Below are 254,748 nucleotides of genomic sequence, written 5' to 3' on the forward strand. Positions count from 1 at the left end.
TAAAAATGCATTTTTGTATTGATTTAGGTTATTTAAAAAATATAGAAATAGAAATGGATTGGTTTTGCTTTAAAAAGGTGGCAGTCATATGGCATCTATAGGATTCTGCACGATGAAAGAAACTCGGTCCTAATAGCTTGCATCTGCCATTGTGGAGCTGCTTGTCCAAGGGGGTCTCTCTGCAAAGTCAAGCAGCCATTTAAATCAAGTTAGTTGTATTCAAAGTTCTTGGATTTCTTGTGCACTTTAAATAAATAAATATTAAGGCAAATGCCCTTCTCAACTATATCACGTCACAGTCAATGTTCTAAAATGACATCATTGCCACACAATTTTTTTAAAGCAAATCCTAGTGCCGGCTAATGGGAAAAAATCCCTATTTCACAAATGTGGTAGAATCCCAGGGTCCCAGGCGATTGCAGCTATTCCATGGTAATTTTGCATGTCTTCCTGCAACAAGCAAGCTTTCTATTAATTAGGATTTAGAACCTAATTTTAAAACAGAGGGGATCAAGTTCATGTGATAGTTGCAACATAGTTGATAATGAAAATATCTAATAATTTTAACAACACAGTGGCATAGCCACCTGTTGTCCCTTCACATCACTGTAATAGATCCCTTGCCCAAAAATATTCAAAATACTCCAGATACCAGGAGCATGTAAGTTGCCAACTTTCTGATTGAACAGAACCGAACACTCTTGCCCTGCCTCATCTCCAAGGCCCCACCGCACTCCATCCTACCGTCATCCTGATTTTAAGAGGAATAAGGGACCTTTCGGAAAAGGCTTTATTTTCCGAAAGATCCCTGTCTAGACTGGCGCTTTTTTCCGGCAAAGCACCGAGCCGGAAAAAAGCGGCAGCCATGTTCATGCAAATGCAGCGGGGAAAATGTAAATCCCCACTGCATTTGCAATTCCGACTTGTCTAATCTGCATCCCTTTTCCGGAAAAGGGGTGCAGTGTAGACACAGCTGTTGAGCCCAGTGTTTCCTGTAAGCTGTGTGCTTGTGCAAACCACTAAGGAGAGAGTCAAATGCTGCTCAACTGACAAGCAGAGCAGCCACAGTGCAATTCGCACATGCCTCAGTGCACATACAAATTTATTCTGCACATGGATGGAAAAGATTAGAGAGAATATTGGTTGGGTCACCTGGGGAGCCCCCTGGAGTGGCACCTTCATGTTGGTGTAAATAGGTACTTGCCAACCCACTGCCCACCCAGTTCCTTCTTACTGCCAGTGACTGTTATTGGAGCAGCTCAGTCTTACTTATGGCAAACACTTGCCCTGTGTTCTTCCAGAGTCGTTATAAATAGTTCTTAGTTAGTTGTTAGCTAAATAAATAGTAATGGTTGGGGAAGTTTCCTCACATCCTATGTCAGGATCTGCTATGACCTGGCCCAATTTCCATCTCCAGCATTGACAGTTTACTCCATGAGGGTGCAAGCTTCTTTGGAGGCGTTCCTGTATAGTTCCGATTTTTAAGAAAGGGAAAAAAAGCGACCCGGGTAACTATAGGCCTGTTAGTTTGACATCTGTAGTATGTAAGATCCTGGAAAAAATTTTGAAGAAGAAAGTAGTTAGAGACATTGAGGCTAATGGCAATTGGGACAAATTACAACATGGTTTTACAAAAGGTAGATCATGCCAAACCAACCTGATCTCCTTTTTTGAGAAAGTAACGGATTTTTTGGATAAAGGAAATGCAGTGGATCTAATCTACTTTAGTAAGGCATTTGATACAGTACCACATGGGGAATTATTGGTTAAATTGGAAAAGATAGGGATTAATATGAAAGTTGAGAAGTGGATAGGCAACTGGTTAAAGGGGAGACTACAGCGGGTCATATTGAAAGGTGAACTGTCAGGTTGGAGGAAGGTTACTAACGGAGTTCCTCAGGGATCAGTTTTGGGGCCAATTTTATTTAATCTTTTTATTGCTGATCTTGGCACCAAAAGTGGAAGTGTCCTAATAAAATTTGCGGATGACACAAAGTTGGGAGCTATTGCCAATTCAGAAAAGGATTGGGATATCATACAGGAAGATCTGGATGATCTTGTAAATTGGAGTGATAGCAATAGGATGAAATTTAATAGTGAGAAGTGTAAGGTTATGCATCTAGGGATTAATAACAAGAATTTTAGTTATAAGCTGGGGACACATCAGTTGGAAGTAATGGAGGAGGAGGAGGACCTCGGAGTCCTGGTTGGTTATAGAATGACTATGAGCCGCCATTGTGACATGGCTGTGAAAAAGGCTAATACGATCTTGAGATGTATTAGGCGAGGTATTTCCAGTAGGGATAAGGAGGTGTTAGTGCCATTATACAAGGCATTGGTGAGACCCCATTTGGAATACTGTGTGCAGTTCTGGTCTCCCATGTTTAAGAAGGATGAATTCAAACTGGAACAGGTACAAAAAAGGGCCACTAGGATGATCCGAGGAATGGAAAACTTCTTATAAAAGGAGACTCAAGGAACTTGGCTTGTTTACCTTAACCAAAAGAAGGCTAAGGGGGGACATGATTGCTCTCTTTAAATATAGTAGAGGTATAAATACCAGGAAGGGAGAGGAATTATTTAAGCTTAATACCAATGTGGACACAAGAACAAATGGATATAAGCTGGCTAGTAGGAAGTTTAGACTTGAGATTAGATGAAGGTTTCTAACAATTAGAAGAGTGAGGTTCTGGAACAGCCTTCCAAGGGAAGTAGTGGGGGCAAAAGATCGATCTGGCTTCAAGATTAAACTAGATGGGTTTATGAAGGGGATGGTTTGATGAGATAACATGATCTTGGTAACTAATTGACCATTCATTGTCAGTGGGAAATAGGTCAATGGAGGGATGATAGGAATTACTAGAGAACTTTCTGGGTGTCTGGCTGGTGAGTCTTGCCCACATGCTCAGGGTTTAGCTGATCACCATATTTGGGGTCGGGAAGGAATTTTCCTCCAGGGTAGATTGGCAGAGGCCCTGGAGGTTTTTCGCCTTCCTCTGTAGCATGGGGCACAGATCAGAGATCTTGGGGTCTTCAAAGTATTTGAAGGCTTCAATATCTGAGATATAGGTGAGAGGATTATTCTGGGAGGGGTGGGTGAGATTCTGTGGCCTGCACTGTGCAGGGGGTCAGACTAGATGATCATAATGGTCCCTTCTGACCTTAAAGTCTATGAGTCTAAGTCCCTATTCAGGACGTAGGCTGGGCAGTGATGTGGTCATTCACTCACATTTTCACGTCTTACTACACTAGGGTGACCATATTTCCTAAACTAAATAAGGGACACCTGGTAAAATTACTTGTGTTTAAGCAAGTTCAACAGGAATCATTTTGACAAATGTTCAAATTAACAAAGTGGATTGAGTCATTGTTAAAAAGAAATACTATGTAGTTGTATTCTTTTTATTTACCTTCTTATCTTTAAGGCTTCAGGCTTCATGCAGAGCGGAGTGGCACACACACCCTACACCTCCGCATACACAAACGGGGAGAGGTGATACACATATTCCCATACACATATTCTCTCTCATACAGGGGGCAGTGACTGACTGATTTGACTCTTCTGCCTGGTGCTCCCCACCCTCCATGCCTGGCTGGGTACCTGGAACAGACCCACTCTCTTGGTACCTGGCACTTCATCTTCCCAAGGCAATATCTGGGCAGGGGGAATGCAGGGTCACAAGCTCCTCCAGCACAAATTTCTGCCGGATTTCACACAGCAGATGCTTGGGTGTTCAATAAATAAATCAGAATAGTCAGTGAAGCCCCAGGGAAGGAGATATTTTTAAAAAGCTACATTCTAGAAAGAATATTTCTAGTAGATCACAAAGATCAAATGAACAAAATATTTTTTTTTATTCTTCTTGATGCTGAGGATCAGCAAGCTCTGAAACTGTGGGTGAGATTATCACTGTGGCTGAAGCTACCATACTTGGGTAAACAGACCAAAGATAAACAACACAATCTCATGCTATGTGTTTCTAGGAGGTTAGCCATCTAAGCACTAACAATGCTCCTCTGTTTGATATTTAGAGTCTGACCCTGTAGTAAGAAGGAGCTGCTGAGGCAGGACACCTATGATTCCACTGTGGGGGTTTCTCCTATACAAAATTAAGGGTTGATAAAAGTGCCTTTGTTACAGTGATATTTTTCAGAGATATGTGTAGTAATAATACTTTAGAAGTGGAATGCTGTCTGTTCAACCCAGTGAAGCCTTCTATGTACATTCCAACTTGAACAGAAGAATTTTTGTCTGAGATCTTTTTTTAAAAAGTGGGAAAAGAAATTTTTAAAAGCTGGATGTAACTTCCTGTTACATAAAAAGATTTGAAGGGATTTCAGAATGAAGTTGTTTATGCTAACAAAGTGTAAATCTGCCTGGAGTGGATCTGGAATTCTGACTTGAGAAAAATAACTTGCTGATGGAAAGTATAAAAACAAAACAAAAACCAAAAATAAATACATTTCTACAAACTCTGATTAACCTAAAGAGCCCATACTTGCATATTTCCCATACAGTACATTCAGAATCAGATGGCTAACATGCAAAAATCCATCATCAGCTTTGAAAAACACACACTGTAGGGGTATGTCTACACTACCCTCCTAGTTCGAACTAGGAGGGTAATGTAGGCATACCGCACTTGCAAATGAAGCCCGGGATTTGAATTTCCCGGGCTTCATTTGCATAAGCGGGGCGCCGCCATTTTTAAAACCCCGCTCGTTCGAACCCCGTGCAGCGCGGCTACACGGGACACGAACTAGGTAGTTCGAACTAAGCTTCCTAGTTCGAACTACCATTACTCCTCATTCCACGAGCTTCCTAGTTCGAACTACCTAGTTCGTGCCCCGTGTAGCCGCGCTGCACGGGGTTCGAACGAGCGGGGATTTAAAAATGGCGGCGCTCCGCTTATGCAAATGAAGCCCGGGAAATTCAAATCCCGGGCTTCATTTGCAAGTGCGGTATGCCTACATTACCCCGCTAGTTCGAACTAGCGGGGTAGTGTAGACATACCCTAGCTGTTTTATTCTTAAGCAAAACTATTCGCTCCTATGCCTCTCATCCAGTCATGTCTCTCTATTATTCCCACCTCCTACACGCTCATCAGTAAACTTCACCTTTATCTCAGACCTAGCACAAGAAGATTTCTTTTAGATACAGGTGTAAGACAAAACAGCCTGCTGCCTCCTCTTTGCCTTCTTTGAACACCAGGCCTCAGATTTGGTGTGAAGATCGAAAATCATGAGCCAGTCAATGAGGATCTTTTCCTTCCTTTATCTAGAGACAGGCTAGCCCTATTTCAGTCTGGTTGAGTGATGAGAAGTACCTTCATTTTTTAATGTCCCAAGGACATTTCCAGTACAAGAGCCTCTGTTTGGCCTTTCTACAGTGTCAAGATTCATTTCTGTACTAGCAGTGCAATTGAGAAAACAGGGCAGTTTTGTTTACCCATATTTGGATGATTGGTTGATGAAGTCCTCATCATGTGAGAATCTGCTACTTCATAGGGTACATCTAGACTACCGCGTATTGTCGACGGAAGTTTTGTCGACAGATACTGTCGACAAAACTTCCGTCGACAAAGAGCGTCCAGACACATTGAGTTCTGTCGACAAAGCAAGCTGCTTTGTCGACAGAACTCCGTAGTCTGGACGCAGTGTTACAGGCAATAACACCTTCTGTCGACAGAGTTCTGTCGACAGAAGGTGTTATGCCTCGTAAAATGAGGTATACCAGTGTCGACAAAACTGCTGAGTTCTGTTGACGTTATGTCGACAGAACTCAGTGGTAGTGTAGACGCTGGTATAGTTTTGTTGACAAAAGTCCACTTTTGTCGACAAAACTAGGTAGTCTAGACACACCCTAAGCGACTCCACACTCTCCCTACTCTTACAGAGCTGGACTGCTTCTGAACATTAAAAAGTCGAATCTCTGCCCAAATCAGAGGTTCATTTCAGAGTTTCCATACTGACTTGTTAAGGGGAAGGGTTTTTCTCATAGAGGAAATTTCTGAAGCTAGAACAATTCATTCTGCACATCCAGCTATGTCTAACTCAGGTGATTTTCTTTCTGAGTCTCATAGACTTTATGGCAGCAAAACTTTTGTCATTCCATTTGCTCGTCCCCGATTGAGGTCAGTGCAGTACTGACATCATGCTCAGGTTTACAGACCCAATATGGACAGTCTTCAGATATTTGCTATCATGCCTCAGCATGCCCAAAAAGTGGTAGATGAGATGAGCAGACAGATCAAATGTCCTCAGAGTCTTGTTCAATCTTTTGATCACTATAATCTCCAATGCATCTAACAATGAATGGGGAAATTTATCTGGGTCATTTTACAATTCAAGGCCACTGGTGGTCTCAATAAAAGAACTTGCATATAAATATGTTGGAATTCAGAGCCATTTGCTTGGCCCTCATGTACAGCCTCTTCTCGACTTATGAACCGGTTATGGACCAAGCAGTTGGTCGTAACTCGGTTCATTCGTAAGTTGGACCCCATTAAGTTACACGCAACCGCACTGTTCATAAGCACGGATTGTGTTCATAACTCAGGGTCCGCCATTTATGACTGCTTTGGTCGTAACTACGAATGGTCGTAAGTCGACCATTCGCAACTTGGGGACCGGCTGTACTTCCTTTCTCACATAAATGGGAAGGTTATTCAGGTGGAGATGGACAATACAAGCACTCTGTGTTACACCAAAAAGGAAGGATGCACTCAATTTATGGGCTTGGTGTGCTCCTCGTAGCATCTGTCTGGTGGCCCTGCACCTAGCAGGGGAGAGCAGAGTTCTAGAAGACCATCTAACCAGGGATAATACACAAACACATGAGTAGTCTTTGAAAGATCAGAGAGAACAAGAGATTTTCTCCATCTGGGGTCAGCTCATTGTAGGACCTGTTTGAAACCATGTTCAACAAGAAATGTTCTGTTCCAGAGCAGGAAGATAATCTATCTGTCTTGATCATATCCCTGATCCATTAGGAAAGAGTCTTCAATATGCTTTCCCATCCTTTCCTTTCAAAAAGTGGTCAGGAAAGTACGCGAGGAGGCGGCAAGGATGATTGCCCCAGCTTGTCTGAGGCAACAGTGGGTACGTGGAACTACTTCAACTGTCTGGTGGAATTTACAAGCTTCTCCCTGGCTGTGTCTACAATGGCAAGATTTAGTGCAAAAGTAGCCGCTTTTGCGCAAAATCTTGCCACCTGTCTACAGTGGCCACGAATATTTGTGCAAGAACACTGACTTTCTGCTGTATGAAATCAGTGCTTCTTGCACAAATACTCTGACACTCCTGCTCAGGGATAAGTCCTCTTGCACAAGTGTTTTTGCACAAGAGGCCAGTGTAGACAGGTAACATCAATTTCTTGCAGAAGAAAGCCCGAAGGCTAAAATGGCCTTCGGAGCTTTCTTGCGCAAGAGAGGTCTACATTGGCATGGATGCTTTTGCGCAAAAGCAAATCTTTTGCGCAAAGGCACATGCCAGTATAGACTCTCTCTTGCGCAAATACTCTTAACGGAAAAACTTTTCCATTAAAAGTATTTGCGCAAAATCATGTCAGTGTAGATGCAGCCTTCGTGATTTCAACTCTTTAGCCACCACCTGGACTGGCAAAGGATTCCAGCTTCCATTGGACTAGCAAAAAGACTCCTCATGGAGTCTGCTTTATGTCTGTCCTTAAAACAAAGGGGAAAGGGGGCAGGTTGGGCCAGTCTTACAGCTCACACCTGGCAGGTGTGAAGCAGGCCAACTCAAGCCCTTTAACCCTTCCCCCCAGCTGAGTTCACGCAACTCTTGTTCCTCGGAGACCTCTTACAGTGACGGTGGTGTCTCTCCTGCAAGCACTGGTGGCGTGTTTTTCAGTAGCATGATTTAGGGGTAGCATGATTTGTGACCCCCCACAACAGCCCCAAATTATTTACAATATACCACGTACCATTCCAGCACTGATGTTCCATCAGCCCTGGCTGAATTGGATTTACATAGCCACATCTCATATTCCCTCCCCATCCTGGCATGAGCTGTATTTACATATCAACAGTTAACAGTTAATTATCTTGCAGGGCTAAACAATTGTAGTGGGCACAGCCAACCCAGGGCAGCTTGCTCCTTTTAGCTGGCTGATAGCAAGCAGCAGTTCAGCCCCTGCTTACATTCAAAATGAGCTACATATGTGTCTTGGATGGAAGCAAGAACTGATTTTCCAATCTCTACTTCTATTGCCTCTGTATTTAGAGTATTTAATGTTTTAGAAGTCTGGATGTTTGACTTTATTTAGAGGCTATTTCCATATGCCATGTCTTGATTGATGGTAGATCACTGTTAAAAGGTGCATGATTCAATTAAAAGGTTTACAAAAGCATAGTCCAATCAGTGCTGGATCTTGTCCTTCCATGGGATCTCAGTTTAGTTTTCTCCCTGCTTATGAAACCACCGTTTGATTCCTTGGCAGAGTGTTCTTTTTTATTTTATCAATTAACATGGCATTTTTGTCTCTACATTAGCCAGAAGGGGGAACAAGTTACAGGCTGTGATAATGAATCTGCCATTTACTATTTTTCATAAAGACAAGGTGGTTCTTAGATCTTATCTCAGGTTTCTACCAAAAACAGTACCAGAATTTCAAAACAATCAAACTTAATTTATTGTTCCCTAATTCTCCCCCACCAAGTTGCTTGCTAATGAAGAGAAATCAGTATTACATACTTTGGCTGTGAAGTAGGTTCTGACACATTATTTAAATAAAAGTAGGGGGCTGCGCTATTCTCGCTATGCTCTAACCCCCCTCTCTCTGGCGGTTTTCGTAGCCAGAGAGCATGAGAGCCTGATGACATCATTTTGTCGCCTCGCAAGAAAAACTTTTTTTATACAGATAGAAAGACTAGAGTTTTAGAAAGTCATCTAGGTTATTTATCGCTTATTATAAGAATCATATGGGCAATAGTGCTAGAGTGCTAGTATTCATACTATTGCCAGATAGGTTAAACAATATGGTGAAAACTAGAAAAGGAACTTTGTAAAAGTAGGTGTTTACTAGTCCAAAAAAAAAAATCAGATACGAGTGTGATTTTAAGTTGTCAGCATGTTTAATTACTGAAGGCTCAACACATCTCTCTGCATGTAATGGGCCTCAATGGGTTTCTCAGGTTCAGAGCAATTTTTTCTTAACTTTTATAACAGCAAAACACTCAGTAGTCATAAATAAACAAGAATAAGGGAGACAACAGATTAACAAAATATTATATAAATAACTTCTGTTAGCATTTTTCATCCTTAGAATGCTTTACAAACATTTCATTCTCTTTGTGAGGTAAATAAAGAATTGTCATCTCAGTCTTTGCATGAGGGAAACAGAAACGAAAAGTAAGGATTCAGGTGGGATATTACGCCTCAGCTTGCAGTAGGAGATGCACTGACCTACTGTAAACTTCAGGAGGCTTTGTGCCTCATGCAGAAAGCCAAGAAGAGCACATACATTTCTCCCATGCTTGTGCAAATCCATCTCTGCTAGCCAGCACGAAGGGGATGTTCTAGCCTCCTTGAGTGGCCTTAAACACCATTAGATTTTGTGCAGTCTTTGTACTCAGGAGGGCACAAGGACTATCATTGTGTCCACAAGGAAGGGAGGTTGAGCTCTCTGTTCCTTCTTCCTGCTTGTGCCTCTGCCCAGGCACAACTGAGCCTTGTCTACACCAGGATTTTACATCGACTTTAGCTGCATATGGTCAATTTTCTAAGTGATGAGTCCACACTACCAAGCCTGTTGGGCCACTGAAGTCAATTTAAGCACTCCTGCTTTTCACGAGGAGTAATGCTATTCCTGACCTTGCATGGTTGAATTTATGGTAGTGTAGATGCAGTGTTGCTAGAAAGTCGAGGTATTGGTCTCCAGAAGGCCTCCCGCAGTTCTCTGCCCTACACCTTATAGTAAGCATATGCAGTGTGTGCTATAGATAGGCATGTTCTCTGGATCTGTTCACTTCCTAACTCTGTACAAGTTTGGAACTGGATCTGAACTTTGTGGATCCTTTGTGGACCCTAATTCTGCTGCTCAATAGTAGTGGTTGTTGAATTACAGTACATGAGATGATCCTAGGTCACTGACTACAATTAGATGGTGATTATATGACTGCTTGAGAGAGTGACTCACTATGTTATAACTAATAATCCTACTCTCCAGGTCCTATACTTCCTCATCCTTGTTTCTATGTCAACATAGGTGGAGCTAAAACGCAAACCAGCTGTCACTTGTAACAGCAAATATTTTATCTAAGGGGGAAAAGGCAATTAAATAACTCTTTGAGGCAACAGTTAAGCATTTTCTAATTTGTGGTATTATCCTCTGAGCATCCTGCATTCTAGTATACTTTATAATTGGATTTACCTGTAATATCTGATAGATTCCATGTAAAGTTTATTATATGTCTTTATGATATGACATTCTTCTAATATTGCTTAGCATTGCAGTGAAAGTATTTTCATGTCATTTTAAGATAGTGTATTCAATTATATCTTAAATGCTTGGCAGTTTACAAGGCTTATTCATATTCTTTAGTATATTAAGAAAGCTTTGCACACACAATGTAATACATAATAAGTAGGCCATGTAGCTGATTTTTCTTCTGCTCATTAGGAGTGGAGTGGAGTTTTGTGGTGGATGTCACCTCAACCTAGCTTACTGCATGCTGGAGCTTTCTGTTATGTTCTTATACTTAAAGGCTGTGTCTACACTGCACCCCTTTTCCGGAAAAGGGATGCAGATGAGACAAGTCGGAATTGCAAATGCAGCGGGGGATTTAAATATCCCCCGCTTCATTTGTATAAACATGGCTGCCGCTTTTTTCCGGCTCGGGGCTTTGCCGGAGAAAAGCGCCAGTCTAGACGGGATCTTTCGGAAAATAAAGCCTTTTCTGAAAGGTCCCTTATTCCTGTTAAAATCAGACCAACCGGGCAGCACCCCAGCTGCTTTGCCCCAGGCGTTGGGATTCAGCCACTGCTGAAACTGACCAGCAGCGTCAGTTTCACCAGAAGGCTGAATCTGGACGCCTGGGGCAGAGCAGTTGGGGTGCTGCGGGGTTGGTCTCGTAGCGCCGCCCCTCGGTGCTGCGGGACTAACCCAGCAGGACCCCAGCTGCTCTGCCCCAGGGATCCCCAAGTCAGCCGCTGCTGAAACAGATCAGCGGCTGATTCCAGGAAGCCCCGGGCAGAGCAGCTGGGGTCCTGCCGGGATGGTCCTGCAGCGCCGTCCTTTGGCGCTGTGGGACCAACCCGGCAGCACTCCAGCTGCTCTGCCTCAGGCGTCCCCAAGAGCAGCTGGGGTGCTGCCAGGATGGTCCCACAGCCCCTAGGGGCAGTGCTACGGGACCAACCGGGCAGTACCCCAGCTGCTCTGTCCCAGGTGTCCCCAAGAGCAGCTGGAGTGCTGCTGGGTTGGTGCCTTAGCGCCGCCCCTCGGCGCTGCGGGACCAACCCGGCAGCACCCCAGCTGCTGTATTGCAGGCATCCCCGATTCAGCTGCTGTTGAAACTGACCAGCAGCGGCTGAATCAGGGATGCCTGGGGCAGGCCGGACTATCGTAAGGGGGGGCTATGAGGGGTCTGTGGTGGCATCCCCTCCCATCCCACTCCAGACCCCTCATAGCCCCCCCTTCTGATAGTCCGGCATATCTGATAATCCGGCACCCCCTGAGTCCTAAAGGTGCCGGATTATCAGAAGTTTACTGTATCTTGCCTGTCTGACTCCTGTCTTTGAATTCTATCACTTTCTTTCTCTTTTCCACTTCACCAAGTTCAAGCTTCTCCTGTTTCCCTTCAACACTGTATGTAACTCTGCCATCTGTACTCCGCTTTCTTCGTCCTTAGTACTGGCTTTCATCATTTCTACTATACAAATGATGCCAGCGTAGCTGTTCTGATTGGTTTTTCCTTGCCCATATCCATGCTTCTTTCAATCCTGCCCCTTTCTCAGTCTGTGTCCTCCCTATGGCAATGTGCAAAGACATTCTCTTCTTTCTGAAAACATATTTCTGTCCTGAAAACCACAGGAAATTAGTGGGGTTAAGGAGCTATCTTTTTAAACTGTTTTATTTCATGAGTAAGTTTCTCTTTTATATATAGGGAAAGGATTGAATATTGGGGAGGAATAGAAAGGAGCATCAAAGAAAAATTAACATTTTAATTATATAATGTCTTTCATATAACATCTTATAGAATTATTTAAATGATAAAATATAATGGATTAACTTCATAATTACCTAATAGAAGAGAAATATTAAGAGGCAAGGCATAAGGGGTATAATAACAGGTAATGAGATAGTAAGATCATAGCTACAGTGAGGATGGTCACCTGATGAGCGCTGCAGAAGAGGTTGTCGCAATATCATTGGGCAGGTAGGACAGAGGAACCTAGTTTTAGATGAGTGAGATGACTGAAAAATGCCTTCTTTTCCAAATCTAAATAACTAAGAGTGTATGAAAAAGGTCAGTTATCTTTTGACTAATCATTGATTCCAGATACAAAGTAAATAATTCCTCTGAGTTTCTGTAAACTATAAATAGTGCACTTGTATCATCTATATATATTAAGGAAAAAAGGTCGCTAATCAGTAGGAATTCAAAAAACATCTAATGATATTATGTGATCCACTGAGGACGCAAAATAAACATTAAGTACTGAAAACTAAATTACTTAGAATTTGTAAGCCATAATCTTGGTTCTCTTTTTCTAAAGAGTGATGATGTTTCTGTTAAGAATCGAGAGGAGAGAAGGGTAAATAATTATTTTTAGTCTCCTAAATTGTAGTTGGCTTTGAAAGAGCAACAGAGACACTACTTTTTGGGTGGACATTCTAGCACATTGTGCTTGAGCCATTAGAAGGCTATAGGCTAAGTGCAGAAAGTGCTGATTAAAAAATAATTAAAACCAGTTATATGCATACGGACTCAGCCAGAAACTGTGAATGTCTACACAAACTCTATTTTCTGAACTTAATTCACCTTCTGGGCATCTTATTTTTAAAATAATATTTATATCTGCTGCCTTTCTTTCACTTCAGTTCTGTTTTATTTAGGATATATTGAAAAATCACAGGGAGCACAAAAATGTGCCAAGTATCAAAATGGACCAAAATTCAGTATTGGCAGATAAAAGTAGCTGCAGGTCACTTAAGAGGGTGTGTGTAGTGTAATGGAAGAGAATTCAGCCATGGAAAAAATATTCTCCAGTGTTCCATCATTAAAGCAGCTGTGAAGTTAATAGGAAACTCTTTATAATCCTTGAAATTTTCAATTTATATTATGCTATTCTTTGTAACACATCTAACTGTATAACAGAAAGACCCTGTTTATCAACTTCATAACATAGTGTATTACAACTGAGAGTAAATCACCAGAAAGCAAATTCTGTATCATTAGATGTAATCATAAAAAGATAAATAGTTGTGAAGCCTCTATAAGGAGGCCATTGGCTCCAACAATTGCATATTGCCATGCAGCAATCAAGGGCAGCTGTTGAAACGGTCTTCAGAGGAGGCTAATTGCTCACCACAGAGGTCAAAGTCCCACAAGAGTGGTGGCCAGTAACTGATGGTGAAAATGGTGAAAACTGCAATTCTAGTAAAAATAAATTTCCACTAAAAACAAAAATAAGTATACACATGAATTTGTGCTTTTCTCACTGTTGTACCATCTTCTAGGCTGTGAAACTCATAACATTTTGTGGGTGGCAAAATGAGGTCATTTAATTCAACAGCTTGTAGTAATTTCCACTCCCAGTCCTCCATGAGAGGTACAAATTATTGAAGAAAGTGGGATGTAAGCTTACACATGGCAGTATCACTTTTCTTTTCCATTGAGATCACAATATCCTTCTTTCTAGCTGAATGACAATTGTGCTGTCACTAAAATTACATCATGCTATCTGCCCTCAGAGGTCATGGTTTATGATTCAAGGGACAGCTGTCAAAATAAAATATACTGTACTATGGGCTTTGGAAATCTCTTAGGTACATACACATCAGTTTTCCTTTTTTAGAAGAGTTGCTATGGAATATAGCAAAAGTGGAATATAAATTGGAATCTTACATATAAATGACAAGTTACAGAATAAATCTGAGCTATAATTGTCACCGATTAACATGACTAGTGTTCTTCTTCAAGCAGTTGTCCCTATCTCCAGATGCTTTCTGCAGGAAACTTTTTTCATGGCCGTGTCTGTGGGTCCAGGCCTGTGTCAAATATTCTCATGCTTCCCGAGGGCATATAGGGGAGAATAGATCCAACTGCTGCTCAAGTTCCTTCTCAGCTGCCTGTGACTAGTGAGAAAGCCTTGCAGTTTCCGTTATCATCAAGTTGAGCTAGTTCACTTTGTAATCTTATTTTATTATTTCAATTAATTTTACTTATTTGTTTTATTTATTCCTCATACATGCTTGGTTTTCTTGGGGCTGCCCCCCAATCTCTGTTTTTGCTGTTGACTTACACATACACAATCCAACCTAGGCCTCTCCTTGTCTTCAGTCTTATCTTTCTGGGATGTGCCTTGACATCTGTGGTAGGTCATTCCTCTTAGCGATGAACACTATAGTTTCTGTGGTCTGAGTCCCATCTTTAATGCAAGCACAAGGTGTCAACTGCCTTTAAAAGCAGATCTAGGAAGCTGAGGGAAAACAGCCTCAAATTGTAGCTGATGGAGATTTCTAGCCACCTGCTACAAATTTTCCCTCCTTATTTAGTCTAAGCACCCAACAACTTCTGTGAGTCTAATGCCTACAAGCAGAGACCAGGAAGCTGCTCTACAGACTTTGAAACCCTGTAGGGAGAAAAGAACTAATCCCTCAACAGAATTCCTAAGAGGCTGCAAATGTCATCCTAAAAGTCAGGGAGAAAGGAGATCTTGTATCCCTGTATAGGTTCTGCCAAAGCTCCTTCCTCCATTACTGAGATCTCATACCACTGAAGAAGTAGTACCAATTCTGGTACTTGTCTCAGAGTTTTCCAAACATAGGAATGCCTAGAAGTAACCACCTTTAACCCCAATACTAGTACTCACTTCTGCAGCCCATGGATATAAGAACTGTACAGATTATCCAGCCATTGCCCCATGGCACTGTCAAGACAAGTGCTTTACAATCCTGCTTTGTTTGTGCCAACTAGATTCCTTTCGCAAGAAGATCTTAAAAAGTCAAAAGAACTGGAATCTCTTCTACTGAGAGGGATATTCTGCTGGGATCAGTGCCTGAGATAGAGGTCCTGTTGACAGTATGGATGCAGTTGCCAGTCCCAACTTAACTGCCAATATGCACAGTACCAACACCCTGCCCACACAACATTAGAAACAGGGGACAATACCTCCTCAAACTCAAAGATCTCTACCTAACTTTCCAGTGTCTCTGTTTAAACTTTCCTTCTCTGAGAAGTATCCTGAGGAAGAGATCCCAGGAACAGGTACTATCCTATTGCAACTGGGATGCCTGCGAGTTCTTTCAGCCAACTCTTGCAGGAGCTGTGCACCTGGGCACACCCACTTACTTTCACCTTTGCTGTTAACCCACTTAAAAATATACCCATTTCAGGCATTTTTGAGGCTCCTGGCTATTTATCTGTGCATACTTTTCTCCACCATTATACTTTTGCGCATGTTTCCAGAGCAAATGTATCCTTAGGCATGACTGTTCTTTCAACTGTGCCAAATCCCTCCCCTCAGCATCCACCTTCATTGGGACCCTGTTCAGGACTCATCTAAAGCGGCACATACACATATAGAGGAAACTACTCAATGGAGGAGGAAAAGTTACATACCCACATAGTAACTGTGATTCTTTGAGATGTTTTGTCCTTATGGGTTCTCCTCTACCCATCCTCCTTCCCGCTACTTAGGAGTCATTGCATTGGCTAGATCGTATAGTTGAAAAAGAACTGAATTGGCCCTCCCCTATGTGCCCTTGCCCTTAGAATCAGAGGATGAGGATGTATTGGGCACAAGTGCAGATCTTGCCATCAAAAAATTCAGATTGAAAGCATAGAGGCATGCTCACTCCCAAAAGCAGAGCACCCACAGGAACAAAACATCTCAAAGAACCCCAGTTACTAAGCAGATAACTCCTCCTCTATACATCATTGCAGTCAAATTCAGGGCTGATGTAAATAGCAGTCCATGGAATTGCACTAGCCTACATTACAGCTAAAATTGTTACTATCTATGTACAAAACTAGCTGTGATACAGAGGAAGTTTCTCTGGTAAAAGATTTTGTCTGCTTTTAAAATCTGATACACTTTGTTTGTCTGTCAGTAACTGACGCTGCCTGCTTGGTTTAAATGGTTTAAATCAGAGAAAATCTAGGCACAGTCTTTTGAAACAGATTGGAATCCACAGAAACTTAATATACTGTGTGGGAAAATACTTAGTTCTTCCTATAGAAGAAAAAATATATTTGAAACAACATGACTTTAGAAAATGGAGTTTTTAGTCAGAAAACGTTTCATTAGTCAGAAAACTACAGTTTTTAGTAAGTCAAAGATGTGTCCAGGTTTCCATTTGAAAGAATAGACCATCAAGACTGATTTTGAAATGGTATCCAGAGCAGCTTCAAAAATGTTAGTTCCCTTTTTAAAAACTGAACATCACAAAGAGCAACATACTTGTGCATCACTTACTTTAGACACCATTTGCTTAGGTTTAAAAGATTTAATTAAAAGTACCCATCATTAACAGAAATGTGGGTTTGAAATTGACTAACATGTAATTTAAGATTTTCATGTTCTCGTCTCAGCTAATTGGGCAAGATGAAAAGTCTGATATTCTATTCTTGAAGAGCTCAGAGACCTCCCCCTTTATTTAGCTTAAACATTTTCAGATGTTACCATTATCTGTTGACACTATGGGTGTGTCTAGATTACAGGGTTTTGTCGACAAAAGTGGACTTTTGTCGAAAAAACTATACCTGCGTCTACACTACCGCTGAGTTCTGTTGACATATTCTGCGAGGAATAACGCCTTTTGTCGACAGAGTTCTGTTAACAGAAGGCGTTATTGCATCTACACTCTCATGTCGAGAAAGCGGCTTGCTTTGTTGACAGAAGTGGATGTAGTCCAGATGCTCTTTGTCGACAGAAGCCTATAGTCTAGACGTACCCTATGTGATTTCAGAAATAATTGAAAATTCTTTTAAGGAATGCACATCAGGAACAGACCAAATCTTAAAAGAAAACATTCTGGTTTTTTTAACTAAATGTCCTTGATAATTAAAGAAAAATAGAAAAGAAGGATGAGAAGTATAGAAAATATATGAAAGTAGAATTGTTTCTAAAGGATAACTTGCAAGTGAATTAGAAAGAGAAGTAGACTGTCTTCTTGCAAGCAATATAGAATAGATGGAATAGTATAAAGTAATGGTTCTCAAATTTGAGTACTTGGTGGTGGTCTGTCAAGAGGTGGCTGGTCACATGGTGCTCACTGTGCTTTTTTCCAACTGCTAAATCATATAAAAATAATATTGAATACTTTTCCAATGTTACTTTTTCAGGTAATTGCCAGAGGGATATTATGTGATCACAAATAAGAACGGAAGTTGTCTGTGACATTGTGAATGAAAGGGGAAGCATCCAAAAGGTAAACAATCTCTTTGATAGGATGTGGGGTCACACTCCAAAAATGTCTGAAAATCTTTCATACAGGATAGGCATGTAATTTAGCTTAGTTGGCAGTATTGCTAATGGGAGCCAGATGGGTGTTAAACAAGTTTATGCTGTTCAGCGTTATGAATGGATTAAGGCATGTTTTATTTCAAATGTGAGAGTCTGGCTTCTGGAAAAAATATTGGCACAATATTTGTGAATCAGTTGATTAAATAATCTATATAATATTTCAGGATTGTCACTCGGTGGGTCATCCTGATTTCTGGAATGTCTGTAGAATTGATTTGAAGTGATGGAAACAGCTAAAAGCATGCTTAAGAGCTCTCTTTATTCCTATTCTCCCAGGGTAAATCATCACTGGGATTTTACAGTTAATTACTGTCCAATTTTCAATTTATCAGCCATTTTGACATTACCAATTATGCCAGGCCAAAAGTCCTGTGTGATGTCATAGAAAAGTCAGGCACCCCATGCCATTTCCTTATAGGTAATTTGCATGCAACAGTTTTATTGGATAGATGAGCATAACTGCTTTGACCCAAGGACCACCAGCTGTTCAGAGCCACTCACAAAATAGCACAACCAGCATACACAATAACTCCAAATCCCTCATTTGCCATGCATACCAATCAACACAACCACCCCTCCTTCATCACCTCCACTCAGTTCAACTCAACTCCAAAAACAACCTCTAGCCACAAGGGATCACCACCATCCACATTACAACACAAATAACAATAACCCCAGCATACACTCTCAGACACAGACCAGTGACCTGCACAACAGTATAACCAATATACACATCTCCCAGCACAACGTAACAAACACATACAATAATCTCAAAAACAGATATCCATTCATAATAGTTCACACTCCTCCTTCGTCACGTGCACAAATCAGCACAGTATCTCCTAGCACAGCACACTCATCCACCCTCACTCAGACTTCCCAGTAACCCATAAACTTGAGCTGCAAAACCACAGGTCTTCCATTGTAAAATATAAGCAACTTATTGTGCAATGAGACCACTGGTAGATATTCTTCGCATAAATGTAAGCCCATAATGAAAAGCATTCACAAATAAGTTATTTGTACAAAGATCTGATATTGATTATGACTACCAGGGGACTCTTGGTAGTGACATGCCACCGTTTGATGAACTGTAATGCAAATACCTGACTCAGGGTATTCCTGTAAATCTGTGTTCACTCACAGTGCCTCAAAACTGTGGCAGTGTGATTGGTCTCCAGTCACATGTCCATGTCGCAGCACTCTGAAGAATCTGGCCTGCAGCTGAGTCAGATAACCAAAGGTCACAGGAAGACAACCAGAGGCAGCACCTGAAGAGAGAGCCTGTTCAGACAAAGATAAGATTCAGAGTGAAGGAAAGAGCATGGGGGCAAATTTTCTGCACCAGTCAGGTAGAAGATATTTACAGATGCAGAAGCTTTACCTGGGAAAGATTTTAGGAATGATGATTTGGGGGAAGGATGGTATAGCTTGGAGGAGAGAGAGGTCTGGAAGATGGTATTTGAATTGACATTGAACTGTTAGGTTTTTATTAATAAACCTGATCCCAAGAATGGGACAGTAATAGGGAGAGCTGGCCCTTTAAGAGGCTGCAGGTTCAGCTACACTGTGTCAGGCTCAGTCCACCTTCCCCAGTGAAGGGAGTAAGTTCCTGGATCACAGGTAGAAGATTGTAACACAGAGAGCCAGACCTGCTGAGATATAAAAGGTGGTAGTGCCTTGGGCATAAGAATTGCAGGAAGTGGACAAGCTCCTGCAAGAGACCATGGGTTAGGGAAAAGACCCAGTTTACATGTGGAACTTAGGGCTTGTCTACACTTACAGCACTGCTATAATGCTTAATGATCACCTGTGCTGATGTGAGAGCTTCTCCCATTGCTGTAGGTATCCCTCCTCCCTGAGAGGCGGTAGCTTCCCTTGATAGGACAAGTCCTCCTGTTGACATAGCACTTTCTATACACTCTGGAGCAACATAGGTATAGTGACATGAATTCTTAATCTACACAGAGCCTAGGAAATAAAACTCAGGCCTTGAAGAAAAGGGAATGAAATTGTGTGGCTGCTGAGTATTCTAGTTGCACTGGCTGATGTAGGTTAAGCTCCAATTAAATGCCAGATTTGACTCTTGTTACAATACTCACACTCACTGACAGAGGGGGGCAAAGGAGGCAATTGCCTCGGGATGCGGTGATTCAAAAGGGCCTGAGGTTCCTGCTACTTCTGTGGCATTTGCTGTCCGAGTGCCACGGTGCGGTGTGCTGTGGGTGGCTCCGAGGGCTGCTGGGGCTTGGGGAGCACATTCTGGAAGGCGCTAAGGGCTGGCTATCCCCAGCCCTGCTACTTCTATCCAAGCCCGTCCCTTTGCCTAAGAGCCCAGCAAATCTATTGGCTCCCCTGACAATATGTGGTGCATTTATGTGGCATTTTCATTCAAATGCATTTTACATGCTAACAGATTATGTAAGACACTTATTTTTGACCACGTCACAGTTTCTTGTACTAATCATAGCAGCAATTTAATAATACACAGACACAATGCTGAAATTAAGAGACTTGTCTCAACAGAGAAGCTGCACCAAGTGAACTAAAAATGGTTTTAAAAAACCACTTGAGTTAAACCATTGCAAATCTCTTTGTGGGCCTCCATCACTTTACTGCTGATTTATATTGTTTTAGATTAAAATTGGTAAATCTATGGTGTGCCCATTCAAGGGGTGGTCCCAGTTGAAATGGAGTAACGTTAAAATGAAGAGTAACGTTAGTTCGAACCAAGGAGTTTGGTTCAAACTAATGCGTTCTGGCGTGCACTTCCTGGTTCAAATCAGCTGTGATTCGAACTAGTGCACCGGCGAGATCATGCTAATGAAGCACGGGATATTTAAATCCCAGCTTCATTGACTATTTCAAATGCTGGCATTTGCATCCCTAGTTCAAACTAGGGTGCAAGTGTAGACATACCCTAAGACACAAGATCTGAGTTAGGCAACATAGGTTCTTCGAGTGATGTCCTCATGGGTGCTCCACTGTTGGTGACAGGTCATCCCAGAGCTGCAGATTGGAGCTTTTCAAAGCAGTTGTCAGTTGGGTCTTGCACGCACGAAAGACGCCTCATGATATTTGCACCTTAGCTCTGCACGCGGCCTGACCTTCCCTCAGTTCCTTGCTAACCGCCCTTGGTTGCAGACAGGCTCTTGCCTTCACTTAGGATATTCGTTTAGATTAGTTTAGATTAGTTTTCAAAATAGTTACCATTGTTAAGTATGTTATAGTTTTTTCTTGACATTCTAGTTAAAAAAAAAGGGGGGGGGGAGTGTGAGTGACTCTAGTTGCACAAGAGGCTGTGGAGCCTTCCCTGACCCGTGCCTTCAAAAAAAAAAAAAAAAGGAAAATACAAAAAACCAACAACGATGAATGACAACATTGAAACTAAAGGAGAAGAGGGAGAGCCGTATGCAACAGGACATCCAGGGACAGTATGCTGGGCTCACTGGGGTTTAGTAAATGCGACATGTCACGGCCGCATGCTGATCTCAGACGGGTATTTGTCCTGCATCCGATGTTTGGAGGGGACACTCATATCCCCCAGAAGTGTGACCACTGCTGCAGCCTAATGGCCAGGGTGAGAAAGTCAAGCTAACTTTATTTGACAAGGCAATGCAGCCTTCAGAGCCCCAACTGCCATCTCAGACTCAGCCCAGAACATCAAAGAAAAGGGCGGGCTCATCCCTGTCCAAGCTGTCTTCTAAAAGAAAAGTTTCCCTGGCACACTGTCTCCCTTTGACTCCTTCTAAAATTAGTAAGGGAGATGAACCCAGCACTTCCAGTACCATAGTGCTACAGCCTTCCACCGGCATCACTTCAGCATCTCAGGAACCAGCCACAGTGCCGACACGAGCATCCTCAGCACCGGCAAGATCACACAGGTCAACTCCGGCACTGACACTGATGAGATTGCAGGACCCAGCACTGACTAGAACAGTGGTCCCCAACCTTTTGAGGTTGTCGGGCGCCAAGGGGCATGGCTGTTTTCCCGCCGGGCGCCAGGGGGCGGGGACACTTGCGCGCCCGGGAGCGGTCCCCCCCAGCCGCGCGCCCGGAGGCGGTCCCCCTAGCCGCGCGCCCGGGGGCGGGGCCCCACCTAGTCCCCCCCGCCGAGTGCCGCGCGCCCGGGTCCGGCGCTCCCCCCCTCCCGCCGAGTGCCGCGTGCCCGGCGCTCCCCCCCTCCCGCCGAGTGCCGCACGCCCGGCGCTCCCGCCCTCCCGCCGAGTGCCACGCGCCCGGCGCTCCCCCCCTCCCGCCGAATGCCGCGCGCCCGGGGCCGGCGCTCCTCCCCCCTCGGCCGAGTGCCGCATGCCCGGGGCTGGCGCTCCCCTCCGCCCCCTCCCGCCGAGTGCCGTGCGCCCGGCGCTCCCCCCGCCAACCACGCTCCCCCCGCAAGCGCCCGTGCACCATGTGCCCGGGGCCAAGCCAGCCCCAAGCACCTGGTGGGTGCATTGAAATGCCCCCGCGGGCGCCATGGCGCCCGCAGGCACCGTGTTGGGGACCACGGGACTAGAACATCTGTCAAGGGGTTGGCACCAACTGCCAGATCCACCTCTTATAAGACCTCACTACTGGTTCCGGCAGGCTTGGCACCAGACTCTATGCCACCACCATCCAGCCCTGTGGCACTGATGGAAGAACTGACACATACTGACTTGATCAGTACTGGCTAAATCTGACCATGCTCCGCCAGCTCCAGGAGTGCAAGAGAAAGACCATGCTCTCAGACTTTAGCTAGGGAACTTTCTCTGGCACCCTCATCAGCCCACGGCTCTCCAAGGCTTATCAGATACCGAGTGCTCTCTGAGCACAGTGTCTTCAGGAACGATGATTACAGGAATATCTTTTCATCACAACACTCCTCGCCAACTAAAGATCATCGTTATTACCATTGAGAGAGACCTCGCCACCCGCTGTGGTACATGCAGTGACCATACCCACCACCACAATAACCACCTCAATGGCCATCCTAGGATCATTAGGGCTCCTACAGACATAGATCCACAGCCTCGTCCACTCCCACAAAGAAACCTCCACCAGTCTCACCACCCTATACTCTTCCCCCCTACAGACGATTTGGAAAAAGAGGAAGGTCAGATCCAGGAGGAGGATCCTGACCCACAGGCCACAGATGCTTCTCCGACTTGACAGTTCCTCTGCATTGCCTGACAAAGCAGTGATTCCTGCTGACCCATGTCCAACAGATAACTTGAAGCAATTTCAAGAACTTTTTAAAAGGGTGGCAGCAAGCCAGGAAATTCCTTTCCAAGATGTGCAAGAAAAGCAGCACAGACTGCTAAAATTCTCCAACCTACGTTGCATGGGAAAATCGCCCTACCCATAGATGAGGCGATAATCAAGGCATGGACGAGCTCTGGCAAACCCCTGCCTCCATTCAGCCAACCTATAAAGGGCAGACAGGAAGTATTTCATCTCAGCCAAAGACATGGACTTTCTATTTTCCCACCGGCATCTGAATTCTCTTGTGGAAGTAGAACAGCACCAATCTAAGGTCCCACTTTTTATGGTCAACAATAAAGACCATAAAAAGTTGGACCTTTTTGGCCAGAAAATATACTCTTCTGCCACATTGCAGCTGAAGATTGCAAACTACTCAGCCCTTCTCGCAAATCACGATTTCAACAACTATTCTAAATTGGTGGAACTAATGGAACATCTCCCTGATATCAAGAGGCCCATCTTGAGCATTATTATTCACGGGGGCCATACCATTGCCCACACGGCTCTACAATCATCATTGGACATTGCTGACACTGCTGCACGGGCAACTGCAACTGTGGTCGTGGTGTGCAAGGCATCATGGTTGCAGGCCTCAAGGATACCCATAGAACTACAATCTAAAGTGGAAGAGCTGCCTTTTGACAAGCAGAAGCAGTTTGCCATCAAGGTGGATGAAGTCCCACACAGCAGCATAACATTGAACTGGTGGGCATTGGAGATAATTCATATGGGATATGTTATCCATTTGACCTCCCTCACCCTAACCCCATCCCTCTTCAAGGACCTCTCCCACAGGAACCTTCTAAGGCAGGAAATTGATTGACTCCTGCATCTGGGAGGAAGACATGATGTTGGAGACCAATTATGGATCTCTACATCTTAAACAAATTTCTCTGCAAACAGTGATTCAAGATGGTCACCCTCACAACAATCATTCCCGTACTGGATGAAGGGCCCTGATCATTCCCATACTGGTTCACAGCTCTCAACCTACAGAATGCATATTTTCATATTTCATATACCCATCCCACAGATTATATCTTTGTTTCATTGTAGGCAGGGACCATTTCCAACACAAGGTCCTGCCCTTTGGTCTATTCTCCACTCCCTGGGTCTTCTCATGGATCCTAGTGGTAGCCCATGGCCTATCTTCGGCGACAGGGGGACATGATTTTTCCATACCTGGATGACTGCCTCATAAAAGGTTGATCTCACAAAGAGGCAACCAGCATGGTACTTAAAACCAGGCAGTTGTTCAATTGCCTGGGCCTTCTCATAAACAAGAAGAAATCCACAATAGAACCCATAGAGTCCACCAGGGCTCACCTGGACTCAATATCAGCTCAGGCGTATCTGCCCCACCATGGCTTCACCATTCTACAGTACTTGATCGCAGTACTATCCACAAGCCCTTCCACTACAGTACTTACCTGCCTCCATCTGATGGGTTATATGGCAGCAACTGCATACGTAGTTCAACATGCCCATCTCCATTTTCGTTCTCTCCAACATTGGTTCACATCTGCCTATACCACATCCCACCACCCTATGCATAAGCTCGTGACTGTACTACCAGATGTTCTCACCTCACTGCAATGCTGGACATCCCTGGACAACCTCGTTGGAGAGGTCCCCTTTCACCAACCCGAGCCTTTGGTGAAGATCACAATGGATGCTTCCCTCACGGGCTGGGGCACTCATCTACAGCATCACTTGGCCCAAGGCAGGTGGTTGCAACAAAAGGCCAGATTACACATCAACCTCCTCAAGCTCAGAGCCATCAGCAGGAACGCTTGTATTCATTTTGCCCCCACCATCAGCAACCAGATGGTTTGCATCCTCACGGACAATATGACAATGTTTTATATAAACAGACAAGGAAGCATGTGCTCTCAATCTCTATGTGCGAAGGCAATCCATCTATGCAACTGGTGCATTTGGCATTGAGTCACTCTAACGGCATACCTACCTGGAACAAACAATACTATTGCAATTGAGTCGCAATTTGTCCACCGACCACGAATGGGAACTTCATCCCTGGGTCCTTACCTCAATTTTCCAATGATGGGGTTATCCATCCATAGGCCCGTTTGCATCACATCTCAATGCCAAATGCCCTCAGTTCTGCTCCCATGGGGGCCTGGGCAAGGGATCATTACAGGATGCCTTCCTGATACCAAAGAATGCCTCACTTTACTATCCTTTCTCCCCGATCCCTCTTATCCCGAGGGCTCTCCACAAGATACATTTGGACATTGATTGAGTCATTTTAATAGCTTCTTCATGGTCCAGACAGATGTGGTGTCCTTGCCTTCAGCGTATGCCCATCCTCCCTCCATGCCCCCTTCCACACTGACACAACCTCCTCTCTTGAGATCACCGAGCAGTGCTGCACTCCCCAGCTTCACACTCTTCATCTAAGCACCTGGCCTCTGTCTGGTTCCACAAGTTGGAAACTCGCTGCTTCGAACAGGTGAAGCACATCCTCCTTCATAGTAGGAAGCTTTCTACTCAGACAACTTACTTGCACAATGGAAACTTTTTCCTCTTGTTGTGAGCAGAGGCAGATTATCCCTCAGACTTCTCCAATTCATAACCTCCTTGACTTTATTTTAGAACTCAAAATGGGAGGGTTGTCCATCTCATTTGTGAGGGTCCACCTGGTGGCGATAACAGCCTTTCATGAGCTGTTAGATGGAGTTTCTGTCTTCACACACCCAATCACCAGGAGGTTTCTTAGGGTCTCCAAAACCTCTATCTCCCTCACAGGGGCCCAGAGCCCTCATGGGACTTGAATCTAGTCTTGGACTGGCTGATGAGGCCACCCTTTGAGCCAATGACAATTTGCTCCCTCCCCTTCTTCCTGATAAAAGTGTCATTTCTGGATGCCATCCCCTCTGCCAGGAGAGTTGGAGAGATGGGAGCCCTGATGGTAGACCCACCTTATACAGTTTGCATAAAAGACAGTCACTCTGCAACCTTATCCTATGTTTTTACCGAAAATATGCACTTCATTCCACATCAATGAACCCATTGTGCTACCTGCCTTTACCCAAAGCCTCATGCATCTCCTCAAGATGTCATGCTCCATACTTTAGCTGTCCAACATGCCCTTGCCTTCTACATAGACAACACACGGGTTTTTTGTAGATTCCAGCACCTGTTCGTGTCCTTCGCAAACCATTCCAAGGGTACACCAATTTCTGCACAGAGCATCTCTAAATGGTTATCATCTTGTATTCCTGAGTGCTATTTCCTCCGTAATAAATCTTATCCATTCTGCCAAGAGCACATTCCACTTGTGTTACTGTGACTTCTAAAGCATTCCTGAGTAATGTTGCACTCAGGGACATCTACTGGGCAGCTACCTGGTCATCTGAACATACCTATGCCAGACATTATGCCATAATTGTCATCAGATACAGCTGTGGCTACAAAAGGTCCTATCCTTGACTCTGAATCCCACCATCCAGATTGATCACTGCTTTGTACTCGCCAACAGTGGAGCACCCCTGGGGACAACACTAGAAGAAAAAGAAGTTACTCACTCTGTGCAGTAACAACTTTTCTTCAAGATGTATGCCCCTGTGGGTGCTCCACGACCTTCCCTCCTCCCCTCTACTCGGAGTCTTAGCTACTTGGGCATAGATGAGGAACTGATGGAAGGCCAGGATGTACGTATGAGGCGCTAAATTGTGAACCCCATGAGGCACCTTTTGCGTGACCCAACTGACAACTGCTTTGAAAAGCTCCAATCTGTGGCTATGGGACAACTTGTCACCTACAACAGAGCACCCATGGGAACACACATCTCAAAGAGCAGTCGTTACTGCATGAGATGAGTAACTTTTTGGTTTTGGCTTCGTCACTGACATACTGTGTGAAGTCTATGTAGACAAACTCTTAGGCACTTAACTACATTGTGCTCTGTTTTCCCATCAGCAAATCGGGAATATCTACCTATTTCACAGGAATCTTGTAAAGCTTTATTTGTTAAGTGCTTTTAGATTCTCTGATGAAAGTACACAGTAATATACTGCTATTAGATTATGGTGAAATTTAAATTTTATAACTGAATGGGAAATGTGTTTTTGTAGTCAATAGCTCTATTTTTAAACACAATTATTACTTTGTCAGCAAAAATTATGTTAATGTTTCAATTTATTATTAAATTATTCAATTTATTTATTTAAAATTATTCAATAAGCCTCTCTATGTTGGATAAAGAAAGTTTTATGCTCTTCTGCTAAACAGGAAAAAGTGCAATTTAACCAACAAACCTGTATTTTATGGGGACTGCCTTTTTCACCATTAATGTTACCAGCCAATACAAAAAGAGATGATAGAAATAAAAAATGCAATGTTATGTTCGGTTATATAACCAGGTAAAACAAATTTTCAAATTGCTAGGTGATGGACAAAACACTGTGTCATCTTGGTTGATCTGGTACAAATAAGTAAGTCGGAACTGGTACATATTGTAGGGGAAACTCTAGCCAAATATTTCTCCAGAGCTCAGTTTTATTCTCCCACACCTCACTTCCCTCAGTCCTTTATTCTCAAGCTGAGGTGTCTGCTGAGAAAAGCCGCTCCGCGTCTCCCTGGTCTGCTGGGGGGAAGCAGCTAGTGTGGGGTTGCCTCACCCCGTTTGTAAGTAGGGATCCGATGTAAGTCGGATCCATGTAACCCGGGGACTGCCTGTATATGAATCTCAGACCCAATGAAGACCTCCTCCACCATTTAATCAGGTAATTCACACATAATGGCAGCTAACAAAGTTGACCTGCTGCCCGTACATATCCTTTCTGTAGTCTCTGAAAGCACAGATAGGGAATTAAGGCTGTTTAGGGCAATGTCTTTTTTACAATGTGTTTTGTATCTCATGCTACTGCCCTGAGGAGGACACAGGGTGAGTAGAGTGGCTTACTCCAGTACCCTGACCTTTCCAAGAGATTTGTAAAGGTCTTGTATAGCAACTACAGAAAGTCAAAACAAAAATCCCTCTAAGGTTAGGAGATGCTATTCTATAGTTGCCTTTCTCCATATACTTACATAGCCTGCACTGCTGAACCTTGAGTCTCAGGCTGTGTCTACACTGGCAAGTTATTCCGGAAAATCAGCCGCTTTTCCGGAAAAACTTGCCAGCTGTCTACACTAGCCGCTTGAATTTCTGGAAAAGCACTGACAATCTTATGTAAAATCATCAGTGCTTTTCCGGAAAAACTATGCTGCTCCCGTTCGGGCAAAAGTCTTTTTCCGGAAAACTGTTCCAGAAAAGGGCCAGTGTAGACAGCACAGTAGTGTTTTCCGCAAAAAAACCCTGATCGCGAAAATGATGATCGGGGCTTTTTTGTGGAAAAGCGCATCTAGATTGGCCACGGATGCTTTTCTGGAAAAGCGTCCTGCCAATCTAGACACGCTTTTCCGAAAATGGTTTTAACAGAAAACTTTTCCGTTAAAAGCATTTCCGGAAAATCATGCCAGTGTAGACATAGCCTCAACGTTTACACAGCTATTTCTACCGTGTTAACATGCACCTGAATACGCTGAGGTGCGCTCATAGACTTGCTTTGCTGTTTATGTTGCCATATCCTGCACCAATCCCTACAACTAGGATCCTCCTATGGCCTTCCCAATGGCTATAATTGGATCTCGTCTTACCATCACTGAATACACAATTATGAAAAGGAATCTAAGCACTTGTTCACAGATTTCTTTCAGGATCTAAAGCTAATTTTTCTCCACGGAGCAGACTTGACTTCTCTTCCTTCCCATAAGCATCTTGTCTTCAAGGGATTAGCAGGTGGAACTTTTGTAAAGCTGTGGTTTAGCAGAATTTCTAAATACCCCCCGCAGACACTGCAGAGGGTGTGTGTCCTTGCGTGATGTAACAGGCGGATTCCAAAAGTGATAAACAGCAGCAGGGACGCACAGCAGCTTCAGCCCTAACGCCTTGACTGTCCCTGACAGGGAAGGGCAGTAACATCCAGTGTGGGGAGGGGGGCAGGTGCGCGCAGGGAGCGAGTCGGGGGGGCACGGAGGTGGGGAGCCGGCTCCCGGAGCCGAGTGCCGGGGTGACTCTCTCGTGCTCTAGGCCCCGCCCCAGCGCCCTTTCACCCTGGCGGGGCGGAGGGGGGCGGGCTGCGGACGTGGCCCGGCTTCTCTCTCGCTCGCTTTCTCTCTCCGCGCCGCTATGGCCTCTGCTCTCTGTCGCGACGCCTCCCCCCGCCCCGGCGCGGCCCGGGGGCTGCTGCTGCTGCTGCTCGGCGCGCTGCTGTGCGCGGCCCCAGCGCGGGGCGACGCGGAGCTGGAGCGGGAGCCCGAGCTAGATCCGCACGCGCGGCACCGCTACAGCGCCGAGATGCTGCGCCACGCCGCCCAGAGCGCCCCGCACTTCGTCATGTTCTTCGCTCCCTGGTAACCGGCCGGCTCGCGCCTCGCTGACGTGGCAGCGGCCGTTGGGGGCGGCTCCTCTGGGGAGGGGGGGAGGTCACGCGGGTGGGTTCGGGGCGGGTCTCGGTGCAGAGCCCTGGACGCTGAGCCTGAGGCAGCCGCCGGCCGGCGCGTGCGGAGAGCCGAAGGGAGTCTCGCGCCCGGCGCGAGGCCGCTGCCCAACCGGCCGACGTGGCCTCCGGCCGCAGCAGCGCCTCGCAGCAGCCCCAGAGTTGCATGCCCAGGGCGAGCCCGCGCGGGGAGGGACTCGCCACGGTCTGGTTGGCAGCCGGTTGAAGCGAGTCCGGGGTGTCTGGACCCCGGGTGAGCGCCAGTCCCCGGGCCGAGCAGCTCTTGCAGCGCCTGGCTAGCCTTAGCCACTAGCACGTGTTTTAAAAGATCATCGCCCATCCTAGCAGGGGCAGGCCCCGAGAGACCAGTGTAAGCACCCTTCTTGTGCGCTGTCAGGCGATGGCCACGCTGCATGCATATTTCAGAATAAGATATTGCAGAATAGTTTGTTTCAAAATAGCATGTCTGTGCTGCAGGGAAGCCTCAAAATTAGCCAGAGACAGGCTTCCCTAAAGTAGACAGCTATCTCCATTTAGAGCCTTAGGAAGAATAACTTAGAATGGCCCTAGTGAGGGGCTATTTCGAAATACAGGCAGTCCCCGGGTTACATGGATCCGACTTACATCGGATCTCTACTTACAAACGGGGTGAGGCAACCCCGCACTAGCTGCTTCCCCCCAGCAGACCAGGGAGACGCGAAGCTGGTGCCCCCCCCCCCAGCAGACCAGGGAGACGCGGAGCGTCTTTTCTCAGCAGACACCTCAGCTTGAGAATAAAGAACTGAGGGAAGTGAGGTGTGGGAGAATAAAACTGAGCTCTGGAGAAATGTTTGGCTAGAGTTTCCCCTACAATAGGTACCAGTTCCGACTTACATACAAATTCAACTTAAGAACAAACTTACAGTCCCTATCTTATACGTAACCAGGGGACTGCCTGTAGCAGACTTGGAGCATCTACACACGCCTTATTTCGAAATAGCTATTTCAGAACAGGTGTTCTTCCTAGAATGAGGTTTACAGAAGTGGGGGATAAGCTGTCTATTTCGAAATTATTTTGACATAACGGAATTACTGTTTAGAAGTGCACATAGTTGTTTCAGAATAACAGCCGTTATTCTGAAATAATTTTGCTATGCAAACACATCCTCAGAGACCCTCCTGGCACCCTGTGTCCTTGCATCATTGGTGAAAGAGAACTGATGGAGACTTGCTCTTTTTCCCGATGAAAGTAAAAGTGTGATAAAAAACCATGGTGATAGCTTGACAATTGCTGGCTGAGTTTCCAAATGAAACGTTTCAAAACTCACTTCTAATTATTGTGTGGATTTTATTGTTTCTTCCTTTCTCTGTGAGTATGAACAAAGTAAATGGCGGCATGTGTTGTGTGCGTGGTTCTTACTAAAGATTATGGATGCTAACAGTTAATTGAATAGTAGATTAACCTCATGATTTTTTTATCAGTCACTTGACTAGTCTATAGTACTCAGGGGTGGCGCCAGTAGCCAGTGCTCTCAGACCCCCACTGCTGAGGAGCCCTCTGCCTGGGGTGCCAGGCAGGAGCTGGTCCACAAGGGGAGCCAATTTAAAAATCAGCTCCCATTGAAAGCCAGCTACTTGTCACCCCGTGCTGCTGCCTCTGTGTCGGAAGCAGTAGCGTGGGGTGGCAGAAGCCCCTGTCTGAGGTGGGTCTGAGTTCCTGGACCCCGTGCAGGCCAGAACTGAGCTGGGCTGCCTGCTCGTCTGGCTGCTAATACGCTTTAAATGCAGAGCCGCAGCAGGAGTAGATCCTAGCGCAAGCTGGGACTGAGCAGGGCTGCTGGCCAGTCTGCTGAAAATTTTTGTGGCTGGAGGAGGTGGGGTAGAAATGTGTGTAGTCTATAGCAGTAACCCATAAGCTTTTGCTTATCAGTTAATCGACAACACTATTGCATCCCTACTGTAAGCATCACCCTTACCTGTGATGCTTACTGGATACAGTTAACCAAAGGCCAAAAACTGCTGCCCACTGCTGGTAGGAAGCTACTCCAGCCCTGTGAGGTCTGCCTTAGACGGGCTACTTCAGCCTCCCCCTAGAGTTGTCTGGGAGTGGAGGCTTAGAATTAAAAATAAGCTTGTGGCTCCCGGTCCCACTGCTACCGCATTGCCTGGCACCCTCCTGGGGTTGCTGCAGCTATTTAAAGGAATTTCAGCTTCGGCCCCTGCCAGAATAGCACTGGAACCAGGAACTATTTAAATATGATCTTATTGCCTGAGCCACCACCTGGAAATTTGGTGCATGGGCACCAGAATATAAATAGAAAATGGCCAGATGCAGTCCGTGGGCTGTATCAAAGGATTAGGCTGGCCAAATCCAGCCCCATTTTGCCAAGCCCTGAGCTAAAACTTGCAAAATCAGACTCAATATTTTTCTGATATTTTCTAATTCATAGTTCTGTGCAGGGTGTCAATGCTGAATCAGTGAGCCTTGTGTCCCAGAGATAGGTGACCACCAGAATGCATGCTATTTTCAGACAGAGAGCAGTAAGTGTCTGTCTACTGGTCAGGTTGTGCTTCTTGGTACTAGGGATGTTTAAACAATTAACCAATAAATCTGGGCTTATTGGTTAATCCAAATGACTACACCCTCAGCCCCTGTTGCTGCCTCTGTATCAGAGGCAGCAGGGAAGGGAGAGACGGGAGCTGGTGCCCATGGGGTGCTGGCTCCTTGCGTGTACTGGTTCTTGTGGAGCCACTTGGCCTCCCGCCCACAGAGGCAGGGAGGGTTGGTACAGGCAGGTGGTGGTGCTCGTGAAGAGCTGAGCTTTTAAGTTGGCTCCCTGTGAGTACTGGCTCCCTATGAGTACTGGCTCCACAGAGCCATTCTACCCCCATGCTGCTGCCTCTGATACATGGATCCTGGTACAGCCCCATCTACAGTGGCCTGGGCTTGCTGCCAACAGAGATTGCTCTGTGGGATGCTGGAGCAGCTTCTGTCCACAGGGAGTTTGGCAGCAGCACAAGTGGCAGGTGGGAGCCGTCTGCACAGGGAGCTGATTTTTAAACTGGCTCCCTTCGTGTACCAACTCCATCTGCCACATGCTTAAGGATGCTAAGGACTAGTAAACTAGTCGACTAGTTAATTTCCTCTCCCCTGCCCCATTGTTGTCTCTGTCAGATAGAGGCAGTGAGGAGGGGGTACCTCAAAGCGGCAGTGCCACACAGCTGATCCTGGGCTCAGCTGTGTGGTGCTGCTCCTTTTAAATGCCGCCCGGGTTGTGGGGAAATACTGCATGGAACCCACGGTCAGCTGGGAGTCCCCAGTTGACCTCAGGCGCTGCATGACATTTCACAGCAGCAGTGCAGCTGGGGACTCTTGTACGTTTCAAAGCTGGCACCCATGTGCAGCCCGGAGTCAGCGGGACTTCCCGCTAGCCCCGGGCTGCACGCAGAGTTCTGCATTCCTCCTTTGAAATGTACAAGAGCCCCCCGCAGGAAATTCCATTGACTACTTGACTAGTAAATTAACCGCTAGTTAACCTCCTTAGTTGTGCTGCTGCCTGTGATATAGAGACAGCAGTATGGGATGGCAGGGGGCTCCCCGGGAGTGGGGCTGGGAGTGCACTAGCTGCTGTCCCACCCCGAGAGAGCATTTTAGTAACTGTGTAACTGCTAAAAATTGTTGCAGCTACACAGTTACTAAAATAAACTATATCTAACATCCCTACTTGTTACTACCAAATTGTTGGTTCTTGGATTTTCCACACTGCAGTCCTCCTCCTGTTTAGCAATATGGATCTCTCAGGATATGAACCCCCTGTACAAGATCTGTCAGCAGCTATTTGATCAGCTGACTTAGCTGCAAGGCATAGCTGTGGTAATTCATTTACTTTAACCTGGCTGGACATGTTTCTTTCAGGAAGATTCCAGAGAGTTATGGGGAAATGATGCTTGTTCACACTCTCAGGGCATGTCTAAACTACATGCCTCTTTCGAAAGAGGGATGTAAATTAGGCAGATCAAAAGTGCCTAATTTTTTGAAGAGTACAGGATCTTGCGAAAAAGGTGTGTGGGGGGGAGGGGGTTACAAAAAGAACCGCGTCTAGACCGCAGTTTCTCTTTCGAAATACCCTTTTTTGAAAGAACACTGTGATGCAATTATGCAAATGAACCGTGGGATATTTTAATCCCTGTTTCATTTGCACATTCAATCTGCCTAATTTACATCCCTCTTTCTAAAGTTTAGACATAGCCTCAGTTAGGGTTGATCAATTGACCAAGTATTTTCAATGTAAAAAAGGGTCAAATATTTTAAACCACTAATTTTATTAGAACAATAACAGCAATCACAAAACAGAGTAAGACTTTATGATCTCCAGTGGGCTTAGTCATAGATAAATACTTTTGCCTAATTACAAAATACAAGTTACTTAACTGAGTTACTTAATTCAGAAAAATGTGAAACACCATGAGCTATGTGAAAATACTTGTTTGAGAGGCTTTTTGTTAAGAGTGGAGCTGTGGACATTAATTTATATGTTCATTCACTGTAGATTTGCTTTTTTTGACAGTGAAAAATCAGGGGATGTAATAGCTGTGATACTTTTGCATGATAAGGGAGAGGCTTAAAGGTTGTGCCTTTTGACATGCATTTTGCTTTGTAAACCAGCATATGCATTCTTGGTCTGGTATACAAGTGGAGGTACACATACATATGATTTCTGTTCCAAAAGATTCTTGTCAATCAAGATGTTCAACTTTTGGTTAGTTAACCTTTTTTCCCCAATAAGTGGGATTAGCCTGGGCAATACACCCTCTGTGGACTGGATCTGGCCTGCAAAGGCAGCAGAGAGCCTCAGGAAGAGGCCCTTTGTGCTCCACAAACTGTCCAGGAGGGAGGGGAGGGTGGTGCCTCATGGCTGCTCCTACCCCTAGCGCTATCCCATTATCTGGTTTCTGCCCAGTGAGAGCTGCCTGTTTGAAAAACTGGCAGCACGGGAAGCACCACTCCACCTTCCCCTTCAGCTTTTATTCACAGAGCACATGGCTGTGCAGTCTGGGGCATAAGGGGAGGGGAGGACGGGAATGGGCAGGCTCCTACCTGAGAAATGAGCTCGGCTGTTGGCTGGGAGTCTCACAGGTAAGTCTCCAAGTTATAGCCAGCCTCTGGCATCCTAGCTCCTCCCTCCCCCAACCCTTTGCCCTCCCACTATAACCCCCATCCCACATAAGCCAAACCCTCTTCCCCCCCTCCCACTGAGCCCATACCCCCTCTCAGAACCTGCACCCCAATCCTCTGCTTCAGATCATAATCCCCTCCTGCCCTAGGTCACAACCCAAACCTGTGCACCCCCTCCTGTACCCCAGTGCCCTGCTCTAGGTCACAATCCACTCCTGCCCTAGGTCACAACCCCAACCCCTGCACTCCAATCTTGTGCCCCAGGTCACAGCTGCCTCCTTCACGAGTTTTTTTTTTGTTTTGTTTTTTTAGGTATAACTGTTAGATTAGAATGAGACAATTTTTCTTCTCTTTCTGGGATCAAAACTAGCCAAAAGGCAAAAATAGATATCCAGAGTAGGGAGGTGTTACCTGTTAAGCATTCTCCTTAATGGGTGCTGCTTACTGGAAAACATCGGCTCTGGAAGTGGCAGCTGTGAGCAAGTGAGGAGTGGTGAGAGAGTTGGAAGCAGCTAGGCTGAAGAAGACCCTGCCCACGGCGTGGGGGCCACTCCAGCTTCGCCATGGATGGGTGGAGGAGCAGACCTGTGACTCACCCCCATTTAATCAGTTAACTAATTTAACATAACATTTAAAAGGTTAACTAATTAAATAAATTTTACTTTCCCAATTCAGATTTGAAAATCTTGAAAATTAACATTTAGACATCATAAGCAATGTTTCAGAATATGTAATTGTAGGAAGATTTTTTTAGTAGTGTAGAGGAGTTTAAATCAGTTTGTTGGAATTTATAAAGCAGGCAAGGTACATTGTAAGCTGACAGGAAGAAAAATATTCAAAATGTAAAAGTTTCTCCATATACACAATATATATGCCGAGTCTGATTACAGGAGACAAATTTGCAAACCCTCTAAAAATCTTGCTTTCTTGTAAGTGGAATTGTGTTTTTTTTTTTTAATAAAAATTGTATAGAGAGTAAGAGGCAACTTTCTGCAAAACCTTAGTGATGTGTTAATTATTGCATAAAAATAGAATAGTGGTAGAAATGTAGCCATGTTAGTCTGGTGCAGCTGAAACAAAAAACAGGACTGACCCACGAAAGCTCATCATCTATTAAACCATCTTGTTAGTCTTTAAAGTGCTACACAGTCCTGTTTTTTGCATAAAAGTAGACTTTCCAGGACTTGTCAAATTCAAACATAGCTGAGGATATTTGAATTAATCTAATGATATTCCTTATAATACCTGTAAATATCAGGAACAGCAAAAACAGCTATTCAAAATAAATTGGCATTGCCTCCTTAAAACAGTTTTACCATATTTATGGTGATTATGTCATTTAACAACAGGTTGTTTATACCAGTAGAATTAAATAGGATTTTCAGTGTTAGGGCATCTGAACAGCGTTTTCGAGAACTACTACATTTCTTGATTGGCTGAATATTTTATTGCTTTAAATTTGAATTAATATGTTATGGGATGCCAAGCAGTGGGAAACGTGATTTGAATAGTTAACTATTCCCTGTAAGAGAGAAGCAAAATAGCAGTTATTTGTTCTGAAATCTCTTTTAAGTTCACTGTATGTGAATATATTGACTATTTTGAGACTCATAGGTTGTCACGATGCAAAGGCACTTATTCCTGATTATAAGATGTTACAATTAGCATCTCTTCAAGAATTTGAACCACAATCGTTCTACATCACTGACTTATATATTCCATGGGTCTCATGGCTCATAATTCTGACATTGCACGTAAACCATTATCACCTTACCAAATACTTAAAAACATGGCGCTTCCAAATGTAAAATCATAAAGAATACCAGGTATCTTCTCCTGATGTTCTTAGAAAGTTGAAAAGCTGAGTTCTCTCTTTTCAGTATCCTCCTGAATTGAATAATCCTACAACAAATCTGTCAAGAATTTGCAATGCAAAAATACTCATCTAACCATCAGGGCTGGGGGGAGGGGAAGGAGGAGAGAGTGTGAGTGTGAGAGAGAGAGAGAGAATTTTGTGTCAAAACTCATTACAAGGTTAGCCTTCTACAATAAAAAGTAACTCTACAGTATTAACTGTTGCTTACCATATTTATCTTTTGTATGGAAGAGGTTTTTGACTTTTCATTCCTCTAGCATGTTTCAGGTACATCAGATCCCACCCGCGTGCATGTATATTTTCCTGTAGAATCAGTCAAATCAAGTCTTTACATTTTCATTTAAACACATTTGTTAACTATAGGGTATGCATACAAATCAGAACAGTGATCTTATAACTAAATTTATTTTCCTCCTTTTGTAGGTGTGGACACTGCCAACGTTTGCAACCAACTTGGAATGATCTGGGAGACAAATACAACAACATGGAAGATCCACCAGCCTATGTTGTAAAAGTGGATTGCACTGTAGAAAGTACATTGTGCTCTGAATTTGGAGTCAGAGGATACCCCACGTAAGGATGTGTGCTTTTGTTATTTTGTATGTTTTTCCTCTGCCAGTTTGCTGAGAGCAAGTTTTAAAAGTTATGATTGTTGGTGGATTCCTTTGTAGTTCTTTGGTCTTTAGAAGCTAAATTTTAAGACAAGATGATCTATAGTACCTCTTATTTTATATACCATTTTACAGCTTGGAATTTAATTGTGGTTAAACAATCTTCAGAATAGGCCTTTCTCTCTCCCCCCACACCCCCTTTAAGAGAACATGTCTTTGAGACAGTAATGTAACATACAGCAGTGAGATGCTAGTATAGGGCTCAGCAACCTTTGCTGCATGCGCTGGCAGGCCACGACACATTTTGTTTATGTTGACTGTCCACAGGCATGACCCCTGGCAGCTCCCAGTGGCTATGGTTTGCCATTCCCAGCCACTGGGAGCTACGGGAAGGAGTGGCCAGCACATCCCTGTGCCACTTCCCATAGCTTCCATTGGCCAGGAACGGCAAACTGTGGCCACTGCGGGGATGGAGGTGGGAATGTGTCTGTGGACAGTCAACATAAACAGAATGTCTTGCGGCCTGCCAGCAGGTTACTCTGATAGGCCTTGTGCCAAAGGTTGCTGACTCCTCTACTAGTAGTTTAAAACTATTTTAACTACTTTCAAATAATTTGTCAGTTATCCAACTGTATATAGCACAACCAATGTAGTGGATATAAAGGATCTCTAAAACTTGTGTGTGATTTTGGTGATCATAAAACTGATACATTAATAACACCATCTAAAGTGAGAGTTGCTTTACGTGGTTTTGCAATAATGAGGCTTGAAAAATTTAGCTCTTGCTTATGAACTTGAGTACTAAACCTATTATCTTTTAAACCTTTCTTATTATGACGGTGAATAGGTTTACCAGTAAGGGCCAACTTAATGTCTTGGTGAGAAGGCTCACATCTGGCCTCTGAGATTCTTGAAAAGAATATGAGCTGGAATTTCTACCAGATAGATAAACCTTTGCTTAAAGCACATCAGTCCAAACTTCAGCACTCCTGCTAGCTTAGCGCTGACCTCTCTTGAGCATTTTGTATAGCTTTGTGAATAAACATCTTATTTATGATGAGAGGGTACTGTACATCTACGCAGTATGTGCAAAAAAAAAAAGAAAACCTATGGCAGCGAGTTTTAGAACCTGGGTCAACTGACATGGTCATGTTGCAAGGCTAAAAATGGCAGTGTATGTGCTTGGGCTGAAGGCTGGGCACTGAGTCCTTCACACTGGTTGGGTTTCAGAGCCTAAGCACCTGTCTGAGCCCAGATTTCTACACTGTTTTTAGCCCTCCAATGTAATCCTGAGTCAGTTGACCCAAGTTCACTGCTCAGTCTTGTCAGTTGCACAAATGCTAATATTTAAGATGATGGACCAGCAGAGATTAAAAGTAGTGTACTGTTTCTTGTGGTTCATATCAATACAGATCTCATAACTTATCAGTGCTTTCTATCAATTGAGTATTCTCTTTTTCTGAATGGAGTTTGTCAGTACTACCTCGTTGGCAGAGCATTTTAATTAGGAGCTAGGAACTGCAGTAAATAGTAATAGGATAATGTTGAAAGTAATGGGGCAATTGCAGTTGAGACAAAGCTGATTCTGGTCTGAGCTAGCTTAGACATACAAGTAAAAAAAATGTATGTGATCGAGACAGCCAGGAAAAGCTTTCAGTGTTGGCGCAAGGGGAGAGAACAGTATGCCTTCAGGGTTCTAATTCTGCATATAGAGGTCTGGATTGGAGATTTGAAAGTTAAACTTCCATGATGACTATTGGGGGAAGGATGTTTGTTTTAATGGTTGTACAGTATAGAATTCCTGGTCCCCCCCCCCCCCCCCCACCTCCCACGCTCTCATAAATCTGAAAGTATCCTTAAAAACTTAAAAAAAAAACCCAACTAACTCTCAGTTATGTTGTGGCATGCAAGTAAACGCTGTTCCATATGTCAGTCATTTTTAACACATAATGGCTACGTCTACACTGGCCCCTTTTCAAAGTAGGAATAAGAGCCTCTGGAAAAGGGCGCTTTTTCCGGAGGATCGGGGCCAGTGTAGACGCTTTTTTTAAAAGCTGGAAAAAAGCGGCGGACATTTTTATTTAAATGCCGCGGGGGATATTTAAATCCCCCGCGGATTTCCCTACTACGATAGGTGAAATTAACATGCCCCTTCCGGAAAAGGGGCCAGTGTAGACGAGCCCAATGGCTTTTGTTGCATATGAGCAGATTGAGGATTGAGAACTATGTTAGGAAAGTGCTTGTTGAAATGGGAGTTCTCTTCCCTGGGAACAGCTTGCAGCTTCAATCCCAATGGAAACACTGAGTGGCAGGCATTTTTAGGAGGGGCCCCATCACTTCCCCACTAGAAAAATGATGATTATCTTTGAGGACATGAGTAGCTTCACAGTCATTGGGTCATTCAGTCCTTTTGTAAATTATGGAAAATGGCAGCCATGTTGAGTCAGTACACACTGTTATAAAGGGTAAGATGGGTGGAGAGAGTGCAATTAAGGATAGATGGTACTGATCCTATAGGTGTAGTAGCTTCATCTGCCTGGAAGCGTGAATGATAAATGAGCCATTTGGTAATAAAAGGCTTAGTCATATTTACAGGGTGAAGTGTGCTGTAAGTTACTTTTCAGACTCCTTTAAGTGTACTGCTCAATGGGAAAGGTGGTGCTTCTTTCAGCTTTTCAGGGGTGTAATGCTGCAGTTTATTACTCTTAACACTGATAGTCTATGTTGCTGTATTCTTTCTCTCTCAGTATCTCCCCTCTTCCCTTCTTTTTTCCTCTGTGTATTTTTAACTGTTTATGCTCTTTTGTGTATCTAGGCTCTGGTTTGGTAAAACAGCTCTGTCACTTTTGGATAGCCTGGACAGAGCATCTTTCCAGCTGTTGTTCCCTTAACTCCCTTGATGTTGTTTACCTCTAGTTCTCTTATCTCTGACCATTGCTTAATTTCCTGCTTGGTCTTCAGACAGAATACTATCGAGCAAGTAAACTGGTGTACATAAAATATTCATGCAAATACCTGTAATATGAGTATCTCCATCATTTTCCACAGAGCCATGCACTGGAATTTTTAGGATCTGATTTTTTAAATTTATTTTTTACACCAACTAAATAACAGTTTGTTGAAAATTCCCAGGAAATTCAGTCTTTACATATTGGTTGTATGCTGTACAGCTGAGGAGGAAAATGCATTGTATTCTTCATATGAAACAAAGATACTGAATATACAGATCTAAGTGTGGGGGGGGGAGGGAGGGAGGGGGACGGAACCTCATCTTAATAAAATAGAGATGCTACCATAGTTGTAGGATCCTTTAAGCCAACTTCTTAAATGATGTTAAGGATATCCCTCAGAAGATGCATCAAAGGGAAAGATAAGCAATTCAGACTACATAGTTCTTTTTATTTTTTGTTGACTTCTTAAAGGGACAATATCTTAAAAACCACACATTTATCTGTGTTTTTAACCTAGTATTGTACCAGCAATGTATAATACTATAAATGAAAGTGGTTAAATGGAGGGTTTTTGTTCTTTTTAAATTTGTATCCCTCTTGCTTTTGACAATACTTTTGCATAATGATTTTTAGAAGTTGTGAAGGCTCTGGATAGAAACACAGTACAGCAGGGGTGATGAGGCCATTCCAAGATTTTAGAAAATGGTCCAGGGCTACACTCTTTCATTATATTAATGGAGGAGATGCAGGGTCTGTGATGGTGCAGAAGGGAGCTTAGAGTAAGGGATTGGGGTGCGGTATGTTGGAGGGAGTTTGGGTGAAGCAGGCAGTTGTGACTTGGGGCATAGGACAGGAGTGGGTTGTGACCTAGGGCAGGGGACTGTAGTGCAGGGGTTTGGATTGTGACCTTGTACAGGTGATTGGGATGCAGGGCCTGGGAGGGGTACAGAGGGTTTGGTTTATGTGGGGTGGGGAATAGGAGTGGGGGGGACAGAGGGCTGGGGAGAGAGAGGGCCTGGGATGCCAGAGGCATGCTCTGACCAGGAAACGTACCTGGATGATTCCCGGCCAACAGTCTAGCAGGGTTGTCAGGCAGCTTCCCTGCCTGCCCACCCCTGCAAAGGCTGCAGGGGCCACGTGCGATAGTGACTAAGAGCCTAAGAGGAGAGGGGAGGGTGCTTCAATCACTACCTGTTCTTCAAACAGGCAGCTCTCATTGCCCAGAAATCGACCAATGGGATTGTGCTGAGGGCAGGAGCAGCTCGTGAACCAGCACTCCCGCCTCTCCTGGGCTTGCAGCTGAGAAAGAGAAATGGCTGGAGCAGCCGCTTTTCTGAGTGGTGCAGGAGGGGCATGGAGCAAGTAGAGAGTCTGCTTGATGTCCCCCGCTGTGTCCGTGAGCCAGATCTGGTGGCTTCGCGGGCCAAATCTGGCCCCCTGCCGTATTTTTCCCAGTCCTGTAGTAAAGAAACATTTAGAAAAATATGGTTGTAAAACAACAAAAATTAGCAAAGGAAATCAAGGATAGGCATAATAATTTAAATTAATTTTAACTCGGTTAAAAAAATCTCAATTTGATGGCGTCCCTTTAAAATTCCACTATTTTAAACAAATATAATTTCCAGTTTTAAGTGAGGCATCTATTTAGTAGGAAAAGGTTGAGATATTTAGGTATTTTGTTAAACAGATTTTATTTAAGTATGTATTTATATAACCAGTAAAACTGCATTTGCAATTTTCACCTGTTTTTTCACCTTATTCATCTGCTTTAATTCTACTTTTAATCAGTTTAATACAGCATGAGAAGTGGTATGTGATCAAGGACATGCATATTTGCATGGCACAAAAAAGTGCAGAGAAATTCCTGGAAAATGAACTTTTTGTTTTTGTACATACTGAAAAAAATTAACGGATGCTTTTTTTGAAAAATGAAAAGTAGGATTCACAAGTATAAACAGGATTTAACGTCTGAATTCAAGTTTCTAGCATTTTGTTAACGATTGCATGTAAATCTGAGGGCATGTTTGTATGTTAAACACAACATATGATATTTCTATCTTCGCTTTTAACGCTTAAAGGAGAATAAAAGAGATTTGTTAGAGGGCCCAGTTCTGCATCGTGGATGTAAATGGCCTCAATTAGGCCTCAATTGGAGTGTTGTGTCCAGTTCTGGGCACTACATTTCAAGAAAGACGTGGAGAAATTGGAGAAGGTCCAGAGAAGAGCAACAAGAATAAACATGACCTATGAAGGAAGTCTGAAAGAATTGGGCTTGTTTAGTTTGGAAAGGAGAAGACTGAGAGGGGGTATGAAAGCAGTTTTCAGGTATCTAAAAGGGTGTCACAAGGAAGAGGGAGAAAACTTGTTCTCCTTGGCCTCTGAGGATAGGACAAGAAACAGTGGGCTTAAACTGTAACAAGGGAGGTTTAGGTTGGACATCAGGAAAGACTTCCTAACTTTCAAGGTGGCTAAACACTGGAATAAGTTGCCTAGGGAGGTTGTGGAATCTCCAACTCTGGAGATATTTAAGAGCAGGTTAGACAGACATCTATCAGGGATGGTCTAGAGAGCATACTGGGTCCTGCCATGAGGGCAGGGGACTGGACTTGATGACCTCTTGAGGTCCCTTCCAGTTGTAGTGTTCTATAATTCTAAAGGGGAAGTGTGATTTTAATGTCAGGCTTCAGGGCTGAGTTCATTTATGTTATTGGAACAAAGTTCATTTATTTCCAGAACATGTTTCTCGTTTGTATGTATTTGAAAAGTTTTGCCTTATCTCATTGTACTTTTTTAATTTTTCAGGCTAAAGCTGCTTAAACCAAACCAAGAACCTGTGAAATACCAGGGTCCTAGAGACTTCCAGGCATTGGAAAGCTGGATGCTGCAGACACTAAATGAGGAACCTGCTGAAAGGGTATGTCTACACTACAGCACTAATTTGAACTAAATTAATTCGAATTAGTTAATTCGAACTAAGCTAATTCGAACTAGTGCATCTAGACCTAAAAACTAGTTCGAATTAGCATTTTGCTAATTCGAACTAGCATGTCCACGTTGAGTGGACCCTGAACCGAGGTTAAGGATGGCCGGAAGCAGTGCCGGCAGGGCATCAGATTAGGACTTAAGAGTGTGGAGCTGCTGTCTCAGGCTAGCCGAGGGCTGTGCTTAAAGGGACCCGACCCCCACCCCGGACAGACAGTTCTCAGGGGTTCCCTGCTCGCTTGTCTAACTCGATGAGGGACAGCAAAGCAGTCCTGGCTGGGAGTGCCCTGAATGCCCACACTCAGCACATCACAGCACTCGGCCATCAGCCCAGCTGCCCTTGCCGCAAGCTGCTATCCGGGGGGGCGGGGAGGGCGGGCCAATCGGGGGGCTGAAGGAGAGTTTACACCCCGAGGAGCCCGCAGAGCCACCCCAGTCCTCCTCATCGGGGGCTCGTCCCCCATTCCTCCCTCACCTCCTTCCACTTACCCCTCCCTAGCTCCCCTTCCTGATGTACAAAATAAAGGACACGTGGTCAAAAATAGAAACTCTCTTTATTTAACAAAACGGGGGGAGACTGGGAAAAGGAGGTGGGAGAGGGGAAGACAGAGAGTAGGAGAGGTGAGGGCAACTAAAATGATCAGGGGTTTGGAACAGGTCCCATATGAAGAGAGGCTAAAGAGACTGGGACTTTTCAGCTTAGAAAAGAGGAGACTGAGGGGGGATATGATAGAGGTCTATAAAAGCATGAGTGGTGTGGAGAGGGTGCATAAAGAAAAGTTCTTCATTAGTTCCCATAATAGAAGTACTAGAGGACACCAAATGAAATGAATGGGTAGCAGGCTTCAAACTAATAACAGAAAGTTGTTCTTCACAAAGCAAATAGTCAACTTGTGGAACTCCTTGCCGCAGGAGGCTGTGAAGGCTAGAAGTAGAACAGAGTTTAAAGAGAAGTTAGATAAATTCATGGAGGTTGGGTCCATGGAGTGGTATTAGCCGGGGGTAGAAATGGTGTCCCTGGCCTCTGTTTGTGGAAGGCTGGAGATGGATGGCACGAGACAAATGGCTTGGTCATTGTCTTCGGTCCATCCCCTCCAGGGTACCTAGCGTTGGCTGCTGTCGGCAGACAGGCTACTGGGCTAAATGAACCTTTGGTCTGACCCAGTACGGCCATTCTTATGTTCTAAGCTCAGGGCTCAGGGTCGGGGGTCTCACTGGACCACCTTGATTTTCATGCAAACCTGCTCCTAGGTGGCCAGGCTGGCAGCTATCCTGCCCTAGACGGCCACTTTCCTGTGCCTAGTGCGGAGGTCGTGGACGTTGGAGGCTTCCCCCCCAAACCTCGATGAGGTCCACGATGTCCACACTAGACCAGGCGGGCACCCGCCTCTTGCGGCCCCGGGCAGGCTCCTGGGAGTCGCCAGCCTGGTCCCGGGAAGAGGCGGAGGGATGGGTGGCAGCAGGTGGCTGGTTCGTGCCGTGCCAGGTGCAGGGTCTGCTGGCTGGGTGCTGGCAGGCTTTCATCTGGCACAGGCACCGTAGCCAGACCGTGCCCCTTTAAGGGCTCCCGGGTCCGGGAGGGGGGCAGACGAGTTTCCCTGGTGTGGCCAGAGTGGCCACCAAGGCAAGCTGGGGAGGCTTAGCCTCCCACTAGTTCGAATTAAGAGGCTACACAGCCCTTAATTCGAACTACTTAATTCGAACTAGGCATTAGTCCTCGTAGAATGAGGTTTACCTAGTTCGAATTAAGCGCTCCGCTAGTTCGAATTAAGTTCGTACTAGCGGTTTGCATGTGTAGCGCCTATGAAAGTTAATTCGAACTAACAGCTATTAGTTCGAATTAACTTTGTAGTGTAGACATACCCTAAGTGAACAGGATATATTCCCTTCTTTCCAAGTCAAACTGATTTCTTGCCAATAAAGGGGTCAAGTTTTGCTTTCCAAGAGGAAAACCTTATAAGAATAAAAATTGAATGATACAGACGGAGCAGTGGTAAAATAGCAGTCAATGGTGGTTAGTTTGAGACTGTTATAACTAAGTTCTGGTTTGCTCTTTTTCTAATATTGCTGGTTTTGTGTGATTGGAAAAGAATTCTTAAAGTGGAGTCTTGAATGGCTTGTAAATTATATATAGCTGAAGGACTTATACCTTTATATGACAAGTGAGAGGGAATGACTACTTATCTCTGTACCCTCTGCACCTATATCACAATCCTAATCCCAGCCTGGTAGAGAGACAAGCTCCAAGGAGTGAAGAGTAGGGTTGGGGCTGGAGAGCAAGCCTGTCCTGCACACTTACCTCAAGCAAGGCAGCTCTTGTATCCTGTGGGGTTGGATCCTAGGGTTGTGCGGAAGTCTTCATTCACCTCAGGCATGGGCAATGGTGGTTCCTTTGCACTTTTGGGGCTGGGCCTACTTCCTGCTTTGGGTGTTGTGACTATGTGGGCATGGTTCGAATGCCATTCAGGTTTGAACAATTCCCTGTCATGACATATAAATACTGAAGGAACTAATGTGTAATCTAAGAACATTTAGGTATTAATAATTTTATAAAGGTTGTATGGGATATTAGTCACTCAAAGGGGATTTATTGTATAGCTGATTGTGAATCTTTCCTGTATTAAGGTAATTATTGATGTAGCTTAATAGGGGACTGTGGAAAGAACAAATAGGAAGGCAGTGCAATGGAGCTCCAAATGAGCAGTCTTCATCTAGTACAGTAAAACCTGCGCTATCCGGAACTTAAGCATCCGGAAAACTGTAGAAATCAGCAAATTTTTGACGGCAGGAAAAGCACACACACACACACACACGCACAAAAAGAAAACTGGCCCTTTAAGTGCTCCTCAGATGTACCTGGGGGAGGGGCAAACGGCAGCCGGAAGCAAGCATCTCCACTCTCCCCACAGCTCCTGGCACCCCCAGTAGGCCGGCACCCTCGCAGCTTTCGCGCCCACCCCCGTCACCCCCAGCAGGCTGCCTCCGCCTCCCAGCTTCCACCCCTCCCCCCCCCACCAGGTCGGATCCTGTGGCGACAACACTTCCCTCCCTTCCCTCTCCTCCCCCCATGGGTACTGGCACCCCCAGCAGGCTGGCCTCCCCACAGCTCCCCCCCCCCCCGGGCAGGCCACCCCTGCCATCTCCACCTCCTGCCCCCTGGATTCTACCTCCCTCACCAGGCTGCATCCCGTGTGCCTCCCCCCTCCCCCGGCCCCCTTCCGCAGTTCCTGGCACCTGCAGCAAGCCAGCGCTCCCATGCCCCCCCCTGTAGTCCCTGCATTGCTCCTGCCCCTCCTCCACCCTCAAATAACCAGAATTTTTAGGTTACCAGCATGCCCTAATCCCCAGGCGTGCCGGATAACACAGGTTTTACTGTATGTGAGATGGGAATTATAAAACTGTATGGCATACTTCCAGGCTCTAGGCTGAAATGACCTACCTTTCTTGCATGACTGGGAGCTTAGAGATCAAAAGTACAGTAAACAGGTAAAAAGGACTTTTCAGGAGAAGAGGGAGTTCAGAGTCAGTGAGCTTTGACAGAGAGAGAAGCTGAAAGGAATGCTCAGTGCAGGAATCTGCAGGTAATGGACCTCATATCCAGGTATTGCCGAGCCTTAGGGGAAAAGTAGGCACATGTATAGGCTGGTTTATTATTTTAAAGATATATATTCTCCTGAGATGCTTTTGGTTGTGTACAAATAATACTTTGCTTTAAAGATGCAGAATGCCACCCTTATGTGACCTGAGGGAACAGAACTGCAGTGTCTGAGTCCAAGTCAGACCTGTTAGGGTAATCACAGTTGATATGTAGTGAAGCGCAACCAGGGCCCAGTTTGAGTTTGGGAGCATCCTGTGGTTCTCCCTCTGGTCAGGTGATAGTTGGAAGTTTGAGGAGGAGAAGGGGGAAAGGAAGGTATACTTGAAGAGACCAGGATGGTGGATCACCAGGAGCAAAGACCAGGCGCAGTTATCCCAGTAACTGATAGTTGCTTACTGTATCTTAGTCTCATGTCATTTTCAAATAACTGCTTATTAGTGTATACTTGACATTGCCCTTGATCTTACTATATATTTTGGAAATATGTGTCTGTCGGTCCATCTGTCTGAGTTGGTTTGTTCAAGAACGCCCCCTATATGGTAAGAGCCACCAAATTTGCAGCTTCGTCTTACAACTTAAAGCAAGGTCAGGGATGGTTGTGCCAGGACAATAGGATGTGCTTGGAATTAAATTGTTTCTCATAAAGTGGAAAGGGAGAGATTTGGTACGAGGGACAGTTATACTGCAGAGTGACCATGGGAAGGTGAGGGAGCAAGAGGGCTGGGACAGCTTTATCCCCCAATGGGACAGCAGGGGGCAAGGGTGGAGAAAGGGACAGCTATTCTAGTATATATTTCAGAGAGTTTGTCTGTCTGTGTGTCTGTCTCCTGCCGGGGAACATGCACCCTTCCTCTGTCTGTGTCAGTTGGAGCTGCAGTGTCCGTGAGGCTTCTAACCTGGCCCCAAGCTGCTGTGTTGACGGAGCTGGGGTAGTCCTCTCCGCCCAGAGCAACCTGCATGCTGAATCCCTCATTCCCAGCTCCACCCAGAACAAAGATTTAAATGAAGAAAAACAAAACTTTATTTGAGTTAAGGATCTGAGCAACACTGGGTAAATCTTCTAGTACAGAATAAAGCTGGAGTAGGAAATATTTGATAGAATTTGAAAATTGACAAATGGGCATTCTATCTCCATTGAGACTGCCATGTGGAAGCATTTCACATATGACAGACAAACAGCCATACAGTTGATTCAGTGTACATCTGTTGCATAAGACAGAAATAGTATTTACTTTCTTTTTAATAGGAGCAAGAATCTGATCTACAACCACCAACTCTTCCTGAGCCTAAACAGGGAATGTATGATCTCTCAGCAGCCAATTTCAAGATGCATATAGCAGAAGGTAATTTAATTATTTTCTTGTAGCTGCAAGTGATTGGTACAAACATTTTGATCTAATTAGGGCAGAGCCTGCAATATTTGTATGATCTTGTTAAACTTTTGAGAGAAATGGTGGGCTAGTCTCATCTTCTTGCCCCAAAATCCCTAACCAGTGGGAAGATATAACTTACAAACCCCATCAGTTAAACACATTAGACACTAGGGTTGTGAAATTAAGCACTCAAAAGTTAGGAAATGGCCATATTAAGGTTGCACAAGCAATCTTAAATTAATCACATGATGCATATGCATTATGATAGTTTTGGAGTACAAGATTATATACCATCCCTCTCCCCACCACCATCACACACACAGGAGCCCAATTTTGTTTAGTATACAAGATGGGCAGTGCTCAATTAATGAGCCACCCTGCACTATTTTGTTTTATGCTTATGATTCAGTGTGTGGACCTACACTTTATTTACTGTGTTTTATTAAAAAACCCTTCTAGGGAGATAGAATTATTCGTTTCATCATGGGCTCTTGTATGGCACTCATCACTATAGTATCTAAATGCTTCATGAGCATTACTTTGTCTATACATATTCTTCACACGCCACACATATTCCAACTTCTGCTTTGAATGAAGCAGAGGTCCTATAGACAATAGCCTCTTTTACTCAATAGCCTTGATTCACCCCTAGAGGAAGTACTATCTGTACACTGAATGAGGCAAGTGTCCTGTGGAAAAATAATATGTGATCATGTAATTACATCAGTATCATAATTCCGACACACACATGAGTTAACGTTGCACAGGCAACCTTAATTCTGGCATTTTGTGATTTTTTTTTTTAATAGCTGACTCTGCATCCTTAACATTCTTAAGTTTTTGTGTATAATTTCCTAGGATTTAAAAATAGCTAACTGAAAAAAACAAAATTCCATCATGTGGAATTATAGTGACACCTATATCATTCGTTAGTAGAGTTGTAATCTTTAAATCTACCACACTAACTTCTGACACTTGAGCTAACTGAGTAACTTTGATAGTGGTTGTAGGTTGTTGCCTTGTATGTGGCCTAACATTAGCAGGGGATGAAAGACACACTTTGCCATTTGGTTTCACAGGTATTGGCTCACTGCAGAGGAATGTTGAGACTCAGGAATCTTGGGTTCAGTTCCTGGCTCTGGGGCAAAGAGTTCTCTAGTGGGCACAGTTCTCCAGTTTTGCCCAGTTCTGGCAAACTTTGCCTGTTCTGCCCCATCTCCTCTAATCTGGCTGTGTCTGAGGCTTCTGTTGTACATAGTCTCTGCTTCGCATTCCAGTCTCAGTCTTCCTAATGAGTCTTTGCCCCTCGCCTCCCTCCTCTATGTTTGTTGTAAGGTCTCCATGCCTCTTCTCCCTGTACCTAAGTTCAGTCTTTTTGCTTAAGTAATCATGCCTCCCTCCCTTTTTGCGTAGTCTCTTTCTCCTTGGTCCTCTCCTCCCCACTCCAATTAGCTCTAAGTCCCAGTCTCCCTTCATGGACTGCTCATCCAGTCTGTCTCTGTCTCATCCCTGGCTTTTGTCCCAGTATCATGTTTCAGCAAGCCCACTTATCACCTTGCATCGTGCCCTCATCTCATATCAGTGTTCCCTTTCCTAGCCAAGTAGTTCCTAGTCTCTCTCAGTCTTCAGCAACTTAACCGGATGGGCCCATGACCCAAGTTTGAAAATCCCTCATCTACATCATCATTGCATTATCTACCTGTTCTAAATGAGAAATGTCAACTTAATAAAGTAATATTATAGTTTACAAACTACATACTAATTAAACTCTTAGGGTACGTCTAAACTATGTGCTGTTTTCGAAAGAGGATATACAAATTGCGCAGGAATTTTCATATCTTCTTCCGATCTCATTTTGAAAGTAGTCTGGATGCTGTTTTTTGGGAAAAAAAACCCTCTTTTTTGAAAAAAAAGCATAAACCTCATTTTTTAAGGAAGAGCATTTTTTTTAAAAAGGATACCCCTCCCCTCAAAAAAAACCGCGTCCAGACTACTTTTACTTTTGAAAGTGAAATTGGAAGAAGATACGCAAATTCCTGCGGAATTTTCATATCCTCTTTTGAAAATAGAATGTAGTCTAGACATAGCCTTATATTGTCTGGACCAAAAGTACAAGTCAATATATTTCAAATCTTATTGGAAAAATACCTCACAGTAATTACATTGGTTTTAGTATGTGATTTCTCATCCATTTTTAAAACATTAAAGTACATTGGAGATTGCACTTGTTCATTTTGTGGGGAGAACTCAGTGGTGTGAAATCTCAAGTTATTCGTGGCTGATGGACAACAAGAGACAGATCGGGGATAGTTGGGGATATTTACATGGGGCAAACAGTTTTTATAGGTGGAAGGCAGGTTTGCTGCACCTGGCCATCTTAAAGGTTCATTGGAGATCAAAAAAGCACAGGACTGAGTATTTTGTAAGTCTTTGTTTATATGGTTCCTGGTTATGAAACTAGACTATAAAGTAATAGTGAGTCTACTAATTGCATACAAATATGAAAAAGGAAACAATCCCAGATAGAAAATTGTACCAATAAGTCTTTTTTCATCAATCTTTTTTCAGCAAGATTCATGAAAAAAGATTTATTGGTACAAGCCTAGAGCTTTTTCATTCAAACATTTAAACTAGAATGGAATTACAATAGAACCTGCCTACAATGAATCTCCATTTAGAGTAAAGTTGTTCTGTTAGCAGTAGCCTACTTTGGGAGTGGGTAAAGGATGGGGGAAGCAGTGACAGAGACTTCATGATAAGAGGTTTCCATACTTTTATTTCTTCTTTGTCTATACTTTGTCCATGTCCTTGCATTAAAACATTTGACATTCTTTTCTTTGTATTTAGTTCCTATTTTGTGTTAATGTGAGTTGCCTTTGTGGTGTTAGTGCTTCATGCTACTGACTCGACTGCTACAGCTACACTAGAGAGTTCAGAGCAGGAAGACAGTGATGCCACTGTAAGCTCTTTAATGTAACCTCTCCAAGCTGAAGGGAGAGCTCTCTCTCATTGGCTTTACTATTCCAGCCCCATGAGCAGAGTAGCAGTATCAGTGGGAGAAGCTCACCCACTGAGATATTGTAGACAGCATTAATGCTTAGGTTGGTGTAGCTTGAGTTGTTCAGGTGGGGTTGCTTTTTCACACATCTGAGCGACATGTTATGCCATAGTGAGTGCTAGTGTAGACATAGCCTAAAGCACTTAGGCACCGATTTTTAAAGTTATTTAGATATTGCCTTGCTGTAACAATGCCTAACTGATTTTGGAGCCTAAATATTTTCAGAGGGGTTCTTGGCACTTAGGAGTCTAAATGTCAGCAACAGCCAATGGGATTTAGACTCCTAAATGCCTAAATAATTTGTTCTTGACAAATCCATGTCTGTTTTTACTTATAACCCTAGATATTCCTCTTATCTTCTGGTTGTTTACTACGAATGTTAGCATGTTCTTGTTTACATGATTAACCAGTACTCTTTGGCTCATCAGTTAATCCTAATAGTTACACACACCAGCTCCTTGCTATCAGTATCAGAGGCAGCAGCAAGGGGGTGAGGAGCAGTAGGGAGCTGGTGCTCAGTAGGAGCCAGCTAGTTTTTTATGATGGCCACTGTTTCAGATACATGTGAATTGAGACACCACTCCCCCCCCCTTTTTTTCTTTTAAAGGTGATCACTTTATCAAATTCTTTGCCCCTTGGTGTGGCCACTGTAAAGCTTTGGCTCCAGTCTGGGAACACCTGGCTTCAAGTCTCGAATATTCTGAAACTGTCAAAATTGGCAAGGTAGGTTAAAAGCTCTTTTACAACTGAAAATATACCTCCTTTGGATGACTGTATTAGTCAAGTAGCATGTTTCTCATCCTATAGCCTGTAAGCCATACTTTATTTACTCTATTTTGGATGTCACTTAATAAATCATTTCACCTTTACAAATCTCATTTTAATTTTGAGCTTGCTATTTCTCTTATATTGTACATGGGTCCATGTAGTTTATTTATTCTGATGAGATGGCCAACTCTGAACTGACAAGACCAATTCATTTTATATAAGGGCATACCAGAAACTGGTATGTTCCCTAGTTGCTGTGTTTCAGAGGAATGAAAAAACAGAAAGGGCAAATATAGTAGATGTTGAGAGAAATATTTTCAGTTTTGATTTTTGTGTTACACTGCCCTTGCTTCATAGATTTCAAGATTTATTATCAGTAGTAAAAATTATTCTTCCTCTTCTAAAACATTGTTTATGGCTCGATAGCTGTGCACATTTTAGACCCAATACAGACATTAATGATGGGTTGATTGTCATGTATTCAGATCCTTCTCTTCCCTCCTCCCCTTCCCCCCACCCCCAGAAAAAGTTTACTATAGGCTTCTGGGAGACTTTGGTCTTAAAAACTGAAATCTTTTCATGCTTTACTATTTTTCTTAGGGATGATAACCAGATTCTCTGGTGTTTTTTTACCATGGGAGCTTATTATTTGTTCCTGAAGTGACTTCTATGCAGAGGTATGCAGGTGGTCTGGCAACTGCAGTTACTTTATCTGCTGACCCATGCCGAAGTCATGCTGGTGATTAACGTCCCTCAATGTTATCTGCTGGTGCTAACCAATAGAGGCTAACTTTTTAAAACTTTTAAACCTTCAAAGGTATTAATTTGGTGTCTAAAGACTGCTGCCATTAACTTGTAAGTAAAACTGTTAGTGACAAAAGCTGCAGTCCTTTCTCTATTTTATTAGCATTTGTGGTTGTCACTAGTGATAACTCACTTCCTATGTGAAAAACTCTTGGAAATTTCTTGTCTGTAAGAGTATACTTCTCTTATAGAGAGGATCAGAGTGAGGTTTTTTTAAGGAATTTAAATGTGTTACAATCTAGCAACACAACTGAGATTGCTCAAAACAAAGTACCAGAGGATTTTTGTCCTTTGATAAATCTATATTAAATGCTGCACATAGTGATTACCTTTTGTACATCTGGAATGCTTGAGAGAGCTATTTGGTACTACCCAATCTTTATTTTTTTACCTGGGTAGTTATGAATCCATTGTTCTCAAAAGTCCTGGTTTAGCCAGAGTTCTATCTTGTATATTTTAGAATTATTTTTTTCTAATAAAAGCAATAAGTCTTGTCTCAATGCCTGCCCAGGTTTGTTTAACAGTATATCATGAAACTACATGTAGAATAGTGATAGAGATGTAGCCGTGTTAGTCTGGGGTAGCTGAAGCAAAATGCAGGACAATGTAGCACTTTAAAGACTAACAAGATGGTTTATTAGATGATGAGCTTTCGTGGGCCAGACCCACTTCCTCAGATCAAATAATTATTTGATCTGAGGAAGTGGGTCTGGCCCACAAAAGCTCATCATCTAATAAACCATCTTGTTAGTCTTTAAAGTGCTACATTGTCCTGCATTTTGCTTCATGAAACTACATGGTCTGTTACCCTTGGGACTAGAGATGTTAAAGACTAGTCAACTATCTGATAAACATTTGCTTATCAGATAGTCTGTTGACTAGACGGTTTCTCCCTTCCCCTCCCCTGCCTCTATAAGATAGAGGCAGCAAAGGGGGGGAAGGGGTACTTCAAAGTGGCAGTGCTGCACAGCTAAGCCAAGGATCAGCTGTGTGGCGCTGCCACTTTAAAACCCCAAGGCAGTGTTTCAAAGGGATAGCCGCCACTGCAGAGCTAATCCGCAGCTCAGCTGTGGAGCGGCGCTGCCCCTTTAAAACACTGAAGGGCCGTGGAGCCCAGGGTCAGCTGTGGACTCCTCAGCTAACCCCAGGTTCCGAGCAACATTTCCCCAGAACCCGGGGGTCCCAGCTGACTCCCCAGCTAACCCCAGGCTCTACAGCTGCCGTTTCAAAGGAGCAGCTGCTGCACAGCTGATCTCTGGTTCAGCTGTGCAGCGCTGCCCCTTTAAAATGCTGCATTGGGAGTCCCCAGCTGATACTGGGTTGAACCAGGATTAGCTGAGAAGTCCCTAGCTGACCCCGGGCTCTATGGCTTTGAAGTGCACAAGAGCCCCTGCTGGGGACTCTTGTACATTTCAAATCAGGCACCTGCGCGCAGCCCAGAGTCAGCGGGACTTCCCGCAGGCCTCTGGCTGTACACGAAGTTCCACATTCTTCTTTTGAAATGTACAAGTGCCCCAGCAGGGCTCTTGTATGTTTCAAAGGAGGGATGCAGAAGTGCCTGTCGACTACATGACTAGTCAGCGAACCGCATTTTAACATCTCTGCTTGGGACATTACACATCCTGAACAAGGGATTTTGTCAGACCATTGAAGGTCCATTCTGGCCCCTCTGCTGATGGATTCCAGGCTCTTCCAGAGTCCTTCAGCAGACCCAGCTGGGCTTCCCTCTGGGCTCTACATCCACACCTGGCTCCTCTGCTGGCAGGTATTGCTCCTGGCCGGACCACTGGGCTCCTGGCTCCCGGCCTTCTTGGCGCAGCAGCTGGGCTCCACATCCCCTGCCAGGCTGCACTGCTGGGTCTGGCCCTGGCTTCCAGGTGGCCTCTGTGCCCCTGGCCAGGCTGCGCTGTTGGCCCTGACAACCAGACTCCATGCTGCTGGCTCCCCGCCTGTGGGCTAGCTCTGCTGCCAGCCCTGGCACCAGGCTCCTGGTTCCTCTCTCGCCCAGAGCTCTCTGGTCCAGCAACATCCGTGGTCCTGCTGGATCACAGATGCTGCCAGACCAGAAAGTCCTGGACTGCAGAGGTTCAACCTGTATTTGAACCTTGTTTTGTCACGCTGTGATTCTCAAGAGTGTGGGAAACATGACTATCATGTAATCCTCGTGAAAAATGTCAGTAGCACCTGTTACTTTGTGTTTGGACTCTGTATAATCAGTTTGCCACACATCACTGAAGTGAGGAAACTAAAGAGTTCCTAATGTTAACTTTAAAAATGTAAGTGCTGTCTCAAGCAGATGCTGAAGCCTTGCGTTTGACGTGTAGATTATTTATTTGCTTATCCTGATTTACAAATCCAATTCATATGTCTACACGGGAATTTTAAAAAATGCTGTACCAGAGCAGACGGCTCAGGCTTCTGCCTAAGCTAAAAAAATTGCTATGTAGATGTTTGGGCTTGGACTGGAGCCTGTGAGTGGGGGGGATCCCAGAACTGGGTCTACATCCCAAGTCCAAATGTCTACACAGCAGTATTTAGAAGGGATGTGAATGGTAAACTGGAGCAGCAGGGGGCTGCTCCAGCCTTGCAGAACCCACCACAGGCAGGGGCGTTGCAGCCCCTGTCTCCAGCCAGCATGCCCAGAGCAGCCCCTGTTTAATCTGTTAAACAGTTAAACGTGACATCTAACTGGGATTTCTCTGGCCTTACAAACTGGTTAGTGGCAAAATTCTACCATTTGTAATGTCCGTTGTGTGGAAGTCCGGTTACTAGATGTTTTGATTTCAGAGTACTCTTGTGTGAGTTTAAAAAAATAAAAAAGGCAGAGCCAGTAAATGCTTGTAATGAAAATTTAGATTTCAAACTCCTAACATCTGAGTATTGAGTGCCCCTGGTTGTAATTTTTTTCACTCTGAAAATACTGGATGCTTGTTTTAAGTAGCATAATAAAGCATGGTGCCTGTTCTTTTCTGCTTCTGTCTCTACCTTCCCTGAGAGAGATTTGTAACACACTTAAACGGCTTTCAAGACAAGACTTATAAATTAGTCCAATTAGCTTCTGACAAATCTTGCATTTCTCTGTAGATACATATTGTGAGATATTCAATATAAAGGGTATGATGCTGTGTTTGGAACAGCATGGATTTTATTACATAGGAATGAATGATTATAGCTATTTTAATCTTTAGGTCGACTGTACACAGCATTCTGAAGTCTGCTCTGAAAACCAAGTTCGTGGATATCCCACCCTTCTCTGGTTTAGGAATGGTGAAAAGGTGAGGGTGTAAATACAGTAACAAGGTCAAGCCTTTTTTTCTTCTGTGAAGATATGCAGGCTTGTAGAATCCTCTTATGGGGAGAAGTTGGCTTATTAGAAAGCCTTTTTGTAAGATATGTGAAGATGGATGCTATGGATAGGGTGGTGATGACTTCCTTAATGCCATAAATGAAACTTCTAACATAGTTCTGCATCCTGATTTTAGGGTTACCATGTTTGAACTTTCAAAAAAGAGGACACTCCTGAGAGGGGGGGTAACTGTATCAGTAGCTCTCGCTGTGTGTGTGTGTGTGTGTGTGTGTGTGTGTGTGTGTGTGTGTGTGTCAGTATCTACCAACTCACATTGTATTAATGTAGCATACAACGTTATATATATTAAAAACATTAATACAACGTGAGTTGGTAGATACAGATACACTCCCTTTCAGGAGTGTCTTTTTTTTTTTTTTTAAGTTCAAATATAGTAACCCTAACTGATCTGCAAACAACCAAAAATAATAAATTGTTCATAAACCAGGGATAGATATTGAAAAACATACTAACTTGTGAGAGAACTGTGGGCAGATTTTTATTAAATAAACAAAATACAAAGGTAAAAGATGGAATTCCACACCCTCTGATGTTGCCTATCCAGATTCACATTCATGGGTATTTAACTGCCCTGGAATCATCAGCTCAGAGCAGTGACTGTTCAGTTTGCACTTCTGAACATTTGGAATGAGGTTATAAGAACCCTGTGGCTTCAGTTGCCCTAATTTTAAAGAATTGCTAGGACTCTGAAGAGACTTGGGAAGTGAGGAGTGCAGATCTGTAGAGCCAATATATTTGAACAGCATCAGATCAGTTTTACTGTCAGTAATATTCTTCTCCTAAGAGAATTGCATCTGCCCATCTTCACATTTGGAAGATTGAGCTGAAGTAACTCTCTAAAGGAGGGCTAATTAAACAAAAGTGTCACAGAACTAGAAACATAGGGTTGGAAGAGACCTCAGGAGGTTGAATCCAACTACTTTCAAGCACTGGAGTAAGATTTAAATTAGTGAAAATAGTCTTGCATATGAATAGAGCTGAAAGTGACTTTACAAATTAAGTCATGCTTAGGTGGTCTGTTAAATTAATCTGCTTTAGAGATGGTGGAATGAGTTCTAAACTCCTTGTTCAGGAAGCCATCAACTTGATTGCAACAAGTCTAAAAACAAAGAATAACTAATTTCTTAAGTCTTTCTATTAATTCATTCCTAGATTTTCACAAAGGACTGAACATCCTAGGTAACTTTGTGAAGGGTATCATCATATCTAAATAACTTTATTACTTCCAGTGTCAAATTGGTTTATCTTTTTTCCCTAACTAGCTGGTATTAGGAAGAAAAGTAGAAGTTCTGTGTTGCAGTGCAAATTAGCCAACAACCAACTAAAGTAAAAAGTGTGGGGTACGAATGTGAATTGTGGCATCAAAGCCTATGAGAGAATCTTCACTTCTGCTCTGACCTTCTGGAGGCAGGACTAAGCTGGAAATGATGATTTAAGCTGACTACTTTCTCTATGGCCATAGCTGCGGAGACCAATGCTATGTCTACACTACGGGGTTTACCTGGAAAAACTCTGCAGTATCCAGGGAATGCGTCTGTTCTTCTGGTTTTTTTTTTTTTTTTTGTGGAAGAGCAGACTCACTCTTTTGGAAGCTCTAGCTTCTTCCTCCCATGAGGAAGAAGGGCTCTTCCGAAAGAGGAGGCTTTTCTGAAATTTGGCCCAGCGTAGACGGGTCAAATTTTGGAAAAGCCTCTTCTGAAAAAACTGTCAGAAAAAGGTATGCAAATTGTGGGGCACAGGTATGCAATTTGCATACCTTTTTCTAATACATCGGGGTAGTGTAGACATAGCCCAACACAGTAAAGGCTCTTAAACACAAGGAACATTCTGAGCCTCCATATAATTTCCAAGATGCTTTATGTTGTTGTTGTCCCAAGAGAGACTATTGATGGTTGCTAATAATAGTGTACCTTGTCAGGACTGTCACACCTTAATAGATACTACGAAGAGCAATGGTCCCTTCAGAGTAGGATTTCTTAACAAGAAGGGTCTATTTTTTGAACAACTTATCCATTGGTGAAAATAAAGTTGCTCCTGTTCCCTTGGGCCTTTCAGCTCCTTCCAAAACCAGAAGCTAAGAAGAAAAAAAAATTGCTGTTAAGCTTGGTAAAGATTAATTTCCTTTTTAGCCACTGCCCTGGTGAACTACACATCTCTAGCAAGGTCTAGTTGGCCTTTTTCAACATCATGCTATGCCTCATCTGGACTCCCCTCAGAATCAGAAAGATAGTTCTTTGGACAGATATGCCACCCAGAAATAAAACTTCCAACCATTTGACCCAGCAGCTCCTGGAAAAGTTTATAGCTGTTCAGTGGGGAGGTCATAATACTGCTTAATATGGGGGGAACTATTTCAGCCAGTTGAGCATTTGTCTCCATTGTTGTTGTCATCTTCCTCCTCATAATTGAATTTGCTATCATGTCATCAGTACTGGAAAGAGGTAGGTAAGGCCCTCGAAGGTGGTGGAGGAGAAAGAATGGGCAGAGCTCTTCCCTGCTGAAATGGATAAGAATGAGCAGGTACAGACTTGTCATGTGATCTTTGATCTTCCTGATTTAGGGTGGGGAGGTGGGGGGGGGGGGGAAGAGGCCACAAATATGTGGTTGGTGATGAATGAAATGAATTGCAAAGATAAGAGGTCTGCAATATGTCTTTCAATGGCACAGAAGATGACTAAAGAGGCATGCCTGTCTCACTCTTTTATAAGGTGTAGGAAAGTTGTATACAGTACCTTGAAAAGAAATTCCAAATCTAAGAGGTACATCTCATAACTCATATTTGAGGAAGCTGAAATTGACCGTAAAGACTTCTGGAACTTATTGGAGTCTGAGATTCCAAAACTGAAGCTTTGTCGAAGGTAGTACTAGACTTAACCAACAGAACATAGTGGCAATAGATCAAACTAAAGCACAGAGAGAGACTAAATACGATTGCTGTATTTTTTCTTACAGTCTGTTTACATACTGAAGATAATCTTAGTGATTTGAGACCTGGAAACATGAGCTAAATTCTTTTAGAAATGAGGGACAAAGATGTTGAGTGTTGTTAATTCCAGGTTTTACTTGAGCCAGACACTTTTTAAAATCGTGAATATTTCTTTTTAAATGAAAGTGCAGTTTCTAAAATTCAAGGAAAATATTCCATGGCAAATTCTGAATCATTGGTGTAAACTTAGTCCGATATGTTTTACTGATCATAATGCATTTTATTATTAATATGTATATTGCGTGCTCTGTTATAGATATGTACTATGTTTATCTTTAGATCAAATCCAAAACTTCAGAAAACTTTTCACAAAAGTTTTGATTAATTGTAGGCTGACCAGTATAAAGGAAAGAGGGATTTGGATTCATTAAAGGAATATGTAGATTCTCAGCTACAAAATGCCAAGAAAGCCCCAGAGGCTGATAAACCACCAGAAGTTCTACAAAAGCCTGCAGAACCCATTCATGATGAGGTAAGTGGTAGGTACTATGCTGTAAAATATCAAAAGCAACTCCAGCAATTCTGCTGCCATCCTTTAGTGATGGCTAAAATGATAGCTTAGTAACCTACAAGCAATGACTTTGTAACCCTTCCTTAAAGTTTTGAATGCAAAATTTATTAAAATTAATATTAGACATTATAGTTCAGCAGTTGTTGAACATATCTTAATCATTTGTGGTGCTTTTGTTAACCTGATGCATTGGACATTTTTAAATAAAGTCTTCCCATATGCTGTCATACTCTCAGTAAATTGTTTAAATAGCAGCATACGTATCTATCAATAGATTAAAAAAATAATTTTTTTGTCTACTGAATTGCACTTCAGCTGTCTTTCACATAGTCAGAATCCTTGTGACATCATATTTGGTCGTTGTGGAGATGACTGTCACAAACAGGATTCTGATCTGAAATAGAAGAGAGACAGCAGGAACAGGGGAGCCTCTGAAAAACATACATACTATATTTATAGGGAAAGGAAGGATGGAAGGAGAAAATTTTCCCAAAGAGGAAGAGAAAGCAAGAATTGTAGAGGGAAATATGAATGTGATATTTTGGCAGTAAAAGTTTTGCATTTGGAATGACTGCATTAATTGTATGTTCGAGCTACAGGAAGCTATGCAACAGCATATACAGCCATACAAAACACATGATAATAAAAATTCAGTACAAATTCCTTGTTTTGGCACCCTTGGGACCTGACTGATCCCAGATGATGGATTTTGTTGGACTGGGGAGGTCATTTCTTGCACCCCTCCTCTAGCCCTGGCCTCACTGCTGGCCTCCCAACCAGCTTACCCCCCTTTCACTGGCCCCCACTGCCCTTCCGGGTAGTCTCCACTACCCCTGTGCACACTGGGCTCCAGCTGCAGTACCCAGCAGTCCCACTGTTTCTGAGTTCCAGGCTCCTGCTGCCCTCCTGGGTAGCCCCATTACCGCATGTGAGGCTTGCACTACGTTGCTGGGAAGCCCCACTACTGTGCATCAAGATCCCACTGCCCTGCCAACCTGCAAGGTTCACTGGTGCTAGCTCTCCACCAGGCTTCTCTGGCCCTGGAACATCCATGGTCCTGTCCGACAATAGATGTTGCTGGTCCAGAGAGCCCTGGATTACAGAGATTCAACCTGCAGTAGTCTACGTTGCCATACTTCATCACTTTAGGTTTTTATCTTTAGAAAAAAAATGCACTTCTGCTTTTTTTCTTCTTTGATAATGCAAATATAATTACTGAGAGTTTGGTAACATCCAGAGGTACACCGTAAGTTTAATTTGTACAACATATTTGGTTTGTGAAGAGTGGTTATGTGGAGTATGGTGTGGATTAGAATTATAATATATTTTTAATTAAAGTTATCGGTGTCTTCCTCTTTGATTATTGTTCTCTTAAAATAAAAGATCATTTTTATTGGGGGTAGGAAATAATGTTGTCAGTTCCCTCTTTTATTTATTCGTAGTTGTAACCTGAGGTTTTATAGAAAATGGATTTGGTCATTCATCACTGACTTATTATCTGAAGACAGCCTTCTCCCCCGCACAGTTTTTAGAACAGAAGCTTAGCCCTTATTTGGTAGACTAAACTAAGTTTTTTATAAATTCAAACTAAACCATACATAAGCAAAATGTTGTCCTTTTTAAAACCACTCTCCTCCCATTCTTCAACTACCACTTCCTGAAGTCTTTGCACATTCCATTTTTGATGCCGGTTTTGTTTTTTGCATTTTACACTTGACTTGCAAATGTTTGTCTAAGGTGACAAGTCTGTGTACATTATATAAAATAACATAATAGGAGAGCTTTTTAAAATAGCTCATTTAATACACACTTTACTGGTTTTTTACCCTTCAGACTACAGTGAACCCTCGTTTATCGCGGTAGATAGGTTCCAAACCCGACCGCGATAGTTGAAAATCCGCGAAGTAGGGACACCATATTTAACATGTATACAGCGAGCCCTCGCTACTTCGCGGTTCGACCATCGCGGATTCACGTATATACATAATGTAATGAAAAAGTCCGCGAAGTCGTGAATCCGCGATGGTCGAACCGCGAAGTAGCGAGGGCTCACTGTAATTACAAGCTCAATGATTCCATAGGAAGTTACATGCCATGAACTTGTGAAGGTTTGTTAGCTGCTAGACACTTAGCCTATCAGATACAATATTACATATTTTTCCAAATATCAGCAAAATTGGCCTTAAAATATTTTAATGTCTTTTGCATATAAGGGAAAGACATCATTTGGCAAATAGCAGTGGCATACACCGGTTATCTTATTGAATAGATGCCATTGTATTAACAGCAACAGTTTTGTGAGTTTCTCTGTACCATATTTCAGAAGTTCAAAGGATCAACTTCTTATACAATTTTGATTTGTCTTTCTCTTGGCAGTCTACAGTCTTGTCTCTCTCTGAAAAAGACTTTGACCAAACCGTTGCTAATGGGGTTACGTTTATTAAATTCTATGCTCCATGGTAAGTAGTTTTTGTATAAATTGTCCTGAACTATTGATATTTAGCTTTTTATTCATTATTTGATGTGGGTTTTTTATGCTCCTATGTAATTTTATTTAGATATATAAAATGCATTAAATCTTAACTCATGTACAAAGCTTGACTCATTAAATACTTGTAAATAAGCAGAGGGGCAGCAACGTTTTCCTATCTATTCCAACAACCTACTCGGCCCCAGAGAAAGTCTAGCAAAACCACATTTGCTCCATATTCAGAATCAAATCGAATGTCTGGCAGAGATGAGGGGAAAGGAGGGAAGTGACTTTTCCTTTGGAGCCTCACCACCTAAGGATACCTTGACTTGGTTTAAACTGGCTGTTGCTTTTGTACTTCTGGTGATCTCACCTGTCTTGGAATAACATGAGTGAGGTGGTCTCTGCATCAGAGCAGAGCCCAAACTATTTAGGATTTCTGAAGTTAAAAACTTCATCTGAAATCAGCCTGGGGGCTCTTGTGCATTTCAAAGCAGAAGCGCCCGCATGGAGCCTGGAGTCAATGTGACTTCCCGCTGGCTCTGGGCTGCACCTGGCGTACCAGCTTTGAAATGCACAAGAGTCATCAGAGGGGGCTCTTGTTTATTTCAAAGCGGAAGCACCCTCATGGAGTCTGGGGTTAGTGTGGGACTGACGCTGGGTTCCATTCAGCGCTGCTGCTTTGATATGCTGTGCAGAGCCAGGGTCAGCTAGGGACTCCCCAGCTGATTGTGGGCTCTGCTCAGCATTTCAAAGTGGCAGTACCACATGGAGCCTGGATCAGCTGGGGAGTCTCCAGCTGACCCGGGCTCCACATGGCACTACCGCTTTGAAACGCTGTTTTGAAACACTTTGAAACGCTGTGCAGCACTGCTGCTTTGAAGTACCCCCTTTCTGTCCCCTTTGTTGCCTCTATCTGATAGAGGCAGTGTGGGGGGGAAGCAAGTAGTTGAGTCAACTATCCAATAAGCAAGTGCTTATTGGATAGTTGACTAGTCCTTAACATCCTTAACATGGATAATGAATGTAAAGTGTGCATGCAATGGTAAAAGTTACAAATGATTAATTTGTATTTAGTTTCTGCTTGTTACTGAAATGCCCAGCACGGCTGGTAGATTCCAGTGTTGCAAACCTGTGTAGCAAACATATCCACTTCCAGGAGGTGTTAAAATTTCTTTGCTTTCTTCCACAAACCTGTAAACTTCAGTTATATCTAGATTAAGTCTTAGGCAGCTCTCTCTCCTTTCTACTCCAATCTGTTAGCACAGGGGCTCCCAACCTTTTTTATACCGTGGACCAGCAAACCCTGTCACAAAATTTTGGTAGACTGGCAACATTTCATTTGCATATTCAATATGCAAACAGTGAATATGCAAATAAATTGTTTCTGGTCCACCAAAAGCCCTGGCCTTCAAGCTGCCACCAACAGTTGGCTTCAGCTCTGGCATTCGCCATGTGGCGGGTGGCTTCTGTAGCTGAAGCCAGCTGCTCGCAGCAGCTCTGGGGGCTGAGCTGTGGTATACTCCAACCCCCTGAACCCCCAAGTGCCATCCCTAACCCCTAGAGCCCTCCACTACCCCCCAGCACTAGCCCCGTCCCTGGAGCCCCTAGTGCCTGAACTGTCCCCCCTCCCCACCCGCCCTCTCACCTAGCTCTGCGCTTGCCTCCCAGCTGCCAGCTGAACACTGCCCAGGTCACGGCTTCTCTAAGGATGCCATGCTGGGCTCTGCACAGCCCTCCCACCACGCAGCGAACTGCTCTTCCACGTCCAGGAGGAGCCCCTGCTCCTGCCCGGCACTGGTTGGCTGGGAAGTGGGGCAGGACACAGCTCTCACCGTGGCAGGAAGGGAGGCACTGGGCGGTGTACCACAGCCCCGGTCCCTAGAGCCGCTGTGGCCTGACAGCCAGCGGCGCTCAGCCTGGCACTGATCTGCAGACCAGCAGTTGGGAACCACTGTGTTAGCAAATTCCACCTCACTGGCTGTGCTGGAAAAGATGGAAAAAGCTGAATGTTATTGTGTACAGAAGACATGTCATTCACATTTTCTCATGCATCCTCCTATTAACACTCAAGATGCATCAAACAGGAATATAAAACTGATATACTTGTTGTATTGAAGTGCTAGTATTTCAGAGCACTAGCTAGCCATGTGAAGTGCAGCAGTACTAGGCAAAGGCAACCAATGGTTTAATGTGCTCAGCAATCTCAGATTTTACTCTGGTTTATTTTGAGATGAGGGGATGCTCTTCTTACTGTTTACAAAAAATACCATGGAATTTTTAATTTGTACCTAGCTGGGTAAGTGATTACCCCCTTACACATGGCACTATTCCCTCTTACTGCTGTTTCAGCACTAACTATGAGCCCATGTCATGATGTAGATAATCTAGTGACTCTGATGCATGCTGAATGTGATAGGATACTTTTGTTAGAGGGCAACTCATGTACCCTGTTATACATGAGACACACTGGGGAAAGAAGAGAAACATAGTATATTAAATTGTAAAGTCGGAGTAGAACTGCTGGAAGACTTGTCATGGCTTTTTCTTACTCAAAAGATCAGCGTCTTACGTGTATTTGGTATTAAAGATATATATTTGTATACTGAAAAACAGTGCTGCCTTCTCTGCTCATTCTGTTGGTAATTTCTTTTATCTCACCTGAAACCAGACTGTAAGCTCACAGGGCAGAACAGTAGTTTTTATACAGTGGTGGTTCTTAGCATGCTTTGGGTTTGGTAAACTAACTTGCTGATTGGTGTAAAAAATTAACTGCTCTTTTTACTCATCACTGTAGACTCAGTGCAGCTAGGAGGAAAGGAGGTGAATTCTATTTGATATGACTCATAAGTGGAATTATTCACTGTTTATATAGTACCATTTGGGGAGGAGGTTGCACATGACCAGATTTTGCCTACACAATCTATAAATTACAGGGAGAAAATAATTTGGCTTGAAAATTTAGAACCTAGTTGTAGTTTGCACGGTTGGGAATTAGTTTTCTGAGAACTGAAATATCAGTAGAATCCCAAAAATCTGTTTTAACTTACTTTTCAGAGTAGAACTGCTCTTTAAGTGTCTTCTTCCCTTCTCCCCCTTTTCTTACTGGATTCTAAAAAGGGCACTGATATACAAAGAACCAACCTGTTAACCAATCTATTCTCTCTGGCAGTAGTTATTACAAAGTTGTAGTTTAGGAACGTGTTTGCTACATTCATGTAATTTGTATTCTATTCTTAGCTCAAAAAAATCATGCCTCTGTATACAATTGTAGTTCTTTGTGTACAAATGATCTTTTTCCTTTCCAAGTAGATGTATTTGTGTTTGGCTAAGTAAATGCTGTTAGGTTTAGATCTACTTTTGCCCTTTAGTTTATTTTAGGTAAATATTAACATTAAGTTACACAGTAAGTATGAAACTATCTTAATTGTTTTTGTGCGTGGTCAGTAATGCTTTTAACACTGTGTATATGAACAGAATAGTTCAAATATATACTTGTTTTCTGAATGGCAGAGACTTGTCATCATCTCTGTCAATGCCTGAATCAAGCCTTAAGATTCTCATGGACTTCTTTAACCACCAATGTAAGGTGCAACTTAGGTAAAACAACATGAGCACTGCATATAATCTTTACATTCTAAAATGCTTATTTTAGGGATTTGTTTCTTGAAGGCACTGTAGAATTAAAGTTCAAAATGTGAACAAAATACTATAAAAATCTGGTAGTGGTTAATTTTTTTTTAAAAAGTCTTCATATTCTTTTTTTATAAAACATATATCCAGTGGCCCACAAATTGAAAGTAGGAATAAGGGATCTTCATGAAAAGAGCTTATTTTCCCGAGAATTGCGTCTACACTGGCGCTTTTCTCTGGCAAAAACCCCGACCCGGAAAAAAGCGGCAGCCATGTAAATGCAAATGCTGCGGGGGATATTTAAATCCCCAGCGGATTTGCAATTCCGAAGTGTCTCATTAGCATCCCTTTTCCGGAAAGGGATGCCAATGTAGACACAGCTGAAATGTGTACAACTGTGTAATGCAGATCAGAATCTAGCCAGTATGTTGTGTTTCGCTGTAGAGAGCAAAAAATCAGTAGCAAACTACTTATTTCTAGATTTAACCAATATGTACCATGGTAGTGGCAAAACAACAAAGGAAGCAAATAGTAACTTGAGGATGATAAAAATGTATTTTGCAAACAAGACAAAACTAATGTGTGATTGTTTTTATTTTTCAGAAAGGTTACATTTAAGATGGAAAATGTTGCAGAGTTCAGGGTTTGAGAAATATTATGCATTTTTTCATTGGTATTACTATAGGAAATTCAATTTTATAGTGCTAGGAGGCTATATTATTAAAAGGGGATGAGACAAAATCTTGCTAGGAAAACAGAAGTCTCATTTATGTCATAAATTTTGTGTAATATGACTTAAAAGCAGACACACCCCTTGAAGTGACTTATCAGTGTCTTGGGTTAACTTTTGTGGGAGAAGAAGTGACATTGTGCAGCTAATTACTGTTCTGTCCGTGCCCACTAGCTTATTTAAAACTAACAGTATACCTTTTAAACAGTGTAGTAATTGGTGTTTAAACAAGCAACTTTATTTAAATATATTCTGTGATTTTTTCATGTTTGGTTTCACAAACTTCTGGTGAGTAAGAGATGTGAATGTACACAATACTGTACCAGAAGAGACTAGATAAAATCCAGAAACTTTTTTAGACTTCAAATCAACAGGCTTTTTTCAAATATACAAGTAATACACCTTGTCCATTTACTTATCATTTTGGCACATTTTATGAATGATAAAGCGGCTTCTGCATACACTGGAAGATGTCTGCTGAACATGTCTGTTTGTTTCTAGGTGTGGTCACTGCAAGAACTTGGCTCCAACTTGGGAAAACCTCTCCAAAAAACAATTTCCAGGTTTGACAGATGTCAAAATAGCAAAAGTAGATTGCACCATCGAACAGGATGTCTGCAGCAGATTTTCTGTAAGTGTGGATGGTTTAAAATTAATGTGATAATCTTAAACTTGTGCCAAGGTTGAAATCTCCATTACTTAGCCAGGTGACAGTTTAGTGATCCTATTGCTGCAATGTTGTTACTGCCTTGCAGTGTGGGGGAGGCAAAAGTGACTATTACTTAGTAAGTAGGGAACTCCCTGAGCTAGTGAATATGTAAAATGCTATATACAAAGTGGAACAGCTGCAACAGGCATGCCCCCTGCACTGCTTAGGGCACTCACCTGAGAGAGAGAGAGAGAGGTAGCAGAGCAGGGATTTGAATTCCTTAGGCTATGTCTGCACTGCAGCGCTATTTCGGGATACCAGAGGTATTCCGAAATAGCTATTCCGTGTCTTTTGAGCATGCCTGTTATATTTTGAAATAACGGCCTCACTATTCCAAGGTCTCTGTAAACCTTATTCCATGAGGAGTAAGGGATGTTCCAGAATAGCAATTTATTTCAAAGTAAGTGCTGTGTAGACAGAGCCAAATTTTGAAATAAGATACGCAATTTGCGTAGCTCAAATTGCATATCTTATTTTGACCTACGGTTCAGTGTAGCCACACCCTTAGTGTGCTGAATCCTCTTTCTTAGGTATCCATCTCTTTCCTGAAATCTACAGGCAGCCTATCTACCTCAGGGCTGTTGATTCCACTTGACATCAGGGGGTCTAAAGTTAAGCACTGCTAAGCTTATTGTGTGAGGCTGCTGGGGGCATAAAGATACTTGTAGACTCCAGAAGTCACATGTTTGTTTTTCTTCCCACTCTCCCTTCCCAAAAGGTGCACGGTTATCCAACGCTATTGCTTTTCCGAGCAGGGAAGAAAGTCAGTGAACACAGTGGAGCCAGAGATCTTGAAACACTGCATAAGTTTGTTTTGCGTCAGGCAAGGGATGAATTGTGAAGCACACATGGATACTTCTGCCCTGACTGTTCTTACACAGTAACAGGGGAAGTTAAATCAAGTTAATGTTACCGAGGGTGTGGGGTTTGGGGTTTTTTGGTTTGTTTTTGTGGGGTGGGGGAACTGAATGTACTGACTGCTGGTATCTTTGTGTATGTTTTAAAGCCATCCTGTACTGATTTTTTTTCATTATTTGTCAAGGAAAATTGCTAACAACTAGTTACTGTGCAAATTGAGTATTTTCAGCATCAGTATTACTAAATTTCTACCTTCCCCATGTTGATAGAAATAGTTTACTTTTAGCTTAAAATAGATGAGGAAAATAAGGGAAAGGATAGACTATTTTTGTCTTTAGGTTGAATTTGGGTAAAGGCTTGCTACCAAATCGTACACCATTACTAAAAAGGTGCAAGCCACAGCTGTACTAATCAATGTTCCCTTTTCAACTGAAGCTGTCTTAATATAGCAGCTAGTCAAGAAATGAGGTTGAAAAAGACACCCACACACACACAAACACCCCCCCGATGGATGATACCAGCCAGGACACTATTATCTGCTTGATTCCTGTTAATATTTCTCTTATTATGGGAGGCTTTAGCTATAATGAAAATAATGGTACTTTTAAATATGTGCCTGAATATTACTGATGCCATAGCAGACATGGGGATTGTATCACTGTTCAAGCAGAATATTTCTCTTTGGTGCTAGAGGAGAGTGTGTTTGTTAGCATGTAAAGGGGTAAATCTCTCTTGGGAAAATCATTAACATATTTAGAGACAACTAATTGCAAATTACTTTCTGTATTTTTTTCTTTCCCCATTTGCTAGAACCTCTCATCTCCCTTAACAAGCAGAGTAATAGTAGAGTTAATCTGCTCCTGCTGCTTATTAGTAAAAAAATGCAGTTTGTTTCTCATTTTCTTTAAATGAGAAGCAGCATTCCTAAAATAGCACTGCATTTCCTCTTGAACTCTTCCACAATATTCCTGTTGCTACCTTTGAATGGAAGAACATAAACTTTTGTTGCCTTGGATGATTTGATTGTGTGAGGTCTTCTAGTACATTAATGCCAAAGAAAGCTAAGGGGCTAAATTCTGGCCTCACTCACGCATCAACTTTCAGTGACATCTCTGGGAATTACATGTGTCTACAGGCAGCACTTTGTGCTGCTTTATGTCTGTCTGTAATAGTGAAAGTTATCAGTAACTTACTCCTTCTACTTCACTTTATTCCATCTAGCAAGCACCACGCATTCTGTTCAAACTAAAAAAAAAAGTGTAAGCATGGAAAGTCTACCATGAGGGCTAAGTATTGCATGGCAGATGTATTAGATAAAATATATATACACTTCTGCCTTAAAGAAAGCCTTTATTAAAAATTTTTAAAACTTGAAGCACAATCTCATGAGTAGCCCAAGCTTTGCCTCATGAGTTTCTTGTATAAAATCAAAGTAGTACAATTGTTTACACAAACTTTCTAAATAAATTTTTTTTAAAAAAAAGCCTATTCTTGCTATAAATGTTACAGAACAATGAATGACAAATGCAATAAATTATAGCTTGTATTTACAATAAGCCTTTTTAAAGGCAAGAGTTAGAGGTAAGTGCATTTAATACAAGTTTAACATTGATCAGAAACAAAATCATTGTTAACAACTTTGGGAATAAAACTAGTCTATTAGAAGCTATGGCTAAAATGTGAATATATTGTTTAAACCAACTTCTTTAATGCGATTTCTTTTTGGCCAGTAGTTTACAGGAACTGCATCTTCACCAACATGCCCACTCTCCAGCTCAGGAGCTCCTTCTGAATTTATGTATTAGCTTACAGATGTAGAGCAAAGAATGTTTTGGAATAAAACAGAACAGACTTAGTTGATGCATCTTGCAGGAGTTATAGAATCTAAACATGGTGGGAAGCTTCATAAGAACAAATTTATAAGTTTACTGCGTTGATGGAATATTACTTAAACAGGCAGGGAGTGGCTTTGTCCTTCTGTAACTAATACATGGTGCAGTCACATATCTAATCAAGTCTATGATTCAGCATTTGTGTTGGACAATGCAAAGGCTTACTTTGGCACAACTGAAGATGCTCTTTATCAGCTGGGCTGCTGGAAGAAGCTACTTATACTGATGTAGCAATGATCCTTTAAGGCACTTTCAAGCCTTTTTTTGGAAATTGGGTTTGTCCAACATCAAAGGTATGATGCCCAGGTATTAACAGCAAAATTTCTATATTGTATTGTTACAGCTTTGCTATTTGTCTTGGATGGAGCTTAATACATGAGACATTTTTTCAAAACTTACATTTAGGAGAGACCGGTTTGGTAAAACTGAAATGCAGACTGATAAGTTCAAGCTCCTGGGTAATGTTTCTGTTGCTCTTAAGTGATTTTAAGACCACCGAGGGAAATGGTTGAAGCTAACAACATTTGTAGGGACAGATTTCTTTCTTGTAAGCCTTAGAGATCATGTTTTTGCAGATCTGTCAGAATGGCCACCATGCTGTAGATCAGTCTTAAACCCAGCACCTGTTACCATTACAAAGTGAGTCACATGGAAGAAATACCCTACTGCTTCCTTTCATTAGGAGTACACGTTGCATTTTGAAAATCTGCTTCATCTCAAGAGCATTTGTTGACTTTTTCCAAGGTCAGGTAGGTATAATCTAGAAGTTCATGATAGAACTGCACAGAAGATCTGTGTGAAGAACGTGTCAGTGACACCCACATGCTCTTACTACCATATTCCTATATTTTTTCAAAATGACATTAGAGTTATCATCAAAGTAAAGAACGGATATGGCATTTAGTTTGGTAGGTGCACAACAGGGTTTAGGAACATATTCGGGATTCATAAGATGAACCTGTTTCAAAAAAGAAAACAATTTATTGTACCAATGATCTGATCTCCAACTTCACTTGCAGTTTAGCACAAAAGTCTTTCTATATACTCACCAGAGTTTGTACAATGGCATGATTGGTGGCATTCATGTGTGCATTGAGAGGGAAAGAGCATTCTCCATCACAGTAGTTGGCTGCATAGCCCTTTGGTGCAATTATCCAATCCTTTGTTAGGAAATAAATAGAAAATATTTCAGTGTAATTAAAGTTACCTGTTTGAGTGTTGTAACAGATGGCCTACACCGGTAACAGTATGCTATTAGCTCTGACTAAACCTGTCAACTACTGGTGAAAAATTGGGTTGTAACAATTTGTCATGAAGTATCAGCTTTGCTTAGAAAATATTTTGATTAAAAAAGGGCATCACAGTACCCTTATACTTCCACTCTTGGGGCTGGGCTCTCTAGTTGGAACTGTAGGTAAGTCTACACTTACTAGGAGATTGCCACTGTGGCGCTCAGTGGTTCACTTTCAACCCTTGGGGGATTGATCTCACACTCATACTCCACTGGAACAATAATCGTAAGGGGAATCAACAGGAGAGTTTTTCCCGTTGACACCCACCTTGCCGCAGTGGAGAGCCTGTGCTGTTTGACCTAAGGTACATCAACCCCAGCCATACTATTCATCTAGCTGGAGTTGTGTACCTTTAGAGTGACATTGCCCCCTAACATAGACATGCATTACCTTCCATGATATACAGTATTCAGGGACTCTTGGTGAGTACAGTAAGTACAGCATCAAAAGAGTGAACAATGTATCTTGGGAGATTTCATCCAGCCAGAGAATACCCATAGAAAATGGGAGCATAAGGCACCCACACTACAAACATGCATGTGCTGCTGTGGTGTAATTTCTAATTTATGTATCTCAGGTTTTAACTGAAATACTTCAAAGTTATTTTTTCCCTGGAAAGCTTCCCACTGTCATCTTAGTTTTCACTGAAGCTCTGCACAAAAAGAAGAAATATTCTGACAGTCTGTATAATACTGTTGAGAAATCAGAGAGCACAAATACACCATAGAAGAGATGGTAGTAAAGCTGGAATTTTGAAATGGTGGTTTGTCATGTGAATGCAGTGAGGGGGAGGAGAGAGGGAAATTCTGGCCTTTCGAGGAAATATGGTTTGAAATCCAGAACTGCTGCTTTCTATCTTGATCCCTTTTGTTTAAGAACTTATCATTGTGTATTAAGTACACACAGCAATGCAGCATTTAAAATGCACCTCTTCACCAAATTTAAATGTACAAAGTTTGATTGTCCTGATCCATGTTTAAATGCAAATTGTGAGATTCCTCTTTTCCCTCCCTTCCCCCCCACAACTACAAGCTATTCTAAATAATCAATATCTACTTTAATTGAAGACATTGTACTGGGACTGCTGGTGGTGAGAGGGCAAAAAAAAAGCAGTTGCCCCAGGGCTCAGTGATTCAGGAGCTGCGGGGTGGGGGGAGAGGAGAGTGCTCCAATGCACTCTGGGCAGTGCTCAGGGCTGGCTGCCTCAGCCCCACCCTTTCCGGGAGCACTGAGCACCCTGCCATCTTACCCAGGGGCCTAGCAAATCTAGCCCCCCCTCCCCTTGGCAAGTAATTCCTTATCTAAAAAGGAGTTACAGGTATTGTGGAAGCTATCTGTTATAAAATTGACTGCATCCTGAATTGCCAAACATATATTTGCATTAAACTTAGGACTTAAGATTTACAATAAAAATAATTGATGCCCTCCTAAGTGTTACCTACATGAGAAGTTATCTGTAGGTATTAACCACTGGCTCATGCTTGATCATGGTGTATAGCCTTAGCTCCCACCAGCATGTGAAGAAACCACAAGCTTTCATTTTGAAAAGCAAGTATCTAGCCTCATGCTTGTGAAGAGACATTTTAAAACCAATATTTTGAGTATAATTGGGGCAATGGGAGAAAGGGCAGCCTCCATGACCCAGAGAAGAAGCTGTCTGATTTACATGCCCCCATAATTCAGAGTATTGTTGGGAGGTGGGAAGAGAAGGAACTTGAAGGCCCTGCTGTGCTCAACTCATCTGCTTTCCACTGCCACACCAGTGACTGCTGCTTCAGCTCATGTGAAAGACTAGGGCAAAGGACAGATATTCGTGCCACCCACCTGCAGTGCACAAGGCATTGGTAGCACTGCTCTTTGTATTATAGCCCCCTCAGCTGGTTTGAGCAGCAGTGAAAGTTAATGTTGACTTTTAAAATATATGGGGGTCGGGGTTAACAGGACAGTGAGATGAGCTAGTGGTTCAGGTTGGTTGCAGACTCAGTGCATTGCTTGATGCAGGGCATATGCTAAAGGTTTTCTGAATTTTTAAAGTAGAAGGGACTCAGAACAAGATGGCAGCCTCCAAAAGTATTTCTGGGTTACAATCTATTGCAACTTAAACCCTGACTATTAAATTGGCCAGCTTCCAAGGTGATGCATTGCCTGTTGTGGGACTAGGCTGGAATTGTGTGCAAACTGTGCTCCCAAGATGAGTGAACTTGTGTGTAGGGTTATACACGTTTGAACTGAATTACAGTCCCAAAGATTTTAGCTATTACTAACTAACCTTTGATTGACATTAATTCTTTACCTCTGTCACTAAAGTTCTCCAAAACTTCAAACAAAAGAGATTGTAGATTTCTCTAAAAAATAATTCTTTGAAAGGGTTCCAATTGAACATTTTGTGGCCCAGGAGTAGCACTGAAACTTATCTAGAATTTTGTAAGTCAATTTAAATCAACCTCGTTAAATGAGTACAAACCTACTTTTAAATCAGGTTTAAACCAGAGTGATAATTGCACTAATTTAATGAATAGCATGTTTTCATATGCATACTGGGTCTCAAATTACATCTACAGGCTTCATTACTGTCTTGCTGTCCAGCAACAAGATGGCTACATAATAAAATGTGAAAATTAAATATTTTAAGATGCATCCTTTGGGATCCATCTAACCCTAAAGTTATTAGTATTTATTTCTTCCCCCACCCGATGACTAGTTTTCATGTGGTGGCACAAGGGTCATTTTACAGTGTTCTACTATGTGTATTGGACTCAGTAGAATATTGTTTATATAATATTTCATAATGTCTAGTTTACCCAAAGAAACTTCACACACCTGCCATCCCAAGTCCTGGAAGCTAACAAAAAGCTCATGTTTTCGGCAAGATGTTTTTAGGTCACTGCTATTATAATCTGTTAGGAGAAAGAAAACAGCTCATTTAAAAAGTAAAATGGAGGCAATCATAATATTCTAAATAGCTGAGGGATATGTTTTTGCAGTTTATAGCATACTTCAAAAATTATTCAAGATCACACATTAGTTGCATCTATTATGATTTTGAATAGTATCCATCATATTTGTTTGCATATCCAGGACTGCTGTGCCACGAGACGACTGCTCTGACCTTGAACAAATACACTATGGCTAGCAAGCAGCAGAATCAAGTTTCCTCTTCTCCACTGTGTGTCTAAACCCAGACTTGATAGAGAGCATCCCTTTAGCTGAAATATTTTTGTTCCTATCCTGCTTTTGGTCTGAAAATAATTGTCTCAGCGATGGGATTCAGCCTACTCCCCAAACCTCACAATGCTCTTGTTAGGTTTCATCTAGGCCAGTGGTTTTCAAACTTTTTTTCCTCATGACCCAGTTGAAGAAAATTATTGATGCCTGCAACCCAACATAATTTGACTAGTGTGTGTGTGCCAGGGAGGGGCTGAGGATGAGTGCTTTAAGGTGCTGGAGAAAACTTTGGCTTTAGGGGTGTCCGGGTGGGGCAGAAAGGGCTTACCTTGAGCGCTCCCAGTCAGCAGTGCAGCAGGAGTACTAAGACAGGCTTCCTGCCTGTTCTGACATCGCAGATCATGCTATGCCCCAGAAGCAGCCAGTAGCAAGTTTCCAGCCAATGTGAGCGCAGAGCTAGTGCTCAGGGCAGAGTCAGGAGCAGTACACAGAGCCCTGTGCACTCTCTTCTCCTCTCCCTCCCCTAGACAAGCTGATACCCCTGCAGCAAGGAGACCCAGGGCCTGACATTCCACCATGCACTACTGGGTTGCCACCCACAGTTTGAAAACCTCTGATCTAGGCTCTAAGTGACATGATATTGAAATGACTTAATATTGAAGTTCCAATTGCTAATTTAAACTGTGGCTACTGAGTAACTGTGACACTGGTCTCCTAGCACAAGCTGTAGTAACACAATTTTGGCTACTTAGAGGAGGCTCAGAATGATTCTACAGAATACAAGTGTTGATTTCCAAGTGGAGTTTCACCATTTCTATTTAGTAAGAAGTGTTTTTCAGCTCATAAGCATATGCAACTGCAGCTCAAAAGAGAAAGGAGGAGTCAAGCACTGACAGAGAGGTCTTTCCCCTTCATCTTGCCAGCACAAATCCAGCCTTGGTTGGAAGCCACCGAAAGGCACCGCCCTCTAGGGTTGCCACATGGTTTCAACAAAAATACCGGACACACCTGACATTACATCACAATCTACAGTACATCTTATTTAGAAAATACCAGACATTTATATTTTCTCAATTTGTTTCCCAAACAGAAAGCTCAAATACTGGACTGTCCAGTTCAAAACCGGACACCTGGCAACCCTACCGCCCTCTGATGGCTGTTTGGCCCGACTGGCTAGGCATCCACATTACACCACTAGAAACTTCAGCAATGACAAAAACCAGATTGGACCAGGGAACCTCAACTAACCTTCTCATTTATGTTGGGACACTTTATGCTGCCCCAATTACCTAGGGGCACAGAGAGGTTTGGGTTCCAGCCCAGTTTGGGCAGCAGTATGGCTAATTCAACTGCCTGTTTTTAAAATTCAAGAGTCTGAATACTGAGCTGCTACTGCTTTCTCCTATGCCTACATGCAGCTTGGTTCAGGGGACAAAGATGATAAATAAGGTATATTTTCATCCTCGTGTAATTGCAGCCCCTAGAGGACTCTGGCCTTGGTATAAGCTAACACTGTACAAAAAAATACTATAAAGAGACAACTGCTGTCCCAAAGAGCTTATAATAGGCATGCCAGACAAAGGAAGGGCAGGGAAAGGAGTACTATTTCCCCCATTTTACAGTAACTGAGGCAAAAAGAAAGGGGTAACAATTTTAAAAAGTTATTTAGAAATTTCTGTCTTATGAACTTTAAATAAGACCAACTCCTAACTGCTTAAATTGCTTTTGACAATGAGACTTCAGAGAACATCTTCAAAAGTGCCTACGTGATATGTCCAAGGCCACATTGGCAGACCCAGGATTTGAAACAGGTTTTCTGAATACCTGTCCAGTGCCTTACCACTAACATGGCCCAAAGTCTAATGCAGCTTTCCAGGAACAGCCACTGAGATAGTAACTAAAATACTTTTCTGTTTCCTGGGCTCTGAATATGTTTTAAAAAATTACAAATGCAAATATTTATTCAAAAGAAAATCTAGAATACTAAAAGCCTTTCTGACTGACATTACTGCAATACAGCATTACAGGTGGGTCCTGTTAACACTGAGGCCTCAAAAACCCATGCACCTCAAAATAAACCTAGCCTCCTAACCACAGAGTTGTTTTTAGATGCAGTTTAGGTTTTAATGTGCAAGAGTTACATTTCAGGCATCCAATAGCTCCACTTCAATCACAAATGGAATCAACTTAGCAAAGTTTGTTACGTGCCTTCTGTAGAATAAACACACCCTTATTTCAGCAATACTTAATAGTGAAGACTGAGCTGAGGTTTCTATCCAAGTTTCCTCTTTTCCAATTAGACTCAGTGGAAAAGCTATGATGATGAAACCTTCCAAGAGCAAACTACTAACCACAAAATAGTTTTAAGTTAAGATGTTGTAAGGCGGAGGGAAAAGATGAAAGGGACTTTTAGATGGTTCTGGCACTCACATTACTTCATTTAAAACTTGAAACTGGGCTAGGTGTTATGGGTATACCTACATTACACAACTGTTAGCAACAAGGCTGTGTCGACAGAGCCCAGCCGCTAAAAGTCAGCATGTTTGAACACTGCTTGTCAGCACTTTCTTCAACAAAATACTTCTACCCCCCGAGTGCTTCTGACAACAAAACAGCGTTCACACTTGCCACAGCAAAACTTTATAATTCACTGGGGGAGGAAAGGATTAAGCACCCACAAACAACAAAATTCTGTCCATCAAGAGCAAGTCTGAAGATTTGAAGGGCATCCTCCCGTTAACAACAAGAGGGGCTAAGCACACGAAGGCCATGACATTTGTGGGTGGAAAGAAATTAGAATACACTCCTTCCTTTTGTTAAAAGCAGAGAAAGGAGGGGCTTATATCAAATGTAAAAAAGGTGGAGGGAAGCAAATGAAAGAATATGAATGAGAACAAAGGCTATGTTCAAGCAAGGGAGGGCAGAAGCAAGAAATGACAAAACCATTTCTCTGAGACACATGCCACCATGAATTTTCTCTCTTACTAGATGAGGTCATCACCACATGCTGCCTTACTTAATGCTTATAACCTCACCCCACTATGACCAGCAACACGTTATCTGATTCATACCCCTGAAACAACAAACCTCTGTCTGCAAACACCTATTGACGGATCTTCCCTCCCTCATCAAACCCCATTCTCTCTACAATGAAACCACCACAGCCCTTAGTTCCTATTTAAAATACCAGCACATTTAGTGTACGTCTAGACTATATGCCTCTGTCGCCAGAGGCATGTAGATTTGGCTATCAGACATAGTAAAATGAAGCGGCGATTTAAATAATCGCCGCTTCATTTAAATTTACATGGCTGCCGCGCTGAGCCGACAAACAGCTGATCAGCACGATAGTCTGGACGCACGGGTGTCGACATCAAAGGTATTTGTCGACCACCCAGGTAAACCTCATCCCAGAAGGCTTACCTGGGTGGTCGACAAATACCTTTGATGTCGACACCCGCGCGTCCAGACTATCACGCTGAGCCGACAAACAGCTGATCAGCTGTTTGTCGGCTCAGCGCGGCAGCCATGTAAATTTAAATGAAGCGGCGATTATTTAAATCGCCGCTTCATTTTACTATGTCTGGTAGCGTAATCTACATGCCTCTGGTGACAGAGGCATGTAGTCTAGACGTACCCCTAGAATTTGTATGGTTTGGGACTCACATTTTCATTCATTTCAACTTTCCTCTTGCCTTTCCCATCCTCTCTCATCTCCATAGTTTAGATTTATCTAATTTGCAGTGTAAGCACAACAGGGCAGGGACTGGTTCGTTTTTTATAGGATTTAAAACAGCAAACAAATGATAATGCTATAACTAGCATGACAAGATGTCCCAATTTTTAGGGACAGTCCCAATATGTAGGGCTTTGTCTTCTATGGGCACCTACTACTTTCCATTCCCAGTCCTGATCTACTCTCTGGGCACCCTATGTAAAACTTTTAATAGCTAGCAATTCTCAACTCATCACTGAATAGTGGCAGTTAAAGGCTGAATCAGGGGGCTGGAAGCACTAGACATACTGAGTGGGTCTTTTTCATGAGAGTCCACCCTCTTCCTTCTGAAGGCCCTGTAGCTAAAGCACAAAATTGGGAGTCATCAGATTGTGCCTTAAGTCTGCTGTGCGACCTATGCCCCAGTACCCATCAGTAAACGGAGGATTTCACCACTTACGTAACCATACCTTGCTGCAGGTTTTGAAGCTTGATGAATGGTTTCTAATGCTGTGAGAGTTTACCGGGAATACATGCTTGAAACACAGGAGTGATCTATTTCCTTCTTATGCCCCACAGCCACACATTACCAATTGCAGATGAGAAAGACAAGACTTCAAAACAGAGAGAGATCCACAGGTTTGGATAATTTAGGAAAGCTTCAAATAAATATCTAGGTGTTTGGACTGTTAGCTAAACAGGCCTCTTGGCCACAGTCTCCTCAAAACTTAGAAAGCCACGATAGGCTCCCTTCAGGTTTAGAGAGTGGTTTAATAATTAATGCCAACTCAGTACTTCCAATGTGCTGTATTTTATCACTTTGCAAGTTATTCTGTTGCAAATTGAAACTGAAGACACTAACTCTTCATTTAAAAATACCTTCCAATACAGCACTGTTGAGCAGCAGAGCCGAGTGGCTTGTTTGCACTAAATTCTCCCTTAGTTCAACCCTACGGAAGCTGAACACAAAGGCCAACTTTCTGCAAGCACAGATGTCTCTTTTAAAGCCTGACACTGACATTTTTGTTGTTTAGACGAGAGGGAGTATATAGTCTGATCCTAATGATCTTCCTCCTACGAATACTTATGCACCAATCTTAGATTTTCTATAACTTCTCCCACGTTAAGTGCCAGCAGAGAATATATAAATATTTACTGAGGTTAATCCTTCTAAGAATACTCTGGATGCTCCTAAGGTGCCAGTTCACTGGATTATTAATTGTCACTATGCTTCTAAATGGCTTTGATAGAGGTTTCCAGGCTGGCCTCTTTCTCATTGTTTGTCTTAGGTGATTTGCCCAGATAAAGCTGGTGTAAACTGATCATGCAGTTAATAATAACCCACTTAACATGAAAGCCATCTGCTTGGGTGGGATGAGAAAAGATGACAGGTTTAAGTACATGCACACACACACACACACAGATGAGAAGCAGAGAGGAGGTGAGAGAAGTGCAAGCTGCCCTCATTGTGCAAGGCCAATGTTGTTTTCTCCATGGCATGGTGCTTTCTCTCATACAGTCACCTCCAGTCTGACAACATAGAAGAATGTTATACTAACAGGAGACTCTAGTGCAAGGCAATCATGCTAGTCACAAAATGGCACATCTGTGCCATCCTGGAAATGCCTTGCTTTATTTGTCGTTTTCATTTAGTGCTGCATTAGGAATTAAGCCCAAAAATTCAGTTCTCGAACATGTATGTGTTTTCCTCCTGAAATGGAAAGGAGCTATGTGCTCCAAGGATGCTGCGCTGGAAATGCGATCCTTCAGGTTCTAATGTCCCCCACAGACACCTACCATGAGATCCACATGGTCTCTGTGCCTGAAACGAGATTGCCAAAAAGGGTGTCGTGTGGGTTAAATTCGAAGTGGGAACTGAAGGCAATAGCCAGGAAAGTCTTTCTGCATGACCATTTACAACCTCAGGAAGGTCTTAGGAGCTTATCTTACTAGAGATTCCCTATGCTGTTCTGTAAAAAGAGCAAAGAGACACTTTGTCCTGTGAAGATCCATTATGGAATAAAGTCATTCGGCCCCTTAGCAGACAGCAGAAACACAAGTATGTTTCTAACTGTCAACATAACTTCCCGTTAAAATTAGACATTCTGCATAATCTTTAGGAGTCAGAATTAAATATACCCACGTTAAGAATTAAATACACACTTATTCACCCAACCCCAGTGCATCCTCTCCTCAAGGACAGAACTTGAATCCAAGCATAGACTGATGTAGAATCTCACGTCAAATCAAATGCCCCTCTGTGTACGTTAGCACTTTCTCCCAAAAATTCACTTCTACTTTCTGGGTCAGGCAGAGCAGCTTTAGAATACAGGGGGGCTAACATGCTTGGGGAAAATGCACACACTTTGCTTATTGTGTTTAGGCTCTTACACTGTACCCATCACCTGGGTGCCTGAGCACCAGGTGCCGAGTCATGAACAATATACGAACATCAGAGAAAACACACTAAGGGCTTAATCCTGTAGTTGACAGCACTGAGACAGACTGCTGTCCCTGTATTGAACCCTATTGATTTCACTAGGGCTCATTGTCAGTCCACCAGTGCACGTCATGATCCAACCATTGCAGGACTGGAGCCTTGAGGAGTCAGAAGCATGTGACAATATCATATAGATTCCCCCAGAGTGCATAATAATTTTCAATTGAAACTGACAAGCCCCCAGCCAGTTGTGGGGGTAGGTAAGGGAAAAGGTGCAATCCACTACAAAGACACCAAATCGAACCTATTTAAGCCTGGGTTGTTGAATATATCAGCTTTACCAGACCTGGCAACTTATCAGCTGCCTTTTTTTAACACTGATCAGATGTTGCTCAAGGCTTGCCCTTCCTTTGCACCAGAAACCTGCGCTGGTGCTCCAGCCCTGCACCCCCACCCCACTCTTGCACTCACCCTCCCTCCCAAGATCTCCCACCCCACCTCACCTCGCACCTAGACCCCCTCCCCCACCTCCAGCCCACTCCTTGCATTCATTTTGTCATCATGAGTGGCTGGCTGGTGGTCTGCTAAAAGGTCTGTGTTGAGCTGGGTGGGCCGTGGGCCAAAAAGTTGGAGAATCACTGCTTCACTTGGACTAATATTCTGTTTATGTAAATAAAATTCTGCAGCTGCGTAAAGTCAGGCATCTAGGTGAACCAGGGGCCTTAGTTTGGTGAATTAACTCTTCTATTCTCCTCATAAGCCTTTCAAAGAGATTCATGTAACAGAGTTTGCAGAGGAAGAAAGTCTGAAACGACATGAGGTTCAATATGGTTGACAGACTTTAGAGTTTAACCTGCCAGAGCTACATTCTCCTTCCATACCCAGGGGAATTCTCCCAGTCTTATTGCATGTCAATACATGAGGAAAGTACAGAGGGGTGATTGCAAAGATGTTTCTTGTGAAACATCGCTTTTGAACCTTTCACTATTAAATCACAGGCCAAACCATAAAGCACTCCCTGTTCAGTCAATAGATTCTATCATCTTAACACAGACTAGTAAATCAACCATGGATTAGGGACAATAGACTAACAGTACTACATGGAGAGAATGCACTGGCTAATTTCTCTCTTTTTTTAAAGCAAGCCAACAAACATCATCTGAGTTTTAAATTTTCCCTTTAAAAAAAAATCCACAAAGGCCCAGCATTACCTTGTTGACTATTAGCCTGCCAAAACCCAGGTTTTAAGTAAAAGTTGGCTTTGAGCTAAAGTGCTCAAAAAAGCACTGGAAACCACAAAACGACTAGTTATTTTTTCCCTTTTGTCATTTTATAATCTGAGTGGTTATAGTCAGAAAAGTGATTATATAAAAATGGCCCCCTTTTGCCCAATACATCTGCTCCCTTAGGGGCTTTGAATCATATCTTCTGAGTTAAAAGTAATAAAAGCATGCTTTTGTCAGCCAGCTCTGCAGAGGTAATGGAAGTGAAAGTGGAGTCTATTCTGCCTCAAATGTCATCAGCACAAAATATCAGCCAATTTCCAAGTCTAGAATGAGACACTACACTTTATGGTTCAAATGTGCTGTACAAATATTAACAGCCCTCACATTATTACTGAAAGGCAATGAAATACCCAGCTGTATCTGAATATATTAATTATAGACTTTGTGCTAATGGCTGAGCCTACTGCTTTTAAAATCTAGAGAGAAGATGCACTTACTTCTGTTATTAGGAGCAAATTGAACAGAAGGGTAACTTAGTGAACAAATATGACACATACCTTTGCACACAGCCACTGAGGAACTAATGCTGATCCCAGTAGAGCTAAGTTCAGTAGCATTGGACATGGTTTCTTAAAGGGCATATAGCAGTGGTGGGCAAACTGTAGTCTGTGCACCCCCAATCTCACCTCCTCTCCCCCACACCTCTCACGCACTGGGGCCCCACACTTCCTACTCCTCCTCCTCCTTCCCAGTACTTTCAGAACACTATGAATCAGCTCTGGGAGAGTGAGGGAGGAGTGAGAATGGAGCATGAATCAGCTGATTCATGCATTCTGAAAGTGCTGGGAGGCAGAGGGAGAAGTAGCTAAGCGTGGGGCTCCAGTGTCCCAGTGTGCAAGAACGGTGTGGGAGAAATGGCAGAGAGGTGGGCCATGTGGCCCACTGAGATGAAGAAGAGCCACTCATGCAGCCCACACACTAGTTTGGTTGCCCAGCGCTGGCATACAGCCTTACAGCAATGCATGGTGTGAAGCTAGCACACAGCACGCAAGCTAGTTGTGACAATCAGGGCTGATGAAATGCCAGGATGTTAATGCACTCCTAAGACAGTGACGCCACACACACGCGCGTACACACACACACACACACACACACACACACACACACACACACACACACACACACACACACACACACTCTCCCACTCCCTCCAGAGCAGTTACGTCAAATGGGCTGAAGGCAGCTGGCTGAGAATGACCATGTTTTCACATTCTGAGATAAAGCATTCATAGTACCTAACCTGTATTCCTGTAAGGAAGCTTGCAGTCATAGTAGCTCAGCTTTTCACAGCAATTAGGCTTTGTTTAGAATTTCTCTCGTTATCTGTGTAACATAAACATTGCTTTTATTTAAGTAATTGGAACTGGCAGGGCAGGTTATTACACAAGGATGCTTATAATTTAGGGTGGGGGTGTACCGTGAGAAGGAAATTGACTTTTGACCTTAAGATAGGCAGAGGCAGGAGTGCACAGGCAAGGAAATTGTAATGCCCTTCCCTCAAACAACGCAGCTGCAAACCTGCCAGCCCTACGATTTCTCCCACAGTCTACAGACTTCCCCAGTTCTCCTACAGGCCTGCAAAGAAAACACCTGTCTATTAGGAAATCCCTGTCTGATGGGCTGAAGTAGAATAGGAGGAAAGTCAATCAGAACTCCTGTACATACTGCGGTATAGTCTAATTGTCATTAACTGTAACAATAATGGCAATCCCGCTGCAGGTCACCTTTTAGGAAGGGTGTACATGCTTCTTGGTTTCTAAAAGTTAACAAAGCATTTGGGTTTTTTCTACTAAATGAGCAGTGATATTCAGGAGTAAACGAGCTAATTGATCTCTTCTGGTCTTAAACTCTACTAATCTACAAATTACATTTTAAACACAAATTTTTGATTTTTCCAACTATCTTCAATGGGACAGCAAATGCTTTTCTCTCACACTTGTTCTTCAAACATTCCTGTATGACTTACAACTCATGCCAGTTAAAAGGTCGGCAAGACTGCATGTGTGCTCTAGGATGTTCAAGCTACATTTTTACAAAATGAACAAAACATCATTAACTGATGGAAAGACGAAGCTATATTGCAAAATTTTAAAAATAAAAAAATCAGCTCTGGTGAGATCTGAGATTAAATTTAAATCTATCAGCCCTGCCTTTGTATCTAACTAGTGTTTAAAAGGCACATTCCATCCCTCCATGCGCACCACTCGTTTTCCAAATGCAGAATCTAAGCGCATAATGCCTAGAAGTCTAGCCTAATAATGCGATTCTTGGGATAAAAATCACATTATGCAAATGTACTTTTTTCTGAATGAAAAAAAGAGAATTCATCATGGCTTCTTAGTCTGACCTGGACTAAAAATGCCCATACAGACTGGTGTAAATGGAAGTGTTTCAGTCCTTAGAGTTGTATCATAAATACTTGATATTTCATGCTTGGAGCATATTTCTAGGTAAATATTACTCTGCATCAGCTCCTAGGTCCAAAGGATTTGAGGTGAAATCAATTACACTAATTTAAATGAAGACAGGAAGTCCCTAGTAAAAGCAAATGATACATTAACATTCCTTTCTCAGGTTCCTGTAAATGTAGAATGCTCCTCTGTGCTTATTTTATTTTGGCTATGCCCCTTTTGTGCTTTTCACATACCAAAGCAAGTGAAAGATCTTAGAAAAGACAACTGATCTCCAGCAAATATAGATGTTGCGAAAATTACCTGTAATACTAGATACCCTGGAAACATCCTGAGACTGAGTGGAGCGGTTTCGATTCTGCTGTCTGCGCCTGCTTGTGGCTGATCGACTGGTCCGAACATGAACCTCGCTCACTTTGAAAAAGGCCACCATGAAAGGCTGCTTGTCGTAAGGACCATTTCGGCCAATCACGCCTGCTGCTCTAGGGTTTACATTGAGACCTTCAGATGGAACAATAAAATGGTGTTAAAAAGCAACACAATTATTGAATAGCTTTTGCTAACAACACAGACAGCTGCTCTCCCACAAGTAGCATTACCTTTTTGTCTCTTTCTTACCTCCTCCATTACAGCCTACTGTCTTCTTCATAACGTTCTCTAAGTTGGACTGTGAGCTCCTCGGAGTAGTGTTCTTTTGAATTCCTTTAACATCTCTAATATCAAATAATCCGATAGTACTTTATAGACTAACAAAACACGTAGATGGTATCATGAGCTTTCGTGGGCACAGTCCACTTCTTCAGATGACCTGAGTTTTGAGTTTAGGATGTGTACACCCAAAATAAACAGGGGAGAAGGAAGGGGGGAGAAGAGGGGGAAAAAAGGAAGGGGGCGGGAAATAAGAAGCAAAGGTATGTAAATATCAAAGGGAAAAATCAAACAGGTTTTCCCCTTGATATTTACATACCTCTGCTTCTTGTTTCCTGTCCCCTTCCTTTTTTTCCCCCCCTTCTCCACTCCTCCTTCTCCCCTATTTATTTTGCGTCTGGACATCCTAAACTCAAAACTCCGGTCATCTGAAGTAGTGGGCTGTGCCCACAAAAGCTCATGATACCTTCTACATGTTTTGTTAGTCTATAAAGTACTATCAGACTATTTGTTGTTTTTTCAGTTTATCCCGTATAGACTAACTCGGCTACCCCCTGAAGCGTCTGAACATCTCTAACGTGATGTATACACACAGGTATAATAAATACACGGTTAAAACCTAATTCTGTAGTCAAGTTAGTGATGCTGCTTCTGAGCCACTAAGAATGGGGACATTATGGAGAAAATCCTGGGGAAATTTGAGGAAAAAGAGGCTGAATACCTTTCCCATAAAGAGTAAGGGTAGAGTTATGCCAGTAACTCGTACACATAGGTGGACAGTAACACACTACTTTTCTTTTGCAAAAACAGACACTGGACAGTCTCTAATCTCTTGCTTGAGTTTTTAGATGAACTTGAAAGAGGATGAAGAAAATGGAAGGCAGACACCATTTCATGTTGGCATTCCACTCTTAGATTCTCCTAGGTCTCTTCCTTACTTCCTTCTTCTCACCACCCACCTCTCTTTTCCCAACTTTCAACGTTTCCACAGATTGTAGATGTTGTAGTTACTTGTGCAGCGCCCAGTCCCACATTCTGCAAAGCCAGTCCCACACCTGGAATCGTGGTTAGACTGCTACATTGGGAGTCTGAAACTCCTGGTTTCTTTCCCCAGGTGTGCTACTAACACTGTCATGCTGGACAAGCTGTGTTTGTGCACCAGTTTCTCTCTCTAAATTGGTAACCACAATACTTCCCTCTCCCAAAGTACTATTGCAAGGCTTAATCAAGATTTGTAATGTGGGTCACAATCCTTAGTGCTTTTCATTCATGTTAGTGAGAATTCTGCTGCTGCTTCTTTCTGGACACAATGCTTTCTATCAGCAATTGACAGAAAGCAGTGGATGAAACATTGGCTTCACTGGAGTCAATGGTAGCCTTGCTTTACCCTTTGATGTTTTTAGGGCCAGCTCAGTAGTAGGAGGGACTCTTGGATGGCAGAGGCAACAATTGCAAGAAGTCTATCATCAGTTTTAAAGCCACTGCACATTTTAAATATAGCCCTCTTTTTAAAAGGATTACACTGGAATATTTTTTCATGACTTTGAAAAATAAAGAAAAAAAAAACTTATTTGGCTGGCCTTTCAGAGGTGTTGTAGCGAACATCTACAAGCTAGGTCATTTGGAAAAGTAGCATTCCTATAGGCCATCTATGACTGGAGCTACACATGTAATACAGGCAGTCCCCGGGTTACGTACAAGATAGGGACTGTAGGTTTGTTCTTAAGTTGAATCTGTATGTAAGTTGGAACTGGCGTCCAGATTCAGCCGCTGCTCAAACTGATCAGTTTCAACAGCGGCTGAATCTGGATGCCAGTTCTGACTTACATACAGATTCAACTTAAGAACCCCAGGCATCCCCAAGTCAGCTGCTGCTGAAACTGATCAGCGGCTGATTCCAGGAAGCCCGGGGCAGGGGCTTCCTGTAGTCAGCCTCTGGTCAGTTTCAGCAGCGGCTGACTTGGGGACGCCTGGGGCAGAGCAGCTCTGCCCCAAGCGTCCTGATTCAGCCGCTGCTGAATCTGACCAGCAGTGGCTGAATCAGGACGCCTGGGGCAGAACAGCTGGGGTGCTGCCCGGTTGGTCCAATAGCGCCCAGAGCGGCGCTACGGGACCAACTGGCAGCGCCCCAGCTGCTGTACCACAGGTGTCCGGAGCAAAGCCACGGAGCACGGGGGCAGCGGGACAGCCCAGATGCGCCGTGGCTGTCCTGCTGCCCTCGGTCTCCGTGGCTTTGCTCTGCTTTGCTCCCCGTCCACCTGGTCTGCAGACCAGGGGAAAGGGGAGGGGAAAGCAGAGCCAAGCCACGGAGCACGCGATCAGCTGACAGCCTTGTCCGCTGCCCACGTGTTCCGCCGCTTTGCTTCCTCTCCCTGGTCTGCTGGAGACCAGGGAGAGGAACGGCCCCATTCGTAACTGCGGATCCGACATAAGTCGGATCCGCGTAACTCGGGGACTGCCTGTATATATAACAGAAAAAAATGGGTACTCAAAAGTATTTTAGAGTGATACAAAAAAGTCCAGACAAACACTAAGGAGGGTTCAAGTTTGTGCACTTGAATACATTGTTCATCTATCCCATCATAGTTGTGCCCATGGGTACATTACCAACACCATCATATTATGGTTGATGGGCTATCAACAATTTCCAATTAATAAAGACAATTGCCTGCCAGATGAATCAAGCAAGTTGAGCTGTAACCTACCATCTCTGGTCAGCACACTCAGCTGGAGTCCCATGTTATGTTGAGGGTTCATCACCCACATGTTGCTGGTGGCAGTGATGTCAAATTCCAACCAGCCTTCTTCTGAGGCCCACACTGCTCTGGTATCCAGCAAAAACAGATCAGAATCTCTGCAAGAGAGAACAGGAACAAGAGAGGGTCCTAGATTACCACACATGCTTCCATTATCACAGTAGTGGGAAGAGTTGAAATTACATCATTGCTCATATATTACTATAATTTCACCAGGAAAAGACATGTGCTTCTGCACATCAAGTTCAAAATGTTACCAAAATGTAGCTGTTTTCTATGCTTGTGGAACCCAGACCAGCTACAGAAAGGCTAATATGTAGGGCAATGTGTTAGTAACTTGATTTTAAGCCTCTCTTAGTGAGGCATGGGTGTAAACATAGGTGCGGGAACTATAAGTGTGGGGGGTGCTGCAGTACCCCCAAGTTCAAGCTAGATCTTCCTGCTCTGCCACCCTGGGGTTCTGCTTCTGGCTCTGTGCCTGCTCCAAGCTCCTGTGGCACGGAGGTGGCATGGACAGGGTAAGGGGTCTGTCTTTCAGCATCCCACTATTAAAAATGTGTTCCCATGCCACTAGGTATAAATTGAGTCTAGACTGTACAGTGGCCAAAAGTTATTCCCATTTCTGTCTGTTTCCTAATATTTATCCCTATTTATCTAAAAGGGTTATAATTCTTGTGTGAGATGAGCCAATATTGCAGCATTAATTTGAATATTTGACACCAATCTTAACACTTTTTTTGTGCACAAACACATTGTAATTAACATCAACTTAAGGGATATGAAAAAAAAAAACCCAACAGGTTACCTGTCCCCCTTATCCCATCAAAGGTTAATTACGAAAAAAGTTTTGTTTGAGTTACTTTTTATTTTTGGCCAAATGGTGTGTCATATTGCCCAGTAGTTTGCTTTACATGAGATCACACATGGAAAAATAAGCATGTCAGTATATTAGGGCTCTTAGTGTAGCTAATTTTTATAGAGGAAAGGCTTTGCTCCTCCCTCTGGTAGTAACCACACTCTGTGGTTGACTCAGCAGCCTTTTCCACAGGAGTCTTTGCATCCTCTCTTCCAATGTGAAAAGTGTTTCATGGGGAATTCTCTGACCTTCACCTTTAGCAGCAGCAAGTGGTGGGGCTGGTTAGATGCTATAGGCTTTGGAAACTATATGGTTGCAAGATTTGAGCTTCACTGGGCATGATGTATATCCTGGAGCACCACTACTCCGGAGGGATTAACTGCTGAATCAGGCTTTTCAATCCAACTATTCAGAAATAAATAGGCTTACAGACTAGTCAATAGACCTGCATCATTTTTTTAAAACTGTCAAAAAGAGTTTCCTCTAAAAATTCCCACGATTTTCCAACCATCATCACTATTCCACTATTCCACTGCTCCTTGGTACAGGTTTATGAAGCCAACTATAAAAGTAGTATTCCACAGATATTATAGGGGACACTTACAGAAGCACCTATTGTTAAAGGAAGCCAGATACTTGCCATAAGAAGCCCTGTTTTCAGTTGTTGTAATTTTACCAAAATAACTGCTTGTGATATTTTATTCTTCAGGGGAAAAAAAACTTTAGTTGTTTCCAGGAACAAAATTAGGAGAAAATGTTTTCCTCACATTAAAAAAAATGTTTCCAACCATTTTATAAAGAAGCTCTAGCACTCCATGATTTGGAGTAGGGATTTGAAATTTGGCAGAGGCCTTCTGTAAACAGGGATGTGCCTTTTGCAATCCCTGTGAAAATTTACCAAAATTTATCCATGCTCAGTAAAAAGACTCAGTTTGGCAGCTAAATTCTCTGAAGATTCTATATGCATCAAAGATGATCCAGCCCTATAGCAATATAACTGGTTGTATGGCACCCCCACAGAGGATGCGCCATCATACAGCTACACTGCAGAGCAGAACTTTCCCTGCAATTGCTCCTCCTGCCAGCTGGAGGCATCTGTAGTGCTAGATCTCAGAACTACACACAGCCTCTCCTGTGCTTTCAGGCTCCCCTATTGGTATTCAGGCAGCACGGAGAAGAACATCTAACTGAACCGCAGAAGGGTGAGGAATGAGACCGCGTGAGAAAGGGAAAAGCTGGAGTGGTATGTTTGGGGAGGATGGGCAAAAAGAAAAGAGGTGTTTAACCACTAGAGAACACTCCCCTCCAGAAACCAGTATTGAGCCCAGGATTTCAAACTCTCAGCATTATTCTGATGTCTGAAAATATCTGTGAACCCCATTGGCACAATATGGAGAGACAGAAATAAGCAAGAGGTTGTTTGAGCAAGCTACCTATGACCTGAGAGCTGAAATATCTACAGCACAGATTCAAGACAGACAGAATCTGACTATCACTGATGCTCAGGGTTCCATGCACAAACTTATCTTCATTCAAGGATACCCTGTGGTCTCCTGCAAACAGAGGAGAGAGGACTTCTTAATTTAGTATATAGAAGTGAAATTCCAATACCATAATGAACCATTTCTTAACACTTAGTTAAACTGTCCCTGGTGTTTTATATCCAGAAACAGTTTTCTTCTTCTGCATTTACACTGTGCTTACTATCACTGTGATATCTGAAAACCTAATCAAGATTTTAATCATACATAACTACTTTGAGTATTCAGTAATGTTTGTGCAGCACATTAAATGTGTACAACACTTTACAAGTGATGGGTTTGTATTATTATGGTGAAGTAAATAAAAGGGGGAAACTGAGACAGTGAGGGGAAGTGATTTCTCAAGACTACACAGCAAGCTGACTGAAGAAAGGAGAATCTGAAATTCCTCACTTAACTAGGAGTTTATTCCTCTAGACCAGGGGGTGGCGAACCTAAGGGCCGGGGGCCAAATGTGGCCCCAGCATTGCCTGGATCTGGCCCCTGAGCTTTCGGGCCTTCCTCAGCATTAGGGGAGCCCATGCTGGCACTCCAGCCCCCCTGCTGCCTTCCTGCAGCCCCTGACCCCCAACTGATTTTTCTGTGGGTCAGCAGCCCCTGACCCAAAAAAGGTTCCCCGCCCCTGCTCAAGACCTCACTATATGGGTGTAACTCAAGTCACACTTAAGTAAATGGGAGTATTTCCAAGGCTTCCAATTGACTTTGGAGCAGGCTCTGTGAGAATTAAGGTTAATACAATTTCAAGTGGCTGAAAGAAACACAGTCTAGGGAAGAAGTTTGTGTGAATCACATTTTATATATAAAATCTCTCTCACACACACACACACACACACACACACACGTACGTACGTTCTTAACACCAGCATCCTAGCCATGTAGCCAGGGCATTTATGGAAGGAATAATTTGCATCTAGGTATGGAACCTTACCTTAATTAAATATTTCTTTAGCTAAAAGTCTCAACAAACCTTTCAACAAAATGTCTGTGGGTAGTTAAATAATTAAGATGAATTAACAAACGTTAATTAACTTATATGTTAGTCAAGTAGTTAATCTTTGTTACTACAGTTTGTGAAATTTCCAGATTAAAATAATTTCTCTCTGTCCTGAGATCATGTTATAACATGGAATTTTGCCACAGGAAAAACACCAATGCTATAAAAAGCTACATTTTACGAAATACATGTTGGAGAAAGGTTTTCTATTTTCCCACCATTCCTCTTTCTCCTGCCTCCCTCTCTTCCATTAGATAGAAGTTTTCCCAAGAACGCAGTGAGAATAAACAGAGCTCTCTCCTTCAGATGACTAAATTAAAGACCTCTTATTTTAATTACAGATGAGGAACAACATTTCTGGCTCAGTTTCAAAGCTCGCAATTACACAGGTGTTTAAAGGATTGTTACGCATTGACAGCCATTTACTGAGGCTTTAGTTACTATAAGTCTCTAAAACTTTCTTCAGCTGAACATTTTTGTTTACTTTTCTTCAAAGGCAAGTTGACATAATAGTCTAGACTGCATAACGTCAACCTCAAAGGAGATTTTTGCACAGAAATGTGGGGGTTTTACTGCTTTAAAAAAAATAATATCAATTCCAAATAAACAAAAATGTATCGCACTCAATCTACAGTTTACACTACTTCAGATCTCCAGAAAATTTATTTTAAGTGATGCATTATCAAAATCTTTTCATCTGAACTAACCTGAATAGAATGAAAAATTGTACTCACCAAAAATGTAGTATTACACAGTTTTTGAAAGTACAACCTAGCAGAACTGTAAGTCAAATTCTTTCAGTGTGTTATTTTTAGTTCTGCCTAGATAAAAATCTTAAAGAGTTTACTGATATGCAAAATATATCGATTAAACTGTGTGAAGAACATGATGAATGCAAAGATGTATTATAGAATATTAGCAACTTTGCGTTTCTAAAGCATCTTTATTCAATGCATTACAAAGTACCTCACAAAAGTTAGGAAATTAGAAGAGAATCCCAGTGCCCATGAAGAACCAAAACAAAAATAAAATCCACCTATGGGCTATATTTGGCTACTGAGTCTCTCCATGTGGAACTCTTTGGAGGATCAAGTCCTTAATCCTCACAACTCTGACAAGTATGTATTATAGTACTACAGGCAGTCCCCGACTTACGCAGATCCGACTTATGTCGGATCCGCACTTACGAACGGGGTTTTTCTCGCCCCGGAGCTCACGGGCGGCGGGTCGCCACCCGTGTCCTTCGGGGCGAGAAAAGCTTCTCCCGGTCTCCCTGGTCTGCTGGGGGGGTCCAGCAAAGCCGCTGGACCCCTGCAGCAGACCAGGGACACCCGAGCAAAGCCGCCGCCTGGGCAGCTTTGCTCGTTTGCCCGGGAGCAAAGCCGCCCAGGCAGCGGGACCCCCGCCACCTGGGTGGCTTTGCTTGGGTGTCCCTGGTCTGCTGCGGAGGTCCAGAAAAGCCGCTGGACCCCCCCAGAAGACCAGGGACACCCGAGCAAAGCCGCCGCCTGGGACCCCTCCCAGCAGACCAGGGAGACAGGAGCAAAGGCGCACAGGCGGCATCCCGCCGCCTGTGTGGCTTTGCTCGGGGGCAAAGGAGCAAAGCCACACGGGTGGTGGGGTCCCTCCGCCTGTGCGGCTTTGCTCGGGTCTCCCTGGTCTGCTGGGGGGGGAGGGGGCGCAACTAGTGTGCCCCCCCCCCCAGCAGACCAGGCTTTTGTTGCGGTACGCCTCGGGTAGAGCAGCTGGGGTGCTGCCGGGTTGGTCCTGTGGGAACCTACCGGGCAGTGCCCCAGCTGTTCTGTCCCAGGCTCCAGATTCAGCAGCTTTTGAAACTGATCAGGCTGATTTCAGGAAGCTGGGGGCAAAGCAACTCTGCCTCCGGCTTCCTGTAGTCAGCCCCTGGTCAGTTTCAGTGGCAGCAACTGAATCTGGAGCCAGTTTCGACTTTCATACAAATTCAACTTAAGAACAAACCTATAGTCCCTATCTTGTACGTAACCCGGGGACTGCCTGTACTTCCATTTTACAAATGGGTAAACTGTGGGGAAAAAATTGCCCAAGCTCACATAAATAGTCTGTTTCCTGACTCCAAGTTCAGCACTTTAATCACAAGACCAATCTACTCTAAATAGACCATGTTATATCTCAGAATTCAGTTTTTTCACCAATAGGATTTTTCATTGTCCTTAAAAAGGGGACAAAAAAGTTACTGAAATTTTCTTCAGATTTTGGAGGAAAAGGTAATAATCTACAGGAGTGAACATTTATCTGGTAAATTTACAGAGAACAATTTTAACATCTAAACTGCTTTATCCACCCACTCTTATCCTTACCTCCCACTCAGAAGTAAGTATATGCATCTGATATACAAATCTGGCCGTAAGCTTCAAACAGGTTGACGTTAGCTTTGACATTAGTTTTGAACGAGCCAGTTCTAATCCAGTGAGGGGACAGTTATTTTCTAAACTATAAAATAGACTGCTTTCAAATCAATTTTTCCTTAAGATTAGAAACTCAGTATTTGTATAAATATCCTGTTGCAAAGAGAAAGACATCACTAACAGTAACTGACAACTAAAAATACAGTAATGACAGTTTCAACCCCTTTATGGAATTACATTCTGTTACAGAAAAGCACATCATATAAATGGGAAAAGCAAAGAACACACCCCCACCTCAATTTTATCATGTGGTAGGAATCTTTCTACGCACATTAAGTGACAATATTTCATTCGTGATATAAATCAAATTGTTTAATAAACATTGGCCATTAAGGCACCATATCCTTCCTTTGATCTTCATCTCAAGCCACTGCTTCACTTAAAAAAATAGATTAGCAGTTTGGACAGTGTAGGAGTGTTTTAAAGTCTGTATTAACAGGATATTTACACTTGAAAACATAATAATCATCCCAACCAAGGGCTGAAATCTTTGCTCAACCACAAACCCCCTCAGTCCTCCCACTCGCAACCGAACACCTTGAGAGAGAAAGCAAGAAAGTTGGAGTGAAAAAACAGACATAATGGCCTGTTTCCAGAAAGAAATCTATTTCTTCCTTTCACTTTTAACGATTAACCCACTTCTAAATTGTGTCAAAACTCAGATTCTCTCTTCTTCTTCCACAAACTCAATATATATTTTATTCACATATAGGGAGAGAGTTTGGAACACAAATGTAAATAAGATTGAATTCTATTCTGTTCTGCATCAGCATTGCATTACTGCAGTCTACCACGTTTTGAGAAGTAGACTATACCGAACATGGTCACAAGAACTTGAAAGTCAGTGAGACTTTGTCCCCTAAATCCCTATGAGGCTTTAGACAATCTCTCTTATTTAGTATATTTTAAAAATGAATGCCCTTTTGCTGAAACAACCCAGGAACATAGAATCATAGAATCATAGGACTGGAAGGGACCTCGAGAGGTCATCGAGTCCAGCCCCCCGCCCTCAAGGCAGGGCCAAGCTCCGTCTACATCCCTGACAGATGTCTATCTAACCTGTTCTTAAATATCTCCAGAGATGGAGATTCCACCACCTCCCTTGGCAATTTATTCCAATATTTGACCACCCTGACAATTAGGAATTTTTTCCTAATGTCCAATCTAAACCTCCCATTACTCCTTGTCCTGTCCTCAGAAACCAAGAGGAACAAATTTTCTCCTTCCTCCTTGTGACGCCCTTTTAGATATTTGAAAACCGCGATCATGTCCCCCCTTAATCTTCTTTTTTCCAAACTAAACAAGCCCAGTTCATGAAGCCTGGCTTCATAGGTCATGTTCTCTAGACCTTTAATCATTCTTGTCGCTCTTCTCTGTACCCTTTCCAATTTCTCCACATCTTTCTTGAAATGTGGCGCCCAGAACTGGACACAGTACCCCAGCTGAGGCCTAACTAGTGCAGAATAGAGCGGCAGAGTGACTTCACGAGTTTTGCTTACAACACACCTGTTGATACAACCTAGAATCATATTTGCTTTTTTTGCAACAGCATCACACTGTTGACTCATATTCAACTTGTGGTCCACTATGACCCCTAGATCCCTTTCCGCCATGCTCCTTCCTAGACAGTCGCTTCCCATCTTGTATGTATGGAACTGATTGTTCCTTCCTAAGTGGAGCACTTCTCATTTCTCTTTATTAAACTTCATCCTGTTTACCTCTGACCATTTCTCTAAACAGGAGACAAAACAATACAGGTTAAGCCCAAAGCACAGAGACCTCGGTGAAGGGTCAGAATCTGGGCCCAACATAGACAACCACAGCAGGAACAAAGGAGAGACCAAAAGGAATACAGGCAGGGTATCTAATGATCATAGATGTCTGTAAACTATTCCCCATATTTCTTGCATTAAACAGGAAAAGTAAGTGAATAATCACAATTATAGCATAACTGGTATCATGGCTTGTGGGGAGAATTCACATGACTGGAATAATGGCATGGAAGCGTACAGCTTGTTCAGGAAGGGCAGGCAAGGGGGTAAGTGAGGAGGGTGTAACACGTTCATTGGCAGAGATCCTCTTGAGACTGTCACTCTATGTGCTGAAATACCACTGAGCTTGCCTACTTGTTCTGCAGGGCACCCTACCACCCTGTCCTACTATGCCAGACCTGTCAGTCTCTTCCCACATTGTCACAGAGCTGGGATCACAGACCCCAGCAGAGAAATGCAGACACTGAGCTCAGCTCAGTTGAAAGGACTTGCCACAGCACCTAGGTGCACAGCCCTAGTGGCACTTCCCAGAACACCAGACAAATCCGTCTTATGCTACATAAAGTTTTATATAGAGCAAGCTCATAAAACATTCTCCCCCTTTATTAATGAAAGCAATATGCGCAGCAGTTTTCATCCCCAGGTAATAATTATTTACACTGGGTTTATTAACAAACAAAAAAAGTCATGTTATAAAGTATAAACAATAGGATTTATGTGGTCATAAGAGATAGCAGACAGATCAAGTAAGCTACTGAGCAAAATAAAACAACATACACCAACTAAATCTCATACTCTAAAAAACTTATTAAATGAAATTTCTTACCCTAACAGTAGCTCTAATTACCTTTACTCACAAACTGGAAATCCTCCCAGCTTGGGCCTGATCCTTCCCGCTCTTCAGTCTTAGTTGTCCTGGGTGGAAAGCAAAGGTGTGCTGGCATATGGCAGCAGGCCCCATTGTTTGGCTTTCACTTTTATATAGATTTTGTCCAAGGCGGGAATCCTTAGTGTTCAGTTCAAACTTTTCTCACCTTCAGTGGAAAAGGACAATGCCCATGATGGGTCCCAGCATCAGGAGAGCTAAAAAAATACATCCTGTGGGGACTCTGAGCCCCTCCCTCTGGCTGATTCATAGGGGAAAAACAAACCTATTCATAGATCATCGTCCTTATCCATGAGTCATCAAATTTCTGTAGTACCCTTAACAGCCCTCACTTAGCATGTCCATATTAGTTAAACAGGTTTATATTTCGTATTTCTAATTCCAAATACAGGGATGATGCATACACATAAACAGAATATACACAGTCAGATATGTTACTTTTCTAATGATATGTTACACGAAGTATTTAGCATAAAGCACGTTCCAGTTATTTCATATTCATAAGCATATTTCCATAAAGAATATGGACTGCAGTGTCACACAGGCATTGTCTCATATATTAAGGATGTATACATGAGGTTGAGATAAAAGTGGGAGGCAGAGCTTTTGAAAGTCTCTGGGTAAGTATAAAAGGGATCAAAACAAAGGTAATATCATGACAGGGTTTCCACCATGAGCCACGTAACCAGGAAGTGGTAGTGGAGGAGGGTTATTATAGATATATTTAAAAAAAATTAACAAAATCATCCAAAACACAGGAGTTGGTAGTGATGGGAGACTTCAACTACCCAGACTTCTTTTAGGAAAATAACGCAAATCACAGATTATCCAACAAGTCCCTAGAATATATTGGAGACAAGTTTTTATTGCAGAAGATGAAGAGAGAGACTAGGGGAAAGGCTGTTCTAGATTTCATACTGACAAACAGGCAGGAACTAGGGATGTAAGCACTAGTCGAGTCAATACTTTACTAGTCGTTCTCCCCCACCCCTTGCTGCCTCTATCAGAAGTACCAAGGGGGCAGGGTGGAGCAGGAGCCAGTGCGGGGGGGAGCCGGCTTAAAAGCCAGTTTCTCCCAGCACCATCTCTAACAGAGTCACAGCAGGGACCAGGTGCAAGCAGGGAATTAGCTATCCTGGCTGGCACCTGGTTCCAGACGCTGCGCCTCTGCTTTTTAAATGTTGTAAGAGCCAGGCAGATGTCCACTTTTCACGGGTGTGGCAAAATTTCTCGTGGTCCCATAAAGTTTATTTACAGCCATCAGTCCTGGCTCGCAGTGTTCTGTGCTGTTATTTAGTTCTAATATACCACTACATGTCTTCTAAGGGCCCAGTAAGCAGTGGAAGTGTTGGTAATACTGCTAGACAATAGTGACTTTCCCTCGTCTGGAAAATTCTCTAGTTCAGAACGAGTCTGATCCCAAGGGTGCCGGATTAGAGAGGTTCAACCTGTATTTACGGATCCATAGAGTAACAAGAAATAATTTTTAAAATATACTAAAAGCAAAGAGAAGACCAAGAACAAGGTAGGCACACTACATAAGAAGGGGGGAAAGACTAACAGAAAATGCAGGAACAGCCAAGACATTAAATGCCTTTTTTGTTACTTTAATTTATTTTGTGATTGGATGATTAACATAAATGGGGTAAGAGCTGAGGGTAAAATAGATTCAGAAAAGTTAAAAATTACTTAGATAAGACTTCAAGTTGGCAGGGCCTGGTGAAATACAACGTCTAATAAATTAGGAACTGGCTGAACAGGAGCAATACCGGAGGATTGGAAAGGAGCAAATAAAGCATCTATCCATAAAAACAGGAATAAAGGAAACCCCAGGGAATTAGACTTGTCAGCATAACTTCAATTCCAGTAACATAATGGATCAAATAATGCATTTGTAAGAATCTAGAAAAAATAAGGTGATAAAAACCAGCAAATATGGATTGTCAAGAACAAATCATGCCAAACCAACCTAATATCCTCCTTTAATATGGAAATAAACCTTGCAGGTAGAGGGAGGAGGAGGCAATGTGATGTGTCTCAGTTTTACAGAGTGTCAAAAGCTTTACTCTCATAAGCAAACGGAAGTAGTACAGATGATATAAACTTACTATAAGATGGATGCACAATTTTTTGGAAAACCATACTTAGTAATTATCAATAGTTCACAAGAGAGCAGGAAGGGCACATTGACTGAGGTCCCACAGGGATCTGTCCTGGGTCTGGTTCTATTCAACATCTTAATAAATAATTTGGATAATGCCCAGAGTGTACACTTACAAAGTCTGGGGTTATATCAAGCAGGAAGGGAGTTGCAAGCACTTTGGACAACATGAATTCAAAATTATCTTAAACTGGGGAAATGGATTCATAGGGAAAAAAAACCTATTCATAGATCATTGTCCTTATCCATGAGCCATCAAATTTCTGAAGTACCCTTAACTGCCCTCACTTAGCAAGTCTAGATTAGTAAAATAAATAGGATGAAATTCAATAAGGACAAATCCAAAGAATTACAAACAGAAAGGAATAATCAACTGCACAAATATAAAATGACAAATGACTGCCTGGAAAAGAGCACTGCTGAAAGGATCTGATGGTTACATGATTCACAAATTATATATGAATTAACAATACAATAGTACAAGAGGCCCCTGAGATGTGACCGCCCAAGTTCCGATCCTCTGCACTTACAACCATTTATATAAGTGTGAAAGGGGCTGGAACCCCCACGATTTACGTCCTCCACCCACATTTATGACAGGCGCATGGCACCTATCGTAAATGAGGGTTTGAGTTGCGACACCCCCACCTTGCGACACTTCCCCAGAACCAATCGCATCTCAAGTTGGGGGCCTCCTGTATTGCAAAAACAAGTAAACATCACTATTGAATGCATTAGAAGGAGTGTTGTAAGCAAGACATGACAAGTAACTTTTCCACTCATCTGGCCTCAACTGGACTGTTGTGTTCAGTTTCTGGCACTTTTGGAAATACGACAAATTGGAAAGTCCAGAGGAGAACAACAAATATGATTAAAGTTCTAGAAAACATGATCTACAAGGAAAGATAGAAAAAACTGGGGTTGTTTAGTTTGGAGCAGAGAAGACTAATGGGGGATAACAGTTTCAAGTACATAAAAGGTTGTTTTAAAGAGAAGGATGATTAATTGTTCTCTTTAAACACTGAGGACAAGACAAGTAGTAATGGGCTTAAATCGCAGCAAGGGAGGTTTAGGTTAGACATGTGGGAAAGCTTCCTAGCTGTGCAGGTAGTTAGTTACACACTGGAACCTAGAAAGGTTGTATAATTATCTTTCTCTGGGGGGTGTGGAGAGGAAAAACAAGTTACACAAACAGCTGCCAGGGTCCAGGGACGGTCTAACTCAAGGATAGTCAGACTGAGGCTTTGGAGCCACTAATGGCTGTTTAATGTGGCTCCTTATAGCACATGAGCCTTACTGCTTGCTTGCTCCTCTTCCCTTTCTTCTTGTGATCAGGGAGCAAGGGGAAAGTACTCAGCTGCATGCATTCCTCTCACTCCTGAACGGTGAAAGGAGGGATGCAAGCTGTGTACTGTCTCCTCGCCAGGGAAAGTGGAAGAAGAGCAAGCAGCATCTTAGTATTATGAGCAGCTGTAGCAAACCCCCTCCCCCACCGCACACCCCTCTTCAAAGCGCTGTCTTTGGAGTGTGGAGGGATGGATGATTGATTAGATAAGTGGTTCCTAAACTTTTCTGCTTCACGCCCCCTTTTTGATGTTTGAGAAACCCTCATGCCCCCTCGCCCCCCCCCAAATACCAGCAAAACTTGTGAGGAAAAAAAAAAGGGAACTGACCAGGACCGAAAAAGAAAAATAGGAGCAAAACTTGGAGGGGAGGGGTTTGATGGGGGGCGGGGTTGGGTGGCCTCATGACCCCCCTGAAATTTCTTCACACCCCCCACTTTGGGAACCCATGGATTAGCTAGTAAATGAAACAATGAATTCACACTATGTGGCTCTGATGGGTAATGTTGATAGCTAATTTAGCTCCTGACCCATTTATGTCTGAGTATCATTGATGCACATGCCTCTGTGCAGGGACCTGGACTAGATAACCTGCTGAGGTCCCTTCCAGGCCTACGTTACTAAGATTCTGTGATTAGACTATCAATTAAATTTTAACAGAGAGAATTCTTGGGGAAAAATAAGCTGCATAGTTTCCCAAGTGCTTTCCATTTCACGTTCCTGTAAAAGTAAAGCATTTTTGACTTATCAAGATATCAAGTTCAGCTCTTATAATTCTGGGCCTGTCTTTTCCTCATTTTCCTTCATTTTTCCTCCCCTAAACTCAATCAAGTTACTGTACTTCTAATTTACAAAGGTGCAACCTCGAGGAGAATCAGAGGTACATTGCTTAGTGATGTTTTTCAAGCTTCTTTTACTCTAGATAAGCTTTATTACACATCTTTTTAATATCTACTTGAAATGGAACATATCCTTTTTAATGTACATGAATGTTAGCAATACAGAATCTCTAGTCTTGAATTACTTGGCTTCACCCTAGAGACTCTTGTTTTACATGAAATCAACAAAATTCTACTCCCTAAATAACATTCTGGTCTGAATTATGGTGGTGTTTCTTCACTCCAGAGATTTCATAAAATATAAAATGGATATTTCATAATAAATTAAACTTGAACAGTTACAACTTTATTAACCTGGGCATAAAATATTCTACTAAGCAAGTGAATTCTGTACCCTCCCAATTTTTCCACCCTCTTATGAAAATAGCACTCAACCCCAGGCTTCACATTTGCCATTGTTAGTGAAAAAGAATGACAGTCCTTTAGGTACCTGTTCTGATGCTCTTGCAGGACTTGATAGATGCTGATAAGAAAGGTTTGATTTTTAAAGCTCCCGATGGCACAGTCCTTGTAGATTCGGAACTCTGCAGCTGTAACAGCCTCCCCCTCTGGAATCTGGGACAAGTTAAACTTGAACTCTTTGTGGTGTCGTTGGTGAGGTGTGAACTCCTTGTCATATTCAACTAAATATTAAAACAAACAAACAAACAAAAAACCTGACATTAACAAAAGTTTTCATGGTCTGTCATCTCAAAGCTCTATACACCACTCACAAAGCCTCATATTACTCTGTGAAAGAGGGAACTGTTTTCTCCATTGTGATGATGAGGCTATTGAAGCAGAGAAAGGGACAGGTAAAATTAAGTGAGCTGCTCAAGCCCAGTAAGTCAGTGGCTGACCCAGAAACAAAATCCAGATTGCCTGATTCCCAGGTTTGTGCTTTAGGCTGCCAATCAAAATAATAATTTGTATAATATCATGTCCAGGGATAAATTTAACCAAAAAAACACCCTGTTCTCTCCCCTTTGCAAAAGCTTGCTTTAGCACAAGAGAACTGCAAGCCAGTGGCCACCTCAGTTTTGGTTAGGTGTCCTTGGTTCCTCCTGAAGCACTGATGCTCATAAATAGGTATGAGATATATATGGTAAGTGAGGCCCAAATCAAGCCATTTGTATTTATTCAAAGAGGTATGCACCTTAGAATTTGCATTTTCTTCCCCAGAGGTTTTTTCTTTTATTTTCTCTATCCTTATATACCTTCCTTGTTTGGGTTTTAACTCAATCCAGCACCATTTTGTTCCCTGGATTTCAATTTAATAATAATTTGTTTTAAAATGTTTATAAACTACAAAGACAATCCAGCAAAGTTGCTCTCACCAATGGATCTGAAACAGGAATTGTGTCAGTAATAAAAAAAAAGTCAACATTATGTTATCAATGTAAAAAACGTAGCTACGGATCAATGGTGAGGGGAGGATTTTCTTTCTAAATTACCCTGATGCCTTTTCTCTTAATATGTCAACTCGCTCCTGCTCAAGAAGCAAGGCCATACCATTCCCACCATGGCTCCTGCGAACAAAGCAGCATTTACACTTGTACTTTCCACAGCAAAACTTTTGTCATTTGAGGAGGATTGGGGTAAATGACAAAAGTTTTGATCAATTGCAAATACAGACATAGCCTAAGAAAAGCAAAGCTATCCCGCTGTTCCCAATGCACACCGTCCATGGGTCGACACACCTCAACCTTCATTTCTGCTCACTTACCTGTCCCCCTCAACTCCAATCTTGGCTTCCTCTCTGTCCTCTCCCTATTATTTATCTGCAGTTGGAAGCTGTTCTTTCAATGTGGGACCTCACCTACCTGGAACTCTACTGTAGCTCCCGTTAAGTCACTTAGTCTTTTCCTTCTTTTTGAAGCTTGCCTGGAAATCTTTGTAGTACTGGGCACTAAGGATGCTATATAAAGTTATGGTATAAATAGATGAATTTGGGAACTATTAATTTTGGCATCTCAAAGTCATTAAAATATCAGCTTGATTGGTTTAGAATTTACACAAACAAGAGTACAGGCTATTGAGTATAATACAGTGGGATTCAACCTTTTTTTTCATTTGCAGATCCCTAACAAATTTCAAATGAATGTGTAGAACCCTTTGAAAATCTTACAACAGTGTGTGCTGTGCCACCTCTCCCAGGGGTCCATGGACAACAAGCTGAAAACCACTCATCTAAGAGCTTCCAGAAAGAGGAATAGGTTGCCCATTGTTTTCCTTCAAAGAGTGTACCAACTAGAGGTATCATTTCCTTCTAATGCTTCAGAACATATTTGTTCAATGTTACTGTATCCTTCCTGTATTCTTTACTGGCTGATGTTTCTTTTAACCAAAGATTTCATTACAGTATAGATAAGGATTTTTGAGATTATTGCTGCTAAAGCATCCCATCTAAAATCAACTTTTGCATAGATTGATATACACTAGTGTTAGCAGGCATTTATTTGTATGTACTGTACTCAGTAAAAGGGGATGGACTATGTAGTTATTTTTAGAGTGTTGCATCTATTTCCATTCCCTGATAGAGCCTACTTTTTTAAACACTATGTTGGAATATTTCATTAGCATAGAAAAGTCAAATCACTAAAAAGGGGGGGGAGTTAATATTAAAGAGACAGATACAAGGATCTGAACCTCTGCTACAGGATATACAGATGTATACAGTGATTGGTGATGGAATGGTCTGAATCAGCTATTGGGAAAGATGGGCAGGGGGAGAATGAAACAATAATTCTTCCCTGAGTACCTATTACACCTGTATGTTTCTCAGGCTATGTCTACACTACAGAGGTTTTTTGGAAAAAACAGCCGTTTTTCCAAAAAAATTTCACTTATGTCCACAATGCAATCGCGTTCTTTCGAAAGAAAATCAAAAGAAGAGAGGGGTTTTTCCAACATTGGTAAACCTCTTTCTACAAGAAAGAAACCTTTTTGTGAAAGAGCCCTTTTGGAAAAAGACGTGTGTGGACGGGGAAGAGGGAGTTCTTTCAAAAGAAGAGGAAAGAGGAAAAAGCACAGGTCCCCTGGTGGCCACTTCATCCATAGTAATCACAGCTTAAATGCGAGAAAGGGTCCACATTGAATGGACACTATCAGTTGAAAAAGCAGATCGCTTTTTCGATGTGCTTTGGCAGTGTGGACGTGCTCTTTTGGAAGAAGTTGTTTCAGAAAAGCTTCTTCCAAAAGAAGCCTGCAGTCTACACATGGCCTCAGTTAGCATGTAGTGTCTATACCTCTACATGTTCCTAGGTTCTGCCGGTGAAACAGATTTAAGCTCTACTCCCCACTCTCTCGACAACATTTGCCACTGAGTTTGGGACCAAATCAACCTATTGTGCTAAACAAAGCATGGGAAGGGCCACTTTTCCTCCAAGATGTGTTGCAAAAGATGAGGTTGGACGAGCAAAGATAGAAGGAGAAAAGAATGGTATAAAAATATGAAGGAATGGGGAGAAATTGAGCAGAAAAAGGCAGAGTCCTAGGAAAAGGTGGCGGGAGAAACAAGAGAATAGAAGGAGAAGGAGACAGTAAGACTTAAATCAGAAAAATGAAAGAAATAGTCCATGTCTCTTGCTAGTCACAGAAAGGAAGCCCTCTCTCAAGATCTGATTCAGCATCAGTAAGTATAGAACTGAAAGTAAAGTGCTTCCCCACCCAACACATGGTAGGAAACATGAAGGGTGTCAGTTCTTTCCCCATTAAAATATCTCCAGATTTCAATTTGCAGAAATAGTGTGGGATTGAAGACCTCTGGTCCCAAACATAAACATTTAATGGATAACATTAAACTTGAAATCTAATCAATTTTTAAGAGAATAAAAAGTAACTTGAAGCCCAAGTGCTGCAGCATCTTCTCGTTTGAAGTAGTTTCCATCAAATACAGGGTTTACAATTTGGTTCCACTATACAGATTGTTCCAGCTTCCTTCATTTCAAGTGCAACATAAAACCCAAGTTCTCCTCTCAGTTTTTATGATTGGACAAGCACATTTTAAAGTGTTTTTGTCTCCCAATGTCACAGTGTGAGACCCACACAAACAAGGAAAGCCAACAAAGATTACTACCGGGGAAATGAGGAAACTGCCTGTATTCAAGTCTCAAAGTGCTGTCAGAGTAAAGTAATTAAAAAAAGAAAAAATACTTTTGTTTTCCAGTCTTTCAGCTACAGCAAAAGACATTAGTGGTTACAGAAGCACATACAATTTCAGGAAGTTTTATTTTTAAATTGATGTTGTCTCTCTAGATTGTGTCCAGAAAGCATGCCTACAATGTCACAGGACTGGAAAAAAATTAAATGAAGCTTGTATGAAACTAGCATAAAAGTTTTACTGTTTGATTGGAAAGTTTTTCTAAAATGTCCTATAATATAATGTAGCATGATGTTTCTCCTTGTATGAGTGGGTCTGGTAGGATATTTAACTTGTACATATTCATTACAAGACCCTGGAAGAATTTCACAGGAATTTCAACAACTTCCACCCCACCATCAACCTCAGCCTGGATCAATCCACATGAGAAATCCACTTTCTTGACACTACAGTACAATTAAATGGACACGTTTCCACATCATTTAATTCCACTTATACTGGAAACCTACTGACTGCTACACTTATCTTCATGCCTCTAGCTTCCATCCCAGACACATTTCTCAATCTACTGTTTACAGCCTAGCCCTAAGATACAACCAGATTTGCTCCAATCCCACAAAAAGACACAAACACCTACAGGAGCTATAGAGCACATTCTTAAAACTGATATACGCACACGGAGAAGTGAAAAAACAGATCGACAGAGCTAAAAGAGTGCCCAGACATGAACTTCAAGACAGGCCAAAAAGAGAAAACAACAGAATTTTACTTGTCACCTACAGCCCTCCAATGCATTATCAACAATCTACAACCTATACTGGAAAATGACTCCTCACTCTCATAGGCCTTGGGGGAAAGGCCAGTCCTCACCTACATACAACCCCCTAACCGCAAAGAAATTCTTTCCAGTAACCACACAACACACCTCCATCATAATCATCCAGGAACCCACCCCAACAATCAGCCCCAGTGCCAACTCTGCCCACACATCTACACAAGCGATTTCATCACTGGACCTAACCACATCAGCCACTACATCAGGGGCTCATTTAACTGCACATCCACTAATGTGATGTATGCCATCAAATGCCAGCAATGCCCCACTGAGTATATTGGCCAAACTAGACAGTCTCCATGGGAAAGAATTAATGAACACAAATCAGATATCCGAAAAGGCAACACACAGAAACCTGTTGGAGAACACTTTAACTGCCCAGACCCTCATTAATGGATCTCCAAGTCGCTGTGTTGTTTTAGGCCCATTCCACAAGCCAAATACACAGGGAAGGGTTGGAACTTAAGAATTAAACTTGTAATTTAAATCTTTAAAAAAAAAAAAAAAAAAAAAGGTGTTATGCAATGTAAACTGTGCTTTTTCGAAAGAGGGACTCCAGACTGCCTGGGTGCTCTCTTTCGAAAAAGCGGCTCGCTTTTTTGAAAGTACTGGCTGTAGTCTAGATGCTCTCTTTCAAAAGAGGCTTGTAGTATAGACGTACCATTAGAGACTAACAACAATCTATAGTATGAGCTTTCATGGGTACGCACAAAAGCTCATGATATTGTATATTTTTATTCATCTCAGGTGCCACAGGACTACTTATTTTTAAAGTGACACGCTAAAAACAGCTTACCGCCCCCAAGACTCTTTATCACAGTATGCTGCAACAGGTAAGCTATATTCAAGAGCAGAAAATGCACACCAAAATGCATAAATTTATCTGTCTGTTTCTTAAAACTAATTAAGCAGCTTATCCCCACAACTTCTACTGAGAGGCTGTTCCAGGGCCTTACTCGTCTAACTGTACGAAACTTTCTTCTAATTCCAAGACTGAATTTATTCAGTCAGTTTATATGCATTTGGTCTTGTGCTGACATTGTCCTTTACCTTCAATAGCTCTCCCCCTCCCCCCCCCCGCCCCCGGTATTTACCTCCCTAATGTATTTCTAGAGTGCTCTCAGCCGTCCTTTTACCAGACTGAACAAGCCAAGCTCCCTCAGTTTCCTTCTATAAGATAGGTCAACCCCTCCTTTCCCTGAATCATTTTAGTATTACTACTTCTTCACATCTGTTCCAGTTTGAATTCACCTTTGTTGAACATGGGTAGGGGCCTTCATATTCAGTGTTTCTTCTAATTTTTCTTGGGACAATATCAGTATTAATTACTACAACAACAAAAACAGCTTAAAATCCATGCAAAAACCTATTAGGTTTCTTTCTGGGTAAATATCAGGGTTTATTTTGGTGGATGGAAGGACAGACTTTCATTTTTTCCCATTCAACGAGTCAAAACTTTAAAAGATTATCTGCTAACATCTGGAAATGTGTAGGTGGTGAGCATGAGATTAATCAGTATGTGCAGCTGCACACACACTTTAAAGTTTATATACATGCTTGTTTCATTGTCTGTGTCTTCTAAATTAATACACAGCCTTACTTCAACAGGTAGCTTTATATAGAGACACAGACAAACGTATAATCGTAATACATGTATCTCATGCAATGTATTGTATTTTCCTAATAAAACAAGTTTTTATAAATGTTTGTTTGATACAAAAGCAGGATAAACATTGGGGAGAAACAATAAGACTTTTTGTAAAACCCAAGATCTTTTTTTCATTTAACTGATTTTTCATGTAACAGGATTTTTTCTTCTTTGTGTAACTGAAAACGAAGGGGCTTAAACCTGAGTGAGCAGAATTGTACACAGTATTCCAGAGATCTCACCAATGACTTGTACAATGGCATTTATATTCCTCTCTCTCCTGAAGCTTCAGCAAACACATCTTAGGATCACATTTGCCTTTTTCAAAGTCACATCACATTGGTGGCTCAGTCATCCTGTGATTAGACCACTCCCCCAGGTCTCTCTCCTCCTTTGTCATTTCCAACTTACTATGGGTATGTCTAGACTACAGGCTTCTGTCGACAGAAGCAAGTTCTTACTACATTGAGTTCTGTCAACAAAGCAAGCTGCTTTGTCGACATGGTAGTGTAGACGCAAAGGACAGTTTACATGCAATAACACCTTCTGTCGACAGAAACTCTGTCGACAGAAGGCGTTATGCCTCGTAAAATGAGGTTTACCAGCGTTGACAAAACTGCTGAGTTCTGTCGACGTTATGTCGACAGAACTCAGTGGTAGTGTGGACGCAGGTATAGTTTTGTCGACAAAAGTCCACTTTTGTCGACAAAACTCTGTAGTCTAGACACACCCTATGTGATCTGACCCTTTGTACTATGGAATTTCATCCCATTCCACTCTGAAAGATTATCCGGATCCTCATGTATAGCATTCTGATCCTCCTCCGTATTGATGATGCCTCCCAACTTTGCAGCATCAGCAAATTCTAATAGTATATTCCTACTTTTTGTACTAAGGTTATTAATAAAAAGATTGGCTACAATAGGTCCCCAAACCGATCCAGGATGAACTCTACTAGTAACCTCCCTCCAGTCCAATAATCCATTTTTTAGCACAAAGCATTGCCTTCTCCCCTTTAGTCAATTCCCTGTCTACCTTAAAAGGTTTGTACTGATGTTCATCTTTCCTAATTTAACACCATGTTGAATAATTTACTGAAGTCCAAATTATACCAGATCTATTGCACCCCTCCCCCCATCTTAAAAAAACACCCACATAATTATTATTCTCTCAAAGGAGGAAATCAGGTTAATCTGACATCACATGGTCTGATCTACATTTGATAAAAGGATATAATGCAATATAGTTTATTTTATTTTATTTCATTTCATTTCTTTTTTTGTTGTTGTTCACAATTTATTCTTAAACCTTGCCATCTGCCGAGGTAAAACTAACACATCTGTAATTACCTGGACTACTGCCCCCATCTTCTTAGATGTAGGTACAAAGTTAACTATTATCCAATCATGTAGTTCTATACCTGAATAGGAAGATTTATTTAAAAAAAAATTTCACTACTGGAATAGCAATCACATATACCAGTTTTTTCCATGTTCTGGGATGGAAGTTATCCAGCCCCACAATTTGAGTGCAGTCATTTCTTTAAGATCTTCTTCCATCTCTGAAGTGGTAATTTTCATTTCTTGACATTCATTTCCATCAGCTGTACTGCCTTCATACCCATATCGTCATCCTTACTGAAAAACCAAGACTGAACGAATACTTCGGGTTTGGGCCATACCTAGATTATCTGTAATCTCCTTCCCATCCACGCTGCAAAGCAGCCCAATCTTATCACTCCCTAAATAAAACCCCTCTTATTTATTTTAATTAGCTGTGCGAGAGTTAGTTCAGCAGTTTTCACTTTATCCCTACATTTTCCCAACCACCGCAATATAGCTTTCTTTACTAATCAGACACCTTTTTCCATTCCCTATCTCCAAACATTCTTTTTTAGGTGGTTATCCATCTAGCTGGGTCTGGAACTTTTCCCTATAAATCCTCCTCCCTTTTCTAGAGATGCAAGTTTCAGACAGTTTGTGTACAGGTGAAGAAATTCCAAGCCTCCTCCGTATTTAAGGACTTCAGGCTCTTCAGTCTGACTGATTTTTACCTCATTTCCTTAATATCCCCAACGCTGTTGTTTTCAACTAATAAGAATAATAATTTAAAGGAAACCCAGCCTTTACAATTTACTGGTAAGGAAACTTTTGATTTTTAAGTCCACTTAGCTTGTTAAACTACATTTTAACTTGCATTTTAGACTTATTTTCTTTTTGTAATTAATCATGATTTGTAGGCTTCATCACTTAAAAAAAATCTGTCTTACTGTTTTATCTTAATCAGTGCGATTGTATTAGAGCGTGTGGGAAAATCCATTTGGGAGAACAAGGCTGGTGCATGTATCATTTTCCTTTGATGAAATGACAGGCTTTCCATGAGCTTGTACTGTACAGAAGGGTACTGAGCAATAAAAGACACATTTTTTAGAACAAGGCTGGGATTAAGAATTTGTGGGTTTCACCATGTATGTAATTTATGAGTGACTAGTCAGAATACTCACTGCACATGAATCTGGGAGTGAATTTGCATGCTAAAGGTTGTGTGAGCAGGCCAGAAGCGGCTGTTCTGATAGCCAAGCAGTGTAAAAGACATCCCAGGCTAGAGCATTAAGGGGACACCATTGTTGCAACAGTCCACATTGCCCAGGGCACAATGTCACAGTTAAAGACTCCCATTATGACAATTCCCAAAAAGCATTTCTCTCTCTGTTATTAAAAGAGATCTCCGATTGTATTGCAGATGTGACCCTAAAGAACTATAGCAGACCCCTAAACACTATCCCAACAGAATTGCTTTTACAATCCTTCCCCAAATTGACTGCAATTCAAACAGATTTCGGTTTGGCCATACTGTCACTTTGTATTTCTTTATAGTTTACTGCCTCAGTGATATACAATGCTACCCTACCATCTTTACGTTTATTCCCCCCTTTCTCTCTCTTCTAAACAGCACGTTATTCTTCAATACCTGTATTCCAGTCATGAGCGGTACTGTATTCCACTATGTTTCTGTGATCTCTATCTGGTTTGGCTTCTTGCACCAATAGCTGTAGTTCCTCCATTCTATTGCCAAGACCTCTTGAATCCATTTCAGGTGTTTCGCTTAGGACCTCATCCACTTGCCTGGTTTGTGGTGTTCCATTATCCCTTGATATGTCATCATATAGCTAATTTTCCTGCTCCCACATATTAAAGACAGGAGTGAAGATTTCATGAGTTTCTCCCAACTTCCTCCCTTCATCTCCCAGTTCAGTCTTATCTCTTATCCCTCAGTCTTATCCCTCTTATCCTTTATCCCAGTCTTGACCTAGAAGATTAAACAGCCTAGGTATACAAGAAGAGTCGTCTTTTTGTAAATATCATGCAGTGGTCAAACATCCCAAAGCCTTTTTCACTGCACCAATCCTTGAGCTGTCTGTTGATTTTCATCATCTTATCATGCTTTTGCCCTCCATCACTAGGGACAGAAAATATTCCACCAGAAAAATATCACCTGAGCTGCCACTTCAAGTGTCTATTATAGCCACATGTCGTTATCCTTCATTCATTCCAATGCGAATCTAGCTGAGTCATTCATCTGGACACGCAGCACAATTGGTGGATGATTTCCCACTCACATCAGGGTCCTTTTCTGTCTCACATCCGCCTCTTATATCCATGGTCCTGGGAGACAGTTCACACTGTTGTTCTCTGGATCTGGTCTGTTGAGTCTCAGATCACGTAGAGCTGTATTTTCTTGGTCTCTCTCCAACCCCTGTACAGCTTCCTTATTTTTTCTTTAGCCAACGTCCAGAGCCTCTTTCAATTATCTCTTCTGTGGGGATGAAGCTTCCCTTCTTTTCTTCCTTGCCACACTATTTTCCGCCTGTTTATCCACATCACTGACCTAATAGCAAACCTGTTATTCAACCTGATTTCATCACCACAACTGGTCCCTTTATCTGCCTTGTCCTCATGGTCACTATTCAATGGATCAACTCTCCTGTTCTGGCAGTCTACCCCTTCATGTCCTTCTGTTTGGACAGTGTCTGCAAATCTTGAGTTGTCTGAACCACTGTTTCCTGTCTTCTCTCCTGTATTAAACCTTCACCCGAACTCAATCATTTTCTCCAGCTGCATCTCTAATCTTTCAATCTTGTCAACTGAGAGCTCTACCAGGTGACATTTTATGGAAGTAGTTTCCATCAATTATCACCTCAAGGGTGTTGAATATATAGCAGCTTTCACATTTTTTTGTTGCTCTTCTGCTTGGATCATGTCTAGTGCTGTCTCAGTAGCCATCACGGTCTTCTCTTCCTTGGGAAAAAAAAAAGGAAGAAAGGAAAAGTCTCCCATCTCCATTCTGCAATGAAATCATAATGAAGAATGTGTGTCACCATAATCATTTTCATGGTAGACATGGGATTGTGACTTCATTGCAGCATTAAGCAGAGAGAAAAAACAAAAGCTATGGGGGAAAAAGCTCTTATCTAAGCACAAATTGCGGGGTGGGGGGGAGGGGAGAGGGAGCAACAGCAGCTAAAAATATTCAGAAGTATGCTGGCCACAAATACGAATTTGTAATATTAAAGGTTGTTGTCATCGACACGCTCGCTGAAAAGGGCCCCCATCTTTAGGATGAGAAAAGAAATGAAATTCAGATGCCATTTCATCTTTAGGTTATCCCATTGTTCCCTATCTAGAAGTGCTTGTAAGTGCAGGGGTGAGAGAGTTTCTACTTTAAGACATACCATTTGACCTTTCTGGTCTCTGTCTTGATTGGACAGAAAACTCCCTTACTGAGTTAGAAGGTCCTAGGCAGATTTACATTGAATGAAAATCTGGTCCTCTGTAAAAAGTTGTGGGTGCTAGAAAAGAATTATTCCAAAAAATAACCAATGATTAATTTGAACTCAGGACAGTTACAGAGATTACATTGAACAATAGCTAACAATTGTTTACACAACTTTCTATAATGTATCTCGAAACAGTCTATTTGCCATAGAAAACATTAACTGCTGTTCCTTTGTGCAGGAAGGTAGGCTGGAACTAGTTAATAAAAAACAAGATTAAGATCAATAATTACACAACAGCTCATGTTCTGATTCCTAAATCAGACAGACTTTTAAAACAAAATCACGTACCCATCAAATTCACCGCATATACAGAAAATCCATTTGCATACCAACCACTGAGATGCTTACTCTTCAGTCAGGATGCTGCATATTAAAACTATCAACATCTTGGACCAGTTTCACTAAAGCTGGCACAGAAAGGCCTGAGTTACCAGTGAGGGATGTCAGGAGAACCAGCTGTAATTCCTATTGGGAGCTCCATAACAGCTAAGCCAAGACAGTGCCATGCATTCTGACGGTTCCCTGGCTCTCTACAGTCACAACAGCATAGTAAAAATGAGACTGCTTTGTGAGCACAACAGGCTGAGGCAGGCTTTAAACAGGGATCTTTACCATTGTGAATATAGGTGCCCTCTGGCCAACTTTCTCCATAGAGATTGGCTAGGTTCAAAAGCTTTTGTACATTGGATGACCTAGCAAGGATAGGCATCACACTGACACACTGAAAAACACCTCCGTGCCTGGAGGTGACAAGTTTGTTTTGGAGATGTCCAACTGATAAATCAAAAGAATTGTTGTTTGTATTTTCATAGCTATACAAGAAAGCTACTTCCCCCTGAGTTGATTAAAATTGGTCATTTAAACAGAAAGCTGGATTTATTGGATTGGAAACTTTTTCCTCTTTAGTTTCAAAATAAAATGTTATTAAATAATGTTTCCACTGATATATCCATACTTCATATTCAGGTTTCATACATACATATAATGTTTCTTGAAGGAATTGTTGTCAACCTGCCTGATGATACCTATCAAGATAAGATCAGAGTTGCAGCCAGAGACACAAAGGGCAGGAGAACATTTCTACAGCTTCCTTTTTTCCTTGTTTTTCTTTTGTACATGTAACAGGCCTGTATGCGAGGGTGTATGTGCGCATGTGTGCAAAGAATGTGAAAGCACCCCTCTTCATCCCTAAAGTAATCATGCTTAGGCCCGCCAGGGAAAGGCAGGAGCAGCGTGCTACCCAAACCTCCCACCCCCATGCTAAGGCTGGGGCTGATTTCCCCGCTTACCTGGGGGACCATGAGGGATGCATTCACACGTTTGCAGTCCACAGTTATGAAAAAAGCACCCACATCCACAGAAATTCTTGCATACAGGCCTATATATCCATATAATACTGATGTATCTCATCTAAAGTAATCTGTGGAAATTTCCTACTGTTCCTCACATTTCTCCTCCTCCAGGCTTGTAACATATCATGCTCTATTTCCTGCTGAAACCATCATTAAAATGGCAGCTCCTTGGGATTACACAGCTGTCCAAATCATATCAATAGGTATTTTGAAACATGTTCAGGAATTTTTAAATACTATGTTGCAATTTCCTGGTTTACTTCACACTGTCTGTGAAACTCTCTTTCTGTAAGAATTTAAGACAGTCCAAGTAAGACTCCCCAGTTTTGATTTAAATATTAATACAGCAGTTGTGCAAAATGGAAAATGTTTTGATTTTATCCTTTTCGCTCTCTCCCAAATTTACTAGGGAGCTTTAACATTATTAGTGTAACTGTGAATCTATCAGCAGTAAACAGGAAAGTCAGCCCCGTAAAAAATGTTTGCAAATTAAGTTACATGCTTTTCATTCTTTTGCACACTAAGCTCTTGGCACTGCATGCAGGTTTGGGTTTTTGTTTAATAGCCCAACTGAGGGAGAGAATTCTAGGACACAATACAATCTCACACTGTAAAAAAATACAGCAAAGGGTGTTTAGGATTTTATAAAATTACTGCAAATGTTTAATCCAGCATTCAAGGAAAAATGTCAGCCAGCAGAGTAAGTACAGAAACAATGTTGGAACAAGGTATTATTCTTGAAAATTTGCTAAACTGTGAAAAACTCTGTCCTGATCTGCATGAAACTAGAATTGCAATCTTCTATGTAAGGTTTGAGATTCACAACATCACAATCTATTCTTTCTTAGATTTTTTTTAACATTTTTAACTGGAATAACTGTTCTGTTCTAACACCTCATTTTCTAAGATGATAGTACTGCAAAAATGTTTTCAACTCACCTAGCAGGTATATTCCTGCAATACAAGACAGCAAACATGGTTATGTAAGTAAGGTGAGATGCTTTGTGCAAAACAGGCAGGAAGAGGAGGACACGGGGGGGGGGGGAAGCAGGTAGAAACACTAGGAGCAAGAGAAGAAGAATCAACAAGGACAGAAAGAGATGTTAAGATGAGACTTTTGGAGACAAGACAGAAAAAAAAAGTTATCCCTCAAAAACCTGGGAAGAGGAAAGTGACAGGAGTGATAAGAAAGGCTAATGTAATCTCTGCTTATCATACAACAGGTGTCATATCCTTAACATTCAGTTTCATAGATACCAAAGCCAGAGGAATGTTGCCTTTATTTAGTTTTATAACTTTAAAATGTATTATTTTTTTCCAAAAACAACAAATATTCCAAAATGCAAGATTCATCCTAATCCACAAGGCAAGCATAGTGGATTAGGATAAAGAAAAGAAAGAGGAAACAATGTATCTATGGCAGGGCCTGTATTAATCACAGATCTTTACAAAGACAGTCTCAATGGCTTTGAATTTTTCCAGCATCCCCCTTCTGAAGAATGCCAGCTGTTCATGAGCTACAAGGGCAGCCATCAAGCCAGGCATCAATGTTTGGTGGGGACTGACTTTTCAAGATACATTTTTATTGGATACAATTTTTGTGGGATTCATTTTTTAGCAACCAAAACTGTATGTTGGAAACATGCCACCTTGTTACCTAGGTAACCTCCCCATAGCAGGAATATATCTAAGAATGGAGATTTTAAGGGGGAAGACTCCAGCTTAACATCCAATATCAAACCAGTGCTTTGACTCATCTCATAACAAAAATTCTTGATATAGAGGCACTCCCAAAACACATGAGCTAACATAGTACCAAGGGAATTTCATTTCCAACAGCAGTCAATGTATGAGTTTCACTACCATTAACTTATATGCAGACCGATATATTAAACAAAAAAGCATCTCTTGGTGGAAAAAAAAAATGTAGCCTCTGACCTATAGTTGCTTTTTTCAAACATGAGGTACAGTTGTATATCGAGTCAGAGATAGCTATATTAGGGATGTAAGCAACTAGTCGCTCCCCCATTCTCCCCTCCCTCCCCCGCCCACCTTAGAGGCGAAGCAGGATCTATTAGAGGCAGCAAGGGGCGAAGCAGGATCCAGTGCTGGGTGCAGCCGGCTTAAAAGCTGATTCCCCCCAGCACCATCTCCGTGGGGAAAAGAGGCAGGGGCGCTGGTGGGAACTGGCGGCGCTTCCACCTTTGAAAAGCAGAAGTGCTCCAAGGAGCCTGGAGTGAGCAGGGGACTCAAACAGTCCCCTGCTCGTCCTGCGCTCTGGCTGTGCTTTGCTTTGGAAACGTGCAAGACTCTTGTACATTTCAAAAGCAGGGAGCATAGGGCCAGCAGGGGACTGTTTGAGTCCCGCACTGGCCAGGCTCCCTGCGGTGTTTCCGCCTTTCAAATATAGCAAGAGCTGGCAGGGCTCCTGCTACATTTCAAAGTCAGATGCACCCTTATTGACTAATGGAATAATCAGTGCAAATTACATCAACTATTCAATTAGTTGATTAATCTAAATTTAACTTCCTTAAGCTGTATAGCCAAATCTCTATTTCAAAACACCAATCAAATTATCAATTATCAGAGGGGTAGCCATGTTAGTCTGAATCTGCAAAAGCTGCAAGGAGTCCTGTGGCACCTTATAGACTAACTGAAGTGTTGGAGCATACACTTTCATGGGCAAAGACCCACTTCGTCAGATGCATGGAGTGGAAATTTCCAGAGGCAGGTATAAATCAGGAGGATGAGGCCCACTTCTAGTAGCTGATCTGAAGGTGTGAATACCAAGAGAGGAGAAGCTGCTTTTGTAGTTAGCGAGCCATTCACAGTCTTTGTTTAATCCTGAGTTGATTGTGTCAAACTTGAAGATGAACTGTAGCTCAGCAGTTTCTCTTTGAAGTCTGGTCCTGAAGTTTTTTTGCTTCAGGATGGCTACCTTTAGATCTGCAATTGTGTGTCCAGGGAGATTGAAGTGACCCCTACAGGTTTTTGTATGTTGCCAATCCGAATATCTGATTTGTGTCCATTTATTCTTTTACGTAGGGGCTGTCTGGTTTGGCCGATGTATATAGCAGAAGGGCATTGTTGGCACATGATAGCGTATATTACATTAGTAGATGAGCAGGAGAATGAACCAGTGATGGTATGGCTGATCTGGTTAGGTCCTGTGATGGTGTTGCTGGTGTATATATGTGGGCAGAGTCGACACCGAGGTTTGTAGCATGGATTGGTTCCTGAGAGAGTTATTATGGTGCTGTGTATAGTTGCTGGTGAGAATATGCTTCAAGTTGGCGGGTTGTCTGTGGGCGAGGATTGGCCTACCTCCCAAGGCCTGTAAAGGTGAGGGATCATTGTCCAGGATGGGCACATGATCTACAACCCATCCTGAACAACTCACAGGTGTACCGCGACCTCTTTGTTTTTGTTACTTCTTTGTTTTTGTCTTTTTTTTTGTCTGACAACATTTTTTTTGTTGAAGAACATTTTCATAGGTGTTCTGCATAAAAAATATTATTGTTTAGTATTCCATTGTCTCAAAAAGTTTAAGAAACACTGATCTAGGAAGTTTCCTCCGAAATATTAAAAATTCTGGACATTCTCCCGCCAAAGCATCTAAGGCAATACTTTCAGTGAAGATATTTACAGGCTCTGAAGCAGAGCAAGCCAAAATGTTGCTGAAGAGCTAGTTTAAATTTATCATTGTCAGTCTGCAATGACAGATTTGTGCTTCCTCTTTCCAGCCAACCTTTCCACATCAAGTTTTGCCACCAATTTTAAAAACAGGATTACTCCATAGGACAACTTCTGCATGGCACAACAAGTGGAAGCAGAGCTTTCTAACCATGTTTGATTTTTCTAGCTTGACTCACAGGCCTTACCAAGTGACCTCTGGAATCATAAAATCCATTGTAATTCAATTCTATCATGTCAGAAAGTGGGAGAGAAGTATACCAGTTCTAATTCAATCTGAACCCAAAGTGGGGTCTCTGCAGTCATATCTAACAATCACAAAGAAGCCTGATTCAACAACAGGATATATGATCATTTGGAAAAATGAAATCCCCCCATAGAGAGAGTGAGCTGTAATTTATTGAGAGCCAGGATAGGTTTCTTCCCTGTGCCCCGAAGGAACACTCTAAATTTCTTTAAATAAGCCTGTGGACTAGAAATATGAAGTCAAATAAATTGGACATACAAAGTTCTGGGAAGGATGTTCATTTTCAGTACTTTGAGAAAAACTTCAGGGATGGAGGATGACATACCTGATTAAAAGAGCTTTAAACTAAGAATCCGGGGAAGACAGTTGGGAGATGCTCATGTAATCTCCATGCCTGATTCTAATAGTCAATGGGAGGAAAATCAACTAAGAGAGGATACAATGCTGGAGAAAGGCCATCAAAAGCAAAGACAGTATCACTGGTAGGCGATACTGACAGTAGAGTTAACTACCCAATTAAGTGAGGAATCTGGGTGAAGCCAAGCAAAAACAGCTACAGGTATACACAGACTATTTGCACTGGTGTAACAAAATGAAGGAGCTAAAACTCCTGGTGCAGGAAGTAAAAGCAGATTTCATAGGGACAACAGAAACATGGTGGAGTAGTAGTCATGACTGACATTGAAGGTATGCGCTATTCAGGAATGACAGAAATAAGGTAAAGACAGTGGAGTAGCATTGTATATTAACTCTGAGGTAGACTAAATAAATTAGAAGTGATGGAATAAAAGAGTTTGGGTCAAAATCGCTTTGGGGAAGAAAACTAAGAGGCTCCCATGGGATTATGCTACAGACCCTCAAAAACCGATTTATACATGAACAGAGACCTCTTTAGTAATTTTTAATGAAATAAATACTAACGGGAATTGTGTATGGGAGACTCATCACAGATAAAATGGGATGATAAGTGACACTAATAATGGCAAAACCCAGATTTTCCTGAATGTCATAGCTGACAGGTTTCTTTACCAAAGAATCACCAAGCCAATAAGCAGTGATGAAATTTTAGATTTAACACTGTTGAGTAGGGAAGACTTCACAGATAAATTGGTTGTAGGAGGCAGCCTTTGTTTGAGTGATCATGAGCTACTTCAGTTTAAACTAAATGGAAGAATAAACAAAAATAAGTCTGTAACTAAGGTTCCTGATTTCAAAAGGGCACACAAAAATAATAAAGGAAATGAGGGAAGCTGATTGGCCTGAAGAACTCAAAGGTCTGAATGTGAATTACGCTTGGAATTTAAATCTTAGTTACAGAAGCCTGAATCCCAAGTAAGAGGAAAATATTAATAGGTTGCAGACCAAGCATCTCAAAACAGTTATTAAGAGAAAGCAGAAAGAATACAAGGAAAAGAAGATGGAAAGGATCAGCAAGTAAAACCACCTCTTCCCCCTCTCCTCCATCCCCTTCTTGCTCCCGCTCAGGGCACCGGATACTTGCTACACATCTGATCTTTCCTACCCCCAACTGTTCCTGCTCCCTGCAGGGTATCCATCCTCCCATCATTGCTTGTCCATTTGAAAGCTGGGGCTCACCTACTTTTCCTGTCCTAGCAATGCTACTGCTTCCAAGGTCCTAATTTCCTTCTCAAAGATATTAATTCCTTTACTTTCACTGTTAAAATGTAAGCCTTAGTTCCAGTCTAAATTTTCTAGCTTCCACTTTGGCCATTCGATCGTATTATACCTTTTGCTGCTTGATTGACGAGCCTATTACCTCCGCAGCGTGGACACTTACAGATTGTACATCACCCCTTAACCTTCTCTTTGTTAAGATAAGCAGAGAGAGGTAATTGCATCTATCAATATAAAGCATGTCCACCCTGGGCAGCACATAAACCCCTCCCCCGGTCCTGCTTCTTTTGCCCCAAACTGTCTTTCAGAGCAAGACACGCTTCCTGTACATGAGACAAAATTTTCAAGTCACCAAGGCAGCTGCTCTGAGACTACACAGTTCACAAAGCCAGGAATAAAGCATTTGTAAAGATGAGAAATACCATTATTGTGGAAGGTTGGCTACAGAACCATTTACCTCCAGAAACCAGAATCTGGAGTTTGATCACTTTCAGAGGCTACTACAGAAAGCTCTCCTCTCCAGCAAAGCTTTTCTGCCCTAACCACATGCATGAGGTGTACATGGCTATGTTTTCCCCTTCTCTTTCATGAATAACCTGCCTTCCATTGTGGAGGTAGAAGACAAATACATTAGAGACCTCAACATGCATCCCTAATTTGCTTGGAAAGTGCTCAGGTATTACAGTGGTTGGAGCCACAGATAACTGCAAAAGAAATCCAGAATGTACAAGAAAGCCTATATTAAAGTTCTCAGTAGTTATCAGCTCCTTTTACTGAACAACAGTTCCTCAAGAAATTCCCCTCTGAGCTTGCCCCTAATTGCCTTTGGTCCTGATCCCATGGTCAAATCAGCTAGGGCTGAGTTCTAACCTTTCTTGCCCCCACATATCTAATTGTACAACCAGGGTCTGGGTTTGCATGTTGTAGTGGTCCAAATCCATACTTTAAAAAAAGAAAAAAAAGTAAAATTGATGCAACTGAAAGTTGACTAGGTAAGGGCAATAAAACAGCACCCAGAAGGCAGAGGATTAAGCTCAATGTTGCGATGGAGAGTGGTTAGAAAGCTGAAAGCTCTTTACTTCAGCAAATGGATTAGAATTTTGCTTATTGTAATCAACTTAATTTGTGACCTAACACCAGCTATGTTTTTATTAAAATGTAGCTAAAATATGATTACCAATTTTTGTAATTTTGTGGGAATACACTGCACTAAATTGCTCCCCTGAAAGGGTTCACAGTTGCTAATTCAGAGACTTGACTTTCAGAGCTCAGTGAAGAGTAAGAGCGAGAAGGAAGGTGATTCTGGTCAGGAGGCTATATATGTCCCCTGCTTGGACTAGACTAACCTGTTTCTACCTACTGGTCAAAGAACAAAGCTAAATAGGCATCATCGGGTGCTTCTTACATTGATTGTGTTGGAGTTGTGTTTCTTTTACATTGTCTACACTGGCATGTTTTGTTACAAAAAAACTGTCTTTTGGGGACAAAACAGTGAGATTGTTTTTACTCTGCAATGCAACTTGTCGGGAAAACCATTCGCCTCCAGAGACCAGAACCTGTTGTTTGATCACTTTCAGAAGCTACTGCAGAAAAAAAACCCAAGTTTCCTCTCCAACAAAGCTTTTCTGCCCTAGCCACATTAACAGAACAGATTCTTAGTCCAGATAGTTGTCTTAAATTTTAATGCAGTTGCATAGCTCAAAAATATCCATCAGAAAAAAGAGCAGTCTCTGCAAAGTTCCTACTCTTTCTTTTCTATTTGGTGAATGGGAAAACAAAAAAAGTTAAAACTCAGAAGCCAGATATTTAAAACCAAAAGATAACATGCACAAATTTTGAAATGGAAGCACAGAAATTGACCTGGAAAAATCTCAGGCTGGCTAATGGGAAATTAATAAAACTTGGACTGGTTAAAAATAAAAATGAAAATTCCCAGAAGACCTGGCTTTCAGTTTATCTAGATCATTTCCCCCCAATGATCATGTTCCAAGCGATAAAATGCAAAGGAAACAACCCCCACAAAGCACCGTGTGCTAAGATTCATCACAGAATTGCTTGGCCATAAATTAGTCTTCAGACATTTGCTTTGCACATCCCAGCTGTTTGGTGATTTGAGCATTTTTCTGCCACACCCAGTTCTTCTAATTTAACCTTGTCATCAATGATCTTATTTTTCCTCTCTCTATAATACTCTCATCTCTTGCCTTCCTTGGTCCTCTGCCATCTTTTCCCAAGGTTTTTCCAACATAAAACTATTTATATTTTTAAACAAGATAACAGAAGCCAACTCCAAGCTTTTGTCTGTTGTCAAACGTAAAGTGAATTGCCAGGAGAATTTAATTTTATGACCCAATGGCAAACATGTTGGTTACAAACAGTGCGGCTTTTTAAAAATTCTTATTGCAACACAGTAATGAGATGGAAGGAATCCAGCGAGATGGTATACAACACCTGCTAATTTTTTTAAACTTAAAAACAAAATTATTTTGAAAACTTTCGGTGCTTAAATAGCCAGTCCATTGCTTTTTCTTCTCATTGTATTATTGCTTCCTCTAACTTTTTTTATTTATAATGGTTTAATTTATTACAGAAAAATATTTTAACACATTTATTAATTTCTCCTTACCTCTGGGTGCTCAGTCATATTCAACTACTCTACTATGAAGAGTTTTGGCAAGTGTGCCTGTTTCAGAATGTCAAAGCAAACATTTATGGAGAGCACAGCTAAAAGTTTATACTGCTGCACATAAACAACAAAACAAAAAACCCACACACCAGTTTGGAAGTATTTGCTACCCTCAGCCTCAGCAGTGCCTTCTGCAAAGACAGTCAATTACATTACATACCACAGTGATGAACTTCCTCTAGTTAGTGTTGGAGAAAATGATCTGAAAATGTGTGACTTATATAATTCATGTTATTAGCTCCAGCTGCTGTCCTGCTTGGAAGAATCTACAGTTTAGAAAAAGCAGTGATGAAATGCTTTGAGTGTGACAGTAAAATGCTTGATAATAAGGGGGAGTGAAAAAAGATTCTAAAATATGTTCTTTCTGGCATAATAGTGGACTCCTAAAGCATTGTCAGTTATAAGACACCACAAGGTACTGAAACAATAACACACCACATCTAACATGTTCTCCATTACAAAAAAAAAAAAAAAAAAGACTGACAATCTATGTGAATGATTATGCTTGTGTGTGTTGTAACAAGACTGGGGGGACACTGAAAGCTCTGATCAGTAGGTACATGAACAGTTATTTTTTATGCGTTCCAACTCTTTGTGGTTTGTAAATTCCCAAAAGGGGCACGAGGGAGGATAAATGAACAGAGCAAACTAGTCTAGACCACAGATTTTGGCAATTTTATGCTATTTAAAAAATTACAGGAAATAGGCCAACTACAGAAAACACCCAGGAATATCTGATCTTTGTGCACTTGTGTGCAGTTTGCAAGGAAACTTTTAGACAATAGCCATGGTAGTACAGAATCCCACACTCTCAATGCTTTAATGAGCTACTGATACGTACATACCCTTTTCTGAGTTTTTGTTGGCCCTTACTTTATATCCATGAACACCAGCAACAGCTAAGTAACAGTAGTGTTATAGTTTATACATAAAATTAACTTACCAATACAAGTTGAACCTCTAAAAACTGGGATTATGTGGTGTGGTAACATCCGTGGTCCTCCTGGACCACAGATGTTCCCAGGCCAGAGTGCCCTGGTGCACAGGACTCAGGTAGCAGGAGAGCTTGTTTTTGGGAATCCGTTCAGAGCTGGCAGCCCTGCTGGGTCTGGTGGCAGCCTGCCATGGGACAGCAGTCTGGCCAGGGCTGGCGGCAGCAGGGCCAGGAGCCCGGCTGGGGCTTGCAGCCTGAGCGGGGCAGGCAGCAGCAGCTAGCCCTGGAAGCCAGAGGGTGACAGCTGGAGTTAGGAGTGGGGAGGAAGGTGGAATTGACCTCTTCAGGTCCAGCAAACTCCCTCATTCAGGACCAGTCAGGTCCCCAGGATGCTAGACCAGGGAGGCCCACCCTGTATTCTAAAAAACCCTGAGGATTTTTCAGAACCAATACCCAACCCAGTTATCTGACAGGGTAGCTTTTTGGAAAGCTGCTCCTTCCCATTACAGCCCTGCCATATTTTTGAAATTCCTTTTTCCTGGTCATCCTGCCTGGTAAGCACACTACCTGCTCTCCTTTGTTGTGTGCAACTGCCCTGCTAATCACATCAGTGACATGCTGTAGACCTGCTCCTGCCTGGAGTAAGTGGGAAATAATGGGTCTCCTGGGCCTGTAGGGAGAAGAGGCCATGCAGGCACAGCTCTGATCCAGCCATAGAAACATCAACATCTATGAGCAGCTTGCAGGGGGGAATGAAAAGTTGAGAAGCTGCGGCAGGAGTACCATAAGACCACAGAGACCAATAAAAGATCCAGCGTGGATCCACAAATCTGTTGCCTTCACAAAGAGCCACATGCTGGGCAGAGACACCATCATCACCACCACCACCACCACCTGCAAGAACGACATGCATAACTTCTGAGAAGTCTGAATCACAAGCCCCTGACATGAGCAGTGAGGAAGAGGAATAGGGGAAACAGAAGATCCAGCTGCACAGAGCACCAGGATATATTTGGGTGCGTCTACACTGCAGGGCTTAACTCAAAAGAAGCTACGCATATTGAGCTATATGATTTGCACAGCTTATTTTGAAATAGCTTATTTTGAAATTGGGAGCATCTATACAGCACGTATTTTGAAATAGAGCACTCTTCCCCTGACTTCCCTTACTCCTCGTACAATGAGGGTTACAGGACTCGGAGTACAAAGTCCTCCAGCTTGACAGCATTTCAACACTATTTCGAAATAACTGCCTGCTGTGTAAACGCAGACTAAGTTATTTCGAAATAACACTTCTGTGTAGACGTACTCTTTGTGACCACCACAGTCCAGCCAATCCCTACAATCGAACGTAAGAGAGCCTGATTCAGGGGAAGAAACTCTGGTAAGTATGCAGTTGGCTTTGAAGTTACACGACTACTGTCCCCCAGTAGCTGGATACATATGGGCTGTGTCTGGACTGGCCAGTTTTTCCGGAAAATCAGACGCTTTTCTGGAAAAACTTGCCAGCTGTCTACACTGGCCGCTTAAATTTCTGCAAAAGCACTGACTTCCTACTGTAAGAAATCAGTGCTTTTTGCAGAAATACTATGCTGCTCCCGTTCGGGCAAAAGTCCCTTTTGCACAAAACTTTGGCAAAAGGGCCAGTGTAGACAGCTGAGATTTGTTTTCCGCAAAAAAGCCCCAGTCACGAAAATGGCAATTGGGGCTTTTTTGTGCAAAAGTGCGTCTAGATTGGCATGGACGCTTTTCTGCAAAAAGTGCTTTTGTGGAAAAGCATCCGTGCCGATCTAGACGCTCTTTTCCAAAAATGCTTTTAATGGAAAACTTTTCTGTTAAGAGCATTTCCGGAAAATCATGCCAGTCTAGACACAGCCATCTTGATTTACAGTACTTTCTTTCACTTATGCTTGATGAGGGAGCAGAACAACCAACAAGAGGCAGTGTTGCCCTTTGCTTTTCATTTCCCTCAAGTTTGGCAAAGGGGGTCACACAGAGCAGATTGTCACCAGAATATCCTGTGAATTCTGTACAGACATCTCAATAAAACTGTCATAGAAGTACTCTGCAATCCTCTGCCAAAGGTTTCCGGGGAGAGCTGTTTCCGCCTGTAGGGGTTCCCCCCTCGTGCGGAGGGGCTTACGTCCGCCCCCCTCAGTTTCCACAGTCGTTAGCGACTCAATGTGCCCGGTTTCACCCTGTTCAGCTCGACGGTTGGGGGAAGGGGGTCCGGGCCCGCCCTCGCTCCGGACCCCAACCCAGGGCCCTAAGGTAAGGGAAAGGTTCCCCACCTAGCGGAGGGGGTCGGGAACCCTAAACTCCCCCGCTCTCGGGGTCCACGTCCCCGCCCTGGGCCACTTCTTCCCCCACGTCAGCACGACCCGCCCCCAGGCTCCTGCTCCGGTCCTGCCCAGGGTCACCAATTCCTGAGTCCGTGCGCTCGCTCCCAGGGGAGGTCCGTCTCCTCGGCGTCCTCCCCCCTTGCTGGGTCGTTGCAGCCTTTTGAATGGCCCGCCGGTCGCAGGCAGATGACGTCGGTCCCCTCGTCATCCACCGGCCCCCCCTCGGGCCGGCCTCCCCATGACATCACTGGCCCCGCCTCCTTCCCTAGCCCTTTGGCGGCGGCGCTTGCTGGCCCCAGCTCGTCACCCGGCCGGCGCGCCGGCCCCCCTGCTCGGGGAAGACAGCCGGCTCTGCAAGCCGCGCGGGGGGGCGATCCCCGCGAACGCGGTGTCCCGGCGGCTTCCGGGAGGGGCGGGGCTACCCCGCCACACCGCCCTAGGGCACTTTCCCATCAATTCTGATTACTTCATCAGACTCAACAGCACTACACAAATTAGCAGTGTACAGGCTCAAACAGCATTGGGACACCACCAGCAGCTGTGCTCGCTCCACCTTTGAAGAGATATCAGCTAAAATCACCACCAGGTAGAGAAAACAGTGCCAGTGTTCAGGTCCACTGTCATACCTGTGTGCTGTTTCCCTCCTCTTTTTCCTAACCCGTCCATCCTCGAGGGCCATACACTCACCATTGCTGGTGGTGTCACTGGTGCAGTGCAGTATCAATCTCCAGGAGATGTGAGAAGGTAGTGCTCACTGGGGTCTGGGACCGAGAGTGAATTCAATTCCTCAAATGTTGATTAGTGCTAAAATCTGAAATTCCAATGCAGGGGGTACCCTAACCTAAACATAGTTCCATTTGCAGTCATTCAACGTGGGAAAGAAGTCTGATACACAGGCTTTCCAGCTGATGATTTTAAACTCCCTAAAAGAGTTATCCATACAATTAGTGGAACTGGCCATAAGGAGCACATTTTACTAATATTCTGCCGATTTTACTAACTTCTTGATGCCATCCACAAGTTGTTAACATTGATCTCTGAAGCCCTATATCAGGACATGGGGCACCTGTTTTCTATCAGGAACCATTGACTCATGGGGGGAAAAGAAGAGTCAAGCACAAGCCCCACACAGCCCCACATGGGGACACAAAGGCTCAGAAGAGAGCCAGAAATGAAGGGTTCAGTGTGTGGGAGGGGGCTCCGGGCTGAAGCAGGGAGTTTGGGGTCTGTGTGTAGTTTGGGAAGGAGTTTGAGTGTGGGAGAGGGTTCCAACCTGGGAGAGAGGCTTGAGAGCTGTGGATGAGGGAATGGGGTCTGAGAGGGAGTTTGACCTGTGGGAGGAAGAAGGGGTACGGTCTCAGGCCAAACAGTGAGCTTACCTGTGGTGGCTCTTGTTGAGCGGGCACAGTGGAGCTAAGGCAGGCTCCCTACTTGCCCTGGCTCCATGGTGCTTTCCTGGAAGTGGCCACCACATCTGGCCTTTAGGCAGAGGGGCCAGGTGGGTGTGCATGGTACATACAAGCTGCATCTGCAAGTGCCACCCCCACCACTCTCATTGGCCTTGGTTTCCAGCCAATGGGAGCTGTGGAAACAGTGCTGGGGCACAAAGCAGAGCTTCCCCAGTCTTCCCTGTGCCTAGGGACCACAGGAACATTTCAGCCCACAGTACAGAGATCATGCTGAATGGGGCTTGCAGGCCAGATAAAATTAAACATCCCCCATCCTGCCCTCAATGGTTTAGGTCCTAGCTCCCCAAGAGAACATTTTTATCCCTATTCACCAGTACAGCGCTGGGGATCAGCTAAGACCAACATTACCTAGCTATTAAGTTCATAGTTAGGGTGGCCATGTTTTTCTATACTGAATAGAAGACGTGGTAAAATTACTCACATTCAAGCGAGTTCAATGGCAGTCAGAACAATGCAGTGCAAATGTTTAAAATTAACATCAAGTTGACTGAGCCCCTGTTAAAAAGAAATACTGAGTAGCAGTCGTCTTTTTATTTAGCTTCTTATCTTTAAGATTTGGTTGGGGAGAGGTCATTCAGGCACACGCTCTCCTAGACACCTCTCTCACATGAGGACAGGAGTGGCTAACTGACATGACCCAACCATCCCTGCCCAGTGCTCTCGGAACTCCATGCCTGGCTGGGTCCTGGGATAGAGCCGAAAGGAGTGTCTAGCATGAAATCTTCGTGCAACACCCAGGGTGTGTCTAGACTACCTAGTTTTGTCGACAAAAGTGGACTTTTGTTGACAAAACTATACCAGCGTCTACACTACCGCTGAGTTCTGTCAACATAATGTCGACAGAACTCAGCAATTTTGTCGACGCTGGTAAACCTCATTTTACGAGGCATAACGCCTTTTGTCGACAGAGTTCTGTCGACAGAAGGTGTTATTGCATCTAGGGTTGTGTCTAGACTACAGGGTTTTGTCGACAAAGCACCTTGCTTTGTCGACAGAACTGAATGTAGTCTAGACGCTCTTTGTCGACAGAAGCTTTGTCGACAGTATCTGTCGACAAAACTTCTGTCGACAAAAGCCTGTAGTCTAGACGTACCCCAAGACATAGAACATACAGGACAATTTGTCCATTGTTAAGAGAAAGTAAAGACACCTGCAGGAGGGCTTAAATATGGGATTTGTCCCTTTAAAAAGAGGGCATTTGGTCACCTTAAACTTAGTATTGTTTTCAGACTCAGTCCATAACATTAACAATTTTCTTCCCTCTTTAGTCTGACAAAAACTCAAGTTTCAGGGCACAAGAAAGGTCCATTTTATTCAGACTTTTGCCTGAAGGTGCAAGGAAGAATAAATTGATCCTTTTAATAGACGTATTTTCCGTTACAGTACAAAGCGGCTGCAGTTACTCTACAATTAAAATTGCAACTGAACTTGCATTATAAGCCTGTTATTCTTTCCCTATCCCATTTAAAATGCACCAGAAAGTTCATAAGTTTCAAAATTGGTAGAATACAGCAGATCTAGGGCAGAGAGAGAATTTTTCTGCTAAGTGCAATGTGAATCAGAGAAAGGATTCACGAACTGTAGCAAAACACACACAAAATACAACTCACATTGCTGGACTTCTTTAGTTGACTTATAGTGTGCAGAAGCCAAATGTTACTTATTTAATTGTGAAAAATTTAAATATTTTAAATAGAAACATTATTATGATCATCTTCAATAAGCTTGTCTTTGCATTATAGTAGCACACTTATTAACCTCAAAAAGATTACAAGCAGAAATCACAGGGGGGAAAATACAGGACTAAAATACAGGACTTCAGGTACCAATGCAGCAGATGCTGGCCTGTGCTCTGGTGCAGGCAGCGGCAAGGAACAGAAAGAGAGCCCTGAGCAATTTCAACAAGTGTTCTTATTATAGACAACCCAGACACTGGCAGTCAGTACTACATAGGTATACACATAGCTAGGCCTTCCAGCACTCTGACAATTACCATAAACAGAGACTCACAACATTAATCCGGCACCCAGCTAAGGCAACAGGATCAAGGCAAAAAGGACACTTTGGCAGAAAACATGCTTTATCAAGTTGCAGTATAACTGATGTAACACCTGTATACTTTGCAAACCTGAAACAGTTTTTTTTAAATAAAACAAGACACACACAACTCAAGTAACTTGTTAAACCTCATTCACCCAAAATGAGCTCCTTCCAATTGTTCTTCCCAAATGCAGAATGCCTATGTGCTTGTTTTTGAAGTAAAAAACCCACTAAGAACTCCAGATTGAAAAGAAGTGTAAATGCTCTGCTACTTTCCCATTATACTTTTCCTTTAAAAAGGGGCATTTTGTAGGGTTTGACAAATGTATATTTAAAAAGCTAGTAGCATTCTGTGCAAGTAAGACAAGCTCATACTAGAAGTTATTGGACCTGATTCCCATTTCCCAGTAAAATGAGTTGAAAATATCTTTGAGATTTTACCATTATTGTACATTACTGCCAAGTGAAGTCAGACATGTTTTAGTTTTGCACTGGATGAGTTAAGAGTTTTCAAGGACCTACTTTTATTTCCTTTCATTTTGCATTTCATCTGCCACTAGTAGTGGGCATGGATCAGCATTCATGTTATGTTCCCCATTCGTATCCAGCCGGGAAAAGCTAATAATCCAATCAGTAGACCCAATTGGATGATGAATCCTGGTCAAGTGCCACACCAGGCCACATTCAGAGGTGAAAGTAAGTGGGTGCATCCTGGTGTGCAGCTCCAGCAAGAGCTGGCTGAGCTGAAGCAAAAAGCCAGCAGGGACCTATTTAAAGAGTTGGCAGGGATCTGGATTGCAATAGGACACTACCTGTAAGAAATGTTCAGTCACTTTCACTGCTTGGCACATTAGAAATGAACACTATTATTACCCTTTAGTGTACATGCAATCACAGGAAATAGAATTCTGACCCCAGAGTTGCATGAATAAAAGTGTAGTGACAGTCAAAACATCCTTTAAAAAACCTGTTTGATCACCAGATACTGCATAATAAGAAGTCAATGAGAAATTGTCAGCTAGTTTAAAATAAGTCTTTCTAAACTAGGTATAAAAGTACAAAATAAAATTATTTCAAACCTTTAATATACTGACCTATGTTCTCTCAGAATAGGAGTAAGATGAGGTGTTAGAGCCCAAGAGGAGGAAGCGAAGAACCTTTCTAAAATCTCTGTTTGAATTATCCTTTATTTCTATAAATGGTTTCTTTTAATCCTTTAGGGACAATCCCCAAATATTCAGGATAATTTGGCCACTTTGAATATCAAGTCTCTCCCTGCTTTCCCTGTAGTCTAAATGAAGTTCCTAGTACACACACAACTCCATTAATCATCTGCAAAAGTATAAAAAAGACACACACAATAAATAGCCCTTCAGGAAACAATCGCTTGTTTTAGCCTTTTCCTATGGATTCTGAAAATTCCTACTGGGTGGTGGATGGAATCTGGTCAGCAATGTCTCCTGCATTACTTTTTTCTGTGCAGTCCTCAGAGGAGAACAGCGGTTGTCTGCATTTAATTTTTTAACCACATTTCATCCTTTGCTGCCTTCACACAACCACAAAGGAAAACATCATCCATGCTGTGCATTCTTTTACCTAATCTTGGGCTAGTCTTCTATTTCTGCTAAGGACAGCTAACCTACAACAATGGACAGTAAGAGCAACATATATATCTCCCAAACTTTAATAATATCATCCACTATACAGTATTAACGGTTGGAGCACTGGCAGTTTTGGACAGCCAGCCAAATTAATTCTTGTGGGGACGGAGATCTATTTCTGTAGTCTACAAAGGGCTACACGTTTAAGCTAGTTCTGAAAGCCCAATGTATACTAAACCAATGTTGGGGGGGATGGGAGGGGGAGTGGTTTCTAAAGCCTTTCCCAAGGTATACATCAAAGAGTATCATGCATATCTTGTAATTGTATGAAAGAGATGGAATTTTTGCCAAATACTGTGCGGTTTTCAAAACTGACAAACTTTCTTTATGGTTTCAAGATTTCAAAAGTTTAAGGAAGCATCTGAATTAATGAAAAACAGACAATGCTGGTTACTGCGGTTCGGCCAGTTGTCTGATTCTCCAAGTCTAACGAAGTAAATAAAAATAGACGTACCCAAGGGGGCAGGGAGAGAATAGTAAAACATTTCTTATTTCTCCTATTTCAGAAGAAAAAAATTACAAATTGTAAACAGAGAATTAAAAAATTGAAACTAAATTGAGTTCTTTGCCATATTATGCTCCAGTCAATATAATTTGATGCACTGTCTATAGTTTTAAAGGGACATAGACCAGTTTCTTGAAAGAAACTTGAGATGGTTTTATCCTCATTTCAGAAAACCAACATGATCAGAATTCTCTGCTACAGCTATTGTAAGTGGCAAGTCCTGTAACTATCTATTACTTTTCAGGGGGAAAAAATCTATGTGCTGATTACTTTGGGTCAAGCTGTGCATACTTTAAACAAACAAGCCGTGCATAAATACTATCACATCACTTTCTAAAAGCCATTTGCTGCTGGGGTGATTTATTATTTTTAACAGTTTCTTATTCATCTAATTTTTTTCTGAATCAATGATCTTCAGTGATATCAACAATACACTACTAAAAAAACAATGCTGTTTCCAAAGTAAACCAAGTCTCATTACTAAAAGATTGGAAGATTTTGTTCACATTATTTATTGTTATTAATAAATACCAAAAGCTTGGCCAAAGGACTTAATTTTGGGTGCCTCAATTTTTTGGTGTCCAACCTGAAACACTTTAAAGGAGTCTTATTTTTAGGAATGCTGAACATCCACCCTCTGAAAATAAAGTCCTATGAAATCTCAAATGAAACCCTGAAAAATCATTAGCACTTTTGAAAATGTTGGCCTTGAAAATCAAGTGGCTATGCTGCTTAAGAGATGTCTTATTGGACTAGCTTTAGAAAGATTTAGAATCCAATTATACCGTCTTTAGAAACATTTATGTAAGCATACTTTATTTTACAAGTAGACCCATTAATTTCAAGGGGCTACTTAGTGTGTGTAAGGGTGATAGAACTGGGCCCTTAGGTATCCAAAGAAATCTATTTTTTCCCCCAAAATTCAGTTCTCTATTGGATTAATTTTCTAATCATTTGTACACCATTCAGAAGTTATTACATAAAAGCCATGGTAATTCAACTAAAACGCCTGTAAATAGATCTGACAGTAGTTTCTCTGGTGTAAGCTGATGACAAATTGACAATGAAGAATACCCAGAATCTAAAATATTGGAACAAGTTGCTGCCACCCCACTCTTATTCTTTGTTAAAAAAAATATTCTTCTGTCAAATGAGGAATCACCCATACTCAAAATAACATGCTCTTCAAATGCACCAGCTGTGTCTACTCTGGGAATTAAATTCCCTGTTCTAGTTGTGAGACTTCATGCACTGTTATAACAACCTTTGGGCCTCTCAGGACATGTCTTGTAACAGCGAGACACATTCTAGAAATCTCATGACCCTCTGATAACTTTCTTTTTCACATTTTGATAATTAGAAAGAAGGATTTGGAAAGAAGCAACTTTTCCATGGTAGGCTTAGCTAGGACACTTGCTCTCGCCTCATTCTCCACACCGGACACATTAGTAAAATATCATTCTTCTTCATGGTTTAAGCATACAAAAGCAGACTGCCCGGAGAGCTCCCGGAGGGGGAGAGAAGAAATGAGATTCAAGAAAAATGTGCTTTTGCTTTCATTATTGCACTTCACTGCCAGTAGCTGTTGCACATCCTGTTCCTTGCAGTGGGATAAATACAGGTTGAATCTCTCTAGTCCAGCGCACTCTGGTTTGGCAACATCCATACCCCCGCATGATTTTAGTTAGCTGGATGTCGACTTGTTGTGGGTGTGGCCAAGTTTCCCTCAGTCCTGTAATGTTTGTTCACAGCCACGAGTCTTGGCTCTCAGTGTTCTGTGCTGTTATTTACGTCTGATTTACCCCTAAAAGTCTTCTAAGGGCCTGGTAAGCAATAGAAGTGTTGGTAATGCTACTAGACTATATTAACCTTCCACAGTTCGGCAAATTCTCTGGTTTGGCACCGGTCAGGCCCTAAGGGTATCGAATGAGAGAGGTTCAACTTGTATTACAGAATCCCAACTTTTGATATCAAAAGGGTTAACTTCTGTATTTTCACAGGCTTAGCGTAAAACACATTAACTCTTCTTGTTAATCTTGTACAATCCAATGAGCCATAATGCTGACCTGGCCCAGCAAAATATAGCTGTTCCTATGGGTGACAAGCCTGCAGTCTTTTCATGCTCACACTTTACACTTCAGCAGTAATGAGACTAAAATTCTAATGTAGTCATGTGTCACTCTGACTGGTGATAAGCAAACCTACTATTGCTAAACTTCATGATCTCCCATAGCGTGGGAAGGTTCAATCAGAATTTTTTCACATATGAGTAGGTCAAGACATTGGAACACTTGACTTTTTCACTGTATAATAATAGTTAAAGCTCTCAGTTGAGCTTTTCTATTATCTTCTCTGGGATTTTATTTTACCTTACAAGGCTCTGAACATTTTTCCTGAAAACAAAAAAAGATTTTTGAACTCAATATTGATGCCATGTTTGTTTTCTTCAGTCATTATGACTCAATTACAGTATATGTCATTTTCATTCTTGTTACATGAAACTACAACAAAAATCCAAATTAGGGAAAGATTTGGTTTCCCTCCAGAGTATCTGATACATCTGCTCAATTAAAATTCCATCCATCTTGAACCATTTAAAATGAGAGAGATGGGTTCCATTTTTATAGCCCGAGGAATGTGAAAAATATTAGCATGTGACTATTCCAACTGTGTAAAGCCATAATGGGGCACTAGTTAATTCCAGTCTTCTATTTAAGTTAATAGCTGCTCAGATAACAATCTAATCTGTGTTGAATGGATGCAGAGCACTTCTCATACCTGTATGTCAGTGCATGATTTCATAATAAAAAAAAAATATTACGAACTACGTTGTTGGAGATATTTACAGTGAACTCAGTTGAAACATTTCAGCACAATAAGGTCACACAGTTCAGCAGTGACAAGTTTGTTTTTAACGATGACCATATTGTTTACCCCACCCACCTCTCAAAATGGTAAAAAAAAGTCCTTAGATAAACATTTTAAGAAACATTTTGAATTTTAACCCTCAGAGGGGAAAAAAATCCTGCCGTAGTACCTTCTTCCACTAACCATCAGTCTCCAGTGTCTTCTATGGAAAGGATGAAAAGATCACTATTATGAGACACTCAGAATTGAAACATTTAAATGATTTTTGACACACTAAGTTTCTGAACACTTCCTCTGACTAGGTAACAACTCACGAGATAGACCACTATTATGATGCAAGCACAACTATGAAAATTAACATTTGTTTTTAAAAACATAATTGACACAGGTGCATGGAACCTAGTCAAGTTTATTGATTAAACCTTTGAAATGTTATTCCTGTTTCTTAAAACTAAGAAACATTGAGCCAGACTCTTCCACTCATTTTGCACTGCTTAGATGTTTCGGGAACTCCCTGGTCAAAAAACAAGCACAAAACCTATTAAATCAAAGTGTTTAGTCCAATATATAAAGAAGTGTAGCTACCCCCTAAGGGTATGTCTACACTACCACCCAAGTTCGAACTAGGGTGGTAATGTAGCCAACCGGAGTTGCAAATGAAGCCCAGGATTTGAATTTCCTGGGCTTCATTTGCATCTCACCGGGCGCTGCCATTTTTAAATGTCCGCTAGTGCGGACTCCGTGCTGCGCGGCTACATGCAGCACGGACTAGGTAGTTCAGAAACGAGGAGTAACGGTAGTTCGGAATAGGAAGCCTAATCCGAACTACCTAGTCCATGTCGCATGTAGCCGCGCAGCACGGAGTCTGCACTAGCGGACATTTAAAAATGGCGGCGCCCGGCGAGATGCAAATGAAGCCCGGGAAATTCAAATCCCAGGCTTCATTTGCAACTCCGGTTGCCTACCTTACCACCCTAGTTCGAACTAGGGTGGTAGTGTAGATATACCCTAACTTATTAGACTGCCTCATACTCAGATTTAAGATTTGGATAAAAACCATGGAAAGCAGTAATTTTATTCTAATGGAAGCCTGTCAGGGTTTGGGATGAAAACTAGTACAGAGCGAAGACCCAAATATATTTTTGTGAACTATTTCCCAAGGGAAGTTATAAGACTGAATGGCCAGTTTTATAGTCCATGTGGAAACAAGAACAGAATAGGTGCTAGAAATGATAACGGTTTTATTGGAAAGCCAGAAAGGAGACAAATCTAGGTGCTGTAGGTTCTTGGCACAGATTTAGTGACTTACCAAGGCCACAGTGGGAGTCAGCATTACAGCTGTGAACAGACCTCAGGTACTTCTGGCTCCCAGTTCTCTGATGTAGTCTGATCAGAAGAGACCACAGGATTTGCCTTTAGGCCTCTCTAAGCTAAGGTACAGTTGTCTAACTATGTACCTTTTGATGCCTCTCTTCCTCCTCCTTTCATAGCATTCAGAGGCAAATTTTCTCTAGGATGTTCCATATACCCACAATGGCTGAACTAGTGCAGCTCCATTGCACATTAGGAAGACACAGGATGATGGACTGCCCAGGGGATTGTACCACATGTAGAATGTCTAATGAAGTCTCAGCTCCATGAACACAAGGAAACATGGGGTGAGGAAAAGGATAAGGTTGAGGCCAATGAATCCTCAAATGCAAATTCATGGCTGCACCCCCCCCCCTCTCTCTCTCTCTCTCACACACACACACACACAGAGGCAGGGGTGCGCAGCAGCCATCTGCCACCTAGGAGACAAAGAAGGGAAAATGTTCTTCCCACCTTGCTGGCAGAGCTCTTCAGCACACAAACCTGATACTCTGGCTCTTCACAGCAGTGAGGAGTTAAGTCCTAGGAGCAGAAACCCTTATCATACCAATGCTAAGAGCTAGTTACTTTTTAGCCCTTGGTGTGCTACATATCCAAAATTCTAGAAAGAAAAGCTTTCTGGGAATTAACTTGCCAAAAACACCACCACAAAAACAAACAAACAAACAAACAACCCAGTGTTCACTGTTTGGAAAAACACTGGCAACACCCTGCAAGATATCTTGGACACGGAAGATTTCCTAGAACTTAATAAAGTGGAAAATAAGCCTTTCAAAAAAAAGAAATCTTTTCAGTCTCAGCACATGCCAGTCCATCAAGACTTGCTTGGGGTCTGAATGCAGCACTCTGCAGGTGAAGAGACTGGAAGTTAGCAGATGGGGAAGCACCTACAGCTCTCTAACTAATGTATTTCAAAGTCTTATTATTATAGTTTATTTCTAAGAGGTTTAAATGGCCAGGACACCGGAGGATACCATTTAGCCCCACTACTGCAACTAAGAATAGCAGACATGCATCCCTTGGCTACCTCTAGCTGCAACACAAAGTTGAGGGCCTAGACCTGAGGTTGTAGCTGAAGAATGTTCATTTTTCCCATCAGCATATAAACTGAGACTTTTCAATTGGTCTAAGAGCAAGCCTTTATTCCCCTTTCAGGTTGCTTGTTTGGACAAAGGGAAGGAAACAACGTTGTTTACATATACTGTAACAATGGTTTATAATGGAGTGTGACTTTGGCACTTCTTCTGCTCTTGAACATAATTTCAATACATGTCCCATTTATGATAGGACAGATCATGGAGCATCAGTTTGCTCTAGGAAGAACTGATGACAGTATGAAATCTACCCTAGGATTCTCTTATTTCCACCAAGGAGACCCTCTTCTCATGGATCTTGAAGCAGACCATATCAGGGGAATAAAAAGGTTGCGCTGTCACGAGAGGAAGTGCCTCCGAGCTCTGTCCAGAATTTCCCCAAGGGATACCAGCTCTTGAACAGATTCAGACTGGATCAATCAACTGGAAAATGATGATCAGCAGTCCCTGAGGTAAAGTAGAATGGCTAGGGCCTTCCTTCCTGTGGGCTTTTGAAGTCAGTAAAAATGTAGTAAACACTTTCACAGAACTAGTACTGTTGTAGATGCCAGAAAGAAATCATCAGAACAAGAAATAGACCATTCTTCAAGCCCATAGTTGAGATGCAATATCCTGGACCGTAAAAACGATCATTAGATTAAGAGTTTCTATCTCAAAATATTTCTGCATAAGCCATTTTGTGTCTCAGATGGATTGTTAGGGCATTTGTTGATTTGACACAACAAAACAAAAAGGAATATAATGCATTATCATATTTCCATGATTGGAAGGAATTGGAGAAGGGATGTTTTGATCTTGCAATTTCCAGGCAACTTTGCTAAGACACTTGCCTGTAGTGCCCTATACCATTCAATTTTTGTCAAAAATACATTCTGCCATATATAGGCATAGCGCAGGATTTGTTTAATAAGCAATTATAAAATAATCGCTCCCATATCCACCTCTAAAGCAGAAGGTAAGAAAGTCATTCTTCCTAGGGAATCCTGTACTTTTCATGCAGACACCTTAACTAGACAAGCAAGGATGTTATCCTTCAATTGGATATGGCATCGGCTAGGATACCACAGGATAGGATAATAGTAGGATGCTAATTCTCCATTTCTGACTAAGCTAAATTATCTAATTTAGTTCTTTCCAGGAGAAAACCTTCTTTTGTAGTCTTGGAAATTCTTAAAGCTGCTAGTGGTACTAATCGACACACACAGAATGTCACCCTCTTTGTTTTTGGTGAAGAGCAAACCAGATAGCTGTCAGCAACAGTATTTACAATCAGCTCTTAATAGTCAAGGACCAAGGAATATCTATGAATTTTCAAAAGGTGTTTGGCATGGTGCCATCAGGTTACTTTTATTAGTCTACATCAAACTTCCATCTGACTTGACAATCTGTGATTAAAATACAATGAAGATGTCAACATTTCCCTCAAGTATAGCTACAGTAAGAGCATGCTAATTACTGCTCAGAGATAGAGCAGCCAGTCTTAGCAGTGTTGAGCTGGAACCTTTTACCTAGATCAGTTATTTCAGAACTAAAGAAACCTTCATACCACTTGAGAAGATGGCTCATGGAGCTATTTGATAGGCATAGTAATTCTCTCCTTGATAGAAGGTCTTCAGGATCCTTTTGCAGGTTAGATGAAGTCTCTCTCAAATATGTTTTAAAAAGAAGGTCAAATTATTTCCTTTTTCAAAGAAAATAAATTTATTCCTGAAAATGTTTATGTTTGGTTCATGCTGTTTTCTGATCAGCTATACTTTCTTCAGATTTTGCACTGACACTGCAGAGGCAACTCACATTCATATTCCTCACTGACAATTTGTGACTTTGCATGTTCCTTGTGATGATCATTAATTTGCTGACAGCCTATCATGGTGACATCCTCCTGATGAAATCATAGAAGTTAGAGATACAAATGATTTACTGTGTATCCATCTTTGAACACTATCTTATTCTAAAAGAACTATTTCCACTGCATAGTGCTTACTTTGCATTTCTATTCCTAGTTTGCTCCATTGTACTCTGAACAATCTCATGATAGCAAAAATTCCTCATTTAAATACCAACCTAGAACATGGTCAAAGTTCTATGCAAAGTAGGTGATTTGGCAACTATGCAGAATTTCATTTTTTGGATACTCTTTGTATCTAGATCACACCCAGAATTTATTCAAGGCCTCCATTAACTGTTTGAAGTAATCAAAACCATCCCAGAAATTGTTGCCTCTGCAGATGCCAGTGTTTCTTTTTGATCCAGATTAAGCTAATCCTGCTCAATAAACCTATCATTGAAACTGCTGCAGAGCATCTATTGTACTTTTGTGAAAGCTCATATTCCTACGACTCATATTCCAAGAGCTGCCATGGATAGAAACAGTGCCATGAATGCTGCTAATACAAATTTTATTTCTGTCCAGGGGACCACCATCAGCAAGTTTTCTTTATCTAAATGCCAAGCAGTTCCAGGTGATGTGAAAGGCAACCATGCAGGGAATTAAGTCCTGAAATTCATCTAGTCACTTCTAAATTATAGCTAATGCTTTGGTATAAATTGCCTGAGCAAAACAAAATCCTCTATATCATCCTAATGGAGCTTTTCAAGTCATTTCTTGCAACCACTTGAGATCGTTAAAGAAAACAAGTCTGTAGCTGAAGCATGACTTGGCAATATCCATTTGTACTCTGCCTCAGTATTTAATCATTCTGGATCTCAGCACTGAGGCCCAAATTCTGCCCTTGGATATGCATGCAACTCAGGGGGCATTGCACATGTGTTTATCTGAGGATACAGTTTAATCCTGAAAGCTAACCAAGAGGAAACTATTTCCTGTTCACCTGGATGTGTTTCTAATTAAGATCCAATCCAGGCAAGTCCAACTTTACAGCATCGGTTCTTGCAGATGTGTCTCTATCAAGTTTCAGTGCGTCTGTAACCAATGATGAACAGCCTGATTTAAGTCTAGCAATGTAAAATAATGCCAAAGTAAGAGTAATAGGGTTTTAAGAGAACAAAAACAAGGTGACTTTACAGCAATTTCAAGACAGATTTATAAAGAGATATGCTGCTGGTTACCTCAGTACATGCAATTGTAAGACTGATACAAGGCTGCAGTATTAGCTATGCTACACTATATTTATTTATACAGGATATTATCAGCAAATTGCCCACTTACACTTTGTAGAAAATATAGATTTTTTTCTCATTGGTCATGTGAAGTAACTCATGGAATGAGACTATAAAGCACAAATTGTTTTTCCTCCCCACTTTTTTTTGGGGGGGGGGGTGTTAGGGGAGGAGAAAGAGGGAGAGAAGAGAAGGACAGAAAAAAAGTCTTAGGTTTGGGTCTTCATTTGAAGAACCATAAAAGATATGAGATTGCAAAGAAAATATTTCAACATATCATTTATAGACTGAAGATTGTGTCTTTTCTCCTCTCCATGTCACTACACGTAGTGTTTTAAATTAGAGACTTCACTATTGGGTAGATACATGTCATGGGCATCTATAAAATGTGAACTTTGGGATACTGTCTGTTACAAAAAATATTTTAAAGGCTATGGTACATATGAGATTTAGCATACACCTCAAGTAATGTGAAATTTCCTCCTCCTGTCATCTTCAACATATGATACAAACAAACTGAAATTACTGGGAAATTTCTAGCAGTTCCATCAAATATGCTTCATTATTGGCATTGCTCTATTAAAACATGTCTGGAATTAGTGATATGCAGTTAAAATGTTTGCATCCATTCACTTAGCAGGTAGTATGTGAAATAAGATTGCTGTTCAGTCCAGGAAGAAATGACACAGGTAGAATCCTTGATGCCAATCTCAGCAAAAAAGGCTAGGCACTGAATAAATCTTGAGACTCATCTACTCTTTGAATTTTAAAGGCGGTATCTCCAGGCCAGGGTTACAGAGGACTCATGAAGCAGTGCAGAGAAGTTTGGTCTGCAGCTGCCCATGTGTTCTCTGGACTAATATGGAGCTTCACTTTGGTGGGGGAGGGGGTCCACTCCGCAACTTTTCTGAATATAAAGGACTATGTAGCACTTTAAAGATGGCCCTTCGATACAACCGCATCTGCTCTAATCCAACTGACAGAGACCAGAAACTTCGGGATCTCTACCAAGCATTTATAAACCTCAACTACCCACCCGGAGAAATAAAAAAGCAAATTGAAAGAGCCAGACGAATACCTAGAAACCATCTACTTCAAGACAGACCCAAGAAAACCAACAATAGAACACCACTTGTCATCACCTACAGCCCCCAACTTAAACCTGTCCAACACATTATCAATAAACTACAGCCTATACTGGAACAGGATACCAAACTCCAAGAGGCTCTGGGAGACAGACCCATGGTCTCCTATAGACAACTACCTAACCTCAAGATGATTCTTACCAACAACCACAGGACATACTGCACTAATACCAACCCTGGTACCTTCCCTTGCAACAAACCCCGTTGCCAGCTTTGTCCACATATTCACTCTGCTGATACCATTATTGGACCTAACCAAGTGAGTTATAAGATCACGAACACATATTCCTGCGCATCCAGAAATATAATTTATGCTATCATGTGCTGAAAGTGTCCATCTGCTATGTACATTGGACAAACGTCTCAGACACTTCGCCAAAGGATCAATGCCCACAAAACAGATATTAGACAGGATCACAAAGAAAAAACAGTTTCTTGCCTTTCAACCAGAAAGGACATTGTCTCAACGACTTAATTACCTGCATCCTGCTCCAAAGACCTTTTAAATCTGCACTTGAAAGGGAATCCTCTGAACTGTCATTCATGCTAAAATTCGATACTTTACACGTGGGTCTCAACAAACACTCTAGTTATCTTACCCATTACAAAGATAGCTTCCCCAATTATCACCTCTAATATCATTAGCTCACAGACATTTACCTCTCCCCCCCCCTCCCCCCCCCCCCCCGCATCCCCCTTCTGTTCTGAAATTTGATTTGTCCTTTTCATATGTGTTCATTTTTTTTAAATTGTATCCTTTGGTATATATGGTTGTGACTATTTTCTTCCACTATTTGATCTGAGGAAGTGTGTCTGGCCCATGAAAGCTCATCATCTAATAAACCATCTTGTTAGTTTTTAAAGTGCTACATAGTCCTGTATTTTGCTTCAGCTACACCAGACTAACACGGCTACATTTCTATCACTTTTCTGAATATATTCACTTTTTAAAAAAGTGGAAACATTTGGATAGTTATGGTTTGATTCTTGTCTCCTGATGCCACCAGCTATACAGTTCATTGCACTGAGTTGGAATGGGAGAAGATTACATTTGAATTGTGGTCAGAAGTAAACAAGGGTGCCACTGACAGAGACTATCAGAGCAATACATGAATCACATGGCCCTGCTCCTTCTCCAAACTGAAACACTCATTCCAGAGGCTACAATGTCCAGCAATAGAACGTTCCCCAAAGTGGAGTCCAGGTGAATCAGCTCCTCAGCAATTGGTATGTCTGCCAATGTAACCAAGGGCTAAATGTGGCCCTATACGTCCTGTTGCTAGATTGAATTGAAACACACCAGAAAAAAAATGTGCAATGGATTTCAAAATACCAGAAGACATATTCTGAAGACATTTGTTAAAAAAAATAAGTCTCATATAAATCTGAAGCACCACAGAGTACCATATTTTACCTTTTCCCTCATCCTTAATTCCCAGTTCCTTCTGACTTTTAGATAAAAATCTAGACTCAGTATGTATCTGTCACTGTCCATACAGCATCTAACACATGACTGTCCCAATCCTGATTGAAGCCTCCAAACACTACGGCTGTGTCTTGAAAGTAGGAATAAGAGATCCTCCGGAATAGGGCTTTTCCCCAAGCCGGAAAAAAAGCGGCGGCCATGTTTATTTAAATCCCGCAGGGGATATTTAAATCCCCCGCGCATTTCCCTATTCCAAAGTTCTAAATTAGCATGGCTATTCCGAAGAAGGGGCCAGTGTAGACGTAGCCCATCATAATACAAATGATGTTTAAATGTAAATGTTTAATATAAACAGATGGGTCAGTTCTAAAGGGAGAAAAGTTATTTGTCCATATCTGCACTTGCATGCCTCAAAATATTAAGATTTGGGAGTGGCAATTTATACCTTTATAATTTTACAATTGTCAGATGAAGTGTTCTTAGCTAGTTCAGATGGATACAAACCAACATAAATCAAACATACTGGAGCATACATCAAACTTTAATGAACATTCAGAATCAAGTTGTTTGAAAATGTAGCTTCCAAGTTTATATTTAATATACTCTAGTGTTTCCAAGAGGGAATAATATTTTTCTGCTCTAATTCTATTATATAAAAAATTAATTCTCTCTGCCAGTAAAGCATATGGGACAGTTTTTATGTTGTTAATAATAAGTTAAGTCATGCCCTGCAGATTTTCACATTTAGTATTTTCAATGTGAGCCCATTTTGGTCTGACGCTTGGCCAAAAATAATCCCCAACAGAAGTAAAATTAATTGCTTTCCCATCATTTGTACGAGGTAAGAGTTTACATAAAGTACTATTTTTTATGAAGTCATGAAAAGCAAACCTTCTGTGTGTAGATCTCCCACCGAAGTCAGTCAGTGGCAGTTCTCTGAGCAGTGGGTTTGCAGAATCAGGCCCTCAGGATACATGTTGTTTCTCAATCAAATAAGCAGAGGTTATCTGAACCTTTGCAAAGGAGCAGCACACAGAAAGATTTCCCAATACTTGCTCTGCTGCTCATTTAATGTCTCAGTCATAATCTTAACTTATCCATTTTGAGTCTTCCCAATTAAAATATGATAGACTATGAGCAGGGTGTAGAGTTAAGCACATGCCTCTGCAGGGCCAGAACTTAGATCAGAAGTTGCTTGAGTGACACATGCCTATTGTCTCAGAGAGACATTCTTTCATGCTAATAGATTCAGTTCTGCATTCCACAATGTATCTCCTGTGAAGTCTGCCCTTCTCTTTTTTCAAGACAGTAGGTGCAACAGCAAGCCTGTTGCCCACTCCCTTGGTTCCTCCAGCTGTTCACCTAGCAAAGATCTGAAGGTGAAAACATAATCAGGATGATACGTCCAATGAGCAAATGCAATCCACCCACATGGACAGGCCACAATTAAACACATGGAGAAGAACACTGATGCACACGATGGGAATGTGTGCATGCAGGGAATGTGAAGTGAAGACACAGAAGGACATCTTGAGGATCCTGGGGGATCTGATGATGCTCCTGGTAGATTCACAGAAGAGTCAGACGCACAAAAATCCCCTCCAGCCCATGCTAAACCACATTCCTTCCTCAAAGTTCTATAGCTTCTCCCCCATGCACCCTAGAACTTGGGGGAGTCAAGGGCAGCCTTACACCCAACCCCCAGGGATTTTTCTCATTGTCACACCTGTGCAACAGGTGAACAAGGGGATTGTAATATGTCTCTATTCCTTCCTGAAAGCTCAAAGCTCCTGCCCTGAACTCCTTTTCTTTTCCTGCTTCCTTGCGTTCTCTAAATAAAAATGCATGATTTCTCAACAACTGTCTCTTTATTGTTTGTGTTGCATAAGGAAGGGGGCTTTTCAGGGTTTAGAGGCAAGCACACTTAATGTAGGGAGCACCTCATTAAGAGAAACATGTGTGACTGTCATATTACTGTCCAGCTATTCATAAAGCTGTTTTTCAAAACCTCTACTATTTGTGGTGCCCCTCAATGTGCTTTCCTTATTGCTGTGGTGTCTGGCTGCTCATAATTAGTAGCTAGGCACGCTTCCTTGACCCTCCACCCTGGCATAAAATTTTCCTCCTTACTTTCACAGATATTATGACACACTCAGCAGGCTGCCACAACAATGGGAAAGTTGCTTTCACTGGGGTCTAACTAGTCAAACAGAGCTTCCCTTTAAATGTCCAAAAACACATTCTACTACTGTTCTGCACTTGCTTAACCTATAGTTGAACTTCTCCTTATTGCTGTTCAGGATGCCTGTGTGCAGCTTCAGGAGCCAAGGGAGCAAGGGATAGGCTGGGTCTCCAAGGATAACTATTGGCATTTCAACACCTCCAATGTTCATTTTCTAATCTGAGAAGAAAGTTCCATCTTGCAGCTTTCTGAAGAAACCAGAGTTCCTAAAGATGCAAGTATCATGCACCTTTCTTGACCATCCCATTGATATCAGTGAAACAGCCCTCGTGATCCATCTGTGCCTGCAACACCATCAAGAACCCCTTGCCTTTTATGTACTCTTTGTCAAGGTGGTCAGGTGCCAAGATAGGGATGGTCATTCCATCTACCCCACCACAGTAAGGGAACCCCATTGTAGCAAAGCTATCCACTATCTCCTGCACATTTCCCAGAGTCACTGTTCTTCATGGCAGAAGGGTATTGATTGCCTTGGCTACTTGTATCACAGCAGCCCCCACTGTAGATTTACCCAGCCCAAATTGATTCCCAACTGACCAGTAGCTGTCTGGTGTTGCAAGCTTCTACAGAGCTATTGTCAATTACTTCTCAGCTGTCAGAGTGGGTCTCATTCTGGTATTGCTGCATGCCAGGGCGGAGGGAGGAGAGGAGCAAACAATTTGCAAACTTCCATGAAAGTGGACTTACGTATGTGAAAGTTTTGCAGCCACTGGTCATCTTCCCATTACTGCATATGCATAAATATGTATTCCCACCAGTCTTGTCTCATGGGACCAGAACCGATGTTCCACTGAGTCAAGAGGATCAACTGCCACCAGCATCTGCCAACTGCTCCACTCCAGAGCTTCATACAAGTGCCTCTTCATAGACTCCTCACATTCTTCCTAGGTCCAGCGGCTCCTGGCTAGGTGCTGACCATACAGTAGCATAAGGCACACGATGTTTGCTATGATTGCCATAGCTCTTTGCTGCTGAACAGGGCTCACGATTGCCCTGCTTTGGTATCTGCATGGATAACTAGGGGGAAAAAGAGTGTGAAAAAGATTGTTTGCCATTGCTTTCAAGTGGGGAGGGGAGGGTAGAAGAGATGAGTACATTATGGGACACTGACAACATGTACCCATAACCACTCGCTGCACTGCCTTTGTGCTATCAGGCACCTGGAGTCTAACCCAGAATGCAAAGGGACAGCAGGAACTATAGGATAGCTACCCACAGAGCATCTCTGACAAGATTGACAGTAGCCACCCTACTGGGAATGCACTATGTCAAACGCTTATGCAGAGTGGGAAAATGCACCTTCAACTTTACAAAAATCAGGTGCTTTTAAAAAAAAAATCAATTTAATAAATTTGACCTAATCTTCTAATGTAGACAAGGCCTAACAAAAGAATTTTTAAAAATTCCATGCCTGCATTATTAATCAACAAGATCATCACACATAGCTTGGCTTTTTAAAAACAATTATTAAATGGTGCTGGGTTTCTGGGTTTGCAGTTTTACAATTTCAAATCATATTTACTCAGGTTACAAATACAGTAATGTACAAACTACAGAAGAAAATGACTCACTCTCACCTCCCCTTGCCAATACTGGATTGTATCCTCTGTGTCAATGCTAAGGGTTTATCATGAAAGTAATAAAGCAGTGAAACCAAAGTATTACTAGAAATTGTGCTTGTAATGAGAAGATCTATAGAAAGAGATAATAGCTACTGCCAGGACACATCTACTTAAGTACATAGTTATCTGGCAAAGATAATAAAATGTGTTTAGAGTTTATGGTTAAGTATACAAAATCAGCTTGCATTTATTTACCTTACACCAGCTCAGGATTATGAACTAAAAGGGATTTGGCATGCGTGACCAACAGTAGGACAAAAGCCTCTCACAAGGAGAGTTTTAAAGATACAGGTGAAGTATCTCAAGAAATGCCAACAGCAAGCAAAATGAAGATGAGGAGAAAAATCAACTAAACCTGGAAGCAGACAGACTAAAACCAAATGAACCTATCTTTAATTTTTTTTAAATCCTGCCAAACACAGGTAATGACTTGTAACTATCACATTCCTCTCTAGAGTGTATTCTGGGCCTAAGCAATTAAAGCCCCTCAAAAAGTATGCACTAGGACATGTGTTTCAAGTCTCGCTCCAACAGAATGCAGCAAAAGACAGAAGAAAGGATTCAAGGGGTTTATCTCTCAGGGTACGTCTAGACTACCGCGTTTTGTCGACGGAAGTTTTGTCGACAGATACTGTCGACAAAACTTCCGTCGACAATTTGCGTCCAGACACATGGAGTTCTGTCGACAAAGCAAGCCGCTTTGTCGACAGAACTCCGTAGTCTGGACGCAGTGTTACAGGCAATAACACCTTCTGTCAACAGAGTTCTGTCAACAGAAAGTGTTATGCCTTGTAAAATGAGGTATACCAGCGTCGACAAAACCGCGGAGTTCTGTCGACGTTATGTCGACAGAACTCCGCGGTAGTGTAGACGCTGGTATTGTTTTGTCAACAAAAGTCCACTTTTGTCGACAAAACTAGGTAGTCTAGACACACCCTCAGCCATTTTACCTCTTACCCAACAAAGCTGCATTAACTAAATACTAACAAAACATCCCAAAAGCATGGCCCATCTGCATTTGCAAACATAAGATTCTGGTAAATTTAAATAATATATACATTTAACTAGAAAAGTTTGGAATGTGGGTTAGGCTTTTTTTTTTTTTTTTTTTTTAAAGGTAGGGAGTTGGGAAGAGAGAGAAAGTGGTTCCAAGTCTTCCAACCCAGAAAAAACTTATCCTTGTGGTCAGTTGATAATATTTGCTTTCCAGGACTAGACTGACATTTTACTCCATGTAAGGGCATAAGAGCATAGAATGAGACGGGACCTCTTGATTCACTAAGTCCAGCTCTCTGCTGCACAGGCAACCCAATCATATGATCCATTCATAAACTTACCCAACTCCATCTTTAAAACAGCAAGATTGTTTGCTCTCAATGCTGCTGATAGAAGGCCATTTCAGGATACTGCCCTAACAGGTTTACTTTCACCATTAGTTATGGGCACTCAGTGTAGTTAAGGAGGTGATGCTTCTGTCCCATATTACCTGTAACATGGCAGGCTGAGCCATTCATCCTTCCCATTCTCTCACAAGGAGTTCTGATCATAGCCTGGCAGTAGTCAGAGGAAGTTATGAAGAGGCTCCAATCCCTTCTGGCCCCTCCCAATGGCACTAGATGCACCCTGCGTCCTCCCCTTCACCTGACCAGTTCACACAAGATCCTCCCCCATTGCTATTTATTTCTGGTGAGGAATTCTTACCAGAAGTAGGGAAGGATTTCCATGGATCTAATGGCTTTCACCACTATTTTGAACATGATAGTTCAGAATTCCAAATGCCAATTTATATATTTTTGATTATTGTATTTTCTTTTTTTAAAAACCTATACCATTGTTTATACAGATGAACACTTGAAAGATCTCTTCCAGCATGAAAACTATGGCAAATTAGTTAGTAGTTACATTTCTGTTTTTAAAATGTTCTGTTTTGTAAGACTGAGTGATTCACTTGGTATTGGGATTTTATTACTGAAATCCTGCTCTAAAACAGAATCATTTATAATGCAAGTGGCTATATATGTTGCTTTATAATATAAATATAGCTTAGTCAAGTACCATTCTTCAATTATTTGGCAAAGTATAATTGACATTCAATATGTTCCTAGTTTATAATGCTAAATTTAAAATTAAAAATTATTAGGAGTTGCAAAACTTTTATGAAAGGCATAAAATGTATTCACCTAATCTGCATCATGACAACAACAAAAAAACAGCTAAAGAGATTTAGAAAAGCAGATATAGGCTGACCCAAAACACTACATACAAAAACCTTCAGATCTTTATGTAGTTTTAAAACCTGAATCCATCTTTCCTCCTAATACAGCAACATGTTTAATGGTCTTACATGACATGACTACAAACAAAAATAATTATAACTAGACTGAACACCTTTAAGTTGAAGGGTAAGATTTAAAAGGTAAGTAGCAGACAGTCCCCCCCCCCCACACACACGTACAAATAGTACAGTGATTACTTAGTCAAAGAGTGAGTGGGAACAGGCATTCATCTTTGAGGGTGTTTTAAAAAAAATTCTACATAAATTTGTCTGTTGAAGAATATTAATGGGAAAAATCCAGCATATGAGCCAAGGACTCAGTCAAAATTGCCTTCAAAATTTTTAACAGCTGGCTAAATAATAGGCTTGTTTTCATGGCTTGTTTTCATTCTTTTTGCTTCCTATTACCTGGGTTCTAAACATTTTATACACATTTGCAGCAAACATCTGTGCATTGGGACACAGCTAAAGATTTACAGTGTCAGAGTGCAAGCACACATTTTCAACTCATGTGACAGATGTGGGGGTGGTAAGTCTGACTATTTTAAACCTCCTAGCTCACATAAGTACCAGAAGTGGGGTAAAAGCTATTAAAACGGTGTGCCCTTAAGGAAACACTTGGCTTAGGCCCTTGTACAGGGATGTGGAGCCATGGTGTCTGCTAGACTGACTAAACATTTTCTCCATTTGTGAATGAGTGCTTTTCCATCTTTTTCTAAATTGTTTTATGAAATGCTAGCTATGTTACGGTTTTCACTGGGGGCCGACATTTCTGAGGCAGATTGAATCCACAGAATCTCGACACACACAAAAAAAGTCCCTGAAGCTCACAAAGACAGCAACCTGTTAAATCAATAAACCTACTGTAGTAACAGGTGCTGCCTGTGAGCATATCACTGTGTGGTATGCAAGGGCTTTCACTGAGGAAACAATTGCCAGGGATGTGAGCTTTCCTGAGGGATTTGATAAATAAAGGAAAAAAACAGACTAAAGAAGGAGAAAGCAGCTGTTTGGAAGTGAACTGTAAAAACATCTGTAGTGCACCATCAACCATCCCTAAATCCAGTCATTAAGAATTTTAAAGGGACATTACTTTATCACAGAGGAACTTCAATCAGTCTGGCTGTAAAGACACTCCAGTTAACAAAAATGTGCACACACACAATCATCAATGTTAAGAGATTTGATACCAAGTGAAGGAAGGAAAATGACTTGTGTTCATATGGAAGCCATTTTAATTCATGTTAAGCCATGCAAAAGATTATAAGAACTTAAATCTAAAGTAATCCATTATCATGTCACAATGCCTCTACACCAAACCTGATTCTTTTAGACCAGTGATTCCCAATCTTTTTGATACTGGGGACCAGTAAACCCATTCGCTAGCTTTTGGAGGACCGATCCCATTTATTTGCATATTCATTAAGAAAATGATGAATATGCAAATAAGTTGTTTCTGGTCCTTCCAAAGCCCCCAGTGCCAACTTTAGCAAAGCTTTTGATACAGTCTCCCACAGTATTCTTGCCAGCAAGTTAAGGAAGTATGGATAGAATAAATCAACTGTAAGATGGATAGAAAGCTGGCTAGACTGTCGGACCCAGAGTTTCCCAAACTTTATAGTTGGAACCTGGGTTTTTTTCAGTATGTTTTTTTGCAGCCCAAAAATATACACGCATATAAACTAGGTTGAGAAAGGAGGTGTGGGCTCTGGGGTGTGAATGAGGGGTTTAGATGTAGGAAAGAGTGAGAGGTGCAAGCTCTGGGAGGGAATTTGGATGCAGGAGGATGTGGAGAAGCAGATGCTGGCTCATGGAGGGGGCTCCAGTCTGAGGAGTGCTGAGCTCAAGTGGAGGGTTGGGGTGCTGAGCAAGCCACAGGCTTGTGGCTATGAGGGTGCAGGAGTTTGGGTTGGATATGTGAGGGGCTCAGGGCAAGGAGGCTGTGAGTATGATGGGCTCAGGACACAGATTTGCAGTGTGTGGATGGTGCAGGAGTGTTGTGGCAGAAGATTGAGGATGTGGGGATGCAGAAGTTTGGGGATGTGAGAGACTCAGGACAGGGGGTTCCAGTGTATGATAGACTCAGGTTTGGAGTTGGGGAGGTGCAGGAGTGTTATGATGCTGTGGCCAGATAACGACTTGGCCCCAATTGGGGGCTTGTTGGCCAGGCTTCATTTTTAAATAAAATATTATGTCAAACACAAAAGATTTCAGCATCGTCTTTGTTTATGAGAAGGGAGAATAACCTGTTTTGAGTCAGGGTCACTGGGCCACAGAAAAGTCAGTTGGGGCCACACAAGTGAGATACAAAAACACAACCCTTCCAAACCCCTCAAAGCTCACTAATGTGGCCCAACTGTGTTTGTGGGTGCTGGGACAGGGTGCTTGTGGGCGCTGGGGCGGAATACTTGTGGGGGTCTGGGTAGGAGGGAGGGGACAGGGACCAATACCTGGGGATCCTGGAGCTGTACGCCAAGGTCCAGAAAGTGCATGGGCTGCTCCCCCATCCGCCAAACAGTGGCATGGTACTTGAAATGCTGGTCAGTTGCACGCCTGATGCCTTCCTGCATGGGGGGAGGAGGAGTCCCGGACCACACCAGCCCCAACCGCTAGGGCAGTGCACGCTTTGCTCCTCCACTCCCCATAGCAGCACATGCCTCCCGAGCAGCCAGAGTCGGCACAGTCCTGAATCCCCACCTCTCCCCAGCACATGATGGACCGGTGTCTTAGGTACCATGCTGACTGTTGGAGCAGCGGGGAGAGCAGCCCACACATTTCCGGGACCTGGCACGCAGCTACAGAACTGCCCCCCCCCCCCCAACCCCACAGGAAGCCCATACTACCTCCATGATCCCTGGAGGTAGTATCAGCGCAGATGCCCCCCTCCTGTCCCCAATCCCAGCCGCTTTATTGGCCGGCGCCAGCTCCCGTTCTGCGACAGTGCACCCCGCCTTCTCCCTGGGTCCTAGTGCCCGCTGAATCTAGCCCTGCCTCCTGGAAGCATGCCTGGCAGAGATGCCATAGGTGGCGGGCTCTCTCCCAAGAATCATGCATGCAAATTTTCTGAGGACCGGTATTTTTTTTTCTAAGAACCAGCACTGGGCCACGGACCACACTTTGGGAAATGCTGTTTTAGACTATGGCCAGACCCTTTACACTGCACAGGCAGTTTAGAGAGTTCTTAAAGGTAGGCTTAAAATGTATTTTAAGTTTAGTATTAAATAGAAGCTGCTCTGACCACTACCGGAAGTGATTAGTTCTCACACAAATGAACTCTATAGCTGACTGCCCAATGCTAGTTTGACAACATACCAAAGAAACATTAAAATCAGTTTGTTTGGCTTCAGTGTGCATCATTCCAACTCCATTTTATGCATTATCTTGAGACTTGGCAGATTGGGGAAGAGGGGGTATTAAGGTTCAAGGGTTTAAGTAGTTCAATTTATTTTTCAGTAACTAAGTTACCAGAAATTTGTAGCAAGATTGTATTTATTTTCTGAACAAGGCTCCAAGTTGGCAGAGATGTCTTTGGAAGTACATATTTCTTCACGTTCTCTTGATCTTAGTGTGTGGAGATTTGCTTAACAGCTGTTTTATGTACAAATGTTTTTTCAGGCATGTCCTCCCTGACCATGAACAGATTTTTAAGAAAATGGTCTTAAAAGAAGTTAAGAAACACAAATGGCTAAACCTCTTTTCACCCAGCCCTACAGATTAGAAAGGGGTAAAGCCTGGAGAGCCTTCAAATTGCAGTTTGCATTTAACATGTATTGGGATAATGCTTCCAAAAACAAAAAAGCACCATTATGTCCTCTGCATTTCCCCAAATAACCACCACCACACTTATTGAGAGGGTTAGTAGATCCATGGGTATGATTTTACGTGCCTACAATTATTGTCATCTTTATAAACGCTTGAAAGAAGAAAAAATAGGAGATTTTTGGTAATTAGAAAAGGACAGGAGATGCAATAATTTTTGGTTCAAGGGCTGGGATAAACAAACTGATAGCACACCAAGCTAAACTACTACCAAAAAAGTTTAGTTTATGGGAGGAGAAAAAAAAAAGACTATTAGCATGGAGAACTCAAATGCAATGATTTTATGGTTTGGCAGGACAAAGCTTTCTCTGCAACCCACAATAGAACTTTTGATCATCTTATAAAGCACCTTGCTAACACAAGAAATACTACTAAAGATAACACTCTCCATAAAACTTGTATATTTCTGGTCTCTCAAACAAATTTACAATATGACTAAAACCATAGAAATGTTTTTAAACTATGAGAAAAATACGAGTCTCGACCAATGTTCCCTCTAATTTTTTTCACCCCTGAGCAGAATTAATTTTGTCATGTGCATCAGTGTGGAAGTAATGTGACACACATCACCTTCATATTGGTGCACATAATAAAATTCATGTGGCGGGACTGCGGCCAAGAGGTTCTGAGCTTGGGAGAGGGCTCGGGCCTGAGGCAGAGGGTTGGGGTACAGGTTCTGAGATGGGACCAGGGATGAGGGGCTCAGGGCTCGAACAGAAGGTTGGGGTGCAAGGGTTCTAGATAAGAGTATAGGCTCTGGGGCAGAGCTGGAACAAAGGATGGGGTGCAGTGGTGTTGAGGGGGGTCACTGAGGCTGAGCTGCTTGGGCCATGGCAGTGGGAGTCTGAGGCCGGGCCATAGTTGCATTCAGATTGGGGTAAGAGGTGTTGGGTTCACGCCATCCCTCCTCCAAAGCCACATCAGACCGGAGGCTAGGTTGGGCATGAGGAGACCCTTCTCCCTGCCTTGGTGGGTACCGTGAGCACTAAGCATCACAAAAGTCAGCGGCAGAGGTTACAGGGAACTTAGGTTTTGATTTTGAGGCAAACAGATAATTTGTGACTCTAAGGAAAGAACACCATTCATTTCAGTAGGGGATAGTAAAGACTAATGATATATGCAAGATTTTTTGTTTTTAAGTACCAAAAGGAGACGAGAAAGGTGAAAGCAGGTCAAATGTTGGAAAGCATAGTAGTCAGCAGCAAAGACACCCATGAGATCATCCAAACACTGTGCGTCTCCGTATGAATGGTCTGCCAGCCAGCCAGGATCCAATGCAGAGAGATGCTCTATAGCTCAATATCAACATTTTGGCTTGTTCACGTCAGTCCTGACAAAGAGCTAGTATGATCTGTTCTGTATTAATATTGTTACTACTTGAGACCCCAAGCAATTAGCCGATAATCAGGGTTGTGCAGACAGGTTTTCATCAGGAAGAGAAATTGATGAGAGAGAGTTAGGTGATTCCCCAATTCAACAATTTTTATTTACAAAGAACGGACATGAAGTCCTGTTTCCATGAGCAAAGGAGGACTCAAACAGGAGATCATTTCCTTCCTCAATATTCCAAGCCTTAAGGTCATCCTACAAGTGCTTCTTTAGTGATCTTTTACTCTGCCTGCTTGAATGGTGTTTCTGGAGGAGCCTCCATTCTCCACCATCCCAGGCCTCTCTGCACCAAAACAATACTCAGCCCTCTGCATTTGCATGCAGTTCCCAGGGAAACCCTTCCATATTGCTAAGCTCCTTACCTGGGGGGGGGGGGGGGGGAGCGGTGAAAGGGAGGGGTGACTTATTGTTTCATCCTTCTTAAGAGGAGGAGAAACGCTTTTGTAATTTTCTAGCCATTCATAGCCTCAGAAACAACTCTGACATTATCATCAAAGAGGCTGGTAAAGGAGGTGCTGTTGTCATCATGAACAGGCCTGACTACCAAAAGGAGGCTGCCAGACAACTCTCCAATACCAAATTCTACAGGCCACTTTCCTCAGATCCCACTGAGGAATACACTAAGAAACTTCACCATCTGCTCAAGACACTCCCCACACAAGCACAGGAACAAATCAACACACCCTTAGAGCCCCGACCAGGGTTATTCTATCTACTACCCAAGATCCACAAACCTAGAAATCCTGGACGCCCTATCATCTCGGGCATTGGCACGCTCACTGAAGGACTGTCTGGATTTGTGGACTCTGTACTCAGACCTTATGTCACCAGCATGCCCAGCTATCTCTGAAACACCACTGATTTCCTGTGAAAACTACAATGCATTGGTGATCTGCCAGAAAACACCATCCTAGCAACCATGGATGTAGAGGCTCTCTACACAAACATCCCACACACAGATGGAATATAAGCTATCAGGAACAGTATCCCTGATGATGCCACAGCACAACTGGTGGCTGAGCTCTGTGACTTTATCCTCATACACAATTATTTCAAATTTGGTGACAATATATATCTCCAGACCAGTGGCACCACTATAGACACCTGCATGGCCCCACAATACACCAACATTTTTATGGCTGACCTGGAACAACGCTTCCTCAGCTCTCGTTCACTCACACCCCTTCTCTACCTACACTACATTGATGACATCTTCATCATCTGGACCCATGGGAAGGAAACTCTGGAAGAATTCCACCACAATTTAAACAGCTTCCAGCCCACCATCAACCTCACCCTGGGCCAGTCTACATGGGATGTCCACTTCCTGGACACCATGGTACAAATAAGTGATGGTCACAAACACCACTTTATACTGAAAACCTACCGCCCACTATGCCTACTTTTATGCCTCCACCTTCAATCCTGGACACACCACACAATCCATTGTCTACAGCCAAGAACTGAGGTACAACCGCATTTGCTCCACCCCCTCAGACAAAGACCAACACCTACAAGATCTTCAACAAGCATTCTTGAAACTATGATACCCACACGAGGAAGTAAGGAAACAGATCAACAGAGCCAGATGTGTACCCAGAAGCCTCCTGCTGCGGGACAAGCCCAAAAAAGAAACCAACAGAACACCACTGGCCATCACCTTCAGTCCTCAGCTAAAACCTCTCCAACGCATCATCCATGATCTACAACCCATCCTGGACAACGATCCCTCACTTTCACAGGCCTTCGGAGGCAGGCCAACCTGAAGCATATTCTCATCAGCAACTATACACCGCACCACAGTAACTATTAACTCAGGAACCAATCCCTGCAACAAACCTTGGCGCCAACTCTGCCCTCTATCTACACCAGCGACACCATCACAGGACCTAACCAGATCAGCTACACCATCACTGGCTCATTCATCTGCACATCTACCAATGTAATATATGCCATCATGTGCCAGCAATGCCCCTCTGCTATATACATTGGCCAAACTGGACAGTCCCTACGTAAAAGAATAAATGGACACAAATCAGATATTAGGAATGACAATATACAAACACTTGTAGGAGAACACTTCAATCTCCCTTGACACACAATAGCAGATTTAAAGGTAGCTATCCTGCAGCAAAATAACTTCAGGACCAGACTTCAGAGAGAAACTGCTGAGCTGCAGTTCATCTGAAAATTTGACACCATCAGCTCAGGATTAAACAAAGACTGTGAATGAATGGCCAATTACAAAAGCAGTTTCTCCTTTCTTGGTGTTCACACCTCCACATCAGCTGCTAGAAGTAGGCCTCATCCTCCCTGACTGAATTTACCTCTTTATCTCTAGCCTGATTCTTGCCTGCATATTTATACCTGTCTCTGGAAATTTCCACTACATGCATCTGACAAAGTGGGTCTTTGCCCACGAAGCTTATGCTCCAATATATCTGTTAGTGTATCAAGTGCTACAGGACTCCTTGTCGCTTTTGCAAATGTGAGGAACTGTCCCAGATTGACGTGACATTTGAAGAAATTGCAGAACTGTTAACTGTGGTTTGTAACCTATCCTCTAAATCAGCTTCTGTACCTAATGACTGGAAGATAGTTAATGTGACGCTAATATTTAAAAAGGGATCTAGAGATGATCCTGACAATTAGAGACTGGTAAATCTAACATCAGTAACGGGCAAATTAGTTGAAATGATAGTAAAGAATAAAATTGTCAGACACATAGATGAACATAATTTGTTGAGGAAAAGTAAACATGGTTTTGGTAAAGGGAAAATCACATGCCTTACTAATCTACTAGAGTTCTTTGAGGGGGTCAACAAACATGTGGACAAGAGGGAATCTTGCAGATATAGTGTATTTAGATTCCCAGAAAGCCTTTGATGAGGTCCCTTACCAAAGGCTCTTACGTAAAGTAAGATGTCATGGGATAAGAGAGAAGGTCTTCTCATGGACTGATAACTGGTTAAAAGACAGGAAACAAAGGGTAGGAATTAATGGTAAGTTTTCAGAATGGAGAGACGTAACTAGCGGTGATCCCCAAGAGTCCGTACTGGGACCAATCCTATTCAACCCATTTAAACATGATCTGAAGGAAGGGGTAAACAGTGAGATGGCATAATTTGCAGATGATACCAAACTGCTCAAGATAGTTAAGACCAAAGCAGACTGTGAAGTACTTCAAAAAGATTTCACCAAACTAAGTGATTTGGGCAACAAAATGGCAAATTAAATTGAATACTGGTAAATGTAAAGTAATGCACATTGGAAAAATAATCCCAACTATGCATACAATATGATGGGGACTAACTGAGCTGTAACTACTCAAGAGAGATCTTGGAGTCACTGTGGATAGTTCTCTGAAAACATTCACTCAATGTTAGGAATCATTACAAAAGGGACAAGAATAAGACAGAAAATATCTTATTGACTCTATATAAAACCATGATATGTCTACATCTTGAATACTGGGTACAGATGTAGTTACCTCATCAGTCCAGTTTAAATAGACCCTATTATACAGCTTGAACATTGCAGACTCAGTGGGAGATGTTCTACATGGTCAAAGTCAGTGGTTGCAGGGAGTAAAAAAAAAATCCTAATTTTACATACATATTGGGAAATTTCCATTCACTGTACGATTTGGCCAAGACCCCAGACTGCTCCAAAATGCAGTGTGCACGTATAGGACAGTAGTATGTACAGTAAACTTCCGATAATCCGGCACCTTTAGGACCCAGGGGGTGCCGGATTATCAGATATTCCGGACTATCACTTAGGAAGGAACAATCAGTTCCATACATACAAGATGGGAAGCGACTGCCTAGGAAGGAGCATGGTGGAAAGGGATCTAGGGGTCATAGTGGACCACAAGTTGAATATGAGTCAACAGTGTGATGCTGTTGCAAAAAAAGCAAATATGATTCTAGGCTGTATCAACAGGTGTGTTGTAAGCAAAACTCGTGAAGTCATTCTGCCGCTCTACTCTGCACTAGTTAGGCCTCAGCTGGAGTACTGTGTCCAGTTCTGGGCGCCACATTTCAAGAAAGATGTGGAGAAATTGGAAAGGGTACAGAGAAGAGCGACAAGAATGATTAAAGGTCTAGAGAACATGACCTATGAAGCCAGGCTTCATGAACTGGGCTTGTTTAGTTTGGAAAAAAGAAGATTAAGGGGGGACATGATAGCGGTTTTCAAATATCTAAAAGGGTGTCACAAGGAGGAAGGAGAAAATTTGTTCCTCTTGGTTTCTGAGGACAGGACAAGGAGTAATGGGCTTAAAGTGCAGCAAGGGAGGTTTAGATTGGACATTAGGAAAAAATTCCTAACTGTCAGGGTGGTCAAATATTGGAATAAATTGCCAAGGGAGGTGGTGGAATCTCCCTCTCTGGAGATATTTAAGAACAGGTTAGATAGACATCTGTCAGGGATGGTGTAGACAGAGCTTGGTCCTGCCTTGAGGGTGGGGGCTGGACACGATGACCTCTCGAGGTCCCTTCCAGTCCTATGATTCTATCAGAAGGGGGGGCCTATGAGGGGTCTGGAGTGGGGTGGAAGGGGATGCCACCGCAGACCCCTCATAACCCCCCCTTACAATAGTCCGGCTCTGCCCCAGGCGTCCCTGATTCAGCTGCTGCTGGTCAGTTTCAGCAGCAGCTGAATCGGGGATGCCTGCAATAGAGCAGCTGGGGTGCTGCCGGGTCGGTCCCGCAGTGCCGAGGGGCGGCACTATAGCACCAACCCAGCAGCACTCCACCTGCTCTTGGGGACGCCTTGGACAGAGCAGCTGGAGTGCTGCCAGGTTGGTCCCGCAGCGCCAAAGGACAGCGCTGCGGGACCAACCCGGCAGGACCCCAGCTGCTCTGCCCCAGGGGTCCCCGATTCAACCGCTGCTGAAACAGATCAGCGGCTAATTCCAGGAAGCCCGGGGCAGAGTTGCTCTGCCCGGGGCTTCCTGGAATCAGCCGCTGATCTGTTTCAGCAGCGGCTGAATCGGGGACCCCTGGGGCAGAGCAGCTGGGGTCCTGCCGGGTTGGTCCCACAGCCCCGAGGGGCGGCGCTACGAGACCAACCCGGCAGCACCCCAGCTGCTCTGCTCCCAGCTTCCCCGATTCAGCTGCTGGTCAGTTTCAGCAGCAGCTGAATGGGGGAAGCCTGTCCGGCTGCCCCAGCACTTCCGGGTTCCTGATGGTGCCGAACCATCAGAAGTCCCGGAGCATTGGATGCCGGACTAATCGAGTTTTACTGTACTAGCACTGCCATTGTACTTTGTCTCATTACAAGTAATTTTCAGGGCTTTTAATTCAGCTTTGAGTTAGAATTTGGCATATACAATCTTAAACCAAGACCAGGTTATTTTTATTTAAAAACCAAATAAAATGCGTTTGCAATGTTTTTGAGTTGCAAGGGTGTTCGAACAAAACAAAGAAGCCAGAAAAGGTACCCAATTCTGTATCTTCTCATAAAACAAAAATGAACGTTAATAGATGCAACTGAATTTTACAGCCTATAAATTGGAATGACAGGGGGAAAAAAACCCACACACAGAGCAAATGCTTATATCTTGGCAGAGGTCTAGCCAAACTGTTTACTGCTGCCAGCATATTATGGCTGCAAAACCTGACCAAGGCTACAGCTAACATTTGAGCTGGACCTGTGATTCCCAGTTCATGTAGATACACAAACCTGAACAGACTACATGGATACATACTTAGGGAGCTATCTCATGCCACCACAAATCATGGCCTGTGTTACTGTGTCTAGACTACTATTTCTAGCACACTAGTTTGATAAGAACTAGTATGAGTAGATCTACATGAACTAGGTATCACATCCACAGCTTACAGTGTAGATGTAGCCTAAACGACTGAGGGAGAAAGCAAAGGGTGAGCCTACAGAGTCCACAGCAGTGTTTGTAACTTACACGTTCACTCTCAGCATTGCCAACTTTAGCAATTTTATCATGTGTCTTTTGGAATCTGTAACCTAAAAATCTCAGTTGCAAAAGATGTGTCTAGCCTCTTGGTTGCAGCAAAAATCATGGAAACAGAAAAGCAAACTCTGAATGGCTCAAACCCCAGAAGGTAAATAAAAAATGTGAATGTTGATATTATGCATGATTAGTTTAAAAATCTTGTGATTTGAAGGAGGTGACTTTTTTAAACTAAAGGAATACATGAGATTGGCAGTTCTGCATTCTGCAGCCAGCATAGTGGGGGAGGGGAAGAGTCACAACTAGGATGCCCTACACAACACCAATTCTGAGCTTTCTGCCACTATAATCAATTACAGGCAGGTGTAAGGTAGGCTGCTTTATTACAGCACAGGACAGAAAAAATGCACAGAACAGCACAAGGAAGAGCTTAAAGCTACCTATGCCTGCCACTCACTGACATGTGTGCTGTGTACATGGCCAAAATGCAGCAGGAATCTTGCCCGGTTTTAATATTTCTATTAAAATACACTTTCAATGAATGTGTCTAGTTTTACAGCAGGAAATAGAGTCAGACTCATCCCATCCATGCTCTTTGGCATCAGAACCAGCTAATCCACTGATTGCCTGTAAACAGCTTGCCCAATGCAAGCTCTGTGCCTCAGTTTACCCACCTGTAAAATTGATCTCAGTAGATATTTACATAGCAGGTTTTTTTGTGTCTTGGTTATTTGTAAAGTATTTCGAGATCTTAGCATAAAAGGTGCTATATGACTGCAGAATATTAACTATCATTTTTATTAAGCAGGGTAAATAAAATTGATTTTTTAAAATAAAAGTTTTTTTCATTTAAATTAAAGAATGTTTCTTTTTAAAAGATAAACCTATTTAAGTTTGAAATTATGACCATCTATTACAAACAACTAAGTACTAAAGAGTAATCTTTAAGCAGTACATTTCATGCCAACTCACTGCCTAAGCAGCTGGACCCCATCTATTGAAGTGCTAAACTACCTTTTGACAGCAGTAGCCCCTTCTGCAGATGCAGAGAATATTTTTCTTCATTTCAGTTTATTCAACCAGTTCAATTAAATGTCCAGTTCATTCACTCAAAGTTAAGAAGTCAGCTGGGAGTTGAAAAAGCAGAAAAGCTTGTTTTCCTTTTTCAATCCATGATTAAGAACTTAATATGAGAAAATGAGATCTACTAGTTCTAAAATCTTGAAGGACACGGTGACCAACAATCAGTTAAATTCACTAACTACAGATAATTCTTCCTTTGTTTAATAAAGCAATTTTAAATGCTAATAAGGTTTTAATAAACGTTCTAATAAAAACATTATGCATCTGCAGTTTTAAATAAACATTTTAAAATGGTAGGTTGTGCTATTTAATAGATTTTAGATTTCCATCCAAATAGAGCTTGACACAACAAAACATTAATCTAATGAATAAAAAAGCAAAATTCACTATTTTCTAACATGATAAAGGTGTTGTCAAAGCTGTTCCCCACTCTGGCGCAACGAATGCAGAAGTGGGGGCCCGCAAGAGCACTCCAAAACCTTGAATCTATAGACTCTGGTACAAAAATTTCCCCCCAAAATCCTAATACCCAGATTTGGGAGAATCCGCTGCCACCACCCAAGTAATTTCAAGAAAACCAGGGAAGCGATCACTTGGGAAACCTCCTCCCTAAGGTAAAACTCTCTCCCTGCTCCAACCTCCGTTTTGCTTGGAGATGGGAAAAACAGAGGGGATTCACAGACAATGGACTCCGCCCTTATAACTAGGCACTGAGTCAAAGGACACAACAATTAACTAATTCCTGTTCATTAGAAAAGAAGACAATCCTTTATTATCAAAACAAAACTACAGTTTCAAGCATAGTAAAGTGGCTAGATGGGAAGATCCACCAATTGATATACTCAGGGAAATCCCCTGGGCTAAAATTTAGTTACAAAGAAAAAAACTACAATATACAGCTCAGACATTACTTCCAAATCCCCAAACAAGAAAACAACAAATCCTGACGAACTATCTAAACTTTTCTCTACTTACACATTGTAAGAAGTCCGTTCTTGGAGAGACAAGTGTCTCCCATCTCCCTCAGTCTTGGAAGAAACTGCTCTGCCTCTCAGACAAAGAACAGAGAGATAAAACTCCTCTTTTCCAGTTTGAAATTCCTACCTGCATTGTTATTGGCTGACCACCCGATACCTACTAGGTACAGAGTTAACCCCTTAGTCACCGGGTGTTGGTCAGCACTCCTGATTATGACAGATGTAATAATTAAGAACTATATAATTATTTAAATCAATATATTTTCCTGGTTAGCAAAAAACAGCACCATGTTTAGCACAAGGGCTTTATATAGTTGTAAATCAATGTTTCTTAATGTTTTAAAAAATACAAGAAAAATCAGGCTCTTTTTAGGGGGAAACCCTAAAAGTTGATCTGAAATTGAGTTAAATCATTGTTTCCTGCTTGCTGATTTAGATCATGATTAAAAAATTAGTGATTTAAGTTGCTAATTTAAATCAGTCCACTCTGCTATTAATTATTAATATAATTCATAATATAAGGGGGGAAAAGACAAATTCTACCCTCACATACACAATCAGTTTCCAGAGATAGCCTGCTCACATATCTGAGAACTTAACAGAATCCTAAAAGTAGATATTTATGGTAAGTATAATTATAACTATAGCCTCTTACCAGTCTCTGATCAGTAACTTTAAAAGTCCCTTTCCTATTTTTTTCAAAGCATGTGAGTGAATTTCATGCTCAAGTAAGGGTCTGATAGCATCATCCTGTAGTTTTGTACCCTCATGCTGCCAACAGTCCACTCATACTGCTACCACATTTCGTTACTCCTCCTATTAGAGAGAGTCCTAGACTTCTGAGCAAAGAATAGTAAGCACACCAATCCATAAAGTCATTTTATAATGTGCACATTTAATTGGATCAATCTTATTTATGATAAAAATCATTCCGATGCCTATAAATACAAATCACACACAAATACAGCCTAACACTGACACATGCACTGCAGATTATAAAGTAAATAAACAGTAAATACAATCAGTTATATATAATCTATTAAATTGTCACAAACACTAATATATCTAAAAATGCAACTGAATTTTCAAACAATAAAAGTGTGATCAATATTATGAAACAAATGATCACATTGGAATATTGGTCTTTCCTATCACCTATAATATGATCCAAGAAATGCCACCAAATATATTCTTGTAGCTTATTTTGTAATAATTTTTCAGAACATGAAGCTTCGGTTAAATCAAAGTAGAAAACCCGTACTTTATTCATTATGCACCTCCACTAATGTTTCATTGTGTAACCACGTTAAATGTAAATTCCCTCCAGGTTCTTGTCAAAGTGCATATTTGACAAGCTTTGCTGCTCATCTTGCAATTCACTCTACACATACACTCTGCTGCAAGTCTTTTGCTTCTGATATAACAACTGGATTCATGTGTGCAGATCCATGAACTCTGTGGAACTCTGTACATGCTCAATATATTTTATATGGTTCTCTCACTATGGCTCCACTCCTGCAAACAGATCTAAGATGAACTTGCTATCCATTCAGACATTTTCACATAAACAAGACTTGGTACAGGTACAAGCGTTCATCCATGCAGAGACAATTGTAAGATCTGGGCCAAAGTGAACAAAACCACCCAAAATGTAATGAAACTGGCCTTTTGTGTACACGTGTCACACCAAACCTTTTCCTGAACAAAAGTTGGCCTTTTTCAAAAGCGGTTTTTCAACAAAAATGCATTAAACTTTTTTCCTAAAGATTCATAGGGGGGAAAAAAGGCCTTCTTTTGATATAGAGAAGAAAAGGGAAAAATAGAAATGAATAAGTAGAAGCTTTTCTATCTCCCTCTTTTAGAGGCAAAATGGAAAAAGGAGTTAAAAATATAACTAGAACAAACCTAAATACTTGCAGGTTTTTTTAAATAAAGTTTTGAATTTTTTCTATGCAATATAACTTACCATTATTGAAAAGTGCTAATACAGAGCATGCAGAGTGCAATTTTCAACAGGTCATAACTCTGAAATCAAAACCAACATTTGCGAGAACACATCAGAAAGACACAGCCCACCAATGAAAGTTATTTCCAGCTAAAGTTTCAGCTTTCTACTGCCAATTGTTTCTGTACTAGGCTTGTTTGGAAAAAGGACACTAGTAATATTCACCAGAAATATTTAAAAAAAAAATCAGCACACCTGTTTTGCTGGGGGAGGTAGGAGGTTGGCATATTAACAAACTAGACTTGTCTATCAAATTTGAAATGTGTAATCAGAGATTTTCCTCAATTTATTAGAGTCACAAGAAATGAAATGTAGGTAAAAGTGCTCACTCTGTAATAGAATATGCTGTTATGTTTGGAAATCTGACTACTATATTACTGTATAATGTTTCTCTAAACAAGAGCTCATTGTAATAACTATTGTTTTGTCTTGGATACCTACATGCCAAGAATTTGTAAAACATTAGGCAGACACCAGACTGAAAATTTGAACTAAAAAAGGAGAACATTTCACAAAGCCGTTAGCAAGCAAGGATGGATTTTAACCACAGGAGATGTTCCTTTTACATTATCTCCAGCAACAACAGATAAAAGTCCTCCCTTGACCGGGACTCCCTGGTCCGACAACATCCATGGTCTGGCATGGATCAAAGATGTCCCTGAACCACAGAGCCCAGGAACAGAGAGGTCTCGTGCCAGGGCAGGAGCGCAGTAGTGGGCACTGGCAACCCAGTGTGTGGGGGAGAGGTGAGGGTGGCACAGTGGGGTGTTCTGGCCCCAGCAGCAGCCGTGGAGTCCCAGTAGAGGCCAGGGAGTTCTCTCCCCGACTGCAGAGCCAAGCGGCTGCTGAGCTCTGCCCTGGCTGCGCAGCTCTGGCCATGGTGCTCACCCTGGCAGCGGTGGGGTGGGCAGCATCTAGAGAGTCCTGGGGGGCTGGAGCAGCAGCGGGGGCAGGCTGGAGCCCTAACCCAGTGGGAGCACAGGCCAGGAAGGGAAGGACCTTTCGTGGTCCAGAAAATCCCCTCGCTTGGGACCAGTTAGGTCCCCAGGGTGCCGGAACAGCGAGGACCAACCTGTACTAAATTACAAAATTGCATTGTATGAAATGGGAAGGGGGAGAGTGAAACAAGCAAATGGTTTTGTAACCATATGGTTTTTCTGTAGCCATATTGGAAGGACTAAACTAAAGCCTTCTTCTGCAGCCAGACTAAAGAGCAGCAGCCGTTAGCTGTAAAGCCTGGAGTCACATACTCATATTCCATCTAAATTGCATTAAAATAGTGACATACTAGGCTGTGAGAAGGAAACTTTGTCCTACTCGCACCAGATAAAGAAATAGATCTCAGGATGGGTAGAGAAAACTTAGTTAACAGCATTTTGTCTGGCAAGAAACTACTTATCAATAGTTGAAGTTGTGGGAAAGATCTGGAAGAACACACCTCCAAGACACAGCCTAAGACCAGAGCGGTCAGGGTTCCTCTGCACGAATGTGACGTTCAGCAGCTAAGATCCAGAGAGACTGATCCTGTCTGGCCAACAGGATTGGTGAGCATGACACTGTGTGCTTAGCATGTGTATTGTGCTTGCTTGGGAATTGTCAATAAAGAGAGAAGAAGAATATTACTGCGTGATGCTCTTTCAGTGGCAAAAGATCCTGCAAACCCACAGGAAGCTATGCCCTGAGCCCTAGGAATTGGGTAAGGGTGGGTGTGTAAATGAACAGGGCTGCACCTTGAGCCCTAGGAACTGCGTAAAGGTGTGTGTCCCTCCAGTGTAGAAGGGATAGAGAAATCTGTGCAGGTAACAGTTTCAAATTCAGATTTGTTGATTGTAATGGGCAGAACTCACCACTCACCCGTTCAAGCTAGGATGCAGTCTCACAGAGGCTATTCTACTCCAATGCTCCTTACCGTCTTCCATTGTAGTTCTACAGCAGTTGGCAGCGCACATGGCCCAGCCCTCATCCAATTCACATTTTAAGTACAGTCCATAGAATCATAGGGTTGGAAGCAATCTCCGGAGGTCTTTGAGCCCAATCCCCTGCTAAAAGCAAGACCAATCCCAACTAAATCATCCCAGCCAAGGCTTTGTCAAGCTGGGACTGAAAAACCTCTAGGGATGGAGATTCCACTATCTCCTTAGGTAACCCATTCCAGGGCTTCACCACCCTCCTAGTGAAATAATTTTTACTAATATCCAACCTGGACCACCCCCACTGCAACTTGAGACAATTTCCCCTTGTTCTGTCATCTGTCACTGCTGAGAACAGCCTCTCTCCTTCCTCTTTAGAACCCCCCTTCAGATAGTTGAAGGCTGCTATCAAATCCCCCCCTCACTCTTGTAGACTAAATAAGCCCAAATCCCTCAGCCTCTCCTCATAATTCACTTGTTCCAGCCCAGCTCCCTAATCATTTTGTTGCCCTTCACTGGATCTTCTCCAATGCATCCACAACTTTTCTGTAGTGGGGCGGCCCAGATTTGGATGCTCCAGATGTGGCCTCACCAGTACCAAATAAAGGGGAATAATCACTTCCTTAGGGTATGTCTACACTACCATCCTAGTTCGAAGTAGGGTAGCTAATGTAGTCATTCGAACTTGCAAATGAAGCCTGGGATTAAAACATCCGGGGCTTTATTTGCATGTTCCCGGGCGCTGCCATTTTTAAATGCCTGGTAGTTCGAACTCCCTGCCCGCGGCTACATGTGGCACGAGCTAGGTAGTTCAAATTAAAGCTCCTAATTCGAACTACCATTACTCCTCCTGCAATGATCCATGGGGGGAGTGGGGAAAAGTCCTGGGAGGCAGGTTCAGGGGACTCCCTGCTCCCACTGGCACCTTGTCCCCTGTTGCAGGACCCTGTCCCCTCTCCCCCACTGGCTCCTGTCCCCTGCTGCAGAGCCCTGTCCCCTCCCTACACCCCAGAACCCTGTCCCTTGCCCCCATTAACATCCTGTATCTGTTTGAAGGGGCGCCAAATTATTAGCCTGCCTGAGGCGCCCACATGTCTCAGTCCGGCCCTGCTCATGCTTACACTGAATTACTCATCCACCAGGATGTTTGTTATGTGACATTCTTGTGTCCCCCACTCATTTACTCATCTGTTTACCAACCCTGTCTACAAAGATACAAAACTTCCCCACTCACTCACCCAACATGGGTGCATAACCCAGTCCCCCTGGCCAATCTGTAGTCTGTCTCACCACAGCTCTCTCTATCCCTATGGCACATACACCAGATTGTCACTGCCTCAATTCTTCTGGCTTCCTCACCACAGAAGCACAATTTAGAGCTATCTGCCATCCAGCCCACCTCCCTAAATCTGCAAGGGCACTCCAGATAGTCAGTGCAGACCATAGAATGTGCTGACCGGACTAGAGCAGAGGGCCCAATTAGGCACATCTTTAACTCTAACCAAAGCGCTGTGTATGACGGTTCACTTTCTGAAAGTAAATCCCCATTTCGGTACCAAAAAAAAAGCCAGAAGTACAAACTGGATTCCACTGTACCCAACAGAGGCAATTCAATCTCCTTGACCTTTTGATTCACCTCTCCTCTAGATCTAAGAAAAACCTCCGCAATCATGTTTCAGGAAACTACGGTCAAGCCTCCTAAAACAACAGATTATGATGGCATTGTGTATTGTACAGCACCTACGCTTACCCACAACTATGTGGGCTCTCCAAACAGTGGGTGTACTGTATCTGGAGTCATGCCCCATACAAATTAATGGAGCAAGAGACTGCATTCTCTCTCCAAATAGTGTCTAAAGGCAAAAAACATCAGAGTTGAGACTAAACACACTGGGCCCGGTTATGCCCTGAGATATGCAAGTACAATTTTTTTTTTCCAATCTCACTGGCTAAACTGTACCACAGAACTGAAACCAAGGCCACTGCTAAATGGTACAAGGTAATACAAATGTTACACCTAATGAATAGTGGAGGAACTCCACGTGCAAGGCTGTCCTGAAGCATTCCTTCAACATAGCAAATTCCCCCATATACTATAGCGCCACTCACTTGGATATATTGTCCCCAAAAAACTCCTGCATAGGTAGAGCACTCCAGAGGTAGGAGGGGCATGATCAGGATGGTTCCATGCCCCAGCAGTTCCTTGGTGTCACTAAGGTATGTCTAGACTACATGGCTCCATCTACGGAGCCATGTAAACTAGTTTACCTGGCATAGGAAAGAAACGGGGATTTAAATAATCCCCGCTTCGTTAAAATAAACATGGCCGCTGCACCGTGCTAAAGATCAGCTGATCCAGCAGAGCACAGCAGTCTAGTCTGAAGGCTTCCCCAGCCGACAGATCCGCGTCTAGACTGCCACGCTGTGCCGGATCAGCTGATCATCGGCACAGCACGGCAGCCATCTTTATTTTAATGAAGCGGGGATTATTTAAATCCCTGCTTCTTTGCCTATGCCGGGTAAACTAGTTTACATGGCTCCGTCAACGGAGCCATGTAGCCTAGACATATCCTAAGTTCATAACAGCTATTGTAGCTGAGGGGGCAAGTTAGGGCAGATTGCAGGATGCTTCAGCATGCTTTAAGAGGCTGCTCTAGCCCGAGGAGAGTTATTTAAGGGAGGTAAAGTCTCTCTTCTGTCTCTGCTCTGTCTTTGTACTGAAGCAGATACAAGACCCCTCTTCCAGAGTTTTTAATTTGCTAAACTGTGTCTAGGCATGGCAGGGATTCCAGACAGTAGGTGTTTCTACATAGCACATTCTACAGCACAGATGAAGAACTTGCAGCCTGCGGGCTGGACCTGGTCCACTGCTTCATTTTATCTAGTGGAAGGCAAGTCTCCACACTGCAAACTGGCAGCCCCAAGCCATGGCACCCCTCCCTGTTGGCTCACCGTCATGTCCCTGCACCCTAGGCAGAGGGGTGATCAGGGAAGCTCTGCCTCCAGCATGAGCTCTGCAGCTCCCATTGTTCCAGAAACTGCAGTCAGTAGGAGCGGTAGAGGCACCTTCCCCCTGCACCTAGGGGCCAAACATGGCAAGCATTTCTGGGGACCAGAACTGAGACTTCTGAAAGCCTGCCTTAGCCCTGCTGACCGGGAACTGTATGAGGGAAACACCACCTGTCTGGAGCTCAAACCCCAAATCCCCTCCCACACCCAACCCCCTGCTCTAGGTCAGAATGCCTTCCTGCATTCAAAATCCCTTCAGGAGCCTGCACACTGAACCTCTTCCTACATCTCAATTCCCTGTCCCATCTCCAACCTCATTCCAGAGCCTACCACCCCCTCCTGCACCCCAACCACATCTGAGCCCCCTCCTGTACCCCAAAGCCCACATCCAAAGCCCCACCCAAGAGCCCACATGCCCAGCCACAGCCATCACCACCTCCCACACCTCAATCTCCTGCCCCAGCCAAGAGCCCTACCCCAAACTCTGAATCCTTCATTTCTGCCCCCACCCTAGAGCATAAGGGAAGCCCCAAACCTCTACCCCTCCCCCTGCAGGGCTGTGTGAGATTTTTTTCTGCAGGTTAAAGTCCCCTGGTAAAAAAGGGATTCCCTACCTGTCTCAACTCAGAGATTGATTTTAGCATAAGGAAGTTCATCCTGGGGTGATGAGTAATAGGTCTGCAAATAGGTCCAGCAGTTTCATTTATTCATCTTTTCTTGAACAATCATCATAAAATTTACATCTGGACATTCAGAACATCAGTAGCAGTTGTTAAATTTTAAGATATGGCCCAGCTCCTCTTGTTACTCCCCTTGCTGCAGCAGCCTCACCATCCTTTTAGCTTCTCTCCCCCTCTTTAGACAGAAGGTAATGAGCATTAGATATCAAGAAAGGCAGCATGAGTGAGTGACATTCCAATTCTGTATTTTAAAGGAACTATGAAACAGCCAGGATCCAGAAAAAATTCAAGTCAATGACTTCTCCACTTTTTCCTAGATCAAGCTACACTGCCATTAGTACTATTGGCTCTCAGCCACAGAAATGAGAAAAAGACAACTTGACACTCATGAAAAATGACCAGATAAAACTTTTATATGTACACAAACAGAATAAAACATCTGGCTGGGATCACAGTATTAACTGCATCAGTAAAAATTACAATGCCATTCAAACTATTCCAACTGGGAAAAAAGCTTCACGCTCAGACTGGTTCCAGAAATTTGTAAACATTTTGTGGGCACTTTGGCCTGCCTCTTAGTACAGTTCTTCAATTAATTTTAGACTACCAGCATTTTCTAGGAGCTATTTATTAGGAGGTCTATAAAATTAACTTTTCCCTTATAGTTTCAGCTGACAGTAGTCTTCACTCTCTGACCTCAGTGTCACTGCGAGCTGTTACAGAGAGATGCTGTAGGACAGAAAGGCATAAAATTGGCAACTAATAGCTAAGTTCAACCATGCACCTTAAGGGAAGAGAACTATTGTCTAACTGTTGCTAGTGCCATTCACTCCTTTTACTTGGGGCATACTTGTAGAGAGGCTACTGTCACCAAACAAAGTAAGTGTCTTAATTTAGGGAAATCTCTTTAAATTAAACCCTTACAAGATTTTACAGTTGCCTTCCTGAATCAGGACCCTAACATATTCATTGCATTTCATCTTCACTGTTTTATCTGGCAGACTTAGCATGAAAAGACTAGTGGCACTTAAAGTGTCACATTTATTTAACAATTTGTAATTCATTATGTATCTTCATGAAGCAGGTATTTTGCTAATACTCTTCAGGTATGTCTAGACTGCATCCCTCTGTCGGCAGAGGGATGCAGATTAGGCAGGTCGACATTCAGGGCGGCCCGTGCGTATAGGCCGACTAGGCCATCGCCTAGGGCACCATGTTAAATAGGGCGCTCAATGATGACGTTACGCCACTGAGGGCTGTGGAGGCAGGGGCGCCAATCGCGCATCCCACCTGAGGCACAGGGCGCCAATTGTGCATTCCACCTAGGGCACCAGCTGCCCCTCTCAACATTGCAAATGAGGCAGGGATTTAACTATCCCGTGCCTAATTTGCATAAAAATGGACGCTGCATAAGGGGCATAAGGGATCTGTCGAAAAAGGCTTTCTCTCTCAACAGATCCCCCTCTAGACTGCTGCTTTTTGCCGACAAAGTGCTGAATCAGCAAAACGCTGTGGCAATTTTTATGCAAATTAGGCACGGGAATTTTAAATCCCTGCCTCATTTGCAATGTCGACCTGCCTAATCTGCATCCCTCTGCCGACAGAGGGATGCAGTCTAGACATACCCTCTCAGTTAAACTCTAGACATTGCCATTAATTATCACCAAGTTACACTGATTCTCTGGAAAACATCCCAGTAAAGCCAGCCATACTGATATAGTACATCTAATGGGAACATTTAGTCTGTAATTAATTTGCACAATATACAAGGGGGGCTTTTTGGCTTCATTCTAAGTGATGGATATATACAGATTTTAAGCAATTATTCAAAATTTAAACTCATGTATCAGAGATATTTATTGCTCTGTGGCCCTCATTGGTCAGTAGTTCTCCAAATATTAATTAATTCTGACACCAACATACTTGCACATATGTTACAAATCCAACTAAAAAAGTTAAACTCCAGCATTGGGAAAGTCAGATGACACAGGCAATATGCAACACCTGTATTTTATAGTACCTACAAGTTGTGTCTAATATCTTGTATCCATGAACTTCAAATTCTTGAGACATGGTTTCCTTCCCCAGTGAAAAGCTTATTTTTTTTTACTTCAGTAAGTATGTATTGCATGATAGGGAAAGGATTTTACGTGTGTTTTGTCTATTTGTGCACAAACTGTACATCACTTTCCCCTTCCAGACTAGATCAGGACTTTTGCATGCGCCACCTTGAGCCTCATTTCTAATAAAGTTCTAATAAACAATGAATTTTCACCATTGTACTAAGAGCCATCTCTAGCCTATTATAACCAAAATCAGAGAAAATGGGACAAAAGGGCATTATGCACCCACTTGTGATGCTGAAATTCTTTTTATAAATTCTAAAAGCAACCAGATGGATTCATTTCTAGTTATCCTGAAGAGCAGATTAGATATAGACGGCCCAACTATGATCAGCAGGTAGTCAATTAATAGAACATCATAAGATGATTGTTTAATTTATCTAGGCGGCAAGCTTGCAAAGCAAGCCTACAAAATGAACATTGCATGAGTAAGATCTCTTAAATATGAAAAAAACAAAATCAAAGTGCATCATACATCTCAGTCTTATTCTCCCTTGTCTTTTTAAAGGAATATTTTGTTATTGTTTGGAATTGCACTTCTGGAGCGAGTGAAACCACAACAATTTTATTAGTCTACAGCCCAGAGCTAGTTTCTCTCAGCAGCCTTTCAACATGAATGCCAAGCTTGAGTCTATATTCTGAAATACTTGTTTAATGAGAGAAAACAAAGCAACTAAAAAAACCAAAACAGGTCAACCCATGAGAAATATATTAACCTCATTTCTTTTTAGACAGCTCTTTCAGCCATCTCCCACACACCTCAAACACTCTATTCACCACTTACATAACATCCAAAAGAGCTTGATGGGACACCACCCATGGTTTCATCGCTGGGGTACAGACTCATTAATCTGCCTCAGAATTAGACAATGATTTCCCTGTTCTCTATCGGGAGGGGCAAGACACCACACCTGTCTGCATAGCTAGTCAGGTCAAAAAAGCTCATTCCACAAAGTCTGTCTTTTGGTGTGATGCTTCCCAGAGGTATCCACCCAGTGTTGAGAGGCAACGCGCTATCACCTGCCCTTAAGCACAAAGAGGAGGCCTTTGTGTGTATGCCAGGAGTCAGCTCTCCACCTCCACTAACCAAAGGCAACAGGGCTATGTCTAGACTGCAGGCTTCTTTCGAAAGATGCTCTTTCGAAAGCATCTTTCGAAAGAGCATCTTTCGAAAGATCGCGTCTAGACTGCAGGCGGATCTTTCGAAAGAAAAATCCGCTTTTTCGAAAGAGAGCACCCAGCGAGTCTGGATGCTCTCTTTCGAAGACGGCCTCTTTACATTGAAGAACGCCTTCCTTCGAAAGAGGAACTTTTGAAGGAAGGCGTTCTTCCTCGTGAAACGAGGTTTACCGCCATCGAAAGAAAAGCAGCGTTCTTTCGAAATAATTTCGAAAGAACGCGGCTTGAGTCTGGACGCAGGGGAAGTTTTTTCGGGAAAAGGCTACTTTTCCCGAAAAAACCCCTGAGTCTGGACACGGCCCAGGAGCATTTCCCTGTTGTTACTGAACAGGCTTGTATTAGGTACATCCAAATCTTTGAGCCCTTTTGAGTATTTCCCTGCAGTGCCCAAACCCTGTTTCACTGGACACTGACAGTATTCAGATTCACTCCTTCAAGAGAAAAGTACACCCCAGCTCTGCCACTTCCACCTCAGATCACCACTCTGCTTAATGCACAGCATTAAGGTATCTTTACATCAATTACAAGTTTATTTAAGTTAGAGATTCAAGTAATAGAAAGTAGACATATGGGAACCAAATGGTTACATATGAAACAAAAATCGTAACATACATGCTGAACTTAAACTTAACAAGATCCTCTTGTGTCTTGCAGAATATTGCTCATCCAAAATTCTTGCAGCATTTTACAGGCAAGCTGCCCGCAACCTTCCTTTCATGAGAAAATCACCCTGTTAGCTTCCCTCCTAGGTACACCAATCATACAACTCAGTCCCAATTTAAAATACTCTATCCTGTTGTCCCATAGAGCACTGAAATGTCCCATAAATGCCGATATTTCGGTGGCGGGTGGGTAGGGAGGAGCCCTGAGGCTCCCTGCCAGATCCAACTTGTAGGTGAGTTGTGCTGCCACTTCTCTTCCCCTACCTGGGGAAACAGCCTCACAGAATCTGGCCAATAGGTAAAAAAGGAAAGCATGTTTGTACAAGGCTGTTCCCCCAACTGGAGGAAGGGAAGTGGCAGGGCACGGCATCTGGCCAATGGGAGCAGTGGGAGGCCATGCCTGAAAGTGCCCCCCCACCCCACCCCACCCCAAGACGCCCAGCCTGCTCCTGCCCCCTCCTTCCTAGCCAGACACCCTCCCTTGCTTCTGCACCTTCCCCCAGCCAGACACCTATCCACAGCCTACACACACACTGCATCCACCCCGCACCTGCATCCCCCTCACTCACAACCCTGCCGAAACCTTTATCAGATCATGTGTCCTGATTTTTGTGCAGAAAGTATGGTCACTGTACTCCTAGGTGAAGAATTCTGTGTGTTCTCTTACCCTTCAAAATTTACCAGAAGAATCCTTTCGCTTCATTTAGAAACAAGACACCTCTTGCTGGGGTTTCCCCCCCCCCCCCCCCCCCATCTTGTAGTTTTTGCACTCCACTTTGCATGCAAATAGGCATGCAAGTAGAGGCATACAATGCCCAAATGGCTAATCAGAGAGATAGCTGTCTGTTGGACACGTTCCTTGAGACAGTAACTAAGGCCTTCTGGTGATCTAACAACTCCAAGAACATAAATTTTCAGTGTAGAAGCCTAACTCCTTAAATATTATCCACAGTTACATTTCACAATGCTTATGACCAATAGGGATTACTGGCTCTTGGTCAGAGACCTTACATCTGAGGTTTTCAAACTGTGGGATGGAACGGGGGAAGTGAGGAAGGGGTTAGCTCTTTAAGAGAAATACGATGCAGTCAGAGTACATTTGTTTATACCTCATTAGAAGGCTTAGATTATAAACAACGGTGTTATATACAGAAACTGTGTTGCTCATTATCTACTTGAGACTGCTGAAAGCTTAGTTACAGAAAAAGAAAATCTTCTAAGCACCATCTTTAGAAGTCAAACGGCTGGACTTCTGTCTTGGGAGCTGACATACATATCCCTACAGTGTATGAGAGACCAAAAACACACACAACCCTCTTCATTTTTTGGCTCATCTTATTTATCCTGACCCTTTGCTGTTCACCTTGATGTCTCTCCCCTTTCTCTGTGGCTGTATCACCCCTGTACCTGGTTATCCCACAACACATGCGTTACAGTCAGTACTCAATCACTGTGGAAGAATTTTAATTCCTTGCTTGTGGGTGTACCCCTTATAAGAAGTGTGTTTTCACTTTCTTCTGCACAGTTTTCACATTTGTACTCCATAATAACTTCACTATCCAGTAACAGAGATCGCTTCATAGGCAAACTTCCCCAATACACACCTTTGATTTTTGTTATTGAGAACAGTTTTGGTCATCGAGGCAGGAAGCAAACACAATTATATGTGACTTAACTAGGCAGTAGCTAGTCACCCACTCTGGCCAGCTCATATAGAATATCTGCCTCACACACTCAAACTTACTCACCCGCCAAGCCACATATGAAAATCTTCAGACATTCAAGAGTTCAGGCACACCTACTGGCGTTTGGAACTGCAACTCTGTGGGATTTGCCTGCTGGGGCTCAGGAATACAGCCTCGCTCCTGCCGAAGCTCCAAGACCTCCTTCCCCATTGGGCAGAAGCCCCTATCCCACCACTCTGCTAAAAGGCAGAGGTTCTGAGCTCCCCCAACCCACTCTGGTAGACTGAGAATGGAGGGACGGAGGGCAGGGAGAGAGTTCCACAAGCCATGTGTCAAGGTAATAGACCCACATGTGGCTCACATGCCACAGTTTGGCCAAAGAGAACGGATCGCAGTCAACTTTCATTGAAATATGTTTGCCTGGACATTTTTAAATAACTGACAAAAATCAAAAGCTTTTTTCTTGACAATTCACAAAGATTTAAAAAATCAAGTTAGTAGATAGTCTTCAGTTCAACTCGTGATTTTTCCTCTCTCCTTCTCAATGATTTATTTAGGTCCCCAATTAGAATGCCTGGGAGGCTTCTACAGCGAGACACACAGGGGTCTTCTCCTGGATACTCTTCAACTTGTCTGAAGCTGTTGGCACAGTGAAAAGTGATAACATTTATCCTGATAGGCAGACTCAAGCCAAGTGTTCTTGGCAATCAGGTCTAAAATCCAGGTCTAAAATCCATGAAATTCTGGGGCTTCGCTGATAGTGGATTTCCTCTTCCTTTCATTGTCAGTAAGAGGGCAGAGAGAGAAATGAAATGGATAAATACAATTATTTCCAAGGATAAGACGGACTGGCTCCTTCCTGGTCAGTATTCCTGGAAATGGTAGATAAACCTAAAAACTTACCTTGCTTTTTGTTTGCACCTTCTAAGGGACAGATACTGCCCCTCTTATTCATATTGAGCATTACCTTATTCCTCAAAACAGCACCAATTATGTCAATGGGGTTACTTGCAAAATACAGGTACTCTAACTGAACAGAAGTAAAAGCCCAAAATGTGGCCTTAAACTATAAAGTACATTGCTACCTAGAAAATAAAGAGCTAATGATTGTTAACTCAGTTTTGGACAGTCAGCTCTATGTTATTAAAATACTGATTCAGTAGTGAGAAAAGATAAGCTTCAGCTGCCTTGTATGTGGTTAACGTAGGACTAGTTTTATAAGTAATATGCGCATTATTGAATCTATTTACATTAGAATACTTAGATCTGACGTTTCAATTAACTTTTTGCCAAACTAGTATAAAAGTAAAAACGTACAAAGCATCACCACAGAAATGAATTCTACTGTTATAAATCTGCTATTTACAAGGTGTTCTTTGGTCAGTCCCAAAATATACACAACTTTTGAAATTAAAATGAAACATTAATTCAAAATTTTAAAATGAATAATTATTCATGTCAAGATGGGTGGGGTTTTTTGGGTCTATTTTACCTTTAACTGTTCATTTTAACAATCATCCATCCTCTCCACTCATTGGGGGTTCTGCATATTGGTCAAGAAACCTTTCCATCACCATAGGTGATGGTCAACTCTGTAACCTCCTAACAGTAAAAATGGCAAAGAGAAAGAGAGATGACAAGTACCGAAATTTTCAAAAAGAGTGGGAAGACTTGTATGCACTGCCATAGTGTCTCATTTGTAGTGAGAGACTGTTCTCAAACAAAAACAAAAGCAAAAACAAAGAATTTCATAACAAAAAATGCAGCATTTGCTACAAAATACCCTGAGGGTGACTGTAATAGGCCAAATATCAGTTCTAGAGGCCTCGCCTTTGTTTGGGGCAGGGCAGCAAATAACAGTTAAACAGTTTCTGATAAGCCTGTTGCAGTTTATGTGCAAGAGCCCTGGGTCAGGGCAGGGCAACAAACAGACTGGTAAACAGTAGTCTGATAGGCTGCACAGCAGTTTATGAGCCCAGGCCCTCACTCAGGGTGAAGAAACAGACAGACAGTTAAACAGGTAAGTAGTCCAAAAGGTCCAAAGGCGCAGGACTCTTTGCAAGCCGGGTCTCCTTGCTGGCGGAGAGCAAATAAGCGCAGGGGGTTTCCTCCCTATGGGGGCGGGGGGTGAACCTGCCACCCAAGGAAAGGGCTGGCAGGGGGGACACAGGCCCACCCGCTCCACTGTGTCCCAGCCCAGGGCCCTTGCAGTGGCAGTGCAGAGGCCATTGAGTGGGCAGGGATCCAAGCCGTAACACGCCGACCAGGTCTGTGGGTCAGCAGGGGTCCAAGCCATAACACGCTGCTCAGCTGACCTCCATTTCCTCAGCTGCCCCAAGGTCGGCTGTCGCTGAGCCACTTCCTCGTTCCCCTTGGGGGCCTACTGGGCTCCGACGCGGTTTCTCAGGGACGGAGGTGCCGTCAGCGTGTTCATTGGCTCCGGGTCCTGCTCCTGCTCAGGTAAAGGTCCAGGCAGTTCAGCCCGCTCGTCTGGGCCTGGCAAGAGTCCTGAGGGTCCAGAGAAATTTGCAGGCCTGAGCAGCGGTCTCCTCAGACTGGTCAAATTATTACAGCAGCCGTGGCAGCCTGGGCCAGTTCTCAGGGCCTGGCAGCGGCTCAGGCAGCCCAACCCAATCCTCCCTCTGAGGGCAGGATGGCAAAGCTTTTCTCCTCTGGGGCTTAGGTAGAGCCTCTGGCTTGCTCAGCAGCTGGGCTCTAACTGAGCTTGGAGCTACTCTTTTTATACCTCCAGCCCTGCCGGGCGGGGCTGGGTGGTTCTGGCACTTGATCCTTGGGGGAGTTTCCTCATCCAGGTGAGTGGTAGGCCATGCTAACTCACTACAGGTGACACATGAAAAAAGCCCGAGAGGAGCTGCAGCAAAAAATGAACATTGAACAAAATAGCCTAGGGTATGGTCAAAAAAGGGCGGGAGCTTAAACTCCTCAAGTTTTGTGGGCTCACACAGCATTATTTGAGAGGGGAAGCCTTTCACTGATGGGGATTACGTGAAGAGATGCACGCTAAAAATTGGTCAAGAACTATTTCACGAGTTTTACAACAAGGACAAAATCTTACAGAAAATGCAAGATGTCATTATCAGTGAAAACAGTTTGACAGAGCTGTGAAAATAGCCCATTAAACTGACAAGAAACAAATGCAAAATTTGAGTACAGCTACTTATTTTTCATTTCCTTTGGACAAGACAACTGACATATGTGACGTTAATCAGTTCTGTATTCTGGGATGATATATTTGTGGAAATGCTGTGCATGAAGAAATGACTGAGGTATTACCCGTGACAAATCAAACAAGGGGCAAAGACATCCTTAAAAATGTGATGAATTTTGTAATCAAGAAAGAAATACGGTTGGATAATCTTGTGTCTGTGTGTACAGACGGTGCACCTACAATGACTGGCAAATACAGGGAATCCCTTATTCTTGTCAGACCAGCTGAACCGCCCACTTTTGAACTTTCATTGTATTGTGCATCAGGAGGCACGTTGTGTGCAACCTTGTGGAACTGAATTCGGCAATGTAACAGGACTGGTTGTTCGCATTGTCAATTGGATTCTTGCCTGAGCCCTTAATCACCGTCCATTTCAGACACTGCTCAAGGAAGCAGATTCTGAATATCCCGATCTATTAATGCACAATGTTCGCTGGTTATCTCATGGCAAAGTTTTGTCTTATTTTGCCACTTGCATTAATGAGATTAAGTCATTTTTGGATTGAAGGGTGTCAAACACACTGAGCTTTCAGACTGTGACTGGTTGCTCAAGTTTTACTATCTTGTTGATATTCTTGGTCATTTGAACGAGCTACAAGGGCAAGAAAATACAGTCCTGACTGTAACAGGAAGTGTTTGGATTGGAGTCAAAATTGACTGTCTTCATCAAAAGACAAAGACAGGCAGACTGGCACATTTTGAAAGATTATGCATGTTTTGTGCTTCATTTCAGAGAGAGAATCCAAATAACAGCCTTGATTTGCAGCAGCTTGCCAGGTTTGTTTCTGAGCTCCAGGGCCAGCCCACAACCGGCCCACAGCATTTTGGCACCTGAGGCGGGGAGCTCAAATGATGCCCCCATGCCACCTTTTCTCCTGCCTGTTATGTCTCTTGTGCCCTCCTTCCTCCAGCACAGCACTCCACCATCTCTGTGCATCTAGAGCATAGAGAATACATATTCACCAGCAGCAGACACAATTTCTACACTCTGGGTCCTAGTGGCACCCCTCCTCCCCCCCACACACACACAGAGTCTGGCACCTGAGGTGGCCGTCTCAGTTCGCCTCATGGTAAGGCCAGCCCTGCTGAGTTCCTAATGGCATTCAAGTCTCGCTTTGACGACTTTTGCAAACATAGGGCTCTGTTTAAGTTTATGATTCATCCACATAAAGGATCCGATAGAGAACTGGCTTTGATAATCATCTCAGTTAGCAATTTGAAATGGAAATAGCAGATTTCAAAGAGTCTGATATCAGGGTGGAAAAGAATTCGTCAAGCTGAATTCTGATTTAGAATGACTTGCTAGACAACATGCAGAATTGACAAAACTGCACAAAAGGGCTGATGAACAAATTGGAGCACGATGATAATCTGATTCTGCAATCTTGGAAAGAACTTCCTGTCATATACAACACCATGCAGAATGTCAGCTTGGCCTTACTTGCAATGTTTGGCTCCACCTATATATGTGAACAGGCTCTCTCCCACTGGAATCACATCAAAGGTAATTTGTGCTCAAGACTGATAGAAGACAGCCTGAATGCATGCATGAAGCTGAATTTGACCAGTTATGATGAAAACTTCAAAGAAATGTGTGAAAAGATGTAGAAGCAGAAGTCCCATTAAATAAAGTTCTAGAGTACAATGTTTCATTTGCTATTAATTGTTATGTCAATTATTAGTAGTATTAAGTTGTATATTTTCTATCATATAAATGGGCATTCTTATACTAGCTCTTTGTTGACCACTTGTTCTCAGTTTTGATGTAGTTTGGCTCTTTGGTTTGAAAAGGCTGCCGTCCCCTGATCTAGGGCTTTCTGACTGAAGTTGTGCAAAAAATGATAATTCCACTTCATGGAAGTGATTTTGAAATCTGGTCTCATTATAAATGGAACAAAAGCCAAAAATTTGGAAGTATTCCACAAAAGGTACTCCACAAAAGCATTCCACAAAAGGGACCTCCAGTTTTGGGATAGTCTTCTTGGTGGGTTACTCCAGAACCATGCAGCCCAGTTTTCAGGGACCAGAGGGCCCACAAGCCTAACTGCCAAGGTGAAAAATAAAATAAAATAAAATAAAACTGTGCTTTTTATCTTTTTCTGTGAGGAAAAAGGGTTAAACTGGATATTTTTACTTATTTAATTTTTTAAATAAATTTGTATAAAATGAAATCTGAATACAAATTATGTTAAGACCTAAACTTATAAACTCTTAACATTTAAATAAACATGATGAAACCATGAGCCTCTATCAAAATCTGAGTTAAAGACTGCTTATCTACATACAGAAAGAATCAAGGGGAAAATACCTAACTTTCGGGGGTCACGCTTTATAAATATGGTACAATACGTCAGGCTAAGCATCTGAGGAGATCATCTCATTTTCAAGTGACTTAGGTTATGTCTACACTATCGCTTATATCAGCATAACTTCTGCTATTCGAGAGGGTTATTTATTCATCCCTCTGAGTGACTTAAGTTACAATGGTGTGGACAGCGCTATGTTAGCGGGAGGGCTCTTTGTTGACCACTTGTTCTCAGTTTTGATGTAATTTGGTTCTTTGGTTTGAAAAAGTCGCTGTCCCTCACAGAGATGGTTTTATTATGCCAGTTGGAGTGCATAGAACATCTTCACCAGATGCAGTGCAGCTGTGCCTCTGCAGTGTTGTATGTATAAACAAGCCCTTTTAGGCAAGCAGGAATGTAAACTCAAGCCACTTTCATTTAGCCATACTTGAAAATTTTCCCAGGCTGTCCTGAAATAATCAGCTTAAAATCACTGACTACAGTTAACCCCTTTGTTTAATAAATCTTTTAGTTGTAAATGTGAAACATGTTTGGAAAACGTAAGTTTATATAAAAAAATATTTAAGAGTGTTTCAATAAAAAAAATTAATGTATATGCTGTTTTATGAGTTTAATTAAATTCCAGTTACTACCCAAAGGCAGCTTGATATTGTTTGTGAGAAAAAGTTAATAAATAAATCTGTCACCTTTTTAACATATCAAAACGTATGATAAACAAGAAACTGAAACTATTAAAAGCTATATAATTAAGTAAATGTATATAATTATAGTGTACCTGCATAGATCTAGAAAACAAGATTTACCAAATTTAGTATAAATGGACCATTTACTTGTAAATCAACCAGTGAGAATGCACCTTTCAAGTACAAATGGAAAAACTGATGAAAATAAGTGATTTAAATCAAGGTTTTCCATTTGGTGATTTGAATTGCCTAGACTTAAATCAGTACCCCTTGCCTAGCAAGAGACAGAAGAGCTGGGATGCTCGAAGGCCCACTCCAGAACAGCTTCCCAGGTGAGTTGCAGAGGAATCACAGCACTCGGAAGCCAGGACTCCTCAGCAGACCACCAAGTGAGTGGAAGAGCCTGGCAGGTTTCCAAAACCTGCCTGGTTTGGATAGCGACTTCATCTAAAAATCAAACTCTCTGAGTTACACATTTCTCTTTTGGTTAATCAGCATTCCATCAGAGCTCTTTCAACCAGCTTTATTTCAGGTTCTGCCAACCCGGGCTGGCTATGACCTGGTGATCGATAACCTGCCATATTTGCCCTCTCTTTCCCTTCCCTGGAATTATCTAGCCTCCAACCCTCATTTTCTTCAACTAGAATGAGGAAACAAAAAGTAGTATCGTCAGTCCTCTGTAATGAAAAAAGCATAACAGTATAGCACATGCATTTTATAATTATTTATAATTGGCTTATGGTAGCATCATTTTTCGGGGCACTGTAAATACATAATACAGTAGTTCCTCTGCAAATAACTGAAGTGGCAGGAAAAGAAAACCTATTTTCTACTGCAGTAACTGAGACCATCCTCAACTTCTTTAGAGCAATTAATCAGCACAGGAATGTCAAAACATGTAACTGGGCTACAAGACAGATTACAGTGTAAGTGCTGTTGCATTTGCCAGTGACCTCGCAAACTTGGCCCTGAGGTTCCAATGCTCTAATTCTTGTGACATTTATTCAGTGACATAGGATTTTAAAGGTGAAATGACAAACTTATACATACACAGAGCGTTCTTAGAGGAAGGGAAGCAATGAAGAATGAATTGATAGCATATTGGTTAGATGAGAAATAATTCTAATTCAGATCCTTCAAAAGTTCAGAATTATCAACTCAGTCAATACTGAGTTAATATTCTAAACGGTCACAGCTGAAGGTCTTGGGAAGTATAAACAGCTTCACAGTCACGTTAACCTATAGTATCATAAATATATTAAAACATATAAAGAGAAACCATTAATCAGAAATGAGGACAGACTAGAGCCATGCTGCAGCCTCATATGTTACATATTTTTTCTGCTGCGATCTCACTAGCAATGCATCACTGTTTTTACCACTTTGAACACTGATCCTACACTCAGCAGCTGTGTTTGTTTACAGGGCTACAAATTAACACTGGACAAATGGACTTCATCCAACAGATTTTTCTTGGCAATTTCCACTACACTTTACAATATATTGGTCCTCATAGTCTAATTATACATTTGCCACTGATGCTAGCCAAAGAGGGAGGATAAGCCAAGATGGTGCTCACTAACAGCACATGGGGAAACATTTTTTATTGCTTCAAATACAGGCTCCTAATAACCAGGCGCAGTCTAGTCCTTTATAGTCAGATAAGGCTATTGCCATACTGCTCATACTTGACTTTTTTCCCCCCACAAACAAAGATTATTGACATCTCCCATCTTGTAGTTTGCTACTTTGTCAGTTCAAGACAAGTGATGAAACCCATGATATTCTATGTGAAAAGGCCTGCCAATGCCATCCACATGTGTACTGCAGAGCCCAAATACCAATTCTGATAGACTGCAAACCTTACTACATCTGACAAATCAGCCTTAAAGTCATTTTCCATTAAACCCCTGCATGTTTTTTCAGCAGGAGTGGAGTAAAAGAAAGAGACACATCAATCCCCCATCCAAAAAATCCCACCACACTGGCTGCAGCATATATATTTTTAAAATAAACTAGTGTTTTTCCCAGCCCCCCATCTTTCACTCTTTATCAAGGCAAAAAGGGGACTGTTTGCTGTCTTAGCAGAGAAGTTAAGAGGAGTTACTGTTTTTTACATCTTTGAATGGTATGTTATAATGAACATTCCTGCCACTATCCTCACAATGTGCATTTTAAAACTCGGTCTTATTTATTCAGACTATATTAGCTAAAAACCCTCTACTTAAGCTACAAGTTACAGAACAGATAAACAGAATCTATAATAAGTTGTAGTTTGCAAGCTGTTTATATCTTCCATGCTGTTAAAAATGCTACAGTTCCCTCTTATAAACTGTATTATACAAAAATTACCAAATAGTCTCCTGAACAGCTGTAGCATTTTGGTAGTTTAGCAGCTTTTCAATACAAATAGTCAAGGCTCTCCACTAGTTCATTAATAGAACCTTATAAAATATCTATTAGCAAAGGAAAAAATTAACAGCTTTGGCCCAATTTGGATTCAACATTTATTTGGGATTGTAAAGCAAGTTTTCAGTAGTTACAGATCATTTAATTCCATGTTAACTGTAATATATATATATATATATATATATATATATATATATATATACACACACATATATGACTTTGTTCAAACTTTGTTTCATTCAATGAGATGCATATTTTTCATCTGACATCTTAAAATAAGAGTAATTCTGATGTTTTGCCATTATCTTATAAGACACATGGAGAACCCTGTCAAAATAATATATTTCATTTTTCTGTGTAATTATGTTATGTTGGATGAGAGTGTTGGAAAACTTAGTATAGTCATTAGCTGAGTGCTGAATGTTTTGATTGTCAGACAGGTTGTATATGATGCAAATATATGACTCAGAAATGATTTCACATAAACATTTTGGTAACAGTAATCTGACTCATAACCTCCAACATAGAAAATAACAAGCTTCACAAAACATCTGTGCACTACAAGCAGTTCAAATTTGTAACAACCCTTTAGAAATGTTGTGCAGCATACAGAATAAGGATTTCTGGTGTTCACGGGCCCAATCCTGGGAGGTGCTCAAAAACATAGCTTCACATGACATCAGCCTCTCTGGACTAGGGTGCAGATCCTTAGCTGATGTAAATAGTTAATTCCAATAGAGTCCACCACAGTTATGACAGTTTACACCATCCAAGTATCTGCCCCTTGAGGTCTTTTAGATTATATGCACACTTCACATTTAATAAATAAATGAATATTTTAAATGCTCGGTATTACTCTACTCAGAGGTTTCAAGTTTCAACTTTGATACAATCAGAATAAATCATCTTCTTTGCATTAGAAGATGGACAGTTACCTTTATAATTTCTGTCTGAAAACAAAAGGAGTATTTTGAATTACAGCAGATTAATTTTTTCCCCCAAACAAGCTTTGCAGGATTTATCCTGGAAAGTGTTATGAATTAATCAGTTCTCTCTTCAGATTTTAGTAAATCAAAGCTGCCAAATCTACAACTGCTGTCATGAGCAACAGTGTTTTTGGGACCCTATAAAATTGTTTTTATTGAGGCAGACAACAGTGAAAGTATCAGATGCCAACAGCTTCTGCAAAATAAAGGAATTATTATATTGAGTCCCATCTCTGAACTATATTTTATTTAAATATAAACTTCCCCATAAGTAAAAAACGTATTATACTTTGATTTTTAATTTTCTTTCAACATGAACATTGCTGTGCCTCTTTCATTGTCTCAGAAATTAACATCATACAGCCCATGGTTAAATTGATGGTTAACAACTCAGTAAGGGTATGTCTACACTTGCACCCTAGTTCGAATTAGGGATGCAAATGTAGGCATTCGAAATAGTCCATGAACCAGGGATTTAATATCCCGCGCTTCATTAGCATGATCTCACCGGCGCGTTACTCCAATCAACAGCTGTGTCAAAAGTGAAAGTGCACGCCGGGACACGTTAGTTTGAACCAAACCCCTTGGTTCGAACTAACATTACTCCTCAAAAAAAATGAGTAACATTCATTCGAATCAAGGGGTTTGGTTCAAACTAACGCGTCCCGGCACGCACTTTCACTTTCGAAACAGCTATTGATCCGAGTAACGCACCAGCAAGATCATGCAAATGAAGCGCGGGATATTTAAAACCCTGCTTCACTGACTATTTAGAATACCTACATATGCATCCCTAGTTCGAACTAGGGTGCAAGTGTAGACATACCCTAAGAGTTTATCTAATACCTTTCAAGTTTAACATGCTTGAGCAATCAAATTTCCTCTTCAGCTCTTCTTAGAAACCAAGATACTATTTTGTAAGGGTACATCTACACTGCAAAGTTAATTCGAAATAACAGCTGTTATTTCAAATTAACTTCAATAGCGTCTATACATGCAAACCACTATTTCGAATTTAATTCAAATTAAGCGCTCCGTTATTTCGAATTTGGTAAACCTCATTGTACGAGGAGTAATGCCAAATTTGAAATAGCTATTTCGAATTAAGTGCTGTGTAGCCACTTACTTTGAAATAGGGGGCCTCCAGCCCTTCCCAGCGAACCCTGGTGGTCACTCTGGGCACAACCAGAAAAACTCCTCTCCTCTCCCCCAGCCCCGGAGCTCTTAAAGGGGTAGACTCTGGCCAGACTACACGTGCCAGATCCAGGCCTGCCAGCAGTCTCTGCCCCTGACCCAGTGGCCCCATAATGAGCCAGGCAGCCAGTGCCAGCCAGCCATCCCCCACCCAGTCCCCTAAAACCCAGGGGCCAGCCAGGGGCCTGGACTGGTGCAGAGGTCATGGACCTCACAGAGGTTTGGGGGAAGGCCCCCAATGTCCATGATCTCCGCATCGGGTGGAGGAATGTGGCTGTCTATGGCCGCATAGTGGCCACCATGGCCCAGAAAGGCCACAGGCACACCCAGGAGCAGGTGTGCCTGAAAACTGAAGAGCTGCGGCAGGGGTTCGCCAGGGCCGCAGCAGGGGCTGACACCTGCCCCTACTTCCCCTCCCTCGACCGCATCCTGGAGGACAGGACGGTCCACGCCACCAGGGAATCAGTGAGCCAGGACCAGAAGGCCCTGACCCAGGCGCGGCGGAGGGTGCCACACCAGCGGGACCCACGAGGTGTCCCGGCACCGGAATCAGCAGGGTTGTCAGGGGAGGCCACACCAGGTAAGTGCCATCACTGTCCCCTACCCGGGCGGGGAGACGGGGAGGGAGAACAGGGACCACATGCTTGGGCCATGCCTTCCATGGATCACGCAGCCACCTGTGCACGTGCGGGCACGTGCCATGCCACCCTTGGGCAGGTGGCTCCAGCTGCGTGCCACACAGAGGCCATGACCCGATAGCCACGCGCGTGTGTGTGAAGAGACCTGACATTCTCCCGACCCCGGGGCAGGACCCAGCACAGAGGCAGGGGACATCTCCCCCTGCCTTGGCCGCACTATACACGGCCCAGGTACATGGGTGCAATCTTGGAGCAGCTCCCACTCCCGGGGAGAGCCCAACATCCCGACCATGGCCTCTGTGCAAGCACGTTGGGTCTGATGGTGCAGGGCACGGCTGTCCGCACCTCGCAGGGGGCGCTGGGCATCATCCACTGCGTCCCCAGGGAGAACTGACCACTCCCCTTCTTTCTCCATAGCCGCACCAGCTGCATGTGCAGGGCACACCACCCCGCTAGGGACATGCTCCCACACCCGAGGGCTCCACAGGATCACCACAATATGGCAGGGGTACTGAGAGCAGCACCTGGGGGCCCTATGAGCCCTGCACTGCACCATCCAGGGCTGGGTGAGGAGGACCTGCAGCTCCACTAGGAGCAGCTTGCCCAGGACTGTGCCATGTGCTCACACCCGCAGGCCCTACTGCAGAGCGTGCTGCCCCGTGCCGTCCCAATGCCTGCTGCCCACCCAGCTACTGCCCACCCGGGGGGATGGGGAGGAGGGTGTGGAGGTCGAGGTGGGGGGTGTGGAGGTTGAGGAGGGAGAGGTAGGAGGGGGGAAGGAGTGGGAAGAGGAACCCTGAGAACTGTCTGTCCGGGGTGGGGGTAGGGGGCCCTTTAAGCACGGAGCTCAATTAGGGTGTGGGGCTGCTGCCTGAGGCTAAGTCCTAACTTGATGCCCTGCCAGCACTGGTTCCAGCCAGCCTTAACTTCAGTTCAGGGTCCTCTTAGTGTGCATGCACTATTTTGAAATAGCAAAACACTATTTCAAAATAGTTTGTGTGTACAGATGCATTCTTTCGAATTAACTTAATTCAAATTAAATATTTCGAATTAAGTTAACTCGAATTAATGCTGTAGTGTAGACATACCATAAGAAAGTTTCATTTTAAGGAGTTACGTAGACACAGAACTGGCTGGAAACTATAGTTCTGTAGTTTTGCATCAGAAACAGAGCCCCAGAGAAGGCCACATTTCAGGTCTCTATGCATTGTTATCCACCAAGAAACCCATAGGGCAGATAATGTCCATCCTGAATCTGACTTCTTCCATTCCAGGATGGGTTTTAGCAGGCAAGGTCTTCACTTTTACATTCATATACCCTGTGACCAAGCAAATGCACTAGCAGACCTGCACAGATTTCTCCTACAGGATATATATTAGAGAACACTGATGCGGCTTCTACAGTATATACATATTTGTTTTTGTGGCTAGCCTAGGTGTTTAGAGATAGTGACTCCCAGTGACTACATCACTAATTTGGCACCTATCAACACAAATTGTTTTATCTACCCTTTCCTCCAACATTTACCCATGACTCATACTGTATCTAACCAACATTTTGTCTCACTTTCTTCTTAGTTTGGGATGTTTTGCATATGATAAGCACTGCAAAATAATTTATTATTTACTCCTCTAAGCTTCCCTGATTACAGAATCTTTGTTATTCTTTCCATTACAATAACATCTAAAGATGCCTTTCCCCTTCTATCCCCACATCAGAGCCCCATTATATTAAGCTGCTACTGGTAATATGGAGCAGCTTCCTTGTAATTCTCTAACCATCAGTCTATAAGCACTGTAACAAAATGTCTATTTTTGAGACTTGAAAAGTAGCTGTTTTATCACAAAAATTGGCGCTTTGGGCAAATTACAGTAATCAAATATAAATGGACTTTGATATTATGATAGTGCCCAGAAGCCCAATCAGGATTAGATATGAATCCCACCCTCCATTCAGTCATATTTAAGAAAAAGACAGTTTCCATAAAACAAGTGAATAGACTGTACATCGTTTGCAATAGTGCTGACTGATGATTTGCAGCGCGACTGGACTAATGTGTGCATTATCTTCCCACTATTGTTTGCACTGGTCACTGACTATGTCATGAAGAAAGTAACCACAGAAGGCAACCAAGAAATGTTATGGACAAATGATAAACCACAGTTGAGATTTTGCTGACAGTACTGTCCTGCTTATTACAATATTGTTGTAGTCCTTTTGGTCCCAGGATAGGAGAGAGACAAGGTAAGTGAATTAATATATTTTATTAGACCACCTTCTGTTAGTGGACAGTATAAGCTTTGAGTTTCACAGTGTGCAAGATGCAAGAGCAGAGAATTCTGGTAAGTGATCTTTTTTAGTAGATTGTGCTTGGTTATATAAGGTAGAGCTGCCCTTTGCTCTGTGTATTTAAGATGTGGATGGAGAGAGGGATAGAGATGTACAATATTAGCTGTATTTGAGTGTGCTCCAATTCACTAGTACAGATAAACAGTGCAATGGAACAGTGTTAATGCATACTGAGTTTTCATGGGAATCCTCCAGAGAGATTTCTAGGAAACTTTCCTGGAAGTACCCACCTGCTGAAGGTTGCTTGCCAGAGCTGCTTTGTTCCTTCCCCCGTTGTAGGAAACCTTCCCATGTCAATTGGCAATCACTTATGCAAGGATCAAAGTGGCACACAGGTAAGTAGCATAGGGACATGGTCTGAAGCCGCACACATGCAGGAGATGCACCCTGGTACCTTTGCTTCCCCTCAGGAATGACATACTGGCTTCAATTAGGGTTGTAAATTTCTATCAGAACAGTTTACTGTTATAATCAAAATTGTGTCATTTAACTGGTTAACTATTGGTGGGGGCAGGGGTCTTACAGGGTCATGGAGGCATGGCTGGAGCCAGGATCCAAGGCCACTGCGGTGCAGCTAGAGCTCCTACAGCCAGGGCCAAGTTCTGCCTGCCACTGTTAGGGCCGCTGCAGCAGGGCCGGGGTCCTGTGTGCCCACCACGCAGCCTCACCTGCCACCCTGACGTGGCCGGATTCCCACTGGCCAGCTCCAAGCTGGCAGTCCAGTTAACCAGTTACCAAATAAACATTCCAGTAAGCCTAATGCTTACCAGGTAACTGGTTAACTTTTTATATCCTTAGAAAACAGTAGCAAAATTTCAATAGCGTCCCTAGACACCTGCAGTCGTCCCCTTAAAACACCATCTCGCTCATTTGCTCTATTTTGATTACCCAACACACCCTACATGAGCCAAACTCACCGGTATGTGTGCTTGCCAAGAGACAGTGAGAAAATGACTGGTATGTAAAAAGATGAATCATTATAGTAAAATGCACAATGCTGTACATAAACTAACAATCATACTTTTGTGCCTTGTTTGTTGTGCTTCTGGAAAAGTGGCCTTTGAGAGAACCTCCTACATGCCAGCAGTGCACCTCCACCAGCTAATGAAATTACCAAATCAGTGCAAGGAGGACATGTTCTGAGAGGTGCTCCAATCTTCAGAGGCAAAAAACAGACATAGGGAGTGGAGAGATGAATCCTGAAGGAAAAATTTAAAATTGAAAGGCAGGACAGAAAGAGTGAGGAATGCATTGTAAAGGGCCAGGAACAGATGATAAAAGTGATGGAGGAGCAAACAGAGATGTTGAAGTCACTAATCATGCACTAGCCAGAACACATGCATGCTCCCTATCTGCCGCCGCCTTCCCTCCCCCCCCAGCCAATATAGAACTGCTTTCCATGTTCTCCCTAAGCTCCTCCTACACATTCCTTGCAATTTCCTGGCACATCTCGGTACCCAGTTCACTCCACTCCTTCAACTGCTTCCAAAATTACATAACCACAGTATGAGACAAACAGTATTAGAGAGTTTACCCTGCCCTGCACTCTTCTCTTCTCACCAAACCTTTTGTGTGTGCTGTTAATTAATACAAATAAGCTCTGTGAAAGATAACCCATCTTTGTCTCCTGCAAATGGTGGTTGCTGGTGGCAGTAATACATAATAGAAATATGACCATTTGCTAACTACAAATCACAGTCAGGAATTACCAAAATTTTTATGCAAGGCAAGGCAACAAGTTAACAAAGCATGAGAGAGTGCTATACAGAAAAAGGCACATTACTATTTCTCACTGTCAAAATGGTGCCTCAAAGCCACCCTGATTCAAATGTCTCCCTTTCCTGCCCCTCTAGTAGCCCTGGGATCTGGCTGCTTAAATTTAGCAGCCAGGTGATCCACCTTCACACTCCACCCCAGGAAAAAAAAACTTTCACCCTTAGCCTTACAAATATGGAACATACAGCAGGTTGCTATGACCACAGGAATACTTTCCTGATTTAAGTCTACCCTGCCATACTGTCAGTGACAGTATGCTTTTAATCTGCCAAATGCACATTCAACTGTCATTCTTTACTTGCTCAGCCTATTGTTGAAGTGCTCCTTGTTGCTGGTCAGGTTTCCCATGTAAGGCTTCATGAGCCATGTCATTAAGAGGTAAGTCGGGTCTCTCAGGATGACTGTGGGCATTTCAATATCTCACACTGGAATCTTCTGCTTTGGAAAGAAAGTTTCTGCTTGTGTAAGTTTTTGTACAAGCCAGTATTCCGGAAGATGTGTGCATCATTCACTTTCATGGACCACCTCACACTGATGTCAGCAAAACACTCCTAGTGATCCACAAGTGTATGCAATACCATAAAGAAGTCTCTTTCTCTTAAATTACTCTATCGCAAGATGGCCTGGGGCCAAAATTGGGATCTGTGGGAAGTTGTGTGGCAATGAGATTCCCTCACAACCATCCACTATTTCACACACATTGCCAAGAGTCACTGTCCTTCATACCAGGATGTGATTAATGGCCCTGCACACTTGTGTTGATACAGCCCCAACAGTCTATTTCCTGATGACAAACTGATTTGTGACCAACCAGTAGCAGTCTGGAGTTGCCAGCTTGCACACAGCGATCACCCCACACTTCTCCGCCAAGAGGACAGCTCTTCTTTTCATGTCCTTGCAGCACAGTGCAGGAGTGAGTTCCGCACACAGTTTCAGGAAGGTGGCTTTCCACATCTAGAAGTTCCACAGCCACTGTGGTCATTCCAGACCTGCATAACAATACGATACCACCACTCAATGGTTGTTTCCCAAGCTCAAAACAAACCGTTCACTGTGTTCAGCTGCTCTGCGAATGCCCAAAGTAATCTGGTGTTGTCTTTCCATGGCACACTGCAGGTCAAGCAACTCCAATTGCTGTTCGGATTAGGTGTTCTCAATATACTGTATGAAAAAACATCTCACCTAGTCAGAAGTGATCACAACAGCAAACAGCAGTGCAGGATCTATCCTTTCAAACAGAGATGGCAGATACACAGTAAACAGGGGCCTTTGAAACATGCTGTGGAATGCATTTGGAAGCCTATGACATGCTGGGACAGAAGAAACTACAGAATGGGACAGGGAGCCTGCACCCATGATGCACTGTGATCTACTGTGCCTTCCTACAACTCCTAGCTGCAGAAGGTGGTAAGTAGCACAGCAGGATAGTTACTCACAGAGCATGGCTCTCACTGCCAATGCTAGAACATCAACTATCCAACAGAAGGCGCTTCACATGACCAATATAATTGTACTGTTTGTGCATGTTTGAAAAAACTGCATAGTGCAGACAACGCCATTGCAAAACAAGTCAATTTGTCCCTAAGCAAGGAGAAGACAACATATATGCCTATCACACCCCCAAAAGCAACCATCAGAGTAGGAGGAGAAACTCTAGAACTAGTAAGGCATTTTAACCACCTAGGGAGTGAGATGTGCAATGATGGGGACGCCATATTTGATATCAAGCAATAAATATCAAAAGCAGCAAAAAACAATTTCCATAAACTTGAAAAGTTTTAGAAAAGAAGCATGATGGGCACTGACAAAACGAGCCATGAAATTTACAATGGAAACGGAAAAGAAAAAGATGAACTCATTCCCAAGTAAATGTCTGCAAAAGATCTTCAAAGTTCATTGGAAAGAGTTTCTTGCAACATCAGAAATTCTAAGGAGAGCAAATCAGCCTAAAGAATTAAACAAGACAACAAATATTTAGGCCATGCTTTAAAGATGTCACCAACACAAATTGTGCATCAAGTGATAATATAGACATTACCTGAAAGGGGTGGGGGGGAGGAAGACAAACATTATGCAGAACAGAAAAAGAAAAATTAATCAACACTCAGAAGCCTAAAGAGACCAGCATAAGACTAAAATAACAAATATCTGAAGAAGTGGGCTGTGCCCACGAAAGCTCGTGATACCATCTACATGTTTTGTTAGTCTTTAAGGTACTCCTAAACCAGTGTTTCTCAACCAGTGGTATGAGTACCCTTAGGGGTACTCGAGAGAAGTCTGGGGGGACGTCAACACAATTGAAATTTGGAGAAAACTGAATTTTTGTTTTAAGTTTTAGAGTGTTTTATTATTGTTGTACTTTTTACACCCAAAAGTTTCATTGCCCGCCCAGCTACAGTTAAGTTGTTTAAACAAATGTGTCGCAATGGTAGGAAAAAAATTTGCGTGTCTGAAAACAGTAGGTATTGGAGGTACTTTTTTTTTTTTTTTTAAAGGGGTACTTTATTTTAAAAGGTTGAGAAACACTGTACTAGACTATTTGTTGTTTTTTAAGTTTTTCCTGTGACAGACTAACTCAGCTACCCCTCTGAAGACTAAAATAGATGGTGGAAATTGGCAAGTGCCCCATACACGTGAGTGCCAGGAAGAAAGATGTTGTCAGAATCAGTCTAATGAGAATTCTAGAGTGGGGTTTTTTGTTGTTTTTTTTAAAGAAACTTTCCAATGAATCACATTAATAACTGAAGGTAGATTGAACAGTTCCACTAGCTTGTCATTGTTTACAAGTCTTTTTGCATCCATGCCAATACAATAACAGGGAGCATGGATCAATGGTTAGAGCACAGGACTGGAAGTCAGAATTTCTGGGTTATCTCTGCAGCTCTGCTACCAGTGTTCTTAGGTAACCTTGAGTAAGTCAAGAACTCTATATCTAAGACTATTCATTTGGAAAAGGAGTAGAATAGATATTTACCTTCCTCCTAGCAAGTTGTGAGGCTTAATTAAATGTTTAGGAAGTGCTTTGAGAACTTTGTATAAAAGAAAGTAAGATACTTAGACATTCTAGTAAGTAATAAACTTGCCATACACTACAGGATGGAACACCTTGGATCGGATGGCTGTTATAGTAATTAAATATAAAAACCACTACACACAAGAAATGAAATATACACATCTCTAAATGCTAACTATGCCTCATCGTACAAACATGAGTGTATATTTGGTTTCTGGCTATCCCGTATACCATATTATCTGGAGTATTGCATCCAGTTCTAGGCCCCCCCACTACAGAAAGGATGTGGATTGGATTGGAGAAGGTCCAACGGAGGGCAACCAAAATGATTAGGAGGCTGGAGCACATGACCTATGAGGAGAGGCTGAGGGAGTTGGGCTTATTTAGTCTGCAAAAGAGCGAGGGGGGATTTGATAGCAGCATTCAACTTCCTAAAGAGAGGTTCCAAAGAGGATGGAGAAAGGCTGTTCTCAGTAGTGACGGATGGCAGAACAAGGAGCAATGGTCTAAAGTTACAGTGGGGTAGGTCTAGGTTGGATATTAGGAAAAACAATTTCACTAGGCTGGACATTAGGAAAAACTATTTCACTAGGAGGGTGGTGAAGTACTGGAATGGGTTACCTAGGGAAGTGGTGGAATCTCCATCCCTAGACGTTTTTAAGTCTCGGCTTGACAAAGCCCTCGCTGGGTTGATTTATTTGGGATTGGTCCTGCTTTGGGAAAGGGGCTGGACTTGACCACCTCCTGAGGTCTCTTCCAGCCCTAGGATTCTATATGAAATGGAAGACTTCAATATGAAAAATATCACCCTGGCAATTTGTTTTATTTCTAAAGGGGAGACACATTTGAAAGGAGAAGCCAAGAGTCAAATCACTGAAGCTTTCAGAGAACGTAAAGCAAATGTTGGCAGGATGCACATGTTTATCCTTTTCTTATACTGTTTAAATTATTGTTATAAACAAATCATTATCTTGTATAGCCACTGCTTGGCCCCTTTGATGCCAAATACTTTGAAAGTTATGATAATTAACTTGGAAGGTCTGTAGCTGTGCATGCAAATGAACGGTCATGAGGATGGAAGGGGTAGAGGATTTGTGGGAAACTAAAAATTGCTTTTTTGCAACTGAGACTTCAATTTTCAAACATCATTGTCCAAAATAGGCACTCAAATATTGCATATCTGGTGAGCAAGTTTATGCTTAGGCATTCTGATATTTTATATACGTAACTGCCAACTAGAATGTCCAAATTTTAAAATTGTATTTGAGGCATTTTGTATTAAAATCTAAGAATGCTAGATAATGTAACATGACAAAGATAGCACACTTGATGATCAGAAGCTTTACCAATTCCTTCAGTTTCATTGCGGAGAAGATGCTTTAGACAAAAACCAAACACACACAGATCTCTTTTACAATATAAATATGTTATTTGGATTGGGAATTGTATTTTTCTAAAGCCATTACTAATGTAATAATAATAATAATAATAATAATAATAGTTGATTTTGTAACTATTTTTTATCATTCTTTGCTGCCATGCAAAAGACACAAGTTTAATCCCTTCCCCTCCACAGTCCATGCTGGACTAGAATCAATATGGTGACAGCATGGTATTCTCCTGGAAAAGGGAATGCCTGGATATGTGCTAAATGCCCTATTTATGAGTTGTAAAGGGGATCTCATTCAAGACAGATCACCATAATGCAAGGCCTTGAGGAGGAAGTCATCCATTCTGGAGGAGCCCCTTCTTCACAAAGCTGAGAAGTTTCAGTCAGTATCATGCATTAAAAACATCTGTATAAACTACATATGCACAGTAACATTGGTAACTGTAGTCTCTCATTTCTTTAATACATACACACTTTGTCAAGATTAAATGGGACTCAAATAGCATCATCGGGGATCAGTAGAAGGGAAGAAACAGTGCTGAAAAAAAATCATAGTAAAGTGATAACACAAAATTACTTGAAGCCTCCTTTTAAATTGTGCATTTTTTTTTGGTAACATTAAAGCCCTCCTTTCACCTCTCTCAGGAAGAGAAAGTCTGATGGTCAAAACCGCATATAAACATCGTTAAAAAAGAAATTGCTTTTTCAATTCAAGGAACAGGTTTGTACTGCAGACAGTGTACTATGTTTGAAAAATAAAGTCGCTCTACAATGAGTGTCCAAGTCTAAACAACTTCTATAATGTAGTCTATAAAAAGACAAGACAAGAAATACTCCCCTGCCTGTATGTGCTTGCTGAAATTTCCTAACTTATTTGGACAATTTTCACCAAGCTTCTTGGATTTTCTGCTAAAAAAAATTATTTTCATGGATTCATTTCTGGAAACTCAAGGGATTCTGGAGTTATAGCAATGCAATTATGCACCTCACTTTCAGACAAACTAGAACTAGTCAAACCCCTTTTCGCCAACACCTCTTTCCTCATGACTGTGAATATCACAACCTCTCTCTGAGCTTTGATCTGTTTGCATTTTCAAGTGCTCCTTCTGGCCTAGTTGGGAGCTCAGTGACTTTGCTTCAATAGACATTATGTCACCCTTTAGCACATATGTAAACAGAATGTCTAACACCTTTATAATATACATCAGGCAAGTGTAATGCAAAAAAACTGACAAGATATATATTTATCTGCACCTGCATAAAGTAGCACGTTACTAATAAGAATATTTATATTGTGTGTATTTTAAATGCACTTTAGGACATAGAAATTGTGGTTTCTAAAGTAAGATTTTACCTTGGCTAAATATATCTTATGTTTACACAGAGGCTACAAATAAGTGATTCATCCTTATCTTCTTATTTCAAGTACTATGCTTCTATACTGTACTCTGAGTGGACATTTTCAAAATTATACTATTTATACACAAATATTTGATCCATTGATATTCTGAATTTATACTGAGCCAATTATTCTGAATTCTGATTATACTGAACAGTAGTGTAGAACAACACATGATACCACTGAACTTTTTAAAGTGGAAGTATCTTAGGGAAATGTTTATGAACTCTTGAGATTAATACTACAATGGAGCAAGACAATCATGTGCAGGACTCTTGAAACAGTAGCTGTGTTTTTAATTTGCAGAACACTTAGACTATGTCTACACTAGACTTCTTTCTGGAAAAAAAAAAGAAGAAGAATCCACTGTTGCTACTACTTGTTCAGTTCTGTCATTGTTAGCCAGTGTGTTCTAGTACAGGAAGAACTCCAGGAAACCACCGAGTTGATTAACTGCTCACAGCAGGTATAAACAACATAGAAGTAAGACACCATGGCTGCCAGCACCTCAGTAACTTAGTCTTCCTACCATTTGTATCCCCAGTGAAAGGGAACTCAATGAGGTTGCAGAGTGTAACTAAGTATCTTTACTGGAATTGACCAGAGGAAACAGAAGGTAGGATTTGGCCCAGCCACTTTGGTTAACAATTCTGCTGGAACAGAATTCCACTCACTGTCAAGCTGTTCTACTTGCTCCTATTTCAACTACCAAGATGGAAGATAAGGGGTAAAGTTTTCAAAAGTGCCCTTTCAGATACTAAATGAGACTAAGTCTCATTTGAAAACAATGAGATTCAGACTCCCCAGGATCTGATCCAAAGCCCACTGAAGTCATTGGGCATGAACGCAATGGGTTTTGGTCCAGGCCAAATATGTCCAAGTCATTTTTTAGAATGGATTTTGACTTCTAAGTCACTTACACACTTCTGAAAATATTATCCCAAAATTAATTTATGTCAAAGGAAACAATGCTGAATGCACAGACAGAAGCCCTGTTAAGTAACAAGATGTTACCATATAATACAAACCAATTTAAAAGGGAAGTATTTACATTCTCTCAAAAAACAGGCAGGTGGAATGGTACCTTAATGATGTACTGGAGGTCAAAAATGGAGAGATCAGACAAATACCGAACACTCCTCCCCCTCCCCCCAAAAAAACAAACAGAGAAAAAATTGTTGAAGGGAAAAAAGGGGGGGGAGAACCAAAGTTGTTGGGGGAAAAAAAAAAAAAAAGACTCCAAGACCATTTTGTGCCGGCAGCCTTGCAGACCCAAGTAAGCATGGGGGCGTTGGGAGCCAGGGGTGGGTTCCACGGCCACTCGGTCTGGGGCTAGCCATAGAAGCTGGAGATGCTGCTGACATGGTGTCTCTGGGGCTGGCCCCGGGCTGCCTGGCCATGGTAGCGGTGCCCCCAGATCACAGCTCCTCTGGGGACCAGCTCTGGACCGCATGCTTCTCAGTTTAAATCTCTGTGGTAATCACAGGGATAGGATCTCTGCTAGGGTTACCAGGTAGTCATTAAAAAAAAACAAAAAAACTAGACATGCTTCATGGGTTGAGGGGGAAGGACCAGCTGGAAGGGGAGCGGTGCTGGCCAGGAGGCGGGGGAGGCCAGGAAACAGAGCTAACGCGGGGGGAGGGGGGCAATGGGGCTGGCCGCGGGGCTGACGGGAAGCAGGGCTGGTGAGTGAGGGGAGAGGGGAGGTTGGGTGGAACGGGGATGGCCGCAGAATATTGGGGGTGGGGGGCCAGAGCTGACTGGGGGAGCTCACGAGGAGGGGAGAACTGGCCACCCAAAGCAGGGCTGACTGGGGAAGATCCGGAGCAGGAACCGGCCAGCGGGACACAGAGCTGGCAGAGGGGGCAGGGGAGTGAATCACCTGGTGGGGAGCAGGACTGACCCGGGTTGTGTAGAGTCTAGGGCGCTCCAGTCCCGCACAAGTCAGTCTGGCTGTGGCTCCACCACGCGCTTGACCGGCACGCACAAGCATGGACAGGGTTGCCCCTCCTCCTCACACGCAACCAGGGCTCCCAGCGCTGATCGCGCCCCGCCTCCCAGTCATTCTCCCCGTCCCCACCAGGCTTCCGTCCAGCGCCCAGCCGGAAAACCAGGAAATACTGAACATTGCACGTGTCCGGTATTTTCTGGATTTTTTATTTACCGGACAGAGGGTCCAAAAACCGGACATCTGGCAACCCTAGGCCAGATCAAAGCCCAAGGCCGGTTGCATCTGGTCCACTAAGAGGCTTTTGCTCACCCGTGATCTAACGTATATACTTTTACGTTACGTTAAGTGCTTCATTCTCTGTAAAAGAGTTAACCTAAAGTGTTTTACAATATGTCTTCTGTAAAGTCTACCCTTTGTGTTGTTGTTTTTTCCAATGCAGCTGGAAATCGGTCTGTGGTATGCACCCCTGCTGCTGCAGTTAGGTTTCTGCAGATTAGATAGCCCAAAAAAAAAAAAAAAAAAAGGACAGGCGATTACATGTTTAATGAACTTATGAAATCCACCTTCACTGATAGGACACACCCAGAAGCTAAAGTAACAAATTTCTTACCGGTACTACCATTTTGCACGGGCAGGGCACCCAGGGCAGGTTGCCATACAATAGTGCCTGCAAAATATTTAAGTGTGGGATGGAATGTAGGGGTCTCGAGGCAGAGGATTGTGGGGGTGGGAGGGGCTCAGGGCAGGGGGTTGGATGTGGGGGGTGCAGGAGTCACAGTCGGAGGTGTGAGTAGGGGCTCAGGCCAGGGGGATGTGTGTATGGGGGGAGTATGCAGGAGGCAGGGGTGCTATTTAGGGAAGGCAGGGGGCTGAAGCACCCTTTCCTCCCCCCCCCCCCCTCCAAGAGTCATACCAAGAACCTGCTTGCTCTTCCTCTTCATTGTCAGGGAGAAAGAAGAAAGCACACAGCACGTGTCACTCACACCTTTGTCCCCTTCCAAGCCAGGAGGGAAAGGAATGCAGGCACACATGCTGTGTGCTTTCCTCTCGCTCCCTGACAACAATGGGAAGGGGAAATATAGCAAGCAGCATCGTGGCAGAGATCTCAGGATGTGGCAGGCTTCAGGCCCCCTCTGCCCTGCTTCCATAAATAGCACTGGGGGAAGAGATCAAGAAGTCCCAGACTAGTGGGGGGCACCCCCCTCAGCTAGAGCTTTTAACCTGCCTAGCTGCCTTTTGCTTAGCACAGCAGGCAAGCCTCTGGAGCATGGCTGGGAGCAAGCACACTGCACCTCGTCCTGCAGCCAGGCCCGACAGCTCCTTGCTGGAGCAGAGCCCCAGGACACACTGGTTTACTTTCACTTCTGGGCACAGCTCAATACCCAGGTGATTGCTGCTAGAGGTTTCATAGCGTAGACATGCCCTCAGTAATTGGTGTAGGCGTTCAACACTTCTGGGAATTGGCCAGCAGGACCAAACCCATCAGCCAAAAATGTGTAAAAGGAAGATGGTGGCAACAGAGTGCCACGCGCTCTCTCTCCCCTTCCCCGCCCACTCTGCATGTAGTTCAGGCAGGTAAGCTTTGCAATCAGGCTTCTGAAGGTTGAGGAGAAGGCCAGCTGGGTGGCAAGCAGATGGAACTAGAGAAGCACTACTTCTCTACATCATCCTTCTCCTAGAAACCAAAGGGATTTCCTAGAGTAAAATAACCCTCAACGCTCATGTATTTACATGCAAAACTATGAACCATTTATATGCATCACTATGTGCCCTCAAGAACCCTTATGGCAAGGAAAAGCCAACTATAGTGAAGAATGCCCTGGCAGCTGAGGAAATAGTACAGAGAACAGCTAGGAAGCTTGGAGTCTGCATATTTACCTGAAGTTGCATAGACTTTCTTTACCAATTTCAGAGCATCCAGAATTTAAGGTGGCCATGCCCACTCATTTGATTGCTTGTCAGAGATGGGCTATCACATAAGCAGACAGAAACTCCCTGATCTTATGCCCATTCATTTTTCCATATAACTTTGGCCCAAGAGTTTCTATGGGTGTTCATCCTGCAGGCCTCGATTAAAAAAAAAAAAAAAAAACACATGTACCTTTCGATGGACTCTAGTCTCACAGCTACATTTTAAAATTTTAGATAACATTATTGCTGTAGATTAGGAAACTCATGGAATGCTCAACAGTCAGTATTTCAGCAACACAAGCTTGGAAGCAATTTCTTCCTGGATGGTAGTCATAGTTCTGCTGCTTACTCCTAGGACCCACATTTATCAAAACATCTATTTTAATATGACACTGAAGCTTCTTACTTCAAACTCTAAAAACTTTACAGAACTTCTTTGAAAATGGAGTTACAGTTTGCACATTGAACTGTATTGGAATACTGTCGGGGTTTCATTTTTCCTCATTATAAACTAAGTTTCACTAGGTCAGTTCCTTCCAGTCCCATTCCACTGTATAACACTTTTTAATATGTGTTTTCTGTTTTGCCATTGAAGTTCTCTTGGGGGAAGGGGGAGAGGAGGAGGAGGCATGGAACACTAATAAGATTCTGAAAATGAGCTTTGTTTAAAAATAAAGTTGATGTCTAAAAGAATTTATTTTAGCATCTCTCAATTACATACACCCTCCTACTGAGTTCCAAAGGTCAGTCACCATTCCTCTGGCAGAAGATTGGGTACTCTACATAGCCAAACCCCACCAACATCAAACAGAGGGATCATTGCTGAGAAACTCAGGTCATTCTTTGCTCCTGCCCCAGGACTACGCGTGCACTCCCTATACTGGTTCCTGCAACAATTTGGGTGCAATTGATGACTATCATATATAGCACACAAAACAAAGTGGCTTCAATCCAGATAAGGACCTTTGGACACTACCATATTATAAATGTTAAATGATAAGAAGCACTATTTAGTCATGCAAGCCCTAAACTACAAAATACAACTCAATTCTGTTTGTTTTTATTGGAAAAGATTAGGCTGAATTTCATTGCTCCTAAAACCAAATTGACAAACAAGAGGTATCTCTGGTCAAAAACTTTCAAGGATGGGGATGTGTTATACAGCAGTGGTCACCTACCAGTAGATTGGGATCTACTGATAGATCTTTGGGCCTCTGACAGGTGATCCTGACTGGTTTGGCCAGCAAGCTCTCAAGCATTGGCACTTCAGTTGCTCCTCCACCCACTGTCATGCTGCTTCTTCCCTCTGCTTTGGAGCTTTCCCTCAGGAGCCTCCTGCTTGCTGTGCAAGGTGTGGGGGCACTGATGTCAGGGTGTCCCTCCTCCCCTCCACTTCTGTACCCTGTCTCCACACAGAGAGAAGGGGATGGAGGGAGCTTAGCAATGCAAATCTCGTCACTCTCACACTTTGTGTGTCTGTGTCACTCTCACAAACACACCGTCCATCACTCTGATCTCCCAATCTAACACATATGTGGGGGCTGTTGTTACTATCACTGCTTTCAAAGTGAGTTATTTTTGGCTTGTCTGTGCATTTCATAATTTTCATCTCTCTCTTACGCTTAAATTTAATTCTTTGAGTAATGAGTTCTAGAATACCCAACTTTTCATGTCTGGAGTCATTATCCCAGTGGTAATTTCTGCTCCTGGAAGTGGCTGGCATGTCTCTGCAGCCCCTGAGAAAGTCAGAGCAGGGGGTCTCCACATGCTATTCCTTGCCTATAGAACAGTGGTCTCCAATCTTTTTACACGCAAGATCACTTTTTAAAATGACAGAACAAGTCAAGATCTACCGCCCTGCCCCTTCCTTGAAGCCCCGCCCTCTCTATTCTCCTCCTCTCCATCACTTGCTATCCCCAACCCTTATACTGCTGCTTCCCCCCCCCCCCCCCCAATTATTCTGTAGGAAGAGGTTTTTCCAATATTTGGCCTGTCTAGACTGGACCAATTGTCAGAAAAACCCCTTAATTCCTCGTGGAAAGAGGAATATAGGGGTGACCGAAAGTTCATGTTTGCTCTTCCACTAAAAGAAGCAGAAGAACAAACGTATCCCTGGATTCAGAAGAGTTTTTCTGGGATATCTCCAAAATCCTAAAAAACTCCTGCAATCTAGCCGTACCCTTGCTGGGTTGAGGCATGATGTGTAGGCTCTGGGGTGGGAATGAGGGATTTGGGTGTGGGAAGGAGTGAGAGGTGCAAGCTCTGGGAGGAAATCTGGATGCAGGAGGAGGTGAATAAGGGAACGCTGGCTAGGGGAGGGGGCTTCAAGCCAGGCAATGTTGGGGTCAGATGTAGGGTTAGGGTACTAAGCAAGCCACAGACTTCTGGATGTGAGGGTTCAGGAATTTGGGTTGGGGTATGGAAGGGGCTCGGGGCAGGGGGTTCCGGTGTATGATAGGCTCAGATGTAGGGTCTGGGAGAAAGGGCAGTGAAGGAGTGTTACGATGCTGTGGCCAGATGGGGGCTTGGCCCAAATTGGGGGTTGTTGGCCTGGTTTCATTTTTAAATAAAATACTATGTCAAACACAAAAAGTTTCTGCATTGTCTTTATTTCTGGGATGGACAGGGAACGCGTTTTGAGTCAGGGGTCTCTGACCCACAGAAAAGTCAGTTGGGGCCACACAAGTGAGATGCAAAAAAACCCTCCTCCAACCCTTCCCCCCCACCCCAAGCTTCACTAGTGTGGCCCCAACTGTGTTGGTGGGAGCAGAAGACATAGTACTGGGGAAGGGTGCTAGTGGGTGCTTCGGCATGGGACTGGGTGCCAGTGGGGGCAGGTTTCTGCAGCAGAGGACAGGGGAGTGGGGACAGACTTCTGTGGCTGGGAAGTGGGGAGAAGGAACAGGGGGCAGGGGAGAGGGAACAGGGTGCCAATGGGGGCACAGTCCCCTGCACCCGCCTCCTCCCAGGATTCCGCCCCCCCAGGAAGCCAGCGTGTGCCTCCTGACTCCCCCCTCCCGCAAAGCAGGGAACCCCCACACATGCCTCCCCCGAGGGTGACACACACATACACCCCCACGGCGCAGGGAAACCCCTGCGCTCCTCCTCCAGGCCGACTCACCCCTCCTGTAGTGCAGGGAAGCCGTCGTGCTCCTCCTTCGGGGACGACGCCCCCTCCCACAGCCCGCCCAGTACACCACAGACCTGAGGGAGGGGAGCAGCCAACGCACTTCTGGAACCCCTGGAAATGGCACGAAGCTGCAGGACTTCCGTCCACCCTGCGGGAAGCCAACACTACCTCCATTATCGCTGAAGGTAGGTAGTGGGGCTTCTCAGGGCTGGGGAGAAAATGAAGGGGCCTGAACACCTCACAATCGACTGGTTGAGGCATCACGATCGACCAGTCAATCACGATCTACTGGTTGGTGACCATGGCTGTAGACACTTGATCAGTAATGAGGAACTGTGGCCAGTAGAAGCTGTGGGCTCAGTGTCTGTAGATGAGAGGCAGCACAGGTCACCACTGAGCCATTCCTGTACATGCCAGCTGCTTTCAGGAGTGGTGCATGGCTAGGGCAGAATAAGACTGCCTAACTCCACTACTCAGAAGCCATCTCAGTCAAACAGTGCCCAGCCAGAGCCTGCTTCCTCAACCCCTCTTCTAGCCCTGACCTCTTCCTACACCCAACCTCCTGCCCCAGACATGAGTCCCCCTGCACCCAAATTCCTTCCCAGAGCTTGCCCCCTGAAGCCCCTCCTGGACTGCAATCTCCCACCCTGGGCTAAGCCCAGAGCCCCTTCCACACACCAAACCTTTTGGCACAAGACTAGAGTCTCTACCCCAACCCCCTACCCCAGCCTGGTGAAAGTGAGAGAGGATGGGGGGGGGGGGTGGAGTGGGCAAAGTCAGGTCTCAGAGAAGGGGTGGAGCAGGGGCAGAGCCTCAGAGAAGGGGTGGGAAGGAAGTGGGGCAAGAGTATTTGGATTAGAGGTAGATCTTACATTGCACTTAAATTGAAAAAGTGATCTTTTGATTAAAAAGGCTGGAGACCACTGTTATACAGGTATACACCACACCCACATCTCTGCCAATGCAAACCTAACCTGAAGAATGACCCTTGTTATTCTACTACTGGAACAGCTGTCCTGAACAGTGACTTAAGTTGTCTCAAAGGTTACTTAATGTTCTTCCACCTCACATTATTTTGTATTTATTGAAAATCAGCCAATAGCAAACAAGCCTCTGAGGGGAAAAGTTAGTCATCAGGTTGGTGCATATATCAGATTATCCAAATATAATTTGAAAATTATCTTCAAAATAAAGTGAAGTAGCAAAGCCTGTTGAACTGAAAAATCACATTATGATGATATGGCTTGAATTATATCAAATGCCATGTCCCTTCAATAATTCCTACTTTCTGGGGGAATTACACTGTGCACATGAAGTCAGAGGGATTCAATAATCTATTAGAACCTTTCTGCCTTTATCTGCTACAATCCAGTTAAGAATATAGCGTTCATTCAATATAACAATGGATGGGCAATTGAGGTATGGTTTGGGGGGGGGGGGGCAGAAGGGGTTGTGTTTGTTCTTTTGCATATTCATGCAGGACATGGTCATGAGCAACTAAACAGTGACTCAGGAACAAATATTGGTTTCCTCAAGAATCAACACATTCATCCTCCCAGGATCTCACTGCAAAATAAATAAATTGGCCATGGTGGGTGTGTGCATATCCACATGTAGAGCAGGCAGCCTGACTCTCCTCCCTCGGGCAAAAACTGTTGCAAAAACGTCTTATCCCTACCAGCTCCCAGTCACTGAATGCTTCACTGTCTTTAACCAATTAGCATTTGAAGGTGCAGCAGGGGCAAAAGGAGGGAGTCCATCCTGAAGCAGATATCCCCGGGAATGGGCAACGCCGAGCAGGTGCTTGTAAGAGGCAGCCCCGGGATGCAGCGAGGGATCACTAGCACCCTGCGAAAGCAGCGACTAGTGATGTGCCAGGGAGAACCGGAGCCGGCTCGAGTAAGATCTCCGCTGCCAGGGGGAGCCACGCAGCCCAGCGCCCCCAAGGCGGCTGCAGGTTGGCTCTGCCTCCCCGGCTCTCGGTTAAGCGCTGCCCACCGCTTCCAATGCCACCTGCTGCCGCCGGCCAGACCGCGTCTCCCTCCCGCCCCGGCCGGCAGCCCGGCACTCACCCAGGTTGACGAAGCTCATGACCATGTCCGCGTCGTTGAGGAAGGCGCTGTCCTGCGAGCCGGCCGAGGCGGAGCCGCCGCCGGGTCCCGGCTGGGGGATGAGGGTCTTGCGCTGCAGGGGGTGCGCGGTGGGGGGCTGCAGGCGGCGGGGCTCTGCCCCCGGGCCCTGCTCCTCCTCGCTGGCCAGGGCGTTGTACAGATCCAGCATGAAGAGGGGAGCCGAGTTGAGCCTGCCCGGCGGGGGCAGCTGGTGCTGGGGCGGAGGCGGCCGGGGCCGGTGCGGCAGCCCCAGCACGGAGAGGATTTCCTTCTGCATCTCCCGCTTCTCGTGCGACTTGAGGCGCCGGTAGAGGAATCCCGAGGAGGAGGCTGGAGGCGGCGGCTGCTCCCTGCTGCTGTCCGCCAGCAGCGCCCCCCCGGCGGGCAGCAGGGGCAGCACGGGCGGCGGGGAGCAGCAGCAGCTGCACAGCAGCCCGCCCCACCAAAGCAAGCCGAGCCTCAGAGGCATCGCTGCCAGCCGGGGGTCCGCTGCTGGCTCGCCCCTGAGGCAGACGCAGGGTGCCCGGCTCCTACTGCCCCCGGGCTGTGCTGCTCCCCGCGTCGGGAGTTAATTCATGGGTGGGGGAGGCGATGGGGTTAAACCTTCCCCCTGGAGCGCATGGCCCCGCTCGGAGGAAGGGCTGCGGGGGAGAGAGCAGGGCTGCTCAGGTGCAGCCGGGGTGCGCCCGGGAGAGGGGCGGGCGGCTTCCTCTCCCCCACCCCCGCCGGCAGCACACGCGCCCCGCCGAGCGAGCCCAGCTGCCCGAGCCCCCGGCGCAAGCCCGCTGCCCTGGGAGGGGCTGGGTTCCGATACGGGGTGGGGGGGGGGGGGGAAGAAAAGCAAAACTCTCTCCGGGAGAAAAGTCCCTGCAGGGCAGCTGGAGGCTCCTGCCGCTAAGGTCCCTCGGGGTCGGCTGCAAGGGGTGATGGTGGGGCAGGGAAAGTCACGCGCGGGCGCTGCTGCTGCTGCTCCTCCAGCCGCCGGGACAAGCAGCCTCGCCTCACTGAGGAGAGCCGCGCTCCGGCAGGTACCACACTCCGGCTCCCAGAAGCGCCCGCCCACCCCCAGTGACAGACAGCGCGCGCCGCCTCGCTGAGGCACGAGTCTCCCACTCCGACCCCTCCGCCGCGGCTGGCTCTGGGCTTCCCCAGCTGCGTCTGGAAATCAGCCTGGGGGTGCGGAGGAGGGTGCGCGGGACACAAGTGAAGGAGGGGAGGCCCTGGATTTGGTGCTGCCCTTGCTGCAGTTTTGTGTTAGGCGGGACTACCTGGCTGAGAGGGGGGGGGCAGGGGGGCTCTCTGGGTTTCTTGAGTGTCGCTTCTTTTTCGGTTACTGAAACTTGGGCGTGTGGTAGGGAAATGGTAAAACCAGTTGAAACTATTATGCAGCTTCCAACTGCTGCAAGAGCGTGAATCTCACCGGGTGGTATTTACAGCTGCAAAGGGATTAACTGTGTGTCCTTTGGGAGTCACACTGCATTGAAAAGTGGCAAGGGCAATATCCTTTGAGACTAGCTCAACCTCATTTGTGGTCCTTTTGCCAGCTATCACAAGTGGCACAGGGCTCCTCATTGTCATTCCATTCCTTCCCACCCAGTTCCATCCCAGCCAGGGGAGGCTATCTCTGACTTCTATGTTGTTTCATACAAGCCTGCCATTAGACTCTCCTGCTCATTAGTGTGTTCTTAAATGGTACTAAACAAAACAGCATCAATCCTCTTATTCATTAGCAGTTTCTCCCTGGTATCAAGATTCCCTTTCTGGGACCTGGATTCCATTCTGCTAGGTGCTGTATAAACACAAACCAAGAAACACAGAACTGGCCCCCAAAGGGTTTACACATTTGGAAATTATATTTAAAAAAAAAGTTAGCTAATGGGGTCTACAAGGGCCCTTTCCTGAAGATCCATTTGTGGTATTAAAGCAATATAAGCCCCTCTAGGTATTGTTTCTTTCTATATGTTGTAAAACATATGTCACTATAAATAATAAAATCTCCAACTGCCTACTAGATCCATAAGGTAATGTAAACAGGCAGTGTAATTATCTTCATAATGTGGATTTGCCAGTAGGTGCAGAGTTGTCTTTTAAGTTTTTAATTTGTTCTTTGCAGGGTCAATGCATGGTATTAATCTCTGTCGCAATCTGGGAAACTCCCTCCCAAGGGTTCAGAATGTTGACTGGCATTGGCAGGCATATCATGAAAGAGAGAAACTTTTCGGCAATCAGACTTAAGCAGCTTACACTCTTGCATAGATAGTCATGAGTTTTCCCTCATTAATTTTAATAGAGTCTTTCAAACTAAAACAATGTATTTGTTATTTCAGAATTAGTAATTCAGAGGAATAGCTTCTGAAGAAGTTAAAAGGAAGGAAGTTCTTTCACAGATGCACTTACTTACAAATTTTTAAAATAAACCAAGTTGTTGTTTTGCTCTGTTAAAAGAGCTCTTTCATATAATAACTTAGGCTATGTGTACATTACAGGGTGTTTTTTTTTAACAGCTGTTTTTCCAAAAAACTTCACTTACATTCACACTGCAATCGTGGTCTTTCCAAAAAAAATCGAAAGAACAGAGAGGTTTTTCTGACATTGGTAAACCTTTCTACGAAGAAGCCGCCTTTTTCCAAAAGGACTCTTTCAGAAAAAGGTGTGTGTGGACGGGGAAGAGGGAGTTCTTTCAAAAGAAGAGGAAAAAGCAGAGGTGCCTTGGTGGACGCTCCGTCCATAGTAATCACAGCTTATCTGCGAGATAGAGTCCTTTCAGTGTGGACACTATCTTTCAAAAAAGCAGATCACTTTTTCGATGCGCTTTGGAAGTGTGGACGCTCTCTTTCGGAAGAAGTTTTTTCAGAAGATCTCTTCCAGAAAAGCTTCTTCTGAAAGAAGCATGGAATCTAGACGTAGCCTAAATTAGCTCTACTGGTAAAGCTTATAAAAGAAATAAATGGTGAATTGAAATTATCACCTGTCTTTTTTTGTTCATCCTTTCTCTAATTTATACAACCTATTTAAATGGCCTACAACAAGGGTAGGGAACCTTTAATGAAAAAAAAAATCAGCCAGGGGCTGCACACAAGTGAGAAGAAAAAAACTCCACAAACCATTATTGATGTGTGCCCCAGCGGAGAAGGAGAAAGACGCTCCAACATTCCCTTCGCACACCAGAGGTTAGGGAGGCCCAAGCTCGTAGATTTTGTGGGCTCCAGTCCTGCAGTGGGGCGGCAGGAGAACTGGAGCACCAGTGTGGGTTCCCCAATGCTGGGAAGATCCCTGAGCCTCTGGGGCTGTATCCAGCCCTGGGCTTTGGGTTCCCTAACCTGGCCTAGAATGTAAGTATATTACTTTTGGTATCATCATATTTACTTTCAAAGCATTTTGGCTCTTTGTTATCTCTAAGATAATATTAACAGGCTACAGTACAGTACAAGATTGTAGAAAGAGACTTACAAAGTAGAACTTACAGCATGGTGAAACCAAACCATCCAGAATGGTCTCTTCTGGCCTTAATCTGTGAACAAGTAATAATGCGTACACAAGCTGTTTGCAAACCCTATACAATCTACATTATTTTAAATCACAAAGCAAGAATACTTCTAACTCCAGTCCCTATTTAACACTAAAAACAAAATTAATAACCAGTGTAGAACCAACCAATAGTAGACAATACATTCTATATACTGGTCTTATCATTACGAGGCATAGCATGTTCTTAGTTACACTGAACAAATCCAGGCTACCTCCCCTAAGTCAGTGACTTTATTCTGTATTTACACTGGTATTTTAACTATGATAATACAGGAGCATCCATTATTAGCATTAGTTTGGTTCTTCAAAAAAGACCGTCCCCCTTCAGAGGTCCCTGCACAAATCTCCCCCCCCCCAAAAAAAGCTTTAGTTTGTTTTGCATGTGGGAGCGGGTTCCCCACTACGATAGAATCTGTTTAGAGCGAGTGGGCATGTGCTGGCTTGAGAAATGGCCCAGCATACATCTTGTCCTCCTCCTACCTCATGGAATTTTTAGCTGGTCTGTGGAGTCTCATACACAGTAGGGAGATTGGCCTTCTAGTAAAATTATTCCAGGAGAACTGGGGTGTGCTAGACACCAAAACTTGTGGCCTCCTGCAGAGATCCTAGGATCCACAGATATCCCTGGAGATTATCCAGGCTTGGCCCTTGTTGCTTGTTTCATGGGGATACAAACAACACTCCCTTCTCTCCCCCAGGAAAAAAAGAAGGCTGGGTAGAGGTTATCAGAAATATCTTCTTTAGCCCCTTCCCTTGTGTTTTAGTGTAGGGGGTTGAGGAGGATAAGGATGATCCAACCCCAGCATCTTGCATATTTTCTTTTTGTTGCATTGCTAGCACATGCAGGTGGTGCCCTTCAAGGGCATGCAATCTGAAGGAAGTGTCACCATTATGCATTTGTTTTTAAACGGCATATTTGTTTAAATCTTTCTAATTTGTCAATGTTAAGTTTAAAGTAATGATGCTAAGTTTTGCTACATTGCAAATCTCCTCTCCCCATACAAATAACTGTGAGGTAGGATGGATGCTGGTATGGGAAGCTACCAGAAAAGTTCCACCACATGGGAAGGAGCATAGAATTGAAATTGTCCATTTTAATTCTGGCTTCTCTCCCAAATTCATAGAGACAATATTCTGTATCCCTTTAAAACAAACTAAGGAGGATAATCCAAAAGTTGATGGTGTAGAAGTTAGGGTCCATGATTTGCATGCATAGTTATCCAAACCAGGTTTGGACCCTACAAACACTCATTCGAGTAATTACTGGGGAGGTGGGCTCAGAAGGGAGCAGCTTCTTTCACAATATTAATTTATCGGGCCTCCTTTTTCACTCTTCTGGTACAACAATGGACCTAACTTTTCACTGTACATTTGCAGTATTGTAGCCATGTTGGTTCTAGGATATTAGAGTAACAAAGTGGGTGAGGTAATGCAGAATTTCTCTTGGAGTTTAGGGAAGGATTTGATAATTTTTCCCTCCTTTGATTTGAGGGGTGCTAAAAGGCCACTTTGCCTTCAGTAGTCCCTGGAAATATGTGTTAATTACTTGTGCTAGACAATCTGTTCCACCTTGTATTTAGCTGTGATACTTAGTACATTTCCCAGACCTGAAGAAGAGCTCTGTGTTACCCTGAAAGCTTGTCTCTCTCACCAACAGAAGTTGGTCCAATAAAAGATATTACCTCACCCACCTTTCCACTGTATGTCTGTTTAGGGGCAGTTTACATCACTTTCTCCACAAGTCTTATAAATTCTGCTTCATATTTTGGATTCTACAGAAGGAAGTGTCACATTTAAAAGTATATATATTTTCCAAAGTTAACCATGTAGCTTAAGTGCCCTCCACTCCTCTTGAAATGGAGTTGAGAGGGTTCAGCACCTTTTAGGATCGAACCCTGGGACAACTGTCATGGTACCGCGCACTGCTTTTTGGATGATCCAGAACAAGGATAGGCTTTTTCACTCTGAAAATAAAATATTTGAAATATTGCATTTTGAGTATGTGTTACTATAATATTGTCATAGAACTGACAATGTTGCGTCACCCCAGAACCAACACAGTATCAGGATTTGGACACACTGGACTTTCCAGCACCGCTCTGCTAAATTACCTCAGTCTTGAGACAGACTTTCTATACAAACCAGCATGACAACTTAGCTTCTCCTAACAAATAATGCAGACTCTTTGCTACAGTGCTGTAGTCCAGTCTCTATCCTTCCTTTAGTAGTTCATACTAATGATGTAGACTACTGCCCTACGGTTCCTGAACAGCTGCCACGACCACCTGAATCAGAATGCCTTCTTTTGGATTCTGATTATGTGATCAGCACTAGACAAGCCAAACCTTGCTTTGCTTCCTCAAAACTCACTGGAAGGGATGAAAAAATGGTGTCGTCTTTCACAAGTTATTCTACAGCTTCAAATGTCAAACATGTCATCATTTGAAACTGCACATTTCTAAAAAGGCTTAAGAAAAGTGAGCAATACCTAATTCTCTGGGTGAAGACAAAAGGAAAGGCATATATGTAATTTGTTTCAGGCTATGAAACACCGTAAGAGTTAAACAGTTAGTGCTACTGAAAGAATTTTGCACCTGCCAGAAAGCCTCCACAACACACACATCATCCAAAAATCTGTGGTAACATTTGCTTTCACTCAAACTTTCCTTTCACTGTTATATCTTCAAAAATGTGGACTCGGGCTTCAGAATATCTTTCAGGTCATCATATTTTCCTACTCCTGAAGGACATCTGGTGGTGAAATGAAAAGCTTCTGCATCACTGTTTCTGAATGACATTCACAATGGAAAGTTAGCCGTAAAATGGTTTAATTTTTTAAAATGTCTTTTAAACTCTTACCTATAACCCAAGATCCTGTCTATATGAGAACAGAGCAGGTGCAGGATTTCTTTATCATTAATACACTGTAAATAGTTCCATGAGTACCTTTGAGGAATTCCGTTTCAAAATACGGAGTTCTGCAAATAAGAATTAACCACAGTAGTTAATTCTGGCAATTGTAGTGTTTAGGCTGGAAGTAAATAAAGCAGTCTTAAACCTAAAAAAATATGAGTTGGTTTTTGGTTGTCTTCATTTGGCAAATCATTTATCGGCTTTGTCTAAATAAATACATTACTACCATGCATTTTTAATAGTTTTATACACTGGTTCTGGGAAGCAATTCCTTTTTCTTTTAATAAAGACTAATGGCTAAAATTGTCAGTCAAATGAAAACATGTAAAAAAGCAGCTTTATTTCATGATTTCAGAACAGAGGTACAATAAAATGGGAAATTTTTCATCATTAAACAATTATTTTAGGTATAAAATATATTAATACATAGTACCTTATCTCCATTAACAAAGATTTATGTACATAACCATTGCTAACACTGTTAGGTCTGCAACTTCCCATACATCAAGATTATGTACCCTATACAATTTTAATTTGTATAATTTTTTTCAGGACTTCCATTATTTTTGTAAATTCAGCAGACTTCTACTATTTCAATGTCTAGAAAACATTTTCTACATACAGAAGATATTTCACTTTTATAACTTTCCCCCACGTCCCTCCCCTAAGCTGAACTTTTTAGCACCAGGGACAGATTCTTTCAAAATCACTTGCACACCAGTATCAAACTCAAACTGCATGGCTTCTGTGAATGAGGTGGCATCAAAGACACTGTAATAAGCAGAATTTCGGTCCCCATGCATGCATTTTTGAGGAAATATAGAGATTTGTTTAGCAAGTTCCATGGCACACTGAAGGGCTACAAATAGAAACATAAAAGAATACTTAATAGCATTTAAATAAAAACTCTTACACAACTTGCATAATAACATGCAAAAAAATAACATGTTTGTGAAAAAAATAACATGTTAGCCTAATGATTAGTGCTTAAATTTATTAGTCAACAATTTCAAATATTTTTAAAGCCACAACTTTATCCTGGAATCGAGCCAATTTAAAAAGAGTTAAAAGTTGTTTGATACAACATTTGCCCTAACCCTTTCTACGAATACTTGTTGGTTCACAATAACATTGTCCTATTTAAAAAATGTTTTTCTTTCCCTTGTTTGTATATGCAAGATGCAGGCAAACAGAGGAAATTAAATAACTGTATATATATGGGAATACCCTGAAACCTTCTACACTGTTCTGTGAAATGTTCTTAGTAAACACACAGAGCAGTTATTGAGCCTCTTTCAATTAAAGTAAACTAAGTCTTATTTTGTGGGTATGAAACATTTAAGAAAGCATAACATTTTTAAGACAATGGTGTTCCTTTAACATGTCTATATTTATATGGTGGAGATTGTGACATATATGGGCTGCCTGTATATGGAAGGTACAGTGGAATTTCCAGTTCCAATGTTCCAGAGAACACTGACAGGTTTCTTACTCATAATGGAATGGCAGAGAGGGGACTATGAATAAGAGCTAAGATGCTATGGTCTCTTGAACACAGTGGAAAGCTGGGATGAGAGAGGTCTGAATTATTCCCAAACTCTGCTGCTTAAATGGGTGCAACTTCAGTGAATTTTCACCCAATCCCAAGAGCAGGCCTGCTGAGCAGAAGGGAAGTTGCCTTTGTGCCCCACATGGTCCCAGGTACCGCCTCCCATTAGCGCACCATTGCCAGGGAAGAGAGAGAAAGCCTCAAGCCTCGCTGTGCGATCCGGCTCGCAGGGAAGAAGTGCTCCTCCTCCCCTTCCCCCAGCCGGGAGAGAGGGAGTGTTTCTTCCCGGCAAGCTGGATTGCAAAGTGAGGCTCAAGGCTTTCTTTCTCTCCCCCCTTCCCGCAGCAGTAAGCCGGTGTTGGCACTCCAACCACGCATGGTGGGGAGGCAGGAGGAGGAGGCTGCAGCACCTGCGTGGGCTCCCCAATGTGGGGAAAAGGAGGGGAACTGAGCTCGCTCCACGGACCACCAGGAAGGTGGCTACAAAGTCCCCTCGTGCTGACTTTGGGGACTGTGGGGGGAGGGGTGTGTTCGCACCCTTCACACACACCCTGCATATGGGCTTGAGTGTGATATATTACAACCTCCCTAGCCTAAAAGCAAATGCTGGGATTCTCCCCTTTCCAATGGTGTAAAGTTATGTAATCCTTCAAGATATCAAACCTTAAGCCTGTTACTGGAGCAGGACCAAGTACTACCAGTCCTGGATCAATAGCAGGTCATTTTTTAAAGTTTCTCTGTTTGGGAGAAAGGAGGAAGCATTTTTAGGGCAGGTTTATTTATTCTTTAAAATGGCACCTGTGAAGTTGTTCAGAGATCTGAAATGTCAGGACGTGACTATGTGAGATGGATTAAAGGGCAGAGATCATGAACTGGTCAAAAGTGCATGATCAAGTGTACAACCAGGTGATAAATATTATCGGTTCTTCAACTAATCATATCTATATCACTGTTACAGATGTGGAGTTTTGGGCTATTTAGAGTAGGACAAAAATTTCCCAAGCAAACATTGAGCACACTCTGATTTGTAAGACTCTCAACTGATCTCCCTTACTAGTTTGGAATATTTTTCTTTTGAATGAATGAAAGTGTGAGCATCTGACATTAACAAACTAAGTTGCAATAGAATAGAAATATTGCTGTAAGCTATCGGCCTCCCCCAACTTTCCAAAAATAAAACTAAGTCGCAGGCACACACAAAACTAGCCAACAATTTTAGGGTGATAAATAGTTGTGCTACTGAAATAAATAACTATCTAATTATGAGAAGACATTTAACAGAGTATATATTAAATACTGAATAAACATTATCTGGATATTCTAGGGATGTAATAGTGTAGTCGATTAACCGATAAGAAAAAGCTTATCAGTTAATGCTATAGACTACATGCATTTTTCCCCCTCCCCCCACCAGTAAACTTCTAAGCAGGCTGGCCAGCAGCCCGGCTCAGTCCCAGCTTGTGCTGGGTCCGGGACCTACCCCTGCTGTGGCTCAGCATTTAAAGTGTATTAGGAGCCAGGTGGGCAGGCAGCCCAGTTCAGTTATGGCTCGCAACAGGTCCAGGAGCTCAGAGTCCTCCAGGCAAAGGTTGCTGCCACTCTGTGCTGCTGCCTCTGTATCAAAGGCAGCAGCGCCAGGCAACAGGCAACCAGTCCATGAGGGGAGCTGGTTTTTAAACTGGCTCCCCTCACAGACCAGCTCCCGCCTGGCACTCCGCACTGCTGCCTCTGATACAGAAGCAGCAGTGCAGCGTGGCAGGGGGCTCCTTGTGAGTGAGGCCAGAGCACACTGGCTACCGGCCCCACCCCCAGAGACTATAGAATTGTCAAGTAACTGATAAGAATTCATGAGGCTAATCAGCTATTCAATTAACCGATATTTAACATCCCTGGGATATTCACACAAAATATAAAATGGAAACCTTTTCAATCATGAAAAGAATAAATGAACAAAAAAATGAAGGAGCGAGAGTGGCTGTTAGAACTGCTAACTATTGCAAGATAAGATTACAAAATCTTTTTTGGTGTAGAAGAGACAAGAGAAAAAGGTACCATAGTGTTTCTAAGAAATACTATGATGTGCTCTATCACTCCAGAGTATCTTCAGTGAGCAACAAAACCATAAACCTATTCGAAGATATTTTCTTGTAATACTATGATAGTCTAAAACAGCACTAAAAGCCATACATGTTGGCTCTTACATTTTCCCCCTCTGCTTCTATCCCAAAGGGCATAGCCAACCTTCCAGTGATCTTTTCTACCATATCAGTCTCCTGGGGCTCCTGGTGAAGTGAGAGATGTTACAGCAGACTATAGGCTGCTTTATTCTGTTTGAGGGAAGCAGATCATAGCAGAATTGCTCTAAGATAGAAGGAGGGTCAAGGCAGTTTTGTATTCCTCTTTTTCAGCTCAGCTAAGCACAACTCACTTGTAGCTGAGGACCAGGCTTAAGGTCATTGATGACATTAGAATATCCAGCCACATGGTTTTCTTTGCTTTACATCTAGTTCTGTAAACAACAGATTCAAACAGGGATTGGCAAAAAGCAGCCTGTAGGCAGGATGTGGTTCAGCAGGTTAGCCCCTGGCAGGCTACCAGGCACTTTATTTACCCGAGTGTCCTCAGGTACGGCTGCTTGCAGCTCCTGTTGGATGCGGTTCACCATTCCTGGCAAAGGGGAGCTGCGGGAAGTGGTGGCCTGGCCCACATACTTTATAGAATTCTCATTTGCTTACAACACATTTAATAAACAAAACTTGGTTTCATTTGCATTCACTTCTAAGGTACGTCATTCAATGCCAACCAAAACACTCATGTTTGAAAAGGAATCAGAATGCACACAGTACAACAGCAAGTCCATGGAGACGTTAGTCACTTTTTGGACTTGAAAAACGGCGACAGCTTCAGGAGGTTTGAATAACCTCCCATGTTATTACTGACCTCCTCTTCATCCTCTCACACGCCATGATCAAAGTAACCTACTTTTAACACACACGCACACACACGTACCTTTTTGTCCTACTTAACTGATTCATGGTTAATTTCCTTTTAAAAACTCTCAGACACTCAAGCTTAGAGAAAGCTATTCCCAAAGCCCATTTAGATTTAAAAGTACATGTTGTAATCATTTTTCTAACAAGTTAAGGAGAATAGACTACAGTAAGCAGCAGTCATATCAGTTTAAGTTGAAGAGAAGCAGCTGCTACTGTGCATTAAACCTGTTTCCAAGCCAATTCAAAATGAAGTAACTCAGTAGAGCGTCTTCCTTTTTCTTTCTACAGGAAATATTACAGACTGCTTGAAAAGGTTTTCTACATTTACCTTACAGAGGTAGTTCCCAATAATGGTCAAAGGTTAACAGACAATAGATTTTTTTTTTTTTAAGGGATACACCTTTCTCACTGGAAAGCAGTGTCTTAAAATCTATTTCCATGTTTTCAACTCTCTGGTTTTAAAAAAATGGAATAAATGGAATAAAACTGATAAATAGCAGCAGCTCTTGGTTATGAAGCACTTAAAAGTTTTTAGAATGACAAAAAGCACACTTATAACACAGGGCTTGTCTTCACTGCACTTTTAGCTAGAGCAGTGGATCTCAGAGTGTGGTTTGAACTTCTTACAGGTGGGCTGCAGGCTCAGGGCTTGGCTCCACAGTGGGGAGCCTGTACTGGCACTCCAGCCCTGCATCTCCTCCCATGAGGTTGGTGCGCCAGCTTCCCACTCCAGGGGGAGGGGATGAGATGGGGAAATGGGGGGGAAGGGAACAGCTGGGGGAATGGCAGTACAAGAAACTGCTCATATGAAGGCTCTCCCTGCTGCTCCCATTAGCCAGAATCAGGGGTTGCACTCCTGCTCCCACCACCCTTTTCTGTATGTGTATATTTTGTCTATTAAAAGCTCAGTCTTTCAAGATGTTGAGAGAATTAAAATCTGTTGAGCTCTTAAGGCCTGATCCTGCATCCACTTAGCATTAGGTACAGTGCTCACTTCTAATCAGTAGACCCTCTGATTTCCATAAGCATCATACTCAGTAGTAAGTGTTTGCAAGATCAAACCTTTAAACAGTAAACTCTTTGGGATAAACACAGATATTATGTATCTGTCAAGTGCCTAGCACACAACTGAAAATTACACAATATTTTCAAAATTCAGCTAAGCTTATCTTTGCTTGTGAGACAAGTATAAGAAGTTATAACAGTATGGGTGTGTCTAGACTACAGGGTTTTTTCGAAAAAAGTGGCCTTTTTTTGAAAAAACTTCCCCTGCATCTAGACTGCCGCCGCGTTCTTTCAAAATTAAATCGAAAGAATGCAGTGGTTTTTTCAACCACGGTAAACCTCATTTTACGAGGAAGAATGCCTTTTTTCGAAAGTAATCTTTAAAAAAAAAGTGTTCTGGAATGCAAACAGGGCTTTTTCGAAAGAGAGTGTCCAGATTGCCTGGGTGCTCTCTTTCGCAAAAGCGGAACGCTTTTTCAAAATAAGTTGTTGCAGTCTAGATGCTCTCTTTCTAAAGAGGCTCGTAGTCTAGACGTAGCTTATGAGAAATATGTGGGGTTCTGTCTACATTTCTAAGTTTAAAGTGCAGCTGTAGCCGTGTTCTTACCTAGCAGTGTGGTCACAGCACCAGCACTCCAAGTAAGCCACCTCCACAAGGAGCATAGCTCTCACAGCTTGGAGCCTGTTTGCACCGGGGCTTTACAGTGCTGTAACTTGCTGTGCTGGGGGGGGGGGATTTTTCTTGCCCTGAGCAAGAAAGTTACAGATCAGTAAAGAGGCCGGGTAGACAAAGCCTGAGAACAATGAATTAAGGAGGGTGCAGGGAATGAAGCTCACATCCCTTATGCAGGAATTTCTGTAGGGATGGGGTGCATGCTGCGGGAGGGGCTGGTGGCTTTCTCATCCCCTGCAGCCCAGTCCTGTCCCTGCTCCTGGGTGAGGAACAGAGAGAATCAGCCCCAGCCTCTCTCAGATGGTCAGAGCACAGGGGAGGGAGGCTAAGGCAGCATGCCTCCCTGCTTTCCACCAGGGAGAGGTGCATGGGCAGAGGACCCTGGCCAGAGCATGGGCGAGGACCATGGCTGGATGGGTTCACACCCTTCACACCCACCCCAGCATACGGGCCTGCATCCTGAAAAACCCTCACTCACTTACCCAGCTACTCCCATTTAAATCAGTGGGATCAGCTGCCTAAGGAAAGACTACTCATGTGAATAAGTGTTTGCAGACTTGGGCCCTGAGTGAGTTGCTATTTGAGTTCCTTGGATTCTAACTTAACAGAGTAAGAGAGCCAGTCTCTTGGGCCAGAGCAGTGATCCATGTTGGCATGGATCAAAAAACAACACAGCTGACTGCAAAGGTTAACAGGGTTTTTGGCCAGCTTTTTATGACTGCACAGCAGCACCTTTCTTTTGAGTGGAAACATAACATTTAGCTAGTAAAGGAAATCTTTCTAAACTAGATTCTTGCCTCAAGTCATTTTAGTACTTCACAATATCTTTGTCTCCAGCTGTTGTAGAGATGGAGCAGGCAGCTAATTAATTAGAAACGAAATAAAACAAATCATCAAGGAACTGTACAGTGGCAGGACAAGACTGTTTCACAAGCTGAGAAACTGGAGTACATGCTTTTTTTAGTGTAAAAGCAAGTGCTACGTCTGATTTCCATTAGAAAACCCCCTATTCATTTCCCTTACCCAAAATATAAGGGAAACCGTTTCATTTTTCCAAACATACGGTGACATTTGGAAAGTTTTGTTTCCCTCCATTTAAAACAAAATAAATTAATAAAATATGATGGCAGACCATCAACAAATGCTCTAGTTTCAGCTAATGTGACGTTACAAAATAATTACAATGAAGGGAATGGATAATTGGATGAAGTACTTTTGTTAGCAGCCTGCTTTAAGATTTATTTTAAACATGAATAATAAGTTAGTGGCAGGGCAGCAGTAAAAACAAATGTGGCAGATGTTGGATGTTCTTTCTGCGGTGAGCCAATCCTGTGCCACGTGTATATTTTAATTTATTATTTGCATCCTGAGAGCACCACAAGGCCCCTGCTTATGGAGCAGGGCCCCATTTAGGCACCGTACAAACATGTATTAAAACATGGTCCCTGACTTATGCAACTTTTAATTGTAATCGTAACCAATGAGAAGCATGCGCGGAATTTAAATGTGACTGCTTTTGGAGAGGCACGAATGTGTGACACCCCCCAGGCTTTTCAGGAAGTCTCTGGAAGAGAGGCCCAGCATGGAGGCGGCAGTGGCTCCCTCTGGCAGCAGCTCTCTCCATGTCCCTGCAGCCTAGAGAGGGAGCTAGAAGTAGAGTAGCTGGCTGCAGGCTGAGCTCCTCCCCGCATCTCTATAGCTGCTGATTCTTCTTCCCTGCTGCTGGAGTCCCAGTACTGCTGCCTGCTTTGCAGACTGCCTGCTGCCCCCTCTTCTGCATGCTCCATGTCCAAAAAAACCATGATTATTTGTATGTTTATTTGTATTAGTCTTCACAAAGACAGACATCCAGATAACACTTATCAAAACATTCACACATTTAGAACTATTTCCTACAGTTCCTTAAGCACTTACCTTGGCCATTGGGCACTATTCGATTGGCTAGTCCAAATTCATATGCTTCTTGTGCACTAACAGGACGACCAGTTAGAATGAGATCTAAGGCTCGTGAGAGACCAATCAGTCGAGGTAGCCGTACAGTGCCACCATCAATCAATGGAACACCTGTGAAGACAAAAACCACAAGACTAAAAGAAAACCCAAATATTTGCCTTTTAAAAAATTTTTTGGCCTATTTTGGCGTATTAGCATCGGCACTACAGTTGACAGCTTTTTACTCCCCTCTACTTTCTTTTTCTGTTATAAATTCTGAGTACCCCTTTTTCGTCACTCAAGATCTTCTGAAGAAGTGAGCTTTGCCCACTTATGACACTATATATATTTTTGCAAGTCTCTAAGGTACCGCAGGACTACTTGTTATTTTTACTTCAGTGGAAGTCAGGCACCTACGTATATTTAAAAAAACAGCCCTTACTAAGAATTTCAATTACAATGCAAGGACTATGTAATATGTAGGTACTTTGCACCTTCTGTAGCACATCAGTGTAGACACGACCTATACCAATAGGTGGGTTTCTCCCAACCACCTCCCTAAGAAACAGTAGCTAAGTTGATAGAAGAATTCTACTGTCAATCTAGTACAGTAAAACTCCATTGGTCCAGCATCCAATGCTCCGGCACTCCTGATGGTCCGGCACCATCAGGAACCTGGAAGTGCTCCAGGCAGCTGGACAACTGGAGCTGCTCTGCGCCCAGCTTCCCCGATTCAGCCGCTACTGAAACTGACCAGCAGCTGAATTGGGGAAGCCGGGGGCAGAGCAGCTGGGGTGCTGCCGGGTTGGTCCCATAGCGCTGCCCCTCGGCACTACGGGACCAACCCGGCAGCACCCCAGCTGCTCTGCCCCAGGCATCCCCGATTCAGCCGCTGCTGAAACTGACCAGCGACTGATTCCAGGAAGCCCAGGGCAGAGCAGCTGGAGTGCTGCTGGGTTGGTCCCATAGCGCCGCCCCTCGGCGCTACTGGACCAACCTGGCAGCACCCCTGCTGCTCTGCCGCAGGCGTCCCCGATTCAGCCACTGCTGAAACTGACCAGCAGCGGCTGAATGGGGATGCCTGGGGCAGAGCCAGACTATCGGAAGGGGGGCTATGAGGGGCCTGGGATGGCAGACCCATCATAGGCTCCCCTTCCGATAGTCCATCATATCTGATAATCCGGCACCCCCTGGGTCCTAAAGGTGCCGGATTATTGTAAGTTTACTGTACTGTCTTTGCTGGGGGTTAGGTTGGCTTAACTGCATTGCTCAAGGATCTGGCTTATTTATATTCCTAAGAAATGTACCTATGTCAATTTAAATTCCCAGTGTAGATGGTCCTTTAGGGGACTAGTGTTTTTCTCATTTCTAAACTTGCCTGTAACATTTGTCTATAAAGAAAGCAGACAAAGAAACACAGAAAAAGACCCTGAAGGATCAGGGCCCAGTTCTCAGATCAATCTGAAATCATGTGCCTGTAAATTGTGTGCATAAAAACCAGAAAACTGTGGGTCTGTGTACACAATTCACCTACACAGATATAGGTTTTGCACATGCTAGAATTGAGAGAGCAATTGTAGAGGCATTTTTTAACAATCTGGCTTCCCCTATCTCTGTAGAGCATGAAAACATACCAAAGCGTCTGCAGAACACTCCAAAAACAGCACTCTGCTCCACAACACGCAGGTCAGCCAAAAGAGAGAGCTCAAGACCCCCAGCTACTGCATATCCACTTACTGCAGCAATCACTGGTTTGGAAAACTTTATTCGGGAAGGACCCTATCAAAACAAAAGATATGTTAATCCATTTGTACACTGTGTACATATCAAAGACCCAAACCCACAAACACTGTTGGATGCAGTGTTTAATATAGGAAGGAGATTTATTTACTTCAGCAGGACTATACTGGGTAGTAAGTCCTAGCACAGCTAGCATGGTAGCAATCAGCTTATCAGCTAATGCATCCACATGTACTAAATAACATTTATTATCTTGGTTTTGCTGCGATCGATTTACATTTTTATGAAAATGATCTACTCAGTTTATTCAGGACTCCTGGGTACCTAATTAGTCTAATGAGATTAAACAGTAATCGTTGTCATACAATCAAGACAGCAATAGGGGGAAAAAAGTAAGACATTTGTCCAGTGCCAGATGATTAAGCTAGTGTTAAAGCAGATCTGCATAGTTAAATTTTAAGCTGCAGTCACAGAAGTTGCCCTATAAAGATATCAAAACCTGGTCAGCTGTCAAGTAAAATGCCTTTCTTATTGTCAGACCTAAAAATCCAACATGGGCTCCGAAGGTGAGACTGGGTTATTTCTATCTTGCACGACATAACCAGTAGTATAGGCTCTGTTAGCCCTTGGCTGCACCTGTATCAACTTATGGCCTTCTGGTTATGCCTCAGTGGCATCTGCTCAAAGTTACAGTTTGGAAGACAATGGAGCTGTATAGCTGTATTGGAGGTCATCATTTGCTTTGTATTTTAGTGTAGGGTGAATGTATCCTGACACACAAGAATCTAATTCAGCATTTTGTTTTCTGAGACTATTGATTTTATCAATACATCACAATTAATGTACTTCTGGCAAATATGCTGTACATGGAAACATAAATCTCAGTACTCAGATACAATGATATTAAAAGCATCAGGCACAGCCATCTAACATACTGAAAAAAGCACTTACCTAACAACTTCCCCTTACAAGTGGTCAATCTCTAGCAAGCTTACCAGTGAACCTTAAGCTCTTATGCTTCCATCGCCAGCCACAGCAAGTATGAATATAATCATTTTTATGAGGCAGAAAAATTCTTCTCACTTCACAATCAGTCTGTTTCTGAGCAAAACAGTGAACCGCTACACCAAAGTCTTCATGGTAGAGCTACCACGCAAATGGAGAATGACTGAGGTCTTTAAAGTTATTTTAACACTGGTGAAAACCCAGCTTTTCAGACATGGCTCAAGTATCTACATAGGACACTGGTCCAAATTTTTTCCCACTCAATTTACAGAAAAAATGTTTGATATACCATGTTAGAAAATAGTTAATACTAGATTTTTTGATCCTATCTCTCAACAATCTCTGCCTACCACATTTTCATTTGAACTACAAATGACCCTGTGCACACAATCATGTAATTCATTTTTATATAAGCAGAGAGTACAGTATATATAATTTTCAAGATGTCTGGGAGGTGATGCATCATAACTAAACTCCTTATTTTCCTTTGGGGAAAACAATCCCATTTGCTTTTAGTTAACTTCAAAGAAGAAAAGTATTTTCCCCTTTTCATTTCTGCAAGTTAACAGAAAATGGTCACGTGTTTCCATAAATCAAGATTTTAAAGTTTTCTTGTGTGTTAAAAGCAAAACAGATGCCTCAGACACAGATATAGCAAAATAAATGAAGTACAATGATAAGGTCCTGAAGCAATTTCAAGCCATAGAAATTGACTTCAGTTTCACTGAATTGTCAAAAACTTCTCCACACTGCACAGTTCTGTTTCCATATACATACCATGGGACCAGGACCTTTGGTGACATCTTGTTCCGATTTGATTGAGGTTGGGTTGTGGGCCAGCTCTTTCAAATCATAACCAGCGCAGAAATTACCTCCTACAAAACACCACAAAAATTAGACTCCTCAGCAATGAATCCAAGAAAGCACCAGTGTAGGGTCACTGGGGTTCCAAATATTTGCATTTTTTCCTCAAAGTCTGTCCAAGACCTACTTTTGTGAGTGGCTCAAGGGAACTTTTTTTTTTTTTTTTTTTAATTTAGAAGCCTATTTCATCCTGAAAGCCCTGGCGAAAGTCTGCATCAGACAATTTTTACACACATCTAAGGAGCAGATGTAGATCAGAAAATTTATCCATATATCTCAGACAAACATTATTTCTATACATCTGTCCATCCATTTAGTGGCAGCAGCATTTTGCTACAATGTGGTATTTCACATTGTTATTGATAATGACAGTGTAGCCTTGTCCCCTGCCTTGCATTAGAATTTCCACTTTCAGCTCAGATTGGTGCACTTTTATGTGAGAGATTCACAAAAGTATTTAGCCCCCTAATTTTTACTGACTTCAATGGAAGTTAGGAGCCTAAATAGCTTTCTGTATCTATACCTTACTAAAAATAAGAGTATCAATATACGAATGGGTACAGGCTGCTCATTTATCTATCTTTACATCTTTCTGTTCCATCTGAAGGTTAATATTGTCGTCAAGTGTAAAACTTAATGGGATCCTTGAGCATGACTAGGACTATGTCCTAGAGAAGGGCCACTCAATTTTGGACATTCCGGGGGCCACAATGATACTCACGGCACATGTCAAGGGCCACAAGTGTGACTGCAGGTACATGCAAATATATGTAAATAGCTTCTTTGACACTGACAGCATGAATACAAAGATTAAAGCAAGACTACACAACACGGAGGCCCCATTTAAGGCAGTTCTGCTGATACTAGTAAAATGCAATATTTACTCAATTTCCACCCATATGACAGTACTTTTAATGAGCAATGACTATCCAGGAATTTAACTACTAAAACGCATATCAAAAGAAGACCATTATACTGACTCGCCATTATGGAGCATGTTCCCCACGGCCGTATATTGAGCCCTCTTTAAAACCAAACCACACTGCAGGCTGCAAACAAACAGGCTGTGGGGCTGAATGCAGACCATGGGCTGCATGGTGAATAGCCCTATCCTAGAGCAATACAAATAATGATAATTATTGCTATTATTACAGATATAAAGCCAGATCATCAGCTGACAAACCGGTGCAGCTTAATTTAACCAATATAGCTGTAGCAATTTATACCAGCTGAAGGTCTGACTCATAAATGTTAGGGCTCATCTAGACTACATGGAAGATTCAAAAGAGGATATGCAAATTCTTCTTCCGATCTCACTTTCGAAAGTGGAGATTTCAAAAGTTAAAGTAATCAAGATGCGTTTTTCCAAAAAGCCATGTAAACCTCATTTTTTGAGGAAAGGCTGTTTTTTGAAAAAGGGGGGGTTGCCAAAAAACCCACGTCTTGATTACTTTCCACGTCTTGATTCATGTGGAATTTGCATATCCTCTTTCGAATCTTTCATGTAGTTTAGATGAGCCTAAAATGATATCTCAACGTGAAAAGGAGGTTACTCACCTTCCTGTAACTGACATTCTTCAAGAGAAGCGTCCCTGGGGGTGCTCCGCATTAGGTGTTGAGTGTCCCAGGGATGCCTCTCGAAGAACTACATCTTCCATTATACCTGGGTTTGGGGTTTTTTTAGTTGCTCTTAGCGGGTGGCTGGGGTACTGAGTGGTTTGTGAGCCCTATCACACCCGAGTCTTTAGCTGCTAGGACAGAGTCCCTACGCAGCAGGCAGCCAGGGAAGCTGACAGGCACCCCAAAGATACACCCGAGTCTTTGAGTGCTAGGACAAAGTCCCTTCACAGCGGGGAGCCAGGGAAACTGACGGGTGCCCCACGGTGGTGCAGAGAGAGCTCATTACACTCGAGACTTCGACTGCTAGGACAAAAGTCCCTTCACAGCAGGCAGCCAGGGAGGCTGACGGGTGCCCCCAAAGAGTCTGCCCCGTGGAGGCGGCACAACTCAATTCTCAGCTCTTACTGCGTTTACCCCTGACGGGCTATGGTTCTTTTGATTGTGTTTGGTTCTGTTACAGCAACAGGAGGAGTTAAAGCTTAAACAGTAACTATTTTATTGTTACAAGGCAAGCTTAGCTGTTAAATGTTACTTCTGTGTTACAGATGACACAGCCACTACAAAAGGCAAGACAGAAAATACAATGAAAAGTCACTTAAAGGTGCCATGAAACCCTTTTGGTTCTCCGAGCTCTTATTGAATGTGTGCAAAAATAGATACCTAGCAGGTATATTCTCACCCCTGCGATCCTTACTCCGGCGAAGCCAGCTTTTCTCTCAATCCCAATGGGAAGTAGTCGGTTCGAGACGAAGGCATCCCTAAAGTCTCAGGGGTCCAAGACCGCCTGACCAGCAAGTATATGGGTGGATCTCCAATTACAGTGGGGGCACAGGGCCCTACTTTATACCCCTGTGGTCACGTAGACGCGTCTCTTGTCATTAAAATGCCAATTAAGTTGGAACGTCTTTGTGGTGCCCATTCCCACAGAGGGTCCAAAGCTTAATTTGCACCTGTGAGGTGGAGGTAACTAAATCATTAGGGCCAGACATCCTTTTTCTGATGGAGCGGCAGATTCCTCTTCTGGGGCGGTGTGTGTAGGCGTATCAATACTGGTACCAGACAAAGGTAGCCCAAGGCCCCGATCACCTGCTGGCCCAGTTGCCGCTGTTATCTGGTTCCTGTCTAGCATCCAGGGCCATTGTTATTCCAGCACTTCTGGAGACTCTGGAGCCTTTGAAAACAGAGTTTCGCTCTCAAGGATTTTTCTCTCCCAAGGATGTCAGAGGGAGGAGGGGAGAGTCAGAAGGGTTGGGGTTTCTGTCTGGTTACAGTTGCATAAAGGCAAATCAATAAAGACAAAGGCTCTGATTCTCATATGTCTAAGATGGTAGACCCAAAACATTGTATGATATTGTGAAGAATTTTTAAAACAATTTAAGGACCAACAGCACTTACTGCCTGAAAGGCTACAGCAGGCCAAATGCATCCTTACGTTTATCTTTTTGAAAGTATACTGAACTGTTTGTGTGAAAGTGGGTGTCATATTTTAAAACATCAAGTAAAAGGCAGAGTAAAAAATTGTTCATCTCATGACTGAAGTGCTTCCCTTTGGGCCCTCAAGGTTCATTTAATGTCGTTGTTCCTATTGACTAGAATACAGCTTAACACAGTAATGTTACTTTCAGTGGCGGGACTCTTAAAATAGTCACATCACTAAAGAGGAAGAAAAAATTCTTAATAATGTAGGTTGGTTCTCCAAATGATTTATTTCCTCCACAGAGGTACATTCTGTGGATAAACACATGTATCAAAACATGGGATATGGGATCCATAAAACAGATTGAGAAAGCTATAGCGTGCATTTCAATATCCATTCCAAGCAAACAGTTCTTTTTTAAGGATTTGTTTAACTTCTCTAACTCAGAACCATATGCTTATCTGGTTCTCCATTAATGTCAATGGAGCTGTCCCAATTTACAGCACTTGATAATCTAGCCCTCAGGTTTGTGGCCTAATGGATTTGAATTTAACATCTGAAGGAGGAGGAGGGAGAATATGAGCGTGTGGAGAAGATGGAGTTTATCAGAGAACTTTGTTTACTGATAAATCAGCCTGTTTTCTCCGTAATAGGATCACTTCCACAGATCTCACCTGTTATCAACAGGTAAGCAACACAGTGCAAGAATGGACACAAAAGTTCTGAATTGCTCTGTGGAAGAGCAGCAATGCTTAGAGAGAGCTGAAAGGGAAAGTCTAGGTATCAGCTCTCCTACTTCAAAGAAGCTATTATAATACACATAATAAATAACAATAATAGTAAGAGACATGACATCTTACATGAGCACAGACCACAATTTGTGACTGTAAGTATAAAACAGATGATCTGATTGACGGGGGAAAAAAAGATTTAGTGTGAGGCTGAAGTCTCTTTTTATTTTATGAAGAACTAGAAGATTTACCCATCATTGCTTGGGTCCTTCATGGAAGAGGACTGGGGATGTAGAGGGTACAGGAGTCAGGGCAGAGTTAGGGGGGGTGCCGGAGTCAGGGCAGGGGGTTAGGAGGTGTGCAGGCTCAGGGTAGGAGATGAAGGTGCAGGAGTCAGGACAGGGGGTTAGGAGGTGTGCAGGCTCAGGGTAGGAGATGACGGTGCAGGAGTCAGGACAGGGGGTTAAGAGGTGTGCAGGCTCAGGGAAGGAGATGAAGGTGCAGGAGTCAGGGCAGGGGGTTGGGAAGTATGAGGAGGGCTCAGGGCATGGTGTGGTGGGTGTGGGAATCAGGGCAGAAGATGGTGGGTGTAGGAGTCACAGCCAGAGATTTGGAAGTGGGAGGCTCCCTGGGACCAGCTGGGACGGGCAAGACTATGTTGCCCAGCCCGCAGCGTTCCTCCTCGGGACCGACCAGGGCAGCGGGGCCCACATTGCCTGGCTGGCAGAATTGCTTCCTGGGCTGGCATACTTGCTGCTCCCCCCCCCCCCCCCCAGTCATTTTTGAGTAAAACTGTCCCCCTGCAATTACTGCCCCCTGTGGGCATTCTGGAGTATAACTGCCCCTGCTATCCAAGCCCTCCCTTTCCATTTAATGAGAAATAAATCAGATTCAGGGCAGAGCCCATTGTCCTGGCACAGCCAAACCCTTACCTTGTTTTAAACTATGATAAGAGGATGCTGTATACCAAATTTGGTGGTCCTAACTCTTACCATTTAGAAGGAGTTCTTGAATAAACACTCACAGATGGATGGACATACACAAACACGGATATACAAACTATCTAAAATATATAGTAGATATATATTCTGTTCAATATCTTCATCGATGAATTAGATATTGGCATAGAGCAGTGGTTCTCAAACTTTTTGGGCTCCGGAGCCCTTTACATGTGTAAAAATTTATGCAGAGCCCCAGCGGTCCACTGATTGTATGTGTTGTACCTATCGATGTTTCCAGTTTGTCAACCTCGCAGAGCCCATGGAGATGTCTCTCAGAGCCCTGGGGCTTCGTGGAGCACAGTTTGAGAAACACTGGCATAGAGAGTACACTTATTAAGTTTGCAGATGATATGAAGCTGGAAGGGGTTGCAACTGCCTTGGAGGATAGGGTCATAATTCAAAATGATCTAGACAAACTGGAGTAATGATCTGAGGTAAATAGGATGAAGTTTAATATGGACAATTGCAAAGTACTCTACTTAGGAAGGAACAATCAGTTTCACACATACAGAATGGGAAGCGACTGTCTAGGAAAGAGTACAGCAGAAAGGGATCTATGGGTTATAATGGACCACAAGCTAAATATGCGTGAACAGTGTGATGCTGTTGCAAAAAAAGCACACATGATTCTGGGATGCATTAACAGGAGTGTTGAGAGCAAGACAGGAAAAGTCATTCTTTCGCTCTACTCTGTGCTGATTAGGCCTCAATTGGAGTACTGTGTCCAGTTCTGGGCATCACATTTCAAGAAAGATGTGGAGAAATTGGAGAAGGTCCAGTGAAGAGCAACAAGAATGATTAAAGGGCTAAAGAACATGAGCTATGAAGGAAGACTGAAAGAACTGGGCTTGTTTAGTTTGGAAAGGAGAAGACTGAGAGGGGACATGATAGCGGTTTTCAGGTATCTAAAAGGGTGTCACAAAGAGGAGGGAGAAAAATTGTTCTCCTTGGCCTCTGAGGATAGGACAAGAAGCAATGGGCTTAAACTGAAGCAGGGGAGGTTTAGGTTGGACATTAGGAAAAAGTTCCTAACTGTCAGGGTGGTTAAACACTGGAATAAATTGCCGAGGGAGGTTGTGGAATCTTTATCTCTGGAGAAGTTTAAGAGCAAGTTAGACAGACATCTATCAGGGTTGGTCTAGCTGGTACTGGGTCCTGCCATGAGGGCAGGGGACTGGACTCAATGACCTCTCGAGGTCCCTTCCAGTTCTAGTGTTCTATGACTCTATGATAAAGGCAGTTACTGTGAGATAAGAGAAAGGAACAGTCACTGAATGTGGAACGCCAGCAATTGTTGTACACACACATTGTGTTATTGAAAATCCAGACTGAGTTATGGTTAGAAGATAACTAAAAATGATGCTTTCATGAGTGCTAAATTCACCAATGAGTTATAGTACACACTGACACAAAACTAAACTTTTTTTTCGTTCAAGTTAGCTGGGTGAATCAGATGAAGGAAATATCATGTATAGAAACCTAAAATAAAGGCTGGTCAGAAAATGAACTCTTAGGAGAAAAGTTTCATATGGGTTTGAATCAAACAATCCATGTTATGATTAAGGAAATCTCCATAATCACTGCTATAAAAGCAATACCCTGAGTATGAATTAAATCCTATAACCCAGGGGTGTCCAAACTTTTTTCAAAGAGGGCCAGATTTGATGAAGTGAACATGCGTGAGGGCCAACCATTTTGCCTGACATTCTTTGAACCATTAAAATTAAATGCAAATTAACTATTTTATGCAAAGTTTATTGCAAACGGCATACTTTTCATTTCGTCACATGGATGACAAATCTAAACAGGTGTTAAATAACTCTGCCTTTCATATCTGAAGGCCAGATGAAAAAAAAATCCAGGAAGCTGAAATATATGTCAGGAACATTGTAAAGTACATTACATATTATTGGTAATAAAGGTTGTCTGTCAACTTTTAAGTTCAAAAAATATGAACAGGAACAGAACACCAAGTATACATGTTGTGTCCAAATATATTTATAACTGATTTAGATCAACTGACATTAACTGAGATTTTACAATGTATTCATCTCAATACATATGGATTCGTTGGGGGCCATAAAAGATAGATATTGCCAAATTACCTGTGGGGCCGTATTAAACCGGAACACGGGCCGCAATTGGCCCGCGGGCCGGACTTTGGACATGCCTGCTATAACCAAAAGATAGATAACAGTGTTTAACAGCTGTAGTTAAGCAGTTTTTCAAATGGAATCAGTGGACTGAACTCATTTATGCCAAAACTAGGTTGAAACATGTTCGAGCAACTTTCTGTAAGATTCCTGCAAGGGATGCTGCAAAACTGATTTTTGTTTTATATTCCAAAACATTAGTCACTGCAATAGCACATAACAGTGGGTATTAAATATTCTTTAACATAAACCAAACAAATGTCATTAGCTCTTCTACACTTTATCCAATTAAATAGTTAGTGTGAAATTGTGTAAGATAAGCATCTCCATGACAATTTTCAAAAGACGTTTAATATTGCTGATATGAACAGTGAACACAAATAAGTGCAAAGTAATTTTGTTTTGATATTTAACCTCTGTTAATGGATATGAAAAACAAGAACAACTATACTATTAATGCTGAAAGAGATCCTGTGTGCTTTGTCAAAAAAAAAAAAAAAAAAAAAAAAAAAAAAAAAGGAAAGGTCTCCCAAAACTAAATCTTTTATAAATGAGACACAAGGACAGCTTTCTGGAGTGCATTTCTGCAGTATAGTATAACACAAGTGATTGCACTCAGGGCTATAGTAATGCAGCAATCTTTACAGTGTAACAGTGTAGTCCTGTTCGCATCTCATTTTTCAGACAAGCAAAAGAATAAACTGAATTACTTCAAAATACACCATCAGCTTTTACTAGGGTTGCCAGGTGTCTGGTTTTGAACCAAACAGTCCAGTATTTGAGGTTTCTGTCCGGGATATAAACTGAGAAAATAACAGACATATAAATGTCCGGTATTTTCTAATTAAGTAAATTTTATTATGTGTATCAGTACGTAGTTGTGTATTGCCTGGATGGTAGACATGCTCACGCTGCGTGAGTGTGTCTATCAGCCAGGCAGTACGCAAATGCGCAGTAGAGAGAAGGGGGGCAGGACTGGGGTGGGATGGAATCCCTGGGGCCAGACTCACTCGTGCTTCGCCGGGACCGTGAGCGGGATGAGCAGCACGCTGGGATCTGCGTGCATCCGGGCAAGTCCCGCTCCCTGCCAGCCGATTCTCTCCCCCCGACCCTTTCCCGGCCAGCCGCACTTCCCGCTGGCCGGTTCTCTGCCAGCCAGCCTCCACTTCCTCCAAACCCCTCCTGGCCAGCCCTGCTTTCCACTGGCCGGTTCTCCCTCCCCTGCCCCCGATCTTCCCCGGCCAGCTCCACTCCCCTCCCAGCCTGTCCCCTCCCCCCGATCTGAGATAAGGGAGTTACTCACCTCGTGCAGTAACGAGTGTTCTTCGAGTCGTGGGTGCTCCACTCTAGGTGAAGGGTCGCCCTGAGCCGCAGATCGGAGCTTTGTACAGCAGTTTCCCCTGTTGAGCCACACATGCCCAGGAGGCGTCTTGAGCCCTTCCCTCCTCCTGCAGTATGCGGCTCAACCCCCTCCCTTTCAGATCCTCGTCTCTGCCCAGTTTTGAATCCGAGCAGAGGGGAGATAGGGAGGGTCGTGGAGCACCCACAGGGACACACATCTCAAAGAACACTCATTACTGCACGGGTGAGTAACTCCCTTTTCTTCTTCGAGTAGTGTCCCCGTGGGTGCTCTACAAAGCAGTATTCAATATATAGCTGGAGGGAGCCGGAGTCAGTGTTTGGCAGTGGTGGAGAGCACTGCTGTGGCAACTGCTGAATCATTCTTGAGTTGTGGAAGGATAGCGTAATGCTTAGCAAAGGTATGATCTGAAGACCATGTTGCTGCCCGGTAAATATCTCTTAAGGGGACGTTGCCCAGAAAGGCTGTAGAAGCAGCCGTGGCTCGAGTAGAATGCGCTCGTGGTGGGCGCTGTAGCGGTCTATTGCCCAGAGAGTGGCACTTAATTATGCATGTTGATATCCACTTTGAGATTCGTTGAGATGATATTAGTGTCCCTTTGGATCGTTCAGCAATGGAGATAAAAAGTCTTTCAGATTTATGAAATGGTTTTGTTCTTTCTAGGAAGAAGGCGAGAGCCCTCCGGATGTCCAGTGTATGCAGGCTGGTGTCTGTCTGTGAAGAATGCAGTTTTGGGAAAAAGGTAGGTAATACGATCGGTTCGTTGAGATGGAATTCTGTACAGACCTTCAGCAAAAACGTCGGGTGGGGTCTAAGTATGACCCTATCGTTTGTCAAAACTGTGTAAAGAGGTTCCAACATTAATGCTCCCAAGTCGCTCACCCTCCTGACGGAGGTGATGGCTAAGAGGAAACAGACTTTCATACAAATGAAAGGAAGTGGTACTGTTGCTAATGGCTCAAAAGGAGGTCTGGTGAGGTAGTCCAAAACAAGATTTAGGTCCCACAAAGGGGGTGGGGCCTTATATGGTGGGTCCACATTCTGGAGTCCCTTGAGGAATCTCTTCGTGATAGGATGGTTAAAAATGGAGAAGCCGTCCACTGAGGTATGAAATGCTGCTATGCAGTGAGGTGTAGTCTTAGAGAGGAGATTGACAGTCCTGATGCTTTAAGGTCCAGAATGTAGCCTAGGATGGTATTTAGTGGGGAGGCACGGGGCTCCACTTTGGCTCACTGACACCAGTGACAGAATCGTGTCCATTTCCGTTGGTAAGTTTTCAGAGTAGACTGACTCCTGCTATGGAGGAGGATGTCTTTTACTGGCTGGGAGCAGCGATCTTCTATCTCTGAGAACCAGAGAGAAGCCATGCCTGAAGATGCAGGGTACTGAGTTGTGGATGCAGTATCATGCCGTCATCCTGAGATAGGAGGTCTATCTGGTACTGTAGTGGGTGGGGAGGCTGGACCGCTAGCCTGTGAAGGTATGGGTACCAGGTTTGGTGAGACCATGATGGCGCAATCAGGATGACTAGGGCTTTGTCTCTCAGGATCTTGAGTAGAACTCTTGGGATGAGTGGTATGGGGGGAAAGGCGTAGTGTAGGGGGGCTGTCCATTTGATTAGGAAGGCATCCCCCAGAGAGTGTTTGCCAAATCCCGCACGTGAGCAGAATTGGGGACATTTGGTGTTCTAGGTAGAAGCAAAGAGGTCTATAGATGGCCATCCCCATTGGTGGAAAATTGAGTTTGTGACCTCCGTATGTAACTCCCATTCATGGTCTAAGGTGAAGTTTCGACTGAGGGAGTCTGCTTTGGTGTTGTTCACCCCGGGCAGGTAGGATGCTATAAGGGTGACTTGGTTGCGGATGCACGAGTTCCACAGGTGAATAGCCTCTGCGCATAAAGAGCAGGAGTGGGCTCCGCCCTGTCTGTTTATGTAGAACATCATGCAGATGTTGTCCGTTAGGATGCGGACTGTGTGATTGGCGATGTCGGAGGCAAAGTGTGCACAGGCATTCCTTACTGTCCTCAATTCGAGGAGATTGATATGTAAGAGTGTCTCGTTTGGGGACCACCTGCCTTGAACTTCGTGACCATCCATATGTGCCCCTGTCAGCCGAAATGGTCAGGGCAGTGTGTGCGTGTGTTACACCCAAGTCTTCAACTGCTGAGACGCAAAGTCTCATTGCAGTGGGCAGCCTAGGAGGCTGGAGGGCGCCCCGAAAAATAGTTTAACGTCTGTGACTTTACTGCTAGGACCGGGGTCCCATCGCAGAAGGCAGCCAACAGGCTCTCAGACGCCCTGAGTTTATAGGAAGAGCTTATTACACCTCAGATTTTAACTGCTAGAATCCAAGATTCCTTCGCAGCGGGCAGCCTTGGGAAAAGACTGAGAGGTGACCCAATGGATCTGCCACCGGGGAGTGACACAATCCAAAACACCCAAGCTCTCCCTATACCTGTCCCTTTTGACCAGCTGAAGTTCTTTTGTTTGTGTTCGGTTCAGGTACAGCAGCACGGGTTCAAGTCAGAAGCTTGACACTCCCTGGCTTATTTATAGGAGAAAGAAAGAGAAATAAAATAAAAGAAACTTGGTTCAATATATATATATTTATAAGTGAATGAGGGCACCCCACTTATTCCCAAAGTTTATAGCTAAATCACCTTACCAAAGGCAGTTTACAATAGAAATGAAGCAGTTTGCCTTAAGAAACTATAATAAAGTAACTAAACTTATAACAGAGTGACAATTAAAGTGTTCACATAAAGAAAACACATTGCAGGTACAATTCTCACCCCTGCATTCCAGACTTGGCGTGGCCAGCGTCTTTCTCTCAATCCCTCGGGAAGAAGTAGGGCGAGGTTGGGCGTCCCACAGACCTCGGGAGACAATCAATACCTGCCAGCAGGTGTAGGTGATTGGAGCTCAAATGGAGTGGGCTTCTAAACCCCTTTTTATACCCCTTGGGTCACGTAGGCTTCTTCCTGGTCTCAAGTGGCCAATTAGGGAAAATGGCTTTGAACACCAAGTTTCCCACGAAGGGTGCAAAGCATAATTCACACCTGGGAAAATGCAGACAATGGGCACCTCTGGTATGTGATGGGCGAAGATTCCTCTCCTGAGACAGTGCAGGCGTGTCAATTACTGATACTAGCTATCACGGCGACAGGAGGCCTCCCAGTCATCAGCTAGCCCATTTACTGTCTGGTTTCTGTTTATGGTAGAGTCAGGGACAGGCACCACACCTGCGTTCCCAGGGCATCAAAGGCTGACTGCCTTTCTCTTGCTCCCTGGGGGGGGGGGGGGGGAAACAAGGTGGGGTTCGTGTCTGGCTACAGCCCCCCCAGCCGAGCAGGGAAGCATCTGTGGTGATTTGGATAGTGGGTTCGATTTGTTGGAATGAAACCCCCTCCAGAAGATTGTTTAGCACTGTCCACCATCGTAAGGATGTGAGCACGTTTGGTGGGATAGTAACCATTTTGTTTCGAGGGTCTCATGATGGGATATAAACGATTGCCACCCAGAGCTGAAAGCATCAAAAGTGCAGGCGAGCATGGTGGACTATGTAGGTGGTGGAAGCCATGTGTTCCATTAATCGGAGGCATGTAAGTACTGAGGTGGTAGGAATTGTGAGCATCCCACTTATAATTTCCTGTATAGTTGCAAAACGTTGCTGAGGTAGGTATGCTCGGGCTGTAACTGAGTCCAGGCGTGCGCCAATGAACTCTATATCATGAACCAGGTGCAAAGTTGATTTGTCTTGGTTGATTAGAAGGCCTAGATGACCGAGGAGGGCCGTGGTCGTATGTATCATAGAGGTTGTTTCGGCGTACGAGGATCCCTTTAGAAGGCAGTCATCCAGATAGGGGAATATGATGACATTCTGCCATCTGAGATATGCAGCTACGACCGCCAGTACCTTCGAAAATACCCTTAGAGCTGATGAGAGACCAAAAGGGAGAACCTTGTACTGGAAGTGGTCTGGTCCGAGCGCAAAGTGTACGTAGCGTCTGTGGGAGGGTGGATGGTTATATGAAAATAGGCATCTTGGAGGTCAAGGGCTGCAAACCAGTCCCCTTGATCTAGCGCAGGAATGATTGCGGAGAGAGTGACCATCTTGAAATGCTGTTTCTTGAGAAACTTGTTCAGTTTGCAGAGGTCCAATATAGGTCTCCAACCTCCTGTTTGTTTCTTGGTTAAGAAATAGTTCGAGTAAAACCCTCTCCCGTGGAATTCTCGGGGTACCCTTTCTATAGCTCCAATGATGAGGAGTCGATCGATCTCTTGTTTTAGAAGGGTTTCGTGAGAGTGGTCCCTGAAGAGGGACGGGATAGGGGGAAGGGTAGAGGGGATAGAGGTAAATGGGATGGTATAAGCCCACCTGAATTATCTCTAGAACCCAGTGGTCCGATGTTATGGATTCCCATTGTGGAAGGAATGGCCGCAAACGGTGGGTGAATAGATGGCCATGTTGAACTGGTACTAGATCGTAAGAGAGGTGTTGCAGGCCCTCGACCAAATCTTCAAATTTGTTGCTTAGATGGTTGGGTAGTTGGTGGGTGGGCCTGGTTGGGACGCCTTCTGGGACCTCGTTGTCTTGGTCTGGTGTCCTCATAGGGCCTCTGTGGTCGATTGTATTGCCCATATCAGTATCGGTTGTATGAGTTATATGGGCTGTATCGTCTGCCCAACGTGCGAAGTGTGGACTTAGAATTTTTGCTGTTATGGAGCATTTCGTCCGTAGTAGCTGCAAATAGCTTTTGCTTGTCAAATGGCAAGTCTTCCACTTTGGGCTGGAGTTTGCGGGGAAGCTCTATGCATCACCACCGCTGTAGCTGTAACTCGGGCTGCGGTGTCAGCAACATCCATTGCGGTTTGGAGAGCGGTGCGGGTGATCATATGGTCCTCATGAACTACTGTTTTCAAGATGGATCTTTTGGACTCAGGGAGACGTGGCATCAGTTCTCCCAGTTTCAAGTAATTGTCAAAGTCATGATTTGCTAAGAGAGCGGAGTAATTCGATATTCTGAGTTGTAGGGTGGAAGAGGAGTATACTTTCTTGCCAAAGGAGTCCAACTTTTTGTGGGCTTTGTCTGCGTTGTCCATCCTGTATTGTGGGAGCTTTACACGTTGTTGTGCTGAGTCTATGACTAATGAATTAGGTTGTGGGTGGGTGAAGAGAAAGTCGTTGTCTTTTGAGGGGACAAAGTACTTTGTCGATTTTCTTATTAATTGGTTGAATGGATGCGGGTGTTTTCCACAGGTCTTCCGAGGTCTCCATTATTGCCTCGTCTATGGGCAGGGCAATCTTGCTATGTAGTGTAGGATGGAGATTTTTTAGCAATTGGTATTGTTTCTTCTGCACCTCTTGCAGGAAGACGTTCTGGCTTGTCGCTACTCTCTTGAATAGTTCCTGGAACTGTTTTAGATCATCAGTTGCTCCAGAGTCTGATGGTACTAGGCATCATCTGGTTGTGCATCGAGGGCATCAAGAGTGCGTGACATTTTTTGAATGAATGTCTGATTCATTGTCTGAGATTCGTTCCACCTCTTCTTCTGAAAGACTTGCTGGAGGTAGGGGCTGTGGCCAAGGCAAGCTTCTCCGGGATGGAGTGGAGTGAGCTAGGGAGTGACGTCCGTATGGCTCCCAGTGTTCCCAGGGTCCCCATTGTGGTGGATAAGGTGGGGGTGGGTAAGGCCAGTATGGGTGCCATGGGCTTTCTTGTGGTGGAGCCCTGTAATGATGGGAGCGAGACTTCCTAGGTGATGCATGTCGCGAGGAATAGACCGTGAGATGGTCATCCTCAGGAAGAGGAGCATCTTGAAAGGATAAAGGTGACATAGACCTGGGAGAGGATTGCCTTGATACAGACCTCCCGGGGGAGTAAGACGTAGAAGGCAGGCACGGATAGTGATGCCTGCTGTGTGAGTCAGTTTCCTGCTGGGGCTGATCCCTAGCAGCCTCATCTGGCTGCTTGTCTGGCTGTGCTGGCAGCTTCAGTGCAGCATCATGCTGCTTAGCTATAGCTGGTGCCGGCCGCTTAGCAGGCTGGACCTCGTTTTGCTGCAGTGCCGTGGCTTTAATCGGCGCCGCAGCTTTAAGCTGTGCCGGGGCTTTCAGCGCCACCGAGGCTTGAAGCGGCGCCAGGGCTGGAAGCGGTGCCGCGGTTTGAAGTGGCACCGTGGTTTGAATCGGCGCCAGCTTTTCTTGCTGTGCCGGTTGCCTGGAGCGCTCCCAGGGCCGCTCAGCTGTAGTGCACCCCGATGCCGGTGCGGAGTGAGAGGATCGCCCCGAAGCCTTTGTGACAGGGGTCCTCCCACTGTGGTGTGCCTCACCTTTATGTTTTGGAGAGGAAGAAGCTGGAAAGGAGCGGGATGGTGAGGGTCTGCCTCTCGGCTCACTCCTGGAGGGTGGGGGGGGGGGGCTCTTGCTGCGCTGTCACCTGTTCCCCAGCAGGCTGTAAAGCCTTTTCGAATAAAATCATTCTCAGGCGGAGCTCTCGGTCCTTTCTGGCTCTCGCCGTGAGTGAATTGCAATGAGTGCAGCTGTGGGGAGAGTGAGTTTCCCCCAAACAGTGAATGCACTTTGAATGGCCATATGAAGCCGGCATAGGAGCCCAGCCTTGATTGCATTTTTTAAAGCCTGAGGACATGGCCGGTTCTCTCCTCCTTGAGCTTGTTCTATTTATTTATTTAGCTGTTGTTGTCGTCTGTAGATGATGGATTAAGTCTCATACTGTCCTTGGGGCTTAGCTGGCGGCCTGGTTCTGACTGATGACTCAGCACCTCTTACAATTTGGGATTGCAAGTGGAGGACCACAAATCCCTGGTCCCATTCCGACAGCTTCTTGGCACTGAGTTTCCAGGGTAGAGGAGATTGGAGATCCCATGGGAAGTCCCACTTGCCACCCTCTACAGCCAAGTGAGGATTTCAGAGCTGGCCTAGGCAGGGCAATTAAATGATTTGTGACATTTGTCAGCTGTGTAGGCATGTCTCCAGGTGTCTTGGGCTTCCTTGAGTCTCTCTGGGGTTGGATCCAGGCTAGAACTCTTAATGTCCCAGGTCCAGGGGGGCCATATGGGCAGATAATCCGAGGGGGTGGCATACTTGAATGGGGGTGCAGTTGGGGCATGGGGAGAACTGCAGAGTCAGGATATATCTGGCCCAGTCACCGAGGTTGTCTCTTGCCTTTATTTGGGGTCCCACATGCTCAGGGTTCAGCTGATCGCCATATTTGGGGTCGGGAAGGAATTTTCCTCCAGGGTAGATTGGCAGAGGCCCTGGAGGTTTTTTGCCTTCCTCTGTAGCATGGGGCACGGATCACTGCTGGAGGATTCTCTGCATCTTGAGGTCTTTAAACCATCATTTGAGGACTTCAATATCTGAGATATAAGTGAGTAGTGGTTGGGTGAGATTCTGTGGCCTGCATTGTGCAGGGGGTCTGAGGTACTGTAATGAGCAGAGAGACCACATTAACTCACATAAATGACCAGAGACTACACATTGTATGTTTACAACCATTTGGGCTTAGGCAAGACTAGATGGCAGTATCATCTACTAGATGTGATTATGAAATAACTTCTTAAAAAGTAAACATAGAAATAAAAATCTTCTGACGATGAAAAAGTGAAAAGATTGGTCTTTTGGAGCTAAGATTCTGGTCTAATATCAGCAGTGCACTGACTTTTCAGTAACCCTCCATACCGTCTTACTTTGCAATGTCATTTTATGATTAAATACTGAATAAAGGCTGCATTCCATAAGGATGTGTCATTTAAAATCAAGTGAATACAAAGTAAACAAAAATTTACTTTCAGGGTTCTCACTGGTGCATTCCAAAAGCCTAGTCTCCCTCTCACCCCCTCCACTTCCTTATCATTAAACATGTGCCTCCTCCACACAGCTACCCACAACAGAAAGAGTGAAGTCAGACCATTTCTTGCATGACTAAGGTGTCATTAGTTCAAAGTGCTGAAGCACAGTTGCTCACGGCTCTGCCACAATGAAAATAAAAACATTGCAACACACATTTGCATTAAAATTCAACTGTATGACATACAGAAATCCCTTGCTGTCTCTAAAACATAAAAAACCACAGAACAAGACCCTCCCTGGTACAGTGTACCTGATGGAACCACTGTACTAGGCTGTAAAATTCAACATTTTAATTCTCTCAATTAAGTCAGTTAGGGTAGCATAAATAACCCATATGTATGTACTGCGGAAGTAAAGCTTTAAAAGATGCACACAACTTTATTTTTTCCCCTTAGTCTGCAACAGTGGCTCCCAATCAGTGGTCCACGGACCTTCACAGGTGCTGCTCATACCTCCTCTGGAATTGAGCATAGGCATTGAACCTGGGAGACAAAATGTACAGACAAACTCAAGTATATAGTAGATAATGAAGCCAAATGACAAATAGTCTGGAGACAAAGGACAGGGGAAAAAACCAAAAGCTAACCAAACTTTAGGTAAGGGGTGCATAGTCAGTGGCCTACCTGCTGGATGCTGTTCTGTCAGGCTTAGCCCCTGGAGGGCCTCCAGATGTTTTATTTACCTGTGTGTCCACAAATATGGCCGCTCACAACTCCTGTTGGCCCTGATTCACTGTTCCAGAGGAGTCATCTCTTTTCAAACATCCGTCTGTAATATCTTTTCTTTTTCTGTCCTTGTGTCAGGGACTTTTTTATATTCCAATTCCCCAAGGCTTGGTAGGCAGAGTTTTTAAAATTCAGTGGTTCTATTGGTAGCAACTTTCATTGGTCTTTCAGGGCAAAGCTATTCAGTGGTTGACAGTCCTATTTTATTTCTCCAGACATCGTTTATTCTACATTCCAGGACCCTGTCACCAAATGGATGACCTAATTCACAATTACTGATATAAATCCTTAATATCATTTATGGTTGTATGTTGATACAAACATATTCCAAAAACTATCACAAGACTATTCCCTTCCTCCTGAGATTTATCTTCTACAGTGTTGAAAAAATGGAATGTACTAATTTCTATACAGAGGTGGACGGCTCTACCTTGTTTGAACAGTAGGTAATAAAAAAAAATCTGCTTGAGTATGTTTAACCCATGCCATGTCTCCACATCAATCTAAACATACAACCAAATAAATTAATAGTGAACCAGGATTTACATTCAAAAGCATGATTCTGGAAACACTTGCACATGTGGGTAACTTTATGCCCATGAATAGCTTGTATATAAAATTGTTTGCAGGCCAAGGATACTTTTTAGTCTGTAGGATCAGACCCTAATTATGATTTTTTTTGGACTGATATTATACTTTCACAGGCAGTGAAGTGGACACTGATTTTTAGATGCCTCAGATTTTGTGTGCTATGAAGAAGGTACTAATACAACTACTGTAAAACTTTGATGTGATGATATAAATGTTAAGTCAATACACCAAACAACTTATCTTAGAAGAAACAAAGGTTTCCTTTAAACAACATGTACACATCTTTTTTATGTGTATAAGCACTACTTGAACAAGTCCCCCATGCATGGAAGCCAAAGAGTAGTAAAATAACACACAGTTTGTCACACACAGGGCCAAATTCCAAGCTGTAGTACATTCAATAGCCTACCTTTACAGTGAAAACTAGGCACCCTGCAAGCCTGTATCAGAAGACATATTAATAAAGTAAATAATACATTTACTTGTAAATGGTCTTCACTCCCAGACTATATGCTATCCCTAACTGTAACCAGATACACTTTATTCTTCATTTTTTAAAAAATTAGGTTTAATTTCTTCTTTCAATGCAAATTCTAGCACAGCGTTAACGGAGAAGCTGATGTATTACCTCTGAAACATCATAAACTGTGAAAGGCTCAAGTTTTGTTGACCAGTTCAATATGTTAACGTCAACTATAATTATAAGAAGTGTATGCTCCCCTTTTGCAGAAGCTAAAGCTGAAAAAAAAAAAAAAAAAAAAAAGAATGAGAGCAGGGCAGCCACCTGCCATGACAGAACCCATCAGGTCACCACCACCACTCACCTTCCAGGCTGCAGATCCAGCAGGAAAGTGAGTGGTGAGTGTTGCTGCAGAACTCTGCAAACAAGGTGGGCAGGCCTCAAATTTTTTGCATGGTCACATCTTAGAGGGAACCCTGAAGATAAGGCACATGAATATGAAAATCAAAATGGAAAAGAACGGGCATGTTATTTAAGATGGATGTGTTGTTTTTTCCTTGCTTTATTCATTTATCTTAGACATGATGCAGTTGTATTGAGGATGACAGAGACATAAAACGCAGCATTTGAAAAAAATGCTAGACTTCAAAGAATATATAAAAGTACTTATGTCAATTGTCAAATGGAGGTAGAAAAAAAAAAGAAGAGACACTTGCTAAACTTTAATTAGAAATAGCTGTCTTGTCATTATCCAGAGAAGATAATGACAATTCACATTCATCGTGGAAATAGCATGTTAGTTGTTTGCAGTCAGAGTACTCATAGCAGTCCTAGCAAAGAGTGCCGCTACAGTTTAAAGATAGTTGTTTATATTTACAGAATCAAATCCTGGCCAAGTCACCTCCCATTTAGTTCATCAGGATCAGTATTTATAACTAATTGCCCCTATTATTTTAATAACTTTTTGTGCATTCCTTTGTAATTCCCTATTCCCTGGCCTAGCCTTAATAGTTTTAGCAGTCAGAGATACTTTTATCTCCACTGTGTATGGAGAGGGGATAAACTGGAGATATATTTTGCTCCATTTTTACCATTTTAGTTAAAATGCACACGTGTATATCTTATTATATAAATAGCTCAAGTTGTGATCATTTAAATTGAGAGATTTTAGATTGTCATTGATGAACTTTAATACTTCATTTTAGGTTGTGTTCCTTCAAAATAAAATGCAAACCACTTCAAAATGCAGGTCCAGACAATAAGGCCTGTTTGTTTTAAACTGGAAAAAAGGACAAATAAAAACAGCGTATGATTTTTTAAAGAAAACATTTATTTTTCTCAGAGGTGGAACAGTCATATAAATACCCAACCTGTCATTAGAGTTTTGTGTTTGAAGATTCCCACCCTCTTCCAAACCGAGTAGGGAGTTTTCTAGAACAGAGTTCCTCTTGTAAAATTAGATCAGCATTCACTTTGACATGGGCTTGTAATAGGATTTAGCTGGCTATGTAATAGTTAATTAGTTTGCATCTTCTTTAACTTAATCTATCCTCTCTGAGATCTACTAAGTTTTAATCAGTGACACTCATTCTTCAGCGGGGAATAAGTTTTTTAGAAAAGGTAACTGGGCTTGTGGATTTCTGTGTGGTATTTATTTAATTTATGCCAATATATGTAACAATTGAGCTCTTAGATATATAAGGCTCAGCAAGGACAGATTCACCTACCCATTTTACATTAATAGTCTCTCTTATTCACTACAAGAAAAACACACTGGGCCAAATCCACTTCTAGTGTAACTTCACTGATTTTAGTAGAGTTACAGGAGGTATATCTTTGAGTTTTTTGGTTCTGTTTATACATCTCATTGTTTCTCTAGCCTCACACTCTTCTCACTTCTCAGTCTGCCTTTATAAAATTCCTCCGATTCAGCATCCTAACTCCCAAACCAATTATTGGCACAAAAGCAATGACTGTCTTATCACTGGACGCTACTGTGTATTACTGGCGAATACTTATACGGGTTGGACTTCCCTGGTCCGGCACCCTCGGGACCTGAGCAGTCCCGGATGAGGGAATTTGGTGGACAAGGGAAGGTCCTCTGCCCCTTCCCACCTCTGGCTCCTTTGGCCCCACTGCTGGCTGGCCTACGCAGCTGCCTCGACCCTACTGCCATTAACTGCTGTTCCTGCTGGAAAGCAGCCAGCATGGCAGCATGCAGCCCTGGCCCCGCGACCCAAAGCACAAGCCCCATGGCCGGCCACTACATGGCCCCACTGGGCTGCTGACCTGCGTGGCCCCAACTGGGTGGCCACAGCCCTGGCTCCACTGCCACAGCCCCAAACAGGCTTCCCTGACAGAGCTGCTGAAGCTCTGTCCCCACTGGCAGGCCAGCACGCAGCCCCCATCGGCTTGACACAGTCCCACAGCATATATAACACAGCCTCACATCTGGATCAGCACACATGGGCTGCTCCAGCCCCAGCTGGGTTGCTGGGCTGCCCATGCCTCACTACTACAGCCCCATTACTGCCGCCAGACTGCTGATGCCCAGCCCCGCTACCACCAGCCTTGCCTTGCCTGGGGCTTTCAGCTGCTGGCCCTCCTGTCCCAGGGCTCTCTCATTCAGCAACATCCATGGTCCTGCTGGATGACAGAGTTCCTGTTTAGGGAGGTACAACCTGTATTCCTTGTCTTTCTGGTGTCTTCTGAAACAACAGAATACTTAAAAGTGACTTGTGACCATTATTATTGGTGCTTCAAACTTTGGGTGCCCAAAATTCAGATACCATAGAGCAGCAGTTCCCAACCTTTTCCAGATGGAGACCCATCTTGACAGTTCAGGAAGACTTAGTGACCCAAGACAATTCAAAAATTGGGGGGGGGGGAGGGCAGAGCCACCTGGGGAGACACTTGGCAACCCTTTTGAATTGTAATGGCGACCCATAGGATGGGAAACCCTGCCATAGAGGGACATAACTTTCAAGAAGTGCTGAACCAACCCACTTTCCGAAAATCAAGACCCTTAAAGTGCTGCAATATGGGCACCCAAAAATTGAGACACCCAGACTCACAAGTCACTTTTGACAAGTCTCAGATGTGTAATCATGTTAGTCTATATCTGCAAAAACTATGAGAAGTCCTATGGCACCTTAGAGACTAACAGATGTATTAGGGTACTTGCATAGACATGTGGTCAGAGTTGGCAATGGGATCTGTTGCAGGGATAAGCTCCTGGGTAATTAATAACATAATAAATCTGTTAGTCTCTAAAGAGCCACAGGACTTCTCATTGTTGGAGCCACATTTATTGACAATTACAATCTGCAGAATTATAAAATATTGTGTGCATAATTTTAATTTTTGTGCATGTGCAGAATTCTTTCAGGAGTATATGACAGATCTCACCTATTCCATGAAGTACAGCAACAGTTAGTGAGGTATCATCCTCAAAAGAGTTGAATGCCTGCAGAAGCATTGCTGCTGTCTTCTGATTCACAGCATTCCTGGCTTCTGGCCTGTTAATTCCAATTGTCATGATGGTTCCATGTCTCTCAGTGACTACATTCTTCTTCCCTGTGTGGGGGAAAGAAAAACAATCAGCATGAAAGTCTACTTACATTCTTTTTAGTAAGCCATTAATACATTTTAAAAGGTCTGAAAGGCTTAAAATGTTTTGCCATTAGACTACAGAGAGATTTAAAATAAATGTAGAGGTAAATGCAGTGTATTACTTTTTACTACTTTCATAATTCCTTCATTAACATTTTAAATTGTTGTAATAGATTACTGCCAGGCTTGTATTTAAGCAACAGTAAATAAGGAGTATGAGATATTTCCTGAGAATTAAAAATAATGACCAGCTGTGAAGAGCCAATGGACTTTAGCAAAGATGGGAATCACTCTTCTGGGTGAAATGCACTATGTTGTGACTGTTACTGCTAAAAAATTAAGGAAAAAAGTTATTTTAAAAGCTTCAACTGGCATTACGGGTACAAGAAATTTCCACAGAATTAATATTAAGCAAATCAGGCAAGGAGGTAACCTTGATAACTGCCCTTGATAACTCATTTTACAATCAACATTCACTTTTAATTAGATAACTATCAAGATTGTTTAAAGTAATAAAATAATATTTACTGCAAGATACAGAAACTCACTCTTTTCACCAAAATAGGAAAATTCTGCTCTCAGTGTAAGTAGTTAGTAAAAAACACAAGAGTAAATAATTTAAATGTACCTACATAACACAGCACAATGGAGATTCTAGGCGCTGCATGAATTTATAAGGACCTACACCAGAAAAACCCAGCAATGACACTAAGGGAAGAATTTGGCTCAGGACATGTATTTTTACATATATTCTAATGTTTTCACTGTTCATAACTGAAAATGTGGCAGTTTTTCCTTTAATGCACTGGTCCATAGGGACCTGACATCTGAAATCCAGAAAAAAACAATGTGACAGATTCTCAACTGGTGTAAATTGGCCCCCTTTCCCTGATCTCAATTCAACAAAGCTGATTTACAAAAGATGAAGATATGGCCCAGTTATTCACTTCTCATGGGGCAGTCCAGAAGACCTGAGGATCTGAGAGATCACATTTTTTCATGTGCCATTCTTTCAACGCTGTAATTGACAGAGGTATGTCCATATTACAGAGAAAGGGAGTCTCTCAGCAGGATGTTTCCTGAACTTTGGAACTTATTTCCTGCATTGGCCCAAAAACTGACTGAATCTGTTGATAGTCAGGGCATACCACATAGCTATCTATTTACACAACCTATGATCCACATAAATCCCATTTAATGCCGCAGAACAGGACTTCACCCTTCATGAAGCAGAGAGATTGGGGAAAAAGAGCAGAACCCGGCTTTAGAATCAAGAAATTCACTGCTATTCAAAAATGAAACATGAAGCTAGTGGCAGAGCTCAGTTAAGTAGAACACTATATCCAATAGCAGTTCATTAAGAGTCCAGCACCCTTAATTCGAAAGGGGGGGGGGGAGCTTGAGTCACCAGCTGTATAGTTTACTCTTTTTTTTTTCATTTCATCACTATTGTTTCACTCTGTCCAGCACCAGGTGAAGACACCTCTCTAAGCAAAATATCTATCTCATGAAAGAAATGGAGGCCCTGTCCAGCTCCTGGGCAGTTCTCCAGCTAGGATGCTAACAGTCTTCACTCTCCTTTCTGTTGTAAGCATCATCAGGCCAGATTCACTGGCACACACGTGTTTTGTGCCACTCTGATGAGACAAGGTGGCCATAAACATGGTTGTCTTATCAGCTATTTTGCGAGGGGGCGAAGCAAGCAGAGTGTAAATCAAATCTGAACCATTGTCTTCAGCGTGCCGTACAGTATTTCATGCTGAGATCCAATCTCCCCCCTCCTCCCCCCCAAAAAGGAATGTTATCAAAACACATTAACATTTCTCTCCACCCTCCCAAAATCAAGACATTTGGGTTTGGCTTTCAAAGCTCAGAAATAAACTGCTCGGAGCCACCTCTACACCGGCTTAGAATCTGCAGTCCCCACTAGCCGGCCCGCATGAGAAGCGGGACACATTACTCAGCATTTAACGCTGCTCCTTCCCAAAAGAACAATTCGTTCCAGAGATGGGCATTTGACGTGACCGAAGATCCTCTCCAAAAGGAAGCTCTTAGGGATCGACGGAAACCTGTGGTGCAATGTATGTGGGCAGGGGGGGGGGCTCGGAGACTCCCGACAGCGCTCGCCGTCTGGCAAGGCGGGCGGCAGGCGCGACGCAGCGGTGAGGGACCACTGCAGGCTGCGCGGTGGGGGTCTCACGCCAGCCAAGCGCACGGGGTGGCTGTGCCGCTCCCAGGCACGAAGGGGAGCTCGCTGCACGCCCAGCAGCGCTGGTTCCCCTTCTTTTTTCCAGGGCGGCCCTGGCAGCAGCTCAGGGAGCATTGCTCGCGGCCGGCCGGGGGCCCAGAGGCACCCACCTGCGGCTCCCGGGGGCTCTGCCCCTGCCGCCGAGGGGGAGGTCTCCCTCGCAGAGGTGCCTGCTCCCGGGCGCGGCTGAAGAGGAGGCGCGCACCCCGCGCGGGGCTGTGCAGGAGCTGCCTGGACATCGCCTGGCGGGCACTGGGACCGTGGCACCAGCGGGACACACGGCCAGTCCCCACGTGGGCCGAGCGGCCGCAGCGCCTCTGCTCTCGTTCAAAATGGCCACGGTCCCGCGGGTCTCCTGTTTGTCTCCTCCACGCTGCGGCCGCAGGCTGCCCCGAGCAAAGCCAGGGGGCGCGGGCGGGCGGGCAGGGGCACTGTGCCGCGAGCTGGAAATGCAGCCAGGGGGCGCAGATCTCTGGCTGCACCAGGGTTATGCGCCATTGCTAGCCCCTGCCTGGGCCAGACGTGCGGAGTCCAGCCTACTGGGTGCGCTAGGCACCAGAGGGGGCTGCGCTCCGGGTCCATAACACCGGCAGAACTGCAGCCGCTTGCTGCTTTGTGTGCCACCGACCCGGGGACAGGGCCAAGCGCTTTGCCACGACGGCACGGTCACCCGCATTCAATATTAATCTTTGCAAGTCGCACAGACGTCTTTGTAGCAAAATGCAGGACAGTGTAGCACTTTAGACGTCTTTGTAGTGCCCATAGATGACTCATGGTAGTACTCGGAAGATACACAACTCCCTATGCTCCTGCCAACATTGTAATGGCTAAATGGGGTGCCCTTGCATGCCCTCTGGCCCTGCCTGCACCCCTTTCTCTCCATAGGTACCAGTTACAATATCGCCCCAATATTGGTATCTTTACTGGTTGATATGATTATACCAGGAAAGTTGAAGTGGGGCCCCCACCACCCATTGTAGATACATTTATTCCAGCATACTTATTCCTCTAATAGAAGAAAAATAATCCATAGCAATAAAAAGGTATTTTTGTACTACTATAACCAAGGCCATCCCATGGTGGGCACAGGGCTGTGGCAATCCCTGTGGAAAACTGCAGGCCCTGTCCCACTTCTACTCAACCGTACTCCAAGCCCTACCCCTGCTCCACTCTGCCCATCTCACGATGCTGCACTTCCCGTTGCTATGGTGAAGCAGAGTACAACCGGCTGGGAGATGGGCAGCAGTTGCTCCGACTCCTGCCATCATGGTGAGTGCGAAGAGTCCAAACCCCTGCTGCCACCCAGCACCAGGCCCTTCGGTAATACACTGGGCCACCCGGGGCCCCAGGTATTATTCATACAATGGTAGAGGTAGCAACCATGGCCACCCCCACAAAGCACAAGGCTTAGGGTAGCCACCTCAAACCATCTTATAGACGGGACAGCTGGCTACAACCACATCAACAGGAGGAGTTGCATTAGTATCACTATTTCAGCAGTGGTACTTAAATAGCTTGTATACTGAGGATGCTGAGAGTCATTAAACAAAACTGTAAAGCCTATATATGATGGAAAATACTTGAAGCCAGGAGGTGTGGCATCACCCCTAATTCCAGCACCTATGTTAATTTTAGTAAAAATCACACTCCTAACACATGTAGTTATCCTGATTCAAAATTTGTGCATAAACCACACCAAAACCATATTTTCATAAGTGCACACCACAGAAGATTTAATCAGTTATCTAGCTGACTTGCAGCTGGGCCAGTATGCCCTGTAAATTACCCATCAATTCCAGTTTGTTAAAATAATTACTGGTAACATTTGGGAATAAGGGTGTTCGATGCATACCTGTCTGTAATGGCAAAAATTGTAGGCTGCCTTCCTGTCTTTTCTAAAAGCAAAAACATAGCCTTCATACACTGTGAATTTAAAGCTTTCTGGCAATGTTCTTGCAATTACTGCATGTTAATCACATATATCTATTTTCTGTTTAACTCCTAGTTTTGTAATGGCAAGTATTCTTGCGCAAGAGGGCCAGTGTAGACAGCAACGTAAATTTCTTGCACAAGAAAGCCCGATGGCTAAAATGACCATCGGAGCTTTCTTGCACAAGAGAGCGTCTACACTGGCACAGATGCTTTTGTGCAATAGCAAATCTTTTGCACAAAGGCACATGCCAGTGTAGACGCTCTCTTGCGCAAATACTTTTAACGGAAAAACTTTTCCGTTAAAAGTATTTGCGCAAAATCATGGCAGTGTAGACGCAGCCTTACAGTTTAAAGATAATATTCCCTGCTCTCCATTTCCTTTGTCTTACTTATATTTCCCTAATGTGTGATCAGGGCTTTGCTGGGTCCTTTACACTGTTCCACCAGCATTAGCCACAGGTCCATTTCTACCGACCTTATTTTTGTGTAGTCATTGAAACAGTTGCAAATCAGACTAGCAGGGAGTCCAGCTTTTCATTCCTTTGTTTTTCTCCCATCTTTGTCATAAAACAGTGCTTCTGTAGCTAGAGAGAGCCAGATGGAAGCGACCTCTGACATTTTTAACAAGTGTAGTGTTGTTACTCTGCTAACCTAACTGAGCTTTGCCACACTCATCAAGTGATTGTATCAACTGAGTAAGTGACCCACATCTACCATTTAACCCCCTCTGTGTTAATGTAGATGGTATATATGTAAGACATAGATATATATGACTAATAAAATGCTGTTTTCCTAGGGCCAAACTGGTTGTTTTAAAGTGTTGCTAATCTTTTATTTTTAATTGATTACTAAGCATCATTTTTTCATATTCTTTAGCTACAGGTAGATGTTGGTTGAAATGGCTATGCCTTTTATTTATATGCCCGAGTTAACTTTCTTCTTAATGGAAAGTGACAAGGATGGCAGGTGGTCACACAGAAGGTCAATCATACCTGATTGCATACCCACAGCATGATGCTTGCAAAAGGGCTGGTTCTATCCTCACACCAGGTTTACACTCATGTCATTATCCTGGTGACTGTGGAATACCTACAGATTTCTGCCAAATAAGTGAAATAAGCATCAAGAACAGAGGGTGTAGCATTTCTGGGGCAAACACCTGAGCAATAAGCTTAATGGAGTCCTTGGGCCCTTTCTAAGGCATTGAGCAATTATTGCAACACTTACAAAAGAATGTCAACCCTGTCTGTAATGAAACAAACGAATGATTAGAGAATGCATTGTATCCTAATCCTCTCTATCCTGCCATCTGCATGATTTCCAAAAAGCTATGCCGGAACAAGTTCATGACTCTGGTATTTTTCCCTCTTTGTTAGAACACAAGCAATGAGTAAAAGAGGATTTTTTTTTATGACATGGGAGGATTTCTTAATATGCTTGCTTAGTGCTACTGACTGCCGACAAGAGGTGTGAAAGTCTCCACTCCTGAGAAGAAAACAAACAGAAAGCCGTGCTTCTGTATAAATGTGAATATGGACCGTGATGCTATGCATTTCAATGCAAGCCTGAGAGCAAGTTCTTCATATAGCTTGTTCATAGTCAATGCATCGGATTAAAAGGCAATTTTCACAAAGTGGCCAGTACTAAATATGTTTCCGGTAAGAATAACCAGCTGTGCTATGCTTGTGAAATCCAAGCATCTGTGTGTGTTGCATTGTTGTTTGATAACTATGTTCATATTATGACACTTGTCAGTAAATTTCTTCTAACAAATGTTTACATTTAGAATAGTGTGCCTAGTTATGGTAATTTTTATTTTCTCTTGTGAAGTAACTACGGTTGAATCTGACCAGTGTCGTACCAGAGAATTTGCCAAACCACAGGAGGTCCATACTGTGTAGCAGCATTACCAACACTTCCATTGCTTACTTAAGAGTAAATTAGGGCTAAACAACAGCACAGAACACCGAGAGCCAGGACTGAATGTACTTGTGCATCTTTCTGGATATACCACCTCAGGCATCATATTTTTACCTAGTCTGAGATGGAATTCTGCAGTTTTGCTAGTTGTAGGCCAGGCTTTTGGCCACAGGAGCCCACATGTCAACTAAGATCAGATCGAACTAACTTCTTCTGCCTCGAGGTCTGTGACCTGTGGTGTGCAGAGACAAAACAGCTTTCTTCCAACCAAAGCATTATTTATTGTAATAATAGGAAGAAAGCATTTAGAGAAAGAGGATTTTAAAATAAAAAGTCCATGTGCATACTACCATGGGACATATTCTCTCTATGCCTATAAATACCTACAGGGAAGCCCAGGAAATTGTATATTTTGTAATTGCAGTGGGCCCCAATCTCTGGAGTCTTGTAAGTTTAATTGGACTGTAGCTTGCATGATTTTTTCTGGGGGTGGATTAAGGGGCCCTGTGTTGGTAGTGTTAAAGTCTCTGTAACTGCAAGTCAATTCTGAATCACTAAAGATTATCATGCATCCCTAGTTGCTGAACATAACAGATAAACAGAATGCTTTCATCAAATAATCATTCATCTGTTCTTTATAAAGGACATTTAGTTTAGATAGCACTCCAAAAAATTAACACTATTTTCAATATCTTCTTGTAAATGCTCTTTAATACAAAATATGTACTCTACCTGGAGGACTAGGCAGGAATATCTAATATATAAAGGAGAATGTTTTTGTATGTTTGTGCACTGATAACTTGGACACTATAAGAGCTACTGCAACCAAACTTTGCATGGGATAACCTTTCATCCAGGAAAAGGTTTTAAGGTACTGTGGGAGGGAAGAGATGAGAGACCAACGCCTCTCCCCGGGACTGCACAGAGCTTGGCAGTGTGGGGAGAAGCGGCTTCCTAGGGGAAGCTGCAGGGCCAGTCACTCATTAAGGCCGGCAGAGGGACAAGGAAGCAGAAGGCAGGCTTGGGCGTCAGCAGCAGGCGCACGGCTCCCTTCCCTCTCCCTCCCCTCAGGCTCCTCACCTCAGTTATATCAACTGTCAACTTATATTTCAGCACTGTATACTGACAAAGTGCAAGGACAGTCACTTAAAGTAGTTGGAATTGATTTGGAGACATCTTGCTTTTCACATGGACAACTCTATGTTGTGTGTTCAAGAGTTGGAAATGGAAAAAAATTGTACATATTTGTTAAGAATAATGAAACAAAAAATATAGTTTACAGTAAAGTTTTTGATGATAACATGTAAAATTGGTTGTTTTATACTTAATTCATATATATTTTAATCCCTATAGAACTCAGTGCAACTTTTCTACCATTCAAAAAACAATAATGGACTACTGTTTTTCTAAATTTTGTTCCTCCACTTCCCTGAGCAACGCCGGGTAACTCCCGCTAGTTTAAAAATCAATGAATATTTTCATTGTTTCATTTCTGTAATCGCCTACAATTTCCATGGCCAATACCTCAACCTAGCAAAGCTTTCAAGTTCAGGCTGTTGCACAGGGATGTCTGCAACAGCTCAATTTAGAATGATTTGGAATATCTTAGGGTCTGTTTTCAATAAAGATGTTAAGCGTCCCTGAAACCAGAAGCTAGGTCCACTGACAACCTACTGTATCTCTATCACCAGTGATTTTTCCCTTAAACAAATAACACTCAGACTCCAATTTAAGGCCAAACCATATATTGTAAATTTTGAAACGGCAACGCATGAAACTTACAACAACCAGTACCCCAATACAACCCTAACCCGAAGAGAAAGAAGATAGGAAAGCCCCTAAAATAAGGTAGGAATATACATTACACACTCCTGGTAAATGGAGGTGATTGTGGAACAATGACGTTGCTTGTCACCTTCAACCCGTCGGCTAATTGAAAGCCTTGGAGGAGGAACAATGAGGAAATCCCTTGAAGCACAATTCCAGGCCTTTGGCACAGGACAGTGAGGGAACCCAAAGTAAGTCAGTCCACAATAGGTGGTGGCTTCTGCTTGGTATGGAGGTGATTAACCCTTCAGTATAATGATGCAAACCAGAGGGCAGTCCAGATGGTGTTACATGAAAGGAAGGCTGCGGTTAGTCGAAGTGCCATGTCCTTATCCTGAGCCTTCACTACAAGCAGGTGGCAGCAATGAAGACAGCAACGCACCCTTGGTCCAGATCCAAACAGCCAACATGAACTCTCTTCACAGGAAGCTTTTATTACCTTTAAGGTGGGAAAACTAGTTGCGAACTGGGTGCATCAATTTAGTGCTGTGTGCATAGAATCATAGAATAGAATCATAGAATAATAGGACTGGAAGGGACCTCGAGAGGTCATCGAGTCCAGCCCCCCGCCCTCAAGGCAGGATCAAGCTCCATCTACACCATCCCTGACAGATGTCTATCTAACCTGTTCTTAAATATCTCCAGAGAGGGAGATTCCACCACCTCCCTTGGCAATTTATTCCAATATTTGACCACCCTGACAGTTAGGAATTTTTTCCTAATGTCCAATCTAAACCTCCCCATAGATTTAGCATAGATTTAGCGGGTCGTGTGCATCTATTTTGGACTGGGTGCACAAATTGGAAATGAGTGCAACTCCATGTGTACTGAGTGCAAAGCACTCTGAGCGGGAAAATCTGGATTTTATCCCTTCCCTTCAGCTTCATGGAGGCCCTCAGACTCCATTTTGAATCTGCACATTAAGTATTCAAGCACCCCCTGTCTAGTATACATTCTTGATTACCCATATTATTTCCATATCACTAATTACATGCAACAAGTCCCCTTCTAGGGAAACAGAAGATCAAATAAACCAAAGGGAAATCCACCCTGGATAGAACTACTATAAGGCGTGCGCATAACTGATTGGAAACCTGCTTCCAGAGAGTAGTTATCAGTTGTTGACAGTCCAACTAAAAGTGCATATCAAGCGGGGTCCTACAAGGATCAGTCCTGGGTATGTTTCTGTTCAATATCTTAATCAGTGATTTAGATAATTGCATGGAGAGTATGCTTATAAAGTTTGAGAGTGATACCAGGCTGAGAGGGGTTGCAAATTCCTTGGAGGACAAAACAAATTCAAAGTAATCTGGACAAACTGGAGAAATGATTGAAGTAAGTTGGATGAAATTCAATAAGGACAAATCCAAGTACTCCACTTAGGAAGGAAGTTGCCCAGATAAAGCATAGGAAATGACTTGATACAAAAGAGTTTTACCAAAAGGAATCTGGGGGTCATAGTGTATCACAAGCTAAAGATGAGTTAACAGTGTATCACCATTACAAAAAAAAAAAAAAAAAAAAAAAAGCAAACATCATTCTGAGATGTACCGAGAAGTGTTATAAGCAAGATACAAAAAGTAATTCTTCCACTCTACTCTGTGCTAATTAAGCCTTAACTGGAGTATTGTGTCCAGTTCTGGGTGCCATATTTCAGGAACAAATTGGACAAATGTGGAGCAAGTCTAGAGAAGAGCAACAAAAACAATTAAAGGTCTAGAAAACATGAGTTGTGGGGAAGATTGAAAAAAATGGATTTGTTTAGTCTGGAAAAGAGAAGACTAAGAGGGGACATGATAATATGTTTCAAGTACATTAAAGTTTGTTAGGAGGAGGGAGAAAAATTGTACCATTGCAACAATGGTGATTTAAGTTGGACATTAGAAAAAAAATTCCTGTCAGGGTGGTAAAGCCCTGGAATACATTGACCAGGGAGATTGTGGAATCTCCATCACTGGAGATTTTTAAGAGCATGCTAGACAAACACCTGTCAGGGATGATCTGGTCATACTTATGCCTGCTTTGAGAGCCAGTGACTGAACTTGCTGATGTCTGAAATACCTTCTAGTTCCATGACTCCATGATTCTTCTGCCCTTTTAGAACTATTCTTCAGCTCATCTTCTGGGATCAGTTCTTGGTCCATCTTTAAGCCATTTCCTCCTCTGTTGAAGAGCACTGACTCCTAGTTTGCTTTCCCTGGAGTCCCTCTGATAGTCCATCATTCACTGAAGTTCTCTACTCTGCACCCCAACTCCTAGATCAGACAGAATTCCTCTTTGCTCTTTTATCTAAGCACCCCCTCCCGCAGCTTTCTCTGAAGAGATTCTTTTTCCTAGTAAGATCCCACAAACTCTAGCAACTTGTCCCAAGGCACACCTTGCTTCCAACATACTCTACAGTAGAGCCCCTTTGCCAGCCCCAGTAATTCCTCTCTCTCTCTCAATGCTTTTTATGAAGTATGGGTGTTCCTCAGGTTAACGCCTACTTTATTTGTCCAGTCCTCATGCAGAGAGGCAACTAATTATGGAGGAAACTAACTGAATAGGGTGGACTGGCCCATGGCCTCTTGACCTTTAAGGGGACAGGCTGACCTGTTACACTCACATTCATTTTA

The 254,748-nt window shown here is 43.0% G+C and overlaps 3 protein-coding genes across 4 annotated transcripts; 1 reads left to right on the plus strand and 2 right to left on the minus strand.

Moving 5' to 3' along the window:
* Positions 1-29,037: 29,037 nt before the first annotated feature.
* Positions 29,038-69,564, plus strand: TXNDC5 (thioredoxin domain containing 5). Its single transcript, XM_006138785.5, has 10 exons — positions 29,038-29,373; positions 36,914-37,063; positions 42,855-42,966; positions 47,879-47,975; positions 51,671-51,786; positions 55,824-55,910; positions 59,320-59,460; positions 61,876-61,958; positions 66,834-66,963; positions 67,760-69,564. The coding sequence occupies exons 1-10, from the start codon at positions 29,150-29,152 to the stop codon at positions 67,880-67,882; spliced, it is 1,263 nt and encodes a 420-aa protein (XP_006138847.2). The 5' UTR covers positions 29,038-29,149; the 3' UTR covers positions 67,883-69,564.
* On the minus strand, positions 67,760-205,582 carry BMP6 (bone morphogenetic protein 6). Its single transcript, XM_075921280.2, has 7 exons — positions 204,422-205,582; positions 100,831-101,023; positions 87,454-87,602; positions 84,404-84,601; positions 73,904-73,980; positions 70,841-70,951; positions 67,760-70,749 (listed from the first exon to the last, which is right to left on the minus strand). Exons 1-7 carry the CDS (start codon positions 204,927-204,929, stop codon positions 70,600-70,602), a joined length of 1,386 nt encoding a protein of 461 aa, XP_075777395.1. The 5' UTR covers positions 204,930-205,582; the 3' UTR covers positions 67,760-70,599.
* A 5,622-nt stretch (positions 205,583-211,204) lies between these two features.
* On the minus strand, positions 211,205-246,696 carry LOC102448550 (uncharacterized). Of its 2 annotated transcripts, none has more exons than XM_075921284.2 (6): positions 246,565-246,696; positions 244,003-244,170; positions 222,576-222,673; positions 220,688-220,832; positions 219,036-219,185; positions 211,205-211,760 (listed from the first exon to the last, which is right to left on the minus strand). In XM_075921284.2, exons 2-6 carry the CDS (start codon positions 244,130-244,132, stop codon positions 211,540-211,542), a joined length of 744 nt encoding a protein of 247 aa, XP_075777399.2. In that variant the 5' UTR covers positions 244,133-244,170; positions 246,565-246,696; the 3' UTR covers positions 211,205-211,539. The 2 variants fall into 2 exon arrangements, with proteins under 2 accessions (XP_075777399.2, XP_006138848.3); XM_006138786.5 differs by lacking the exon at positions 246,565-246,696 and adding an exon at positions 246,167-246,188.
* Positions 246,697-254,748: the final 8,052 nt, after the last annotated feature.

Source organism: Pelodiscus sinensis, chromosome 2 (genome assembly GCF_052426305.1).
Source record: "Pelodiscus sinensis isolate ZL-2025 chromosome 2, ASM5242630v1, whole genome shotgun sequence".
NCBI lineage: Eukaryota > Metazoa > Chordata > Testudines > Trionychidae > Pelodiscus > Pelodiscus sinensis.

What these genes read in the sequence shown, in the direction of transcription:
- TXNDC5 (XM_006138785.5), top strand. Translation starts at nt 29,150, where the DNA reads ATGGCCTCTGCTCTCTGTCGCGACGCCTCCCCCCGCCCCGGCGCGGCC. An exon ending in GGAGTCAGAGGATACCCCAC is followed by an intron (nt 37,064 to 42,854) that starts GTAAGGATGTGT and finishes TTAATTTTTCAG; the next exon opens with GCTAAAGCTGCTTAAACCAA. An exon ending in CAAGATGCATATAGCAGAAG is followed by an intron (nt 47,976 to 51,670) that starts GTAATTTAATTA and finishes TTTCTTTTAAAG; the next exon opens with GTGATCACTTTATCAAATTC.
- BMP6 (XM_075921280.2), bottom strand. Translation starts at nt 204,929, where the DNA reads ATGCCTCTGAGGCTCGGCTTGCTTTGGTGGGGCGGGCTGCTGTGCAGC. An exon ending in CTGCAAGAGCATCAGAACAG is followed by an intron (nt 87,603 to 100,830) that starts GTACCTAAAGGA and finishes TCTCTCTTGCAG; the next exon opens with AGATTCTGATCTGTTTTTGC. An exon ending in TCCAGGACTTGGGATGGCAG is followed by an intron (nt 70,952 to 73,903) that starts GTGTGTGAAGTT and finishes TTCCTAACAAAG; the next exon opens with GATTGGATAATTGCACCAAA.
- LOC102448550 (XM_006138786.5), bottom strand. An exon ending in TGCTGTACTTCATGGAATAG is followed by an intron (nt 222,674 to 244,002) that starts GTGAGATCTGTC and finishes GGTGTTTTGTAG; the next exon opens with GAGGTAATTTCTGCGCTGGT. An exon ending in AGTGTTCTGCAGACGCTTTG is followed by an intron (nt 219,186 to 220,687) that starts GTATGTTTTCAT and finishes TTGTCTTCACAG; the next exon opens with GTGTTCCATTGATTGATGGT.